The sequence below is a fragment of the Phyllostomus discolor genome, chromosome 10, assembly GCF_004126475.2.
Source record: "Phyllostomus discolor isolate MPI-MPIP mPhyDis1 chromosome 10, mPhyDis1.pri.v3, whole genome shotgun sequence".
Taxonomy (NCBI): domain Eukaryota; kingdom Metazoa; phylum Chordata; class Mammalia; order Chiroptera; family Phyllostomidae; genus Phyllostomus; species Phyllostomus discolor.
This window is the reverse complement of record NC_040912.2, coordinates 40,228,021-40,516,378: the sequence shown is the minus strand read 5'-3', so window position 1 is coordinate 40,516,378 and position 288,358 is coordinate 40,228,021. Positions and strand designations below refer to the sequence as shown.

The window sequence follows — 288,358 nt, the reverse complement described above, 5'->3', positions numbered from 1 at the left end:
GCAGACAACTGTACTTGAACAACAATAAAATTTTAAAAATGGAAAAATAGAACTAATTCATGCTAAAAAATCACTAAAATATTATAAAATTCATTCCGGCAATTAAAGAAAGAAAAAAAAATACACCACCACCAAATGAGGTTTATCTCAGGAGTGCAAGGTTGGTTTGACATTCAAAACAGTAAATTATAACTCAATACAGTAGGTGATATGAGAAATTATATACTTAATTAAAGAAAAGATGTTAAAAACTGACATTCTTTTATATTAAAAACAACTTCTCACATGCTGGAATAGGTGGAAACTTTCTTAACATGATAAAGAGCATCTAAAGACTACCTACAGCTAATATTGTATATGAAAGTGAAAGACTAAAAGCATTCCTCCAAATGTTGAAACAAGAAAAGGTGGTGTTTTTACTACTTTAACTCAGCATTTTACTGGAGGTTATAGCTAATGAAAAAAATTCAAGAAATACAGCAGTACAAAATCCTAAAAAATGTGTTAAAAAAACTACCAAAACTAACAATTAAATTTTTAATAATTACAGGACAAAAAGCCAATATATAAAATTGTATTTGATTGTATATACTAATAATAAACAATTGGGAAATAAAATAAAATATATACTATTCTTGATTGCATCAAAAAAGATAAAATACTTAATCATTTGCAAGACTTCAACACTAAAACTACAAAAGACAGAGAAGGGAAATTTAAGACCTAAATAGCTTTATTTAAGCATAGGGTCACATTTGACGGTAAAGTATGAGGTTGAATTATAACCGCATACTTTAAGTAACTAGAGGTTAAAATGGAAGTCAAAGGCAGTTGCTACATGAGAGGATATTTTTTCCTCAAAATGGAGATCCATGATATAAACTTTCTCTATTTCATATTTACATTTAGCCATAAGCAGGTTATCGTACATTTATACATTTTCCTGTACCATGTACACTTTTCAGCTTTGTCAGATATAAATGAAGTCTTCTTGTCCTTCAGGCCCTAGACTTGCTGATGAGCTCAGCTAAGCTATTTTTTACCTCACCACACTTATTTAATATTCAATTTCTGATCTAATTTTGTGATGACACACTCTGCAGATATACATGTACTAACGTGGCTATATTTCTAGGCACATAATAAGAAACTTTTCTTATCAATATATTTATGAGGTTTTGGGAATATGATTGACATGTTTATGAAGTACAATTTCTAAATTAAATGAAAAAAAAAAAACTACCTAAATATATTCACTAACCTTTCCCTGTATAAACTACCAGGCTTTATTATAACGTGGCCTTGGGTCTTAGACTGCCCACAAAAAAGCACCATGATGAGGTTCAGCCTATCTTTTTTTAAAAGATTTTATTTATTTATTTTAGAGATATGGGGAAGGGAGGGACAAAGAGAGGGAGTGAAACATCAATGCGTGGTTGCCTCTAGTATACCCCATACTGAGGATATGGCCTGCAACCCAGGCACATGCCCTGGCTGGAAATCAAACCAGCAATGTTTTGGTTCGCAGGCCTGCTCTTGATCCACTGAGCTACACCAGCCAGGGCCATAGCCCAGATCTTTTTTTCTTCACATTTTGCCTTTTCACAACACACTCATTTTTGGAGTTGGTTTCCTCTTCATTTCTCTTTTCACTTTCTTGTTTGGTCTTTGAGGTTTGAGATCTGTTTTTTGTTGTTGTTGTTGTTGTTTTTTTCAAGATATAGCCGGCCATCTATCCTGATAATCGGAAATGTTAGTGCAGTATACATTCCTGTTTGGACCAAGCTCATTTTATAGTAAAACACAATGATAGTTATTTTATTGTTTATTGAGAATATTTTAGTGGGAATCTAACATTATACAATATAATCTTATTTGCACATTATTTGGAAGTATTTTATGCTTTTTTCTACCATGTTATAAGCTCTGTGAATTTTAGTGTATAATTACAGCAATTGTAATCTAATTGGAACAATATAGCCCTCTGTTTTTGCTTGTTCACTAGCCAATTGTGGAAACTGATCTATGTTACCACTAACAGAGTTTATTTTTAAATTCTAGAGATTGAAACTTATTCCATTATCTTTGTTTTACATTAGAATTTTTAAATAGTGTATTCAAAAGTAATAATATTTTAGCCCTGGCCAGGTGGCCAATTGATTGGAGCATTATCCTCTACTTCAAAAGGTTGCAGGTTCAATACCAGGCCAGGGCTCTTACCAAGGCTGTAGGTTCATTTCCCAGTGAGAACACATCCAGGGAGACAACCAATTGATGTTTCTCTCTCACATCAATGTTCCACTTTCTCTTTTTCTCTCTTTTCCTTCCTCTCTAAAATCAACAAACATATCCTCAGGTGAAGATTTTTAAAAAGTAATATTTGAGGTATAAATTATATATTTTTGAATAGATTTGAGTATCTTGCCAGAAGCTTTGATTGATATTTTTGGCCACAGAAGCATATTTTCCAGGTATTTGGTCAGATGTTGAAATGGGAAGAGGAAACAGGCAAATCTTGAATTTGAACACAAATATGAATTGTTTGTAATGTGGTTTCTTTGTCATTTCTCTATTTCTAATCTTGGAGAATAAAAGTGGGGAAGAATATTTTTCTGCTATATAAATTAGCAGCTATGTTTTTCTCTGTTTAATAGGGAATTTGCAATGATCACATATTCTTTTGGTCTTATTTTTAAAGGGGTGAGGCAAAGCTTTATTTCATGTATTATGATCTTCTTGATCTCTGCTGATGGACTATAACATACAATACATCATTTTTATCTTCTTTATAATAAAAAGTTGTTCTAGGCACAAAGCCTTGAATTCCTGCATGTTAATGACCCTGGCTGACTGGAGAAAGCTTTTGCATTTCCTGATCTGTAGATTAGGAATGAGCCATTGACCTCCAAAGTAATTAAAAATATAAGAGCGACAATTTCGCCATGACACCTCTCATTTCTTGCATTTTGGTATCATCCTCTGGCAATTCATGTTGCTTTGTTCCCTCCATCAAAACTGGTTTCTGCTCCATGATGACTTGTTACACATAGCCCTGGTCCTGTGCTTCCCACAGTGAGATGCTTGTCAAAGCTTCTGATACTCAAATGGTCTAGTCCTGTGTGTGCTCCTGTGGAAAACCAACTTTGCACTGGGAAGAAATGCTGCTGTCACTTAAGTCAGACACTAATCTAAGAGTTGATAGAATTTTTCAGAAGAATAATATATCAGTTTGGAAAGCAGAGAGATAAAGTAAAAGAGGAAAAGCTTTCACAACCCCTCTGGAAAAGGAGAAACTGACAATCACAGTTTGTACACAGCAAAATAATTTCATCTCAGTGTGAAATGGAAGAGATAGGTGTTTGTTTAGATTGGCAATGATTTTAGCTCTCACTGGAATCTCTAAGTCAAAATATTCCAGGGACAAAATCTTTAATAAACACATCCTCTCAATGTGTTCAGTCCCAATGAAAATGCTACCTGGTATCTCCCTCCTCTTTTAAGTTTTTCAATCTTTACTGTGTTTTTACTTTCATGATTGGTGGCTCCAGTTCATAACTTTTTCCAGTGAAATTCCTCTTCCTTTGGCACTCAGCAACAAAGCCAAATAGGCTGATCTTCTAAGCTTAAGAAACAGGTTCATCAAACTCACTGGCACTTTAGGTTTGAAGGCTAGAACTGATTGAATGTCTGGATGAAGTATCTTCATTTCCTTAACTGAGTAGAATAGGGATTCATTAAGCCTTTGTCCATAGAATGTTAATAAACAAAAGCCTTAAAGGGTTCAAACATGAAAAAAATAATGCATATGTTAATTTGCTAGTACTGTTGTAAATGTTTTAAGCAAGAAGGAGAGTTACTGAACAAATAATGTGGTACTTCAAATTAACAGGAACCACACCAGTCACCTGATATTCATTGACTTGATTTTCACCTGTATTTTCTTTGTTTCTCATTGTTGCTTTGTCGTCATGCTGTCTTCATTCTCTACTGGTTGACACAGGCTTTCATCTTCAAATCATTTCACCAGGCAATATATTAAGCTATTTTCATTCAAAGTTAATACTGAATGAAATAAATGGATATATGTGCTATTATAAGACATTATGACTATTCAAAGCATCAAAAACATCAATCCCTTCTGGAAATGATTTGGAAATATAAAAATTTATGTCTCAAAAATATAAAATTATTATATTTTGACAAATTATTTTTAGTTTCAAATTGTTAGTTTACTTTATAAAGCTTTTTAATAGTAAAAGCACAACAAAAAAATCTATCATCCCACCATTTGGAGATATAAAGGTTAATATTTATACACTATTATTTCAATATTATTTTTCATGTAAAATGGATTTATTTTTTGGGGTATTTTGTGAAATACATATATTTACTTTTATAAACTGCTTTTCCATTCATCACTATATTATAAACATATATTTACATAGTTAAATATTTCATACAAACTCATTTTATTGGCTGCATAACATACCATTAGGTAGCTATACTATCACGTTATTTAACCAACTCCTTTATGCTGCATATTAAAACATGTATTTATAGACAATATTTTGATAAATTTTATGGATAAGTATTTACACATATAATATCATTATTAGAGAAATAAAAATAATTAAACAATTTATGTCTTTTCCACATAGAGCTACATATTCTATTAATTTAAAATATATTGCTAGTCATCTCAGACAACTCACAAATCAATGTCAGGCTTGTATTAGATATTTCATCAATAATCAAGTAGAAACTGATTATCTTCTACAAAATTGGAGAGTGAAAAAAGAAAAATTAAGCAGGTGTATTAAAATGCAATACATTCTAATAAATACTACCTTCTCTTTATTTTGAGTGATCGGTCTTTCATCATTGTCTGAAAGTCTGATGTTCCCCTGAAATTTTTTTTATGCATTTCAGTGAGGGATATTACAGTGCTCATATATGAGGAAAGCACACTCTTGGGAGTCAAGATGACTGTCTTTATTTTAGCATTGTAGGGGCTGGTGAGTCAAACGCACTGGGCGGGCAGCAGGCTGGAACTCAAGCAGGGGTCAATGCTGCAGGCTTGAGGCAGAATGTCTTCAAGAAACTTCAGCTGTTGTTTTGAAGGCTTTCAACTGATTAGATGAGGTCCTATCCACATTATTAAAAGTAAATACTCCTTTATTTAAACCACATCTTTATTTTAACTACTGTAGTAGACTGTTTTGCATGGTATGAGCCCAGCTCCCAGTTGGAGATGCACAGGACCCACACCCACAGAAAGATTCTCCTGTGGGGAATCAGGCCTGCAATGCACATAGGCCGCTATGAGTCTTGCTTTTTGCTAAAACTCCCTCAACCCTGAATTGAGGACATTTACTGCAAAGCAACTTCCTAAAATCCATGCTAAACCTTCCAAGGATGAGCGTAACCTGTCCAACTACTTTTGCCTTTCCATTTGCAAATATCCCTCTTCTGTGATGTGATTAGTAGCATTGGCTCCTTTGTTTTCTGTAAAAGGTAACCACTTTAAGTGAATTTGTGCATAGTAAATGAGGGCCATCATGTAATGTGCCCAGTAAGAAAATAAAAGCCCATTGAAGGGAGGGCTGAGGCTTTTTGCTCCCCTTAAGAGAAAAGCCATGCTGTCCCTTTTTCTCCAACTGACCCGGTAGTCCGTGTGAATGTCTCATTTCATCCTTAATGACATGGACACTGTGGGCTGGTGTCTGCATCAAACTACATCTATAAAATACCATCTCTGGAACTCCTCCATTAGTGTTTGATAAACTATATACATGCTATATCTCAACTAAGTTGACACATATGTTTTAATAATTAGAATAAATAACAACCAGATACTGAATTCTAGAATCCTAGTAATCATGAAATTATTTATGCTGTTATTCATAAATATTTTCTAAAGGTGTAGTACTCTAACAATGCTATGTTTAAGTATATTTATTTTGTTCTTAACTTCAGTGCTCACACAAACACTATTGGAATTGGGTCTTTGTGTACATTTCTAATTCTCTGTATTACTTTCTCACCACTTCTGTAACAAAATACCACACACTTAGTGGCTTTAAAAACTAGCACATTTTTACATCACAAATTTATTACATGACAGTCTGGAGGTCAGAAGTCTGAAGTACATGTTATGGGCTTAAATACAGGTGTTGTCACAGCTCTATGCCTTCTGGAGACTTGGGGGGGAAATCTGTTATTTGCCTTTTTTTAGCTTCTAGATTCTGTCTACATTTCTTAAATTTTAGCCACTTGTTCCATTTACAAAGCCAATAGTCTATCACCTTCAAAGCTCTCTCCGCTCTGACCTGTTTCCATTTCCACATCCCCTTCTCTGAAGCTAACCCCTTGTCTCTCTCCCTTATAGGGCCCTTTTGGATTATATTGGGCAACCAGCACTACCGACCATAGTCATCCCACCTTAAAATTCTTAATAATAATTGTACCTCAAAGTGCCTTTTGTCATGTGAAGTAACATATTCACAGGTTCAGGAGATGAGGAAATAGCCATCTTTGAAGACCATTATTCAGCCTGCTATATATTCATGTAATTTATTGTCCTGACAAATAGATAATTGTTTAAATAGCATATGAATATTTATTGTCATTATATGGTTAGCCACAGGTTTAACATATTGCTTTCTAAAGAAAACATTAAGCATTATTAAAAGGTAAATTTCAAAGGGAAGTAATGACTACTACAAATATGAAGTGAACACATTTCAAAGATGTTATTTAACACATCAATTAATGAGCCAAGCCAACCAGTAAAATGTTACATTTTTTCTAAGAAGAATTCACAGCACTACATAGATATATATATCTAAATTATAGCTATATATACCTAAATTAATTTACAAATACATGTAAATTTGACTCTTTCCATCAGACATGAAAGAAAATCAATTCCTCTCTATTGAATAGAATTAGTTTTGTATCTGGAGACAATAATCTTTTTACATTGCTATCAGTTATTTATAGCTCACACAGAGATGTGAAATAGCTCAATAAAAATAATGGTATAAATTCCTTAGACACAGATAAAGCAGAGAGATGTGCTTTAAAATATTTACAGGTTTCCTCAGAAAACTAGAACTGGAATTGCCTTTGACCCAGCAATTCCACTGCTGGAGTTATACCCTAAGGATCCTGAATCACCAGTTCAAGAGAACCTGTGCACCCCAATGTTCACAGCAGCACAATTTATATATAGCCAAGTGCTGGAAGCAACCTAAGTGCTCATCAGTAAATGAGTGGGTCAAGAAACTATGGTACATTTACACAATGGAATACTAATCAGCAGAAAGAAAGAAGGAGCTACTATGTGTTGCAACAGCATGGATGGAGCTGGAAAGCTTATTCTAAGTGAAATAAGCCAGGCAGTGAAAGACAAGTACCATATGATCTCACCTGAAAGTGGAACCTAATCAACAAAACAAAAAAATGAGCAAAATATAATCAGAGACCTTGAAATAAAGAACAAACTGACAGTAAGCAAGGGGGAGGGGAGAAGAGAGAAGGATAATGGGGGAAAATAGGAGAAGGATCCTCAACAAAAATGTATTAGGACATGTCAGAAAAACCAAAAGGGGTAGGATCAAGGGTGGGAGGTGAGGAGGGGTAGGGCAGAGGGTATTGGTAGAAGGAAAATGGAGACAAATGTACTTGAACAACTATAAATAAATAAGTAAATAAATAATAAAATACATACAGGTTTCCAATGAAGATACCCAATACTTTTCTGGTCTATTAGAAAGTCTTACACATTTTTTTCAGATAATATTGTTACTAAATTTATAGTTAGTAAATATATCAGTAAAGAATAAAGGAAAGAATAATTTATTTCATATTATTTCATATTTATTTACAATAAATGTCAAACTTAAGAAAAAGTCAGGAATGATACTAACTTTATTTAAACCTTATTTCTATGTTTAAATACTATAATCATAAGTGCAAAACAACTGACTAATTGTTATGAGTAATGGGTACAAAATTCTACATTCTCCTTGCGGTGATATAATTATCTTCATTTAGTGGTTCTAGGAAAGAGAAAATTTCATTTACTAATATTTGTAAAAGTTTATTATTTTATTTTAGCTTTATTTATACTTACAAAGATTTTTACATTCATTTTCAAAAAACACTTATTGTAAAGAAACAAAATGTATGTCACAAGTGTACAAATTACTAAAATTAAAAAATATTTACCATGGCCATATTAAATTTTAAATTGTTATTATCTAATAAAATAAATTTTATTTAGAGAAAAATGGGTTATTTATAACATTCTTTGTTTAACTGAGGTCTTGAGATCTAACAAGATTGCATTTGAGTGAGGTAACAAGAGCATAAATTGTGTGATATGTGTACCTCATATTGTTGTAAAGAAAGTTAAAACAAAATTGCCGGCTTTTGTCAATTGCTCTCTATTATTAGTAATCACAAATTTATCCACTCACAAATATTCTGGAAGTATCCCTTCATCAATTTCTTTATCTTTCAGTTACCTCTGCCAAACTTTTATAAAGTCATTTTTCATCCACAGTTCATGCTTTATCACCAGATACTCAGGCCACAGGTTTAAAAGTTCTAATGAATATCAGACATGAATTTCTAATGAATAAATCTTCTTCACCTTGGATGGATCTTGAGAATATCATACTAAATGAGATAAGTCAGACATAAAAAGCCAAGGACCATATGATTTCACTCATATGTGGGACATAAAACTTAAAACAAATGAACAAATAAGACAAACAAATGAAAACTCATAGACACAACAGTATGTATAGTGGTTACCGGAGGAGAGGAGAATGTGGGGGAGGTAGTAAAGGGCAAAGAGGTTCAAATATATGGAGACAAAAGGAGATTTGACTCTGGATGGTAAGAACATAGTGCAATATACAGATGATGTATCATAGAAATATATGCTTGAAACCTATACAATTTTATTATCCAATGTCAGCCCAATAAAAATTAATTTTTAAAAAATAAATTATTTATCTTTTTTCTTTCTTTACTTCTCTGCAGAATATTTATTCAAGAATGCCTTTTTACCCCTTTGTTAGTTTTCTAGAGCTGCCATAACAAACTACCACAGACAGGATTGTTTTAATAATACACATTTATTTCCCACAATTCTGGAGGCAAGAAATCCAAGATCAAGATGTCAGTCAGTTTGGTTTCTTCTAAGGCCTCTCTCCTTTATTTGTGTGGAAAGCAGTACCAATAAAATGGCATTGGTCCAGTCAAGGTAGCATGAAGTATATAAAACAAAGTAGAGTCACTCACATCAACCAAGATGGCTGCCAGACAGCTATGACACTTTGGTGTCATAGTTCAAGAAGAAAACTATTTAAGTCACACTAGACATATCTGACAAGGAGACACACCTAAGATATCTGCACACATGACCAGAACAGCCATGTCTGCAAGGATGGACCACCCACAGATAGGCCTGTGGGAAAATTCCCCACTTACCATAAAGGGTGCCGAGACATTTATTAAGAGACCCAAGAAGGGTGGAGTACACCTCTCTCAAGGTATAACTGAGGCAGGCTCCAGACCACTGCTGAGACAGCTGAGCTCCACACACCGGAGTGTTGCTCCACACCATGCTGATCTCTGCTGGAGGCTCTGCCCTGCTGGACTGAGGACTTCATCTGCCCTGCTGCCCACCTGACTCCAGAGATCCTTCCTTGCAAGACCCTGATGGCTCTCTTGCCCACCGTGTTGTCTCCTGGACCTGTAGACTGAGACTCTGGGACTCAGGTTCATTATCCCCTATTGATTGCTCTGTGTGTGTGTGTTATATTTTTCTTAGATTGTTAGAGTGTAAGTAGGATATTAATGTGTGTTGATGTTCTTTGTTGAGTGAATCTGCATCCAATAAAAGTTAAGTGAACAGCATAGTTACCTTGTCTGACTCTTGTCTATTCTTTGGTGCCAGGCTGTCCAACAGGCAGCTGGAGGAGCAGTTGCACAGCTGACCTATAGGAAAGACTATATCATGAACATACTCTGGTGACTGCTTACAAATGGCCACCTTCTTGCCGTGCCTTCATATAGCCTTTTCTCTACGTACTCATACCATGACAATTATTTCCTCCTCATTTCAAAATACTAGTTCTATGATTAGGGCCCTCCTTTATGATCTAATTTAACCTTAATTACCTCTGTAAAGGCTCTATCTCCAAATATAGTTATATGTGTATGGCTTCAACATATATGTTTGAGAGGGACACAATGTAACATGTAACACCCTCCCTAGTTCTTATAGTGTGTGCTGTTTTGATAGACCTAATATATCCCTGACCTTAACCTCATACATTTTTATTTTCATTTCTTTTCCTAAAAGTAAAGATTTCCAAGTATTTCTCTTATCTTTTCTTTCTCCTCTCTGTTCTCTTTTACTTCTCTTTCATTCCTATGTTCTCACTTTTGTCAATCTTATCCTTGTCACACTTTCTGTGATAATCCCATTCATATTTAGGATTTATATTTCTAGTTACAATTCTCACAAGGTTCAGAGTCAGAGCTATGAGTATGGAATATCTTTATCCATGTATTTTTCTTACATGACAAGCTTAAATGGTCCAGAGCAAACTCATCATTTACTATTTCAAACTTTCTCCTCATGAACTCTAATATTTCTGAGCACAGTCATACTCTGCCTAAATCAAATCTTGTCATCATTTCAAAATCAATATGCATTTTAGTTAATTCTATGTAAATAATTTTTAAAGTTTTGCAATGGTTTGTACTAGAGACAGAAGATAATTCATTTTGTACACCACTGAGCCAAATTAACAAAATGTACTTAAAAGGGAGCTTACATTACAATTGATCCAAGTTGAATATAAAAACTGAAAAACATGTTTACCATGGCCAGTCCAATAGATAATTTTTTCAGCAAACACAGGCTGATAATTAATATGCTCATTAACACATTATCAGAATCCATGTAGAGTTCTGATTAATTGCATCCAGATAAAGTTCATGATTCTGAAATCTGTGATGATATAAAACAATTTTAGTAAAATGTATGTCATTATTAGTATGTCACAACCTTCAAATATTTTCTGTAATATTATCTTGGGACTAAAAATACAAATGATGAATTTTATCAGGACTTTAATAAATCACCTAAGATTCATATTTTATTTTCTTGAAGATCAAGCTTCCTAATTATATTTTAAATGGCAAATATGATTTTGTACATTTTAAATTTAAATAAAGAATCAAAAAATATTTATATGATTGATAGTCCATATTATGGTAATAGGGTAAAGATAATTAAGTTTAGAGATATTAAATAAAAGGCAACCCACACATGATTCTTATTATTATTCATGTTTTCTTTGTGAAAATAACTATTAATCTCCATGTCATAACAGTAAAACTTGAAAATATATAATAACAAACATTTATATTCTCTATTTTTTATGTAAAATTAGTGGAATTTTAAAAAGATTAAGAAAAATATTTATAGCATGTTGTTACTATTAGTTAACAAGTATGTAAAAACACATTGGCCATAGTATAATATATTATATATTAAATATATTAATTATACACTAATTAATATATTAATAAATACATTGATTATATATTTACATATTATATATATATAAAGCAAGATAAACTAAATCATTTAATGATTTTTAGTACTTTGTATATTTAGGTCATACAATTTACAAACTAATAAAACAAAAATATGATACTTTTATATTGTGTTTGATATGGAAAAAAGTTGACTCAAAAGGTTAATTATTGGATTTCTATTTTTTGCTTTTATTTGCTCTACATAATTTTATCTATATTACCTAAAAGAAAGGGTTTTAAAGTTGGTTAACATATGAAACATTTAATATTGTTTTCTCTCCCCTCTTTTTTTCTATTTTTGTCTCCTTTTTTCTTTTATTCTTCCTTTCTTTCTTCCATCTTTCATATATCTACATGTAATATGCTTACTATAAATAAATCATTGTTTTCTGACTTCAATATGATCTATCTAAAGAGAGAAATTACATGTAAGCATAAGACAGCATTACTATGAATTAAGTTCTATAATCTAAGTGTGGACAAAGTATACTTATGGCACATTCTGGGAAAGAGCTTTGAGAGTGGTGAACAGAGTGATCACAGAGGACTAAATGCTTTTATGTGGTTTAAAAGAAGGAATGACAATTCCTCAAGCAAAAAAAAAAAAAAAAAGAAAAGGTCATTTCCAGTAAGTACCACATGTTGAAGTACTAAATAGAATAAATACATAAAAATGAACTTTGCTAAGATAACATTTAAAAAGAAGTTTCACTTTCTTGTTTGTGACTCAGGGTACTAAAATAATTCAAGAAAAATATCTGGAGTAGACTAGGAGTCAATAAATTCCTTAGGTACAAATTTTTTGAAGACCAACCACAATGAAGAAAAACTGACAAAAATAATATCCCTGTTCTAAAGAACAAGAATTAAATACAGTTATAAGAAAGTTTAATGACATAGTTTATTCAACAACTATAAAAAGTGAATGGGTGGAAAAGGAGGAAGGGTTTTCAGGAATATCTATAAAGAACACATGTACAAAACCAAGGGAAGCTGGGATCAGAGGTGGGAGGTGGTGGTGGCTGGGGTGGTGGGGGGATTATAGGGGGAAATGGAGACAACCATACTTGGACAACAATAATAAAATGTAAAAAAATAAGTGAACAATGGTCTTCACTTTTTTTTTCCTGTACTGGGAATAAAGAAAACAAATTGCCAAGTCCAAATATAATAATTTCCTTTTTCTCATCCACTAATTTCTCATACTTCCTTATTTCCCTATTGCTGCTGCATTTCACTAATTCTCACTCATTTCTCTGTCTACTCAGTTGTATGCTGGAATAGTCATTTCGTTTCATCAGACCCCTTTTTCCTCATTTTAGAAAACTTATGTTAGTTTTGTGGGACATTATTAAATATCTGAATTTTGTATTCAGAAACATCGTCTAATGCATTTAAAACATGCTGTTTTTCTACAATACATTCTGCTAAATGCTGTCACCTATTATTCATTGTTTTTGTCTTGTTACATGGACCTGTAGTTCTATGTCTCCTTGAACATCATCTGTTAGTTGATCTCCCTATTTTTTTTAAGATTTTATTTATTTATTTCTACAGTGAGAGCAAGGAAGGGAGAAAGAGAGGGAGAGAAACATCAATGTGTGTTTGCCTTTCAAACGCCCCCTACTGGGGACCTGGCCTGCAACCCAGGCATGTGCCCTGACTGGGAATCAAACCGGCAACCCTTGTTCACAGCCTGTGCTCAGTCCACTGAGCTACACCAACAAGAGCTGATTGCCTTTTTTTTTTCCTTTTCTTTTTAAGGTCTGCTTTATGCTTTGCTAAAGCTAGGGGAGGGCTGTTATTCCTGGCTTTGTAAGATGAAACAATAATTTCCAGATATTGAGCTGAAAACAGACATCCAACTGCAAGCAAATGTGGATGCCAATGTGTTACCTTTTAATAGTCCCTCTTTCTGCAGAAGCTTGAAATTTTATGGTTCAACCTTCTGCATCCACTATAAGTAAAGTGACTGGCTATATCACAGATTTAAATGCATAAAGCAGTGTGGTCCATTTAGAAATAGAGGGGATATTTTTTATGACTAGACCATCTTACTCAGGAAACAGTAAGAGACAAAACTAGATGAGAAAATATAGGCTTCATGATGGTACAGCCGGACATACTGCTAAACGTTTCAGCTGTTCTGTAGGTAACTACAGAACTACTGAACAGTTTACAACATATTCAGATTTTTCTTTTAGCTTTATTACTCCAGTGGGAGAGTAATTAAAGACAGGTCACATTTTGCAGAAAAAGAGATAAGTTAGCACTTGCTTCAAGAGTGCCTGCTTAAGAATAGATATATGACATTTTGATGAGGCATTCTGAACATAGTGCATTTGTTGCTAGGGTCATTTGGACTAGGCTAGCATTGAGACATGGTAGATAGATGATAGATAGATGATAGATAGATAGATAGATAGATAGATAGATAGATAATGAATCTTAATTTATACCCCTTTTCCCATCTCTTGTTATGTCAACATAAGAAACATTCAAACCTGTAGATAATTTTTGTGAGTTTATTTGAGCCAAACTGATGACAATTGCCTGGAAGCAAAATCTCAATGGATTAAGAAATACTCTGGAGAAAGGCAGTTTAGTACCTTATTTTACACATTACAATCAAATCCATTGGTGATATATTAGGGAGGCAGGAGAAAGCAAAGAAGGAAACTTCTGGGATTGGGTAAAGAGTAAAATGATAGACACTTTTACTCATGTGGGTACAGGATAGTTAACAATCAACAATTAACATGATAACAATAACAATAAGGGGATTTGTGGTGTCTGCCTGGTGAGGTGCCTATGCTTTGAGGTGCTGGAAAAATGAAATTTGACATTCCAAGGTTGCATTATCATAGATGCAAAAAAAAAAAACCCAGACGGGTTCAGTTAAGGTAAAGATTGATCTTTGTTAGGGAAAAATACCATCCTAGGATGTGACTACCCGCCATGAACTATTTTTAGTTAGAAGTTTTAATTTCGAACCATTCCATATGGTTACTTTAGGCTCTGAGTTTGTAAGGCTGCCATGCAGGCCTCCCCTGAGCTTGCTGGGTTTCACATGTGGCCCCTTTTCTTCCACAGTTTCATCTTATTGATCAGCAATGATTTTTATGACCATCAAACTCACCACATTCATTTACTATTTATGTTTTACATCAACATACAAGAAAACAAAATTTGTTTTTTACTACTAAATAACTTGAATGTTTGGTCTTAAATAAAATAATTCCAAAACAGTTGGAACACATTTAAATATACTGGCTGAAGCAGATAATTGAGAGCACAAGATCATAGCCAAATCCTTGATTGCTAAATAGCTTCAACAAATTAGCAGCCAAACTGTGCTGGTACATATGAGGACATAGAATCAAAGTAGTGAATGTAGGAATAGAAAGGAAGGCGAAGATAAGGGATGAAATTTAGTTGAAAAAATTAAGTGATAAATTTGATGTGGAAATGAGGAAAGAAAAGTTGAAAAGTCCAAATAACTCCCAAGTTTCTGATTTTGGAATTACATAGATTAGTACCTTTTATCATAAAATTATTTATAAAGCAGCTACTACACGCCAAGACTGTGCCCACTGTTGGTGAGAGTGCAGTTAATTAGACAGGTCAAGCCCTTATCTACCTAAAATTTTTATTCTAGTGATGCAAACAAAGAAAAATCAAGTGAGCAAATAAATAAATTTTATAAATTAAAGTTTGACAAAAGGAGAGAAGTGAAGGAAAAGAATGTCAAACAAAATTGTTTTCAGAAGAGAAAGAGGATGGCTCACTGAAGCCATGACATCTGAGCCAAGCTTGAGAGAAGTGAGGATATGAATGAATGGGATCTCTATTACCTTTGGCCTAATTGTATTCATATCCTGGGTTTTGGGGCTGATTCCAATTTGCATGTCTGTCTTAATGTTACTGTTCTTCTTCTTTTTTTTCACAATGCAACTGGGGAGCTACTTTTCATCACTCACTAAGCCAAGTTTTTAGACCAGGGCAGCTGACAGGCAGTTCATGTTTTCTATTATAATATTTCTGGTAACTTTCTGTCCAAACTTTGCATGCTGTTCCAGACACATTTTATCTGAATCATGATCCCCAGAGATAGAAAATTATTTATTCACATTCCAAGAATGTGAATCCCTGAAATAATGAGTCAGAGTATCATTCATTTCTCATCTCTTGTGATCACCATCATACAGGTATGAGTTTAATTTTAGTTTTACATTAAGTCCACAGGCACACTGCCAGTTATTGCCTGTAGAAGTTTTCAGGTTTTCAAAATTATTTAAGAAAAGCTCTGAACCTTTTAAATGGTTTTGGCTATGATTAAGGGCAAACATATGTTGCAAAATTTTGCCCCTATTACACATCAGTTAAGTAGGAAAAAAGCAATGACAGCCAAATCCAAATTTGTGTATATGTTGTTATTGATGTGTTTGGTAAATAAGTATAGTAAACATGAGTATATATATGAACATATGCATATAATAATTGGATTTTTTAATCACACATGTAACAAATGTTCACTGTAACAAGTCAGTGAATAGAGCTATGTAAATGTTTATATTAGAACCTCAGACATCCCTTTTTGTAATTCCCACCCTGATCAATTAATGAAGGTTATATTAATAACTGAATATAATTTTCTCCATATCATTTCTATTTTAATTAAGTCCATCTAGATAATATCTAGCCATATAATATGAAAAATAAACATGTTTAGTGAAGAAGGTACAAGATACAAGAAACATTGTATGTAGGACAATGACACCTCAGTCCCTTCAAATTAAGCACTTTGGGACCTTACACAGTTCTTCCAAAAGCCATCAGCTGCACTGTCATATTTTCCTGAATCTCATCAACAGTCTGATACTTCTTCCTTTTCAAAAGTGACTCTGGTTTGGGGAAAAGGCAGAAGTCCTAGGGTGCTAAAACTAGGCTGTAGGGGGCTGAGTTACCTGGGTAATTTGATGTTTCTTAAAAAATTTCTGTAGGAGCCATGGTACATAAGCAGCTCCCTTGCAATGAATCTGTCAATCACCAGCTGCCCATAGTTGCTCTCTTCTGAATCATCCAAATAATTTCTGCAGAGGAATATTCAAGCTTAACTCAAAATTTGATGCAGATTCATTGCTCTTCCCCCTTAGTCATTATGAATACACTGGCCACATAGTACAAGTGCTCACTCAATGGTGTCTACCACCCCCACTGACTAGTACAGTGAAGTCATCATTGTTTACGCATGTGCATTCCAGTCCACTCTCCTTGGCTGTCAGGTTACATCAATGTTGTGCAAACTATTCTTGTTATGTTAACAATGGCTGGACTTCTTCCGGAGAGACCTCTATGTTACTTTACATATATACAGTACATATGTATAGACACATATGGAGACATGTAATATTTAGGCGTGTGTGCAGATAATGATTTAGAGATGGAGAGAGAAACTCTCTTCACTGAATTTAATATATTGTCATAGTTTTTGAAAAAAAATGATGACAAGAAAGGCTTTGCCTTTTGCAAGGTTCAATAAATTTCTTATGAAACCACATAATGACAACCAACTCTCTAACCACCCCCCCCCCCAAAAAAAGTTAAGGCTCCCATGAAAACCTGAAAGAATCCAAGATGGATAAAGGTGATTGTGGACGATTTTACTCCACATGCATATCTCATTGATTAGGAAAATACAAGAAGATTTTCATGATTTTCCAAAGGTTATCAGCTTAGTGTCAGAAAGGGAGCTAGAAGCAGATTTACTAATTCTCATTCCAAAGGTTTTTTACTCCAACACTGAAAATGATTAAGATTTATTTGAATTATATAATAGGTTACTCTCTCATTGCAGGGTTGCTATTGCTGGAGCCTTATTTTATTTTATTTCTGAATTATAATTCTCAGTTATTTGTGAGATTATGCCAAAATAGATAGACTGGCATCAAATGAAAGCAACTGACCTGTATACCAAGAATGACCACATTAGTTCTGAAAATTTTCAAATGTACACAAATACTTTTACATTAAATTATTAAATTCAGTAACTCCTTTATATTTCTAGTGGAATCATTTATTTCAGTGTCAAATCACTTTCAGTTCTTGATTTGAATGTTCCCTTTTATAGATGATAAATCTGCCAAGAAATATTGGTTAAAACATTATTTAAAATACTTGTATATAGTTAGATATTTTAACGTATATACTCTTTAATTCTTTAAGAATAAAGTTATATTTTCAAAGCACCTCAGTCAGATATGTAAGCACTGATTAACTGAGAGAAAGAGAGAAAGAAAGAGAAAATAGGCAAATTGTGAATTTACTTAACAACACTTCTTTGTTCCTAGAGATGTCATGAAACCACTATAGTAGACACAAATTCTGATCCATCCAAACAGCTTCTTATTTTCTAATTCCTCTAACCTAATTTGTTTTTTTTTTATTTTCAGTAAAGTCAAAGTTCAAGGTGATTGTTCCTGCCTTGTTTAATTTTATGTTTTCAAATGAAAATCTAATCATACTATATTGGTATCAGGAAAAAAAACATTTTGATGTCACTTTTAAATTGTGTTATATTTCCCCCCTTCTCCTGACTTCTGTCCAAGATGGAGGCAAAGGTAGATATGCTTTGCTTTCTCATATAATCAAAAGAAGAAAAACAACAAATTTAAAAACAAAACCAACCATGCCCTGGCTGGCATAGCTCAGTGGATTGAGCGCGAGCTGCAAACCAAAATATCGCAGGTTTGATTCCCAGTCAGGGCACATGCCTGGGTTGCAGGCCACAGCCCCCAGCAGCCACACATTGATATTTCTCTCTTTCTCTCTTTCTCTCTTTCTCTCTCCCTCTCTCTCTCTCTCTCTCCCTCCCTTCCCTCTCTAAAAATAAATAAATAAAATATTTTTAAAAGATTAAAAAAAAACAAAAACAAAAACAACCAAAATTGCCAGAATATCAAACTGTATGGAAGTCCAACAACCCAGGAGTTAAAGAAGAAATATTCATCCAGACTGGTAGGAAAGGCAGAGATAGGCAGCCGGGGCAGAGAACATGTTGCAAGGCTTGGACCAAGCAGTCAAGGCAGCAGCTGGAGGAGTGGGTGGTCCCACATTTGCCAGCAGATAAGCAAGGAGGAACAACTGGAGAGTGAGACAGACTGCATAGCCCAGGGTTCCAGTGCAGGAAACAAAAGCCTCAAAACCTCTGGCTGGAAAAACTTTAAAGGTTGCAGCTGCGGGGAGGAACTCCCAGCTTCATAGGAGTGCTCATTGGAGAGACCCACTGGGGTTCTAGAACACACACAAACCCACACACCCAAGAATCAGTGCCATATGGGCCCAATTTGCTTGTAGGTGGTGGGGGAAGTGACTGAAAGCTGCCTGAGAGCCCAGGAAGTGGCACTGTTCCCTCTCAAACTCCTCCCCAACATACAATACCATAATGCAGCTATGTGGGTTGTCCCACCTTGGTGAATACCTAAGATTCTGCCCCTTATAACTTACCAGGTTCCTTGAGACAAAGAACTATGGCCCAAATGGAAGAACAGATCAAAACTCCAGAAAAAGAACTAAGCAACAGGGAGATAGCCAACCTATCAGATGCAGAGTGCAAAACATTGATAATCAGCATGCTCATAGAAATGATTGAGTATGGACACAAAATAGAAGAAGTGAAGGCTATGCAAAGTGAAATAAAGGCAAATTTACAGTGAACCATCAGTGAAGGGAAGGAAACTGGGACTCAGATCAATGATTTGGACCAGAAGGAAGAAATAAACATCCAATGAGAACAGAATGAAAAAACAAGAATTCAGAAAAATGAGAAGAGGCTTAGGAACCTCCAGGACAACTTTAAATGTTCCAACATCCAAATCATAGGGGTGCCAGAAGGAGAAGAGGAAGAGCAATAAATTGAAAACTTATTTGAAAAAAATAATGAAGGAAAACTTCCCCATTCTGGCAAAAGTAATAGACTTGCAAGTCCAGTAAGCTCAGAGTCCCAAAGAAATTGGAGTAAAAAAGGAACACACCCCAACACATCATAAGTACATTACCCAAGATTAAAAATAAGGAGAGAATCTTAAAAACAGCAAGAGAAAGGGAGTTACCTACAAAGGAGTGCCCATAAGACTATCAGCTGATTTCTCAAAAGAAAATTTATAGGCAAAAAGGGGTTGGAAAGAAGAATTTGAAGTCATGAAAGGCAAGGACCTACATCCACAATTACTCTATCCAGCAAAGCTATCATTTAGAATGGAAGGACAGATCAAGTGCTTCCCAGATAAGGTCAAGTTAAAGAAGTTCATCAACACCAAGCCCTTATTATATGAAATGTTAAAGGGACTTACCTAAGAAAAAAAGAAGATAAAAATATGAAGAGTAAAATGAGAACAAACTCACAACTATCAACAACTGAAACTAAAACAAAAACAAACTAAGCAAACAATTAGAACAAGAACAGAATCACAGAAATGGGTGTGATCACAGAGATGACATTGAAGGTTGTCAGTGGGAAGGAAGAGGGGAGAATAGGGGAAAAGGTGAAGGGAGTAAGAAGTATAATTGGTAGGTACAAAATAGACAGGGGGGAGTTAACAATAGTATAGGAAATGTAGAAGCCAAAGAACTTATATGTATGACAGGTAGACATGAACTAAGGGTATGGGAGGAGTAATGCTGGTGGGAGTGAGGGTGCAGGGCAGAGGGGGATAAAGGGAAGAAAAAGGAATGGGACAACTGTAATAGCATAATCAATAAAATATGTTTTAAAAAATTGTGTTGTATTTTCCTTTGTAGCATTTTTAATACACTTTATAAAATGTGTGAGAGTGTTTTCTTCTTTAATACTTTGTGTAATACCTGTCAGATATAGGTACTTCATAAATATTTGTTGCATTAATAACTTAATGATTAGTAGCCCCTACCTGAATCTATTTCCAGAGGAACTTCTTACAAGTTAGCTTGGTAAAGAAATTATTTTCTGAGAAGAAAATTTTAGTGATCCCTTAATTGTGCAATTTTCAAGTAGAAAATATTCTGTTATCCTTGAAAAATCATTTAATTTTTTTTATTTTTTTGTGCAAGGTCTACATTTGGGCTTTAGGCTATCAGATAGACAAACATAGTCTGATATTTTTCTTCTCCACTAGTCTAGCAAAATTTTAAGAATGCTGGAAAAGCAGTGAGAAATTTTACGTAGAGGACACGAGGACTTCAGTAGAAAGGGGCTGTGTGTGTATCTCCACCCTTTCCCTTTGAGTTCTCACTTTATTATTTTATTTCTACTGTGACAAATTGGTTCTGGCTAATCACTCTGAAAGAAAAATAAGACCCCAAGGAGAATCTCACTTTGAAAGAAGGATACTGAATGAATTGTTAAGGCCTGTAAGATCATAAGTTAGGTGCGTGTAAGGGAGAGCTAGCTCTGATCACTTTGAGGAGTTTATGCTGGCATATCTTCCAGTAATGCTGTCATAAGTGGAAGTGGAGTTCTTGTAGTGTCATGAGGAAAATTCTGAGGTGAACTTTATTGATGGTGTATCATTAAGGGGATTCCCCTCCTGACTTCCCAATGTCCCATCTCTGTTACTCTTGAAAAAGATCCAATCTTGTCTTCAGTAAGGCCACAATAAAGGCAGCTGCCCAGAGTTTCTGCTCCATGTTAAAGTACAGCCAAGGCTAGCATCTGGCTAGTTTAGTGTTGTTTTCAGCTGCACTGAATACCATTGCTATGCTGTGGTATTCAGGCTCCCTCCTGGAGTCTGTGTCCATGTGCGGCCATTGGCCACACAGTTGCTGAGGCCACATGACTATGGAAAGAGGATGCACAAATGCACGGGGCAAGTGCAGATTCCCAAGCAAGAGAAAGAAAGCTTAGTCCTTTTGGAGCCCACAGGAGGCCACTAAGAGGTCTCAGTTTCAATACAGGTAACTTATCTTATTCCCAGCTGCCCCAGTGGCGGAGTCCATGTGGCTTCTGGCTGTGTGGCTGCTAATGCCACATGGCTATGGAGAGAGGACACCAGTGCAGGTCATGAGCAACAGAGAGAAAGAGAAGGAGAAAGAAAGGGTGCTTCTTTGTTCCCCTGAGATTATATTAGCTTGGGTTTTGGATTGACCAGGTGCTTTTTCAAAAGAACCAGTCAACTTCCCAAGGTTTCACAGGCTTTGGATAAGTTTACAGCCACTTGTTAGGCCGACAGACCTCAACAGGCCAGCATTTCCCCCTATGCCTCTCAACAGTCCAGTACCAGTGGAGAAGGGAGGAATGTTGATCTCCTTGGCAGAGAAATCCTGTAATCCCCTGGGCTGTGAAGCTATACCTTCCTGGCTCATGTTTCTCAGTTTGTTAAGCTCAATGTCTAGTTCCTTTCACCCCCCTTTCCTCATGAATAATTTGTTAAATACCAACATTAACAATACTACCTGGCCCCAATCCTGTGATTGTGCTGTGAAGAAAAGGATATTTGTGTAATCAGAAGTTAGGAGCCCAGGTGCACTTGCGTCTAAGAACAACCCCAGCTGATTGTAACTGGTAAAAACTGTGTCTGTCCCGCTTCTGCCTTTCCAAGTACAAATGAACTACTCTGGACCAGTCTAGTTTGGGAAAGGGAATAATCAATACTGTCATCCTTATAAGATCACAAAAGCCTTCAGTAGTCATCTGGAAGCAAACCTGGCCCCACTACCTCAGGTTTTCTGAAAGGAGAGCTCAGCTGCTGAAATGTGTCCCAGGAGAGGGGAGTCAACCCTGAACTGTTGCATTCCCTGTTTGGTTGGTCTCCTTTACCCCACTGCTTCCTTGGCAGAGAAAGTCAGGCACCAGACAGAGAGAGATTCTGTCTCAGGAATGGTATGCCCTTGTTGTGCCACATAATTAGATTTAGCTTAGAAAATACATACTCAGGTATTGCAAAGAACTGACTTTCCTCTGAGTATAACATGTTTATTTTTCTTTGTTGCATCTTAGGTTTTGTGGAGACTAATGGTAAATACCCTCATGTGCAGCCTAAACATTTCCAAAACACCCTGGCTTTCCAAGTCCTTTAGATTCCACGAACACATAGAGATTTCCCAGTTTGGGGAGGTATAAATATGTGAAAATAGGCTTACTGAATAAAGTTGAGAAGGGTTAAATTGAAGAAAGATCAGAAGACATCTAAGTCATTACACATCCATGTCACTACTCATCCTTTGAAAAATAATGTATTTCAGAACAATAAGGGAGAAATACTCTACCTTTTTTCTGTAAATCACCCAGTAAACAGATGCATGAATAATACAAATATTTTTCTTCAAATGAAAAATAGCTTTTTAATTTTAAGTAATACATACTCGTTTTAAATCAAAACACAAATGCACAATGTCACTAAAACTATTTGAAATATTTATTTTAAACAATGAATAATACAAAAGTATAAAAAATAAAAGTGAATAATACAAAAGTATATAATACAAAAAGTGAAGCTCTGCCATCCTCCTTTCTAATGAAGAAATAATCACTTCTTGCTCTTTTGTGTGAGGCAGTCTTAGTTCTGTGCTTCATATTTCCTTCTTAAACAGATATGATTAAAAGATTGTTCTAAAACTTGCATTTCTCATATTGAAAACATAATACTTTTCATGTGCACACACATACTTTTACTTATGTTTTAGTCATTTAAATTCTTTAAAATTAGCCCTGGCTGGCGTAGCTCAGTGGATTGAGCTCGGGCTGCGAACCGAAGTGTCACAGGTTCGATTCCCAGTCAGGGTACATGCCTGGGTTGCAGGCCATGACCCCCAGCAACCACACATTGATATTTCTCTCTCTCTTTCTCCCTCCCTTCCCTCTCTAAAAATAAATAAATAAATAAAATCTTTAAAAAAACAAACAAAAAAACTATTTTAAATTCTTTAAAGTTAACCCATTTTACATATGACTATATTCCCCATATCAGTGTGAAGTGACTTTAATGTTTCTTTGATCTCCTGTGCATTATGTTCTCAATAATAATTATTTTAGAATTATTTTCATATTTATTCCCCTTGTAACTTTCTTTATGATGTCTCATAATTTGTTGGACATATGGAAAATACTCCATAAATATTTACTGTTTTATACGATTTATAACATGCCATTTAAGTTAAACTAGAGGCAATTTATTATACAGTTAAGAGCACTGGCTTGGTGTTAGGAGCATTTAGGTTCAGACCCTCTGTCTACGGTTTTCTAGCTGATCTTGAACTTGTCTTAACAGGTGCCATTGTTTCCTCATCTGCATAAAATGGTATCTACACTGCCTAGACTAGCCTTTCCATTCTCCATGTTTATTTTGTCCCTTACTCTCTAAGCATTACCTCATCTCTTAACACTTCTGACTGTCTTTTCTTCCCCTGGGGTGGGCATGGGAGCTATAGAAAAGCATTTATTATTCTAGTTATGTTTGAAACCCAAGTTTATTCAACACTAAAGTTGTTCATGAAAGAGCTGTAGAGTTTTGGGCTCCTCCCATCACTTTCAGACTCAAATGAGGAGCTGCCTTAGGTTTGAGCTTGAACTTGAAATTCTGGGACCGTCATGCCCTATGGAGAGAAATATGACAAATGACAGATAAAAGGCAGAAGAAGACGGTAAATACATTTCTTCTTCTTCCTCCACTCCAGAGTATTTAGAAACTTTTCATTAAGCTTGGCATGACCTACCGGGGTTTTCCTCCATGGCTGTGCAATCTGCTGGGTGTTTTGTGAAGCCATAATCAGCTCAGTAATAACAACCACCAAAGTATATTTACATCCTCTCCTTTCTTGTCTCACTTTCGTTTTTTACTTTTCTCTTGCTGCTCTGGAATTTCACCCTCCAGTATGGCCTTAGTACATAAGATTTGCTTCAGACAGTTTCCTAAGGGACCCAGCCTAAGATATGTCCAAACTGTAGTGGAAAGCTAGTACTTAAAAGATGTCTGTAATGTAGTAAATCCTGTGCTTTAAAAAATATATTGAAGTATGGAAGAACGCAAATTATATTTTAATAGTATATATAAATCAGTGGTGAACATATGGTATGGATAGTAAATATATTTTTGAATATAAAATTTCAAAATTTCCAATGAATATCAAATTTCATTGAAAATTCATAATTTTTACAAATTATCCTTAGTCTATTTATAAAGAGAATATATTCATTTTGAACCTATTAACTGGTAAGTCCAATAATTCAAACACCTTTTTTTTAAATCCTCACCTGAGAACATGTTTTTATTGATTTTAGAGAGTGAGGAAAGGAGCAAGAGAGAGAAACATTGACTGGTTGCCTCCCATATGTGCCCCAGTCGAAGATCAATCCCACAACCTACATATGTGCCCTGACGGAGAGTCAAACCCACAACATTTTAGTGGATGGCATGATGCTCCACCCAACTGGGCTCAGCCACCCAGCCAGGGCTCAGACACCCTTTAATTGCTGTCATTATTGACTTTTCACTGTTATAATGAATCTTTACTTTCTTCTCTAAGTATTTTTTATTTATCCAGATGTAAACATAATATTAAAATACCCGGCTATTAAATTCTCTAGTACTTGCTATTATCACCCCTATGAAACCAACATTGTCTAGCTCAGGGGTGTCAAACTCATTTTCACCAGAGGCCACATCAGCCTCATGGTTGCCTTCAAAGGACTGAATGTAATTTCAATTCCTTAACAGTTAAGGAGTAGTTACATTTATACAATCCTAAAATTATTTCAGCCCTTTGAAGGCAACTGCAATGCTGATGTGGCCCCCAGTGAAAATGAGTTTAACACCCCTGGTCTAACTTAAAAAAAAAAAAAAAGAACTGAATTAAAGGCCAAAACTTCTGAACTCAACTCACCATTTTAGTGCTTGTTAGTTGTGTGACTTAGGACTAGGCACAGTCCTCTCTGGGTATTAGTTCCATGAATAACATAAGCTACAAAAGATGGCTTCAGAAGGACTCTCCAGCATTAATACATTATGAATTTATTTACAAAGTGATTTCCTGCACACATACACATTCCTACACAAACACTCTGTATATACACAACTCCAGTATCTTTCTCTTAACCCCTGCTTCAGTTCACTAAACTTAATATTTACTCTATCACAGATTTTTACTGTTCTTTCATGAGGAACTTATTTATTCTGTTATTTATCAAATATGTATCAACTAAATACAGTGTACCCTGCGCTGAAAGGTGCTGGGAAAATGATGGCAAGCAAAACAGGGTCTCCTGCTTTTGCTCCTCGAAGGACACATTTTCCTTGAATCAGTTGTCCTCGTGTTTGCTTAAGGTTTTTGAGGGCAATATTCAGATGTGCTCCTCACAGTGAATCCCTGGAACTGCTGACCTCTGAACAACCCCTCTTCTTAGACTGGGATGCATCTAGTGTCTCCTTGTTACTGGTGCTAAAACAGAGGCCTGACATCCTTGGCTGGGTTCCAGACCATCCAGGCAGCTCAGAGAAATATAACTTGTAACCACCGTGGCTGTTCCCTGCTGCCCTGAGTGCCCTACTCATCACCTTCAGGCATTGCTGATTTTCTAAATTTTGGTGGTTTGCTACAACATGACTGAGGTAATTTTTCAAGTATAACTTTCATTAAGAGTTATCACACAGCAAAAATTGCCTCTGTCTCAAGAATTAGAGTTTCAGTAATTTAGCTTTTAATGCATCCACAGCGATTTTCTCAAGGTGTGTGTCAGGGGCAGGCAGATGACTGGATCAGGAGATATTTTCTCTAATTAGCACATGCTGACTCCTGACACAGTTTGTTCTTCCAACAAGCAGAGTGTGATAACTTCCATAATCAGGGATGCTCAGAGGGTTGGTATCTAAATTAGATCAAGGGTCAAGAAAAAATTTAGCACTTTAAGGAAACTGAAAATAATTCAATAAGGCTGAACATCTGGAATCAACTTGAACCTAACTGTACTATTTTATACTTCAAGCAAATGGCATTTAGGGCATTGTTTGGAAATTCCTAAATAAAATTAAATTGTTACTTTTTCCCATGGGAGTCAATTACTTTATGTTTCAGATTTCTTTTTTCTTTTTTTAACAACACAGAAGCAATAATATTCTGAGATGATAAAATAATATAATATTATTTTACAAGATTCAATAAATATTTTTATGTATATGTGTATATATCTGCACATTGTAGTACTTAGCACTCTGCTATAACCCTCTATGGCAGTGCTCATTGGTGTACTTTGAAACTGTTGTTCACTTTTCTGTTTCCCCTGCACTCCACAAGGATATGCAGGGGCTGTATTTGCTCAACTTATATTTCCAGAACAATCAATTTGGTAAAATTGTTCAGCAGAATCTACAAAAGCTGAATATACATTTCTTCTCACTCAGCAGAATTACATACTTGTGTACATCAATCAATTTCCACAAGAATGGTCAACTGTGTGATGCTCAACAAATACTTTTAGTGTGATCCAATGAACTGTTGTGTGTTATTCAAAATAATGAACTAACAAAAATGTTAGCTGTATAGGTTTTGAGTATTATCCTAATATCTTACATCAACCCAAAATAGTTTTCTTATGATAAAACATAGCCATGTTTATTTTATATTCAATTCGTTTAATGTAGAAAATTAGATGAACTTGAAAAGTATCTATTTTAAAAATTCAGTTTGAATCTGATAATTTTATATGTGATTATTTCAGCAAAGATATACAGTCTGAATTTACTTCAAAACAAAAATATGAAAATTACTTGTCATTTATTACAAAATTATTAGTTTTTTTAGAAAACAACTAGAAAATTAACATGAATGCTTATGAAAGAGTTGTGTGTGTTCTGGGTATCAATGTGATTAAAAAATACAGTAATTTAATAAAAAATTCTTATTTCAGTAAAAGCAAACCAATTTTTAAAAATTCTTACTATTTCTAGTTTATTTTCTTAATTTTTTTATCCCTCCTTGCACACCATAATAGAATTAACCATTGAGTTTCTTGATCATATGATATAGTGGATTTCAAATGAGTTTTTCTAATGCAAGATACCTTGTGACCACAGATACTTAGTAAAGGCATTTTTCTGACTTAGTAACACCAGGTCTAAAAACACTTCTTGTGTATAGGAGATTTCTGGCTCTACCACTTCTCACCTTTCTAATTTTTCTTAGTTTTTAATTGACTCTAGTATCTGGTACATAAGAAACATTCAGAAGAATTACTGCTGTCGTTGATCTTGTTGTTTTTGTTAAGATAAAGTAAGTTATTCTTTTATTTATTATTTTAAATGAAAAATTTTATTAAATATAGCACAAAACATAACATTTAACAAATCATAAATAAAATGTTTAATAAACAAGGTAAAATAAATTGAAACCCTTGCAACTCCCACCGAAATCAAGAAATAGAACATAACAGTAGCCCAGGATACCTCAGTCATGCTCCCATTTAATAAACAGCCCCAAAGTTAAAGATTCTCCTGATGTCTGATCACCATAGACTAGATTTCTTATGTCTGGGCTTGAGATAAGTGAAATTAGCAATATATTTGCTTTTGTGTCTGGTGTATTTTGTTCAATATTCTGAGATTCATTCATGTTACTGTGTTTTACTAATTAATTTGTTTTAATTCCTTTATAACATTGATACTTTATCAAAGAAGACATATATGTGGCAAATAAGCACATTAAAAGATTTTCAGATCATTAATGAATAGGCATATGCAAATTAAAAGCACAAGTACACCCTTCTGCCAAGAAGATACACAAATGCCCAATAGGTATGTAAAGAGATGCTCAACTTCATTAGCTATTAAGAAAAAGCAAATCAAAACTACAATGTGATATCACTTCACACTTGTTAGAATGGTTATTATCAACAAATCAGTAATAACAAGTGTTGGAGAGGTTGTGGAGTAAAAGGAACCTCATTCACTGCTGATAGGAATGTAAATTGGTACAACCACTATGGAAAAAAAAAGTATGGAGGCTCCTCGAATAATTGAAAGTAGAATTACCATGTCACCCAGCAATCCCTATTCTGAGAATCCACCTCTCCAACTTTGAAAGCATTCATTCACAAAGATATATGCACCCCTGTGTCATTGAAGCATTATTCACAGAGGCCAAGATGTGGAAACAACCAAGGTGTCCTTGGGTAGGGGATTGGATAAAGAAGATGTGATATATATGTACAATGGAATACTACTCAGCCATAGAAAATATGAAATACTGCCATTTGTGACAATATGGATGGGCCTGAGAATATCAAGCTAAATGAATTAAGTCAGAAAAAGCTAAAAAACATATTATTTTGCTCATATGTGAAATACAAAACTGAAACTCGTAGACACAGACAACAGTATGGTGGTTACCAGAGGGAAGAAGGTGGGGGCAGTAAAGAGTAAAATGAGCCAAATATTGTACATGGTGAAGGAATTTGGCTGTGGGTGGTGGGTACACAATATAATATACAGATTATGTAACATAGAAATGTATTCTTGAAACTTATATAATTTTATTAACCAATGTCACCCCAATAAATTTAATAAAAATAAAATTTAAAAAGGAAAACATAAGTTACAAAACACATATCTTAGATTATTAAAATGATAAAGACTTACTATACAAAGTGTTGGTATGTATGTTGAGCAATGGAACCTCTCCTACATGGCTAGATTTTAGAATGGGACAACCACTTTGGAAAACATTTGACAGTTTCTTTAAAAAAATTAAGCCTATATTTGCCATGTGATTCAGACAGCCAATCTTAGAAATTTATTCAAGACCAGTGTGAGCATATGTCCTTAAAAAGGCTTGTCCAACAGTAGTCATAGCAGATTTATTCATAAGAGTCCCAAACTGGACAAAACAAAGCAAATGCTCCATCACCATGTGAATGAGTAAACCAATTGTGGTACACCTTACCATAGAATAGTATTGTATTTCATTCAAAATTCCAAAGAGAGCTACAGCTATATGAAATAACAAATTTTCAATATGATTATACCAAATGAAAGAAGTCAGATTAATAGGAGACTACATACTATATCACTTCATTTATATTAAATTTTAGAAAATGTGAATTAATATATGGTGAGGGAAAGTATATCAGTGGTTGCCTGGAAGAGGGGATGTGGAAAACTGCTGGGGGAGAGATTACAAAAAAGCTTGAGAAGACTTGAGGGTAATGGATTTGTTCAATATCTTGATGCAGTCACGGTTCAAAAGATGTATAATATGTCAAGCTAATCAAATGAACATTTTTACTGTGTTACATCCCAATTAAACTTCAATAAAATAATTATAATACTACTCTCAATAACAATAACTTGCTCCTAATAGCAATTATAAGAATAAATTGAAAGAATAAATTAACTAAAACATTCATATTTAGTGTTCTAAAATTTTTTAGCTTCCCATATACTTGGAAATAAATGTTATATTTCACTAACTGAGCATGGAGTCAGTGTGTACATTTATCTATTTTTTCCCCAAACATTTCTTTTTCATTTATTATCTGCTACGAGTTAGGAGTTTGAAATGAAAACCTGAACAAATAACTCTGTTTTGTGTAAAGTTATGATGAAAATATCATGTTACAAATGTGGATTTTGAAATCGAGATCCTGCACAGAGATAAACAAGTTGATTTTTTAGGTAATCCAGAAAAGGAGAGAATTTTTCTTTACCAAGAGAATGTAGTGGTGGAAGTTAATTTGGAGGAGGTAATAAGAAGAGTTAAAAATAATTATGGTGCATGAGGAAGATATTGGAGTTCATGAGAGCTCTAGTTTATGCTAGAAGTCTGAATGGGAACTTGAGAACCTAAAGTAGTACAGAAAAAAGTCAACTGTGTCAACAGTGTGGTCTAGGAAAGGTGTGTGGAGGGAAAAACTGGGCTAAGGAAGGTGAAGGCCAACTTTTATTACAAGTAGAGAGAGAGAGACAGAGACAGAGACAGAGACAGAGACAGAGAGAAACAAGCAAAGGAACTAAACAAAGATCAATAAAAAGTTTGAGGAATAAATGGGCAGAAAGGTAATGGAGAGAAGAAATAGAAATCACAGTAATAACTTAGCAATATTTACTAAAGACCCATTATTTGAAATTGTGCTACAGAAACTTCATTCTAATAGTACTGATAAAAGAAAAATGGCATGCAATGATGTTTTTCTGATCAAAGTTGTACCAATCTATATATGTATTCCCATTTTGAAAATAGACAGTTATTTCCAGGGAGCCACAAAATTAGCACTTAAAGCTAAATTGAATAGGCCTGCTATACCGAAGTGTGATTATTCCATGCATTCATCGAATTTCATCTTCATCATCTGATTCAATTATTCACAACTATTTGTTCAAGTGTTTAAAGCCTGTGACATTAAAAAATCTTTTCCTACTAACTTTATTTTGGTTTCTAAGCATTTTCAAGTGCTAATGAAGACTGAGATGAACTTGGCTAAAAACGCTTCCTGAATTTTACTGGTTCCTTACTAGGCAGAAAAGCCATCTGACACTTAAAAAATAAAAGCGTTAGAGGAAAATGGCAAAGTCAACTGCCAAGAAAGTTTGAATGGGCCTCAAAAGCTTTTTCTAAGAAAGTCTTGAAGGGGAATGTGAAATATTAAAACAAGAGCTAACTGTGTTAGTAGTTTCAAAATCCTCAGTTGAGAAAAAGATTCAGAACTTAGACTTTAAATCAATATAATTAATGATGAGGTAGTTTGTATCTTTACTGCTGACGTTTAAAATATTTATTACCTCCCCCTCAAAAAAACAGATGAAAATAAACAAAACTTTAAAGATGCTTTAACTTCACTTAAATATTCTGAATGGAATTTCTGACCTTTTTTTCCAAAACAATGTAATATTTCTTTATAAACATAGTGGAAAAATGGATAAAAATATTCTTGAAAAATCTCTATTCTCATTCTTCTCAAATTTAATTACAAAGTTGGTTTGCTTTTCCTGGAAAAAAAAAAGTAACGAGTATATTCTGATGTTGCTGAATAATGAAAATTTTAAAACATTAATAGTTGCTAGATGATATTTATGTGTTCTGGTTTACAAATACCATAACTTTAATTAGTTATATTGAATAGTATGGTTAAGATAAGCATTTTAACTTTCCATTTGCAAATATTTCTTTGGTTTCAAAAAACCAAATGTCAGGAATTCTTGCAAAGAAAAATAAAGTAAAATAGAGAAATTATTTTGCCATTCACAAAAACAAAAGAGCATATGAAAGTAAAATGTTTGACATTTTGGACATAAAAAAGTATAAAATGACATTTGGATGAGATTAGAATAAACAATTCTATATGGTATAGATTAAACTCTCTTTGCCACAAATATGGCTTTAAAATTAAGGTGTAGTTCTTCAGAAAACAATAAAAAGAGAATTTGAGGTTCGGCCAAGCAGGTTTGCTGCTCAGCTTTTCCAGACCTTAGAGCTCTATGAATACCTGCCTGTGTCTCCAAATGGAGACAAGCCAGACAAGAGGTGAAACACTGTTTATGACTGTGGTTCCAATTGTTTCAGGAAACACAAAACACTCGTCCGCTAATAAGGGAGTTTCATATTACTTGTAATGATTGTAAAACATTTGTATATGAAAATAGCCATTCAAACTATCGCATTCAGGAACTCTCTCTCTTTTCCTTCTGAGACTGAGAAAGATGCTACCTTTTCCCTTTACCTGAGTCATTTCAATGTTGTGTTTGATGTTCAATGTGTATGATTCCTTAAGAGTATAAATTTTATTCATCTAGTCAACATCAAATAAAGGGCAACCTCTAATTTAAAATAATTTTATCTGATTTTTAATATTGCACTTATTAATTTAAAGGCAACAAAATAAAAACTAAGCAACCAAAGCAGAAATGTGTCCACTTCCAGGGAACAATAACCCATATAATTATTTCAAAATGAATATTGGGGAGGCTTACTTAATTCATTGTGATACACAATGTGGACTTACAGGTACTTAAAAATGCTGTTGTAACCTTTTATTTGCCTTTGAAATAAATTATTCCATGGCAGTTTCAATGTAGCACCAACAAGGATGGGTTTTATAATACAAAGGGTTGTTTTGTAATACAATTCTGGCATCATAATTTTCAGTTTCCTTCAAGGAAAATAAGGAGGCTGGTGCAGGACAGAGAATGGGGGCTGAGGGATGGGGCAGGAGCAATAGTTTCACTAAAGGAAGTCAGCTATTTTTCTAGATTGTTTGAAAGTCTTGATTTGTTAGACTATGAGGAAGTTATTTATATGTGTGTGTATGTTACATAGTATATATGCATGTACATTATATATTAAATACTTATGCATACATACAATACTTCATGCATACTATGTGTACTTCATAAATATCATATATATGGTATATATAAAAACATGATGTCAGAATACCTGAGAGTCCTGACTAAAAAATAAATTCTATAAGTAAAGCCCTTAACACAATACTTATAACAGCATAAGTGATCAAAAACCTATTATTATTACTGTAAAATTTTGCTATAATTATTTTGATATTAAAAGTTAGTTTGCTGTCATTAGAATAAAATAATTTAAGTAGTTTTCAGAAAATATCCTGGTTTAGCAATTATTCATATTCATGTCATTTTTATAATTTTAAGTAGAAACATTAATAAAGAATCATTTAATTCATGTGAAATCTATAATAATATACAATCAAATCAGGACATGTTAATCTCAAACTCTAGAGAACAACATCAAATGGTAGGTTTCAGTCTAGTTGACATCACTCTCAATAATTTTAAAAATACTAAGATGGCGTCGGAGTAGGAAGGAGCAGATTTGGCTTTCCTCTGCTCAGGGTAGAAAATCCTGACCGATCTATGGTGTAGAAAGGCAAGCAACCAACATATTTCAGCATTTTTGAAAACAGAGGACCAAGGATTGTGGCAGAACTGAAAGAACAAAGAACGGATCCTAAGGGGAGTGCTGCAACAAGGTAGGGTCCCAGGACAAGCGTGTGGTCCCGGGGCTGCAGCCCCAGGCCCGGGCCATGGCTGGGTTTACCATAGGGTTAGTGGGAGACAGCCAGGGCAACTGCTCCCTCCCCAGCCGAGCAAGGTCTGAGCAGCTCTGGGAGGAATCCAGGTGCTGGCAAACACACCGGGGTGGTGAGCAGCCTTGGAGGCGGTGGACACCAAAGCCGAGTCTCGCAGCAGACCCGGACTCCCACGGTCACCGTTCTGGCTGGAGCTTTGGTGGTGAGAGAAGCCAGGCCACTGTGGGGAGCGGCGGGCTTGAACGGGAGGAATTTCTCAAGAGGAAGGAGTGAATAGACACAGACACTGTTTGGGGAATTCTCCTAAAGTGATCAGTGGCGCCAGCCTCCCCGCTACCCAGCCGTGGGCACGCCAGCGCTCAGGCACACCGGCACACGGGCGCACCGGCACACAGGCGCGCCTGCAGGGAGAGCATCCCCACACTCCACTCCACAGCAGTAACCCTGGGGAAAGACCTGATTCCCACACCCAGGGCGCAAGGCTGAGGAGCCAGTGCGAACTCCATTGGCCAAGGAAGAAAAGCCAAACAAATCATCCTTCAGCCTGCCTCAAACAGCAAGAGCAGAAAAACCGCTTTGGCCACTTTGAAATCAAGAGACTTTTTAATTTGATTCTATTTTTTTAACAATTTTTAATTTTTTTAAGTTTCACTGTTTTTATTCTCTCTTGATTTCTTTTTCCTCTCTTACCTGATTTCTTGTTTTATTCCCTCCTCCTTCCTGTCCTCCGATTTTATCTCTTCTTCCTTCCTTCGTCTGCCTTTTCTATTTTTTACTTTTTTTAATTTTTTTTTCTAAATACCTATAAGTGAGACAAAAGCCTGGATCTGTGAAAAGACCAAAGTTGAACCCAAAGAAGGGGCATGACAACAGCTGGGACAGCTAGATAAACGTCACTCTGCTATTACAGAGAATCTGCAAGTTATTGCATATTTGTATTATTATTATTTTTCCAGTATTCCTACATCTTTTTTTAATAGTATTTTTATATCCCTCTTCTTTTGTATAGTCTGCTTTGCTAGGCTGGATATATTGTATGACCTGACAGCTTTCCCCTGATATCTCTTTCTATACGGTATTACTAATCTACTGTCCTTTAACTCACCTGTGTCCCATCAGCACACTACTCGATGTTCTGTACTCCCTATTCTTGTTACCTAGATCTCATAGACTCTGTCATATGAATGTTGCCATAATATTATTGTAAATAACTGCTATTCCATGCAATTGTAATTACTACACAACACCCCTCCCAGATCTTAGCCCATTTCAAACTTTCCTGAACTCTATTACTGTAGTGGTTAACTCTATTCTCTCACACACTACACCTATTTACTATCCTTTACTCTTACCTTACCCCAGAATCTGACCGCCCACAACCTCTCTGCTTTATAGATCTAACTCACAATCCTTCCTCCCCCAAAAAGAGTCTTATCTTCTTTCCATCCTTTCTAAAAATCAGCTAGCTGGGTGGAAGACCACGGTTAACACTATACATAGTGAAAGGATCTCCTATATCTTCCCTACTTGCTACTATTGTAAATAGCATAGAATTCTCTGTTGCTGTCTTAAACCATTTTGCCTTCCCCCTCCAACTGATGACAAAAAAGAATAGGTGGAGGAGGTGAACACCAGGATACCCACTGGAAGAGGAAACCCAACAACAAAGGAACCACTAACAGATAACAGCAGAAGAAGGTGAAGGAGGGAGTAGTAACCACACAAACCTCAATCCAGGACTTATCTGGAAATACAACTAAACAGTAGAGACAGTACCCAATACAAACAACTGAACAAGATTTCTTTAAACCTTGTACACACAGAAGAACCAGCTTCAACACAACCTGCCCTCACCAGCACAACAAAATACAGAAGGTGGTGGACAGAGTGACCCACATTTAACCAGCTGGCAGGAAGGAACCACCAAAGAAAGACTCAACAACAATCAAAACCCAAAGGCAAACACAGAGCCAACTTAAATGACAGCCCAAGACCAGTGAGCTTGGGGGGGGTCAAGGAAACAGCACCACTGAAACTCACTGCTACTCTACTAAAGAAGTTCACATCATAAACCCAGGGAGCCAGAACAGATCAATATAAGAAGCTGAGGCGAACAAGAAGAGTCTCACAAACAATGGGAAGACAAAGAAATAATCCCCAAATGAAAGGAAAGGAGGAAGCCTCAAAAAGAATGCTAAATGAAACAGAGGCAATTCAACTATCAGATATTGAATTCAAAGCAGTGATTGTCAAGAAGCTCAATGAGCTCACAATGAGCTACGAGAATCTACAGGGAAGCTACAATGAACTCAGTGAAAACTACATCAGCATAAAAAAGGAAATAGAAACTCTCAACAAGGGCCAAGAGGAAATGAAGAATACAATCTCTGAAATGAAGAACACAGTAGAAGGAATGAAAAGCAGGATCGATGAAGCAGAACATCAGATCAGCGAGCTAGAGGACAAAATAGAAGAAAACACCCAGAAAGAGCAAGAAAAGGAAAAGAGGCTCAGAAAAAATGAAGAGGGATTAAGAGAAATGCAAGACAATATGAAAAGTAATAATATCCGCATAATAGGGATACCAGAAGGAGAAGAAGAAGAACAAGGGATAGAAAACCTAGTTGAACAAGTGATGATGGAAAACTTCCCTAATTTGATGAGACAAAAAGTCACACAAATCCAGGAAACACAGAGAGTCCCAATCAAGAGGAACCCAAAGAGGCCCACCTCAAGGCACATCATAATTAAAATGGCAAAATTTCAAGACAAAGAGAGAATCTTAAAGGCAGCAAGGGAGAAAAAGGAAGTAACATACAAGGGGGCCCCAATAAGGCTAACAGCTGACTTCTCAATGGAAACACTCCAAGCCAGAAGAGAATGGCATGAAATAATCCAAGTAATGAGAACCAGAGGCCTGCAACCACGACTACTTTACCCAGCAAGGCTCTCAATTAAGATAGAAGGCCAAATAAGAAGCTTCTCAGACAAAAGAAGTCTAAAAGAATACACCTCCACTAAACCAGCTCTGCAAGAGATGCTGAAGGGACTGCTTTAAGGAAAGAAAGGAAAAGAGAGAGTCAGAGAGGATCACACGTACATAAAAGGCAATGAATAAGTACCTATCAATAATAACCTTAAACGTAAATGGATTAAACGCTCCAATCAAAAGACATAGAATAGCTGATTGGATAAGAAAACATGACCCACACATATGCTGTCTACAAGAGACCCACCTCAGGATAAAAGATCTGCACAGGTTGAAAGTGAAGGGCTGGAAACAAATTTTCCAAGCAAATGGACAGGAAAAAAAAGCCGGGGTAGCAATACTCATATCTGACAAAATAGACTTCCAAAGAAGGTCCATAAAGAGAGACCCAGAAGGTCATTTCATAATACTCAAGGGAAGAATTCACCAAGAAGACATAAATATTGTAAATATATATGCACCCAACATAGGAGCACCCAAATTCATAAAGAAAATCTTAGAGGACTTCAAGAAAGATATGGACAGCAACACAATTATTGTGGGGGATTTTAACACCCCTCTATCAAAAATGGACAGATCTTCCAAACAAAATATCAACAAAGATATTGAGGCATTGAACAATACACTAGACGAACTGGGCTTTACTGATATTTACAGAACCCTCCATCCCAAAGAAGCTAAATACACATTTTTTTCAAATGTACATGGAACATTTTCAAAGATTGACCACATGATAGGACACAAAACAAGCCTCAACAATTTCAAAAAAAATGAAATCATACCAAGCAATTTCTCAGATCACAAGGGACTGAAACTAGAAACCAACCCCAAGGAAAAAAAACAAAACACTCAAATTCATGGAGATTAACCAGCATGCTATTAAACAATGAATGGGTCGAGAATGATATTAGGGAAGAAATCAAACGGTTTTTGGAAACAAATGAAAACGAACTCACAACAACCCAAAACGTATGGGACACAGCCAAGGCAGTCCTGAGAGGGAAGATCATAGCGATACAGGCCCACCTAAAAAAGTTAGAAACATTTCAAACAAACAACCTAACCCTACGTCTATAAGAACTCGAGGAACAACAACAAAGACAGCCCAGAGCAAGCACAAGGAAGGAAATAACCAAGATCAGAGCAGAATTAAATGACATAGAGACTAAAAGCACAATTCTAAAGATCAATGAATCCAAGAGTTGGTTCTTTGAAAAGATAAACAAAATCGACAAGCCTTTAAGCAGACTCATCAAGAAAAAAAGAGAGAAAACCCAAATAAACACAATCAGAAATGAAAGAGGAGAGATTACAACAGATACCACAGAAATACAAAGGATTGTAACAAATTACTACAAAGAGCTGTATGCCAAGAAATTTGAAAACCTAGATGAAATGGACAAATTTCTAGAAAAATATAACCTTCCAAAACTCAATAAAATGGAAGCAGAAAGCCTGAACAAACCAATAACAGCAAAAGAAATTGAAGCAGTAATCAAAAAACTCCCAACACACAAAAGCCCTGGACCAGATGGTTTCACAGGAGAAATCTACAAAGCATTTAAGGAAGAACTAACACCTATCCTTCACAGACTATTTCAAAAAATCCAAAAAGATGGAAGACTCCCAAACTCTTTTTATGAGGCCAACATCATCTTAATTCCAAAACCAGATAAAGACACAACAAAGAAAGAAAACTACAGGCCAATATCGCTGATGAACATTGACGCTAAAATCCTCAACAAGATACTGGCAAACCGCATCCAACAGTGCATTAAGAAGATCATACACCATGACTAAGTGGGATTCATTCCAGGGATGCAAGGATGGTACAATATTCGAAAATCAGTAAATGTAATACATCACATAAACAAAAGCAAAGACAAAAACCACATGATCATATCGATAGATGCAGAAAAAGCATTTGATAAGGTACAGCACCCATTTATGATAAAAACACTCAGTAAAGTGGGAATAGAGGGAGCATTCCTCAACATAATAAAGGCCATATATGAGAAACCTACAGCCAACATTATACTCAATGGGCAAAAATGAAAATCTTTTCCACTAAGAACAGGAACAAGACAAGGATGTCCACTTTCACCACTTCTATTCAATATAGTACTGCAAGTTCTAGCCACAGCAATCAGACAAGAAAAAGAAATAAAAGGAATCCAAATCGGAAAGGAGGAAACAAAACTGTCACTGTTTGCAGATGACATGATAGTGTACATAGAAAATCCTATAGACTCCACCAAAAAACTGCTTGACCTAATAAATGAATTTGGTAAAACAGCGGGATACAAAGTCAATATCCAGAAATCAAAGGCATTTCTGTACACCAACAATGAAACAGCAGAAGCAGAAATCAAGAAAAAAATCCCATTTGAAATAGCAAAAAGGAAAATAAAATACCTAGGAATCAACCTAACCAAAGAGGTAAAAGACCTGTATTCAGAAAACTACATAACACTGAGGAGAGAAATCAAGGAAGACACAAACAAATGGAAACATATACCGTGTTCATGGATTGGAAGAATTAATATCATTAAAATGTCCATACTACCAAAAGCAATTTACACATTCAATGCAATACCTATTAAAGTACCAATGGCATATTTCACAGACATAGAACAAACACTTCAACAATTTATATGGAACCATAAACGACCCCGAATAGCTGCTGCAATTTTGAGAAAGAAGAGTAAAGTAGGAGGAATCACAATACCTGACACTAAACTATACTACAAGGCCACTGTAATCAAAACAGCCTGGTACTGGCATAAAAACAGGCACATAGACCAATGGAACAGAACAGAGAGCCCAGAAATAAACCCAAGCCTCTATGGTCAATTAATATTTGACAAAGGAAGCAGCAACATAAAATGGAATAAAAATAGCCTCTTCAACAAATGGTGTTGGGAGAACTGGACAGCTACGTGCAAAACAATGAAACTCGAGCACCAACTTACACCTTATACAAAAACAGATTCAAGGTGGATGAAAGACTTAAATATAAAGCATGACACCATTAAAATCCTAGAAGAGAACGTAGGTAGGAAAATCTCAGATATTTCACGCAGAAACTTTTTTACTGACTTGTCTCCTAGAGCAAGGGACATAAAGGAAAGAATAAACAAATGGGATCTCATCAAAATTAAAAGCTTTTGCACAGCTAAGGAAAACAGTATCAAAATAAAAAGAGAACCGACTGTATGGGAAAACATATTTGCCAATGATACCTCAGACAAGGGTTTAATCTCCAAAATATATAAAGAACTTACACGACTCCACTCTAAGAAGACAAGTAACCCAATTAAAAAATGGGCAAAGGACTTGAACAGACACTTCGAGGAGGACATACAGAAAATCCAGACACATGAAGCGATGCTCAATATCGCTAGCCATCAGAGAGATGCAGATTAAAACCACAATGAGATACCACTTCACACCAGTCAGAATGGCCATCATAAACAAAGCAACAAACAACAAGTGCTGGAGAGGATGTGGAGAAAGGGGGTCCCTAGTGCACTGTTGGTGGGACTGCAGACTGGTACAACCACTATGGAAAGCAGTTTGGAACTTCCTCAGAAAACTAAAAATGGATCTGCCTTTTGACCCACCAATTCCATTGCTGGGAATCTATCCTAAGAACACTAAAACACCAATACAAAAGAACCTTTGCACCCCGATGTTCATAGCAGCACAATTTACAATAGCTAGGCGCTGGAAGCAACCTAGGTGCCCATCAGTAAATGAATGGATCAAAAAACTATGGTACATTTACACAATGGAATTCTATGCAGCAGAAAGAAAGAAGGAGCTCATACCCTTTACAACAGCATGGATGGAGCTGGAAAGCATTATGCTAAGTGAAACAAGCCAGGCAGTGAAAGACAAATACCACATGATATCACCTTTAACAGGAATCTAAACAACAAAACAAAACAAAACAAAAAAACTAGCAAAATATAACCAAAGACGCTGAAATAGGGGATAGTCTGACAGTGGCCAGAGGGGAGAGAAGAGGGAATTTCAGGGGGGAATTGGTAGGGATTACAGGAACAAATTTGGAGGACACATGGACAGAAACCAGGGGTGGGGAGTAATGAGGGGAAGGGGGGAGGGTTGGGTGGGTGGGTTGGAATGGGAGTAGGGGGGAGAAAACTGTACTTGAACAATGATTAAAATAAAATAATAATAATAATAATAATAATAATTTTTAAAATATATAAAATTTTTATGTGCTGTAATTCTAAAGCCAAATGAAATTCCAATTCTTGATTTTTTGTTAACTGAGATGTAATTCATATGTTATGTCTAAAAAGACATAACATATGAATTGATTCACTGCCAAATTATACTTGTTTTCAGTTGCATAGCCTATATGATGTGTTAATAAAATAACGTATGCAATATTAATGTGTAAGTGTTACTATTTAGGAAATATTTTTTATTCAGCTAGGAAGATATATTATCATTAGATTCATAGAAAGAAGGTAAAAATCCTACATCTTCCCTTTTATGATTTTGATTAGAGGATTTCTGATGATTAAAATGATGCAAGCCTTTATACTTTACCCTATATTTTCTCTTTTAGAAGTTTTACAGTTTCAGCTCTTCAGTTTTAAGTCTTTAATCCATGCTGACTTTTTTATAAGGGGTTGATGAATTTCACTTTTTTTTTTACTTGTTTTCCCAGCACCATTGATTGAAGAAGACATCCTTTCCCAAATGTGTGTTCTTGGCACCTTTGTCAAAGATGAGTAGGTTTATATCTGGGGTCTCCATTTTATTCCATTGGTGTACATGGTCTTTATGCCAGGACCATGCTATTTTAATTATTGTAGCTTTTTAGTACATTTTTAAATCAGGAAGTGTGATGCTTCCACCTTTTTTCTCAAGATTGCTATGACTATTCTAGCTCATTTGTGGTTTTATATGTGTTTAACTTGTTAAAATATATTTCCACAAAAAAATGCATTAAGATTTTGATGGGGACATCATTTATTCTGTAAATTTCTTTGGGTAATATAAACATTTTAACAAAATTAATTCTTCCATTTTGTGAACACAGGGTGTTTTCCCATTCATGTGTGTATCCTTTGATATCTTTCATCATTTTTTTATAGTTCTCAGTGGATAAGCATTCACCTCTTGGTTAACCTTATTTCCAAATATTTTATCCTTTTTGATGAAACCATAAATTGGATTGTTTTTTCAAATGGTTAATTTTTTTAGTGTATAAAAATGCAATTGACTAGTTTGGGCAATGATTTCTTGCATATGTCACCAAAAGTACATGCAACAAAGGTAAAAATAGACAACTGGGACTTCATCAAACTATAAAACTTCTACACAACAAAGAAAGCAATTAACAGAATTAAAAGGAAAACTATAGAATGGGAGAAAATATTTGCAAATCATATATCTTATAAAGAGTTAATCTCACCCTGGCTGGTGTGGCTCAGTGGATTGAGTGTTGGCCTATAAACCAAAGAGTTGCCTGTTCAGTTACCAGTCAGGGCACATGCCTGGGTTGTGGGCCATGTCCTGGATGGGGGTGCATGAGAAGCAACCACACATTCATACTTCTCTCCCTTTCTCCCTCCCTTCCCTTCAGTGTAAAAACAAATAAGATCTTTAAAACAAAAGAGTTAATCTCCAAAATATGTCAGAAATCTCAACAACTCAGTACCAAAAGAGCAAATAATCTGAATTTAAAAATTGGGCAAAAGACTTGAACAGACATTTCTCCAAAGAAGAACAAAAAATGGCCAACAGATATGTAAAAAGATCATCAATAACATTAATCATCAGAGAAATGCAAATGAAAACTACAATAATATATTACCTTATACCTGTTAGGATGACTATATTAAAAAGTCAAAAGATAATGTATTGGCTAGATTTTTGAAAAATTTGGAACCAGTTTACACTATTGGTAGGAATGGAGAATTGTGTACCAGTAACGGGAAACAGTATGAAGTTTCCTCAAAAATATAAAAATGCAACTTCCATATGACCCAGCATTCACACTTAATGGGTATATAGCCCAAAGAATTGAAATCAAGATCTTGAGAACATACCTGCACCTCCATGTTCATTGTAGTGCTATTCACAATAGCCAAGATATGAATATAGCATGTCTACCAAAAGGTGAATGGGGAATAAAAATGCCATATATTTCCACATGGATTACTATTCAGCCTGAAAAAAAGAAGGAAATTCTTATATTTGTAACAATATGTATGAATCTGGAGGACATTATATAAAATAAAATAAGGCATTCATTGAAGAAAAAGACTGCATGATTCAAATAACAGGTTTAAAATAGTTGAAGTCATAGAAGCAGAAAATACAATAGTAATTGTTAGAAGTTGGAAAGGGGGAAGTAAGGAGTTGCTCTCCTATGGGTATAAAGTTTCAGTTATGCTAGACAAGTAAGTTTTCAGGTGCAATGTACAACACAGGGTTTTAGTTAACAACATAGCATTGTGAACTGTAAAACTTGTTAAGAGAGTCAATCTCATGTTAAGTGTTCTTACCAACCATACTGCACCCTCTCCCCACCAAAAAAAGAGGCATAGAAGGAAACTCTAGGAGTTTTGGGGTATTTGATTGTGTTGATGATACCATGGGTGTTTGCCTATGCCCAAACTCATCAAATTGTACACATTAAATTGTGCAGTTATTTGTATATTAATTTTACCTCAATAAATTTTTAAATATAAAAATAAAATGCATCAAGTTAAAAAGGAGAGAAGAAAAAGAAAATAAACTCTATTATGTGGTATGACATTGAAAATGACTGAAACCTTATGACAATATTGGAAAAACTTGGTAACTGATAAATTTATGAGTATCATTTTGTTACATGACCAATACACAATTTTATGAAAGTACTTCCCTAATTCACTACTCAAAAATAACTTTTGCACTTTATATATCATTTGCAAGAGAAAATAAATGTTACAGTTTTCCTACAATGTGCTTTCATTACAACTGTTAAATAATCTGCTCCCTGCCCATTTTAAATGTTCATAGAATTTGTTCTATGTGTCAAAAAATGACAACAATAAAGGTTACACTTTTAATCTGTACCAGACACAAAAATAATATTATTTACATCTGTTATAAAGAGGATATTTTTAACAATGGAAATTATGTTTTATAATATTACATTGGTTATAGATGTCTTAATGTTCTTTTTTCTTAAAATAAGGCAGAAAAATTTTACTGACATTTTTATGATTTGATTTCTTATAGCTATAAGATTGCACTAACAGAAGAAAGCAAAAACAATTATTGGATATTACTATTTAAAGAACATTCACATTGCAAATGTTACCTATAACATTAGCAAGAATTTCTAAGTGCGTTGGGGATTAGTGTTTCTTTTCTGTAGAAGAAACTCTCACAGTTTCTAGAAGGCTCTCCTCTTCTTCACTTTTTTTTTGACAGTTGAGACATATCTATCAAAGCATATACATGTAAAATGTGTAAGGTATTCCGTGAAACAATTTGTAAAAAAGACAACCTAGTAGAAAAATGTGCAAAGTACTTGAATGACTACTTCAGAAAAGAGAAACACAAAAGACCAATAAACATTAAAAATAATCAGTTTTATTAACAAAAGAAAGCCAATTAAAATCCAAATCAGTTTTTACAGTCTCTAGGTTAAAAAAAAATACCAAGTCTTGGCAAACATGTGGCTACTGGGAGCAGAAATTTGAAAAATCAATGAAAAAAATAAAATCAACGCAGCCTTACTTAGTTAAGTTAAGCAGTTTTATACATTAATGCTATATTTTCACTCCTAGTTAGAAATTATAAAGAAGTTTTTTCAGAAATATCCAAGAGACTAAAATAATGCTAGTGGCAATCGTGTTTACCTTTGCAAGAAAAGCATTTTAAAAACAGAAAATATAATAAATTTTGTGTTACAGTCTTACAGTAGAATCAAGGTTATCACCTTGCTCAGCTTGGGGGCACCATTCACATGGTCAGCACATTTATATAAAAAGTCTTCAACTTCAAGCTCACGGTCAGCACGTATAAGTTTTTTTTACAAGCAAAATTGTATGTAAGTTATGTTTCCTCATTCTTAAATTATAAGAAAGAGATATCCTACATAGCATGGGCTTATAAATTTTTATATAGTGTGTGTTCATGCATGTGTATATAAAATCTTTGTAAAATTTCTATGAATGAAATTCTACCAAATAGCATTATTTCTTTCAAATATGAAAAGCATTGGGTTGGTCAAAAAGTCCATATATTGTTGTTGTTGGGGTTTGTTTTGTTTTGTTTTGTTTTGCGTAAAAGCACATTTTTTTTTCATTTTCACCAATAACTTTATTGATTTGGATATTTTGAGTAAGTCAGCTATCGCCTGCTGTTGGCTTCTAGTGGGTACAAGCCAGGGGTGCTGCTAAACATCTTCCAATGCATAAGACAGCCCCTCAGCAACGAATTATTTGGTCAAAATGTCAATAGTACCAAGAAACTTCGCAAACCACTTTCAACACATTCAATCAGCCACAGCACCTTCTCCATGCACTGCTCAAATCTTTTTTGTGTTTCAGTTGCATTTTTACCTTTCTTGAAATAATAAAGCATAATATACCAAAAATATTGCTGATTTTTTTCCATCTTCAATGTTAAAATGGCTATACAAAAATTCCCAGATTTCATAAGTTTTTTTAATGCATACTGATATAATCTAACAAAATTGTTTCAAATGAAGTTAAAGACAACTAAGCAGTAGTAGAGCCATAGTATAGAAAAATTTAATTAATTTTTGTCCAACGTAATAGAAAAGAAAAATCAAGAATATGATCATGTTTTTTATTCTGCAAGTACATATAGCATCATAAGACAGTTATAAATTTTTGCCAGTGAAAACTAATTGTTTCCTTAATTTGAGATACTCATTTATCTCACAAATATTGTAAAATATAAAGAATTTCACTTTTTAAATTTTAACTATGACAATTCTGCTTCCATTGTCCACAAATATAAAAAAATTAAAGGCCCTGAATAAAATTAATCAGACAATAAAACTTTTAAAATGATTTATTTTGTCTAAAATTTTAATCTGAATTTATAATTCAAATAAGATATGATAGTTTATATTTTTAAAATTTTTAAAGTGTATTATTAGACAGAAGGAAGGGAGGGAGAAAGAGAGGGAGAGAAACATCAGTGTGTGGTTGCCTCTTGCATGCCCCCTACCGGGGACCTGGCCCACAACCCAGGCATGTGCCCTGGCTGGGAATTGAGCAACCAACCCCTTGGTTAGCAGGCCACCACCCAGATTACTGAGTCACACCTGCCAGGGCTCATAGTTTTATTTTTAATGAAGACATTACAACCAGAGAAGCTTGAGTTTCTGGTGGAAAACATCAACCCTATTCATTGCAAACAAATTAAGTTGTGATATTTACAGTACAGTGTCTAAACATAAAGTGAACAGAGAATGCATTTTCCACACAATCTGCAGACAGATTGATAAATTCATGCTTACCAACATCAGCTGCTAAACCTGTCCCTGGCTGTGCCCTTGCTCCTTTCAGTCTTTTCTCAAGACAGTAAAGAGAGTTGTTCTTTCAAAACTCAAGTCAAAAGTGTCTCTTCTGCAGTGGAGTCCCCTTCCCTCTCTGACCTGAACTCTTCCTATTTCACCTCCCACTCCTGCTTTGTTTCCACAGGCCCATTTGCTGCCTTCCAATCATTCCAAGGTCACTCTTGCTTCAGGGCTTTTCACTTGGCATTCCATGTTCCTGGAAAACGGTCCTTCTAAATATTTTTATTGACTCTCTCCTTTACCACCTTCAAGATTTGACTCCAGTGCTACCCATTTTGATGTGATTTTCATACACAGCACTTCAAAATTGTACAAAACCTTACTTCTGTATTGCCTATTTGGCTTTCTACCTTGCTGATTTATTCCTTGGTAGTACTTGTGGCCTATTAACAGTATACAATCTACCTTTTTTTTTTAGTTTTTATTGTCTCCTAAGAATGTAACCTTTAGGAACGAAAGGGTTTGTGCATCTGCTGTGCATCTGCTTTGACTGCTGTATTCCCTGTAAGAAAACAACATTTGAAAAATAATATTAACTCAGTAAACATTACTAATTTAATAAATAACAGTTGTATTGAAATTGTACATTCAATATCTGTTATTTAGCATATAAGGTATGCATTTCAGGACCAAGAAAGCTATCAATTCTTGCTGATTAAGAGATTGATGCAGGAAGACAATTAATGAGGGCCCAAATATAGATATATATAATATATATGTAATATATATAATATATAATATATATAATCATTATCTAAAAGAATACTTTTCCTTATACCATATTTTGCCATGTATAATACGCACCCATGTTTTAGTCCTACCCATGTATATTGCACATCCTTAGCACTGCCTATGTGTAATGCACATCCTTATTTTTTCCTCAAAAATTTGGGCAAAACAGTGTGCATTATACATGGCAAAATATGGTACAGGAAGGGGAGGACATGGATAAGATTTGAAGTTCAGAAGCAGGAACTTACTTTCTCTGTGTTTCCTTTCTCTGTGAATTCAGAGGAGAGGCCAAGTAATTGGTTGGTTTAAGATTTAAGGAAAATGAGCAATAGTTGCAACAGTAATTGTGACCAATGTGTGATCAGTGTTAATGGCCAAGTTGTGAATGATGCTGGGAAAATAGTAATGAAAATGTTAATAGTAAGCCTCCAAACTAGATATGGAGAAATATGAAAGCAGGAGAAGTCATTTATAAAATAAGGAGTTTTACAGTTAATAGGTATCCTGATAAAGTCAGGCAGCAAGACTTTCTAAATGACTGATAACATCAGAATGAAAAGTAAAGTCTGAGTATCACTGGCAGGAATGGGGTCCTTCAAGTGCTGGGAGAAAAGCATTTTGGGGACCATTCATGAAAGGATGAGATACGGTGGTGAGAGTTATTGAAGCTGGGGCAAACACAAAAGACTGTCCCAGTGTCAGGTCCATCCTCTGTAGAAGAATTCCAGCCTTGTCTTCATCAAGCCCAGAAGAAAGGCCAAGGTCCAGAAATTCTGTGTCATCGATTCAGTCATGGCAAAGCTTAGTCCAGTTCAACCTTTGTCCCAGTCCGGCTACCTTAGTCCCAGTTTCTGACTGCATTTCAGTGGTAGCCAGGCTCATGCTTGGAGTCCACATGGCTACTGGACCCACATGGTGGTCAGGAGAGAGAATGTGTCAATAAATGGGCAAACACCTGTTACTGACCTTAAGAGGGAACCCTTGCCTTTGTGACATTATCATTATCTTATCTTGGGCTTGGGGAGGACCAGGCACTGTCTCAAACTACCGATCAATTTCCCAATACTTCTGGGCTTATGCTAGGCCCTTCCCCTAACCAATCCATTTCCTAGATAATCTGGGGGCTCTGTATCCCTCATTCAATCTGATTCTTTTCCAAGGCTACACAGATGGGCCTTTCTACTGTACCTGCCCCAAAGTAGGACATCCCCTGAGCCACCTTGGCTTCTACTGGGCAGGCACCCAGTAGTGGGATTTCCTCTGTAGTTTTATCCCCCCACCTGCACCGGGTAATTTAGGCTAATGGTCAATAGCAATCCTTCCTTCCTTCTTCAGGGATTAGGTCCTCATGGGGGAGGATGCAGCAGTCCTCTGAGGAGCCTGTGAGTGCTGCAACTTCCTAATGTAGTGGGCTTGTTTGGTGCAGCTCCCTAGTTTGCTGTGTTTGTCTGATCTCCTTTGCTTCTTTCCTTTATTAATAAATAGCTACCTGTACTAATATGAAAAGTGTGTAAGTTTGTGATCTCACAAAGAATTCTTTTTGACGATATATGGCTATTATAGAAGGCTATAAAAGGAAAACAATGAGCTTTTAAGAGTCAAGCAGGATTTAATAATGGCCATTCAACAATACTTACTTATGCTTACCATATTAGGTGCTATGAAATAAATAAATAGGAAGAAAAAAGGAAGGAAGGAAGGAAGGAAGGAAGGAAGGAAGGAAGGAAGGAAGGAAGGAAGGAAGGAAGGGAGGAAGGGGAGAGAGAAAGAGAGAAAGAAAGAAGAAAAGAAAAAAGAGAAGAGAAGAGAAAAGAAGAAAAGAAAAGAAAAAAGAAAAGAAAAGAAAAGAGAAAAGAGAGAAAGAGAAAAGAGGAGAGGAGAGGAAAGAGACATGCTGTTTTCTATAAAACAACATTTATCCCTGGCTGGTATGGCTCAGTGGATTGAGTGTAGGCCTGTGAACCAAAGGGTCACTGGCTCGATTCCCAGTCAGGGCACATGCCTGGGTTGCAAGTCAGATTCCCAGTAGGGGTTATGAGAGAGAGGCAACCACACATAGACGTTTCCCTCTCTTTCACTCTCCCTTCTCCTCTTTCTAAAATTAAACAAAAAACAAATAAATAAAACATTTAATAGGCAACAAAAGTAAATACACAGATAATAAAAATGTAGTAAAACACAACTTGTAATAGAAAGAAGATATTGCTCTGGATATACCCAGTTCAGCAAAAGCTGGGCAAAGAATGAACAGCTTCCAAAACCTAGTATAACAAGCCTTGCCAGATGAGATCAACCAAAGCACAATAACCAAGGGGAAATAATTTTAATAAAATTAATAAAAAGTATAAAATTTTAAATTAGAGACTATTCAGCATTTGATAAAGTTACTTAAATGCACAACAATATGAGAGATTTTATTTCTTTGCTTTTCATAATGCAACACATACATTCTGTGAACTAAATAAGGAGACCATATTGGTATTTGTTAAAATCCTGTTTTAAAAACATTACTCTGAAGTACCCTAATTTTCAATTCAATCAATATATTTTTGGATATATCTCTGAATAACTGAATTAATCATGTTAATTTAAATATACATTTGTTTGAAGATTAAAATATGTCAGCATTATATTGGACTTTGGAGAGTTGATATTAAATAAATTCTGTGATTTGAATTGATTTTTTTCCAGAAGTTTCAACACGATGCCTAACAGAACTTTCTATAAGGTACACATGGTTAGATGGAAGATAGTGTTAAACAGAAAGACCATTTATTCAAATGTATTGGTATATAAATATTTACAGAAATTTTGCTTTTTTGTTTAAAAAATGTAGACATTTATAATATTTCAATAAAGTTACTAACAAGATAGGTCTAGTAACAATTTATTTTCAAGACAAACAAGGCTACAGAGACACTACCACAGTCCTGTTTTATTCTGAGATGTGCGTTGCCAGCTTCATTCTGCACCAGCTGCTGCACAACATGCCAACCACATGCTCTCAGAGTTGCAGTGTGTCTTTAGGCCACAGAGTAGCAGAGCTGGTATGATGTCTATAAAACTTCAAATTGGGTAATTAGATCTGATTTTGTGGCCTGAAGGGAAAAACTAAACATCAGATTTAGTAATGAAAACAAAATTACTGATTAAATATTTTATTATATAATAAGTTTTAAATTATTAAAATGTCTCATTGAAGTTTTTTAAGATTTTATTTATTTTTAGAGAGGGAAGGAAGGGAGAAAGAGAGAGAGAGAGAAACATCAATGTGCAGTTTCTGGGGGCCGTGGCCTGCAACCCAGGCATGTGCCCTGACTGGAAATCGAACCTGCAATGCTTCGGTTCACAGCCCATGCTCAATCCACTGAGCTACGCCAGCCAGGGCTATTAAAATGTCTTATTGAAGTTAACAAGATGTGGTAAGACATTGAAGGGAGATATGAGGTGAGCCTTCTTTCATCTGTTTTGTCATGATTTATTACACGTGCAAAAAGCATCGGGCAGTCTGTCAACCCCTGCTTGCCCATCACGGCAAAAAGGGCCATACAGACAGTGCCCAGATAATTTGGTTGGTTCGTCCATGCATAAGTGCTAAAAAAGAGCTGCTATGAAGAAGCAGTACCAAAGGTATGTGAAACATTGCTTTTCATGAATCTAGGCCTTTAAAAAATACTTTTCTTAGTATTCTCAAATTTCCATTCTGTGTTGGTCAAGCAGCTATGAAAACATTTCATATGACAAGAATATTGTAAGTGATAAATTTTAAAGATATTTAGAAAGACAAAATGTTGACTTCTCTTCAAGTTAAATCTTTATACTAAAGAATTTGGTATCTGATGTTTATGTTGTTTTGGTGTCAACTGAAATTTAAATGCAAAAACCAGATATAGCTCTAAGTGAGTTTTCTTTGATTCTATACACTAAAATATATATTCTAATAGGGAATCCAGGTGGCATTTATGGATGTTATTTGCACATAAATAATGATAATCTTGGGCTAAATTCCAAGCCTGGAGTAAGGTGTGTGTGCTTTCGCAGTGAAACATGTCATGTAGACAAAGGAAAGGAGGAACATCAGTGGGGCTGTTTTTCACATTAATGTTCTATGCCTTTAATCTCCTTCTCTATACACGGAAAAGAAATATTTTGTTATGTGCTATATCAACAAGGCTCAAACCAACTGAATGGTACAAGAAAGTAAACTCACTCAGGTCTGATCCAATAAAAATAGGACTGAGTTAAGTATTTCATGTTAAGTTTGGAAAATATTACCCCCAAACTGGATGGGTTCCTGAAACCCCAGGCCATTTTTCCTTCTGGCACTGTGGTCAGAAAACTGTTCCAAGTGTAGCACTCCATCCCACCGGCCCACCAAGTGTTTCAGAAACCACACTCGCATGAATGAGAGAAGAATCAGGCATTTTGTCAATGCGTTTGCCATAGGAACAGCTCCATGTTCTTACTTGTATCTGTTTACAATCAAGTTTTGTGTTAAACTTGCTCTGCTTACCTGCATACTCTTCCCTCTTGTTTTTTCCCTTGGCAAAATCATTTAAATACTTCATAAACAGTAAACTCAATTTTAATCTGAATTCTTTTTAATAATGCCTTTTATAATATGTTGCCAGACATTCTGGTTTCACTTACTTAATATATATAAGTTTCTTTTTAGGAAACTCTTGGGTATTGCATTGGCATTTATTTATAATGATAGTGTTGCCACATATCCAACTATCCCTTTTATTTATTTATTTGTAATAAAAGAGCACTGAGAATAAATTAATTGAATAAAATGTTAAAGACAAAAAAAGTCAGTATTAAATTTTCACCAATAGTACATGATCAGTTAACTATGAAATGGGCCCGATGGTGAGTTTCTTAAAGGCAAGGTAAATAGATTTCATCTTTGAATGAATTCTCCATCACAATATTTCACCTGTAGCACATACCCACTAATTTTTATGAAAATAAATCATATACATAATAAAATATTAATATAAAATATTTCTCTTGAAGGAAGATTTTCTTTGTAAAATTATATTGTTAAGTTTTCTGTTTCCTCATAATACCTGTTTCAAGATTAAGGAAAATTTATTTGAATGAAAACTATGTTGCATATCATAAACATAAGATAATTTATTGTTTCTAAAATTATTTCCCCCTACCTACCTATTAAATCAATGACACATAGCTGTGTATCTGTCTGTGTCAAAAAATAAAAGAGAAAGCTAAGACAGTAATTTTTAAAGTTATTAAATTCATCAAGCCCATTGATCAAGCAATTTTTAAAATCTCAATTATTTTAAATCAAAATTAAAAGTTTATTTGGTCATTGTATTAGTTACTATAACAAAGTACCACAAACAGGGTGACTTCAATAATCAATATTTATTGTCTCACTGTTCTGGAGGCTAGAAGTCTAAGATCAAGGTGTCAGTGAGAGCTGATGCTTTCTGAGGGCAGTGAGAAAGATTGGGTCCATGCCTCTCTTCTAGCTCTTAGTGGTTTGCTAGCCATCTTTGTGTTCCTCGGTTTACAAAAGCATCACCAGCATCTCTGCCTTTACCTTCATATGATATTCTTCCTGTGTGTGTCTGTCTCCAAATTTCCACTTTTTATAAGAACAAATTATATTGTATTAGGCCCCTTTCTAGTGAGCTCATTTTAGCTGAATCACCTCTGTAAAGACCCTATCTCCAAATAAGGTCACATTCTGAGATAATAGGGTTAGGACTTCAACATGAGTTTTGTGTTGACACAATTTAATTCATAGTAATCACCATACAGTAAAAATAAAAGTTATGTGAGATAGAAGTCCAGGTAGTGCCAAAAATTTGCACGTATGAGGGCAATTTATAGCCTTGACCTGTGTGGCATAGTTAATTGGGTGTCATTCTGCAGAGTGAAAGGCCACTGGTTTGATTCCTGGCCAGGGCACATGCAGTTTAGGTTGTGGCTTAGGTCCCTGGTTGGGGAGTGTAAAGGAGGCAACTAACAGATGTTTCTCTCTCTCTGTTCCTCTCTCCTTTCCATTCTCTCTAAAAATAAATAAATAAAGTCTTTTTTAAAAAAAAGAAGACAAGTTATGATAGTCAGAGAAAGGGCATGCCTGTTTGACAGAGGCAGGGCATGTGGTGCACAGATGACTTGAGGACGAGTGTCCAAATGGTACAAAATTGCAAATATTAATTTTCTCCTGGATGTTGTAAGAAAATTAGAATGTTTGTAAACTAATTAGACAAAGTCTTTCTGATTCAGTAATAGTTATAGCTGCATCTAAGTAAAACATGACAAAAAGTAAAGGGCAAAAGAAAATTTTAAAAAGATAGATGATAGATAGACAGACAAACTGACTGACTGCAATGGTCCGCATCGGTGGTTTTAGGGGTTTCATTGTTTTCTTACACTGGTTTGCACTTGATAAAAATGAAAGCATATTTTACCTATATTTATACTAACCATATTTCTATTTTTGTTAAAAGTAAATTATCATGTGTTTGATTATGTGAATCACTCTATAATTTTATTTTTCTCTTATTGTTATCTTATATTCACATTAAAATAACTCTTTCCAAAAATAATTGCCTTGGTTACATTGATAAATTGGAAATATAGAATTGTTTTTACTGTTATTTCCAAAGAAGTACAGTACTTCCATATAATTTATAGCAAATTAAATTATTTTGAAAAAAGCTGAAAGGTATATATTTTAATACATTCAAAACATATGTTAAATTAGTTTTGGGGGTTTTTTTGTTCAGTATTTCTTTTGGTATGTCATTTGATTACAAAAAGAGAGCTTGAGGATTAATGGGGAAGGCCTATCATACATATAATCAGCATTTATTTAATCCAACCAATTTATCAATAAGGCTTAGACAACGATCACTGTCCATATAATACTATGACGCAACATGTGAAATAAGAGAAGTATGAGATGATCCTGCCTTAAAGATCTTAGCATATACTTGGAAAGACACAACTGAATGTTTAGAATATAATTCCTATAGGCTATAATCGATATCTGCAGCATGTGTTTAGTGCAAAATAATTAGAATTTTCACTGAAGCTGGTATACTTTAAGTTCTGTATTTTTTCTAAGGTCTGAAGTACATGTTAAAAGATACTTAGTACTGGTAGCTCCATACCAAGCCATAACAGAGACTGAAGCAACAGAAAAAAATCGATAATACTAATCCTGTTTTTAATTTAACTTCTTAGATCTTATCATGAAACTTTGGCATTAATTTTTATGTTTAAAATATTAGTATTGAGTATTATTTATCTTTGTTATTGAGTGTTTCTTTCCCCCCTCTTAAATTTTGCACCTAATGGGAGTGCCTCACTAGGCTCACCCTAACTTACAGTAAATATTCTTCCTTTTCCCTTGTTTATCTTGCATATCATCAAAGATTTCCTCATTTTCTAAAAAAAGTAAGTGTCTAGGTTTCCACTTTACATATATAAACATGAAGTTTATATTTTTTAAAAAATGTTCCTTGTCTTTTATGAACTGCTATATTCCACCAAGCCACAGAGCAAAGTAGACATTTACAGACAAAGCGGACAGTTTAGTTTAATGCTAACATCTCAGCTTTCACTTGATTTTTGTGTAGTCTGTTTATTCATGTGAAAGCCTTCAGCAAAGCCACTAAGGCATCTTAATATCTTTGTCAGTTTTCATCGTAAAAGGTTTATAAAGTGCGTTTTGGAAAGGATGCCTGGATATCTTAGAGGGGAAAAAGATGGCTTATGAGCAGACAGTTATGGATTTGCTTGTTAGATTTATAAACTATATGCCTATCACATACAGCCTTTCAGTTAGAAAACTGTTTTTTTTTTCCTTTGATGCACAATTTGAGATACATAGCATAGAAAAATATTTTATTAACTTGGATTTTTATGTATTTCTGGTATGAGCCTGAATTGTTGACTTACCAGCACCTAGTAATATTTAGAGAAACTTTTATGCTTCGGCTGGAAGTCATCTGGGGCGAAGGAAAGCTCAAGTGATCATATGCTCATCTGAGAGGGTATTCATCCTTATCAAATTGCCGGGTGTTGCTTTCTCTACTTGGAGGTCTTGCCAAAGACTGCACTGGCATTAAAAGGCAATTATTTCTCCGTCTTAGAGTCCTATGTGACTTCCAGAGCCACATCACAAACAGGCATAAAACCCCCTACAAGCACTGTGCTTGTGAGATTATTTCACAGCACAGATTGGACTAACATTGCAGCCTGCAGGACTCCTGGCTCCTTGGCACGAGGAGAGTTTCCAATATCGTGAAGAGCAATTACTACAAGTGAAAAGTCCTCCTCTCTCTCCCTACTTTTTAAGGCCCTTTTAAGAAACTCCTCTAAAAAATTATCTAGGTAATGTTGCTTTTTAACTACTTACTGCTAAAACTGTTTCCTTTTTTGGAGTTTTAAAGTAAAGTATTGCATTAATAAAACAAAATATTTTACTGACCATTGCATGGTATCTGATACATTTTCAAATCATATAATTAGAATTTTATAAACAAGGGATTTCTTAGAAACATTTGTACAAGAAGAGTTATGTTAAAGCATTAAATATGACTTAATGGCTCATATCTACTTAGTGTGTCTCCCTAAAATTCATGTTAAAGCCTTAATTGTCAATGTGATGGTTCTTGAAGGAAATGATTAAGGTTAGATTAAGGTCAGGAGGGTAGAGCCTCTTTAATGGGGTTAGTGCCCTTATTAGAAGATGAGAGGACCAAAGCTTTTTCTTCCATTAAGTGAGGATAAAAAGAGAAGGTAGTTTTCTGTGAATCAGAAGTAGGACCCTCGCCAAGAACGTGACCATACTGGACCCTTATTTGGACTCCAGACTTAGCCTTCCAAACTGTGAGAAATAAATATTTGTTGTTTGTGCCACTCAATCCACAGCATTCTGTTATGGAAGTCTGAACTGACCAAGACAGTAGGGGGTATTATTTATTGGTAAAGTCATAAGAGCATGGGGCCTTTTAAGCAACGAACTTTTGCTTTACTCTATGTGTAATAAAGAAACATGAGGAATTTCTATCCGGAAGGAAACAATGACTCTGTCGTTCAAGATTATTTTATCTACGTGGAATGAAGATATTTCTCCATTTCTTTCCTGCTGTCACTATATCTCCGCTTCCTATTCCCTCTAGGTAACTCTTACCTATGACACGCATGCCCATATATACCCACAGGTGCACACACAGAGATACCCATGCACATAAACACACATACACACTCAACCACCCCTCAATTCTTCCACAAATACTACATCTTTCTACTTCATTGATAAATAATTGACATGAATCACTGTATAAGTTTAAGGTGCACAGCATGGTGGTTTTATTTACATATATTGTGAAATGTTTTCCATAGTAGGCTCCACTAACATTCATCTTCTCATGTAGATACAATAAAAAAATGAAGTAAAAAATTACTTCTTATGAGAAGATTTACTTTTAAGGTTTACTCTCTTAACAACTTTTCTGTATATTATACAGTGGTGTTAGCTATAGTCATCATGTGGTACACTATATCCTTAGTACATATTTATCTTATAACTGGAAGTTTGTATCTTTGGACAACCTTTGCCCAATTCCCACTCTCCCCCAATTGCCTCTAAACACAAGTCTGATCTCTTTTTATATGAGTATATTTTTTTATTGAATTACACATACATGTGAGATCATACAGTATTTGTCTTTCTCTGTTTGACTTATTTTACCTAACATAATGCCTTCAAAGTATGTCCATATTGTAGCAAATGTGTGTATAGATATAGATAAACATTTATCTTTTACTCCAGATTTTTACTTACCTTTTCCACTTCTAAATATGTTAGATATACAAATACCATTATGTTGCAATTGCTACAGTATTCATGTGCATGTAACTAGGTTTGTAGCTTATGAGCAATAGGCTATATCAGAGAGTCTGAGTATGTAGTAGGCTATACCATTTAGGTTTCCATAAGTGTTCTCTATGATGTTTGAAAAATGAAGAATTTGCCTAGCAAAGTGTTTCTCATCAGTAATGGATACATGACTATAGTGACCCTTTTGGTTTGATATCAGGATAATGCTGTCCTCATAAAATAAGTTTGGGAGTATTTCTTCCTCCTCTATGTTTTGGGAGAGCTTGTGAAGGATTGGAGCTAATTTTTTAAATATTTGATGAAATTCAAAAGTGAAGCCATTTGGTCCTGGGTGTTTCTTCATTGAGGGATTTTTGATTTCCAATTCAATTTTTCTCAATGTGTCTATGCAGATATTCTATTTTTTTCCTGACTCAGTCTTAATAAGCTTTACATTTCTAAGATTTTTTTCATATGTTTTAGGTTGTCTAGTTTGTTATTTATAGTAGTCTCTTATGACCCTTTAAATCTCTATGATATTAGTTGTAATGCCTCCTTTTTTATTTATAATTTTGTTAATTTGAGTTCTTTCTGTCTTTTCCTAGGTTAGTTTAGCTAAGTATGTCCATTTTGTTTGTCTTTTAAAGAATGAACTCTTAGTTTTTAATGTTTTCTATTGTATTTCTGTTCTCTATTTCATTTATTTGTGCTTTAATATTTATAATTTTCTTTCTCTTTCTCCTACTAACTTTGAAATTGGTTTGTTTTCATTTTCTAGTACTTTAAGGTATAGAATTCGGTTATTTATTTGGGATCTTTTTACTTCTTACTATAGGAGTTTATTGCTATGAACTTCCCTCTTAGAACTAATTTTGCTTCATCCCATAAGTCTGGTATGTTGTGTATAAATAATACTTTTCAGAGACAGTACCATCAAATGTGTATATTTAGAATCAAGAAAAAATCCACATAAATAAAAACAATAAATATTTATCTCACTTTTCAAGTTAGCAGTTCTGCTAAATAAGCAGTCAGTGTTTGAAAATAATAACTATTCACTAAGTTTTAAATCACAGACATTACTTTCTATGAGATTAGTAGAAACTTCATAATTTTTCCAAGAACAATGGGTAAAAAAATGTTTTACATTTGTGTGATATAAAGAATAATTCAATCCTGGCTAGTGTGGCTCAGTGGACTGAGCACTGTTCTGCAAACTGAAAGGTCACTGGTTTGATTCCAGACACAGCACATGCCTGGGTTGCAGGCCAGGTCCCCACTTGAGGGTGAGCAGGAGGCAGCCACACATTGATGTTCCTCTCCTTGCTTTTCTACCTCCCTTCTCCTCTCTCTAAAAATAAATACATAAAATCTTTTTGAAAAGAACAATTCTAAGAAACAAATTGGTTTCTTCTGTGGCTTATTGCTGTATCTATCCCAAAGACAAAAAAAGCCCAGCAACTTTTTAATTATACTTTTAAGCTTCAAAAACAATTTTTAATTTAGTTTCCAAGTCACCTGGATATGCAGCAAACTGGATAAAATATTGTGCCTGTAAGACAATCAGGACTTGTTTCCATGAAATCACTGTGTATATATGGTTCTGGAGCTTAGCTGAAGGGAGTAGTATTGAGAAAATAACATTGAATTCATCAGCATGGAGATGTCAATTGAATCCAAAGGAGTGGGCAAGATAATGAGAAAAGAATAGGAAAAGTTAGAAGTGAAAGGTGTAAAGGAGTTTCTTCAATTGTAAAAAAACTTCTTGTGAAAAATCAATGGATATAAATGTATATAAGTGCTTTTTATCTAGAACATTATGAATGGTCAATGTGTTAGGGTTGCTTATGATTGTTATCATTATTAATATTATGTTGTTTAACTTTTCACTTTTTTATACACATACATTCAACAGTTAATCTACAAATTCTTGGCATTTCCTCTTATGAACAAACTGCCTCAGGAAGTACCTTGCTAGTATTAATTAGGTTACAATTAAATATATTAATATTGACTTCCGGTCAAGATGGAGACGTAGATAGTCACACCTCACCTCCATGAAAAACAACAAAAAGAATTACAACCAAATGTCAAAACAAATAACACCCAGAACTGTCAGAAAATTGGACTGTATGGAAGTCCAACAACCAAAGATTTAAAGAAGCCACATTCATCCAGACCAGTAGGAGGGGTGGAGTTGTGGAGATGGGGTGGAAAGGAGAGGAGACCTAGTGTGGTGGGGAAAGGTGGCGGCAACAGTGCAGTGGGCATGGTTGGTCCCACATTCATATGTGGTGGATAAAAATCAGAAGGGATACCTTTGGAATGAGCAATCCCAACCTCAAGCCAGATGACACAGCCCAGGGTTCCAGTGCCAGGAAGATAAATTCCCATAACTTCTGGCTGTAAAAACCAGTAGAGAGTGAGGTGATGGAAGAAACTTCTGGAATTTTAGGAAACTCTGATTAAAGGGCTTGCATAGTCTTAAAGCATACACAACCCCACCCACTCTGGGTTCCAACACCAGAGCAACAGCTGGAAGGGTGCCAGTCACATACAGGGAGTGGGTGAAGTGACTGGAAGCAGGGTGAGTACCAGGCAAACCCTCAGAAACCAGAGAGAGGCACGGTCCCTTGTCCAAACACTCCCCCCACACAGGACCTCAATGCAGTGAAGCAGGTTGCCCTACCCTGGAGATTACCTAAGGCTCTATCCTACATGACTAATAAGTGCCTTTTACAGAGAGTCAAAGCAACTCTACCTATACACAGAAATAAACACAGGGAGGCTGCCTAATTGAGGAGACAAAGAAATATTGCCCATATGAAAGAACAGAACAAAACCCCAGAAAAAGAACTAAACAGAACAGAGATAGCCAACCTATCAGATGCAGAGTTCAAAACACTGGTGATCAGGATGCTCAAAGAACTCACTGAGTATGGCAACAACATAAAGGAAGAAATGAAGGTTACACTAAGTGAAGTTAAAAAAAAACGACAGAGAACCAACAGTGAAGGGAAGGAATGTGGTATTCAAATTAATGATTTGAAATGTAAGGAAGACATAAACATTCAACCAAAACAGCAAGAAGAAAAATTATTCAAGAAAAATGAGAATAGTATAAAAAGATTCTGGGACATCTCCAAACATGCCAACATCTAAATTATAGAGTGTCACAAGGAGAAGAAGAGCAAGAAATTGAAAACTTATTTGAAAAAATAATGAAAGAAAACTTCCTTAATTTGGTGATATACACATCCAAGAAGTGTAGGGAATCCCGAACAAGTTAGACCCAAAGAGGAGCACACCAAGACACATCATAATTAAAATGACAGAGCTTGAAGATAAAGAGAGAATCCTAAAAGCAGCAAAAGAAAAGCAGAGAGTTACCTACAAATGAGTTCCATAAGACTATAAGCTGATTCCTCAAAAGATACTTTGCAGGCAAGAAGTCACTGGCAAGAAGTATTAAAAGTGATGAAAAACAAGGACTTACAACTTAGAGTATTCTCTTCAGCAAAGCTATCATTTAGAGTGAATGGACAGAACAAAGTGCTTCCCAAATAAGGTAATGTTAAAAGAGTTTATCATCACCAAGCCATTATTACATGAAATGTTAAAGGGACCTACTTAAGAAAAAGAAGATCAAAACTATGAACATTAAAAATGCAACAAATTCAAAATTATCAATGACTGAATCTTAAAAAAAAAACAAGCCCTGGCTGGCATAGCTCAGTGGATTGAGCGCGGGCTGTGAACCAAAGTGTCACAGGTTAAATTCCCAGTCAGGGCATATGCCTGGGTTGCAGGCCATGGCCCCCAGCAACCACACATTGATGTTTCTCTCTCTCTCTTTCTCCCTCCCTTCCCTCTCTAAAAATAAATAAATAAATAAAATCTTTAAAAAACAAACAAAGTAAACAACAGAAGAGGAACAAAATCATAGGTATGAAGATCATTTGGAGGGTTATCCGCTGGGATGTAGAGAGAAAAATGGTGAAAAGGGCACAGGTATTAAAATGCATAATTGGTAGTTACAAAATAAAAAGGGGATGTTAAGAATAGTGTAGGAAATGGAGAAGCCAAAGAACTTATATGCACAACCCATGGACATGAACTAAGGGGGCAATTGCTTGAGGGAAGGGGGCTACCAGGCAGAGAGGGGCAAAGGGGGAAAATTGGGACAACTGTAATTACATAATCAATAAAACATACTTAAAAATATGTTAATACATAAATGATTTAATGATTAATATATAAATGATTACTATGTGATGGCAGTTAGTAATTGTTCAGTAAAAGTTTATTGTTTGCATTGTTAGGCTTTTTTTTTATTGTTCAAGCCTCAAATAAAGCTTAAATTTACTTTCTTCTTTATTTCTACTATCAAGGCCTTAGTTTAGATTCTTGTCACCTTTTAGAGGGACTGGTTCACTAGGCTCCCTACTAATTTCCTTGAGTTTAACTTCGACCTTAAAATGTATTTTTCACAACAGATCCCAAAGCTAAGAACTTGGTGTAATTTTTTACTTATGTTTTTCTTTCCTACTCCACATCCTACATGACGAAAGGATTTTCTAATTCTTCCTCCAAAATATATCTGAAATTAGGCCATCTCTCTCCAACTGAACCAAAACCACTGGGATATGAGCCATAACCATCTCCCTCCAGCATTACTGCAATGTGCTGCTACTGGCCTCCTTGCTTCAATTCTTAAATTCAACAGTTTATCTCAAAACAACAGCCAGACTGATTGTTTTAAATCATAAATGACATACCACCATTACTTTGCACAACATAAAGACTTCCCATTTCACTCATGGGGAAGCTAAAGTTCTTACAAAAGCCAACAACATGCTATAACACCTGCATTTTTCTCTTTCTCTCTCTCTCTCTCTCTCTCTCACACACACACACAAACACACACACACACACACACACACACACACCCCTTGTCTCAGTAATAAAATTCTTCCCAGATGAGATGGAAGGCTGTTGGAAACCCAAGTGTCCTCTTAAGAAGACAAAGAACTAAGTCTTCTTGCTGCTTCTCCAAAGATCCAGTTCTCTCCATTTTAAGGCCTTTATGTGGGTAATTCTCTCTGCCTAAAATGACCCCCACATTTCTCTACACATCTTCCCCACATTCACAAGGCCTTTTCTAAATATCTTCTCTAAAATTTTAACCTGCCCAGAATCTGTAAGCTCTGATCACCCTCATCCTATTATACATATCATCTTTTTTTATATATTCTGACATTTCTAAGTTTATTATATTTGAATTAGTTATTTATCTCTCCTGTCTAGAATATAAGATCCATAAGAACAAGACTATTTTATTGATATTTTATTGGGCTTTTTCTGTTCAGTGATATATCCCAAACTCTAGAGCCTTCTCAGTTTCATAATTGGTCTTAGATAAATAAAAGATAAAGGTTTTATAATTAATAATTAATTTATGTTTACTCTATGAAATGAGTTTACAATAATATTGAAAATACATTTGTTAGAAGGCATTGGATTTCCATAATAGCAAATTCAACCTCCACAGGTTATTCAATTTAGATACTTACTTATTGGTGATGATAACATTGAAAAGATAGCTGGGCTCTATAAATGTAAAGTCTTTCCATGTGTAAAGTGTTATGATTTTCTATGACCAATCTAAGAAAGTTATTTCTGTTAACATGCTAAGTGTATTAACAGAGTTTCCATCAAGATGTTGGAGTAGATAGAGACTGCACTCACCTCCTCCCATCACCACATCAAAATTACAACTAAATTATAGAACAATAAGCCTGCATAACTATCTGAAGACTAGCTGAATAAAAGTCCTATAACTAAAGATATATGGAAGAGGCCACAGTGAACCCAGTAAGAGGGACCTCAGCTTCCCAACCCAGATCACAGTTCCAAGAAAAGGAGTCTACATTACATCTGGTAGTGAAAATTAGCACAGTTCTCACCTGCCCAGGTGAGATGGAAGGCTGTTGGAAACCCAAGTGTCCTCTGAAAAAGATAAAGCACAAATCTCATTTGTAGGCACTCATTGTGGGCTCTGGCAGAGGGACAGAGGCTGAGGGCAGTGGATACCAGTGTCATACAAGGGGAGATTGAGTTGTGTGGCTTTGGGGCAAGGGCTGCAGGGACAGTCACCAGTTTCTCTGTGTTGAGTCCTGCTCATGCACAGCCTGCTGGCACCAGCTTTTCTGGACTGGGTCTTTCCCCAACAGGTATTAGCCTGATGAGCTACATTAGCTCCACTCTGGTGACTCCCTGAGGCCCTAACTACCCAAAGTACACATGACCCAAAGCTTTACTGGGGGCGACCAGCCTGGGCCCACTTTACAACCTTTTTTAAAAAATCATGAGGAATTCCAAACAAGTTCATAGGATGCCAAAGATACACAAGAATAAAGCCAGGTGTATGGCTTTAGGATGAGCATCCTCTTCCCACATGCTTACAGGTACCACCTTTCCTATGTGGAGGCCTTTCCCCATGACATTAGCCCGTGAGCTGCATTAGCTCTACCTTTAGGAATTCTTAAGGCCTCACCCTACTGAGGAAAAAAGAAAAAACCTCTTGAAAAATTCCAGTTAAGTTTGGGGGATATCAGAGACACACAGGGAGAAACTGAGTTGTGTGGCTTCAGGACACGAGGTCAAGGCCCATCTTCCCCACCACAGCTGGCAGGCACCATTTTTTCTATGTTAGACCTTCCCTCTACATGGCCAAATAGGCATTGGCCTGGTGAATTCTACCAGCTACACCCTGTCAACTCCCTGATACCCCATCCCACTACAGAAGTTTCCAGGTCTCAGGCAGGTACAGCTGGCCTTGGTATACTCTGTGATTTTTACTGAGTGGCCTCAAACTCAGCAGTGGTACCAAATTTGACTCTGTATTAATCTGATCAACACCACTTGTCCCACCCTAGTGACACCCTGAGAACCTCTCTCATGCAATTTTAGTACTACTGGAGGCTTTTTTAGTGACTGAGCTTTGTGGGAACTGGCAGGCAGTGGCAGGTCTCAGAGAACCTTAAGCCTTGTGCTGACTTCCTTCCGGCCTGCTACTGGTGGAAGCTGACCTCAGTTTGTGGTTTGGAACTGCCCATGTGCACCCACATACAGCACAAGCAGTTACTAACTGTGGATTGCTTGGAAGCTCCTAACAGGGAGCTCAGGGGTACTCATAGGAAGCCTCTGAACCTGCAGTACAGTACTACCCAAGAGACCTCGGAACCAACATACCTGGTAGCTGGCTTCAGACCACAACAAAGCACTACATGATTAGTTCCACAAATGGCACACCCAAAAGAAGGTGTTAGCAGGTACCAGATAACACTGTGGAGAATTCAGCTTCTTGGGGTCAGCCCCCACATAGAAGTTCCTATATTGTGGTCAGAACCAATTCTGACAGCCAGCCAGCGTAAGACTCAACCCACCTAAAGAAATGCTAACAGCAATGACCAACTACAATAAGAGGATACACATCACCCATACACAAGACAATCCTGGAATACCCAGCTCAGGTTGACCAGAGATACTACCACTGGAGCCCACAGGACACCTATTACATAAGGCTACCCTGCCAAAACTGGGAAACATAAGAGATCGGCTTAATATATAGAAACAAACACAGACAAGTAGCCAAAATAGTACCAAAAGAAATAAATAATGTCCCAAATAAAACAACAAGAGTAATCATCAGGAAAATGACTAAACAAAATCGAGGCAAGTAATCTACCAGATACCAAGTTCAAAAAAAAAATGGGTATAACAACATTCAAGAAACATGGTAAGAACTTTAACAGTATGAAAAATGGCATAGTAACCATAAAAAATAAGTTAAAAATTAAGAATATAATAACAGAAATAAAAGAATCAACAACAAATTAGATTAAGCAAAGGATTGAAACAGCTTTTTAGAAGACAAGGCAACTGAAAACATCCAATAAGACTACAAAAAAAAGAATAATTAAGAAAGGAATGGCCCTGGCTGGTGTAGCTCAGTGGATTGAGAGTAGGCTGTGAACCAAAGGGCCACCAGTTGGATTCCCAGTCAAGGCACATGCCTGGGTTGAGGGCCAGGTGTCCAGTGAGGGCCACATGAGAGGCAACCGCACATTGATGTTTCTCTCCCTCTCTTTCTCCCTCCCTTCCCATCTCTCTAAAAATAAATAAATAAAATCTTTATAAAAGAAGACTTTTTAAAAAAATAAATAGAAGGAATGAAGATAGTTTGAGGAACCTCTGGGATAATATCAAGCGCAACAGCACACACATCGTAGGAAAACCAGAAGGAGAAGAAAGTAAGCAAGAGATTGAGAACCCACTTTTAGAAATAATAGCTGAAAGCTTCCCTAACCTGGTGAAGGAAAAAGACACACAATTCTAGGAAGTACAGAGAATCACAAACAAGATAACCCAAAGAGGCCCACACCAAGACACATCCCATTTTAAAATGCCAAGTTTCAAGGCAAACAAAAAATCTTAAAAGCAGCAAGAGAAAAAGAGTTAGTTACCTACAAGGGAGCTCCCATAAGACTATCAGTTGACTTCTTAATAGGAAATTTTCAGGCCAGAAGGGACTGGTATAACATATTCAGGGTGATGAAAAACAAGTATTTATAACCAATACTACTCTACCAAGAAACACAATCATTTAAAATTGAAAGATAAAGAGCTTAGACAGGAAGAAGCTAAAGAACTTAATTGCCCCCAAGGCAGAATTACAGGAAATATTAAAGAAACTTTTTTAAGAAAAAGGAAAAGCCCTGATTGGTATGGCTTAGTAGATTGGGCATTGTCCCTCAAAGTAAAAGGTCACCAGTTCAATTCTGGTCAGGGCACATGCCTGGGTTATGGGTTCAGTCCTCCATTTGGGGCACTTATAAGAAACAACCAAGCCCTGGCTGGCATAGCTCAGTGGATTGAGCGCGGGCTGCAAATCAAAGTGTCACAGGTTCAATTCCCAGTCAGGGCACATGCCTGGGTTGCAGGCCACAGCCTCCAGCAACCGCACATTGATGTTTCTCTCTCTCTTTCTCCCTCCCTTCTCTCTCTAAAAATAAATAAATAAAATCTAAAAAAATGCCAGGGAAAACAAATAAATTGATATGATGAATTTATTTTTAAAAAAAGAAACAACCAATTGATCTTTCTCTCTCACATCAATGTTTCTCACCATCTCTGTCTCCATCCTTTTCCCTTTCTCTATCAATAAAAAATATATTTTTTAAAAAAGAAGAAAAAAGAACATAAATATTAATAAAATGGCAAAGACTATATACCTATCAATAATCATATTAAATGTAACTGGATTAAATACTTCAATCAAAAGACCAGGGTGGCTGAATGGATAAGAAAATAAGACCACATGAGGAAGGTGTCACATGATTAAACCTACTCCTGTGACCTAGTGCTGATGTAGCATCCTGGGAAAGCAGTGAGAAGCAGGAAGAGAGGTGGGAAACATCTGGTGTTATTCAAATGATCTTCAACCCACTTCCCACAAAGGTTTTTACAAAAGGTTAATTTTTTCTATAGAAGGAAAGAAAAATATACACATATTGAGGTAACATCAGAGGGATGCAGGTTGAGAGGTCCCCTTGGTCTCTCCCCTTGAAGTCACAACAATTTGAAAAGCTATAATTCAACAAAGGATTCCCAGTTCAACATAAAAACATTTCTGGGAGATCCGCACATTGAAACATCTGAAAGTAGGTGAGTGGGAGTAAGCCAGGGAGCAGGGAAGGAAGACGGGCTAGCCAGTGCCACAGATGCAGCCTGGAACACAGAGGTTTGGTTATGGTGGTCTCGAAGCCACCATTGGCAGGCAGAGAAACAAAGCCACAAAGCCCAGGCACCTCTTCTTACCCTCCCAGAACTCACCTCTGCTCATCTGCCAGAGTTAACAGTGAGCCCCAGAAGAAGCTGTAGCAATGATTGTCAGGTTGCAGAGTACATTACCTGCAACATTGAGAACTGAAACCACAGAAGCATTTTTCCCCTGAGCTGCAGGCACAAGCTGCAGCTAATCCCTGGGTTGGGGGGAGATACCCAGGTGAAGCCATGGAGGTCTAACAGTTGCCATTACTGGGAGACCAAAGGCTCAAAGGCACCATCTGCCCTCACCCAGCTCACCCCACCAACTGTGCATCATGGCTGCACTTCTGGCAGCCTTGGGTGCCAGGCACAGCACTGGGATTTCACAGACTTTCAACTACATTATCCCATCACATTTCCCTGGGGGGTTGGTGCCCTGAGGCCAAGACAACTTGATCACAGAGGAGATGCCCAAGTCCTCAGGGAATACAGGACGTTTTTCACTTCCCTCAGTGAACTGAGAAGCCAGAGCAGTTTTTAGTTAAACAACTTGTACTTCTTCGCCACCTACTGGACAACAAAAGAAAGACTTCTTGTCAACTGACTACTGAAGTACTACTCACAAATACCTGAGAAGACATATGAAAGATCATGAGAAACGTGGGAATATGTGATTTAAATGACAAAAAATTCAAGATTGAAGCTCTGAAAAAAATTCAACGAGATACAAGAAAACAAAGCTAGGCAGTTTAATCAACTAAGAAATAAAACCAATGAACAAATGGGTACCAAAGAGACTGAAACTTTAAAAAAAAGAAACCATTAGAAATTCTGAAGATGAATAACTCAATAAAAGAAATAAATAATGAACTAGTGCACATAGGAAATAGAGCTAACATGATAGAGGAAAGAATTAGTGATAGAGAAGACAGAAATCTAGAAATGATGCAGAGAAAAGAGAGAAGGGAGACTTGAGAGTAAAAGAAAACAATGAAAAAAACTCAATGGGAACTATCTGACTCCGTCAGAAAGAGAAATATAAGCATAGTAGGTACACCAGGAAGAGAAGAGAGAGAGAAGGGAACACAGCCTTTTCAAACAAACAGTGGTTGAGAACTTCCCAAACCTATGCAAAGAGCTAAATATTTGAATCCAAAAAGCAAACAGAACACCTGATTATACTAATCCTAAAAGGTCTGCTCCAAGGCACATTTTATTAACACTGTCAAAAATTAATGACAAAGAAAGAGTTATCTAGGCAGCCAGGGAGAAGAAGACAAAAGCCTATAGACCTATATAGGAAATACCATTAGAAACCCTACAAGCTAAGAGAGAACAGAATCAAATATTTAAACTACTCAAAGAGAAAAATTACCAGCCAAGAATAATATATCCAACAAAGATATTATTTAGGTATGAAGGATAAATACCTTTTTAGTCATACAGAAGCTGGGGGAATTTACCACCAGAAGACCTCCATTACAAGAAATACTCAAAGGTGTTTTTCTACCTGAAACAAAGAACAAAAAGATTTAAAAAAAAAACTATGAGTAAGATTGCTAACAGAAAGCCCTGCCTGGTGTGGCTCAGTGGACTGAGTGCAGGCCTGAGAACCAAAGAGCCACTATTTCAATTCCCAGTCAGGGCACATGCCTGGGTTCCTGGCCAGGTGCCCAGTAGGGGGTGTGCGGGAGGCAACCACACATTGATGTTTCTCTCCCTCTCTTTCTCCTTCCCTTCCCCTCTCTCTAAAACTAAATAAATACATAATATTTTATTAAAAAGTATTGCTAACAGACAAACAGAATTAGGATATTGCAATCATTTTTCATAATAAAATATTATGCATTTAAATATAACATAAAAGTTAAAGGAGGTAAAAACATCAAAAAAGAGAGAAGACAATAGCTAATGCAATTTGAAAATGAACTTACACCATAAATAGGGATAATTTGTGACAACAAAAACATGAAAGGGGAAGGGACAAAGGTCTGAATTTGCAAAGGACAATGAAGATAAGATGCATTCAAAAGAAAAAGGGTGATCATACATACAAAATTTTTGTTTGCACAAAACTAATGTTAACCATACACATACATACACACACAAAGTTCAAAACTGAGACACATAACTTAAAAAGGAGGAAATAGGACAAAATCATAGAATACCACCAAACCAAAACAAGAGTCAGATACACAAAAGTAAAGAAACATTGGCAGCACAGAGCTACCAGAAACCAAAAGATGAAATGGCTGTAGGAAATCTTCATACATCAATAGTTACTCTAAATGTGAATGCACTGAACTTACTAATAAAAACACAGGGTACCAGATTGGGTCAAAAAACAAGCCCAACCATATGCTGCCTTCTGAAGTCTTATTTCAGCTACAAAAACAAATGTAGACTCAAAGAGAAAGAGTAGAAAGTATTTCAACAAATAGCATCCACAGAAAAGTGAATATAGCCATAATTATATCTGACAAAATAGATTTCAAGATAACAAAGGTAAAAAGAGATAAACATGGACATTTTTTAATAATAAAGAGGACATTTCATCAAGAAAGAAGAATACTTCTCAATATGTTTGTATATGCACCCAATCTGGGAGCAAATATATAAAGCAACTACTAACAAAACTAAAAGAAGAAATTGAAACAAACATAGTAAGGGACCTAAATATACCATTGACAGTTATGAATGGATCCTTCAAACAGAAAATTAATAAAGAAATGTTTGCTTTAAGTGACACATTATACCACATGGACATAACTGACATTTATAGAGCCTTTCATCCCAGAACACCAGATTATACATTTGTCTTCAGTGCACAAGGAGCATGCTCAAGGATAGACCTTTTGTTGAGCCACAAAACTAGCCTCAACAAATTTAAGAAGATTGAAATCATAACAAGCACATTCTCTGACCACGGTTCTTCGACATTAGAAATCAACTGCAAAAAGAAAGCAGGAAAAAACACAAGCTTGTGGAGATTAGACAACATACTACTAAAAAATGACTAGGTCAAAGAAGAAATAAAAGGAGAGATCAAAAGCTGCACAGAGACAAGTGAGGATGATAGTACAACATGTCGAAATTGGGAGAGGCAGCAAAAGCTGCAATAAAATGGAAGTTTATATCATTATAGGCCTATATCAAGAAACAAGAAAAATCCCAAGTATACAACCTAGCACTACATCTTAAAGAAATATAGAAAGACCAAAAGTGACCCAAAGTTAGCTGAGGGAAGGGAATAGTAAAAATTAGAGCAGAATTGAATGAAACAGGGAACAAAAAATCCATACTGAAAATTAATGCAACAAAGAGCTTGTTCTTTGAAAATATTTTTAAAATCAACAAATCTCTGGTTTAGTCTCTCTAAGGAAAATTAGAAAAGACTCAAGTAAAAAATAAGAAATGAAAAAGGAGAAATTATCACAGACATCACAGAAATACAAAGGATCATACAAGAGTACTACAAAAGACTATATGCAACCAAATACCTAAAAGAAATGAATGTTTCTTTCAATATATAACTTTCCTAGACTGATTCACAAAGTCCTGAAGGTATTAAGGTATATACCTGACATCAAGCTATACTATGAAGCTGTAGTGATCAAAAAGAATAGTAATGGAATAAAAGCTGATATGTAGATAGATATAGATAGATAAATAGATACATACATACATATGTAGATATATATAGATATATAAATATTGATATGTATATTGACATATATATATATATATATGTATAATCTATCAATGGAACAGAATAGAAAGCCCAGAAATAAACCCATACCTATATGGTCAATTAACATATGACAAAGGAGGCAAGAATATACACTGGGGTAAACACAATTTATTCAATAAACAATGTTAGTATAATTGGACAGATTTATGAAAAAAAAACCTAGACCACTTCATTATGCCATATACAATAATAAACTCCAAATGAATTAAAGACTTATATGTAAGACTTATAACCATAAAACTCCTAGAAGAAAACATAGGTAGTAATCTCTCTAACATTTCTCTTAGCAATATTTTTTTCTGATATATCTCCTTAGGAAAGATAAATAAAAGAAAAGCTAAACTAATGAGACTACATAAAAAAACTCTTTTCCACAGCAGAAGGGACCATCAACAAAAGGAAAAGAAAAACCACTGAAGGGAAGAAGTTATTCACCTGTGATACATCTGATAAAGGGTTAATATCCAAAATTTATAAAGAACTCAGACAACTCAACACCAAAAACAAAGAATTAAATTTAAAAAATGGATAGAGGACCTGAATAGACTTCACCAAGGAGCACATACAGATAGCCCACAGACACATGAAAAGATACTCACAGTCACTAATCATCAGATAAATGCTAATTGAAACCACAATGAGGTATCATCTCACAGCTGTGATAATGGCTATCATCAATAAATCAGCAAAGAATGGGAAATCCTCTTGCATTGTGGGTGGGAATGCAAACTGGGGCAGCCACTATAGAAAACAGTATTAAAGTTCCTTAAAATTTTAAAAATAGAACTACCTTATGACCCAGAAATTCCATATTTGGATATATATCCAAAGAAAACCAAACCACTAATTCAAAAAGATATATGTACCTCGATGTTCACTGCAGCATATTTAGAATAGCCAAAATACGGAAGTAGCATAAGTTCCCATCAATAGATGAGTAGATAAAAAAGTGGTACCTATACACAATGGAATATTACTCAGCCATAAAAAGCATAAAATTTTACCATTTTTGACAACATGGATGGACCTAGAGGGTATTATGCTAAGTGAAATAAATCAGACAGAGAAAGATAAGTACCATATGATTCCATTTATATGCGGAATTTTAAGATGAAAATAAATAAGCAAGCAAAACAGAAACTGAATCATAGCTGCAGAGAACAAACTTATGGTTACCAGACAGGAGAAGGATGTGGGACTGGGGGAAAAGGTGAAGGGATTAGGAAGTACAAGTTGATATCTGCAAAACAGTTAATGGAGAGTAGAGTGGAGCACAAGAAATATGATAAATAATATTGTAATAACTAGGTAGGGAGGATCACTTCAAAGATCATATAATTGCATGGCCACCATGCTGTATACCTGAAACTACTATCAAATAATATTTAATGTCTAAAAAGTATTACTAAAACTAAATAATTATAAAAATAGTTATTCAATAACTATTATGAAACATCCAGTCTTCTGAAATTGGGCTATAGAAAGGGAACAAGATAAAAAGATCTCATTCATATAAAAATTAAATCTGCATAGAAGACAAGTCCCAGAAAATTAAAAGGTTGACAATTTCAGAGAAATATAATTGCTATTAAGGCAATAAAAGAGGGCAAGATGATAAGGAAGAAACCAATGGTAATGAAGCTAATTAGAGAATCTGGTCAAGAAATAAAATTTGAGCTAAATGCTGCATGATGAGAACACATTGCCAGGGCAAATACTTGAAAATAAGTCACAGGAGGAATGACGGCAGTGCCCAGAAGTCCCAAGGGTAGCTGGCCTACCTGAGGTACAAACAGAATGCCTGTGAGCGCGAGTGAGGAGATGAGTGAGGTCGACAGGTAGGCATGGCTGGGGTTATGGAAATCGCTATAGATATCTTACTACTTTTGGGTAATCATTTTTTTCACTTACGAAAAAATAGCTTCAGACACTTTATTCAAACAACTATATATGTTTAATAACACACTTGCAGTCATTATGAAACAGCTATAATTAATGTTTTTGTTAGGCTTATTTTTTGACATGTTTTTCTTAATTTCTGAAATTAAATAGACTTTTAAATATTTTAAGCTAAATTTATTTTTCTGTGGCTAAAATATTCTTTTTTATTTGATATTTTCTGACTAAAAACACTAAGAAAGCCAATTCTTAACTTTGTATAACTATTTTTCAGAGGTTTCAGAAGAAGACATTATGCTTTAATACTCTGAAGATTTATTTGTAAAACTTTTAGATGAAAAGAAGAGAAACCGCAGAAAATTTTGAAGCAGGAGAAAAATAAACACAGTAGTTTGTTGAAATATGGTTAGAAAATGATGAGGTGAACTGTAGAAAAAGAACGTAGAATTCTCTCTCCTGTTTGAGTTAAGCACTGATAAATCATGAATGCAAAGTTTCAGTTAAAATAAAATAAATGGATTCCAAGAGAAAAGGAAAATTGTGAACTCTTCAATCATTGAATATCAAAAATGTACAGGCCCTTTTGCCTCTTGTTCTTTTAAATTATAACTCAAAATTAAATATTTTAAAATCTAACTTTAAAAATCTGCATTATTCACCAAAGTGTCCCAGGTTCAATTCCCAGCCAGGGTACATTCCTGGGTTGCAGGCCATGACTCCCAGCAACCGCACATTGATGTTAATCTCTCTCTCTCTCTCTCTCTCTCTCTCTCTCTATCTATCTATCTATCTATCTATCTATCTCCCTCCCTTCCCTCTCTAAAAATAAATAAATAAAATATTTTTTAAAAATATGCATTATCCACCAATTTAGTAACTTATAGAAGATGATCAAATATTTTTAAAATATTTTGTCAATGGCCCTTTATTTCCTAGAAACATTATCTCAGGTTATATAAAACATTTTTACATTTGATCTTAGACAAAAGGGTGAAAAGCAATATATAAAACATGTTTTGTTGTTAAAAAGGACTGGAAGAATGAGACAATTCTTTTTACATAGTATGTTAATGTCCAGTTATTTTAAATCTGTCCTTTAGTCCTTTAAAATATAAATCTGACATTATTTAGTTTTTGTGAAGGAAAATCTAGGGAAATTTTCTAGCCTTATTTTCTCATTAACTGTAGCATTTCTCTAGAACATATCTAGAATAGACAAATTACATTCTTACAGATGATATATTTTTACAATTAATACATTTGTCTAAGATACATCTGTGTAAACTAGATTACAAATAGACAAGCTAAATGTATCTATACAATATACTTGGATTGTATGTATTATAAATATATATAATACATTATTATGTGTGATAATATATTATATATTATAATCATATATCAATTATATATAGTTATATATTATAATTATGTTATATGATATAACACATTATATGTTATATATTATTGTATATAATAATACACAATATAATTATAATTCAGGTATATTGTATAGATATATTTAGTTTAGTATACCTGGATTTTATGAGTGTGTGTATAAAATCTTTACTACAAATACTTTGAGTGCACTTTTTATATTAAAATAAAATTTTAAGATCTTACTATCTTTTATTTGTTTTTGAATTACCCTGCCACACTAAAAATAACTTTAGTTATGTTTTGCCCATATATAATGCAGATGTGAAGAGTAGTTAAACTCAGTTCTGAGAAACTAAGGATGGAAGAGAGCTGGAGTGTGGAGGGACTCTCATTTTTCATCATTTATACATTAGGATTGATTGAACTTATTATTAACATGTATTAATTTGTTATATTCTTAAAGAGAATAACAAGAAGCATAAGCTGCACACAGATGCTTATAGCAGCATTGTTCATTAATTGTCCAAACTTGGAAGCAACCAAGATGCCCTAAATGTGGTTAATGGATAAGTAAATTATAGAACATCCAAACAATGGAATATTACTAATTGCTAAATATAAATGAGTAATCAAGCCATGAAAAGGCATGGAAGAAATTTAAGTGCATATTGCTAAGTAAAAGAAGCCAGTCTGGAAAGGCTACATGTTATATGATTTCAACTGTATGACAGTTTGGAAAAGACAAAACCACTGGGCCAATAACAAGATTAGCAGTTTTCCAAGTTTGGGAGTGGAGGCTGGGAGATGAATGGGAGGAGCACAGAGGATTTTCAGTCAGTGAACTGTTCTTTAGGATACTATAATGGTGGATACACATTGTTATACATGTGTTCGAACTCTAGAATATACAACACCAAGAGTAAATCCTAAAGTAGAGTATGGGCTTTGAGTGATTGTGATGGGTTCATGAGGGGTCATTAACTGAAACAAATTACCATGCTGGTGAGGGATGTTACAATGGGGAGCATGAGTAGGGGCCAGAAGTGTAAGGAAAACCTCTGTCACTTCCTTTCAATTTTGCTGTGAGCATAAAATTGTTGTTTCAAAAAAAAAAGAAACAGAGATAGCCTCAAAAAAAGAAATTTCTATGATATAAAAATTTAATCTATGCATAAATATGAAATATTTTAAAGATGCTAATTTAAAAACTTAAAAAACAATCTAACTTGGGGAAAATCAAAACTTAAAGTCTCTTAGACTGACATCTTTAATGACATGCATTTTTCTCAACCAACAATGATTATATCCCCAAATGGAAAAGAAACAAAAACTTTACTTGAGCTAATTCTTGCTGGAATGGGTTTTCACCCATTCATAATGAGGAGGACTTCATGGTGATTTTGTGACAATAACAATGGAAGAATCAAATGACACTCAAGACTGTTCCAATAAAACAGCAGATATGAGTCCCACACAGAAAATAAATGTCTCTGACATCTACAACTAGAAAGCTTTTTTTTTTTTTAACATAGAATTGGATACTGGCATACAACCATGACTAATAAGATAAACTATAGACACAGTTGTTTTTTTGTAGATATGAAAAATATTTTTGTATCTCTGAAATTCACATCTGATATAGAATGCCTCATATCTGTTTACATGTTGAATGAAAAGAGGGTTGGTATTTTTTAATATTCTTGTTTATACACTGAGCAATCATTCTGAAGGGCTTTAAAATTCTCTTAGTAACTGAACACTTTATATTTAGTTTTTCCCCACTACAAAATAAAATACTGAAAATTATTTAAATTAGAATTAGTGTTATGGCTGCATGTAATATTTTAAATTATTTAAGTAAATTTGGCTTACTATTCATGTTTGAAGCTTTGCCCAGTTCCATGCCTTTAGTCTTGAGCTCTGCTATGTGCTATAATGCACCCCAACTCTGTCTATTCATGCCTCACCACCCCATAAAGCTTCAAAGGTAATTTTTGTCTGAGTATGAATATTGACCCTTCCTCAAAGACCCAAAATGTGTGATTTACAAGCCTTCTGTGCATTCCCTCTTCAGAGAACAGTTTCTGCTCTTCCCACCACTGCTTCTCTCCTTAGCAAGTACAGATCTCCTCAACCCTCTCTGGATCTCTGGAAATACCCCAAGCCAGTCTATACTGCTGGGAAAGCATTAGGTTAATGTGTATGCAAATGTCCAAAGCCCTTGTTAAAATGGTGTGTTGTGTGTGTATAGGAGTTTTAAGACATCATCCTAATGAAGAGATTAAAGAGAAGCTAATTATTGAATTATGTTGAAAAGTTATATTCTTTGTAAGTACTACATATAAAGCAATTGTTTAAGTTATAAATATTTTTTCAGTTTTTTTTAAGATTTTATTTATTTATTTTTAGAGAGGGAAGGGAGGGAGAAAGAGAGAGAGAGAAACATCAGTGTGCGGTTGCTGGGGGCCGTGGCCTGCAACCCAGGCATGTGCCCTGGCTGGGAATTGAACCTGCAATGCTTTGGTTCGCAGCCTGAGCTCAATCCACTGAGCTATGCCAGCCAGGCCTAAGTTATAAATACTATTCTTAAAAGAGTATTTTTTCAGGACCAAGTAAAAAGAGGGAATTTTATACAACTCTTATGATATGAAGCTATGAAATTATGGAAGCATGTAAGTTTGATAGAAATAATTTAATAAGGACATATGGTTACTTGTTTTTAATTAATTAAAATTAAGAGACAAATGTGGTTACTCAGTGGGGACAGGGTCTATGCTGTTTATATTAGTGAACTTCATTCATTTAACAAACATTTGTGGAGAATGTCTTGCAGTAAATAAACAATTAAATAAGGTAGTTGTGGCTCTTTATTCATAAAGTGTTCAAAGTCCAGGACTACCATAGGGACACTATAAGGCTAAGTTAATAATATCATTTTGAACCAGTAACAACTTACATTTAGGTGATTCATTTCCAAGACCCATGGTAACCTCTGTTTGTAAGTAAAAGAACATGTCTGGGGGGGGGGGGGGGGCCTCATTTTTAAAACAGGACAATTAGTGGGAAATCCTGAGTCTTTCATTTTCACTTGGGTTCATCTCCAAGGAGGTTCCCTGATACTTAAAGGGCAGGAAACCTGACTTACTAACTCATTTCATAAGACACTTTCTTCCATTACAAATAGAAGGAACTACAAGGAATCTGAGACATTTTTATTTAAATTAAATATATCTCATTAGATAAGTTAAGGTAGAACATTTATTCATTCTTTAAAATTCCAAATAATTTAATTTCTATTCCAAAGTTCATTGCCGAGTCACTCCCTGGTGAGTTTTAGTATATGCTCTAAATTCTTGGCTTGATAGAGGAGATTCAAAAATGAGCAACTTGTTACTTATTTCATGGAAATGTCTTTGGTGTTATTATTTAATGATACTTCTTTCAAATTGATAACAGACAGACTTGAGACCTATAAAGGGTCTGTCAGTCTGACTTTCCATAGGACTTTCTGGTTCGGCATGCCTACATTCCACTTTCGACTTTCTCCCTTGGACTTTATCTGTGTAATATCAACTAAATAAGATTGGAAACAAGTTATCAAATTCAACAGAACTCTAAATTGAGTAGATAAGAGTCTACTTTCTCTAACCAATGGTGTCTGTGTGCAACTCTCAGTTAAAACAGATAAGCAGGGTAAGTGTTCAGCAATTTATTTTTCAATAGTTATTTGTATTTCAGACCTCTTTAATCTGATCCTTTCATAAGCAGCTTTCACATTAGCATAGCTGACATTCTTATCTAAAATCCAGAAAGCCCCTGGGAGAGTGAAGGTTAAGAAACACCATTTTAAGGAAACCATATCTTTCTCTTAAAAGCAATTAAAATTTTCAGGAGTTTTATATAAATAATTCAGTCAAAAACTCACCTATTTTTCCACGGTTTTTATCCTGACCCAAAGGGAAAATTAACTTCATTTGGTTTATTTGTTTTTGTTTACCAGTTTACCTTTTGTTTTTGAAATGCTCAAAATACACTTAACTATCAAGGTTTCCTGCTTTCTGAACATATGGGTGTATAGAGAATAGAATAATAAATATATTTGCACCTGAAAGAAATTGGTTCTTGGTTAGCTCTCTGCAAATATATAGTTAGTAGCCCCCCCAAAAGAGAAAAATAAATGTAAATTGTGTTGTGCTTTATATTTCAATGTCTTCTAATTAGATGCAATTAGTCAAAAGTTCAAAAAAAATTGTACATGCTTCCCAATTAAATGAATAAAACATTTTAGTACATTTATTAACTGGATGCATGATGTCAAAAGTAGGTAGTTGGCTCCAATTATTTATATTTTAAGTGAGCTTCAAAATAATAACATATACATTATACAGCATATTATTTAGTAGACGCTTTAACTTGTTACATTTAGATTTTAGAAAAGGTTACAGACAGTATAAGCCAAAGGAAATAGGATAAAAGTTAATACCATATGTTTACACTGATTAACATACCTGGCCCAGAAAAACAAAGATATATTTGAAGTTCTTCAATCAGATCAGCAGGTCACATATTTTAAGAGGGTTATGTTTGGATTTGCAGTTCTTTACTTTTCTTGATACACAATTTCCTGAGATTTACAAGGACTATTGTTTCCCTTCTCAAGAAAATAGGATGTGTGTGTGTGTGTGTGTGTGTGTGTGTGTGTGTATACTCAAAAAATTCTTGCTAGACCTGGTGAAATTCAGATTGTCTGATTTCGTAAAAAAGATGAAATCAAAATCAGATATACATAATGCTTTGTGATGTACATTTTCTCTTTTTACATCTAAAGACAGATATGAGTTCCAATGTCTCTCAAAACCATGTTATTCTCTGAATGAGTTATTTACTATTTTTGTATTGATGAAAGTCTCAGCATTTTGAAATATCTTTAGATTGTAAAATAGCTTAACTATTTTTGGAAAACAATTTGGAAGTAAGGATCACTGACTTTTGAATGAGCAAATCTACTTCCAGAAATTGTTTTAGAGCAATAATCTGAAATGCAGATTCACATACAAAAATTTTAACAATAACACGTTATAATGCACTAGTACATATTTAGTACTTTCTGTATGCTGAGCTCCTTCTTTTCTATGTGTTTTAAGTCACTTAGTCCTAACAATCGCCTTGTATACACTATTTCTAATACTAGCCTTCATTTTAAGTAAGGGGAAAAAACTGGAGTTAAAGGTGTTAATAATTAACCCCACATTTCAAATAGTAATTGATATAGTTGAGACATGAGTCCAAGTTGGTCTGCAGTTATGCTCTTACAGATATACTTTTCAGGGCATGGTTTATATTAGTGGAAAATCAGAGGGTGCCTAAATATCCAATAATAAAGGGACATTCAAGCACCACATTATTGTAGATATAGAATGGAATATAAGACAGACAAAAATTGCATAGTATTCCATTGTGTAAATGTACCACAGTTTTTTTAATCCACTTGTTTACTGATGGGCACTTAGGCTACTTCCAATACTTGGCTATTGTAAATAACACTGCTATGAGTACTGGGGTGCCTAGGTTCTTTTGAATTGGTGTTTTGGGATTCTTACGGTATAATCCCAGCAGTGGAATTGTCGGGTCAAAAGGCAATTCCATTTGCAGTTTTCTGAGGAAATTCCATACTATTTTTCACAGTGGCTGTACCAGTCTGCATTCCCACCAACAGTGCACTAGGGTTTCCTTTTCTCAGCACTTGTTCTTTGTTGATTTGTTTATGATGGCCAATCTGACCACTGTGAAGTGATATCTCATTGTTGTTTTAATTTGCATATCTCTGATGACTAGTGATGCTGAGCATCTTTTAATGTGTCTCTGGGCCCTCTGTATGTCCTCCTTGGAGAAGTGTCTGTTTAAGTCTTTTGCCCATTTTATTGATGCTGACCCTGGCTCATGGGGTCCACGTCATTATGGATGAAATGAGACATTCACACGGACTACCGAGTCAGGTGGAGGAAAAGGGACAGCATGGTTTTCCTCTCAAGGGGAGCAAAAAGCCTCAGCCTCTGCTATCCCAGGCCTTTATTGGGTTTTTCCACCCATTACATGATGGTCCTCATTTACTATGCACAAATTCACTTAGAGTGGTTACCTTTTACAGAAAACAAAGGAGCCAATGCTGCTAATCACATCACAGAAGAGGGATATTTGCAAATGAAAAGGCAAAAGTAGTTGGACTGGTTATACTCATCCTTGGAAAGTTTAGCATGGATTTTAGGAAGTTGCTGTGCAGTAAATGTCCTCAATTCAGGGTTGAGGGAGTTTTAGCAAAAAGCAAGACTCGTAGCGGCCTAGGTGCATTGCAGGCTTGATTCCCCACAGGAGAACCTGTCCATGGGTGCAGGTCCTGTGCATCTCCGAGTGGGAGCTTGGTCCACACCACACAGAACAGTCTACTGCATTTTATAACTGGGTTTTTTGTCTTCCTGGAGTAGAGTCATTTGCTGCTTCCCAGAAAGCATAGATGGAATTAGAGGGCATTATGCTAAGTGAAATAAGCCAGATGTTGAGAGACAAATACCATATGATCTTACCTATAAGTGGATCTTACCTATAACAAAATTTGCCAACTATTAATAAAAATTGCTCTTGGATTTGGTCTCTTTATTTTTTCCATTCCATTAAATTGCATGCATTGCTCTTCTAGAAAGAAAATTAAGCCTTTTAACTATTTTTGCAATCGTTATTGATTTTACAATTCTTCACCTGTTTACCAGGGCTTCTTAAATTGAAAAAGAGAAAACTCAAGTGCAATCTCTCTGATAAAAAAGCAGAGCATGCCCCCTAGTGGTCCTCAAGGTGTTTAGGTTTATTTGTTGTCTGCTGAGAGAATTTTGCTTTCATCTGCTATTTGACGGTAAATGGGAAGGAAATGGGCATCAGAATCATAGAATGAATCTCAATAGTTTCTAATTAAGATTTGAGTTGTTTAGAAGAATTTACCCCACTTTGAGTACATTTTAGAGTTAGATCAATATATTTAAATATGGATATTTAGCAATATTTAAAAATTATATTCTTTTCTTTGTTTATTTTGCCTGCTTACATTTTAAACCTATTTTATCTTTAGGATTTTCTAGAGTGAAATTTAGCTTTAATTTTACACAAGCTAAATTCACTGCAATATAGTTAAAGTGCTTTTTTTCTTTTTTTTAAAAAACATTTTATTTTTATTTATTTTTGAGAGGGGAGGGAGGGAGAGAGAGAAAGAGAGAGAAACATCAATGTGCGGTTGCTGGGGGTTATGGCCTGCAACCCAGGAATGTTCCCTGGCTAGGAATCGAACCTGGGACACTTTGGTTCCCAGCCCGCGCTCAATCTACTGAGCCACGCCAGCCAGGGCAGAGTGCTTTTTTTCTTAAACCAGTCTGTACTTGATGCAAAAAACTGGTAAATGTACTAACTAATAGGGTCATGAGATAACATGTTAACATGATAACATGAGTCATCATAGGAAATATGATAAATAAATACATATTTAAATGGTGAATAAATGTGTGTGCATATTTATAAGATTGCAGTACCTCAATGACAGATATTATGTGATGATGATGATGACAATCATGATGAATGTTATTTGAGTACAAGAAGAGACAATAGATAATGCATTCCTGACTGGGAAGGTTCGGTATTGTAAAGAAATAAATTCTCCCCAAACTGAAATTATATGTGTATATGTTATGATATTACATGTATGTGCACACACACACAAATACACATATATATATTAAAAATGGAATAGGAGACACTGTTTAGGTAGGGGGTTTCCAAGTCTGATTTTGATCTTATTCCTAATGCCCACTGACTAAATAATTCAGTCACTATTAGTTAACTGAATAGTGTCTCCATGTTTTTGTTTGTATAATATATATAATAACAATGTAATGTCTACTATAGAGAGTTATGACCAAAAACTCTTGACATAAAAGAGGAACTCAATAAATAATAATAAATATGTATTATTAATTTATTTCCATTCAGAATTCTAACAAAACTAATTTGTGTTCTTTCAATTCATTGTAAAATTTATCTTGAAGAAGTAACTATTGTAGAATAGGTAAAATAGTTATGAAAAATAATAAAAATGAAGGACACTAGTCCTCTCCATGTAAATGTGAGTCTGTAGAGAATCAACAAATGTATCACTGTGTACAAATTGAACTAATCTTCTACTGAAAAAAATTATCAGGTCAAAGTATCCTTTGAAAGATGGTTGGATAAAGAAGATGTAGTACTCAGGAATATTACTCAGGCCACAGAAAAGATGAAATACTGCCATTTATGACAAAATAGATGGACCTTGAAAATATTATGCTAAACAAAATGTCAGAAAAATTTAAGAACCATGTGATTTCACTAATATTTGGGATATAAAACTGAAAGGAACAAATGAACAAACAAGAAAAGCAAACAAAACACATACAGACAGCAGTATGGTAACTGGGGGCAGAGACTGAGCGGGTAGTAAAGGGTAAGGGGGCAAATGTTCAGTGACAAAAGATGATTTGACTTTGGGTGGTGGGTACTTGATGCAATATACAGATGATGTATCATAGAAACATACACTTGAAATTTATATAATCTCATTATCCAATGTCACCCCAGTACATTTCATTTTTTAAAAAATGGATAGAAAAATACAATAGAGTTTGCCTTGGCAGGGAGTTTGGTTCTAAAGACAATATGGAAAGCTAAATTTAGTTGTAATAAAAATTAGCCTTAAAAATCTCTCTGTAAGGCATCATATTGGAGAGAATAACCCTGAGTAAATTAGGTAACTTCTATATAAAGTGGATGTTTTACAAAACATATGTGCTTCATCTACTATGTCAAACTTACTGCTGCAAGAGCTCACCTGAGAAAATGCACCAAAGGTCTTAGAAACTGAGATCGACAGAGGGAGCAAAGAAAATGTAAGGAAAGTTTTTGTCTATAGTGACTTGAAGATGTTCTGCTCATTTAACAGAAATGTCTGTGCATTTTTAGATTTCTTCCTACTTCCTTTTTATTTGGTTAAACATATTTCCCTTTGGATAAGTTAAATTCACGTATAGTGGCAAGATATCCACAATAAAATATAAATTGCAGAACCAGGTTTTAATATGCTGTTATAAAATATACACACAATGTGTTCACTTTTATAAGAATGGATCAAACTATGCATAAGACATTGTAATGTATATATTTTTGTATTTTAAGAGCTGTATATTTATAAAAATATAAATCAAGTTGTTAATTGTGACTGTGGGTGTGGAATAAAATCAGGTGGAGGGATTTTCCTTCCATATTTTTGGATGTTCAAGGAGCATATGTTAACTTTGTACTAAAACAGCACTATATGGAATAAATGAAATACAGATAGAAACTGACAATTTTAAAAAGACAACTTTTGGAAAATTACCTTTTAACTTATGGCTTAAAATAAATTAAAGAGTGGATAAAGAGAGAACAACAGGACAGGAAGAATTGCCATAGCTCAGGTAAATAACTGCATTCAAATACTGTATATCTGTATTTATAACTGTGTATTTCTCTGTGTGTGTGTGTGTGTGTGTGTGTGTGTGGTACTGCAGTTACTCCTGTTCAGTGTGATTCCCAGCTGTTCCTCGAGTCTGCCACTGCCTCTCCATCATTGCTGGTATTGCCTATTGAGTCAAGAAAAGGCAGACAGATTGATTGTATTTGGGAGAGATCAACTGCACAGACATAAGTTTTTTAAACCAGACATTGATTTTAAAATTTAAATTTAATTAACAATTCATAAAATCATGAGATTTGATTTTGGCTTCTTATATAGGATTTAAGACTCTAGAATATTTAGTCCACACTTCTGCATATCAGTTAGTGTCAGGACCTGAGTAAGTGGTGCATCCTTTAGATGCAGCATGTGCTCTCAGTTTTCCATAATTCTGGCCAACCCTGTTTCAATCACATGAGTGAATTGCCTGACCTTTGGTATTGCTTGTCAGAAAAGTGTCTCTTCAAAGCATTATTATGAACTCAAAGCTGTTCTGAAGTTACTCCACAATGCCAGTCCTGTTATATTTACCAAAGATAATTATGGATTTAAATGAGGCACTTGCAAATCTGCCACTACTCCTTCCCCATCACTTATTTTCCTTGTATGTGCCATGCTCTATGGAGAGTTTCTATTTCTCTCATTGTTCTTTCCTATCCTCCAAATGCACATCTCCCACCATTCAGTGAAGTGAGTGTTTACAGAATACAAACCACAGGCCTAGGCTCTGCGCTAGGTACTGTGGATATAGAGTTTATAACCCAGCTGCAGAATAGGAAATTAAATTATTAATGGCAATTAAATTGCTATAGTTGATGATGATAGAGCACTTAGGAAAAACAACTAACTTTGCCTGCACTAGGGTAAGTCACAGAAAGCTTAATTAGGGTGAGATGAAATTTCTCAAGAAGTAATTGTTGGAGATGAGATGTGAACTGAGGATATGATAGTCATAATGTGTGGATTGACTTTTTCTTTAGTGATCCCTAATCAGGTAATGATTAGGAGTAGTTTTACAAAGGAAACATTTTAAGTAAAACAACCATTGAGTATACTTAAAATGCACATAATTTTTAATGTTATTAAAATACTTAATGTTAATATACTTAAAATACTTAATGTTAATATACTTAAAATGCACATCATAAAACATTAATGTTATTAAAGCATAAATACTATTAAAATATAGTTAGTAATCTCTAGCACTGTGTCTTTATTTTCTTAAATATTGGATAAACATAACCTATCCAATAATTTTGAAAATGCCAAAATTCGGTAATAAGTTCACAATATACTTATAAAAAAAGAAGTGTCAGGTAGTAAAAACAAGTGTAAGTATATCTGGAATTCTCAATTATTTCAGATTTAACAATTAAAAGTGACTGGAGGAGCAAGTCTTAATATATTCTTGAGCTCCACCTGCTGCTTTGTTTTATTATTGCATGTTGCTTTTTATAAAAGCTAAAAATTTAGTGAGATTCCAATCTTCAGAGGAAAAAAAACTGTCTCACTAAATGTGTCATAGTAAGTTTATTAGAAATTTAGTATATAAGTTTAATTATGCTGTTTAAGAAATATTTTAACCTAAAGAAATGGGGTAAGTCAAGGAAGTATTGGCAAAGAATCAAAGCATCCTAAAATATAAACTATATTTTTAAAATAAATCAATAGTATATATTGTGATAGAAGGTTTTAAAAATACATGAACATTTTTCTTTCATAAACAGTATATACATTCCTCATTTTTTCTTACATCTTAATTTATGCTCTCCAATTAAGAGAATAGCTCAAAGTATTGAATGCTTTAGTGTTATACGCTTTACAACTTTTTAGAGAATAAACAGTAGCCTCAGAGGCAAAATATAGGAGAAAACATGCCAAGTGAAGAGGGTCAGTTAAGCAAGATAGGAAGAGACGTGCACATATAAGACAATTTTAGCAAGTAATTCAGAGAAGTGGAAGGGTGGTGTTGGTGCCAGAATGAGTGTAGTGGGGAGCAGTGGGGGATATACTGGAAAGAAGTGACAGGGTCTATATGAAGAGTCCTAAATATCAAATCAAAGAGTTAGTTCATTTTTATGTGAAAATCGGTGTTCATTGAAATTTTCCATGTGGAACAGTGGATTACATGTATTTTTATTATTATTGGTAGTAGTGTTTCTGGATGCAATGCACCTAGTTTGTGGGTATTGAAGGAAAAATACTAAGTTCTAAAATATCAATTGGGAGAGACAGTGTCAAAAACCAGAAAAATGGAAAAAAAAGTGCTGCATATGAAAGGTCATGGAAAAAAACTTATACCAGAGAATATCAGAAGTGATGGTATTCTTGAGTTGAAATCAGTTTTAGGAGGGCAAAACATTCTGAATTACTTAAGGAAAGGAGTGACTCCCTAAAAAAATTGTGTTGTTGAGAATGAAGTCTATTTATAAAATTAAAACTAAAGGAAAGAGTAGGAAACACACAAGAAATTACGAAGATATTTTTTAATTTTTCCAGAAAGTCTAGAACTGACACACACCATGGACAAATACTTTTACTGTCAGTAATAAATATTGTGACTATAGCATGGAAAGACCAGAAGCAAAATTAGGAGAAGGACTGATGTTTTCTACTTTTTCACCTATAACCCAGGTCAGAGAGGAGGCAGTGAGGGAAAAAGGAAGGAAGGGAGGGAGGGAATGTTTAATTGTATTACCTATGCCAAAGTGTTAAGCAAATATGAGGCATAGTAAGTGCTGTTCTCATGTTTTGAAACTGTCAAATATAAACAGAGTTTGGTACATAAAAGAACATGACAGCATGATGCTTTGGAAAGATAGTTGGAAGAGTCAAAAGTTGTAAATTTAAGGTCCATTTCTGCATTCTTTTTGTTTCCATGAAACTTTTTAAAAATTGTATTTTTATTTTGTTATGCTGTTACAGTTGTTCCTGCTTTTCTCTCCCTTTCCCCACCTCTACCCAGCCCCACCCCCTCCCTCCCCAAGCCAATCCGCATATCGTTGTCTGGGTCTGTGGGTTGTGCATAAATGCCCTTTGGTTAAACCCTTCACCATTTTCATCCCGTTCCCCAAGAGCTATCTGTCTGATTTATGTATCTAAGCTTCTGTTACTATATTGTTGCTTGGTTTATTGTGTTCATTATATTCCACATATAAGTGAGACCACCTATAAGTGAGATCATGTGGCAGTTTTCTTTCATTGATGGCTTAATTCACTTAACATAATTTTCTCCAGATCCATCCATGCTCTTGCACAATAAGTTTTTCCCCTTTTTACTGTTGCATAATATTCCCCTGTGTAAATGTACCACAGCTTTTTAAAAAAATATTTTAATGTTATTCTAGTACAGTTGTCTCAACTTTTCCCCCTTTGCCCTACTCTGCCCAGCTCACCCCCTGCACCACAGTCAGTCCTCACACTGTGGTCCACATCCATGTGCCATTCTCACATGGTCTTTGACTAGTTCCTTTCCCTTCTTTCCCCCTTTATCCCCCTCCTCATTCTCCTCTGGTTACTGTCAGTTTGTTCTCCATTTCCATGTCTCTGGTTCTATTTGCTTGCTTGTTTGTTTTGTTGATTAGGTTCCACTTATAGGTGAAATCATATGGTATTTTTCTTTCAGCTCTTGAATTATATCACTTAGCATAATGCTTTCCAGTTCCATCCATGCTGTTGCAAATGGTAGGAGCTCCTTCTTTATTTCTGCTGAGTAGTATTCCATTGTATAAGTGTACCACAGTTTGAAAAGAAACTTAACTCCACCAAGCTCAATTTGTTACTCATTCTTCCTTCTCCCCCCCCAAAATTTATCAGACTTTGACTCTCAGTGTGGTTGTGGGGAAAATCTCTCTTGCCCAGGGAAGATTTAACTCTCCACAGTTTCTCTCCAGCTTCCTTCTCCAGTTTAGGTTTTCTAGACTTTCCCACTGGTCACCAGCCCACTGCAGGCTTGGCCACTAAGGTGGGCTGTCTTCCCAATGAAGGCTAACTCACACCTCAGAATATGTCCTGCTATACGTTCTCTCCCTTCACCTCTGCCAACAACTTCTTCTCTTGCTTGAACTACTCTATAATAGTCTATTTTATGTAGTTTGTTCTTACCTAGATGTTTCCATGTTTATGGTTACGATAAGGCCAGCACACCATATTTCCAAAAATGTGAATATCCAATTTTTATCATTGCTGACCCAATTATTATCTAATAAGAATTTCAATGACCATACAAAATTTTGAACTATCACTATTTCTTTTCTCTTTCACAGTGAGCCAGTTGATCTGAAAGCTAGACTCCCTTTCAAATGCTTTACTGTGAAAGTAAACATGCTCTTATTTTACAAATTTGACTCTGAGTTTTCTGCTAAATTCCACATATTGATAAGACCTTTTCTGAAAGTGATAATGTTTAAATTTTCAAATCTTAGTTTTATTTTGTGTATGTGTGTGTTTTTATTTTTATTTTTATTTTGGGGGAGTGTACAAAACTTTTTTTTATTATTATTCAAGTATAGTTGTCTCCATTTTCTCCCCACCCCTGACCCCAGCCATTACCATCTCCCACCCCTGACCCCACCCCACCCCACCCCACCCCCTTGGTTTTGTCCATGTGTCTTTTACAGATGTCCCTGAAAACCCTTACTCCTTCGCCCCCTCATTATCCCCTCCCACCTCCCCTCTGGTTACTATCAGTTTGTTCTTTATTTCAATGTCTGTGGTTATATATTGCTTGCTTATTTGTTTTGTTCATTAGGTTCCACTTATAGGTGAAATCATATGGTATTTCTCTTTTACTACCTGGCTTAGGTCACTTAGCATAATGCTCTTCTAATAAATAATTTAAAAAATAAACAGAATACCTCTCCTTTAATTTACTCATGACACTAATGCCAGTCGTATCTTTACTCCATTTTGAACCAAGCTTTTTAAACCAGGTATATACTCTCAATTTTTTCAGTTTCCACTTTCTCTTCTGTCTACAGACTGTGCAAGAACTTTGGCATCATCACCCATGACCTCCATATCCTGACCCAGTGGATACTATCCCTTCCTTCTTTTCTAGGTCTCTTGCTGTTTTGAGGGGGGCTTTTTGGTTTGTTTGTTCACTTTTATTTGGCAAGGGGAGAGAGAGAGACAGAGAGACACATCAATTTTTTTTCCACTTATTTATGCACCCATTGGTTGTTTCTTGTGTTTGCCCCGACCAGAGGCAGAAGGGCAACAGTGGTGTATCAGGATGAAGCTCCAACCAGCTAAGCTACCCGCCAGGGCTTCTTTTGAAGTGACTGATCCATCACTCTCAAATCTCTCAAATCTTTGACTTATTGGGCTTTTCTCTTTCCTGTTTCTCATCCCATGCTTTCAATTCAGGTTCATAGGTTGCTTCTGGCTTGATCTATTCAGATTTCATATTTTATAAATAAAAAAGATATGATGCCTATTTCTCATAGTTATTGAGAAAATTCAAAAGCAATGTACATGAAGTATCTAGTGGCATGCTCAGTTAAAGAGGACTCTTGATTACTTCATTTTCTTCTGCTAACATCAGATTTAGGGTATAATTAAGCAAAGTATTCCAAACCAAATGTAAGTTAGAAAAATGAACTAAACATAATTTGAATTCCTTGAAAATTTCAACCTGTGCTAAAAAATGCAAAATATCGTTTTATCTTAGAAGGAGTATTTGGTTATTATTATTACCTAAATAGCTTTGAACTGTTTTGAGAACATCTCTGTTTAATCAATCATAACATTTTAAGAACCTTGGAACTGTAATAATGCACAAAAGAAACAATAAGAACTCAAACATTCAATTTTTTTAAAAAAATATCTTGCACATGCTAAGTTAAAAGAAGTCTATGCAGTTTGCTTTTACCCAAACTTTCCTTTCTGCTGAAGTCCTTTCTTCTGTGAAAATGAGGATGCCCATCTGCATACAGCTAATGAAGTTATGATATATAAGCAGTTTTTCATTAACTTCATAGTTTTCATAAAACTTCCTTGCATGGTCTAACAGTCTCCTGCTCTAAAACAGGAGGCTGTTAATATTGATGAAATGACATAACACAATGCAGCCACATCTGGCCATCGCGTGCTCAAACTCTATTTCCTTTTTCTAGCCTCACCTGTCAAAACCACATTGCTGGCTTGTTTGTATTTTTGAATTTAGAAAAGGCGATCTCTTTCTTTAGTTTCAGTTCTCCTATTAGAGCTGTTTAATAAAACATTACATAAAGGAGAGGAAGGAAATTAAATTTTAAATCTGATTAAAATGCTCTGGCATTTTTAATCATTATATTACATTCTAATAAAGTTATGCAACAGATTAATGAGCTTGAAGGAGTCTTCAGCTGAGCATGATGTTCTGTATTAAATTAATCTCAGAAAGGGGTTTTCAGCTCTGCCTTTTCCTTGCTGCTTTCTCTTCTCTGGTTCTCAGTCCCATGAGTTCTAGCTGCATTGACTTCCCCAACTTTCAAGCCTACCTTATTCCTTTAAATCAGGCAGATCACCAGGTTTGCCTGGGTTCTGCCTCCCGATGGTGTGGACTGAAGTTCCACACAGTGAGCTGTGGCCATTGCAGAGCTGACTTTGTTTCGTTTTCTTCCCTCAGGCATCACTGCACTGGAAGCCTGTTGTTCAGTGTGTCATGCAGTGATTGTACCATGTGTTTTGTTTCAGTTTTGTGCTTTGCTTTGTTTTTTAGTGTGTTTGTTTGTTTGTTTGTTTGTTTGTTTTTTAAGGCAGATGTGTAAAACCAATCCTGGCTACTCCATCATGAACAGAAGTGAGCCAAGAATTGACATCCTTTTTACTCTAGTAGTTAGACCAATATCATTGAAGATTCCAATAAAGACTAATCTATAAATACTATAAGCCCTAATTATGTAGAAATGATGTGAATAATCAAAAGAAGAAAGAAAGATAGAAGCGGTATAAAAGAAAGCTGTTTCCGTATGTTTTATTGAAAGGATTAAACATTAGTTAATTCACCCTGGCTGGTGTGGCTCAGTGGATTGAGTGCCACCCTGTGAACCAAAGGGTCACCAGTTCCATTCTGTTAGGGCATATGCCTGGGTTGCAGGCCCCCAGTAGGGGGCGCATAAGAGGCAACCAACCACACAGTGATGTTTCCCTCTCTCTCTCTCTCCCTTCTCTTCTCTCTAAAATAAATAAATAAAAATAATTTAAAATTACTATTAATTAATTAGTAATGTATCAAATAAAAGAAGTTATAAAGGTAACCACCAAGAAGTCAATAGAATAAATTAAAATTAAAAGGTACAGAGGAGGAGAAAAAGAAAAATGTATTAATAATATCATTGTTCATAGTAGAGATTCAACCAATAGTATATAAATAAATAGAAATGTGTTTTTTATCTTACAGCTAAAATGTAACTACTATCATAATATATAAACCATCCAATTGTCAAAATATGTACATACACAGAGATTGCTCAAGAAAAGATTGAGGGGAAAAAGCAATAAAAAAAGAAGGCATTACATAAAATATGATGCCGGAACAAAACCAAAATGTGGTAACCATATTAGTAAATATTGATTAACTAAAATAATAAATTGAAAAAAATAATTTCTTAGTAGATCATAAAGGAAAATGCTGTGCAATGAGTCCCTTGCCTCCCAGAGTGTGTCTCTCTAAGGGTCCCTGCTGCTGCAGTCTTTGGCTGGGAGCAGCCCATGGGAAGTGTAGCCTGGGCACACACACACTCAGTGACACATTTCAGAGTGCAGACACAAGGCCCTGGGTCAGTTATGTTCCACAGCTGGAGGTCACCAAGGCCCATTCTCATGGCCACCATAAAGGGTATTGTGTTGGAGACTGAAAGAAAAACAAAAGCAAAAACAAAACACTGAATACTGTTCACAACTATGATACTGACTCAACCTCCTGAAACCACAAAGAATTACACGAGGATGTGATGATCCTTTATCAAAAACTCAAAAGTGATTTCTGTCATGTTTCACCCTTATTTTATGCTTAAAATCTATACAAATAAATAAAGTTACATTTATTTGTCATTGTTCTATTAAATTATTGCACATAGATTAGGCAGACATGCAGAAAAGCAGGGTTTGATTTATGGGGGATCAGAGGGAGCAAAATTAATATTCATCCCAACTTCTTGTCATAATTCTTGATCCGTCACCAATGTTACATGAGGAAAGACAAGTTTTAAGAAAATGGAAAATAAAATCATTAGCAATTGAATTAAAAAATGTAAAAAAATTTCTAAAAAATCATTTGCATAATTTTTGAACCAGAAAAATATACTACCTTCTACAATGATACATTCAACTAATTTTTTTCTTGCAGACTAATAACGCAAGTTATATTCCAAATATTATAGGTCAATAAATGTTTATGTAACAGTAATTCTAAGTTAATGCAGGAACATACTACTGATTCTGGGAATGATGTGTACTATAATTCTTTGATTTCTATAGAGGTGCTTTAGTCAAAATAGTTATTTAAAAATACAGAAGTTCAAGACAAAAACAAAGTCAAATGAGACTTTTCATATACCATAGCCATATTAGATAGAAATCAAATTTTAATGAAATCCACACTGCTTCTGAATAAGCTTAGGTTTAGCTCCCACATCTCCACTGCTTGGGGTCAGCCTCCCATGAATGAATTCTTGGGGGACATTTTAAACAACAAACTTCATTTTAGTGGACTGCATTAGTCGAATCTTTGTGGGCTAGTACTGATCACTGTCAGTGGAGGAAGTCCTGACCTGTTCTTACCCATGCTTCCTATGCGTGTACTGACACCTCTGTTTTCACAGTTAGTCTTCCACTGTGCGTGGCTGCCTTGCCTCCTGTGGAGCTGACAGTGACAACTTCCACATGCAGAAACTCTGCAGTAATCAAATGATGCTTCAAACAATGGCTATGGGATCTCATCTAAGATCAGATCTCTTTGTCTCTGCAGTTAACTCCATATAATTAGCTATCCCCTTCACTTGCTTTTTTCATCTTTTTATTTTGGCCAATACTAAAATGACTAAAGTACTAAAAAAGTGGATGTGGTTATTCAAAACCTTTAAGTCCTAGGGACAATCAAACTTAGAAATCTGCTAAAGGATCACTTGCCAAATTATGCTTTCAGCATACTTAAAACACCAATGTTTCATCCTGACTGGTGTGGTTCAGTGGGTTGGGCACCATCCCACTAGCTGAAAGGTCTCTGGTTCAATTCCCAGGGCACATGCCTGGGTTGTAGGCCAGTCTCCTTGGTGTGGGGTATGTGAAAGCCAAGCAATAGATGTTTCTCTCACAAATTGATGTTTCTCTCTGTCTCTCTCTCCCTTCCAATTCTCTCTAAAAAAATAAACTAATAAAGTTTTTTTCTGAATTGCCATTTTATTGTATTTCTTCCATTAAAATTTATCCCCTAATAAATACATATTTTTAAATTATTGTTTCATTATAGTGTACAGGATTAGCAAAGTCCTGATTAATTAATTTCTGTTTTCTCCTCATCTAGGAAATGGCCTTAGTAAATTAGAGTGGTCTATCGTGTCACATTTGTGATTTAAATGCATCTGATCACACCCAGGCTTTGATTTTTTTAGTTTACTAAAATTAGTTGGCATACAATAGTATATTAGTTTCAGGTGTACAACATAGTCCTTCAACATTTGCACACCTTACAATGTAATCACCACACTAAGTCTATTAACCCTTTGTGACCATGCCAAGCTGTTACCATGTTACTGGCTATATTCCCTGTGGTATACACTAGGTCTCCATGGCTAATTTATTTTACAGCTGGAAGTTTGTACCTCTTATTCTCCTCACTTTTTTCATCCATCCCTGGTTCTTGATTTTTAATTAAGCTGTGTTTCATTGTTGAGAAAGCTTCAGGTGGGTAGAAACAAAGATTTTTGTATTACTATTTAGAAATAGTTAATGATTCCCCAGAGCCTTTGTGTAAGTCAGCTAGTAATACATAAATCAAGAGAAAATTGGTCTCACAGTTACATAAGTAACAGTGATTTATTTAAAACATCTTATTTGTACCATTGTAATTATATACCACATGCATGTATTACTTTATATTCAATTTTTTCTGTTTTTAACATCTTATATTAGTATGGTATATTTGTTACCATTAATAAAATTATATTGATATATTATTAATAGAAGTCCGTACTTCACTAATACTTTCTTAGTTTCTACTAATATCCTATTTCTGTTCCAAGATCCCATCATGATATTTACTTTAAATTTAATTGTAGGTTCAATTCCCAGCCAGGGTACATGCCTGGGTTGCAGGCCATAACCCCCAGCAACCACACATTGATGCTTCTCTCTCTCTATCTCCCCCCCTTTCCTCTCTAAAAATAAATAAATAAAATCTTTAAAAAAAGATTTTAAATAATTTAATTGTAATGTCCTTGGAAGCATGTTTCAACCATTTTTTTTTATTTTTAATGTGTATTAAAATAGAATTATTTATATAATCTTTCAGAATTGGATAACACTGCAATGTATTTAAAATTTCATTTTAACATTTGAATGGTGCATTTTAAATAATTTTTATAGAAGTTTATTTTAAAATAAATTTCTATAAAAATGTATATGATATCAATGACATTATTTTGGATATCTAGAATGCATTCTGAATGTATTTGATTACAGAAGTATTTTGCAAACATTTAACTAAATGTTTATAAGATAAAACCCTAGATTCTGATGTTTTTGACAAGGATGAAATACTAACACAGACAGCACTTTTTGGAAAGGGGAGAAGGAGGGGTCTGGTGAGCTGGGTTTGGAACTATTAGAATTCCTAGGATCAGTTATATTATATGCTTTGCCAAAATGATAGGTGAGATGGAAGAATAAGGTCCTTAAAGTCTTATGTGAATAAGTCTAAGCAGCAATAGGTAGGATTGAAATAATTTGCCTAAAGGGCTCACTCTTCTCCACAGAGGGTTAGGGGATAAAGAAGGGGAAAAGGGAGGAAGAGGAGGAAGATAAGGAATGCTACCATGGCAAGGGGGCAAATAAGGAGCCCTAGAGCTGAAATAAATGGAGCCAGCCATGTGGTTATAGAACTTTAAATGTACAGAAAACATTAAAAGATTCTTGAGGCTGAAAGATCAAGAGACTAAAACAACTTGACATGGAACATAAATGCAGTCTCCTTACTGGAGCAGAGATGCTCTCCCCTTTCCCATGTCCTTATCCCTTCCATCCCCCATTTATCTTGACCTCCTCTGCTTTGGGGAATAGGCGAGTATGCTGGAGAACTTCAGGGAAGACAAGGACTCAATCTTGCATAGCTCTGTTGAATACATGCACCCAAGTCACGTTCTATGTGGGTCCTTCCAGGAGGCCCTTCTGAAAGACAAGGGTGGCCGATGCATCAAGAACTACAGGGAGAAGCCACAGTAATGGGGGTGGGGAGGGTAAGAGCAGAAAAGGGTCCCTGGACTTGCTTGCATGATAAAGCCTGGAGGTGCACATGGGAGGAGGAAGTGCCCACTCTGGAGCTAGGGATCAAAGGAGAGAATTCTTCCCCACTGATCTCCTCTAGCTTCCCCACCCCCGCACTTCCCATTTTCCAGTAGAATAGTGTCATCTCCAAATGGCTGTGGCTTTAACCTCTTACAAGTGTGCTTAATCCCCTTGGTCTGTGCTCTTGAGGAAGAAAAACATACTTAGATTCAGCTGGTAAGATTTGAGCATATTGTAGCAAAGAAGGAAAATTAAAATGACCTCTTAGATTGGGTTTTGGGGTCATTCAGTGTAACTTTCACTGCTGCATGTGTAATTGGAACTGATCTGTCCCTTGCATGCACTGTAAATGCTCAAAAATCCAGGGTGAATTCTGCCATTCAGGTACTGCTCCATGTGGAGAGGTGATCCCTATCTCCTCCTGTGTGTGGTCTAGCAAAAACAGTATAGAACACCAGAGGTATTCTATAGTGATCATTTAGTGATCATTTAGTGATCTTTAGTGATCATTTAGATGACAATGACTGGACAAGGAGAGGCAATTCCCCAGTATAAAGGTAATGCCTAACTGAAGCAAGTGACTTCTTTCTACAAGGAGCTGAGGGCTGGTGGGGAGTTTTGTACTGCTAAAGCTAACTGAGCACCTCACACATGGAGGTTCCAAGTTCCCAGGTAGGTCAAAGCAGCCCCCAGGACAGATAAGGAAAGGGCTCAGTAAACCTTGCCAATCAGATGGAAATCGTGTAGACGGTTCCACCCTAGTGTTATTTTGGTTTCAGTTGAAATGATAGCAGCTATCTTTTAGGTCCAAGGAGTCTTAGATAACACCATGTATGACAATTGACACAGAAACAATCCAATGATTCTGCCCGTGTGACTTAATCAAACCAATATGATCCAGGTAAAGTTGAACAAATCCCGAACTGAAATAGCCTGAGCTCATGTAAGTAGTGTCTGTATGTAGAAAAGATCGGCAGTAGAATGTCTCTATGGAGCTGGCTTTTTGGTCCATCCATTGCCTGTTGTAATTACTGACAATGACATTAAAAATCAGCAGTTCCGTTTCATGGTCTCCATGTGGAAAGATTTCTTTTATATCACATTCTGTATCTCTTCTTCTAACACTTCACAGTATAAACCTTATTGTTTCTAGGTTTACCTCTTTGTATATAAACCCAGGTCTTAGATAAAATGCATTTACTTTAAAGAAAACATCTTTTATTCAATCTACTGTTTTCAGAAATCTAATTCAAAATCATAATTGAACAATTACTTCTTTCTTCCAGCATGGTTTTCACCCTCCTGAGAAATTAGGTACACATTTGAGAGGGTAGAGTAAATCACATTGATGGAAAACTGCAGAGTAATGCAATCCATGGGGATTTTTCAAAAGACATGAGATAACTCTTCTGATGTTGTGGTTGATTAGAAACAGTGATTCAAAGGGCATGACCTTTGAAGGAAATAGATGTTCTGAAGAAGAAAGTCCCCTTGGAGTTTCTAATCAGCTCTTTGTTGATTACAGGAGAAAAGAGTAGGGAGGTAGGGCCTACAGGGACGGGACAAAACCAAGGACCTGTGTCCCCAGAAGCACAACTGTTAGGATGCTGAACCTTGAGTCCACAGTAGAATGTGAACTTACTATGCAGTCTCTGCAATCTGAAAAATGACAATTCACTAAGAAAAATGATTTGGGGAAAACTGGACTACTATAAGATGAAAAATAAAGTTTTTCCCTTACTTCTTACTTTTGAAAAAGTACTTCCCAGATTGTTTAAAATCTAAATGAGAAAGATACCCAAAAATAAAATAAAATAGAAATTTTCTTAAACATATGAAAACCCAAATAACATAAAATGAGAATTTAGCAGTTTGACTGCATCAAAATAAAATCTACTTTAAAGATAAATTTTGCAAATGTGTAGAAGAATGTTAAATATTACAATACTCTGGAACTACATTAAACACATATATACAGAACATAAGGTGAAATGCTGAAAATCAACAAGAAGAAAACAAAATCCCATAGAAGCAATAGATAAATTATGTAAATATATATCTCATGGAAGAGAAAATAAAAATTGCCAATAAATAAGAGAAATAAAAGTAAAACAAAATGAGAAATTACATTATGTAAACAAACAATGCAATTTTGGATAATTCAATATTTATGAAGCTGTGAAATTGAAGAATAAACTTGGGAAACCAATTTTGAACAATTAAGAGAAATTAAAATTGTTTATATCCCAATATCCAGTAATATTTTTCCTGAAAAAATTTCATGGAGGGAAACTCTTGCACAGATACATTAAAGTCTGTATGCACACATTTTTGCACTGTATGTGTTAATTGCAGGCAAAATTCCAGTTTATAAATGAATAGATACAGAAAATTTGGTAAATACATAAAAAAGTATATTATATAGGCACAATATCAGAAGAATCAATATATATCCATATTTGAAGCAATATGCATAGTTCTTAAGGGAATAATTTTGAGTTTAAAAATAGCAACAGAATGAGATAACATAACATAACATAACTTAATTAATGGAAGTTAAAATATACATACAAACATTATTGTATATTTTTCAATTTAAGTACCTATTAAAACTTGTTCATGTTGCCCACTATTGCAGGAAGAAGAATGAGAGAAACCATGGTGATGGGGAGAAACAAAATGATGTAAAACAAAAAAAAAATGCTTCGTACAGACCCTGTCTATCATTTTTCATGAACCAAAGGGTATGGTGAACTCCACTCTCCACTCCAGCACTTCATCAATCACAGCTGAAATTTTCCTACCCAGCACTGGCTGTGAAAGCAGTTTCCTCTGATGACTATCTCCTCAGGTAAACTAGGACATATAGTATTTGTCTTTCTTTCTCTTCACTCTTAGCATAGCAATTTGTCTTGTGTCCTCAACTCCCTTATGGATTCAAGAAGAGCTCAGTCTGTTCAGATTTTACTTGTTAGGACAGGACAAGGGTGTTCCTTCTCACTTCTCTTACTCAATATAGCTCTGGAAGTCTTAGCCAGAGCAGTCAGGCAAGAGAGAGAAATAGAAGGCATCCAAATTAGGAAGGAAGAAGTAGAAGTGTCACTTTTTGCAGATGACACAATTCCTTATATAGAAAACCCTAAAGACTCCAATAAAAAAACTATTAGAAACAATAAACAAATACAGTAAAGTTGCAAGATAAAAAATCAATGCACAAAAATCCACTGTATTCTTATATACTAACAATGAAATTTCAGAAAAAGAAGTGAAAAAAGGCAATTCCTTTTGCAATTGCAACAAAAATAAAATATTTAGAAATAAACTTAACAAAGAATGTGAAGGATCTACATACTGAAAACTATAAAGCATTATTAAAAGAGACTAAAAAAAGACACAATAAAATGGAAAATATTCATGGATTGGAATCAACATAGTTAATATGTCCATATTATCCAAAACAATGTACTGATTTAATGCAATCACCTTAAAAATCCAAATGACATTTTTAAAAGAAATACAACAAAAAATCATTAGATTTGTATGGTACCACAAAGGACCCTGACTAGCCAGATCAGTCTGAGAACAAAGAACAAAGCTTAAGGACAAAGTTTAAACACTCCTTGACTTTAAATTAAACTGCAAAGCAACAATAATCAAAACAACATGGCATTGGCAGAAAAACAGGTACACAGAACAAAGGAACATAATTGAGAACTGAGCAATAAATTTACTTATATGAGCAAATGGTTTTTCACAAAGGAACCAAAAGTATACAAAGGAGAAAAAAATCCTCTTCAATAAATGGTGCTAGGGAAATTGGAAAGCAACTTGCAAACAAATGACAATAGAGTGCTATTGTTCCCTATACACAAAAATCACATCAAAATGGACCAAAGACCTAAAATAAGTCCTGAAACAATAAATTACATATAACATAGGCATTCAACTTATAGGCCTTGGCCTTAGAGGAGATTTATGAATGTTACCCCAAAGACAAGGAAAGTAAAGGTAAAAATAAATGAATGGGATTCTATCAAACTAAAAAGATTGTTTGTGGCAAAAGTAACCACCAACAAAACAAAAAAAGGCCACCAACTAAATGGGAGAAGATATTTGTAATCAACAGTTCTGACAAGGGTATAATCCTTAAAATATATAAGGAACACATGCCACTCAACACCAAACATACAAAACAATTCAATTAAAACACGGACAGAGGACCTCAACAGACAGTTCTCCCCAAAAGCCCTACAAATGTTCAACAGATATATGAAAAGATGCTCAACTTCACTATTGGGGAAATGCAAATCAAAGTTATAATGAGATATGGCCTCACACCTGTTGGAATGGTTATTAGCAATAAGAAAAGTAATAATTAAAGTTGAATAGGTTGTGGAGAAAAAGGAATCCTCAGTCACTGCTGGTGGGAATGTAAACTGGTAGCCACTATAGAAAATAGCATAGAAGCTCCTCAAAAAATGAAGAATAGAGTTATCATATAACCTAGAAACTCCTCTTCTGGGTACTTACCCCCCAAAATGAGGAAACATTAATCACAAAGATGTATGTACCCCTATGTTCACTGCAGCAATTCATGGTGGTCAAGACATGGAAACACCTGAAGTGTCCTTCTTCTAAAGAAGACATGTTACATATATACTACGGAACACTTCTCAGTCATAAGAAAAGATGAAATTTTGCCATTTGCAACAACACGAATGGGCTTTAAGAATATCATGTTAAGTAAAATAAGTCAGACAGAAAAAGTTAAGAATCATATTTCATTCATATGTGGGATATAAAACTGAAAACAACAAATTAAAAAACAAAAAAACAAATAAATAAAAACTCATGGACACAGATGGTTACCAGAGGGAAGAGGGGTATGGGAGATAGTAAAGAGTAAAGGGGGGTAAAATACATGGTGATAAATGATGATTTAACTTTGGGTAGTGGGCACACAATGTTATACACACACACACACATACACACACACACATATCATAGAAATGTAGATTTGTAGCCTATATAATCTTAAACCAATGTCACCCCAATAAATTTTTAAAAATTCATCTAGTCATATTATTTTCAAATTACAGACAAAAATAAAAATTAAAAAAATCCTGAAAGAAGCCTGAGGGGAGAAACACCTTACTTATACAAGGACAAAGATAAAAGTTACATCTGACTTCTCCTGAGAAACCATGCAAGCAGGAAGAGAAGAAAGTAAAATATTTATAGTGTTGAGAAAAAACAAACACCAAACTAAAATTTTGTAGCCTACAAAAATTATCCTTTCTCAGACTAAAACTGAGGGAATTTGTTGCTAATAAACCTCAGTGTATAAAAAGAATTAGACATCATAATGAAGCAGAATTTATCCCAGCTATGCACAGCTGGTTCAACACTAAAATTTAAAAAAAATAACATAATTCATCACATAAACATGCTAAAAAAGATAAATCATATGATCATATCAATGATACAGAAAAATTATTTCACAAAATTCAATACCCATTCATTATAAAACTTTTGACTAGAATTAAAGGGAAACTTCCTCACCTTGGTAAAGAATATCTACAAAAACCTTAGCTAATATCATACTTAATGGGAAAAAAACTAGAAGCTTTCCCACCATTTGAGAATAAGTCAAGAATGCCTTCTCTCACCCCTCCTTTTTAACATTATACTAAAAGTCCTTGCTAATTCAGTAATATTTTTTAAAGGTAATAAAAGTTATAAAGATTGGGAAAGAAGAAATAAAACTTTGTTCACATGGATGATAATCTATGTAGAAAATCTGAAAGTATTTACAAACAAACTTCTGGACCTGATAAGTGATTATAGTGAAGTTGCCAAATACAAGACAAAAGTCAAAATTGCTTTCCTATATGCCAGCAATGAACATGTGGAATTTGAGATTAAAAACATAGTGCCACTTCCATTAGTACCTTCAATTTTTTAAAAAAAACATTAGGTATAATCTGATAAAATATATACAAAAATTATAAGGATAACCACAAAACTCTGATGAATGAAATCCCAGAACTGAATAAATGGAGAGGTATTTAATATTTATATGTATAAGAAGGCTCAATATTTTCAAGATGTCTGTTCTACCTAATTTATAGATTTAATGCAATCCTAATAAATGTTTCAAAAATTATTTTATGGATATGACTAACTAATTCTAAAGTTTATATGATCAGAAGCAAAAGACAATGGGCAACACATACATAAAACAAAGTTGGAGGACTAACAATACCCACCTTCAAGATATACTATAAAACTACAGTAATGAGGATAGTGTGGTACTGGTAAAAGACTAGACATATAGAGCATAGAAAGAGACACAAAAATATAGCAAACTGATCTTTATCCAAAGACTAAAGCCAATAAAATGGAGCAAAGAAAGTCTGCTCAAAAAATGGTAGTGAAAAAACTGGACGTCTTTGCATAAAAGCAAAATGACTGTAGACACAGAAATTACACCCCTCATGAAAGTAATCCAAAATAAATCACAAATCTAAATGTGAAATTCTAAACTATAAAACTCTTAGAAGATGGCATAGGAGAAAACCTAGATGACTTGGATAAGATGATGAGGTTTTAGATGCAACACAGAAGGTACGATCAATGAAAGAATGTATTGATAACATGGATTTTATTAAAATTAAAAACTTCTCTTTTGCAAAATGCAATGTCAAATTAATGAGAGGACAGGCCATAGACTGGGAGGAAATAATTCAAAATATATATCTGATATAGGACTTTTATCAAATATATACAAGGAATTTTTAAAATAAAACAATAAGAAAATAAACAACTTGATTAAATAATGGGCCAAAGATCTGAACACACATTTCATCAAAGAAGATATGCAAAAGGCCAGAAAATATTCAACATTAAAATATTGAAATTATTATGAATATTGTTGAACATTATGTTGACAATGTTGAATGTCAGTAGGAAATTGCAAATGAAAACAATGAGATATTACTATACACCTATTAGAATGGCCAAAATAAAACATTCCATTAACACCAAATGCTGAAAAAACATGTGGAAAAATGGGGACAATCATTCATTACCGGTAGAAATGCAAAATGGCGCAGCCGCTTTGCAAGACTGTTTGGTGGAATCTTCCAAAACTGAACATGGTCTCACCATATGAATCAGCAGTCATACTCCCTGGTACTAACCCAAAGGACTGGAAAAGTTATATCCAAGCAAACACTTGCACGTGGATGTGTCCAGCTGCTTCAGCTATAATTGCCAAAACTTGGAAGCAGCCAATATGTTCAAGAAGTCATAATGTTAATGAAGACAGACTTTTAAAAATATGTTTACATTTAGTGAAATCTTAGAAAATTATATATTTAATTACAACCTTTAAATATCCAATGTAAAATAGGATATTTCTTCCACTTTTTTATTTTGTTTTCAAATTATATTTGTTATAATAAAATATAACTGGTATCATCCAAATCAAGATGTTTCTTTTGTTGTGATTTTTATTGATGTTAACTCTTTCTATTCAAGGTCATGTGAGTATGGGGAAAAGTTCTGTTCTAACTTTTCCCCAACTTTGTCTTCTCTGACACTGTCATTTGCATCTGATGAAAGCAGTCATTCTTTGAGTGTCTGCCACCCAAAAAGTGCATCTGCTAATGTAGGCCCATGTGACACATGGAATTCCAATTCCATGGCAAGGAATTCCAATTCCAATTTCAGTTTCAATGTAATGTGATCATTACACAAAAATCATACTTCTCTTTACCCATTAAAATGTAATTCACAATTTTTTAATTCCAGACTTTAAAATTAAAGTGTAAATAACTTTCCCTTCCGTTTTATTTTGTGGTTATAACTTCTTTTTCTACCTTCATTATTTCTTCGTAGAGGTGATATTCTTGTAATAAAGTGAGTCAATGCCTTAGGCCACCTGGTCAGAAGCAAGAAATAGAATTCTTATGTCCCCTGATATCCTTTGTGTTTCTGAAGGATTCTACTCTGGCACAATGTCTCCCTGTCACAAATCTGAGACTGGAAGAATGAGGATAATCGATGCTTTGACTCGAAGGTGTGATATATGTCAGACAACTAAGATAGTTGCACAGGTTTTAAAAAAGGCATGGCAAGAAATCCTATTAAAATTAAACTTGAAAACTGTTTAATGTTCTACTTAAAAATAGAAGCATAAAGAGTATGGAAACTGATCTAGCATATAGATTTGTCTTTAATAAAAAATGTTCAAGTTATTATTTAGTCTGTCACCCTAAATGTATATCTATTTCTGTGTCATAGGATGATGTGGCATCTGGTTTAATAAATCTTATAGTTGAGTTATATGGGGGAACTATTAAATTCAGGTTTAAATATATTACGATTTAATAAGCATGTCATTTTAGCTTTCTTATAATGTTTTATGCATAAGATAGTGCCTTATAAGAGGTTTCAGGGAAAGAAAACTGTGGAACTTCAAGTCAATAGAATTTTTCTTATGGGGTCACTCTTATTAAAGATTCACAAAACTGAGAATGTAGAGCACAAAGAAGGAATATCAAAACTGTGCAAGTGAAATTTCTTTTGAACTTTCTTTTACCACTAGATGGCACAAGTTAGCTGTGAATCTCCCTGAACAAAGTTTGAGAAGTTTAACTTGATTCATTTCCCCAAAGTACCCAGCACATTTCTCAACTATCTCCTCCTTTACCCTTCATAGTTTTGTGTTGCTTTTTAAACCTAACAAACTTTTACATATTTGTCACAGATGTTGGAATCAGATAAAACATTTTAATAACTGAATAACATCATATATCAAATAAACAGTGATGGTAAGAGATTTCACTTGGGGTGGTGAACACAATGCACTGAACATATGATGTATTGGGGTAGCCCAAAAGTCTGTGTTTTCCTGAAAATAAAAGATACATGTTTTTATTTTCACCAATAACTGTATTGATTTGGATATTTTGAGTATGTCAGCTATCTCCCATGTGTTATAACATTGTTTACAATTAATGATAGCTATCAACTTCAACTGGTCTACCTGACTGCAAAGCATTGTTCAGCATGAAATCTCTAGCAAAAAAACTTTGCAAACCACTTTTGACACGTTCAATCGATCATAGCATTTTCAAACCTTTTTGTGTGTATTTCTGTTGCATTTTCACCTTTCTTGAAATACTAAATTATAAAATGCCTAAAATGTTGCATGTTTTCTTCCATCTTTAATATTAAAATGGCTACAGAAAATTTCACTAATTTTTATAAGTGTTTTTTTAATGCACACTAATGTGCCCTGGCTGGCATGGCTCAGTGAATTGAGTGCCGGTTGCAAACCAAAGGGTCACATTCGATGACCAGTCAGGGCACAAGCCTGGGTTGTGGGCCAGGTCCCCAGTTGAGGGAATGTGAGAGGCAACCACATATTGATATTTCTTTCCCTCTCTCTCTCCCTCCCTTCCCCTCTGTCTAAAAATAAATAAATAAAATCTTTAAAAATAAAAAAACAAATGCACACTGATGTGACAGCTGTCACAATACAATCTAACTAAATTGTTTCAAGTGAAGTTAAAGACAACTAAGCGCCACTAGAGCTATCTTATGGAAAAAAAAACAAATGAACCTTTTGGCCAACCCAATATCATAGAATTGCACACCTGAAACCTATATAATGTTATTAACAATGTCACCCCAATAGATTTAGTAAAAAAGAAAAAATTACAGAGGGATTACATGTAGATATTTTATATATATAAATTATGTGTGAGAAAAGAACATTTCCTTGGTCCTTTCTTAGAAAAAAGTCCCCCAGAATTCTCAATATAAAGGCTTAGCTATGTAAGGTAACTTGGATGAAGTCATAAAAAATAAAACACAAATCTGATCAGACATACTAGAAATAAAGGGAATGCTTTACTTTTTTTGAGGTAATTATTTCAAAATATTGCCATTTGGGTACTAATTAGCAAAGAGTCTTCTTGATTATTATCTACTTTAAATGAAGTAATTGTCTTTAAGAGATCCCGGCTATAAAAAAGACATACTCTGAGAGGCACTTCTCTTAATAGTCAATACAGTACCTATGCAAACATCAGCTGAGGGAAGAAAATATCACAACCAGAGCTAGGGACTATGAGGAAAGATAGATTGGCACCGTTAGACGGCTTATGAATTCAGTGGCCCAAATGTCATCATTACCATCCAGAGGTCAGAAAAAGCCAGGATCACACCCAGAATATATTTATATTCATATGGAACTCCAGTGACAAGTGAATTCACAACCATGGCAATTCTGCTCTACCAAGATCAGAGCTTGGCTAGAAAACAAAGTAAAACTTGGAAGTGAAGACATCTGAGATGATACACTTGATAAACTTGAAACCAGGTTTCCTCTAAACTCTGGGCATATAGGATAGTCCCACTCCTCCCTGTTGAAGATGACTGTTCCCTTGGCCTGAAGACAGCACCTAGCAATTTAACTTGTAGGTCATTTGGAATCAATCTCAACCTTGTCTGCTTGCTATTAGACCAACAATAAGGGTAAAGTTAAAATATAACTCAACGGGAGAAATGCTAATTCTGCCAGAGAAGGAAAATGCACCAGAGAAGCTGCAGAACCCAGTGTGTTAGTATGCTTGAGATGCTATGACAAAATACCATAAATTGGGTGGTTTACAAACAACTGAAATTTATTTCTTATGGTTCTGAAGGCCAGGATGTCCAAGTTCAAGGCACAGGCAGATTCAGTGTCTGGTTAGAGCTCACTTTCTGGTTCAGAGATGCCTTCTAGCTATAACCACACCGGGGGAAGAAAGAGGCTAGGAAGCTCTGTGGGGTTTCTTTTATAAGAATACTAATCCCATTCATGAGGTATCCACCCTCATAGCCTAATCCCTTCCTAAAGACCCCACCTCCTAGCAATATCACATTGGACATTGTGTTTCAACATATGAATTTTAAGGGATCACAAACATTTAGGCCATAGCATCCAGCTAGCATGGCCAGCACAAGTTTCAAGGGTATACATGCCACTAAACCATTAGGGTCTTGGGGTTGGTGGATCTAGAGTTCTGGAACCTAAAACTGATAAAGGAGACTTTATCAACATGACAATGAATAATAGTCTGGCATGGACCATGGAAAATAGTGTTAAAATGCTCCTGGAAGGTTAGAAAAATGAAGAGCCACACTAAATGAAGTAAAAATTACAGAATCTTCATAGCAGATGTTTCAGGAAAAGATCAAATTGCAGATAAAAATGGCAGCAAGATAGGAGGGAGAAGATTGCACTTTCCCCTACACATGGGAGAAAAACCTACCCAATCTATGGAGGAACAAAGCAAGCAGCCAACAATAGCCCAGCATATATGAAGATAGGAGACAAAAATTGTAGAAGACATTGAAAAACCAGACAGTAAGGAGAGTGCTTCAGGACAATAAGGTCCCAGGGGATCACGGGGACCAGGGTAGCTGAAGCCCCAGGCCAGGTGCCCGCTGAGTCTGCCACAGGGTCCTTGGGAGAGAGGCGGGTCAACTGCTCCCTACCTGGCCAAACAAGTTTTGAGCAGCACTAGGCAAGACCTGGTTGCTTGAAGTCGCAGAGAGGAAAATAAGGACTAAGTGGCAAATACACAGGGGCTGTGAGCATACACAGAGTCTGTGGACACCGGATGGGGAGAGTTGACAGTCACGCCCTAATGGGCCCTGACCCTGATAGTCCCTGGTATGACTGGAGAATTGGGCTGTGAGAGAGGCCAGGCTGTTGTACGGAGTGGCAGGCTTGATTAGGAGGAATTTCCCAAGAAGAAAAAGTGAAAAAAGAGACACTGTTTGGGGAATTCTCCTGCAGCAGCCGCTCTGGCCTCCTCCCCACCCAGGCTGGGAGCACTCCTGAGGTAGCACAGAAGGCCCTGCACAACCCCATAGCCCTGGGAAAAGAGCGCACCTGAACCCGTGGGGCTGGAGGCAGCCTGGCCAAGCATGCGTGCAGGGAGAGAATGCTCTGCAGAAGGTCCTGAGCCCACACCTGTAACCCCAGGGAGAGGCACCCGGCTAGCCCTAGGGAGAGTATGTGCAGGAACCTGCGGAACCTGAAAGACAAAAGGGTGTTGGGGAGCTGGGCTGGTGGCTGACTGAGTGCAGATCAGGAAGGGAGAAAAGCAAAACCAATCATCCCTCAGCCTTCTGCAGCCAGCAAGACCAGCAAAACTGGTTTGGCCAGTTTGAAATCAGCAAAAGGCTTTTTTTTTCTTTTTTTAAGTAATTCTGTATTTTTAAATTTTTATTATTTTTTATCATTCAACTTCTTTTTCCTCTTTTTCCTTCTTTCCTGTTTTATTCCTTTTTCCTTTCTTTCTGATTTTATCTCTTCTTCCTTGTTTCTTCTTCTTTTTTTTTTAATTCCTAGAAGTGAGACAAAAAAAACCTGGAACTGTGAAAAGACCAACGAGGGGTGATCCCAACAACTGAGACAGTGAGACAAATTTCATTTTGCTATTACAGAGAACCTACAAGTTACCGCATATTTGTATTATTATTTTTTCATTATTCTTACATCTTTTATTTTAATAGTATTTTTGTGTTTCTCTTCTTTCTATTTAGTCTTCTTTGCTTGGCTGGTTAAACTGTATTGTTTGACAGGTTTCCCCTGTTCTCTCTTTCATAATATATTGCTAATTTACTGTCCTTCACTTCACTTGTGTTCCATTAGCACACTACTCAAGGTCCTATACTCCCTATTCTTGTTATCCAGATCACATAGATTCTGTCATATGATTGTTGCTCCATTATTGTAAATAATAGCTGTTCCATAAAATTGTAAATATTTCACGACACCCCTCCCAGATCTTAGCCCACTTCACAATTTCCTGAACTCTATTACTGTAGTGGTTAATTCTATTCTCTCACACGCTACTCCTATTTACTATCCTTCACTCTCACCTTACCTCAGAATCTGACCTCCCACAGCCTCACTGCTTTCTAAATCTAACTCACAATCCTTCCCTCCTGAACAAGAGTCTTATCTTCTTTCCATCCTTTCTAAAAAGTGGCTAGTTGGGTGGAATATCACCGTTAACACTATACATAGTCAAAGGATCTCCTATTTCTTCTCTACCAGCTACTACTGTAAATATCATAGAATGCACTCTTGCTGTCTTAAACCACTTTGCCTTTCCCGTCCAAATGATCACAAAAAAGAGTAGGTGGAAGCTGTGAACACCAGGATACCCACTGGAAGAGGAAACCCAACAACAAAGGAACCACTATCAGATAACAACAGAAGAAGGTGAAGGAGGGAGTGGAAACCACACAAACCTCAATCCAGGACCTATCTGGAAATACAACTAAATAGTGGAGAAATTGCCCAGAACAAACAACTGAACAAGAGAAAAAGAGAATCCTCAAAACCTTGTACACATGGAAGAACCAGCTTCAACACAACCTATCAACACCAGCACAACAAAATACAAGAGGTGGTGGACAGAGTGACCCTCAGTTAGCCAGCTGGTGGGAAGACCCAACAACAATCAAAACCCAAAGACAAACACAGAGCCAACTTGAAGGACAGCCCAAGACCAGTGAGCAAGGAGATGGCACCACTGAATCTCACAGGTATTCTACCGTAGAAGTTCACACCATAAACCCAGGGAGTCAGAACAGATAAATTTAAAAAGCTGAGGCTAACAAGAAGAGTCTCACAAACAATGGGAAGACAAAGAAACAACCCCCAAATATAAGGAAAGGAGGGAACCTCAGAAAGAATGCTAAATGAAATAGAGGCAACTCAACTACAAGTTCAATGAGCTCACAATGAATTACCAGAAACTACAGGGAAGCTACAACAAATTCACTTCAAACTATATCAACATGAAAAAGGAAATAGAAACTATCAACAAGGGCCAAGAGGAAATAAAGAATACAATTTCTGAACTGAAGAACACACTAGAAGGAATGAAAAGCAGGATTGATGAAGAAGAATATCAGATCAGTGAGCTGGAGGACAAAGTAGAGAAAAACACCCAGAAAGAGAAGAAAAGGAAAAGAGGCTCAGAAAGAATGAAGATAGATTAAGAGAAATGCAACACAATATGAAATATAATAATATCCATATAATAGGAATACCGGAAGGAGAAGAAGAAGAGCAGGGGATAGAAAACCTATTTGAAAAAGTAATGGTGGAAAACTTTCCTAATCTGATGAGACAAAAAATCACACAAATACAGGAAACACAGAGAGCCCTAATCAAGAGGAACCCAATGAGGCCCACTTCAAGACATATCAAAATTAAAATGGCAAAATTCCAAGACAAAAAAAAGAATCTTAAAAGCAGCAAGAGAGAAACTGGAAGTAACATACAAGGGAGCCCCAATAAGGCTAACAGCTGACTTCTCAATGGAAACATTCCAAGCCAGAAGAAAACGGCGAGAAACATTCCAAGTAATGAGAACTAGAGGCCTGCAACCAAGGCTACTTTACCCAGCAAGGCTCTCAATCAAGATAGAAGGCCAAATAAGGAGCTTCCCAGACAAAAGAAGTCTAAAACAGTACACCTCCACCAAACCCGCTCTGCAAGAGATGCTACAGAGACTGCTTTAAGGAAAGGAAGGGAAAGAGAGAGAGAGAGAGAGAGGAACACAGGTACGAAAATGGTAATGAATAAGTACCAATCAATAATAACCTTAAACATAAATGGATTAAATGCTCCAATCGAAAGACATAGAATAGCTGAATGGATAAGAAAGCATGACCCACACATATGCTGCCTACAAGAGACCCACCTCAGGACAAGGACCTACACAGACTGAAAGTGAAGGGCTGGAAACTAATTTTCCAAGCAAATGGACAGGAAAAAAAGGGCAGAGTAGCAATACTCATATTAGACAAAATAGACTTCAAAAAAAGGGCCATAAAGAGAGACCCAGAAGGTCACTTCATAATACTCAAGGGAAGAATCCACCAAGAAGACAAAACATTGTAAACACATATGTACCCAACAGGGGCACCTAAATACATAAAGAAAATCTTAGAGGACTTCAAGAAAGATATTGACAGCAACACAATTATAGTAGAGGATTTTCACACCCTACTGTCAAAAGTGAACAGATCTTCCAAACAAAATATCAACAAAGATATTGTGGCATTGAACAATGCCCTAGAGGAAATGGACTTAACTGATATGTATAGAGCCCTTCATCCCAAAGAAGCTAAATACACATTCTTTTCAAATGCACATGGAACATTTTCAAAGATAGACCACATGACAGGACACAAAACAAGCTCAACAAATTCAAGAAAATTGAAATCATATCAAGCAATTTCTCTGACCACAAGGAACTGAAACTAGAAAACAACCCAAAGAAAAAAACCCAAAACACTCAAAATCATGGGGATTGAATAGCATGCTATTAAACAATGAGTGGGTCAAGAATGAAATTAGGGAAGAAATCAAAAGTTTCTGGAAACAAAAGAAAATTAATTCACAACAACCCAAAACTTATGGGACATAGCTAAGGCAGCCCTGAGAGGGAAGTTCATAGCAATACAGGCCTACCTAAAAAAGACAGAAACATTTCAAACAAACAACCTAACCCTACACCTACAAAAACTTGAGGAACAATAACAAAGACAGCCCAGACCAAGTAGAAGGAAGGAAATAACCAAGATCAGAGCAGAATTAAATGACATAGAGACTAAAAACACAGTTCTAAGGATCAATGAATCCAGGAGCTGATTCTCTGAAAAGACAAACAAAATTGACAAGACTTTAAGCAGGCTCATCAAGAAAAAAAGAGAGAGGACCAAAATAAACACAATGAGAAATGCAAGAGGAGAGATTACAACTGATACCACAGAAATACAAAGGATTGTAAGAAATTACTATGAAGAACTGTATGCCAAGAAATTTGAAAACCTAGGTGAAATGGACAAATTTCTAGGAAAATATAATCTTCCAAAGTTCATTGAAGAAGGAGAAAGTATGAACAGACCAATAACAGCAGATGAAATTGAAGCAGTAATAAAAAAAAAAAAACACACAAAAGCCCTGTAGAATTCACAGGAGAATTCTACAAAGCATTTAAAGAAGAGCTAACCCCTATCCTTCACAGACTATTCCAAAAAATCCAAAATGACGGGAGACTCTCAAACTCTTTTTATGAAGCCAGCATCATCCTAATCCCAAACCAGATAAAGACACAACAAAGAAAGAAAACTTCAGGCCAATGTCACTGATGAACATAGACGCTAAAATTCTCAACAAAATATTGGCAACCTGCATCCCACAATACATTAAAAAGATCATACACCATGACCAAGTGGGATTTATTCCAGGGATGCAAGGATGGTACAATATTCGCAAATCCATAAATGTAATACATCACATAAACAAAAGCAAAGACAAAAATCACATAATCATACCAATAGATGCAGAACAAGCACTTGATAAGGTACAGCACCCATTTATGATAAAAAACACTCAGCAAAGTGGGAATAGAGGGAGCATTCCTCAACATAATAAAGGCTGTATATGAGAGACCTACAGCCAAAATCAAACTCAGTGGGCAAAAACTAAAATCTTTTCCACTAAGATCAGGAACAAGACAAGGCTGTCCATTCTCACCACTTCTATTCAACATAGTATTGGAAGTTTTAGCCTCAGGGATCACACAAGAAAAGGAAATAAAAGGCATCCAAATTGGAAAGGAGGAAACAAAACTGTCATTGTTTGCAGATGACATGATAGTGTACATAAAAAATCCTATAGACTCCACCAAAAAACTGCTTGACCTAATAAATGAATTCAGCAAAACAGCGGATACAAAGTCAACATCCAGAAATCAAAGGCATGTTTGTATACCAACAATGAAACAGCAGAAGCAGAAATCAAGAAAAAAATCCCATTTGATATAGCAAAAAGAAAAATAAAACACCTAGAAATAAACCTAACAAAGGAGGTGAAAGGCCTCTATGCAGAAAACTACACAACAGTGAAGAAAGAAATCAAGGAAGACACAAACAAATGGAAACATACCGTGTTCATGAATCAGAAGAATTAACATCATCAGTATGTCCATACTACCCAAAGCAATTTACAGATTCAATGCAATACCTATTAAAGTACCAATGGCATATTTCACAGACATAGAAAAAACACTTCAAAACTTTATATGGAACCATAAACAACCCCAAATAGCTGTAACAATTTTGAGAAAGAAGAGCAAAGTAGGAAGGATCACAATACCTGATACCACACTGTATTACTCAGCCACTATAATCAAAACAGCCTAGTACTGGCATAAAAACAGGCACATCGACCAATGGAACAGAATCAAGAGCCTTGAAATAAACCCAAGTCTCTATAGTCAATATTTGACAAAGGGGGCAGCAACATAAAATGGAGTAAAAATAGCCTCTTCAACAAATGGTGTTGGGAGAGATAGACAGTTCATGCAAAGCAATGAAACTCCAGCACCAACTTACTCCATACACAAAAATAAATTCAAGGTCGATAAAAGATTTAAATATAAGTCATGATGCCACTAAAGTACTAGAGGATAACACAGGCAGGAAAATCTCAGCTATTTCACACAGCAACATTTTCACTGATATGTCCCCTAGAGCAAGGGACATAAAGGAAAAAATAAACAAATGGCTCTCATCAAAATAAAAAGCTTCTGCATGGCTAAAGAAAACAGTATTAAAATAAAAAGAGAACCAGACTATCGGCCAAGATGGGAGGCATAGGTAGACACACTGTGCCTCCTCCCACAACCAAGATAGAGACAACAATTTAGAAACAGAATAGCAACCAGAACTGAAAGAAAACTAATCTGAATGGAAGTTGGACAAACAAGAAGTTAAGGTAGACACATACATCCAGACCAGTAGGAGGGGCAGAGTTGGGCAGCCAGGCTGGAGTTGTGGAGAGCAGAGAGTGTTGGGACTGAGTGTGTAAGGCATCCGTGGTGCACAAGACCACAGCAGGTGGACCCTGAGTACACAAGTGGCAGCTGGCAGACCCTGGCCGAGGGGTGGCAACTGGCAGACTCAGCGAGGTGGCAATGGGGAAGCAAGGCACTGCATGCAACCCAGTGCTGTGAAATAGATCCTTGGGGCACTGATTGAAAACACCTGTGGGGGTTGAGGCACAGGGCAAGACTCCTAGCCTCACAGGAGAGGTCATTGGAAAGTCCCACGGGGTACACAAGACCATCCACCCGGGAGTTGGCACCAGAGGGGCCCAATTTGCTTAGGGGAAACAGCGGAAGGGAGTGAAGTCCCACAGAGAGTGGAGCAAGAGCCATTGTTCCCTCTCGGACCCCGCCTCCACATACAATGTCACAACCCAGCTACCGGGGTGCCATGCCCTGGTGAACACCTAAGGCTCCACCCCTCATACACAACAGACTGGACAAGACAAAAAAAAAAGATGGTTCAAACAGAAGAACAAATGAAAGCTCCAGAACCAATACCTTTAAGCAACCAAGAGATAGCCAACCTATTAGATGCACAGTTCAAAGAACTGGTGATCAGGATGCTCACAGAACTGGTTGATTTTGGTCACAAATTAGATGAAAAAATGAAGGCTACAATAAAGTGAAATGAAGAAAAATGCACATGGAACCAATAGGGATGGAATAAAAGCTGGGTCTCACATCAATGGAATGGACCAGAAGGAAGAAAAAAACATACAACCAGAAAAGAATGAAGAAATAAAAATTCAAAAAAATGAGGAGAGGCTTAGGAACCTCTAGGACATCTTTAAATGATCCAATCTGAATTATAGTGGTATCAGAAGGAGAAGAGGAAGAGCAACAAGTGGAAAAGTTATTTGAACAAATAATAAAGAAGAACTTCCCCATTCTGGCAAATGAAATAGACTTCCAGGAAGTCCAGGAAGCTCAGAGTCCCAAGGAAGTTGGACCCAAGAAGGAACACACTAAGGCACATCATAATTACATAGCCAAGGTAAAAATGAAGGACAGAATCCTAGAAGCAGCAAGAGATAAGGAGAAAGTCATCTACAAAGGAGTTCCCATCAGACTGTCAGCTGATTTCTCAAAAGAGACTTTATAGGCAAGAAGGGGCTAGAAAGATGTATTCCAAGTCATGAAAGGCAAGGACCTACATCCCAGATTGCTCTATCCAGCAAAGCTTTCATTTAGAATGGAAGTGCTTCTCAGATAAGGTCAAGTTAAAGGAGTTCATCATCACCAAGACCTTACTTTATGAAATGTTAAAGGGACTTATCTAAGAAAAAGAAGATAAAAACATGGATAGTAAAATGACAGCAAACTCACAACTATGAACAACCACACCTAAAACAAAAACAAAAACAAAAACAAACTAAGCAAACAACTAGAACAGGAACAGTACCACAGAAATGGAGATCACATGGAGGCTTAGCAACAGGGGAGTGGGAGGAGGAGAGAGGAGGAAAAGGTATGGAGAATAAGTAGCATAGATAGTAAGTAGAAAATAGACGGGGGGGGACAAGAATAGTATAGGAAATGTAGATGCTAAAGAACTTATGACACATGGACATGAACTAAAGGGGGGGGAATGTGGGTGGGAGAGGGGGTACAGGGTGGAGGAGAGAAAAGGGGGGAAATGGGACAACTGTAATAGCATAATCAATAAAATATATTTAAAAAAAGGATGTAAAAGGTGGTGACAATTCCCATCTGTGCCTCATTTAGTACACAAGTATTTACAAAAATCAGATGGCTTGTTGTGGATGAGAGGAAACTATCAAACTCAATCAGGAAGCAGACCCAATTTTAGCTTCTGAGTTAGATATGACAACTCTACTAGAGCAGATCAACACAGATTCAGGTAAATGCTATAATGACATTGATTTGATGAATATATAACTTTTATCCATATGAGAAATGTAATAGTAATAATATGTATTGATGGTCCTGTTCAGATTTAGGTTGATTCTCTCACTATCTGCCATAATATCGGCCAAAGGATCCAGGATTGACTGGACATATCACAGTTTCATTATATCTATATCATTATATTAATTGTATAGATGAACAAAAAATGATAAGAAAGTTGGAGGTGTTGGTAAAGCACAAGCTCATCAGAGGATGGGAGATGAACCTACAAAAACTCAGGGGCCTGCGTCTTAGTAAGCATTTTAGACTTCCTGTGGATTGAGGTGACTGAGACATTCCCTGTAAAATAAAGGAAAATTGGTTCACTTTGTGTTTTCCATTTACTAAGATGGAAGTAAACAGCTGGTGGTAACAGTACACTGGTCTGTTTATTAGGTGGCATTCAAAGCTAACAAATTTGATTGGGGCTCAGAGAAGGAAAGGGCTCTGCAGCAAATCTAGGCTGTAGGAGACACAGCCTTGCCTCCTGGGCCACATGACCCAGCCAGCATCTATAATACTAAAGGACTCTGTGGTGAGAAAGACACTGTATAGGTGTTAAGAGGAAAAAAGTACAAGAATGACAGTGTGAACCCACAGGTTTTAGTAGCAAGGCCAGGCCATCTACAGAAGGGAGCCTATGCTATTCCTCGAAAAAACAAACAAACAAACAAAACCAGCTTCTGATGGAGTAGAAATAAACTGTCTGACCATGGAACACTATATCACCATGCAGTTATAGCTGCCTCTCATGACTGGATTCTATCAGACAGATCAAGTGCAAACAGTATACCCCAGGTGTTGGAACAAGACAAAGGCTGAGTTTGTTTCAGTGATGAGCTGGCTTAGCACATGAATGCAAGCAGAAAAGGGACTTCCACTGTTGCAGTGGGTCTGAAGGCAGCAACTGTTATTTCAAATTTCCCTTCCTCACTGTGTATTTTGGGTTCCTCTCACTCCAAGCTAGAAGCTCAGATGGCTCCTCTGTTGCAACTACTGTATCACAGATCTACTTCTGCCCAATTCTTCTCTCACAGCCTTAGATGTTGGTTCCCAAGGCACTCCTGCAAGCAAATCGCTGCCTGATAATTGTTTTTTCAGGGAACCTGACCCAAGACACTATCTGACTTAGAATGTACACCTAGGAAAAATCTCAGCAACTGCAAATTTGCTTTTCTTATCTCAATATTGCTACTCTCTACTTTTCAAGTAGAACTCTAAAGCTTTTGAGGTATGTTAGGATATTGGAATTAGGTAAGGATATGGTATATTCTCAAAACTTATTAAACAAGGTCATCATTAAAAAGGTATGAAATAGTTTACCACTTAGAGAGTTCATCTTGTCTTTTGAAAAGAGAATTAAATCCAGTTTCTGAGTATTCTGATAAAGAATTCAGTCTTATTTAATTATATTGCAGTCTTTTAATTTATACATTATTTTACATAAATGTGTTATTTTTAAATGTCTTAATTTAATGTTAATTATTGAAATGCAAATACAGTTTGAACTGCACAATTAGAATCCTCAATTTATTTTTCTATTGGTGATTAGTTTATCATTGTAAATTTTTTAACTAAAAACAAATATCTCTATAGCAAGTAATCCTTAGCAGAATAGCAGCAGTAAAAGTCAGACCTATGCAGACTGGTGCCACCACCATGGACAGCACTGTGGAGATACCTCAAAAAATTAAAAATGGATCTGCCTTTTGACCCAGCAGTCCCACTTTTGGGAATATATCCAAAAGAACCCAAAACACTAATTCAAAAGAACATAAGCACCCTTATGTTCATTGCAGCCTTATGTTCATTACAATCACCAAGATATAGAAGCAGCCCAAGTGTCTATCAGTAGATGAGTGGATAAAACGACTATGGGGTATTTACACAATGGAATTCCATTCAGCTATAAAAAAGAAGAAAGTGTTATCTTTTGCAACAGAATGGATGGACCTGGAGAACATTATGCTAAGTGAAATAAGCCAGTCAGAGAAAAACAAATAGCATATGATTTCACTCATATGTGGAATCTAATGAACAAACTGAACTAAAAAGCAAAGCAGAGACAGACTCATTGATAAAGAACAAGATGACAGCTATGGAGGTGGAGGGATAGAGCAAAAAGGAAAAAGGACTCATGGTCATGGACAACAGTGTGGTGGCTGCAGGGGGAGAAAGTATAAGGGGACTAAATGATAAGGGAAAAAATACAATAAAGATCAAATTTTTAAAAAAAGAAAATATGTGACAGGTTACACGAAAGTATCCTTTTATTCTGAAAAAAAAAGAAGATGGTACTGTTTTATTGTTAAAAGCTGTATTTGTAAAAGACCTTTTCAGATATAGTAAGTGACATGAAGATATGGTGACCTTTATTCTGGTTAAAGTCAAATGTCTTCCTCCAGAATCACTTTCTTTTCTTAACTACTCAACATCTTGACTTCACCAGTCTGACTGTTGAATAGATATTCCATTCCTGTCACTGAAGAAAAAGAAGAAAAAAATACTTTATTAAAATATTTATAATAATTTGAATGACCGTTAACTACTGGAGGTATAATTTGACAAATAAAATATAATACAATGGGAAATATTTTACTATAATAGTATTTCAGGGAGAAACTTTAATTTTAATAATTGGCTCAGCCACTGTATATACATTTCAAAAAATCTTGATTCTGGTTTTGTTATTGATTCTGGTAAAAAAAGACAGATTACTGGTAGAAGTCAGAATCAACAATAATTAACAGTATCTCAATTTCTTTATAACATGAACAAGAAGAGGAGGTAGAGGACTTCAGATTAATAAACTCATCTCCCTTAAAACATCATAAGAGATATACACTGAATATATATCTCCACTCTACTCATGAATTTTCTTGACTGCCTCCTAATGAGCCTAACAGTCACCCTGTGACCTTGAGTGCTTAGCTCATCTTGTTGAATTCTCTCAACTTCCACTAACAACTGTTTGAAAGATTAGAAAAGTGAAATCTTCAACGCAATACAAAATATACATATAATAGATACACACAGAAACACCCAAATAACATTGAATCATTTAAAGTAGCCTAATCCTCCTTCACTTATTCATTCAAGTATTTATTGAAAGCATCTCCAAGAGACTGGGATTGAAGGCTCTGTAGCCAAACCACTGGGATTTGTATCCCGTTTCCATCATTTACCAGCCACCTAACATTACACCAGTTACTTGACCTCCTCTGCCTCATTTTCTTATATGCAAAATGAGACTGGTAAATATAGTACCTACCTCCTACAATGGATGTGACAATTAAATGATTTTAGACATATGCCTAGCACATTCAAAAAATGCTCAGTAGTCTAGGAATTTTTGTCAACTGCTGATTGAAGGGAAATTCTTTCATCTTATGTGCATATCATCATGTGCAGTTACTGATCTGCAAGACTTGAATAGTTCAACTCACGTACACCCTTAATGAAGAAATTAATTAAACATCAGAATGGTTAGAGGCAGAAAGGGAGTCAAGAATAATAGATCCACATTGAGAAGGCAGTTAACATTGAAAATGTGAGGTGCGTTCCTGGAGTTGGTGGAACTCATTGAATGAACATTATATGGAGGTGTGGTGGCTCAATTTTTATGTAGATTTATCTCTGGCATTTAACATTGGGAATCTCTTTTCTTCCAATCTCTTGAAATAGGAGTAAAATGATACATTTTAATAGCAAGTTTTGTATACTAACGTGTACTTTTACTATTTTTATTTAACATGAAGGTCACTGTGGGGGAGCTTTGCCTGCAGATCCCACCATCCACCACGGATGAGAATATGTCTATCCAGACATGATCTGCTTGGGGATGAAAGGTGGCCAGTCTCTAAAAGGAGAAGGACCAGAAACGTGTTCCTCAATGGGCTTTTATTGGGTTTAATTTGCATAGGAATACAAGGTGTATACTTAAGGCTCATCCCTTATTGTCAGGCAGAAATGATTAAACAATGCATAGCATTCAAAGAACTCTGAGGGCTTATTTAGAGTGAGTGTCAAATAGTTAAAGGGCGATAAAACTTTGGGGAACAAACTCACTTCATGCTTGGACCCTTATTTAAATTGAGGGTATTAGCAAAGTGGTTTTCATAGGATTTTATGCATTCTTTCTTAGGCCTAATCACCCACCCAGGGGTCCCACCCTTTTCAGAACAGGGCTGCACCCACTTCTGGCATTGTTTCAGGCTTAAGGCATTGTTTCAGGCTCAAGTCAGGCAGGGGAAGTAAGGCAGTCCAGAGATTAGGAGACTTCTGGCAGACAGGATGAGGACTCAGGCTACATTAAAACTGAGGGGTGAGGATCCATCACCCCCTTTTTCTATAGGCCCTCAAGTCCTTCCCTGAGGGCCACTTCATAACCATGCTTGTTTTAGGTCATCCCTCTGTTACAGGGTGCAGCCAAAAGGGGGGACCTCAAATGGACATTTGAAGTGGGGTCCAGAACTTAAGGTGTCCAGGAGATTTTAAGATGTTTCTACCCGCCCCCCACCACCCCCAGGGTGTGGGTTGGGGGAAGGGACAAATGGAGCAGGACCATTGAGAGCTGTTTTGCATAGCAACAGCCTTGCAGTTTGGCTGGTTGCTTAGATACGTTAAATAGCTGTGGCCATGCTTTGAGCCAGGGGAATGGAAGTAACTTCCCCACCAAGACGTAACTGGGGGGCAGGTCCCCCGAGTTACAGCGCCTGCGTGGGAGCTTGGAGATGATTGGCTCCATGACATGGGGCCACACCTGCCCAGACTCATGACGGCAGCCCAGTAAAGCTGGAAGGATATGAGTTCTGGCATGTGAAGCCGAGTGTAGGGGGAGAGCCATGCACAGCCCTGAGAAGGAGAACCATGTGCAGCCTTGAGGGGAGAACCATACAGCTGTGGAAGTGCAGAGAGGATCACAGCCCTGAGAGAGGAGAACCACACGCGGCCTTGACAAAGTGGGGACTCTCCCTTCCCGTGGCCCTGGGAGAGAGGACCATGTGCCCTTGCCAGACTGGGGACCCCCCCCCCCCGCAGCTTTAGAAGGGGGAACCACCACCTGGTTTTAGCAGAGATCCTGGTGACTCAGCTGAGGGTGCTGGGAATGCAGGGAGGTCTCCCAGTTGAGACGGAGTACTAACTGGGAAGAACCAGAGGACTGCCTGAGCCATGGACTTCTATTTCCTTTCCTGAGATACGGTACTCTGGACTGGGCAAAGGGGGAAGGAAGGAAGGACTGTGTCGGTTTGTGGGTGTTTTTAGGGACTTTAGGATTTTTGATAAAGGCATTAGGTCACTACTTGAAGTTTGTATAGCATTAAATAAACATTTCCTTTCCTTTTCACGAATCTCTGACATTGAGAGACGTCTTTCGTCTGGCGGCGGACATAACGGACCTGGGGCCTTCTTTCAATAATAGTATATCATCCCAGGGCCCCCCCTTGTTTGTTCTGTAACACCTCCTTTGAGGAATCTTACCCATCATTTGTTAACCAGTCATCTGCCTCGGGCCAAGCAAGGTGAAGAGAAAGGGAGCATAGGCAGTCCCCCTACAAGGAAGATAACCTTTGTCTCCTAAGCGGCTTATTGTACCAAGGTCTTTCTACTCAGCCTTAGCCACAGAGGGGTTACAGTCTCTGAAGCCAGGCAGGGCAGTTCCCAACAGGTCACAACTATTCACAAAGATGAGAAACAATGGGAGAGACCTTGGTTAATGAATACAGAGAGAAGTGGGTCTTTTTTAACTGAAGAAAATACAGTATGGATGTTGGCACACATTGAGAGCAATCACTGCACAGTATCAGCTGTGAAGAAGCATGCAAGAATGCTCTTGTTTGATACACACACACATGTACACGTGAAACATAACCATTACCATCAGTCCTTAGGGGGATGGTATGATTGTAGGTCAAATGTAGAGTGGAGGAAATTTGTAAGAATGGAAACAGTCTTATTATAACATTTATTCCATATTTTATAGAAGAGATAGATGGAAATTTCTATGAGGGAAGTGTTTGGGGGAAAAGGAGAGCCATATTAAAGTTGGGTTCTCTATAACAGGCATATGTAGAAATAACATTAATTTGAGAAACTAGTAAAGCATGTTATTTTTGATAAATAAGAAAACAGAAGTCAACTAGAATCCCTAGAAAACCCAAAATAATTAAATAAAGTCTCATCTCAAATATGAAGCACAGTAAAATATGCCATAATTATAGAAATGGATAGAAAGTATTGAAAAGAGTGACTTAACCTTAATTATAACAATCCCCGTTCATGCAGCACATGGAGCCATAGCCTTGGGTCTGGAGAGCGATGGCTGTGAAGGCCGGGGGCACACAGGATAGGACATGCACCAGGCAACCCAATGGCCATAGGCAGTGTGTCAGATTTCTTTATTTTTATTTTTCTCACTTTTCCAATCATAGTTGTCAGGTTTTTATACATGCAGTATAGTAGTACAGTGCTTCACACACAAACACCTCCATGTGATGTATATGAAACACAAGCATCGCAGTTGTGGCTCACGATTTGTTTTCCCATACAGAAGTACAATAAGAAAGGTTGGGAGAGCCCAAATGTGGCAAATAAGATAATGGCCTTGCATTATTTGCTTCCTTAGTGAGGAGCGTTGCTACACTCACAATATAACATTGCTTGTTATTTATTGACTTTTAGAATCAAATTATTAGAATCAAATAAGAGTTTGGAAACTGAGACGAAGCTAAAGGGTGGGTGCCATGGGATGAGGCAGAAGACAGCTGCTCTTCATTATAAGCTCTTATGTACTACTTTGTTCTTATCATGGTCACATATTACTTAAGCACATCAAAGGAAACCATATTGTTTACTTTTTAAATTGAGCTTAAGGTGAGTTTGTATGTTCTAATGGTAACATCATGTGTTATACTAATTAGGTGGTTCATTAATCAAGAACCTAGACAGTAATTCAGGTTGGTATTTATCAACTACAATAATTTAAAAGACTTGTTAGAAGTACATATTTCCAAGCCTATCTTTCTGAAGATATTTACTTTGGTGAGGTGGGTCCAAGAACTCTATTAGTTAACAAGTATCTTAGGTAATTATCATGGTTAGGCAACCTAAGAAAACATTGCTTCTGAATATACTTAATGAATTTTTAGTGGAGATATGAGGTTGTCATTTTGATAAATTTTCTGTAGCATATGATACCTATTTATATTTCTTCTTGGCAACATGTGAAATTTAAAATTAAAATGACATTTTGGTCTTGGCTGTTATGGTTCAGTTTGGTTGGAGCATTGTCCCATAGACCAAAAGGTCACAGGTTCGATTCCTGATCAGGGCACATACCCAGATTGTGGGTTTCATCTCCTGTTGGGTCACATGTGAGAAGGCAGCCAATCAGTGTTTTTCATACATTGATGTCTCTCTCTCCCTCCACCCTCCCCCTTTTCTCTCTAAAAGCAATGAAAAAATGTCCTTGGGTGAGGATAAAAAAATAACATTTTGTATTATACATGTTATATTTAAATTATATCATGCATAATAAGTTAAGTAATATATATACTTAGTAGTATATATACTTAATGTGTTTTGGTTTTTTGTTTTATTTCTATTTTATTCCAAACTCAGCCAATGTAATGTTTCTCTATACCTACATACCAACTTTTGGATGCCTCATTTCAATTGCAAGGAACAAAAAACTCACACAGGCCACTGGGTCTTTTAGTCTCATCCTTACCTATTAGGTCCTGCTTCACATCTTTTACCTTCACATTCTAGAGTTCTCCTCATTTGTACCTTAAGAAGGGGTCCACCTACTCCAACCATAAGCCAACCATCAGCATTTGAACAAGAAAGGTGATAATAGTGTCAACTCCTCTGTGTAGAACAGTGCTTCTCAGTCCTGGCTGCATGGTAGAATATTACCCAAGGGGCAACTAGGCTTTTAACATTCCTAGTTAACAAGAACTTTTGTGAGAAGCACAGAAGCTTCAGCATTTTTCTATAAGAATGGTAGCTCTTTATTTACAGACATGGAAACTAAGGCTCAGAGGGACTAAGTGGTTTCTCCAAGATTAGATGGAAATTAAACGAAGCTATGACCCCAATTTAGCTCATGGTTTAGCTCTATGACCCACATTCTTTCTTCTATGTCTTTAATACCTGAACCATACATTATTATTCACTCATCTTTAATTCAGCAAGATTTTCCCTTACCATTAGCTTACCATTTTGTACACATGATATATATGTATATACACACACACAAACAAGAGAGATAAACATATACACAATCCTATCATATTCCAGAACAAGAAATATTTTATGATTATTACTTGAAATTATTCATATTGTTTTACTACCTTGTGACTTTCTTTTCTGCTGCCAGAAAAATCTCTGGGAAGAGCAGTTTATATCCACTTACCAGTTTCCATTAAGTCATTAATTCTTTATAACATGATATTTACCTTACAGCTTACCACACCCGAATTGCCTGTTACACAAACATGACTTGAGTGCCTAGTATTTGGTTGACACTAGAGATAAACACTCAGTTAATGTTTCTAACAATCTTCCGAGAAGTTTACAGTAAAAAGAATAAACCAAAAATATTATATATGGTGGTGTGTTAAGAGTACAGTGGCTCTGTGCCCGAAGGAAGGTAATCCAGGGACTGTGATGTCTGAGCTGTACTGCTTTACAAATAGGAGTTGGTCACTGAAGAACAGTGAAGAAGATCAGAAGGGAATGAAACAGAAAGGCAGCATAAACAGAATTCATGCAATGGAGTTCTATGCACAAGAAAAAGGCATGACACACTGTGACACACTAGTGAGATGTACAAGTTGTGTTATAGCCCCAGAATTAACAGAGTATATTTGGGATTGTATACGTCTAAGGAGAGTGAAGATCATGATTATTTTCATTAGCTAAGGATCTGGAATTTTGGCAATGTGCTGTTGGCCCCACATCTCTGTTTCCTTATAGGTTAAAATTGGAATAATAATATTACCTTCTTTCTCATGGTTTCACGACATTTGCACATAAATATTTTTTGTCACACCAGGCCTATCTAGCACTTAGTATATACTCACATAGCATGGTCCATATTTTATGTTGTTATATAACAGCCATGGAGGCAGACTTTGAAATTGTTGAAGCAAATGCAGGTTAAAAACAGTGAGACCAATTAGGAGCATTAAGTATTGCTTTGGTGGGCAAAAAGTGATTAATTGTGGCTATTTAGGTAGTAATGGAGATTAATGGGGGCATTTAAATCTACTTGGGATAAGGTTTGTGAATTTTCAAAATATAGTTTTCAAGAAAAAGTATCTCAAAAATTCATGAATCATTGTGATAAAGAAAAGTTGAATAATAATTTTTAATAGTAGAACAATTTATTATTATAATGTACTTGGACCTTTAAACAAAAATAAGCATTTAAAATTTTCTTAATTTAAGCATAGTTACATAATTAAAATCTGACAGCACATAATTAATCACTCCATAATGCTTCTTATTGGTATTGTGGAGTCTTTTCCATGCTTTTAGAACAATTTTAGGCATAGAAACATTAATATTGTATTCCTTTCTTACCAGGGTCAATTGCACGTCCATCATAAACTCTTGATGGCTAGAAGATAATTTACAATTATTATTCTGTTTTAAATTTGTATTTCTAAACATAGATGTTGGCATTATCAATAACCTTATCAGTTCTAATGGGATTATTATTTTGTAGTTCATACTCACTTTAGTAGAGTCATTTTATAAAACAAGAAATTTGACATTGATTAAAATGATTATCTCATTTAATCCTATTGCTCATGTATTAGATAAATATTTATAACATATTGAAAGCTTCCTTATAGTTTCATAGAAATTTACTTGTTGATATTAAAGCTTTACTTAGGCATATCCAAGACACTGGTCACTATTACACTATGTCTCCAGGGCAACTAGCAATAATATGCACAAGGACTGTTGTATTAACTTCCAAACAATGCATTTAGAGCAATCAGAATTAGGGCATATCTCCCCTCAGTAGTGGGTCATTAGAGGGTTATTCAATGGAATGCTACAGAACAACTTCTGTTTGGAATGAGTGAGTAGATATTTGGAGGCAAGGAACTGTATATAGCCAGGCTAGGTAACTCTTTTAAAGGTGTTATTATGAAAAAGGAAGAATAGAAATGGAGTAGCTACTAAAGAGGAAAATGGGGTCAAGGGAGGCACTTTGAAATTAGAATAGTATAAGCGTGTCAGGCAATGTGGATGATAAAGGAGAGAAAGCATTTTTCCTAAGAGAATACCAGAGAGAGAAAGGAACCCAAAGTATAACTGAAAGGATAGCTTTAATTGGAGCAGGTGCCCTGCTCTGGACTCGGGAAGGTCAGGCCATATGGTACAGGTGCAGGCAGGTTTGTGGATTTGATTCTGGGAGTCTGAGGGAATTTTAAAGTATACTTCTCTTGTTTTATGAACTGTGGTTAGATATCACAGTTCTGAATTAGAGGAGGTGGAAATATTGGAGATTTGAGAAATAGGAAACCTTGAAATTGTCATCACTGAAAGTGATCATGTGAATTTATTAGGGACATAATCGAGCTACTGTTTGAAGGATGGTCATAAATCTGAGCCATCTCAGATTTTCAACAGAGACATGCTGATGCTTAAGTTCAGTCACACAGCAGATGGCAGTAGGACTGGGAGTGAGGACAAGAGTAGGGCCAGCAGAGTTAGAAGCACTGATAAGATGTGCTTTTGGTGGATCACTTTGGTGAAGATTCAATATATTGTGAAATATACCAAGAAAAGTGATGGAATACAACCCTGTGAGCCAGAAATCAAAGTCTTTAATGAATAACAGTGTTTCCTATTAAAAGTAGTGATACCTCAAAGGGCAGCAACTTGTGAAGAAGGAAGGGAACATGGTAGAAGAGGAAGAAATGGAGAACAGGTCACAAGGCATTGCTAGGCTCCCAGGTACTGGGAGGTATTTTCAAAAATAACCTCCACAGAACCATTGTTTGAGGTAAAAAAAAAAAGTATGTATATATATATTATTGCACAAAGGTAAAAGGAATAACATGGAGAGGGAGACTGGCACAAATATTATAGTATGGTGTCATAAAAGCAGTGATGGAGTACGTGTAGGTTTCTGTAGTGCAGCCAACTGTGACTACAGAGTGGAACAGGACAGGGTGGCTCTGAGTTCAGTTCCTAAGTATCAGAAAGGCAAAGAAGAAGGGAGAGCTGCTCCAGGTGGGCAGGAACTTGTGGAAAGAGCTGGAGTTGTACACCATGCTTAATCTCAAGACTGAAACCTCTTTGCCACTGTTCTCCACCTATAAAAAGACACATGTTCTTCATATGAACCCCAGTAGTAATTCTTTTACAGTTTCCTCTGATGGGTCTAGTTCATAAGGGCCTTCCTATTCTTGGAATTCCTATGGAGCTAGGCATATTGGTAAAAATTAATAAACTATCTTACATTGTCCTCTAATATTTTACTTTTTCCAGCTGGAATATGGGTTCTCAATGAGTGGAGACCATGTTTTATGCTCCTTTAAATTTTTTTTCTTGGTATTGATAAGAGACTATCTTACCTATCCAAAAACATTGAGCCCGATATAGTTTTACATAAAATTAGTTCTATAATTCAGTATAATATTGTGCTTTGTTTCTTTTTTTAAAGATTTTATTTATTTGTTTATTTTTAGAGAGAGGGGAAGGGTGAAAGAAAGGGAGAGAAACATCAATATGAGGTTGCCTCTCACACGTCCCCTGCTGGGGACCTGGCCCAGCAAGTGCAGGCATGTGCCCTGACTGGGAATCAAACTTTTGGTTCGCAGGTCAGCACTCAATCTACTGAGCCAGCCAGGCTGTGCTTTGGTTTTAATATTTAACTCCAATTTTAAATAAAATATAACTCAATGAATATTGTAATAGAAAAAACTATAACAGAATTTGTCGTGTAGTATAAATTGTTGAATACCTAAGTGGTATAAGGATAAAGGACATCAGTGGTATCCTTAGACTCTATTACCTATGTAACCTAATTTCACTTTTTTCCCCAGACATTAAGAGGAAAAAATAAAGAGCAACAGATATCTGAATGCCATTTCACCAGTACACACAATCGATTTATGCTTTTACAGGTATATCAGACTTAGAATCCTGTTTTCCTCATCACTGGTATCATCAATGCCAATCACTTAAAGTCGAACATTAGCTATTTTCCCTTCAATTTTCATTTTCACATTCAACTGATATGCATAAATCCTTTTAATTGTCTTTATGAGTTATCATTCACTATAATTTATCTGAAATACTTTTTATTGTCTGTATGTTACAAAAATAAAAGAGTCAGTATTGTAACACCTATGAAATGATGTTTCCCTTTGTCCTCACCTGATGATTTCCATGCAGCAAGTTTGGCTTTGTGTTTGGTTTTTGGTCACTATTCAGAAAGTTTCCATGCCTACAAAAACATTGTAGAAATAATGGCAATTTTTGTTTTAATCTCTAATACAAAAATATATTTTAGTGCATATAAGCATAAATAATAAATGTTAAGGACCCTAATCTTAAAGACTAGAGATTTGTTCTGTAAAGCATCACGATGGTTTCTACCTTGGTCCCTGCCCAGGCTCTTTGGCAGTAAGAGTTGGTGGGTTCCGCTGGTGCTCGTGGCAGTGGGGAAAGAACCTAGAACAGGAAGGAGCACTATAGATAAAGGAACAAAAAGAAAATAGAAACAGAGTTTGAAAAAAGAAACTAAGTGCTTATTTTTTTCATCACAATTGTCAAAATTATCAAAATCAATTCCCTGCTTTGGCATTAATCAATTAGCATTAAGTTTCCCATTTAAGAAACACTACAGACACACACAAATAATAAAACCTAACCTAAACATAATGCCAATTATAAATATTTATTTTGTATATGAAACTGAAAATAAGATCTTTAAACCACTGCAGTAAAATTTTCATAATAAAATATCAGATTCTTATATGCTTAAGATATTTCATATTACTCTGTCGTTTCTGAATTCAGGAAAAAAAAAACTTGTGAATATGGTACATGATTTTGGGATACCCAGGAAGAAGTCTCTAGTTGAACAGACATTGTGTTGTGGCATTTATAGAATTCTTACCTTCTCCTCTTGGCAGTAGCACACCCCACATCACATGCCCTCCCATGGCCTATGACAGCCGATCAGAATCCCTCCTAGACTTTAGTGGGAAATAGATTCAGCACAGATTTCTAAACCCACTTTCTTACTTTATTGTATTTTTCAGATAAACAGTTTTTAGCCTGAACCATTTGATTGACCACTAGGCAAAGAGCATCAGCTTTAGAACCAGAAGATTGTGGTTAACATGCTGTGCCCAAATCTAAAACAATGATGCTGTTATCTCTCAGTTTTGTTGTGATTATCGGCAAAGACAACATCTATAAAGCAGAGAAGTAATAAATGCTCAATACATTTTACTAATCTCTCTCTCCCTTTCCACCATGGGCTTTTTAAAGGCATTCTTGAGAGACTTCATAAACAATGAATGAATTCAAATAAAAGCAGTAATTCAAATCTTACTCTTTGAAGAGGCACCATGCAACAGCATAGAGACACATCACAAAAAGGACTCCAGTGAGAGTTAACACTGCAGGAATCCAATTATCAGGGCTCCAATAATAAGAAATCTTTATTAAGACAGAAGTCGTGATCTGAGAAATATAATAAATATTTATTAAGTATTAATAGCAGTCTATTAACAAAATTATGAACAGTTGGGGCTGAGTAGTGTTTTATACATTTCACTTTGTTTCTTTTTATATTATTAAAATAAGTTTATCATCTGATTCTTACCTAAACCATAACAAAGCACAGTTATAGCAAATTACAAGGCATAATAAACTAACAACTCCTTCTGCCATCAAAAACAAATTTCTTTCTCTAGAAGCACATGTCTTTGTTCATATATTTCCTCTGGCCAGAGTCACCCTTCCTGCCATGGGGAACTTCTGGTGAACACTTGTTCACTCATCAGTGATGAGTGAAACTCATCCTCGGTGATTTTCCAAGACACCTGACTTAATTGCTGAGATACAGCAATTAAGATACTTTGCATTACAATGGCAAGTGGATAGCCATGTCTTTCTTGAAGGACAGCTGTGCTACCGCCCTGGTGCAAATTGTGTGTATGTAACTTTCAGAATATGGTGACTCTTGTGATATAGCAGCGTGGGGGGAGGGGGGAGGTTTGTATAACATCTGCGTCAGAGACAAGAAGGCAGAGGTCCTTGTGTCCCTGAGTCCCACTTGTCCTGATAGAGATGGCAGCCGAGAGAAGGTAGAAGATACTGAAAAGTGGCAAATGCAGCTCATTGTGGGAGGAACCTCATAGGAGGCCCTGTAAGAAGTTCTGCGTCAGGATTTAAACAAAGAGAGAGAGAGAGAGAGAGAGAGAGGGAGAGAGAGGGAGAGAGAGAGAGAGGGAGAGAGAGGGAGGGAGAGAGGTGATTCACCATGAGGGCTGAGAGAGTAGGCAGCAGCTATGCTGGTCAGAAGTGAAGGAGATTCACACATGCTGCTGGCAGTGAGAGAGGAGCCATGCTGGCAGAGAGAGTGTAGAGGAGAAGGAGCAATGACGTAGCAAGCTGGGCAGTTTATAGTCAGGGTGCAGCCATGTGGCCTGGTGTAGTGAGGGAGAGAACAGCCCGCAGCTGCTCTGCTCATGCCTGCTAGCTGACTCTGAAGCCACCAAGGACCCTATCTTGCCAGATGCTGACCTGCTGCCTCACAGACCAGGGCTCTATCTGGACTCTTGGGACTTGTGCCTTTCTTGGACTTCACCATGATCCAGTGCAACGTGGCACAAGCTTTCATTGACTATAACCCGGAGGCCGATGACAACACATCCCAGATCCTGAAGGAGAGAGCTGCTGCAAGACGATGGCAACTTTGAAGCCCACAAGTATACTTTCCAGAGAAGATGGAGATCTGCTTGTGCGGCCAGAGTAAGCACAGATAAGGACATGCAGAACTATTGGGCGTGGTTTTGGCTTTTAGCCGTTTGGGGAGCAAGGGAAGTGCTGGGTCTCATAGGAGAACAGAGCTGTGAGCAGAAGCGCTCTCAGCACCCCCCCCCCCCCCGCCAACATTTCACCCCAGTACATAAAAACAGTTTCTCTCAACACTAATTGTTGGGTCACACACCAACGTGCCATGTGAACTAGCCCCTGTTTGCTTGGTTATGTGACTTCTTAATGGAAATTACCACATCTCTTTGTTCATATTTCTACTGTAATATCTAGAGTAATCTATTACAATTACTTCTTTAAATTGTGATTTTTCTACTGGAAATAAACCTCTATTAAACAAAGATCATTAGTTGCTCAACTATAGAGATATGGAGTCTATGTTGTTCTTGCACAGAGAATGTGTCAATGAATGTTGGCTAAGTGACAGATTGAATGAATTGGTAACTTGTTTACAAGGCAAAGTATTAGTTTAAAAATGGGTTGTTACCCTTTCGAGTTTCCTATTATAAAAGTCCCAGAGGGGTTTTTTTTCCTCAGGTAAATTCCCATCTAACATGTTACCATTTAAAAAGCAAGTAATAGAAGGTTCAATGTAGTTTAATTTCCATGATTTAGCAACATTGCCCTCCAGGAGATGGCAGCACAGGATAGGATAACTTTGTGAACATGCAGCCCTAGGTGCGCTGGTTAAGGCAACAGAAATTGTGGAGCTAGTTTCACAGAAATGAAAAAGGGAGGTCTTTGAAAATAAAGATCAATCAACAGAGGTGGCAACATAAATAGTACTCCTTATATAATTCAGTGAAAGGAATCCTGATTACTTTGTTGAATATTGGTTGCTGTTGAGATTATGTATCATATGATGAAACATTCTATTTTACTCTGTGGAACTTGAGGTCACATAGCAAAGAAGCTCCTGGGCCCTCATTCCTCCTTTGTGAACAACCTGGGCATGTCTGGGCAAAGAAAGAGCAAGAAATCTGTGTTCCAGCAGGGCCAGTTGAAATACCAGGGCCCTGCTTTCTTAAGTAAATAATATACTGCATTTCCAAATGATAAATAGATCAAAGGAATAATAATTTGATTGTGACATTTAATCACCTAGATCAATTTTCAGCTCATTAAGATAATGTATCACTACCAAACATGTTTGAGAAGAATGCCACTAATATTAAAAACAAACAAAACAAACAAACAAACAAACAAAAAACAGAAGAAGATCCCAGGTCTAACCCTGTTAAGCTAGTTAGCAAACTTTTCCTTCCTTCCTTCCTTCCTTCCTTCCTTCCTTCCTTCCTTCCTTCCTTCCTTCCTTCCTTCCTTCCTTCCTTCCTTCCTTCCTTCCTCTCTTCCTCTCTTCCTTCTCTCTTTTTTTCTTCTTCTCTTCCTTCCTTCCATTTTCTTTCTTTCTCTCTCTCAAGAAATATTTATTGAACATCTACTACATCCCAAGAGGTATATATCAGAATCCCTATATAAAGGAAATATAAGCCCTTAAGACTGAAAAGGGTAGGAGTAGCATTTACTTAACAGCCACTCTGGGCTTTTAGCTGTTTTATTCCAGCTTTCCCTAATGCCAATCCTAAAAAAAGGTGTTCACTGCTTCCAATTCACAAAGGAGGACCGAGGCCCCGGAGGTTCCTTTCTATGTTACCTAAAGTTCCACAGAAACTAAGTGGAAGAACTGGTGTACACATGCTGATTTGAGGGATTCTAAAGACCATGCTCTTTCTAGTAGACAATGCTACCTGCTGAGAAAATGAGGATATTGTGAGAATCTTGAGGAAAAAAAACAATTCTTATAGTATATCACATAAAAGTCATTCTAATTTTTTTTCTAAGAATTCAATTGTATAGATTCAATTCAAGGTGTTTGAAAATTATTTAAAGGTAGGAGAAAAGAATCATCCTTACTTCTTGTACTTGGTTTGCTTGACAAACAAGGGTAAATTTCCTGGTTTCTTTATTCTCCATTTTTCCTCCCTTTCTTATGCACACATGCCAAAAAAATCTAAAACTTTTACTAAAAAGAAACTGCACCTAATTTGTTTTAATATTGCAAAGCCTAAGACAAATTGAGATATTAGGGATTTTTTTAGGAATTATATAAAAACAAGTTTTTCTGCAGGATTAAATATAATACTAATGACTTGTATGTACATAGCACATTTATTACAAGAGCTTTCCTGTCTCATTTCCTTTGATCCTTGCAACATCCTTTGTACAATCCATACAACTGTTTTAATCTCCTTAGTAATCCATCTACAATGCATAGAATAAACATTTGAACATGCATTATTTGCAAGCTTGGCTCTCTCAATTACATACTCTTTAAATTGGTAATCCAAAGCAATTTTTAAAAATTAAAAAAAAAGTCAGGGGATTAGCATTTGATACTGTCAGTGTTTCCATAGCTCACTTCAATATCATCTTATGTTTAATTGTTTATGAAATTTCTTGCAGCCCTGAATAGATACTAATCATGAAGGCAAGGACATTCACTCTCGCCTTACTGCTTGCAATAGCGTTCTAACTGGTCTCTTCTCCTCCTTCCCATTCTATCCTCCATTCTGCTGGAATACTTTTATCCTGAAACTATTCACTTCTACTTCCCAGTAGTCTAAATTGGCTTTGTATTGTCTAAAACAAAGTGAAGAATTCATATTATTGACTCTAGACCTGTATCACTCTACATAATACCTACTTTTCTGGGCTTGCCTCTGACTGACCTCCTCAAAGGCTCTAGACATACTTGTTTTTAATTCCTTCAAAAACAGATCATGTCTCCTCACACCTATATTACCTAATGTCCAATAGTTCTAAATGTCTTTGCTTCTTGTTCTGTACATCAAAGGTCTACATAAAATTGAAATATCTCTTCTTGGAACTTCTCATGTTCTCGAAGCCAGAATTTGTGACATTTCTGTACCACTATACATTTGTTTACTCTTCCTGTATACCATTTGTCATAATGACATGTAATTAAATGATTTGAAATAAGTCTATATGCTTATTGTGGCTTATAAGTAATTGCATGATATGGCCCCTGCCAATCTCTTCATCTTATTTCATTCTTTTCTCCAATTGACCACATTGGTCACAAGATTAGCCAAACCTCAACCATTTCTGTACTATTTTGCCAGTATTCTTGGTTCTACCACTTACTTAATCTGTGACTTTGGGAAAGTTATTTCAACTCCTGCAGTATCACTTTTCACCTTCATAACATAGACAAAGGTAGCTGAAACTTTGAATTTGAATGAATCATTTTTGTTTAACAATGTCAAAATTTAATTTTAGATAAGTTTATAAACATAAATTTCAGGGCTAGCTAGGAATTTTGTTAATGTATAAATGAAATTATTTTCTCATAAGGAAAATTATAATTCGATTATAATTTAATCATTGTATCCTAATTGGATTTGATTTAATCATTGTATCCTACAATTCCTGGAAATCATTTTAGATGATGTATATGTTATTGGGCAAAATATTCCCCTTTTAAATTTAAATATAGGTTGAGACTTTTGTTTACTGCTTATTGGCTTGCTTAAGCAGAACCCATGCAGATGCCCTTATGGTCAAAGAGTTGAGCATTCGCCCCTCTCTGGACTGAACATGAAGAGTGATATAATAAATGTCTAGAGATTGACAGGATTCTGGACTTTGTATGTCATCAGACGTTTATCTCACCCTTAGGTAAATCACCAGTGAAAACAAAGGAATTCCCCATCTGTTATTTGCTCATGTAGGAAGCTTCTTACAGCTGTTTGCAGTTAATTTGGCCTGATTTCTAACCTCAATTACTTAACTTGTTATATTTTACAGAAAAGACAATAATAACATTCTTCCCTGACACAAAATCTTTCATCATTGGGTATTCGGGTCACAGCAGTTGTGCAAGGCTGCAACCGAGGAGAGTGCAATTTATATACTTCTGCTGACTTTTGGATTATTTCAACTAATTCTCATTAAGGAAGAATTTTTAAAAGTTCACCAATAAGAAATTCTGTTTCAACTTTATGTAATAGTCACTTCACATTTTATCTCAAATACTTCATCAGGTATAGACCAGGTTTCTATAAAAATAAGTATTTTTTAATAGTAAAACACTGAAAGTTTAAGTTGAAGTGCTGATGTTCCTCCTTCACCAAAAATTTACTATGAAATTAATAAGTATTATTAACTGTGTTTTTCAAAATATTAACATTATAAAGGAAAGATAAAACTGTTTTTTTTTCCTTAGTGGGAACTGCAAATAACTAAAGTACAGAGGAAGAAAAATAATTTCTCTCTATCCTTCTACGTTCTTGGCTGAGAACCCCCCCCCCCCCAACTCATCCCCACAGTAAAAGAAAAATTAACAGAAACACAAACATAAGTTTAATAACACCAATAACACCTGGATACATGGGAGAGACTCAGGAAATCTGAGTAACTCTTTGAAGTGGCCCAAGCTATCGTCTTAAATACCTTCTCCAGCTAAAAGCAAAAGAAGATGTTGGGAGTGGGAAACCCAGTTATGAGAGGCTATCAGGAAAAAAACAGTAAACAAGAGTTAGGTTGTTATGCAGATGTAGGTCTTTGCCTTCTCCATAAATTTGATAAATTTCTAGAGATTGGGCCATCCTCCTCTTCCTGGTACAGAAAGGAAGACAGCCTTACAAGTGAAGATTTTTATAAACGGAAATGTCTCTTACCAATGAGTCATTTTACTCTGATTTCAGAACTTTACTTGTGTCTGCCTAAAAATAGTCAGCCTCAAATAACCCTTATCCAACATACATATTTTGCAGAGGTAAATTCCGCCCCCCTTCAAGAAGCTTATAAACCATATCAGCCCTGACTTATGCCTAATATCTTTAAACAATCTCTGTGTTTTCAGTCAGTTGATAAACATTTATAAAATAACAAACATAGTACTACTACTTATTAATCACCTCCTATGTTCTGGGCATTGCACTAGAAGAGGCTTATAAAATAGCTTTTAATAATCCCTGTTGACATTTTAGAAACTGAGGTTCAGAAGCGGTAAATACCTGAGCCCTGGCTCACAGTCACCAAGTGCAAGGCCTGGGCCTCAGACCACGGCTGCTTTAGTTCCCAGGCCACACTCTTTCTGTCGGGTGTGAATGTTGCTTATTGTCGATGTAAAAACAGTTTGGACAGAATCTATGTGAAATTATAGCCATAGCATTTCAAACTTTCACTTAAAAACTCTACTTCTTTTTCACTGGAAGCCCAGGCCATACTATGAATGAATGAGTATGGTGAGAATTTTAAAAGTAATGTTGTCAACGTGTTTTCTGGGCATTAAGTTATTATTAAAAAAAGAAAACAACAACTGTCTTTTATCTTTTGCTATGATTCTACTCTTAGAGCTTCTTATTTATTCTCATTTCCAAGAGGCTAATTAAAGCAGCACATATTCTACAAATAAAAATAAATACAAAAGAAGATAAAAATGGGTTAATTATTTAAAAGTATAAAGACAGCCCTGGCTGGCATAGCTCAGTGGATTGAGCGCGGGCTGCAAGCCAAAGTGTTGCAGGTTTGATTCCCAGTCAGGGTATATGCCTGGGTGGCAGGCCATGTCCCCCAGCAACCGCACATTGATGTTTCTCTCTCTCGATCTTCCTCCCTTCTCTCTCTAAAAATAAATAAATAAAATCTTTAAAAAATACAAATAAATAAAAGTATAAAGACATAAGTTTAAAGTACTTAATTGTCCAGCCATGAATGAATGACAGGGCCAATTAGCAAAAGACATTATTAGGAAATTTAATAAGTAAATTTTCTAAGTTTTTAAAATCAACTTGTCTCACTCTTATTACCCGTTTATTACTTTTGAAGGCCATGTGACTTACTTTACGTTTTGTAGAATACTAAATGTTATTAGTTTCTAGTTTATAAACAACTTCTTAAACTAAACTAGCTACACTAACAAGTTCCAAAGAAAATTATATTCTATCTTAAAATGAAGTAGCATTAAATCTAACATCAATGTACTTAAAAGTGCAAATACGTGAAAATCATAATATAGTGATAATTAACATCATGAAGTTGAGTATTGCTTTATACTTGTACTTTTGACTAGCTTTTAAAAACAGTAATATTCTTCTTGCATAAAGAAACTCACATGTAGCAGAATGTTACCCATTTTTAAACTGCAGTAGGAGCTTAAAACTCAGGACTTCCATGTAAGAATTTTAGTACACATGACTAAACACATCTTATCTTTTCACTAAAGGGAGAGTGTTCATTTATGAGTTTTATTTCCTAAAGCATATAGCCACCACTCAAGAGACTAATATAATTTTCTTTTTAATTACATAAGACACTATTTACTTTACTAATAAACCCTAGTTCTTCTGTTGAGTAGCTCAGGAAGACTTAAGTAATAGAATAGTCAAGTACAATCAGGAAAGAAAATAATATATTATTTGCCTAGGATTTAATTTGCTTAAGAAGTGGTAGGCAGAGAGTTACACCATGCTGGATTTTCTTACTCTACCTACACTTTTAAAAATACAGTTGACTCTTGCACAGCATGGGAGTTAGGGATACTGATGCTACACTGTGCAGTTGAAAATCTATGTATAACTTTTTCCTTCCCAAAACTTAACTACAAATACACTACTGTTGAGCAGAAGCCTTACTAATAACATAAATAGCATATATTTTACATGTTATGTATATTACATACTGTATTCTTACAACAAAGTAAGCTAAAGAAACAAAAATGTTATTTAAAAAATCATAAGGAAGAAGAAATAGTTTGATTGCATTTATTTAAAAATCCGCTTATAAGTGGACCTGCGCAGTTCAAACTAGTGTTGTTCAAGGGTCAACTGCGGTTCCTTCTGTAAATCCTCTGTTACCCCATGTCTATTTTCTCCTGAGAGTTGTATGGACAAAAAGACCAAGAAATTAATGAACATAAAATGCAATTCTCACTATTTATTCAAGGGACTAGTTTTCTTATAAGTTATAGAAACATAACACATAAAACACATAGAAATAAGTGACCAAACAGTTGCATAACTTATGTTACATCTCAACATAGAAAAAAGTGAAATGTTTTGAAAGTCACCAAGAGACTTTATTTTCAAGCCACATCTAAAGAAAGAAGAGTGACTTGGCCACTTAGTTTCCATGTTTGCAATTAAAGAAGAAAAATTACATAGCTTATAGGCAGAGGTTGAATATCAGAGTTGTTCAAAATATAAAGCAAAGATTTCCATGTACCCCCATAGGTCCAAGGGAACTTTTATTGCTGCTTCATACCTAGGTAAATACACACATCATATCTCAAAATACATGTGCTGCATTTTCTGTGACAGCAGATAAAAATAAGTGTGTCTCCCTTTAATCTCTGCAAATCCTCTCCACTTCTGGCATACCATAAGAGTGTTATAGCCATCGTTGTCAACCTATTACATCAATGCCCCTTTACTGATTTGTTCTCAGAAATAATTAAGATAAAAGAGATTAATTTGTTATGATCCTATTATTACATTTAAAAAGATATAATTTATTATATATTTCTTCTATCCTTCTTACAAAAGTAAGGTAAAAGCTAGAAGGAAAAAATCATTCATTTGAAGTATGGTGTTGAAGGAGAGCTCTGTAGATCTCCTGGACCATTGAGCAAGTGGGGCCTAGAGGGAATTAAGCCTAAAACAACACTGGAGGCAAAAATGACAAAACTGAGCCGTCCTACTTCAGGTACCTTATGAAAAAGCAGGGTTCTTTGGGAAAAACAATAATGTTAGGAAAAGTAGAAGGCTGCAGGATGAGAGGAAGACCAAATATGAAATGAATGGGCTCCATAGGAGAAGCCACAGGCATGAGTTTACCAGAGCTGAGCAGGGCCGCTGAGGACAGGGCCTTGTGGACACCACTCATTCATGGGATCTCCCAGAGTTGGAGTCAGCTTATTAGACCATAATACACACAATGCTGGGTGTCAGGGAATTTGCTTTTTTTTTTTTTTTCTGTAATAGGGTACACGGGTTAATCAAATTGAAAAAAAAATACAGCGGTAATGAAATAGTGGAACAAAAATGGCCTCTGAAAATAGACATATCTGGACTGAAATTATGACTGTCACTTAAAAATGGGCAAATTAACTTCTATTTGGAGCAATGCTATCTACTTAGTAAGGTTTCTATGAGGAGTAAAAATGCCTTAAGAAAGCTTATAGTATTCATTAATAATCAATTAGTGGCCGTATTACCACATTAGTGTCATTATTTATGTTAGAAAAAGACAAAGAACAACAAGAGAAATTTAGTCCAGGAGTGATATGTTGGGAAAAATACCACAATGAGCTTCATTTTCTAGCCACACAAGGCACAGAGGGTGTTAAACCGCAGCTCACAGTAAGTAGTATATTTCCCTAATTTTTTCATTAATTTTGGATATACATGGTTAGATTCAGGTCAAGAGAAAATGCCGGTGGTTTCCATGGATACTCTAACCTATTCAAGTGTTTAGCTACAATGTTATGTTATTGTTTGAAGTATGGGGTGAAAAGTAAATGCTCTTTCATTTTCTTTTGGTGCCTTAAGTTTTGCTTATCAAACACAAGCATTACCTAATCTCTCTTAAACCTCTTTTTTACCAGCTTCAAATTTCTTCTATTTTTCCAGGTCTACTAAAGAATAAGATCAACAGGTTCAGTAGTGTGCTAGCAAACTTACTCTTAAAAGAAAAAAAAATCTGGAATGTAGCATTTACCAATTTTCATAGTACTAATATCCCCACCATAACTAAATTCAAAGTACTAAAGGCTTAACCAGCTTACAAAATTTCAGAATATTTAAAAATAGGCTCTTCTTAGCTGAATGAGCCAGTTCCAGGATATCACTGCTCTAAATTATCAGCTGAAAACAGTTTTATACATATGTGATTGCAAATTATTGTGAGGTATGTGCTAGTAAAGGACTGATCTTTGATGAGCCAAAATCAGCCTTGGGAAGGTAATCTGCCTCTGCAAGGAGCATAAGAGTGTAGAAAACATGGTATAAAGACAAAAACCCCTTGTCTCTCAGCAAATGTCTCAAAGGAGCCATAAAGTCCTTAGGATTAGTCTTCAAAGTTCAGATTAAGTGAAAGACACTAAAAAATTCCAATTTTGTCACTCTATTAATCTAATGCCTCTCTTTAGTTCTTCATTGATGGGTTAAAAACCTTTTAATTATGCTAATACACATCATTAAACATGGATGGGTTACCAGGAGGAATCAATGGAAAGATCGCACAGTTATTTATAGAAGCCTTCTCTTTAGTACTCTTTTATCTATGCACTGTTTATGTTGAAATCAGGGTAAAACATAGTTATAAATTAGTCTGATTTATGGTTTCCACTATCTTCTGTTTTTTTAAAAAAATGGATATTAATTCTGGGCTTTTTCTTATGAACTCAATTTGCTGAGTGCAGATAGTTTCAGGAATTTTGATTCATAATTCTTCAGGGATTTTATTTGCAGGAAATGGTGTCTAGCCAGTTACCTCATTGTCTCTTTAGCCAATCTGTACTTAAACTGGGGGAGTTTAGTTCAGTCCGTGAAACATGACCGTTTCTTCCTTCTCTACCTGCCCTGAGAGGAACCTCTGACTAGGCAGGTAAGGGTTCAAAGACAAAGGTTAATTAGGAGACAATTTACAACCATTCTGTTTATTTTAGTCTAGAGTTGGCCTTATTTATTATTAGCTTCTTTGACAAAGTCATTCTACATTAAAGATAAAGGATTTTTTTCCTATTTTCTCTTCTAAGCCTCAAGGTATTATTTTACTTATTGTAATGTCTATAAAAGCATGCCAAGTGTTAACATATTTAAGGAATATATTACGGAAATTTTTCTGTATAGTTTTTTTTAGTAGCTTATGTTACTTTATTTTATAATTCAGTACCAGTAACAAATCCTTATTTAAAGTCAGGATTTCTTAATCTGGGTTCCAGGGATGGGTTTTACAAGGCACTAATGTTGCATGTAAAAGTGCATGCACACATACATGTGTACATTGTTCTGAAGAGAGAGGCTGTAACTTTCATTGGATTCTGTAACAGTTCATAAATTCCCCTTCCCCCAATTAAGAACTATCACATACCTTTTATATAACATATGACATTGGTCCTTTTACTTATCAAGTACCATGCTTGGCGTTGTAAAATATGCAGAGGTCTTTATTGAATGCCTTCACTAGATTACAATTTATGGGACGCCTTATATATTTTTTTCAAAAGCTAGGAGAATATTGTGTTAAAAAATAAAGAACTGCATTTTTAGTAAATTTCATGCTGATGATGTTTCCTATAATATTTATTATATGATGAATTTATTTGTAATAACTTTAGTATTTTATCCACAGGGCATAATTTTTTATAACTCATAGACACACATTGTTAGTAATCTGGCTTTAAGAATGTTTTGTTTTATAATGGGAGTTTATAGTTGTATTTAGAAGAAAAATTCTGGCTGTAGATTCTAACCACTTAATAATGTTTTTAAGTTTTTATATCTTATTCAATATTCTCAATGGAAAGATCTGCCTAATAACAATGATAATACCTAGAGTCTAATAATAATGGCTAATACTAAGAGAAATTGTCTTTCTCACAATATATTATAGTACACAATTTTTAAACCAGTAAATGCTGAATTCTATTGTTTATGTGTTTCGAATCTAGTACTTCATTTCCACAACTACCACTTTCTTACTTTAGGGCACTTAACTTTCTTTTCTGGACTGAAGTTTGTGAGAAATAATAGGAAGCCCACAGGGCCAATATTAATTTCCTTCTGCTAGAAACTTGAGAACATTATAGTCCAAATAGTTGTTTTCTTTGGACTCCAAATATTCAAATTTTAATATGATGATTTTGTATAGCTAATGTAAAACTTCTTGACTGTGAAGTCAAGCAATGGGAAGAAATTTCTATAACTTATTTAACAAAAGGCTATTTATTTATTTATCTATAGAAGAGCGCAGGATGACAGCTTTTGAGCATGTGAAGGAGATTAGTGGGTGGAAGAATCAAGCAAAAAGGGAAAAAGACTCATGGATATAGACAACAGTGTGGTGACTGCAGAGGAGAGGGAAATAAAATGGCTCTTTTAATTGAAACAGCCTTCATTGCATAAGCTTGATTACATGGAGAACATCATAATAATGTTAGTGGGGACATGGATATAAATACCTATTTGGATGTTTAATCTCTACCTTTTTTATATCAAACAGCATATTCCACATAATGCTATTGTATCATTTATTTTCTCTTTATTTCCATAAGAGCAAAATTTGTGAGGCATTGTGATTCAATCTTTTTACGCTGTGAAACTATTACAATTTCCTGCCCTCAGTAATCACCAAGAAATCTCATCTTTATTTTCAGGATGTTACATGCACAAATGTTTTACATATCTACCATGAGCTTTATTTTTTCTCACACAAATCTAGCCTCCAACTTCACTGTCTTCTCAACATTTCACTGAATATATTATATTCTTCCCAGGGGGAATTCTATGCTTTCTTCCTGCAAAGCATTTCTTTTCTTTATATGTTTTAAGGAACTACATTATTATTTTCCTTCTCTCTTTATAGAGAACTTACTGCCAGTCTCAACACAAATGTATCTTATTTTAAACCTCAAAGTTAAATAACAATTGCACTAACATTTGATACCGTCTTACATTTATTTAAATTGTTCTAAGTGTATATCTTGTCTTCTAGTTAGACTGTATGTCTTTCAACCTTAGATGGTGCTATATACATGACAAAAATTCCATGAGTATTCATTTAAATAATATGATGAGAATCAACAGAATTACTAAGAATTGAAACTAAATACCAGCAAAATAGTCTACAAAAATTATTAACGTTGATATATTTACCTTGATTCAAAATTAATGACTAACAGCTATAATATGTTCCCCTTATTTTGATGGTAGAAATTTTAATGCATTAAAGTAACTACTTAATTGAAGTCTTTCATTGCCAAAACATAAGGATAACTCCTGTGAGAGTTCCCAACCTTCTATGTTTATGACTAATTCAGACTACTTTAGAATTATATTTCATCACGAAGTACTTACTGTAGTTGTAGTTGTTTCTGTGGAAGAAGTTGGCTGTGTTGTGGTCCAAGGAAACACATGAACTATGGCTGTTATGGTGGCTGACAGCTGACTAGCTTTGTTCCCACCTAATTCATCAGTAACTTCAATAAGTAGCTGGAAAGTCAGAGGGTCCTGAATCCCTTGAAATGCATCATACTGCAAATTCTGAGTGGTGGTCAGAGCAGGAGGATCAACACCTAGTCTCCAAAGTGTGAACTGATTATTTGTATTTCCTAAAAATGATGAGGTAATAAAATAGAAATAAAACTACATTATATATTATGTTATTTCTATTGTCTTAAGTTCTTATTTAAAAGCATTTCATGCTAATACATGTTCAATCATTGTAAAATATCTCACATGAATATCTTTTAAATAGCATAGAAATGACTCACTAGAAATCATATATGCCTTACCTCCTACAATTGAATAGCTCAGCTGCTCCTGTGGAGAATCTTTGTCTGAACAATTGAGCTGAATAAAAGGAAACTTAATACTGGAATAAATCTGAGTTTCCAAATGTGGTGGATTGCATACAGGAGGCTCATCATTCATATTCTATAATACAAGAATATTGTCTATTTTGAATTATGTCTTAAAATATTACCATATCTATTTAGTTACTTGTTTAATTTTAATTACTCATAGCTTTCACTTTCACACTATTCAAACATACTTTTACAATGCATCTTGATAATTTTATATTTAAAGATCATATTTTAGTATTTCATCACATAAACTTCATTGTTTGGGGTATCCAGGAATATAGTCCATGTTCCATTTTTAATTTTATGAATGTGGAATTAACTTTTAACAAATGTCTATTTCATACATAATATTGTTAAGACAGATATTCAAACAATTGTGAGGTTATTCAATTTTAAAATTAGATTATTCTATGCTCCCCCCTTAATCTACAATATATGTAATGTCATCCAGTCTCTTCTTGAAAAATTCCTCAGAAGAAGTACTACTTAAAATGAAGCATTTTCACTATTGGTTAGCTTTGCTTGTTAGATATATTCATTATTAGCTACTTCATTTTTTGCCTGCAAATCCAACCTATTCTTTCTAGTATTTGTTCTAAAGAAACTCAAAATCTAATAGTGTATGTAACTTATATTTCAAACATGTGGAAGATTCCAACAATAAAAGAAAGGGGAACTATATTATGTCTGGGAATATTCAAATTCTAAGGTTCTTTAACTCTATAATCTAGTATAAAAAGTGTCTCACAAGCTATTTGGAACTATCCCCTTTCTCCTTTTTACCTGTAACAGACAATAGAAATCTATGCACTCTCCTAAAAAATGTGAAATAGTCTCAGAGGTATTTTCAAAGTAATACTCAATAAGGATACTACCAATTGATCAGAATGGTATGTGAAATAAAACCAGTTGATGTCCTTGATTTAGGAAAATTGTAGTGTCTAATTTTATTTATGCTTTCCTTCCTCTCCTTATTAGTGCTTTTTGAACATTCATGGGATCTTTCAATTTGAACAGTCAGTTCCTTGGAAGCCGCCTGAGAGCACAGTACAAATTCCCCTATCTTGTTTTCACTCCAGCACAATGCAGCTTGGCTTATTAGCTTGCTCACTGAAGGACATAAGGTGGTACTTGCTAATATTTAAGCCCTACTTTACTAAGTACCAGTTTCTTTAAAATTAAAATCTTGATAACCATATTTCCCTGAAAATGAATCATCAGTTTCCCTCTCTCCCTCTTACTATAATACAAAAAAGGAAAGATATTGTCTATTCTTTCACAATTTGTCATAGCTGCTTAAGAAATAATAAATAACAACAACCAATATTTATTGAATGCATAATATGTGCTAAACTTTAATTTACTTACATTAATATATATTCAACAACCCAATTAAAAAATGCAGTATTGAGGAGTTCTGGCCAAGATGGTGGCATAGGTAAATGAAGTGCTAACATTCTCTCATAACCGCATCAAAATTGCAACTAAACTATAAAAGAACCTTCATTCAGAATTCCTGAAATCTAGCTTAACAGAAGTCCTACAACTAAAGATATAAAGAAGAAGCCACACAGAGACTGAGAGGAGGGGCAGAGATGCTGAACAGTCTGGTTCCATACCCACAAGTGGTAGATAAAAATCAGAAGGGATATCTCAGCTATGGAGATCTTCCTGAGAATCAAGTAGTCCTAGTCTCACATCAGACCCCTCAGTCCAGGGTTCCAGTGCTGGGAAAAAGTTCCCATAACTTCTGGATATAAAAACCAGTAGGGATTGTGATTAAGTGAGATGGAGGGCTGCTGGAGTCTCCTGTGTTCCTCTTAAAGGGCCAGCGCATGGACATACTCAGATTCACTTGTTCTGAGTGGCAGCCTTAGGGTACCAGTGACACATAGGGGAGAACTAACTGAATTGTCTGGCATTGGGGCAAGAGCCAGAAGGGCAGCTTTCTCCCAGACAGAAGTGCTGGTAGAGCCATTATCCCTCTTCTGGGCCTAATCCCCACAAAGTCAGCAGGCAAGCACCATATCTGAGTCTCCATCAACCTGGTTAACACTGTTAGCCCCACCCAGGTAATTTCCTAAGACCCCCACCCCACTCAACTTTCAGGTCCAACCAAAGCTGTTCCCAGTGGATTTTCCATACAAACAGCCTGTCTTGACTCATGTTTCAGATTTTCCTTAAAAATCTCAAACATGCAGCATCTGCCCTTTCTCTGAGTGACTAGGACCAGCAGCAGCTGGCCATGGTTCACAGGTTGGCCTTTCTTGGGCACCTCCAAGCCCAATACAAGTAGCAGCCATCTGTAGATCACTTTGTAGCTCATGCTTGGTGGCTCCTGGCAGGACACAGTTGGCACTGAACTGGGCCTACACCTACACACAGGCCCCAGATCTGGCTTACCCAGTAGACAGCTTCATACCATGTCAAATTAACCACCCAACCTATTCTACAGAGTACACACTCAAGGGGAAAACTCAGCAAACACCAGACACCCACAGAAATAAGTTCTGCTTTGTGGGGTGGGCCTCTGCACAGCTCATCTTCCACAGTGGTATAACCAGTCCTCATAGTCAATTAGACTAAAGATAAATACCTTCCTTTAAGGTACCAACAGCAATCAAAGCTCAATGAGAAGGGGGGTGTGTACAGCTACACATGAGAGGCTGTGCCACAGAAACCTACAGGTTCCTGCTACATAAGGTCATTCTCTCAAGCCCAGAAGGCATAGCACCTCTACCTTATACATAGAAACAAACACAAGAAGGCAGTCAAAATGAGGAGACAAAGAAACATGTCTCAAATGAAAGAACAGAATAAAACTCCAGTAAAAGAATTAAATAAAATGTAGACAAGCAATCTACTGGAAGAAGAGTCCAAAACACTGGTTATAAGGATGGTCAATGAACTTAGGGGAGAAGTAGATAAATGTAGTGATAATATCAACAAAGAGATAGGAAACATAAAAATGGAGATAGAAAACAAAAAAAAAGAAACAGTCAGAAATAAAGAATACATTAACTAAAATAAAGAATACATTCTAGAGAATCAATAGTGGAGTAGGTGAAACAGAGGATCAAATCAAAGAATTAGAAAGTAAGGAAGCAAAAGGCACCCAATCAGAGCAACAAAAATTTTTAAAAATTAAATGAGGATAATGTAAGGAGCATCTGGGGAGCAACATTCACATCATGAAGATGCTAGGAGGAAAAAAAAGAGAGCAAGTAACTGAAAACCCTATGTGAAAAAATAATGATGGAAATGCTCCTTAACCTGGTGAAGAAAATATACATACAAGTCCAGGAAGGACAGAGAGTCCTGAACAAGATAAACCCAAAGAAGCTTACATAAGACACACCATAATTAAAATGATAAAGGTTAAAGACAAAGAGAGAATCTTATAAACAGCAAGAAAAAAGCAGTTAGTTACCCTACAAGGGAGCTCCCATAAGACTTTCAGCTTATTTTTCAACAGAAACTTTGTAGGCCAGAAAGAATTGATAAGAAGTATTCAAAGTCATGAAAGGCAAGGACCTACAACCAACATTACACAATAAAGCTATCATTTAGAATTGAAGGAGAGATAAAGAGCTTTCAGACAAGAAAAAGCTAAAGGAGTTCATCAACCACCAAATGAGTATTATAAGAAATGTTAAAGGGTCTGCAGAAGAAGAAGAATCAAACTTATGAATAATAAAATGGCAATAAATATATCTCTATCAATAATTACTTTAAATTAAAATGGATTAAATGTTCCAATCAAAGACATATGCAGGCTAAATGAATAACAAAAGAAGACTCATATATGCTGTCTACAGATTGAAAGGCACAGTCCAAAAATATAGGGATTAAAAAAAAGATGATTCATAAAATGGAAACAAACAAAAAATAAACAAATGCGGGGGCAGCAATACTTACACCAAACAAAATAGAGTTTAAAACAAAGGCTATCAAACAACAGACAAAGAAGGACCCAGCAATTTTGCTTCTGGGCATTTATCTGAAAAAGCCTAAAACATTAAATTTAAAATATATATACATTAATATGTTTATTGCAGCATTATTTACAACAGCCAAGATATGGAAGCAACCTAAGTGTTCATCAATGAATGAATGGATAAAGTATTGCTGTTGGTGGGAATGCAGACTAGTGCAGCCACTGTGGAAAACAGCAGGGAATTTCCTCAAAAAACTCAAAACGGAACTGCCTTTTGACCTGGCAATTCCACTGCTGGGATTGTACCCTAAGAATCCTGAAACAGAAAGTCAAAAGAAGCTATACACCCCAATGTTCATAGCAGGATTATTTACAATATTAAGTGTTTGACACAGCCCAAGTGCCCATCAGTAAATGAATGGATCAAAAAACTGTGGTACATTTACACAATGAAACACTATACTACAGAAAGAAAGAAGGAGGTCCTACCCTTCATAAAAGCATGGGGAGCTGAGGAGCATTATGGTAAGTGAAATAAGCCAGGTGGTGAAAGACAAATGCCATATGATCTCACCTATAAGTGGAACATAATGAACAAAACAAACAAACAAGCAAAATAGAATCAGAGACATGGAAATAAAGAACAAACTGACAATGACCAGAGGGGAGGAGAGGGAGTAACAATGGAAAGAAGATGAAGGGTGAAGTCAATTTCCTTCTCATGTATAAAGGACGCATGGACAAGGACAACGGGGAGAAACAGATTGAATGTGGGAAAGGGGATTGGGCTGGGTAGGGGAAAGCAATGCGGGGGAAATGGGGGCAACTGTAATTGAACAACAATAGAAAAATTTTTAAAACATAGTGTATATATTCAATGGAATATGACTCAGCCATAAAAAGGAATTAAATCTTGCCATCTGCAACAACATAGATGGATCTAGAGGGTATTGTGCTAAGTGAAGTAAGTCAGACAGAGGAAGACAAATGCCATATGATTTCACTTATATGCAGAACCTAAAAAACAACATAAATGGACAATCGGAACATAAACAGGATCATAGATATAGAAAATATATTTTTTAAGATTTTATTTATTTATTTTTAGAGAGGGAAGGGAGGGAGATAGAGAGAGAGAGAGAGAAACATCAATGTGCAGTTGCTGGGGGTTATGGCCTGCAACCCAGGCATGTACCCTGGCTGGGAATCAAACCTGGGACACTTTGGTTCCCAGCCCGTGCTCAATCCACTGAGCTACGCCAGCCAGGGCGATATAGAAAATATTTTGACGGTTGCCAGATGGAAAGGTGGTTGAAGGGATGAATAAAAAACATGAAGGGATTAAGAAATACAGGTTGGTAGTTACAGAATAGTGAATGGGATGTAAAGTACAGTATAGGGAATAGAGTCAATAATATTGAAATAACTATGCACAATGTTAGAATTATTGGGGTGATCACTCAGTAAGTTATATAATGTCTAATCACTGGATTGTATACCTGAAACTAATAGAATATTTTATGTCAACTATAATTGAAAACAAAAAAAATGTTTGAAGTTAAAATAAAATGTATTGTTATCCTAAAATGGAAAATTGAAAAGAGGTAGAAACTCCAAAGCCAAAACTTTTACCCTGTGTTATACGGTCTCTTTATTTAATACTGCTTTTTACTTAATTATAATCAGAGTTTGCACTATGATGACACTAGCTTGCTCTGTTACACATTCTCATAAAAAGCCTCTTTTGCTTTTTAAAACTGTTCTAAATAGTGCTAGTTCATTGAAGGAGGACATTTCTTTATCTTTTAGATGATGGTTCAGTTTATATACATTCTAATTATTTCCAAATCTAAGAAACTATGGTTTGTGGTTTTATAGCCTCCCCATATTTAAGCTTAATTTTTAAAGAAAATCCTAAATAGGTTTCTCTTATAATCCAAAATTATTTTTAACTAGTTAAATGAATTTTAAATATTTTAAACTGAAACATTGGTTTAAAACACAATATATTTTAAATAAAATGTGTCTATATTTATCTAGGAAAAGAAAAATTATTACTCAGTATTCAATTTAATTTTTTATTTTTTATCTTAGTTTTCCCAATTTAGTGGAAAGAAAAATACATACAGATATAATTTTAAAAAATACATGTATAAAAACAGAGCAAGCTATTGAAGGCTAAAACAGAAATAATATTGCAGATAGATGACTAATATATAGTAAGATCTAGGTGAAAGTTATTGCTATATGAAATATACATATATAGTTTTTGCCCTGGTTGGGTACTCAGCTGAGTACCATCATCAGTTGAGTACTGTATCATCCTTCTGATATCCCACGTTTGTGGGTTTGATCTCCAGTCAGGGCACATACCTGAAGCAACCAATAAGTGCATTATTGGAACAACAAATTGATGTTTCTCTTTCTCTCTTTCTCTCTCTCTTTCTCGCTCTCTCTCAAAATTCAATAAATAAAAATATTTTCAGCCCTGGCTGGCGTAGCTCAGTGGAATGAGTGCGGGCTGGGAACCAAAGTGTCCCAGGTTTGATTCCCAGCCAGGGTACATGCCTGGGTTGCAGGCCATAACCCCCAGCACCTGCACATTGATGTTTCTCTCTCTCTCTCTCTATCTCCCTCCCTTCCCTCTCTAAAAATAAATAAATAAAATCTTAAAAATTTTTCTTATAATAATCTTTATTATTGATACTTATAAATTATTATTTATAATAATCTTTATTATTGATATTTTAAAATTATACTTTTTAAAAAACTGATTTCTTTTTGGTATAGAGACTATCATATTAATACTTCATTAACTCATGCCTTTAATATTTGATTTTTGTCCTTATATCCAGAGAGTAATTTTTCTTTTTTTAACTATTAAACAACTCTAATTTTGTCTTCATAAATTCAGGTTACACCCACAGTGATGGTTCTGTGTTATACATATCTCTGTTGTTCTCATCAGAGTCCACAGAACTCCACTCAGTAATACTTAGCATTGTCATGTGCAAAAACAGTTATTAAAATTCCACATTATCCTTAAGATCCACACTAGTAAGATTATATTCCTTCCAAGAAATGAGTGCTTACACACCTAACAGAATAAACAGAGAGTCCTCCAGGGAATCATGGTGTCTGGACCGAGCGGTTTATGCAGCGAGACTGCTCAGTTATGCTGTAGGTAGTTGGATGCAAACAACAGAGCTCTATACATATAACAGTATCATCGCTGTAGGTATAGTTTGAATTTATGAAGATACAATTTAAAGCATTTAATAATTAAAAGAAAAAGCACTCTGTGGCTAAAAGGACAAAAATCAAATGTAAAGAGCCCGAGTTAACTCAGTTAAAACTATGACTAATTTTTCTTGTATTTTCCTTTATAAATTAATTTATTTCTTAATTTCAGTAAAGAATTAACAAGCCTGATAAGAGTAAAGCATTACTGAAAATCAGAATATAAAGACATGCACTTTTCAGATTGTAACTGTCTAAAAGTTTTCAAAAAACCTTTCTGTGAGCATTGGAGCTTTTATTTACTGGTGGCTTCCAAATTCAGATATTAACTTTATTTTCCAGAGCTGTAATTTGCAAAAATCTTTTTGACATCTTCATTATGTTTTTGAACTCAAGGAACATGTGGGAAGGAGGAATCCCTCCTTGTCCAACATTGCTATGACCAGATTTTAAGCTAGTTCTTAACATTAAGCACAAAGAGACCCTGCCAAGCCTGAGTCTTCAGCTCCTGTTTCTGGGGTGTTGTTTCTACAGCTTGGCATTTAATATATTATGCCAATGTTGCATTTCAAATTAATTTTGCCAAAAGACCATCATTATTCTGACTAACTGAACCTCCAATCAGAGGATAATATAGCACATTTACTTCTCTAAATGTTCCCAATTAAAATATTAGAAGTGTAACTCTGGGATTACGGAAATTTGCTCAAAATTTACAATGTCTATAACAGAGAAAAAAGTAAGTTTTAGGTGTTTATATGTTTCAAAAACTTAGATTTATTAAATTTCTAAAATGCAAGTAAACTAAAAACTTTCCACTAAGGAAAAAGGGGTAGGCAATGCTTCACCTTTCTCAACTTGCAACATAAAAATGTAACTAATAAGACAAACTAATGTAATTCAAACACTTGCTCACACTCTAGAATTTATTTCATATATTGACTAACTAAATTTCAATAAATAAAAACAAATAGCCAATTTATATGGGATTTCTTTCAAACCTGTTTCCAATGAAAGACAAATAAATTAAGATTATATTTAATAAGAAAAATTCATTTTCAATTTCTCTCTCATTAGTGAGTGAACTAAAACTATATTTTCTTATTTCTTTTTTAAAGATTTTATTTATTTATTTTTAGAGAGAGACGAAAGGAGAGAGAAAGTGAGAGAGAGAAACATTAATGTGTGGTTGCCTCTCACACGAACCCTACTGGGGACCTGAGCCACAACCAGGCATGTGCCCTGACTGGGAATCTAACCAGGGACTCTTTGGTTTGCAGACTGGCCCTCAATTCACTGAGCCACACCACAGAGGGCTATATTTTCTTATTTCTTAATTTGTAAATTATTAATTTCACAATAGAACCAATAATTTTAATAATATTATATTATTTTTACATTCCGGAGATAGGATAGCTTTTATTCAAGTGTAGAAGGTGTAAAAAAGATATACTCTTGGACCATTTGGGCAGCTATGAGCCATTTTATTAATATGTATTACAGTTATATAAAAATATTAAATGGAAACAAGTAAATTTTCTAATTTAACATACTATGGTAACAATGATGCTATACACTGATTCTGATTATCCACAACAGAGTAGTACATATAAAATAATAAAGCTAAGAACTTCCTCTTCAAGAAGGATTAAGAGCTCGGGTAACTGTAGTCAGGGCATTCTCCCACAGAAATGTTTAGAGATGTGAATCTTGAGTGATAGCCAGTTATTTGCATGAATACTCATGGAATTCATAGAGAGACAAATGGCGTTATATATTTTCCAAAATCTTGAAAATCTTGCTTCTCATAGATTGATAAAATAAATAATGATGATAATTAGGAAATGGCAAAGGCCTTTTGGATATATAACATTCTATAAATTACATCACATGCAAACTTGCAACAAGTTGTTCAACTTTTCATTTTGGTCCCTACACATTGGCATACCAAAAATAAAATAAAATAACCATGGAATTCTGAATTTACCAAATGAGACAAAATTATTTATAAATTTCCCAGTTCACAAAATGATAAATTCTATTGATGACTCACACTAGCTCATTGTTATTTAATTATAATTTACACAAAACCTATTAAGAACAAATCCATCTTTAAAAGTGAAGAATAACATAAAGGTTGCAAACACATTTTTACATCTATACATCAGATATTTGAGATAAATCCTTCTTTAAATTTTTTATTAATATAGACTAGTCTGTTTTTATTCTTGATGAAATTATTTCTTAAACTAGACAACTTCTATTATCTACAGTGATATACTTTTTTAGTTTTCACTAGAACCTTAATAATCAAAGTTAGTGTATGACATGGGCCTAAACTCATGAAATTTTTTTCTATTTGGTAAGACAAAATTTAGAAATATGAAACAATTAGAAAAAAACTATGTGCTAAACCCTGTGTTAAAGTTCAGAAAATATATAAAGTATAAAAACACTTTATAGAAGATGGAATATAGTTTAGAAATTTATGCCACAATCTCATAGAAATATTTGTGGCCTGTTAGCATATTGAATAATCAGATTAAAAAATCCTCTACAAAATTAGAATTTGATTATACATTATATCAAAAATATACCTGTAGTTATCAGTTAATGCAAACCCAAGTTATTTCACTGAGTTTCAAAGTTAGAAGACATTTAGGGATTATTTATACCAGAAATCATTAAGTGGTCTATGCAGAAAAGTCTGTGGTGAGCTTTTAGATCATAGCTCCCCAAGTCCCACTGATGACTCACATCTCCTCCACTAAATATGTACATGTGCTACTAAAGTCTCATTTCAAAAAAACACAATTCAACATGTTAAACATCCTGAGATATTTTATAGTAGCATAATGTACACTACTATATATGCTAGTAACTGCTAATATTAAAAATAGCTCTAAAATTCTAATCTTTATTTTAAAGACATAGGACAGTTAAGTAGAGGCAATACTTTTGTGTCAAAGCAGGATAAAGGCCTTCTCATTTCTCAAAACAAGCAGAGGACAATATTACATTTATTATACCAATAGGTGAGGATAGCTGTATCTCTGGAAAAGAACAGAAACTAGGATTTGGAGAGAGAGCAGAGATGCCAGAAGCCATCTGGAGTACAGTGGTGTACTATGCAGATCAAGCCAACAAATTTGCAAGATCCTAAGCTGAACAATTATCATTTTTTTGTTGTTTAATGAGTGTGCTTTTCTCTAAATAAAAATAAACAAAATTAAATGTAATTGCTGTTTTGTTTGTACTTATTTATATATAATGAATTATAAATTGTCTATGAAAAATCACTTTTATATACTTTATAAATATTGATCTACAAATTGTGCAAAAACAATAATATATGGCATTAGCACCTAACCCAAATAAACTAACATTTTAGCTATAATATGCAATGTTGTGTTAAACCTCCAGAAATTAAGTATGCTAAATCATGAGGGACTGTTATAGGCTTTCAGAAGCCAGGGAGATTGTATTTAGAATGTACTACATATTCATCATAGGCCAGAAAAAATGAGTGTTTTTTCTTCTTTTTTTTCTTTTTGCCATTGTGATGGTCAAATTAATAATCCTTTCCATAGTTGTGATTTGATCTTGATTTTATTAAAAATAAATTTAAGTTTAATTGTTGGTTAATGCAAGATCCAAATTATATCATCAAATTTGAATGTGAGAATTACAAATCATCTAGTTTGTAGTTTTCAAATTATGTATTTTTTAATTCCCTGATAATCTTAAAAATTAAAGGTACTACATTTCCATCTCCAGGAATCCTGATTTCCTGTCTGCTCTGAGTTCCAAGAATGTTTACTCAGAACAAGCCACTCATGGTGATGGAATCAAGACTTGGAAAATTTTAGCTTAAGGTAAAAAGTTATAAGTCTAGCAAATAATGTGTATGTTAAAGCTTTTGTTTCAGAAACTACAGATAAGGCCCATCCTGGCTCCTGGGAAAAACAGCTGACCTCCTGGGGCACTGATAGAAGATTACTGCCTGGGGACATCTGAACCTTTGTTCCAGGGAGAGCAGACGACCACCCCTCCCCCTTGGAATCAGCTAACTGCCTAGGACAGAAATGCTGCAGCTTCTGAATCTCAAAGCCCTACCGTACCTTGTTTGTCCTCCCCCACCCCCTTATAAAAGATCTGTCCAGGAAAGAGAGGGGAAGATGGTTCGTTAGAGTATGAACCTGCCATCTTCTCGGATCGCCGGACATCTGAATAAAGCACCCATAAAAGATTCAATGGCTGTCACTGCTTATTGGATTTGGTAGTGACAGGCAGCCCAAATACCAGTGTTTTTTTGGGTTACAATGGAATTGTGATGTGCATGACATAGGAGACCATAATTTATAAAATTGCTGCATTTTAGAGCATATAGTTGAAGATTTAGTGCAACATTCTAAGTTATCACAATAGAGTTCTAGGTTCAAACCATAGCTACAAATTCCTCAATTAAATTTTAGATTTAGGATGTTTTTCCATTTATTGTTTATGTGCACTTTGTATTTGTCTATTATCAAATGATACAATTTCCAATATAAATTATATTTGGTAAGTGTTTTGTGGCTTTATTTTTTCTAATGCTATTATAATGGATGACATATATTTACTACTTTCTGTAACAATTCTTTTCTAAGTATTAAAAATAATTATCTGGAACATGCAAAAAATATCTCATATGAATAAAAGCCAAGATTGAATGTTGGACATTAATAATCTAGATCAAAAAGAGCTATATTAGCAGCACTACTATTTATCTGACATCTTTTATTTAGGATAAATAAAATTTTAATAGAGTTCTAAAGTGAATGATTTGTTACCTCCATAAATGTATGCACTTAATTTTGGCATCTAATTCTTACTAAATTTAAGACAACCTAAATTTTTTAACTACATGGCAAAATATTTATGTTGCTATTAAATAAATTATCTGGAACACACATTGAAATATCTCATCAAGTTGTATATTAACATATTTTAAAATGACCTTTAAAAATCTCAAATAAAATTTCAGGAAAAAAATGATGATGCACACAATTAAGGTTAATGACAAGTGTGGATAATTCTTGAAAAGTGCTTAATCAAAATGCATAATTTTTACCATAAATATTCTTCAATTCCCTCACTATATATACCAGTAATTCTCAGCCAATAAGCTCTTGCAGAATTACCAATACATATTAATTAACTAATCAAAAAGTCTACTGCAGGAGACCATTCTGCTTGGCATGGGCCCAGCTCTCACTCGGAGATGCACAGGACTCATGCCCATGGATAGGTTCTCCCGTGGGGAATCAGGCCTGCAATGTACCTAGGCCTCTTTGAGTCTTGCTTTTGTTAAAAAACTCCCTCATCCTGAATTGCGGACATTTACTGCAAAGTAACTTCCTAAAATCCATGCTAAACCTTCCAAGGATGAGTGTAACGTTCAACCACTTTTGTCTTCATTTGCAAATATCCTTCTTCTGTGATGTGATTATTGGCATTGACTACTTTGTTTGCTGTTAGAGGTAACCACCAAAAGGCAACCAGGGATAATAAATGAGGACCATCAAGTAGTGTGCCCAGATACAGAAATAAAGGCCTGTCATGGTGGAGAGCGCAGCTTTTTGTTCCCCTTGAGGGCAAAGCTTCTCGCCCTTTTCCTCCGCAGGACTTGGTAGTCTGTGTGAATGTCTCTCCCCCATGCACAAGGTTGCAAACCCCACAAGCCGGGGTCCACATCAGTCTACTAAGGATTTTGGTTTGTGTGATAATCAGACCAGTTGCTCTGAAGGTGTGTTGCTACAAATAGATTCTAGAAAAAATATGATGATTAAAGCATTTATAATCTCTAAAGAATTAATATTTTATGATAAAGAGAAAGAAAAATAATTTGGAACTTGGGTTTTTAAATAAATGCTAAAACTGACCAGTGACCACATCAGCACCGAGATACTGAGACTAATATTTAAAGCTAAAAAAGATGAACCTAAAATACTACTATTAAGCCAAGCCACTTGAAGATTTTAGTGGCTTTTAATGAGTAGTGAATCCTGTCTCCAAGCAAAGGCGAAAAATAAATTCTCCAGAAGAAAGCATCCTTAATTTTCACAACAGGGTTCCCTCAGAGTGAAATCATTCATCTATTTGTCAAAACCAGAGATCGAATAGAGGAAATGGCCAAATGAATGAGCATTTGATGATACAACTAACAAGATAGCATTTCCAATGGCTGTTTATTGTTTGTGCAGATCCTGGTCAACCTTCTGTGGTGTTGGTCTTGCCAGGTGGTGTCAGAGAGATTCTCATTACACCCAGAGGCAGAATGAGCCTATCTGAGCTGCATTTTGTTGTTAGGTTGGGTGTTAAGAAATGTGAAGTTTGAGTCACACTCTTTGTTGTGTGGAAAAACATAAGATGCCTGTCATTACGTTGTTCCTCAAATCCTGGGGTTCTAAACAATTTTGTGTTTTTCTTTAAAAAAACAACCTTTGGGAGCTCTCTTTTGGTCAGCTTTAGTGATATTTCCAGGGTTTAGAGTTGTACTTAGCAGAAAGGAGCAGGGAGAAAGGTGACCACACTATCTTGACTGGGAATTAACATGCTATTTTTGAAAAAGCACCTAATAACTCATCTATCCTTCAAAATTCTCAGACCAGGGAGATGGCAGGGAGAACATTCTGAAAGTTAGTGAGTATATCTTAATTTGCCATCAGTTCCAGGGTACTCACTGCTCACTTAATGATCCTAAATTTCCCAGATATTCACCAATTATTTTTTCCTCTCTCTGGAAAAAAAGGTGAAAGTAACAAATATTTTCCTGTTAGTTATTTGTTCTCTATGAAATCATATTAAGATTTTTCTTTACCTTTCTCAAAATAGTTTCACATTATTGCTACAAATGGTATATACCTTGCTTACCAAGTTTCTGTGAGATATCTTTGTCCAACAATTGTGCCAGTTTACCTTTCTATAGTGCCATGAAATATCTGCCCAAGCCAGTGAATCTGCTTCAAAAGAAATAATGAAGCTCTGAATGGATCTCATCATTCCCAGGTATTTCTGCCATAAAGACTTGAAGACATACATTACTACTTTGAAGTAGATACTTTTCTCTAGAATCCCCAAAATAGTAGACATTTCAAAATTGCTTGGGAGTAGAAATTAAAAAAAATCCACAATCAGAGGGTGGAAGAGATGTGGTAATATCAGAACTTTACATAATATCATTTTGAGTTGAAATAAAATATCTTGACAATAATATACAACCAGCCATGCAGTGTTCCCTACTTCCACCATTCTATTTTGATACCTGCCTTCAAGATATCATCACCAGAAATAATCTTCATCCTGCAGCTAGCACTCAGTAATATCTTATTTTGTTTTTTTTTAACTTTTGAAAGTGGGCATATGCTATTTTTAATCTTTTGGAAATTATGAACTTAATTTCCAAAAAGGTCCTGAAAGAACAATGATAATAATTACAAATGAAGGATTACAAAAGTGTCCAAGTTTGTTAACCTGACGTCAGTTCTATAAAATAAATGAAAAGTTCATTTCAAATTTTCAGAAAAATGACTGTAACATCTACTACAAATTGCCTACAATGCTGAATTTGAGCTTACTGAATTGAATTTATAAGAAACAAAGGAAAATCTATAGATGCCACCAATGGAGAGGAAACTGAAAGGGAAAGCAATAAGGGGACGAACTTGTTTTGCCCAGATCCTGGAGGACCATGGGATTTACACAAGGACCAAACAGCAGGAAGCTCGGCAAAAAAGTCTGTGGGGCAAGGACGGGAGAACAGGCCTACGGACCATCTGAGGCAAGATGTTAAAACTGACAAGTCTGTACAGAGTCAGAACTGATGAAAGCTGGTAATTTCACTGGAAGTAAAATACATACATTCTGTCCACAGCAAGAATATTCTTTCCCTGGGGCTCTTGAAAGGAAAATAATAAAGTTCTTTGGAATAAATAAAAACTACAACCTGGTGTTTATTCTGTTATGGTATTCAAATTCACCCTATTTTCATACTGATGAAATCCTGAAGAAAAGATTTATATAAAGTGTGATCCAGAACACATGCTATTCATAGAGTGCAGAACAGAAACAAAGTCAAATCTATTCTAGAGGGATATTTTACAAGCCAGTCAATGGACTTTCCATTAAAAACAAAAATCCCTGCAAAATGATAAGAGCACAATGAAAAAAACTGCAAAGCACAAATAATCTTCCAGGAAGTGATAAAGTTCTCTGTAAGACACAATAAAAGTTAGTATGCTTAAATTGACTAACATAAAAATTTTAAGTATTATCAACCACAAGGAAAACATAAGGTTTATTTTGTATCTTGTTTCTTTTGGAAATAATTGTAAAACAATTATAAAAAGCACTGTTTAAAATAAGGATGAAATTTATGTTAACTGTAGTTTATAATCTTACCATTGAACTCTTGTCTGCCTTACTAATTATAAGCAAACACAATAAAAACAATTTTCCAAATACAGAGAATTCCCTATTTCCCCTTTATAACAGGAAACTCCTTACAACTTAAAGTAAATTTGCTAACATCTTACAGATTTTCTTGAATGGAAACACAAACCCAAACCAAAACTACCATAAAATACAGAAAACCTATGAAAGTCATGATCGCTCTTTCTCAAAACCGGTTTCTTTTTTTCAGTAACAAAACAAGGTAGCATGCTGTATTAGGTTTGCTAAGAGAACAAGAAATGATACTCGACTTACTAGTCAAAACTTCCCTTTTAATATAATCTTTTTTTTGTTTTTATTGAAGATAAAAGACGACGGGACTCGATGCCTTAACTGGCATTGTAGAATTAAAAAGTTATTCTTTTACCATGTTTTTCTTCTCAGTTTATGGGATCAATTTTCCATATGGTATTTGTAGTTCTTACAAGAAAGTTGTATTTTGGCTTTCTCCCTCATTTAAAAAAAAAAGACCATGTTCTTGAATTCTTGGAATCTGGTTGTACCTCCTCTGTCTCAGAGGATGCCTGGAAGGCCATTTTTATGTTATCTCTGGGGTTTCCACACACAGCCTCCAGCCGGAGACAGGGCTTTAATTACTTTAACTTAAGAGTGCTTTCCAGTTGTGTGGGCATTGACACAATTTTCCCTTTGTATTTTTTTCCACACAGTTTCTTTGAGCCAAAATAACAACAAAAAAGTAACAGTAATGGTTCCCACCCATGTTTTCATCATTGTGTTAAGATTTGCTGCATTGTAAAAAGAAAAAAAATAATAATTTGGATTAAACAATGATAGCATTGAAAATAGAAGCAAACTCATATTCAGGTTCAAACAAATAACAAAAATAAAAACCCAAACCCCTCAAGCTTTATTTCTGCATTTACTTGTTTTAGCCAAAAAAGAAAAAAGGGAAAACTCAGGAAAAAAGGGGAGAAAAGCTTTTGTGAGGGTATGTGTATCCAACATTGTTGTCATCCTTCATTCAGAATCTCATGGGAAATCTTGGTTCCCATAGCGAGTGCAGTTTGTATGTCTGACACATTGCTCTAATACGAGATGGTATGAATGTTGACAGACTATGAAGAAAGTGAAATGGCATTGAAGCCAACACAAGAGAATCTGCTAATCTGGAATTTCCTTTGTTATGATCTGGCAAATTTCCCATTATCAAATAGAGTAAAAATAGTACTACTGGGGATCATCCAGTATCAACTTGTCCAAATATTTTTCATGCCCCTTAAACTTCCAATACTGTCTCTTCCCTTTTAGATGTGACTGTCTACATTAATGAAGTAATCAAGGGTATTGAATATTAAGGCCTTTCATTTTTATCCTGTAAACATTTCTACACTTTGTCTATTTTTTTTCATAAAATATGCTAAATATCTACCATTATTTACCTTTCATAAAGTATAAGTTTTCATGTAAGCTTCACTATCACCCTGGAAGTTAGATGAGAAAGAAAACTTTGTGACTACTTGAAGAATGAAGAGACAAAGGTGCAGAGTCAGAAATGATTTGGCTGAATTGCCACTTTGATAAGTGATCAAAAGGCCTCCAGTCACAGGCTTCTTTCTGCCTACAAGCACTGAGTCTAAATTTTGGGTTAAGATCCTGTCTCCATGCTTTGGCCAGTGTGACTCAGTCAGTTGGAGCATTGTTCCATAAACCAAAATGTCACAGGTATCATCCCTGGTCAGGGAACATGCCCAGGTTTAGAGGTGTGGTTCCCAGTTGGGGTGCGTGCAAGAGGCAACAGATTGACATTTCTCTCTCATATCAGTGTTTCTCTCCCTTTCTTTCTCCTTCCCTTCCCCTCTCTCTAAATGATCAATAAGCATGTCCTCAGGTGAGCAAAAAAAAAAAAAGATGCTTAAAAAAACAAACAAAAAAATCTTACCTCCATGTCAGGTTCCTGGGCAAGAAATCTCTCAGTTTCTTACTTATTAAATAAGAATTTAAAAATTCCTACATTTTATATTTTTGTGAGAATTAAAATATTTTATAAAAAGCATTTAAAATAGGACGTGTTTTATCCTTAATAAATGTTAGTTATTGTCTCCTGAGAAGCAATGTTTATTTTTTGTAGCCCTAAGGACCATACTTGTTCGCTTTACCATTCTTGTCTATAAATATCTTCTCCCATTTAAATAGTCACTCTACATTCTCTACCTCAGATCTTTTTCTTTCTGTTTACCAACACAGTCAGTATTTTTTCCTTATACTTGAGAACACAATCACTGTTACTCTCCCCAAGAATCATCTTTTTCTCTCTCTCCCTTACCCTCATTTTCTTCAGAGCCACGAATCATAATTTTTAAGCTGGGAACCATCTTCTAGTTCCTTACTCTTGTTTAACACATTAGTTACACTGAGCTTAGAGAAGCCAGCACTGTGAACAAGGAAACAAGGGTCCTTACCTGAAGGAGCGGACCGAAGTCCTGAATCCCATCACATCCCCAAAGGGAAAGTGCTTCTGTCCACTGCCATCCTCATCCTACCCCCGTTTCTATCCAACTTACTCATTAATTTCCTGCCTTTTGGATTTTTGCTCCAACAACTCTTCTAAAAATGAAGACTTTGGCTCATTTTCTTCACCATGTAAAACTCTTAACTTCCTGTTATACTAATATGATACACAGTATTAGATTTTCTATTTAAATTCTCCTTTCATGCATTCTTTTTTTTCCCTCTTCTTATCTAACAGAGATGCTCTACTAAACTCATTTTAGCCTCATTTTCTCACTACACTGCTACCTTTGTTCACAGGATTCTCTCACTAGGCTTTGATCATAACACCACTGCAAATCATTTTAAAAATGACTTCCTCAATTTAATCTAGATATTTTTTGAACCCACATCATGAAACAGGCCTTGTGCCACACACTTGGTATGTGTGGAATGAGAAGAAAGAAGATCTGGTTATCCCGAAGCCTCAGAGAACCAACAGACTGGTGTGCTGCTATATGACAACTGATTCTACTCTCCTCCCCAAAGCAAAAAAAAAAAAAATTCTCTGATTTATAAAGGCTGACAAATTCCATGGTGTAAGTACTTTGAAAATACTCCTGACATAGCAGATTTCAAGCTTCCCAGGTTCCATGGAAAGTTAGGAAAAACACTAAGAGTAGACTCTCGCAAGCCAGAGCTGTCTTCAGCATACCAATAAACCTCTAAAACCTTAAACATAAAAATCCAAATGAGTAAGTACTAACAAACTACATAAATGCTGTATCCAAATTTGACTTCTTTCACAACTATTTGCAAAGAACCTAGGCTAATTTTTCCATTATATACCGTACATAAATCCTCACCACTTATGATATATTTATATTTTTCTCATCTTTTCAGGAAATAATAGCTAAGTTTAAGAAAATAAGACAATTGTTACTGCAACTATTACTTGGAAGTAAGTCACCTCTTGATCTGTGAGGAATTTAATAAAAACAAATAATAAACTTTGTGTTTTAGAGCACTTAAGGTTTATAATGAAATTGAATGTGGAACACAGAGAGGTCCCATACACAACTCTTGCATCAGCACATACAAAACCTCCCTGACGATCGGTACCTCTCTCTCTCTCTCTGAAGCATGCTGAAGCCTTTCTCTTTCTCCTTTCCCCCAATGCATATATGCTTGTTTATTTTCTCCTAAGTTCCAAGTGTTTCCTTTTTGCCTCTGTGACTTGTTTCCTGAGCCCTTGCAGCTGGCTGGCTCAGTCCTTCCATGGCTAACTTTTGCTTGTATTTGAGTCTTGGCTCTGAATTCTTTTTTAGCCAGAACACAAGTACTGATGTTGCTGAACCAAGGTCGAACACCAGTAACATTCTGGTGCATTTTGCCATTAACAAAACTACAACAAACAATAAGAAAGTTTAGAAAGATGGATGGGTACATAATTGGAATATAGAAATCAATAGCTGTAACATTGCAATATACTAAGAAATATATATTTGGTCTCCATCCTGGTTCCGGACATAAGAGCTTCTAAAACCCTGAGAGTTTTCTGAATGATAGGGATGAGGGAAGCCTCTTCTATTATTCCTAAAAAGCCCCATTTAACCACACCTGAGTTTATGTTAATGAGGTGACTCTTGGTGAGCTTTTAGATAGTTTTAAGATGAGGGCAGTTGCCAGAAGATCCAACCCTGTGTTGGAGCCTTGGAACTTTCAACCCTACCTCTAGCCTAAAGAAAGAGAAGAGAAAGGCCAGAGATTAATCACAAATGGCAATGAATGAATCGACTATGCCCATGTAATAGAACCATCATAAACTCCCTAAATGATGGGATTCAGAGAGCTTCCAAGTTGGTGAATACATCATGAAGTTTGGAAGATGGCACTCTCAGAGAAGGTGTGGAGAGTTTCTGCTTCCCACCCCATACCTTGCCCTATGTGTTCATTTGCATCCCATACAATATCCTTTACAATAAACCTATAAGAGTTAGTAAACTATTTCCTCTGACTTTTGTAAGTTACTCCAGCAAATTATTTAAAATGAAGGGGGAATTATGGAAAACCCCCAATAACCCAGTCAGTGAGAGTACAGGCGGCCTGGGACTTGCACCTGGCATCTGAAGTGGAGTCAGATTTGTGGAACTGAGCTCTTATTCTGTGAGGTCTGCACTAACTCTGAGTTCATATCAGAACTGAATTGAATTATTGGGTACCTGCTGGTGTATGGAGAGTTAGGGAATTGGTTGTTTGTGTGGAAAAAAACTATACATTTGGTGTCAGAAGTGTTGTGAGTAGAAATAGGTCAGAATAGCACTAAAAAATACAAGCATTAGAAGATACATGGTAAGAATAACAATAGAAAGATAAAACACTTAGGAGTATAGATCTAATACCAGAAAAGCAAAAACTATGTGTAATTTATGATAAAAACTTAAAAATACACCTGAATAACATTACTTAGCCTATGTATTTACTTGTGAGCATGCAAAATGATGAAAATACAAGGTCAACAGTAATGTTATAAACAGCAACATTTTGTACACAAGTAGAGAAGTAGACAACTGATTATATTACCATATGTGCAGGATCTATCAGAAAAAAATGATGAAGACCTTTACATAATGATGTGGAATATGTTTCAAGATAAAGTGTTAATTAAACACATACTGGCAGTGCAAAACATATTTATAGTCTTCTACCATTTCTTTAAAAAAAGGTAGGAAGAAGGACTATATATAACCATACACATTTGGGCATTTTGCAAAAATGTGGAATGATGTATGATACTCATAACACCATTTGCTTCGAGAAAGGCAAAGCGAATTTCTAAACAACAGAGATGGAGGGAGAGTTTCCACTGAATATTTCCTTTGTATGTTTTGATTCTTGAATTACATACATTTATTAACCATTCAAAAATTAAATAACATTTTAATATTGTTTATACACTAAATAAAATCAAATACTTTAAAATATTTTAAAACTTCTTTGTTGTTATTATTTACTTTTCTTCAGAAGCTATCAAATAATTCAGGCTTTGGAGTCACACAGACCCGAGCATGCACATAGTAGTGGTAAAGCACACCACCTGCACAGCTTCAGGCTGTCTGGACTGAATCCCAGTCATGCCAGTTATGATCTGTGTGATCTTGAGCCAGTTAATGAACATTTCTGTGCTTCTGTTTACATATCTGTAAAATAGTAGTATTGGTAACGCCTTTGTAAAGTAACTCGGACAATCTCCAGTCAAGGTTTCATCCAGTGCCCTGGTGGAGTAACTATGTAATAAAATTACCCTGAAGTGTCGATGATGGCAAATAAAAGATGGAGGAGAAATTGTTTCTGGGATAGTTATCATATATGTTAGAGAACCATAGAGAGTCTTATACCTGAAAGTGGCCTTAAATTTGAGAAACACTACTACTAAATCCTCCTTAAAAAGAGAAAAAAAACCTCTCTCAGTACGAACATCATGTACTATAGTGGTATGTTGTAAAAGTGTATGCATCTATGCACCTATATTGACACCTCATTATCACCCTAAGCTCGTAGTGTTGCTCTTAATGTTGCATATGCTATGGGTTTGGACAAACGTGTGAGTGTAAGCATCTACCACTGTAGCAAACAGAATACTTTCCCTGCCCTAAAAATTCTTCTTTGCGCTGCCTATTTATTCCTCCCTCTTTCTCAATCTTTGAAAACCACTGATAATTTTCCTGCACCTATAGTTTTGCCCTTTCCAGGATGTCATATAGTTCACATTACTAGTAATAGTAGCCTTTTCAGGTGTGCTTCTATCACTTAGTAACTTGCATTCAAGGTTTTGTCATGACTTTTCATGAAGAAAAGTCACTTTTTTTAGTATTTTCCATTTAGATGTGATCCATTTTGAGTTAAGTTTCATGAAAGCTGTAGTGTTTGTGTGTAAGTTCACTTTTTTTGCACATACTTGTCCAGTTATTCCAGCACTTGTTGTTAAAAGGGATATCTTTGCTCCATTGTCAAAGATTAATTCATTATATTTATGTGATTCTATTTCTGAGATTGCTATTCTGTTTCATTGATCACTTATCTGTTCTTTCATAACACTGTCTGGTTTATTATGGCTTCATAGCCATTCTTGAAGTCAGGTAGTATCAGTAAACTCCAGCTTTGTTATTTTCCTTCAATATTATATTGGCTATATTCTAAGTCTTTTACCTCTCCACATAAACTTTAAAATTACATTACTTATATCGATAAAATAACTTTCTGGGATTTTGTTTAAGATTGCATTGAATCTATACATCAAGTTGGGAAGAATTAAATATAAACAATATTAAGTTTTCTGACCAAAATATTCTATGTGTAGGTTTTAGTTCAAATAATTACAAGAGCAAAAATCCTAAAACTAATTTTTATAAAACTGTAATAGATAAATTTAAAAAATGTATTAGTAGTAAAAGTACATGTCTAGGAGATTAGATTGTTAAGTAATATCAGTATAAATTAAGCCACAATGTTATACTTAAGTTTCTTGTTTTTATTTTAATCTCATCATATATTATTTGTTGTACCTTACTTCTCAATTCATGTTCTAAGGAACATAACTTTTCATGATGTGCTATGTGGACACTGAGTTTGGGGACAACTATAAACTATTACTCTGACCACTCTCAGAGAGTCACATGCACATAATCTACTAAATACCCTGAGAATTTGGGCAGAGGATAAAAAGTTGATATTATTGATTCTATATTCTATATGTCTGTCTATCTATCTATCTATCTATCTATCATCTGTTTATCTATGCTACATTTTTCCTTAGTTCTAAATGGATTTATGTTACTGACTTCTGGTCAAATTTTTAAACTAACTTTTACCAAGAATCTTTACCATGTTAACTATGTAAATGTGCATGGTATTGTATGAGTTAGAGAGAATTTCAGTCCTTGTGAATGAAAGCATTCATTGAAAGTTAGTTAAAACTCAAGTAGTTGTAGTAATAGCTAAAACATTGATAAATACCAAAATTTGCTTTGTATTTATATCCCTGGCACTGTTTTGGATTTAATCATCTCCCAAACTCTTGAAGTGAGTACTATTATTAGCATGTGTTATACTTGTGAAAAAAGTAAGGCCACGGAGTTAAGTAATTTTCTTAAGGTGTACAGTTCATACAGTCAAACATGATTTATCTCAGGTTTATCGACTGCTAGAATCTATGTTTATAATTATTGTAATCAATGAGACAGAAATATAGCTGCCTGTCATACAAAAGCCAACTCATGAGGAAAGGGCTGGCACAAAAGGAAAGAAGTTTTATTCAGGTGCCCCACGACCTGGGAAAATAGTGGACTCCCATCTCAAAGACCATCTCAAAATTCTCCTGCTCAAGCCCAAGGTCCTTATAAGGATTGAGAGGGGAGGGATTTTTTTCTATCCAATAATCTTTCTAGCTTTTGGCACACTTGTGGCCCTATCCATTTATATTCTAGTTTTCCATGTGTTCAAGCCCTGTCCATTCATATTCCTAGCTTTTGGCATCTCAGTGTAAGAACCTCTCCCTGCCACCATCTTGGCCAATGGGGGAGACACCTGGCAGCCCCACTGACTGTCTACTGTAACACTATTTTAAACTTCCTTTCCAAAATAGAAATTGACCATTATACCATATGTGATTGTTATGGGTTGAATTGTCCACCACCCCCAAAAATATTTTCAAGTTCTGTGCCCTGATATATGAGTCACCTCTGGGTGTGTGTGTGTGTGTGTGTGCACGTGCATGTGTGTGTTTTAACAGAGTCAGATGTAGTCAAGTTAAATTGAAGTCATATTGAAGTATAATGGCTCCTTAATCCAATATGGTATCCTTATAAAAAGAGGAAAGCAGACACAGATAAGAGATACGCAGAAATAATACCATATGGTGATGAAGACAGAGATTGTAACAGTACATCTACAAGTGAAGGAATGCCAAGATTTGCCAGAGCCAGCAGAAGCTAAGAGAAAGGCATAGAACAGATTACTCCCCGGGACATTCAGAGTTTACTTGGTTCTGGTGACACCTGGACTTAGAACTCCTAGCCTCTGGACTCAAAAAATATATTATTTGTTACTTTAAACCACCCAGTCTGTGGTACTTAGTTATGATAATCCCAGACAACTAACAGAGAACGTTAAATTCACTACTTAAAGCTAAGAGGATATGTATATTTCTCATATTTGCAAAAATGCTTACAGAATCCTGGGTTGATATAGAATATAAGCCCTGTTCCCAACATTGTAATATAATTTAACATAATTAAAACTACTTTCAAGTAAATGTATATAAGATAATAATGATATATAAATTTTCATTTAGGAAATAAGTATGTAGGTGTTTACTTAAAACATGTTATATATACTTACCAATTTTGCTCAAATTTAAATTAGATCAAAGATTCTGCATTCTGGTTCACAACATATTGGAAGGAATAAGTTCTGTGATTTACTTCTTCATTTGCCAATGGAATTACTTAGAGAATAATTTTTATTTTCTACAACAGAAAATGTCACTTTATATAGGTCACTTTTATGCCTTATGGTGTTTTAAAATAATCACATAATCTCTGTCTCTAGAAATTGTGATTTCCCAGACATACATTGGTTTCTTGTAATCATGTATAATAATCCTCTATAACATTGAGTCATCACCTTCAGGATAACTGTAGTCCAGTAAAAATAAGATGAGAACAAATTAGAGAAATGTTCATCTCTACAAGTAGATCACATAAGTAATATTGGAATAAAATGTCAATATAGTGATTTTAAAAATTACACAGCTTTTTATCTCAATTTTTGTGATTTTCAAAAACACATTATAATTTATTCTTGTTGAAATGGAAAATGTTTTTAAGATTTTATTTATTAATTTTTAGAGAGGGAAAGGAGGGAGAGAGAGAGGGAGAAACATCAATGTGCGGTTGCTGGGGGTCAATGGCCTGCAACCCAGGAATGTACCCTGAGTGGGAATTGAACCTGCAACACTTTGGTTCACAGCCCACGCTCAATCCACTGAGCTACGCCAGCCAGGGTGTGAAACGGAAATTTTTTGCAAAAATAAGCAATTATAAAATTTTACCAAGAAAATTCTAAACTTTTAAAAAGTTTATCATTTACTAATACTGGAAAAATTATCAAGCAATTAGAAAAGCAGATAGTTTAAAGAAAATTACCTATAAAATCATTTTATATCAATGATTATTCTGATAAAAAGTCTCTCATATAAATATTTACATACTCCTATAACTTAAAACCATGAAAGCGTACAACTAGTGCAACTCCATGTTATAAAAAGATGTCACTTATTCTCAAAGCCAATAGAATATTAAGATTGAAAGAAATTTGTAAGAATTCCAACTCTCTGGGAGAGTCCAACCATCATCCAGAAAAAATTCTGCATCAGGCACAATTGTTTAGACAAGGCTGTAGTAACAGTTAAAATGTGAAATCTGTTTGATTTAATATGGAACGAGGTTAATTTTTGCTTATGTTATAGTCAGACATGTTTAGTGGGTCTTCTTGGGGGCTCTTTTGCAGGTAGTGACTTTCATCTTGTACTGTTTGTGCCTCGGAAAGATGGCCTTTGAAAATCACCTTTTGAGGAGAAAGAAGACAGTTGCACTGGGGTTTTCATGGCCAGACTTGGGAAAGAGCTAATTTAGCCCACTTCCCAGTTAAAAGCAGCCAGACAGTGTAGTCTTCCTGTGTACGCAGAAGATAAATCAGGATCATCTGCCATTACAACTTCAAAGCTGCACAGTTGGGGAAACATTGCTAATTACAATGTTTTTCAACTTCAATAAGGTCAAGTCTTTCTGGTACAAAATGAGAAAAGGAGAGATACAGGGTTCCCTTTAGCTTTCTAGCCCCCAAATTGTCATATCAATGACAATTAGTAAGTAGGCCCTGATGTATTTTTTCCAACTCAGTACTTATCGAATTTATAGTCACATATATATTCAGTAACATGAGTAAGAAACATCTATGCATAATAAATAGAAAAAAGCTACATAAGAATCCTGCTTTCAAGAGTGTAATGACTTCATGAGATTAAAAAATAGTTTTTATAATATAAGCCAGAAATAATTGACACAAACATTAGAACTGAGAAAGAAAAATTAATTTCCAATTCAGTGGTTTACTAAAACTGTGGCAAGTGGGATGGCTAATTTTAGGTGTCAACTTGACTAAGTCGGGATGCCCAGATATTTCGTTAAATATTATTTCTTTATCCAAGAGGGCTTTTTCTGGATGAGATTAGCATTTGAATAGGTAGACTGAGTAAAGTAAATTGGCCTTCCCAAAATGAGCAGGTACTATCAGATGTGCTGAAGTCCTGAGAAGAATAAAAAGGCAGAAGAAGAAATAATATGCTCTTTTTGTCTGACTGAGGAGTTGGACCACTGGTCTTGGTTCTCATGGTTCTCAGGCCTTCAGATTCCAACAGTAACTATATCTCTCATTTACCAGCAACAGGACTCCAAAACCTTGTAATCATGTGAACCAAATGCTTATAATAATTATTTCTATTTAGAAATATAGGAAGATAGATAGATAGATTTTGCTGGAGAACTCTAGCAAATACAGTATTTTTCTTTTTTTGCTTCTTTCAGCTTGCATTATTTAAATTTTTTTCTCAAGTGTGATCATACAGATTTTATAAATAAAAATTACTGTAGGCTATTTCTTCATGCTATATTTTAAAGAGTTTATGCTATGCCCTATTTAGTATATTAAAATTGATTTACAGTTTGTTTTATAATAATATAAGCAATTCAAGAAGTATTTATGCTTTTTCAAAATACACAAGCTTAGTGACTTTTATGCTGTAGCTTTATTCCATAATCTGCTAAAAATAACATTTTTGAAGTTCTTATCAGCTACATTTAATTGGTTTCTGGCCTTTGCTTTAATTATTAAATGATAAAAATCTAATTTTAATCAAATATGTAGACTCAATAGAACAAAATTTTCATCATTTGTTTTCCAGGTGTGAAGATATGTTCTAGTTTATTCACTTACCAAACACTTGTATGGTGCTTATCATGAGCCAGTCAGTGAATTAGAAATATTCACTTTTAAAAATCATGTATCTACCCCTTGGGAGAGGCACTATTACTTATTATCATTTTATAATGAAGAAACAAGGAAAAAGAGTTTCAATAACTTACCCAAGGTCATAAACATGGTAAGAGTGAAGCTGAGATTCAAATCCAGGCCATCTGGCAAAAGAATCTGTACTCTTAAACACCATACAATGTTATAAAAGATATCTGGCAATGCCATCATCCCTAAATACATGTGGATATAATTACTGGCTCTTATGGTTAATAGGCATCCAGGTTAAATATATGCACAGATCCAATATCTATTTATTAGTCACAGATAGGGCTTCAAGGGAAAAATAGTCACAGAGAGACACTCAGCTCTTGGTAATGCTTTGTCATGTCAGATGGTTGTTTCTATATTTTTTAATACCTCTCTGTTGGAAAGCAATGTTAGTATAATTTGCATACCTAACTATTTATTTATAAAGCCACATAAATTTAGGGTAGCCATTACTGTACACGTTCCTTTAGAACAGGAATGCATTCTAAGAGTTTGAGTAGTCTTATAATGCCACTTAAGGAAATACAAACATTACTGTAAAAGTAATTGGCTCTATTAATAATTTAGAGGTAAAAATGGCTTATATTTTTACATATTCTAGAAATAAAGTAAGCATTTGGTCATGGGAGAGCCACTGTACTCTCGTTTGCAAATAAGGGGAATGCATTTGGTAATAATTTCTTCAAAAGAACCACTGAAGAGACAGTATTGATTTAGAAACCACCCTCTGAGGAAATTTTTTATGTTCTTTGCAGGAGACAAAACAGCTTTCAAATTTGTATGCAAATTCCTGTCAGCAAGTACATGATGGTGTAACTGACAATGTATGGTCATGCTAAGAAAATGGTTTTGTTATATTTTTTATATCAGTAAAGAGATTCAGGGTTTTTTTTTCCAGATATAGGTAGTGAAATTAGTGGTGAAAATTGATTCATTTACATTGGATATTATGGGTGCAAATATTTTGTCTCTTACTAAATAAAAATACATTTCCTTCAGTTATTTGCTTTGTTAAAAGACAGGCTTCTTTCTACAATCACTTTTAATTGACATAAGGCACAACACTAAAAATTGACTGAAACAGCTCAGATCATATCCACTTTAAAGGATAAGTTTTTATATTCTTTTAAAAACTGATTTCAGCCTTGGTCTAGTGGCTCAGTTGGTTGGAGCATGGTCCCATACACCAAGAGGTGATGGGTTCGATTCCAAGTCAGGGCATATACCTAGGTTGCAGGTTTAAACCTTGATCATGTATGTGTGTGCAGGCATGTGTGGGAGGCAGCTGATTGATGTTTCTCCCTCACATCCATATTTCTCTCCCTTTCCCTTCTCTCCTTCTCTCTCTCTCTCCTCTCCCCTTCATCTCTCTAAAATCAATGAATATATCTTTGGATGAAGATTAAAAAACTTATTTTGGATATCATGATCCAGCTTATTATCACTTGATAATAAAATCTATTGATAGAGTAACTGAATGGATAAGAAAACAAGACCCCACAGTCTCTACAAGAGACTCAGAACAAAAGATACACAAAGACTAAAAATAAAGTGATGGAAAAAGATGTTTCACACAAATGGAAAGTGAAGAAAAGCTGAGGTAGCAATACTTATATCTGACAAAATAGACAAATAACACTACATAATGAAAAAAGGAGCAATTCATAATGAAAACTATATAATGAAAAAAGGGTAAGAGGATATTATCCTTATAAATTTGTATGCACCCAACACAGGACCACCTAAATATATAAAGCAAATCTTGATGAACATATAGGGGGAGATCAATAGTATACAGTTATAGAAGAAGAGTTTAACATCTCTTTCACATCAATGGATAGATCTTCCAGGCAGAAAATCAATGTGGAAATGGTGGCTTTAAATTATAGACTAGATCAGATTAATGTAATTGACATCTTCAGAGCAGCAGAAGCAGCAGAATAGACATTCTTTTCCAGTGCACATGGAATATGTTCTAGGATAGACCACATGTGAGGATGCAAAACAAGTTTCAATATATTTAAGAAGATTGAAATCATATAAAGCACCTTCTCTGACCATAATGGTGTGAAACTAGAAATCAATAAAAAAAAGTAGAGATCAATCCAAAAAAAAAAAACCCTGAAAAACACACAAACACACAGACATTACCATGTTACTAAACAATAAATGGGTTAACAATGAGATCAAGAAAGAAATCAAAAAATACTTTGATACAAATGAAAATAGATATACAACAACCCAAAATCTATGTGAAACAGCAAGAGCAGTCCTAAGAGGGCAATTCACAGAATTATAGACCTTATTCAAGAAACAAGAAAAATTATAGGATACTGAAGAAAGAAATTGAAGAAATACAAATAAGTGGAAGCATATAATGTCTTCAAGGATAGGAAGAATAAACATCATTAAAATGTTCACATCACCCAAAGCGATCTATAGATTTGATGCAATTCTTATTGAGATACAAATTGCATATGTCACAGAAATAGGACAAATATTTCAAAACTTTATATGAAGCCACAAAAGACCCTGAATAGCAACAGCAATCTTAAGAAAGAAGAACAAGGTTGAATGAGTTACCTTACTTGATATCAAACTATACTACAAGGCCATAATAATCAAAACAGCACACATGATACTATCATAAAAACAGATACATAGGTCAAGGGAACACATTACAGTTTAGAAATAAACCAATGCCAATATGGATAATTAACATATGACAATGGAAGTTAGAATATACAGTGGGGTAAAGAAAGTGTACCAACAAATGGTGTTGGAAAAATTAGACATGTGCCAATAATTAAAATTATACCACTTCCTTATTCCATACACAGGAATAAACTTGAAATGGAATAAAGGTTTAAATGTTAGACTTAAAATCATAAATATTCTAAAAGAAAATTTAAGCAGTAAAATCTCTGGTAATATTTTTTCCTGATATATCAAGAGAAATAAGAGAAAATTAATCAAATTGGACTACAACAAATTAAAATGTTTTTGCACAATAAAAAACCATCAACAAAATGAAAAGACAATCTACTGAATGGGGGAACATATTTGCCAATGACACATCTGATAAAGGATTAATATCCAAATTTTATAAAAATTGTATAAGACCCAATCCTAAAAAAAACAATTCAATTAAATATGGGCAAAGGAACTGAATAAACTTCTCCAAAGTGACTGTACAGATGAACATTAAACATAGAAAAAGATTATCAATGTCATTAATCATGAGAGAAATTCAAATTAAAACCACAATGATATATCACTTCACATCTGTCACAATGTCTATCATTAATAAATCACTAGAGTTGGTGAAGATGTGGAGAAAAGGGAACTCTTGTGCACTGTTGGTGAGAATGCATACTGGTGCAGCTACTATGGGAAACAATATGGAGTTTCCTAAAAAAATTAAAAACAAAACTGTCTTATAAAGAAACCAGAAATACTGATTTGAAAGAATATGTGTACTCCTTATGTTCATTGTAGTGTTATTTACCATAGCCAATATTTGGAAGCAGTGCAAGTGTTCACCAGTAGATGAGTGAATAAAAAGGCTGTGGTACATTTATACAATGGAATAGTACTTGGCCATAAAAAGAAGGAAATCTTATCCTTTGCAATTGCACAGAACGACCTTAAGAGTATTGTGCTAAAAGAAATACACAGTCCAAGAAAGACAAGTACCATATGATTTCACTCATATGTGGAATCTGATGAACAAACTGAACTGCTCTGATGAGCAATATAGAGACAGACTCATAGATGAAGAGCAAGCTGACAGCTGTTGGGAAAGTGGGGCACTGACTGGAGCTGTGCAGGGATAGAGCAGAAAAGAAAAAAAGAGAAAAATTCTCATGAACATGGAGCACAATGTGGTGATTGCCAGGAGAGGGGTGGTGGGGGCAGGTAGAAGAGAGTGCAGGGGCATAAATGGTGATGAAAGGAAACTTGACTTAGGGTGGTGAACACATAGCACAGTGTACAGATGATGTGTTGTGCAATTGTGCACCTGAAAAATGTATAATTTTGTTAACCAGTGTCACCCAAATCAATTCAATAAAGAGAAAAAGTCTGTTGGAACTTATTTGATGCACCTAGTCTCAATACTATTTTTCAATTTTCAGTGAATATATTTCTCTAGCTTTTTAAGTACTATGTGAGTCTCCTTGTCACATAACAATGCAACTTGATTAGATTCTTATAATTTAAACTTCTCAACCAACACATTATTAAATGACCTCTAGCTTCTTTCACTACAATAAAACGTCAGGACTACATCTAACTTTGACTACTGTGTGCTTTGTTAAAATACTCAGAATGGCTAGATGATTTAAGACAAAATGTCATGTAAACCCCGTGGTCACTAAATTCTAATCATTTCCATTGGACAAATAATCTATTAACAATGTAGTTATTTTTTAACATATGTTCCTTCTCAAAAGCACCCTCAAATTTGCCAATACTAGAGTTACTATACAGCTTTAGTAATATAAAGTTAACATTTTATAATGTTAATAATTATCAGCTAACTGACATCTAGTAGGTTACTGATATAAAACAAAACCGTAGCATTTTCATATCATTATTGGTACATGAGTCAGAAATAGACTCCACAACACAAGTGAGCAAAGCATTCCTGGTCAGAGAATCACTTCACAAAAGTGTGTTAGGCTATGCTTTACACTCAGGCCCCAAACCATCTCTCTCCAGTCATTTCAGCCTGCAGCCAGTGAACTGGGCATGAAGCAACTGCATGCGGGTGAATTCAGTACTCTGCATTTGGTGGCCTCCTTCAAAGAGTTAGACTTTGTGCCTATATTCAGGTAGGTTTATCTATAAGAATTTTTGACATTTAGGTAGAAGGTAAGCCTCTTCAAAGAAGTTTTGATTTTGTTTCTACTAGCATTTTCTCAAAACAAAAGAAAACATCCCAGTCCACTTTTTTCTATGGTCTTGTCTTAGGTTTTCTAATATTTTGTAGTATATGTAATTCAAACTCAATATATTTACTTTAAATTTCAGGGAACACTTTTTTCCCCCTGAATTCAGAGCCCAGGCCTAGATTGGTAAGTGTTCCTTTATTTTTTCTCATTGTGAAGGTCCTCTTGTTAGAAGGAATTCCAACTCCCTGCCTTTCTTGCTTTCAGAATTTTATTTCCTGTTTCTAAGTAGCTATAAAAATACAAGCCTCTTATTTACAGAAAAAAAAAAAAAAGAAAATGATGATCCTAGGATAATTGGCAGCTTTGAGCATCCTCTTTTTATTTTGGCCCCTGGAAATTTCCCTTAATTTCTTTAATAGTCAATTTGCAGTGTTCAAGACTAACTTGTTATAGTTTATTACACATTCCACAGTGATTTTTTTTTGCCAAAATATTCTTTGAGATATGCACTTTACCTTATAGGTGAAAATGGAAATAAATTGTAAATTGTATACATTGTAACCCTTCTGATGTGGGAACTCCTGGGCTGAGCAGCCATAGGAGACACCATCAATCTGTTCTTTCATGGCTTAATTTGTGTTTTCTATGATTTATATTCTGAACAAATGTGTTGGTCTCACAACTCCAGAAGGAGAAATTTTCCTACTAGTGTTTTAGTGGGTGATATGTACCTTGGGTAAGAGAAACTGTCCCATAGTCCAAGTTTTTAGACAGCTGAGAAATTGGTCCATCATGTGACCACAGGCCCTGTAATATAGTTCCAATCAATATTTGCATTTTACTTAAAAAGTAAGGCTTCATACAGAAGGAATATATTGGCCCTTAAAGAATACATAGAATATTTTGTTCATTAGATTCTTCTTATAAGTAATATTATATGGTATTTGTCTTTCACCAACTGACTTATTTCACTAGCATAATAATCTCCAATTCCATCCATGCTGTCACAAAGGGTAAGAATTCCTTCTTTCTTTCTGCTGCATAGTATTCCACTGTATAGATGAACCACAGTTTTTTAATCCTTTCAACTTCTGATGGGCACTTAAGCTATTTTCAACACCTGGCTAGTGAACAAAATAAACTAATGAGCAAAATAGACTCAGAGACATGGGAACAGGGAACAGACTGACAGCTGCCAGAGAAAAGGGGGAGGGATGAAATGGTGGAAAGAAGGGGAAGGGTCTAGTCAAAGAACATTTATGAATGACCATGGACATGAACAATGGGGTGGGGATAGACTGTGGGAGTGGGAGTGAGTCAGGATGGAAGAAGACGAAGGGGAGAAAATTGGGACAACTGTAATAGAATAAATAAGAACAAAATAAAAACTGTTAAAAAGAATGCATAGAATATCAATAGATACAGAAGAGAGTAAAGAACACATTAAATTGAGAGCACGATCCAGAAGCTTGAAAGCACGTGTTATGGGGCATGCACAACAGCAGGTGAATAGATGTCATTAAGTAATGACAATGACCAAGAGAGATTTTCTGATTTCCTTGAGAATCATGGTAGTTAGGGATTATCTTTTTATATTTTAAAAAAGATAATAATACTCTATAGGATAAAAATGGGGTGTGTTCTTAACTTCACTTATTTTAAAAATGTTTCCTAAAATTTTGGTGCCTAATTTTGTCAAAGTGAAAGTGTATTTCTTCAACTCCTGCTTGAAATATGTACATTTCAACAAGCTACTTTATTATCATGATGCACTTAATTATCATAAACTGAGTTATCTTGGAAACATGACCCAAGACACAGTATTTCAGAAAGAAGAGCTATAGTTCAACTAATCCATTGAAAATAACAAGTTTGAATTTGGCGATAGTTAATGATGCTTATAAAATTCATCTCGCTAAAATATTTTGACATATATGTTGAAACTAGCTCATCTTGGATATAGTGGTAGATTGTATACATGCTTTTGAGTTTATTATTCTATGTATACTAGTTATTCTAACTCCATTTATGAGAGAATTTATCATTAACCTACAACTTATATTTGAATCCTAGACTTCCTAGTAAATATCTTTGATCTGGCTATGGATCCATTATTTACTAGGTATATATCCTTTAATATTACAGTTCACAACATTTTTAAGTTTGTTAAAACAAATTGGTATTTGTCTTAGTCTGCTTGGCTGCCACAACAAAGTACTATAGGCTGGGTTGCTTAAACTATAGAAATTAATTTTTTATAGTTCTAAAAGCTAGAAAGGCTAAGATGAGCAAGTCCAGCAGGTTTTGATTACTGGCTTACAGATGGCTGCCTTCGGTGTTCTTACCTAATGGAGAGAAAGCAAAGTCTCTGATATCTCCTCTATAAGGAACCTAATCCCATCAGCCCGAGCCGAGCCTCATTCTCTTGACTTTATCTAATCCTATTTACCTTTGAAAAAGCCCATCTTCAAACTCCAGCTCACTGGGAATTAGGTCTTTATCACAGGAATCTTGGTAGCACACAAACATTCATCCTTTATAGTACACAGAAAATTGTCTTATTCATTCTTTCAGATAAAATTTAGATTCATTAACCTACTTACAATTTAAGTATGATAGTATTGCTCCACTGTGTTTATTTTTTTTTATATAAGCTTCAATCTTTCTTGGAACAAAATGTAGTATAAAAATAATTGTATTGCCCTGGCTGGCATAGCTCAGTGGGTTGAGCGTGGGCTGCGAACCGAAGCATCACAGGTTTGATTCCCAGTCAGGGCACATGCCTGGGTTGCAGGCCATGGCCCCCAGCAACCACACATCGATGTTTCTCTCCCTTTCTCTTTCTCCCTCCCTTCCCTCTCTAGAGATAAAAAATTAAATAAATTCTTTAAAAAAATAATTGTATTTTACTTGAAAATTTTGGTCTTATTTTTCTGAATAAAATATTTTTGACACTTTCACCCAAATTTTGGTTGGAAATATCTTTAGAGAAAAGGTATTTGAATTCAGCAACAATGTTTAGGTAACAGGTAAATCTACCTATGTTATGGTGGGAAACGTATAACCTTTTACCCAGTCCCAAGAAATCGAGTATTCATTCCTGGATAAATCCTTCTTGCCCCAAAGGAGATAGTAGTGTTAATGCTTTTAAGGCTGAAGAACAAAGATCTTTTGTTCTATATCTATCTGAATATAGGAGTTCACAGACAAAATAAAAGTGGAAATGATCAGTTATAGAAGTGCAAATGGAAAGGATATCTACTGAAACTTATAATGCAACTTAGGGTACATTTGGGGTGTATTATTGAAAGCTTGCTAAAGACAGCAGGTTCTTTAACTTATGACATCCTCTGAGTCATGGTTGAAACCACTGAAGTCACTTTATTAAATTTCTCTCCACAAAGAATTTTGGCCTGGTTTATTGTGTTTTCCAGACATAATGAGCCTATATTGGGGATTGTAACACTGAGTCATGGGCACCATTAAGGTTTTAGCTCACCAAAAACACATATGAAAGTGTTCACCATGCACAGACACTAAACACTGCTTTTGATTTTAAATTGTTTTTATTAGAAGTCATTGCCTGTTTTATTAGATCCACTGCTGGAATTCTTACTGCTCTCAAGTAGCAAGAAGGAGCACAAGGTTATAAGATAAAGACAAGTTGGCATTAACTATAAAGGGGAATTCTTTTTATATCTCTCCCAATAAAACTAATATACAGAATTGTATTGATGTAACCCTTAAACACACCAAGCCAAATATATTTTTGCTTTGAATATTGAAAAAGTATTTATGTTGGAAATTCTTGCCTCTATACTTCATGTCTGTGAGTGTTTATAACTGATCTCTCAGAATCTTGATTAATGAAAATATTAAAATATTTCTTAAGTGAAAACCAGGGAGGGAAAGAACAAAAATAAGCAGAAAAGCAGCTTTCTATGAGTATCAAACAGGTTAACTCCCTAAACTCTAACAGGGGTGTTCAACCTGCAGCCTGTGTACTGCATGCAGCTCAGGATGGTTGTGAATGCAACCCAACACAAAATCATAAATTAACTTAAAACATTATGAGTTTTTTTGTGATTATGTGTCACAGTGTGTTTAATGTGTGGCCCAAGACAACTCTTCTTCCAGTGTAGCCCAGAGATGCCAAAAGGTTAGACACTCCTGCCACATAAATTTGTTTGTTTCTGGGAGTCTGTATAACAACAAAATGAGTTTTCCAACAACTTATTAAATACAATTTTAAATTTCAGGCACTCTTAACCTAAGACCACATTTGTGAGACAAACAAATTCAGAAATCACACATATTGCATACAACAATTTTATCACTTTTATGTTACAGTTACAATGTTTTTGAACCCAATATGTTATTCTCTGAATTAGGTCTATGATGAGGGCACCAAACATTAACTATTCCAATTATCCTTTGTTTTTATTTCCCAAGAATATGCTACCTGAGGGACAAGAGCATTGAAAATGGTGACTCATTCTTACCAGAACATTGACAGTCACCTGAGCAGTCCCACTTCTCTGTCTGAGGGGGTCGGGAACAGCATCATTGTCCAAATCTGTTATTCTCACAAGTATCTTGTACTGTGATTCAATTTCCCTGTCTGGTGAATCCAATAGCTTTATCACTCCTGATGCCAAAATGAAAAGAGAATTGTTATCACAGGATTGCTAAATATCCTCATTTTATGCTGAATTACAAACTATATAAATGAAATAATCACTAAAATAACAAATGGAAGTGAACTAATACAAATTAACTTTGGTAATATATTATACTCCCAGCATGTAAATTGACAACAAAATAACATCAGGTGTTAATTTGCATACCAATGTACTGACCTGTTATACAATCTTAGACATTCAAAAGAAATACATGTGCCTAGGCATTCCGAAGCTCTATCTGGTAAAAGTCAAAGCGTCATTGCTTTTTCTGCAGTAACTAAGAATTTATGGATACAGCTCACAAACCAATATGGACATTACACAGTTTAAAAGAAAGTTGTTTTTTAAGATATTCCAACAATCATAATTTCTCAAAATAAATTCCAAATAAGTATGATATATATGAGTTCATTATTTTTATTGTCAACTGTTATCAGTATTTTACAATACCTGTGTCTGGTTCAATGTAAAATTTGGGAGGTGATCCTAAAATGCCCCCAACAATGGTGTATTTTATATTATTAAATGGCCAGTCTGCATCTGTAAATGTAATTTTTCCAACTAGGGTATCAGCTGGACTATTTTCTTGTATATTGAAGGTAAATGCCGATGTTAGTCCAATTGGATCAAATTCATTTATGCGACTCACCCTTATGATGATTGTAATAATTGCTATGGAGAGAAAAAGTACATACACATGTAGCTGAGGTGATCATTTGTCTTCTATAATTCTTCTTTTTCTTTTCTTTCCAGTTACCATGAACATTATATACTAAGTTCTAAGTGTGCAAATTATACACATATCTATATTGCTAAGTTCTATTATTAAATTATTACCTTTTCAATTACAGAGCATTTGAAAATAAGTTTAGGATTAAAATGCTCTATGACCTGATTTTGAGTACCCATCAAAACAACTGCCTTTTTTAGTGTAGGTTTATATAAATGCTACTGTTCTGAAGTGAAGGTCATAGTTTCTAAGAGTACACATTGTTCACTAACTGAAATATTATTAAAATACTTCACATGACAATATAATAAACAAATATAAAGGAACTGCATTTTAATATAATAATATATTAGTAATTTTAATGCAAAATAAATTCACTCCAGAAATCTTTTAAACAATAAAGAATTCAGAAAAGTTAGGGTTTGACAATACTTTAAAATAGCTGCAGTGTGCTATAATAACATTTGGACATCATTCTTTCACTCATGTTTTAGTTTTTATTTGGATTTTCTTTTTTTGAACACTGCACTTAATATATCAGCACTAAAAAAGTTAATATAAAGGCAATAATGTATATACTTTATTATAGCAAATCTTCAAAATATCCACAAGTATAATAAACTCCTAAGAAATAAATTTTAAAATTACTTATTTTATATAATTCAAAGTATTTTAATATTTTAAATTAATAATGTCTTACTTGATAATACAGGGCTTCCTTCATCAGAAACTCTCACAAACAATATGTACTTGAAGTGCATTCCTGCAAAAATAGCATTATCATAATCTAGATGTGTAGGACCAATCTACAAATAAAAAGATCACATTGATGGTTATAATTTTTAATTAAACATTTATTTTATCATCTATGTGAATATAAAACCAAGATATTTTATACTTGTAGTAAAAAAAATAGGAAAAATGACATTCTATACAGTGCTGTTCAATAGGGACGAATTCAATAGTAATGTGAGTCACAAATCCAAGCCACATACATAATGTTAATTTTTCTGGCAGTAACATTGCACAGCAAAAGGCTAAAAGAGAAAAATCTCATGATTCTATGAATATATGCAGAAGAATATTTTAAAATCCAGCACCCACTTATGATAAAAATTCTCAGTGAACTAGGATTAGAGGAGAACTACCTCATATTCATAAAGGACATCTTCAAAAACTATAGCTAACATTACACTTTATAATAGCAAGTTAAAGCTTTCCCACTAGGATCAGGTTTAGGGCAAGGATGTTCCCAACCGTCATTCCTTTTCAATGTAGTCTTGGAAGTTCTATGAACCACATTTTTAAACAGTAAAATAATAATAATTAAGGTAAAATTAATTTTAACAAAATATTTTAATTACTTGTGATCGAAATACGATCATTTCAACATATTAGTAGCATCAAAAAACACTGATGACATTTGCATTTGCTTTGTCTGTGCTAATTCTCTAAAATCCACTGCTTATTGCATGCTCGCAGCACATCTCAGTTCAGACAAGTCACAGTTCAAGTGCTCAAAATCACACATATCTAGTGGTTTCCATACAGGAGAGCAAAGTTTTACAATATATAAATTATAAATTTATTGCAAAAACTATGATGATATTACTATATATTCTTGGACTTTGTAAGTACTACCTCATATTATAGAAGTATACTATTAGCAAAACTAAGGTTACATTTTCAGTTTACACTTGTTCACACTAATTCATTTACCATAGATTGTCTTTTTCCTATTCCATACATTTTATTAATAAATAGATACTCTGGTGTTTAAGAGTTTGAAAAGCACTTGTCATGAATTTATTTGCATTCCGAAAATGATTTAGGTATTAGTATTAGCAGGAATAATCTCTCAGAAGCAAGCTTTAACCTGAAGGCTTAGATATCATTCAAAAATGGAATTTAAGATTCACACTGTGAGAGAGGTCAAAGTATCTCATATTTTTGCTCTTTCTCTTTACTCTCCTGGGAGGGATTGCAGAGCAGGCACGATGCATTCAGGATCTTTCATAATGTTAAATAAAAAGGGCGATGTTAGGAATCTCCCCTTCACAGCTCATGAATAATCACACAATCCTCAGGGTGGCCATGGCTAGAGTAGGTCTAAGGCCATAAGAGGAGTGGAAGGAATGTGATTGCGTGCTGTGCCTCCAGTTCTGCCAAGGTCTTCTTTGTGCTTCAGCCACTCACGTTAATTATTTTCCTTAACAAACAGCTAACACTTATTAGGGAGGGAAGTTGTGTGTAGCAGCTAGGTGATAAATCAGTGCAGAAAGACATAGGTGAATAGCATTATTTTCTTAAGATTCTACAATGTCCCAAGAATTATAAAAATTGAGTACTGTAAATGAGTTGTCAGATGGAAATAAGTTTCTGCATGGGTGAAATAGAATATTAGGTGATCTCTAAAGTATTTTTCAAACTTGTATTTCTATAATCTATATTCTAAATGTAAAGAGTGGTGACATGAAAATCACTGATGGCCTTGAATCCAGTATCAGTCAGGAAGTTAGTAATTCACACTGATAGTGTTACTGTTAATGTACTGTATGCCAGGGCTGTCAAACTCATTTTCACTGGGGGCCACATCAGCCTCATGGTTGCCTTCAAAGGGCTGAAATAATTTCAGGACTGTATAAATGTACCCTTAACTGTTAAGGAGTTGAAATTACATTCAGCCCTTTGAAGGCAACCACGAGGCTGATGTAGCCCCTGGTGAAAATGAGTTTGGCACCCCTGCTGTATGCCTTTTCTCATCCTATTCACATTAAAATAACATGCAAAAATAGAAATAACTTGAGCATTGAAAAGAACTACAATAACAAGAAAATGATGAGAGGCACACACAAACATACACAAATTTCCACACATCCTCAGAGAAGGCACTGCAGGGCACTGTGGAAACAAAATTATGCAAGTTGTTATTACAAATGATGAAAAAAAATATTTAATTCCTACTTCATTCCAAATCACAAAAATAGCTCCCTTGTGTACACAAACCTTAAGTATGAAAGATTACTTGCTTAACCTTGAAAATATTTCCAGAATATGTGACTATATCATACAAATCAGTAAGGAAAACGGACAAAACAAGAATGAGTTAATACATGCTCATGCTTTTTACACAATGGAAACACAAGTAGTTCATGTCTTTTTTTCTCACACAATGGTGAATGTATAAAAAGATGTGCTACCTCACTACTAATCAGCAAAAATCATGTTAAACTGTGTAAGCGCATCAGATATCATGATAAGGATATTGATCAAAAGCAATGCTTACACATTGCTGGTAAGAGTATAAAGTGATGCAACAATTTTGGAAAACACTCCAGCACCACCAGTCACTACACTACAGGTAGGGCCACATGGAGCAAAATAACAGGTTAAATCAGCACAGGAGAAATGATGTGATCAAGAGCAGCCCTAAACAGGAAAAGTACAAGACCACTGTCAGCGTCACTGACATATTGTTATACAGCAAACTTCTGTTTTATAGGTAGAAAAGTATACTCTAAAATAATAATAAAAGTATAGTATATTAATGCATAAGCTAGTATTTTTCATTTATTATCATTATCAAGAATCATGTACTATACTGTGTGCTCTATTTTTATGTGACTGACAATGCAGTAGGTTGTTTACAGCATCACTAGAAACACATGAGTAACTGCATTGTGTTAGGATTTTAAAATGGCTGTGATGTCAGCAGGGGGTAGGAATTTTTCAGTTCTGTTAAAGTATTATGGGACCTCTGTCATATATGTGGTCTTCATTGACTGAAATGGTGTTTGAGGTGAATGATTGGACCTTATACATATACTATGACAAGGCAGTTCTGTTCTGAAGTGTAAACCCTAGAGAAAGTGTTACATGTAGGCACCAAGAGGAACACAGAAGAATGTTCATTATAACCTTAATTAAAATTCAGGAGGAAATCCAAATCTCTATTAATGGGAGAATAATTATAGTCACACAATGGAATATTAAGGCATATAATGGAACAGTACCTACTAATGTAGGTAGATGATAGATACTCACTATACATAACTCATAAAGACATAACATAAATGAAAAATATTAACTCATAGAAGATTGAATAAAATATGACAGCACTTTTTTAAAGCTCAAGAACTTAGCAAATCAACAATATTGTCCAGGAATGTATATGTGGATAGTAAAAGTATAAAACCCACCAAATAATGACAAATACAAAATTCAGGATATTGGTTGCTTTTGAAGAACTAGCAGTGGGGTGAGAAAGGCCAGCAGCACAGCTGTTAGCAATGTTCGAGCTCTGAAGAGAGGCAATGGGTTCAGGGGTTCATTTTATTACTGTTTGTCATAATCTACACAATGTTATATTATCTTATAAATATTAAATATTATATCATAAAATAGTAATTAAATGGATTACCTAATAAAAAATATTGCACTGATTTTTCAAGTCAAGGCTCATTAAAGACTAATGACCTAATAAAATACATTATTAGCAATGCTAACATAAAGAAACATTCCGCCCTGGCTGGCGTGGCTCAGTGGATTGAGCGTGGGCTGGGAACCAAAGTGTCCCAGGTTCGATTCCCAGCCAGGGTACATTCCTGGGTTGCAGGCCATAAGCCCCAGCAACCACACATTGATGTTCCTCTCTCTATCTCCCTCCCTTCCCTCTCTAAAAAAATAAATAAATAAAATATTTAAAAAAAGAAAAAAAGAAACATTCCTTTTTATTATTTTATTAATAAGTTAAACATATATGAAATAGTTTGGATTCACAATATAGCAATTCATTGTTCAACACTAAAATGACATGATTATCACTGGTACTCTGGTGAAAGTTGCTCCTCAATGAATTAAGATAAATTCAGAGTTCATATGCCCTAGTATTTGAGCTTCATTCATTATTTTAACATAAAACTCTTGGTGCTTATTACAAATCCTAGTTTTGAGTGACTGCTAAAACTTTTTTTTCTTCCCTTAGCAAAACATATATGCAAATATATGGCTAAGAACAAATCAATTTTATTTTTTATAAATTAGTATTGTAATTATGCCCTTTTATGAGTTTAAAACTCAAACATTATTGGAAAGCCAAATGTATGTTCTATGTTCTTATAATAAAGGCTTTAATCACTAAGCACAAAACTGTATCAGTTTATTTTCTTTTACAAACTGGTTTCTCTTGTTTGGCTGCTGTAGCAAGGTAAGAAAGTTGCCATTTTAATAACCCTTTCTGAACATAATCGCCTATTAAGAAAGCTACCATTATTCTCATTCCATAATATATTTTTTTAAAAAGGGATTATAGCATATATCAGTAATTTTGAAGGAGGTCAAAGTTTCATAACTTTGTTTCAAAATTGACATAAAAAGATAAGAAAAGTCATCATGATCCACTTTAATTTTGCTTTTAAGAAATCTGTATGGCTCTAAATTTGACAAAAACAGGTTTTATGTTTTTGTTAAATTTAGAGCAGGGCCAGTACAACAATTTTTTCTTGTTGCTATTTGTTCATATAGTTTGTGTGCTTGTTTTATTTATTTTGTTCTTACTGAAACTTGTTTGAATAGGGACAAACAAAATGTTACGTAGTGCCATAATATTCCTTACTTAAAATATTTTTGATATTTTATTATTTTCTATAATTATTGAGATACAAATTTATATATATAATTAAGAATATGTTTCAACATTCTGGTCATATTAACAATAAATTTTCTTTGCAAAGAATTGTGAGAATGTGACATTAGTGCATTTGGAAGTTATTACTAATTCCTGTCAATGTCTTACAAAACTATTTCAGTTTAATTTTGTTAATTTATTACTCATTAATTTAGTCATTGATTAACATGTCTCACAAACACTGAATATGTGCCAGGCATGAGTTTAATAACATTTTTTCTTTCCCTGTCTCATTGGGAAGACCAAAATGTGGTAAGTGCTCTGGTGAAAGAGATACAAAATGCTATAAGAACTTAAAGAAGCACCTGACCCAGATCAGAGGGAGAAGAAATATCAGGGATGGCTTGCTAATGAAGTGATGTCTAAACAAGGTTATGAAGGTTGTGTGAAAGTGTATAGGAAATCGGGCACAGAAGAGTTGGGGCACATTTTTTAGCAGCATGAGCAGGGTGGGACTAAAAGCCAGAGGTGAAAGACGGCACACTGTTTTAAGGTTGTGAAAGTAATTCTGTGTACCTTTATCACAGCATGAGGCTGCAAATAGGAAAGGTGCTAGGAGTTTGTATGAAATCCATGTTGAAGCTTGGGAAGTAGTCCAATTGCAAGGGATGTGTCAAAGCAAGGCCCAAATCTGTTTATTACATGTATTTGTCTTACTTATCCAGATGATGTCTGTTGTCTAGCTAGTTGGTTAGATGAGCAATTTTTTATCATGATAACACCCAGATATTAGCCACAAATCCTGGTTGAACACAATGTCTAATCCAACCCTTCTTACTCTATTTAAAAACATGTGACTATAGCAAAATATAGCATGACATTGGTCCCAAACATTGCTAAAAATTTAATTTATATTGAATGAATTGGTTAAGATATTTAAGCTATTTTATATTCCAAGATGCAGCAATAAAATATGCATATTTATTCTGTTGTATGTTATTTAACATAAAGTAGCAATTACAGTAATTTCAACACATTGAAATAACCAGTACTTTATCACAGAAACATTTGTTCTAGGAAATTTATAACCTTCCTAGTTCAGTTCCCAAGGTCAAAATTGCACTCCTGCATTTATCCCAAAGTAAGAAATTTGTTGGCAAGTTAAGGTCCAGTTAAAAAGAGAGGAACGAATTCTGCCATCAGCTATTTGAACTACTGTAGTTCATTAAGAATTTTATTACAATGAAAAATTTTTATCTAAGGTTAATCATGGGGACAGAGTCAGAGGTCAACTTTAAAATACTTACTTTCAGTTTATTGTTCACTAGGGTAAAAGTTTCTTTTGCAAAAGCATCTATAATTAAATGATAAGTGATATTGTTATTCGAAACAGTTCCATCTTTATCTGTACAAGTTAGAGAGACTAAAAGAGTGTCTGCTGGGGTGTTTTCAGGAAGCTCAATTCTGTAATGAGAAAAATAAGAGAAAATATGTACTGCAGCATGTTAATCTAGATTTATACAGATGATAACATTTAATTGAACACTTTAGTGTGTTCATATGTTAAATAACCACTTCCATCAATAATAAAATTATAGTGTTGGTTAAAAATTGTAAAAGATAACAAATTATTTGGCATTCTTGTTAAGGCCAAGGGAAAATGACCTGCTATTAGGTTGGATTAATAAGCAGCCAAAACATACACATGTTATCATTGGTAATATAATGGCAGTTTGTAGTTCAAATTCATAATTTTCTATCAATCTCAGACCTGAAAGTAATCTAAAATCACTCCATACTTTGGTTTTTAGGCAGATAGCTACTGGATCGAAATTTCAAGTTCTAACAAAATGATAACTATTACTGAGTTTTGTGAAGATACTGCTTGAGATTTCAGTGAAGCCACAGTGGGGGCTAAAAAGGGGAAACAATACAGTTGGAAACCTTCAGATAACAGAAGTGTCCAGGCCTAATGGTTCGTTGTCCCAATTCAAAATATTCTTAAATACAATTTTCCTTCCTTGTTTCAGCTGTGTTTTTCACCTATCTATTCAGTCATTCTCACTGCAAAGCAGAGCTAATCCCCTGAACCTGTCCCCAAAACCTCTTTTTCTCTGACTTCCCGGTGAGCAAAGGCAGTCCCACCTAGGCTCTCCTGTTGCTATTTCTATGCTAAGCCCTTGCTTGCTTTACTGTCCCCCACCTGGACTGGCGTTGTGAAATCTTTCCTACACGAAATCAATAACCCACACATTACCAGCCTGCCCTAAGGCAGACCCACTTGGGGCCAGGCTCCCGTCTGGTAACAAGAGCATGGAGCAGTGCCAATCATCGGAGCCAACTCAGCAGGGCAACCTTTATTGCTCTTTGCAAAAGTGACAGAAAAATGCCCATTGCATTTAGCTGCTGCTATTTTTTTAAATTTTATTTTTTGTTATAGCAACTTGTGTTAAATTCCTGGCCAATAATGATAGTTATAATTGCAATCATTTTTAAATAATATTTCTAATTCTAATTAGTTAAAATACCTTGGGTTTAAAAAATAGTGGAATAAAATGTAAATTGTCTAATTTGTTAACAGACTTCTAATATGCCTCCAAAAAAATCTGTAGACTACAAGCTGAAATAGAAGGTGAAAGCCACTACAATTGGGGTGGCTATAGAATTACTGTTTATTATTTTTACTCTCTGTATTTTTTAGTAAAACATAACTCTGACAAAACATTTACGAACTAAAAGTCGATTTTTGAAGTACAACAGAGCAATGGCAGTGTTTCTATATGTGGATTTTGGACTATGTTTTATAAGTACAAAGCGATCAGACATGTGCCTGCAATAATATTCATAAAACATTGTTTTAAGCCAGTGTTAAATTATTCAAGAGTAGACCACCAAAACATTTTTATGGTATTGCTTAAAACATTGTTTCTTCTACGTAAGTGAAAACTGTGATTAAGCTGGAGCTGTCACTGCTTAACTTGCAGGCCTCGCAAAGTTCTACTCCCTATAGTTCATTTTAACTCCGTCCACATTGTCTTTTGTTGCTTCATAATATAAAGCACACATTTCTATGGCTTCCTTCAGGTGTGGATTATTACATACACTGTTGAAATGAGCTATATAACCAGAATACCAAACAAGAGTTGTTATCAGAATACTCCCAAGTTAGGTTAAGAATTTTCTGAGCAACTGGGTATTCTGTAGGAAAACTGTACTAAAGATCAGGAAATTTGTGTTTCAGGATTTAATTCACTACTAATTAGCTATAAAATTTATGAATAAATAAAATCTTAGAGATTTGGTACTCCATTTATATAATGGTAATAACATATCATAACTGCATTTTCAAATCTCTCTGTAATTAAAAAAGCCACACCAAGGATTCTGTATGCATGTGGCTTTGAAGCAATCTTTAAATTAATATCAGTAAACATTTTTTAAAATGAATATCTTTGCCATATATATGTGTGTGTGTGTATAAACAAGGGGTAAGACAAAAAAATCATCTTTTGGAGTCTTTTCTAACTTCCATTTTTATAATTTTTTGAAACAAAATAAAAGAGATTCAATTGTATCAGGCAGGCAAAAAAGAGAAGCTGCCAATTGTTTAAAATGCAGTAATGAAGGAGTAAAGAGTGCACACTTCATTCCAGAAATGTTTATGTTGGTCACCCATTTATTTTTCTCTTTTTCTGTATATGCCAAGATCTGAGGCCAAGTTTTCTGTAACTTACATGTAAATATCCTGAATGCATTTAGGTGGATTGTCATTAACATCTTGCAGAATCACTGTGAGCGTTCCAGTTGTAGAATGCACTCTTCCATTGTCATAAGCTCTAAAATATAATACCCAAGAATGTGGGGTGGCTGCATTTTCATAATCCAATGGATAGGCAATTGTGACCTCTCCTGAATCTAAAAGGTAGACAAACACAAATTTGTTCAGCACTCACTAAATAAATACATTGTAAATGTAAATAATTACACAGCCATAAAATAGTTCTAGAGATAAATTACAGAGAACAAATCATAGTTTCTGGCCTGATGAAGATCATAAGTGAGAATCTGTGGGGAATGGTTTGTCACAGGGAAGAGAGAAGCTGCTTACTACTCATACACAAGAAAATATTTTATGGGAGGGTCATGGTGGGTGAGGATGAAGCCTAGGCCGAGTGTTGAACAATGAGTACTGGAAAACAAGGCAGAGAATGCTAGGATAGGGTAGAGATTTCAAAGAGGCAGTTATGACAAAAGGAAGCCAAAGAAGAGGAAGAAATAGGACAGACACTCTAGGCAGGGGCAACATTGCAAGGAAAGGGAAAAAATGTGTACAAGAACAGAGCATTTTGAGAATAGGAAATTATATTACTGAAGACAGGGTGACAGATACAGACTGTAATAGCAATGAAAAGAAAATATTTTAATTTGTATTTAACGGGTAGCTTTGATAAACATGTATTTTAGCTGATTAGACTTTTGTTGGAGTGAAGGCAATGACACTCAATATATTTACAATGTTACTGCATTTAGAATAATTCCATAATTATCCTAAAACTGTTATTTTAAAAATATAGTTTATTGCAATTGAAAAATCAACTATATTATCCTATTATGACGAAGCATATACTTTCCTGAATAAAAATATTTATTTTAAAATTTACATATACAAATACAAGAGATTAACGCAATGAATTCCCATGTGCACATCACTAGTTTCAATGATTACAATTTATGGCCAATTTTGTTTCATTTATAGCATCACATAGTTTATCCCCTATCTCAATTATTTTGAAGAATATGCCAAATAACATATCATTTTATTTGTATGTATTTTCTTATCTATTCTTAAAGGACTCTTAAAATATAACAAAGATAAAGTTAAATAGCTAAAACATCCATTCATTCCTTAATGTAATCATATACCCAGTAATAATAAAATTTCTTAGATTGTTGTCTTAAGTATTGTTGCTTTTCAAATCATTATCTAAGTAAAAGCAATACTCTGTAGCTGGTCAATACCTCTTAACTTACTTTAATCCATAAGACTCTCCATAATTTTTAAAATTTTGTTACATTCGTGTTTTTTTCTCTTGATCAAGTAAATGGTAACACAGTATGCACATTGTCCCCCACTCCCTTCCTTGGAAATCGTTCCATAATAATAGAGACAAGTATCTTGTTTTTTTCTAGGTGCAAATATTTCATTTCCTATGGATATTTTCAATCTTGCTGTTAAATAATGTTGACATAAATAAATATCACGTGTGTGTGTGTGTATATATATATATGTCTTTTTATATTTTTGCTAGTCTATTTGAGATATTTTCTAAGGTGGGATTAGAGTCAAAATGTAAATTCATATGTAATTTTCCTATATTCAGCTAAATATTTCTCCATGAGGGTTTAGTATTTTTCATTTTACCAGCAGTATTTGAGGTCTATTTTCCTACAGCCTTTCCAACAGAAGATATTGTCAAATGTGAATTTTTGCTAATAAAACAGGTTAAAATGATCTTTCCACTTACATTTCATCTGTCAACACACACATACTTGCCACATCTAACTCATTTGGAGGTTATGGACATTAGGTCAGAGACTTATTCTCAAATGTTTCAAGAAAAATTTTTCCCATGTTTGTGATTATTTAAAACAATAATATATCATTTCCATCTTCAATTTTATTATGAGCAAGGCAGAATTTTTTTCACATTATTCAGAGTCATTTGTAACTCCTCTAAACTGTTGATTCCTACTCTCAGGCCATTTTCCTATATAATTGTTATTTGTATTTCTTCTAAAATACAGGTATTTTCCCAATTTCTTATTTGTACTTTTACTTTGTTCCTGGTGATTCTGTTTGTTTGCTATAAAGTTGTTGTAATGATGATGGCGATAATAATAATGGTGATGATGATATAAAGATTATATCACATTTATTAATTTATAACCACGTGGTTTCTGGACTATGAGTTAAAGTTATAAAAGTTTTCCCACCCTGGCTGTCATAGCTCAGTGGATTGAGCGCAGGCTGTGAACCAAAGCATTGCAGGTTCGATCCCCAGTCAGGGCACATGCCTGGGTTGCAGGCCATGACCCCCAGCAACCGCACATTGATGTTTCTTTCTCTCTCTCTTTCTCCCTCCCTTCCCTCTCTAAAAATAAATAAATACAATCTTAAAAGAAAAGTTTTCCAGATTCCCAGGTTTATAAAGAAATTTATTTATACAGAGTGGGGCAAAAGTAGGTTAACAGTTTGTTCATACAGATAATAATATAATAATTAAAAAATAATAACACAAAGATAAACTGTTTTGCCTACTCAGAACTGTAAGCATACTTTTGCCCCACCCTGTATTTTTCTACTATGTGTGTGGTTTCATTTTGTAAAAAGTGTCTAATCTATTTAATTCTATTTAATTTTTCTGATACACAGTATAAAAATGTCATTTTTCCCAATGCTATCCAGCTATTACATCATGTATTAAAATGTCACTTTTTCTGCAATTTTACTGAATACTCCATTTTCATCTGGGACTTCTATCAAGATTTTATACTCTGCTCAATATGTCTGACTGTGTAATCATTTGTCAGTATCACACAGTTTGCAATTCAGAGGCATTGTGATATGTTTTAATAAATGTTAGGGTCAGCTTCTCCTCATTACTGTTCTGTTCCAATTTTCTTTCTTACTATAAAGGCGTTTTTTTCCTTTTGCTCCAGGAAGGGTGGGGTTCAAGTAGGGGACTATATGCAAAGAAGTGACACAAGCCAGTCAGAGAAACACAAATACTATATGACCTCATTTATATGTGTAATCTAATGAACAAAATACACTGATGAACAAAATTTTAAAAAAGGCATTCATACATGGAATAGACCGATAGCTGTCAGAGGGGAGGAAAGAGAGGAGACAGGATGAAAGAAGGTGAGGGGACTAACCAAAAAAACCATATATACATAACACACAGACACAGATAACAGTGTGGTGATGGCCAGAGGGAAAGACATGCTCAGGGCTGGGTGGAAGAGGGCAAAGGCTGGGGGAAAGGGGGACCCGGAAGAGACTTCGTCTGGAGCAAAGAGCACACAATACAGTGTGCAGATGATGTTTTGTGGAGCTGTACACTTGAAACCTGTATGGTTTTGTAAAAGAACATCTCCCCAATAAAGTCAATTAAAAAAATGGATACATCTTTTTAAAAAGAAAAATACCAATAAAAATAAAATCTGAGACTTTAATAAAGTTGCTTTTAAATAATTTTATTGTATCTATATTTGCAGAACATTTAGCCTTTATGTGTAATACACTCTCTCCTTTATAAACATTATTCACTTTTAGTTTTATAAGTAAATATATATTTAATTCTTTGCATTATTTCTTATGCTGCTATCTCCCCAGTTATTTTAGTTGTCTGAGTGCATTCTCTAGTGGATTCCACAGGAAGAGGAATGATATATCCTGAGTGCTTTCATGTTCCTAAAATTTAATCTGATTTCTTTACTTGCGAAATCATTTTCTGTGTATAAATTTCTGAAGACACATTTTATGTCCTTGAATTTCCTGAATATGTTACTCTATTAACTTGTGAAAAAAGTATTATAGAAAAATCTGTTTACAATTTGACTATCACTTTTTTATAAATGAGTTAATCTTCTTGCCGAGGGCCTCAAATATATTTTTTGTTAATATCTAACATTTTACTAGAATATGTCTCAGAATCAGCCATCCTGTATTGGTTTTCCAGAATCCTCATTTGTCTTTTTTAACACATAGTCTCAAATCTTATTTCGTGTTAGGAACATTTTCTTCAGTGATATTTTTTTCAGTATTTGTTATATTCCACTGCTTTTGTTTGATTATTCAAGGATATTTAGAATCTGGTTTAAGGTATTGTCTCCTCCCTGCCTATCTTCTACATCTATCATCTTTTCTGTCTTTATTAATTTCTATATTTCAGTCTTTATAATTATTAAATGTTTTAAATAATGACAAACATGTGGGGAATTTTTTTCTGAACCGTTTGATGGACCTAATGATGTCCATCATCTCCAAATACTTGCAATATTCCTAAGAGCATTCTCCAACATTACCGCAATAACAACTACAAGATCCAGAAGTTAACATCAATACAACTTACACTGAAACTCCCTTTCAAGTTTCAGCCATTATCTCACTAATATTTTTATAGCAAAATATCCATTTCAGAACCATACATTGTCCTACTTGGTCTCCCTCAGCCTAGAAAGTCCCTCAATCTGCCCCTAAGTTTCATGACCATTTTAGAGATGAAAGATTGGTAATTTTGGAGAATTCTTCAAATTCTTCAGACTCATTCTTCAATCAGATATGCCCGATGTTTGCTCACAATATATTTGAGTTTAGTAGTTTTGGATTAAATGCCGCAGACGGTATACTGTGTTCCTATTGCTTGCTATCAGTTCGTCTCGCTCCTGAGGTTGTCCACTTCAACTCCTTGACTAGGATAGTGTCTGACAGTTTCCTCCACTTCAAAGTTGCTATTTTATTCTTTGTAATTAAGTAGCATTTTGTGGTAAGATATTTTGAAAATGTGTAAAGATGATGCCCCCATTAAGTATTTATATCTCTATAAACTCATGGTGTCCCATTTTATATAATGGATTATAATCGGCAACTATCACTACACATTTTGATGTACAAATTGCCCTGTACCGGCTGGAGGGAGCCGATTCGATCTCATTTCTATGTCTTTTTACCATGCCCTTGCCAGTCTTTTAGCGTGTTCTTTCTTTCTGTCACAACGAAATATTTCAATATTATCTTCTAGTTTAACTCCTGTTACCTCAAAAAGAGCCATTTCTCTAAGCGATTCTTATAGGTTAAAATGGTATTTTTAACTCACATACCTAACAGAAGAAACAAACATTCAATTATATTTAAAATGGTTACTTTATGAATCTCTCTGATGTGTAACTAATCTTCTATGCTGACAGTCCCCTCTCCTCACTCCTGGCTTGGGCACCTTTCTCTTTTGCTTAGCTCTGGTTTGCCATAGTCCTGCTCTCCACATATCACCTTTCTCATCTCCTTCAGATTCTACTCTTTCAATCAGGCTCTTCTTACTGATATGAGAGACAGCATATGTTTAATTAACCCTGCTCTTTTATATATAAAAAAGGAGAAAACTTTATTTCTCCCTCTTGCTTTATTCCTAGGTCATTGGAGCCAGGGACTCCTAACATTTGGTTGTATAAAATGTAATTAGAGTTACAAATATCATAATCAAGTACAAGGTCTGCCATGCAAATTGACTGCATGAGCTTTGGGTAAATCAAGATTCCTCTGCAAGCATCACATGTTAGCTGAGGATTAGTATAATAAAAAACCAAAAGAGTTATCATGTATGCAGAGTGCTTATGAGAATATGTGATATAGAATAAATACCCAATTTATTTGACTAATACCATGGTTTCTGTGGGAAAATCCACTTCTCAAAGGAAACCATACAATAACATCCCAGGGACCCCTGCTGCAGGTCTGCATTGTTTGGGAGTCCCTTAGAGGAGACAGATTGTGCAGACCATTACCATACTTCTGAGAAAGAAGGAATGATCACTTTTTACCTCATATAAAATATGCTATACATGTTACTAATATTTTAAAGATTCTTTTATCCTGGTTGAATGATAATCAGCCTTATTTTTAAACTAGTAAAAAACATATTTTATATTATACTTTATAAAATAATTAGCAATAAAAATTATTATACCTTCATTTATTGAAAACTCTTTTTGTGTACCTATAAATTCATAATGTACCGAGTCTCCTATGTCTCTATCAGTTGCTGTCAACTTGACTAGCTTTGTTCCAACAGGCAGATTTTCATAAATATTTATAGGTGCATCTGGTATGTATCTGTGGGACAAAACGGATTTTTTTATCACTTAGTGTAAACAAATGTCTCTTTTCATCAATGTCACACAACATATATTTTAAATTTTGTGATACATATTTTGTAACAGTTTCAAGACCCTGTCCTTAAAGTCTTTTTTATAAATTTATATATATATATGAATTATATATATGTCCTTATATATATATAAGTTTATGAATTATAGAGAAGTTAAAAGTTTACTCCTGTCTATACTCTTTCTTTAGTCCTCTTCATGGCCAGTAAATTAGACTTTAATTCAGATAACAAAATAGTACAAACGTTTTTGCAATAACTTTTTAAATTTCATATATGTTTGAAAATATTTCAATATCAGCAAGTACTTATTGCAAGCTTTTATTTAAAATTCTTTTAAATGGCTATATTGACTTTTCAATATGACTATATCAACTTGCATTTTCTACAATATTTAATTTATTAAAGATAAGCAGCAGGAAAATAGAAGCTTTGAATTCTTATTCCATCAAAAACAAATGAACACTTCTCTGTGGTTTCAAACACCAAATATAAATGGAGGTGACTTTCACTGTATGTAAAAAGAGCAATAATATAATAAGGCTTACAGAGGTTTGCTCCTAGGTGGCTTTGAATATTTTAAGAATATTGCCAATGAAAATAATATCCAAATACTGATATTTACCCCATCATAAAAAATTTTAGTTGTTAAATTTAGCACTTAAATATTAGATTACCCATTGCTTACCTAAAAACAGGACTCTCATCATTAACGTTTCTGATATTTATAGTGATGGTGCCAGTGCAGGACTCCAGAGACAGATTCCCTCTGTTTCTCACAGCCACCACAATCTGAAAATGCTAAAACATGCAAGAGAGGACAGGATATTTTTGAATGCTTAACATATGCAATTCCATTACATTAAATTGTAATTTAATGTAATTTTTAAATTGTAATTCCGTTACAAGTATTTTTAAATTGTAATTTCATTACAATTCCTTTACATTAAAAAATGCTTTAAAAATAAAATTAAAAATTACTTTAAAAAGTTACAAGCATAAAAATATAGATCCATTCCCCAAACATCTTAAGAGCATTTGTCAAGAGGCATAGGTTTTATACTCTCATTCATTTGCAGTTATTAATGCTATCTATCAACTGTTATGAAGCTTTGACCACATTTTTAAACATTGGTTTTGGTTTGTTATATTTAAGCCAACACAGACAATTTCAACTTATTAAAATACCTAACAAAAGAGTATCAAGAGTCACTGGTTAGGGAAAAAATTATGTAAAGCTAAATGACTACCTTACTTTTGAAAAAATTAAAACATTATAGATAATTTAGAAACCCCAACAAGTAGTAAAACTTCACTTGAAAAGCTGATATTCTAACATGTAAGAAATGCTGTCTAATAGAGTATAGCTAATAAGTTGGAGAAAGTTAAACAATAATTTAAATTTTTCTTTTACTAATTTTAATTCTATAAGTAATAACTATGTGTATATACAAATAAACACTTCAAAGTGCTTTTAATTCTATGAGATTTTACTTTATTGAGAATTCTATTTCAGGAATATTTTAAATAAATGTGAAGAAACTAAAATTACAAGGAATATTTAACTAAAATGCGGCTTAACCAAATACATATTACCAGTAAATTAATTATTATTCAGAAAAAATGTAGAAATTGCTTAAAAGGCAGAAAAAAGTGATTTAAAATGAAAAGTTTATCCTCAAATACATCAATTTTCCTCAGCCTTGAAACAGTCTTAAAAAATGGGGTAGCCTATGACAGTGCAGCTATTCTGAATCAGACAATTATTCACTTGTTCATGTATTCTCATTATATCCATTAAGTACCAAACACTGAAATTTAAAATGAGCAGCACACATCCTGGCCAGTGTGGCTTAGTTGGTCAGAGCATTGTCTCATAAACTAAAAGGTCATGGGTTCTATTCCTGCTCAGGGCACAGGCCTTGGTTCAAGGTTTGGTCCCTGGTGTGAGGCACATACAAGAGGCAACTGATTGGTGTTTCTCTGTCACATCAGTGTTTCTCTCCCTCTCTCTTCCTCCCTTCCCCTCTCTCTAAAATAATTAGGCTTCCAACCAGCATGGGGGAATAGGTAGACAAGCTTCACCTTGTTGCACAACCACAAGAAGAATTACAACTAAACCTCAAATCAAATAACACCCAAAACTAGCAGAAAATCAAACTCTGGGGAAGTCTGACAACCAAGGATTTAAAGAAGCCACATTCATCCAAATGGGTAGGAGGACAGAGAGGTGAGGAGAAGTGGCAGCAGCAGTGACACAAGCTGTCTCACATTCATTTTTAGTGGATAAAAATCTGGAGGGATACTTGGGAGCGAGGCCGACCACACAGCCCAGGGTTCCAGCACTGGGAAGCCAAGCCCCATAACTTCTGCCTGTAAAAAACAATGGGGTTTGGGGCAGCAGAAAAAACTGCTGGTTTTTAGGACAGTCCATCCAAAGGGCCCACACAGACTTAGAACGTTCACAAACCCACTCACACTAGGATTCACCACTAGGGCAACAGCTAGAGGGGCACCAGTCACATACAGGAAGTAAGTGAACTTCCTGGAAATGGGGAGAGTTCCAGGCAAACCTACAGAAGCCAGACAGTGGCACTATTGACTCTCAGAGCCCTATGTCCACAGAGTCACAAAGCCAAGTTGACTCACTGGTGAATACCTAAGGCTGTACCCCATACAACTTAACAGGTATGCCAAGACAGGGAGTCAAAACAGCTATACCTAACACACAGAAACAAATACAGGGAGGCTGCCAAATTGAGGAGACAAAGAAATATGGCCCAAATGAAAGAACAGCACAAAACCCCAGAAAAAGAACTAAATGAAATGGAGATAGCCAACCTATCAGATGCAGAGTTCAAAACACCAGTGATCAGGATGCTCAGAGAACTCACTGAGTACGGCAACAACATGAAAGAATACATGAAGCTTACACCAAGTGAAATAAAGAAAAATCCACAAGGAATCAACGGTGAAGGGAAGGAAGCCAGGATTCAAATCAATGATTTGATTTGAACATGAGGAAGAAATAAGCATTCAACTAGAACAGCAAGAAGAAAAAGGAATTCAAAACAATTAGGATAGTATAAAAAGACTCTGGGACATCTCCAAACATGCCAAAATCTGAATCATAGGGATGCCAAAAGGAGAAGAGAAAGAGCAAGAAATTGAAAACTTAATTGAAAAAATAATGAAAAAAACTTCCTTAATTTGGTGAAGGAAATAGACAAATTAGTCCAGGAAGCACAGAAATTCCCAAACAAGTTGGACCCAAAGAGGACCACATCAAAACACAACATAATTCAAATGAAAAAAGGTTAAAGATAAAGGGAGAATCTTAAAAACAGCAAGAGAAAAGGAGACAGTTGCCTACAAAAGAGTTCCCATAAGACTATCAGCTGATTTCTCAAAAGAAACTCTGCAGGCAAGAAGGGGCAGGCAAGAAGTATTCAAAGTGACAAAAAGCAAGGACCTACATCCAAGATTACTCTATCCAGCAAAGCTATCATTTAGAATGGAAGGGCAGATAAAATACTTTCCAGACAAGGTCAAGTTAAAGGAGTTCATCATCACCAAGCCCTTATTATATGAAATGTTCAAGGGACTTAGCTAAGAAAAAAAGAAGATCAAAACTATACATAGTAAAATGACAACAGCTATCAACCACTGAAACTAAAAAAACAAAAACAGAAACAAAAACGAACTAAGCCAACAACTAGAATAGGAACAGATGCACAGAAATAGAGATCACATGGAGGGTTATCAGTGGGGAGGGGGAGGGGAGAGAATGGGAGAAAAGGTACAGGGAATAAGCATAAATGGTAGATACAAAATAGACAGGAGAGGGTTAAGAATAATATGGGAAATGGAGAAGCCAAGAAACCTATATGCATGACCCATGGACATGAACTAAGGGGAGTGGGGAATGATAGTGGTAGTGTGGTACAGGGCAGAGGGGAATAAAGGGGAGAAAAAAATGGGACAACTGTAATAGCATAATCAATAAAATACATTAAAATTTTTAAAAGTAGGCATAAAATTAAAAAATGAAAAAAAAAAGAAAATGACCTTATGTGGGGTAAGTTATATGCCAGAAAAATAAAGATGGTATAATAATAGAAAATACATTAAAGTAACTCAGAATTTTAGCAGATTAAAAAAGAAACTCATAGATAGAGAGCAGGCTGACAGCTTTGAGGGGTGGGTCAAGGGATGGAGGGATACAGCAGAAATGAAAAAGGGCTCATCATCATGGACAATAGTATGGCAATTGTGGGGGGAGGGGTTATAAGGGAAATAAATGGTAACAAAAAATACAATAAAAGTGAATTTAAAAAAGAAAGAAAAATGTGAAAAATGAAAAGAAAAGAAAGAAACTAATTTTCTAAGCAGATGGAAAAATGTTATAAAATTTAATATTAAATTTCTGATAACAACTCATAACAAAATAGGCATAAAGCAAAATTGTGTTACTTAATAAGGATTTTCTGTCATAACCCTACAACAAATATCATTCTTCTTTGAAACAATTAAAAAATAACTTTAAATTCATGAAAAGAAAAGGATGTGTCCTACTACCACTTATAATTAAACATTGTTCTGGAAGTTCTCATAAAAATAAAGCATATAATATGAATAAAAAGTTATAAGAATTGGAGAGAAAGAAAAAACTGTCATTTTTTTACAGGTATTTGATGAGTGTTAACCTACAGAAAATGAAAGATCATTGAGAAATTACAATCCATATGAGTTAACCAAGCTTCCATTTTTTAAATCAAGATATAAAAATCAATAATTTTCTCTATTACTCTGACAGAGAAATTAGAAAATAGATATTTAATTGCAAAATTCAAGTTGTCTAGGAATGTCATACATATAAATATCCAAAATACAAAATTTTATGGAGATAAATAGAAGGACTTAATGAAGTTCTGAATAAATGAATCCTCCAGGTTTTTTGATAATAAAGATGTCAATTCTCTTCAGTCAAATCCATAAATTCAATATAATTAAACCCAAAATGTCAGTAGAGCATTTTATGTGAATAGAACAAGGTCACTCTTTAGGAGTGAGTGAAAAACAGTCAAGTTGATAGTATGAGATGATCCTACAGTGTGAGAGTGAAAAATAATATTATAAGATATTAACCAGTTATTCTGGAATAATGTTGCTTTTTATTTTATTTTTTTCTAACTCTCACACAATGATAAAGTCATGGTCAAAATAATTGCAGTATTTAAAAGTTTGTTCTAAGTAAGATTATGTTTTAAAAAATAATAATCCCTGATAATCTCCTACTAGAAACATTAAGAATGTTTGATGAAACTGGAAAACATTTGAAATTCAAGTGGTCCCATTTCCCAGAATGATTTGGTAAGGAAGGTGATTTCATACTTTTTCTAACCCCTTCATACCTCTTTCTTCTCCCCAAATATTTGCAAATTTAAAATCTGACCAGACCATTGAGGAGGGGAAGTGGTGAGGGGGTGTAGACAGTCTTGGTCTCTACATTCAAGTAAGATAGAGGCAATTCTCCAGATAATTCATGACTTTAAAAGTGTAATTTTATTTGATTACCCAGACATTGCCTCAGTTCTGTGTTTTTGAATATGGGGACAATCCTTTCTCCAATGTTATACAAACCTGAAGAAGCAAACACAGAAACTGAAATAATATTTAAATGAAGTCTAATGAAAAGTAAAATGAATCAAACAAACTTCTAAATTTACTTTCTTAAAGTGAATTTCCACTGGGTCTATGGGAGTATAAAAATAAAATCACATAAACTTTGCATTTTTATTTTAATTTAAATAAGATTAAAAATTATTATTGAAAACATTTAAAATTATTTTTAATGCAGGACATTTAAAGATATTTATTCTTTTAATGTTAAGGTTTATATTTATTCTCACCTTAGGATTTATTTCATAGTCCAAAGGAGGTTCTGTGGTTTTAGAAATAACACCACTGTATGAATCCAAAGTAAAGTAGGCAGTGGCCTTAACTGAAGACTTTAATACTAAAAACTTTAAAACATATATGCAAACAAGAAATAATAAATGGTTAATCCATAATTGAAAAAGTATGAATTTTGAACTGACAGCTTTGATGCAATTGTATGGCCAAACCTAACCACACCAATATTAATTTTGTCAAGATAATGCCAAGAAAATAAAGGGTAAATTTTCTTTCAATTCCAGATTTCAAAAGCTATCTGAAAAATCTTTCACAATTTTAAATTTTTTCCAAAGATTTTTATTTTTTAGCCTCACCAGAGGACATTTTTTTCGTGGCTTTTTAGAGGGGGATAGAGGGAGAGAGAGAGAGAGAGAAACATTAGAAAGAAACATCAGTCCATTGCCTCATATATGCACTGGGGCCAGGATCTGAACCAGCAATCTAACTATGTGCCCTGACCAGGAATCAAACCTGGGACCCTTCAGTCTACAGGACTATGCTCCAACCAACTGAGCCACACCGGCCAGCTCTGACTATTATATGTAGTATTAGAACATTTTTGATAAGTTCTGGTAGCTATCATTGGGTTAATGTTTACTTTCCATGTTGGCCTTTACAGATTTTTCTAATATATGAAAAGGTCATTTCTCCTTGTATACTCAGAAATATACCTAAAGGACTCACAAACACTGGATTACTTGGAAGAATCCATTTAATCTCATCTCTGTATTGATTTTCTGCACAACACAATTAAATGTTGCTTTAGACAAAGTTTATTTTTTATGAGCATCAGCATGTCTCTCTTTATTGTTATTACCCATGATTATAACTGGGCTCAGTTTCAAGATGAATATTAAATATTGTGAAAAGGATTTAGTAAAGACATTATTTTTGTAAAATTTACATCCAAAATATTTTTAAAACCTAGGAGACATGATATCCAATGACATTTCCAAAAAGACATCACAATGATTTTGATGGGCATATCAACTGATTTTCCTTTGTCTATAAGTGAACAACCAAAGTTGGCTTGCTTATGTTAAACTGAAATTCATTAACTGTTCTTATGGAAAATCTCCTTTTCCTTGTTTCTCTTGTTATTGTTATAGCTTTGGATTTGTTTATAAAATTATTATTTTCCAAGTCTTTATTTGGTTCTTATTTCCTCAAGATTTCTTCAATAAAACCCATATATTATAATATTTAGTTTGGAGAATATAAATGTATGCACATTATAGCTGATAATTACATAGACACCCATCCTTCACACGCATGTATATATCCTGGCCTAACCCCCCCCTAAGCCTAAACATACGTACTCTCAAATTCTGACTCCCATCCTTCCCCACACATTCACACACCCACGTATATGGACATTCTGAACCTGGTAAACCAGAAAGTATACACTCCTGTGTTGTCTTATATCCTCATTATAAGTTTCAGAAAGAGAAAGAGAAAGGGAAGGGAAGGGAAGGGAAGGAAGGAAGGAAGGAAGGAAGGAAGGAAGGAAGGAAGGAAGGAAGGAAGGAAGGGAGGGAGGGAGGGAGGGAGGGAGGGAGGGAGGAAGGAAGGAAGGGAGGAAGGAAGGGAGGAAGGAAGCAGGAACTAGGAGTGCTGAGCAATGCCTAAGTATAATGAGATCACCAGAAAAATTATACACAGATACATTCTTCAGCAGGCTGTCCTCTAAATGTTCATTTCAACCATATTTTTCCAAATGGTGTTTATGAGCCAGTTGTTAAAGTATAGACAAATGGAAAAAAAAAACAACTTAGGTTGTTTTAGTGAGAATTAGACTAAGAATCACAAAATTTAGGGTGAATATTTCAGTACATTAATATGATTTCTAATATATTGCATAATCAAGAATTTGATTTTTTCTTAAAATATAATACAGATCATATGTACATCATAAAAAATTCTAAGAAAATCTAATGTGATGAATTATCTTGTATTTCTTCTTCTTCCCCTTAATCTGTCATGTATTAAATATTAATTTGCTATTGTTTGTTAATTATTGCTAAAACCAGAAATAATATGAAAATATAAGATACTTTATTCAAACTATAGGTATAATAAAAAAAATACTTCCCATTTGGGATAAGTAAAAGACAATAAATAATGAAAGGATATTCTCTCACCTGTGTAACTGTCATCAGAAATGCAGATAAATGTAAGCTCTAGTTTTTCAAAGTGCTTTTACATTATTTTAAGCCTATTTCCTTCATTTTAAAGTCATATCATTCTTAGTCTATGTTACTATAGTCAAAGGTTTAAATCTGGTCTTTCACATGAATAACTACCATAAGATATAAAGAATAATTCAAAGCCTGATGAAATAATATTTGCTCATTGAAAATTTGAGCACTTTTTAAAATTAAAGTTGGAAAAAAGAAATAGATGGCAATAAAATACCTACTTCAACTTCTTGTCCTGGATCTGGATCTCTTGCAAGAATCATATATATAAAAGCAGATGCAGGAACATTTTCAGGAACAGACACTGAAACACCTACACAATTTTATAAACCATGGACCATAATTTAAATTCAAACATTCTACCACCACCTCATGTTGTCATGTTGTATTTCAGGAAAAAAAAAATGACCAAAAATATTTATTCCCATTAACTTCCATTTTAAGAGAGCCAAAATAGCAATATCAGCTTTATATTTCTCCATTTAAACTTGGAGCTAATGAGTAGAATGGGATATAACTGCTCAATGTCTGGCACAGAGCCAATGGTTATTAAGACACAATTTTAACTTTGATGTCCTAGACCATTAAAGTTTTTTATCTCTTTTTACAATAATATAGAGCACAAGCTGTGAAGTCAAGAAGAAATACATTTGAGCTTCTGATCCATCAATTCTTATTTGCACAATAGGGATAAAGTACATTTCAATCTTAGAGTAGTTCAGAGGATTAAATGAAATGTTATACATAACACATCTCATAATTGATAAATAAATGTTAACTACTTTCTTTTCTTCAACCACTGTTCCTTATCGTCCTTTCAATGTTACCGATTGTGATTCTGTTTTACTTCAAAATCAAATAACACAAATGCACAGACATTTAAACAATAGGCAGTTCCTTCACCTGTTATGAGATTTAAAAATGATTTAAAAAAGAAAAAGAAAAGAAAAGAGAAAAGAGTGTTTCTTCTTTCTGTGCTCTTAAATCTTGGATCTCATGTCCAGGAAACACTGTGTTTTTATCCAGATTAGGAGGTTCTGCAAAAGCCTCATATGGTTTGTTTATTTCTACGAATGTAATGGGACAATTTTTGTGGGAATGGGTTTGCTTATTGGGAGCTTTTGTTCAAACTGAACATGTGTAAAAGATTCCCTAATTTAGTGGTTTGCTCTAGTTAGTTAAGACAGTTGGATAATTTAACACAGTAAGTGAACTGAATACGCATGCGTCATATCAGCCACCTGAAAACTGTGTCAATACCCTGTTCTGGGTAACCTCACAGACATCCTCAAAGTTACCCTAATTTTCAGAAAAAGTGATATATATTCTGCTACTGCTCTGTCCCAAGGATCATAAACCCACAAGATGGAAGAAAAAGGCATCTTGGCCTTGATGCAGCCTAAGAAGCTCACTCTGGTTCAGCCTACTGAGTGGTGGAAATCAGGTCAGAATGACCTCCTTGGGATCCACATGTATCCTTTTAAAGATTTCTATAATTTGGAGGAGACCAAAGGGAAATTACAAAGAACAGCTCTTAAATAGTCTTAAAGTGGTCCACAGTATGTTTTCATAAACACCAAACCTGCAAGCTTTTTTTATTGTCAAGGCCTACCTAGGAGATTTTTCTTTCTCAAGTTTAGCCTCTGTGAACAGTTTCCTTTAACAAGGAAATTTTTGTTTCAGATAGATTTTTTTTTACTACACATACCAAAGCTATGTTTTGGTTCAAAGTAAGAAGTGTGTGTGTTCTGGAACTTAAGAGTTTCTAAAAGAACAATATTTCTTTAAAATGCAGAAGAGATCATGTCCGTGGTGAGAAATGGATAGAGAGCAGTAATTAGCAGGGATCCACAGCAGAGAAAACCATTTTAATGAATTTTGTCTTGTCTTTTTGCCCTCAATTTCATTTCCCTCCCATTGTCTCCTAGTTAGCTGGGTAGTTTCTCCCAACAGAAACAGCAAGAGGAATTAAAGGAGCCAAAACAGAGAAGTTAGGAAGAGTAGAGAGGGTTTTAATATGAAGGATAAGTAAGGCAGGTTAGAAATAAATGGGGTAAAAAGAATAGAAAACTATTTAGTGAAACAGATATAATTGATGAGCTGGAGTTAACCCAACCAAATTCAAATCAGCTTGTGTTTTCTGAGATTCCACTATGTGCAAAGTCTCAAGTACATGCAAATGTCTGGAAATTTTTACTTTTAGAAAGTCTTCTTGAAATCACAGACACACATAAGGGTGGAGTCAAGGAATAATATATGAGGTTGTGATTTGTATGGCTTTAATGAGAAAAATACTTGAAAAATACATACTTGATTATTTTACACACTTTGGTATACGGATTCCAGTTAGTCCGTATATTAGGAATTTTTTATACAGAACTTTTAAAAAAAATGAAATAAAATTGACAAAATTTTCATTTATACCAAACGTCTCAGGAACATCTATTTTACTCATACTGAAGGGTGCCTCCATATATTACTTTAATTATCTATTCTAATTTATATAATTCAAATCCTATTATGAGAAAACATTCCTTTGAGAGCAAGACTATCAGGTGAAATAACTCCATATCTTTAGGACTAATGATCATTCTTATTCAAGAAGTTGAAATTTAGTAGCTAAAGCTAGGGTTTTAATTTGAGAAACAAAAAAATGTAACAGTAGAAAATGTTTATTACAATGTTGGAAAATAAAGAGTAATTTCCTGTAGTCATATAAAAAGGAGAAAATGATAGTTTAATATATATTTACATGTAATGGTATGTGTTTATAATTATCTGTTAATATCACATCATATACAATAAAATTAAAGAAACTTTTTATAGTTTATATATATTTTATGCTTATTATTTTTAAAAGATAATTTTTAATGGAAAGATAGCATTTTATCGAATGGATATACCTTTTAACCAATTAGTTCTTGTTAGACATTTTGAATATTTCAAACATGCTACCACAAATTTTAAACATAAATTCTGACTGTATGTTCAAAAATTCAAAAATAAGAACTCTAAGAAATGGGGATACTGTAATAAAAGTATAATCTTTTTAATACTCTAGAAATGTTCACTAAAATGTAATTATTCAAAATTCTACTTCATGAACATGTCAATTTCTTTATACCTTAACCCAAAACTGCTATTTTCCTTTATTACTTTAAACTTTAGTTGATTCTATAGATAAGAACTATATTTTATTGTTTAGATTTTCATGTATTTTACAACTTGTGAACTATCTGTTAATTCATAAATTACATATAAACAAAATAATTTTGTAAGTACTCCTATACCCAATCTGCTGTACAAATAATTATTTGAGTGTTCATTTAAATGACACTAAATCTAATTATTATTTTTCTTTTTTTAGAAGTATGTCTATCACTTTATATACTTCTGTTTTATAAAACTAAAGAAAGAGAAATGCTTAAACTGTAAGAAACAAACTATAATTCTAAGTTTTATTTAAATATTTTCTCACCCCTATTGTTTTATGAATGTAATCAATAAAATTGATTTGTAATGTACCTGCTGCTATTGAAAAACTTGAGTCACAGATAATTGGATCATCTATATTCTCAACAAAAATTGTAAACATGTAGGTACTGGTATTATTTCCATTATCTCTGGCTTCAATTTCCAGAGAGTAGGTTTTAGAGTTATTTGGGTTGTCAAGATTCAAAGGCTGAAGAAGAGTGATTATGCCTGTGACTAAGGAAAAGAAATAAAATGAAAACAATTACCAAATTCAAATAATTACATGTTAATTTATTCATATCAATGGTGTTTTAATTCACTTAATAATATATACTTTTAGTGAATAAGAAAAATGATGTTTAGCAATTCTACATCACTAAAAACATCTATTTAAAAATGCTCACTTGCTTTATACTTACCATTAAAATATAATTAACTATTATAAATGGTTTCATCATATTTTCCTCTAAGTCTCTAAATTGTTATTTATGGATCTACCAAGCACAGTGCATCATTTCTACTTTAAAACTAGTCAAACTACATTAAAATTTTAATCATGTATTGCTTCTGCCATCTGACTTAATCTTACTGTACACAGAAATGAAAAATTAGTTCAGAGGTCAAACTTAGGAACTTTTGTGAAGACAGAGATGACTATTTATGCCTGATACAACCAAGTGAGATTATTGATTGACTGGAAAGGTAAAAAGTTAGCAGCAGCCATTTCCATTCTTACATATGTTTTTGAGGACCCACTGTTTCACCACTGGTGTGAAGTAGCATCTGGGTCTGGGACTGTTTGTGTACCTCTGGATCCTCTTGCAGCTTATCTGACTCCTAGGACAGGTGAATGTGCTCATACTTGTGATGAAAGGCCACAGCTTCTGCAGGATACCCACACCAAGGTCAGAGGCAACAAGGACTGACAGAAGGTTTAGTCCATCCTCCTGTAGTCCAGTATACACTTGCATGTTTTTGTCTATTCTCAATCTCCTTCACTTTATAATCTCCTTCCTTCCTGACTTTCTGCATTGTGGACTTCAAGCTCCAGCATCACACACAGAGACAACAGCCTTACAGAGACTGCTTAACTAGCTTTCACAGTTCTATTCCTGGTGTCTTTTGTTTCCCTGTGGTAGAACACTGACCAATTAAATCAAGTGTTATAACAGATCATAGGAAAGTAATATCTCATAATAGTAATCCTGTTCATGTAGACAGAAACATACCTGTAGTCAAATATCTAAAATATAATTATTAAGGGAAAGTCCCAAATTGCACAGATGAAATGAAGGCAACAGATATGACTTAGTTGTCTTATAGTCTACCAACCTTCACACCCTTGTATTGGTTGCCTCTGATAGGTAATGGCTAGTTATACAACTCAGGTTCTGTGACACTCTGTTTCTCAAGAATGTCATTTGAACAAATAAGAAAATAGCAACTGCCAAATGCCACACATTTTTGGTTTCTTTGTCCATATTTAATTTAGTTTTGTGCTAGTTTTACCAGGTGAACTTCTAAAGGAAATGGAGATTGGATAATGAATGTTGAACAAAAATGGGGTCAAAGTGGGTATTTAAAACTTACAAGGGTCCAAGCCAAACATTCCCTGCTGAGTTTTAAAGGAATAAGTAATGCTGCTATCTTCATCTTGATCTGTTGCTTTCACTCTTGCTATAATTTCCCCAACAGTTTTTTTTTCAGTCACATTAATAGTATCTAAAGGAAATGGCCTAAAGAAAAACAAACATGGTGATGAAAAAATGTTGAAAATGCCAATTGCATGTATACATTAGCTGTTACGATAACTTACAAAGAATCTTTTGGATTTGTGATGATACTACCTTCTCTTATCAAGAGTTTAAGAATTATAAAAGTATTAAAATGTTAAGAAAATCCATTTTTGGTACAAAGTTACTTAATTTTTTTGCATACACATTAATTTTCAATCATCTAGTATCTGACATCATGCCAGATATCGAGGATATCATTGCATCAGAGATCAAAACTAAAAACACAGATTGAAACAGTGCACCTCTATTGCTTCAAGAATCAAATGTATGAAATAGTTGGCAATTGAACACAAGGGACTTAATTCAGTCATTCTCATCTGGTTATCTTGTGGGACGAAATCCTGTCCAAAGTGATAATGTGCAAAAGCAAATGATCAAAATATTTCTTGTAAATTTATTGCTTATCTCTTTAAAGTATAATTAAAGTTCCTGATTAATTTCCAGAACATTTATGAACATTAACTTTCTTTTAATTCAACCTACCATTCAAGCATCAGACATTTATTGATAACCTACCATGTGTTGTTCCTCTTTATACACAGAGAACCAAGCCTGCTTCTGCTCTTGAGTATCTCACTGCTTATGGGCAGCACATGTATAAATAGCTGTTATACTGTGTGATAGATGCCATAACTTGGTACAAATTTAAAAAGAAGAAAGACTAAATCTGGGTTTGAAAAAGAGATTGAAGGATGTTCTCAAAAAAAAAAGTAAAGTCAAAGAAAAGGAGGTGAGTGGATGACATCGTCCCTCTGCACAACCTTGTGGACCAGCACAGTCCACTGCAGCTTCCCCTCTACAGTGCGCTTTCTTCATTATACCAAAATATAATGTAACTCCCAATATTTACATTTTGGATCACTCTATACTATTTCCTTCTCTGTTTCACTGTAATTGAACATACTGTGCCTCATAAGAGATGAAAATAATATTTGGGGACAATATTTTAGTGATTTTGTTATTGCTTTTAATACCTAGCATTAAATTATTCCAAGTAAAAGCAAAACGTTTATTCTTGTTGAAGGTATGAAGACAACCTTCAAAAACTTGGTGGCACCTTAACTGTAAATGTAGGTTAATAGTTAGGATAACTATCCTCAGAAATAAAGGAGAAACTAAGCTCCATGTGTGCTTCTATTGTTGAGATAATATAAGTTAAAGGGAATCTGAGAATTCAATGAATTACTCTCCTTCATCTGTAAAGATATAACTTAGTGATAGAAGAAAAATATTTGAATACTGCTACTTTTCTTTTTCTCTGTATTAATTAAAAACATTTGTTAGGAGGGTGGGTGGAGGTGGAAGAGGGTATGGGGGGACAAATGGTGATAAAAAAATAAAATAAAATAATAAAAAACAACTGATTATTCTTAGATTATAGTAGTAGACTTGCTACATTTTGAAGTATGAAATAACATTTAACAGACATTTATAATTTGCAAATGTTTTTGAATGCCACAATTAAACTTCAGAGTATGGGAATAAAATAGTTTAAATTAAATATTTTATTATTTCAAATTCATGTATGTATTAAAAAGCTATGTAAGAGTGTTACAAAACCAAGTTCTGGCCAAGGTGGAGGCATAGGTAGAAACCCTTTTCTTCCTTGGACAATCAAAAGGAGGATAACAACCAATCCAAAGGCAATAAACAATCAGAAGTTCCAGAAAAGCAAACTGCATGGAACTCCGACAACCACAGTATTAAAGAAACAGTCAACCAGAACAACCAGACCAGTAAGGCAGGCAATGGAGAAAACTCATGGCAAGGTGGAGGACAGGGCAGGGGGTGCTGGCTTAAAGAGCAACTGAGACTCAGAACTGACTGTGGACTACAGCATCGCTGCCGTGGAAGAGACTCCCAGTCTCACAAGAGAGTCCGTTGGAAAGTGTGCTAGAGTCAAGCAGGAGAGCTGCACTATTCCCTCTCTGGCCCTTTCCCCAACAGGCAGCACCAAGGCGCAGCAAGGAGTGTTGCCCAGCCCTATTGACACCTAAGGCCCTGCCCTCTTACAACCTATCAGCTGTACCAAGACAAAGAAATATGGCCCAAATGAAAGAACTGAGCAAAACCTCAGAAAGAGAGCTAAGTGATGAGGAGATAGCCAACCTCTCTGATGGAGAATTTAAAACCCTGGTAATTAAAATGCTCACAGAACTGATTGAGCTTGGTCAAAAAATGAAAGAACAAATGAAAGATAACCAAAATTAAATGAAGCAAAATATTTGGGGAGCCAACAGTGACAGGAAGGAAATCAGAACTCAAATCAACAATTTGGAACAAAAGGAAGAAATAAACATCCAACGGGAACAGAATGAAGAAACAAGAACTCAAATAAGTGAAGACAGACTTAGGAACCTCTGGGAAAACCTGAAATATTACAATATCGGATTTATAGGGGTGCCAGAAGGAGAAGAACTACAGCAAGAAACTGAAAACTTATTTGAACAAATAATGAAAGAAAACTTCCCCAATCTGGTGAAAGAAATAGACTTCCAGGAAGTCCAGGAAGCCCAGAGAGTCTAAAAGAAGTTGGACCCAAAGAGGAACACACCAAGGCACATCATCATTAAGTTACCCAAGATTAAAGACAAAGAGAAAATCTTAAAAGCAGCAAGAGGAAAGGAGACAGTTATCTACAAGAGAGTGCCCATAAGGCTATCAGCTGATTTCTCAAAAGAAACTTTGCAGGCAAGAAGGGGCTGGACAGAAGCATTAGAAGTCATGAAAGCCAAGGACCTACATTCAAGATTGCTCTATCCAGTAAAGCTATCATTTAGAATGGAAGGGCAGATAAAGTGCTCCCCAGATAAGGTCAAGTTAAAGAAGTTCATCATCACTAATCCCTTAATATATGAAATGTTAAAGTGACTTATCTAAGAAAAAGAAGATAAAAAATATAAACAGTAAAATGACAACAAACTCACAACTATCAACAAATGAACCTAAAAACAAAAAAGAAAAACAACAAAAACAAAAAATAAGCAAACAACTAGAACAGGAACAGAATCAGAGAAATGAGCGTCACGTGGAGGAATTTCAGTTGGCAGGCAGAAGGGAGGAATGGTGGGGAAAGATACAGGAAAAAAGAAGCATAATTGGTAGGCATAAAATAGATGGGGAAAGGTCAAAAATGGTATAGGAAACAGAGAACTCAAAGAACTTATATGTATAACCCATAACCATGAACTAGGGGAGGGGGAATGCTGGAGGGTTACGGGGTGCAGGGTGGAGAAGGGATAAAGAAGGAAAAATTGGGAAAACTATAATAGCATAATCAATAAAATATACTTTAAAAAAGAATGTTACAAAACCTTTGGGGAAAAACAAAAGAAAAAAAACACACAAAAATCCTTTCACCATATTACAATGTTGGTCATTTTTGCATTTTTTATGGTATTTTCTAGTATATATATTATTATCTATATGTATCAATCATGGATATATAACCATAGATTTTTAATATTACAACATGAACTATTTTCTATATACCTATATGATCTTTATTATTATTATTTATAACATGTGAAAAGTTTAGTCATTTTTTATGGTTACACTCTAAAACAAATATGCTTACTCAAATTGTGGCTTCTCATCATTTATGTTTCTGATTTTGATAATTAGTGTCCCTTGACAAAACAGACCTGTGGTGTCTGTTGCTCTCAGTGTAAGCTGGAAAACCTGGAAAAAAGTTTTAAAAAAATTTAACAATACACTATTTGGTAGTACATATCTTTATGTCTCCTGCTAGTTGTTTTTCTTCTATTAGAGATATCTTTATTTTTTTAGGGCAGTTAAAAAAATATAAGTGCTTTCTTTGGTAACTAGATTAGTTGTATATTTCAAAGTAGCTTCATTTTGTGTACTATTATTTTACTCTAAGGTCTGTATAACTTGGCTGTGTACCTAAATATAGCTTAAACTGAATAAAAAATAGTGAATGAATTCCAGATTCAATCATAAATCCAAACTACAACACATTGAAGCTCTTTACAAAGCAAGCTACTTGATACTAAACCCTAGAAACAGAACAATGAGTTACTCTTTGAGAGCAGTAATAGGAAGGAGGTAACTTCAAGAGTTAGAATGTCATCAAATCTCAAAAATTTCCCTCACCACCCTGTCACATATCTGACCCTTTAGGTATTATTATTCATACATATCGACAAGTGTCCTTTAGAAAAAGAAACAAAAAAACAAAAAACACTGCTGGGCCCTAGTCGGTGTGGCTCACTGGATTGAGTGCCAGCCTGTGAACTGAAAGGTCCCTGGTTCAATTCCTAGTGAGGACACGTGCCTGGGTTACAGGCCAGGTCCCCAGTTGGGGGCATGCGACAGGCAACCTTTCAATCTCAATGTGTTTCTCACACATCGATGTTTCTCTCCCTTTCTTTCTCCCTCCCTTCTCCCCTCTCTAAAGATAAATAAATAAAAAGTAAATAAAATGGAAGAAAAAAAACCCACTGCTGAGTGAGTAAAGATAACCACTAAAACAATTCTTAAGCAAACTTTGAACAAACCTTCACAATGTATAAAAAGACCCTGGCCTGAATAAGATGCTGATAATGATTGCGCTGAGTCTCTCGGATAGGTACTAACATATCAAATGCCCTAAAATGAACTGGTGAGCTATGGAGTGAAAAAATGAAGTAGGTATTAAAGGACTTAGCAGAAGTTTGGTTGAATGTGTGAGTCAAGGCAAGCAGGGGGAGTGAGGCAGAAAATGGCCTTAAGTTTGGAGCTGAACTGCTTAATATGTGGCTCATATGTATAGTTTCGATTTTTTATCCCCCTAATGTTAACCTCATATTCTAGTCTACCACACAAAATGCCTATAGATATGTGTCATTAGCATCTCCACCATCCTGTAATATTCAGTATATCCAAATTGAGATTGATACTGAAATCATGGACTTTCTTCCACTATTTATGTTTTTTAGTCTAGAAAGTTGAGATCATCAATTATCAATGCTTCTTTCTCCAACTAAGTTTAGCAGTGTATTCTCTATTTTTTTTTGTAGGTTCTTATATTTTCTGCCTTATGGATATTTTCTCAATTACCTTATTGAAATAATACTTGCTGAGGATTTCTGAAATGACAATGTTTTACTACTACTGATACTAATTTATTTATTTATTTCTCAAATGTAACACCTCATTTCTATGTGGGTAGGTTATCTCTCTAGTTCTGTAGCTACATTCTTTCCAGTCAGTTGGTCCTACTTGCACATCCTTCATTTCTCACTCAGAAAAATCTTCTGAACAATGCTTTCTTTAAATTACCTTTCTCATGGAAATATCAGAAATTGTTCCTCTTTTCTGCCATATTAGTTTCAAATTTATTTATAAGGTTTATATACAATCTTACCTCGGCTACTTTTGTGTTTTGCCAATATTAAGTGGGGCAGGATATGAATGTCCAAATAGTTTCAGTATGAAAGGTTTAATGTTTTAAATTTCTTTCATTTCTTTGATATTCAGAAAGATTTAAATTTTATTAGTTTGCTGATTTAATTTTCCTGATTAGAAAGTCACTTAAAATACTTTTTCCTTAAACTTCTTTCTTTCTTTATTTTTTTATTTAATCTTTACTGTATTATTTCTCATTACCATTTAGTCCTCTTATACCCCCCTCCCCTCAGCAATCAACACACTGATGTCCATGTTTATGAGTCCTTTTTCCCTTTTGCTCAATTTCTCTACCCCCTCTCCTCCTCCCACCATTAGCTGTCATCCTGCTCTCCATCTATGAGTTTGTCTATGTTTTCCTTGTTAGTTCAGTTTGTTCCTTAGATTCTACATTTGAGTGAAATCATATGGCATTTTTCTTTCTCTGACTGGCTTATTTCATTTAGCATAAACTTCTTGAAATATATCTAAGAAGTTAGAAAGTTAAGATGTGATGTATGTTTTGAGTAAGCGCAAGGACTGGATTTGGACTTTTGGTTAACTGAACTAATTCTCATAAATGCTTCACACTAAATATTACTTTCCCTTAAAATAATAATGTGTTTAATTTTTCAGGCAGAGTTCAACATTATAAAATGTTCCTGTCACGCTGTGTAAAATAAGAAGTAAATGAATTTATTACATGATATCCAGCATCAAAATCCAAGGTATCGTTGCCTCTCAAGCTGACAATGCCACTCACAGAATCCACTCCAAAAGAATTTGCTCCTTTCTTTGGTCCAGATAACTGTGTCTCAATGGAGTACTAGAAAATCACAATATGCCATATCATGACAGAATAAATGAAAAGGTATTGGGAAGATAATTAAGATATAATAATAAAGCAAATATGAAAAATGTTCTCTATTTTCACACTGGTTAATTTGTCTTTCCTTATGATCTAACTTGTATTAAAACCACTGGCATATACCAATGCAGAATACAGGAAAAATAAGAGCTGTTTAGCATTAACATAACCAAAAGATTTGTTATATTTTTACAGAGCTGCACAACACTGTATATATTTTTTAAGGGATTTTTCAAAATAAAAACTTAATTCTGATTCTCTACTCTAATACAAGTCTGAAAGACTGTACAAAATAAACTCACCATCACTAAAGTTGAATTTTAGGAATCAAAACATAAATTACAAGGATATAAACCAGTTTCAAAATATTAATGCACTTCAATATGAAGTTTTTATCTTTCTTTTTTATTTATTTACTATAAATAAATAAAAAAGTGACAGTAGATCTATAGTCACAAAATCATCTGAAAATAAATTTTATTTGATTATTTAATTAAAGAAAAGTTCAGCTATATATGTTTATATATGTGTATTTTTTAATCTGATGAAGATCTAGCCTTTAACAATGTAACTAATTCTCAAAACTCTAAATTTTAAAATAATCACCTGCTGGGACCCTATCCTATTCCTGCAAATGACATATTTGGTAATAACTATTTTCAATTGGACAATAAGTTATTTTTTTCATTTATTGTAAAGACTTAATCTAATAGAAAAGCTCTCATATTTCTTAACAATTTCATATGAACGTGATGTTGGCTTGTCTACAACAAAATATTTTTGAGCTGGGATTTTAGGTACACTGACAAGAGCCCATATATTACTGAAGGTTAGCCATGGAAATCAAGGGCAAGAGGGATTAAGTGACTTCCCCAGGATCACATCACTGGTTAGTGGTAAAGCTTGACCCAAGTGGTATTACTTGTCCCCAGTCACATGACAGCTCCATTACTTCACCCTCATTCAATGCTCCATGACTTCATACTGTGAGTTACAAAATTAAAAGTAGTAAATGCTTTCCATACATGTTTAAAAGGAATAGCTGCAGAGCAAGCATGCTGGCTTTTGGAGTCCAACGTACCACTGAATTCTCCAGATAGAGCTTTATAGATTCTTTTTGTTTTGCCAAATCTCTAAAAGACTTTACAACCATGAATCAATTATAAGAAAAGCAAGTCTCTTACAGTTAGTAATTAGGATATTGAAACACTACAAAAATATAATCACATTCACATGTGTCATTGAAACAGCTAGAGGAGTGAAATAGTTCTCAATAGCATCCAAAAGGCAAAGCCCGGGTTTCAGCTTAGCATTGACATCATCCTATCTGCTGTCCATGTCCATTAGAAGTCATATTACTATTTTGTACACATCAAAAAAATCTTAAAATGCTATTTCTAACATTAGCACAAATATTGTGTTATATTGTTATCAACTTCATTATATTCCCTCTGATTATCAAATTAAATATATTAACTATTCTTGAGAAATATTTCCAAAGCATAGCACAATATGCCAAAATGAAATATACATCTCACACAATGATCACCATTTACCATCAGTCTATCACCATTTGAAGAGTCCTCATCTGTGGCTGTCACTCTATAAATGGGCTGAAATAATGGATAGTCTTCGTCAATTTCTAAGGTAGCTGTAAAGCAAAAATCAACATGTTACATTAAAAATTAAAGTATATGATGCATTTATTAGGTCTTTATGTAATAAAAACAGAATAATACTAATTTTAGATTGTATAGTGGGTTTCAGATAATATTTTAAGATAGTTATATATTTTTTCTTATTTTTATAGCTTTCTCTTTGACTTCCTATAATGTTTCCCGCCCCTACTAGTGCCTTTCCTTACTTCTTCTCTCTGTTTATAGCAACAACAGCTTAAAGAAGAGCATGACATATATGCTAATAGACCATCACATGGAGATCCAGCAGGATAGCCTCACAAAACATTTCTTGTACTCCAATTTCTAGACCTGACTGAACTATGCATGGAGGAGCTCTTTCTTAGAAATCTATTTGCAGACAACTGACTGACTTCCAGCTCTCACATCCCTTCTAACATCTTCCCATAGCCTTGACCATGGGTAAAAAAACCCAAACTACAAACAACACAGAAAGGGCAACTCCAACAAAGACTCAGGTTGATTGTTTTATTTATTTTTCTGGTCTCTCTCTCTCTCTCTCTCTCTCTCCTTTATTACGGTCCATACAATATGAGTTTGAGAGTTTAACTCAAGTTGGATAGTAAGACATTTTAAAATTTTCTATTCTTTACATACATTTAGCACCAAACTTATATGATATAATAAATTTAAATTTTAACATGTTGCCCAACTATATTTAATTGATCTTTGTTTTTCTAATATAATTATAATTAAAGTGAGTGACCAGGAGATTAGAAGGTCGGTGAAGATAATAACATAATAAAGTCAGTGGTCACAGCTTAGAAGCATGTCTTCCAATATTTTCTCAAAAAAATTACAAAAAAAAGAAGAAGTATAATTACACAAAAGCCTGCCCTGGGTGTAACTTGAAGATAGAATGTGACCTAATTTCATAATAAAGTTAAATTTATTTTTTTAAGAAAAGAAACAAATTCAGCAAATCCTAGTAAATAGCCTCTCAGGTTTCCATCCAATCTTGTGTTATGCGAAGGGTAACACAGAAAAGCTGTGGGAAAAGTGAAAGAGAAAGAAAACTACAGGCCTAAGATTAATGTGAAATTGCTGCCAAAGTGTCAACAATTTGACACTTTGACTTATTCTTTTACTATGTCAAAACTATCACATTTGGGAGATACATAAGCAAAACATATGTATATCAAGTTTCATTGTGTTGAAAACTTTTATTATATTGAAAGTACCATGTATGGGAGATACATAGGTTAAAAAAATCAAGTGCCTCAATTTTCATGTGCCCCAATTTTTTAATAGCAAAAAAATAATAAAAGTAAAGTAATTTTAAGATAAGTATTTTTAAATGAAATGATAAATGAAGTAAATTGTGTGCTAGAAATACACTGGCATCTATAACTTGTTTTTGACTCGAATAATCTGAAAATTGAGTTTAAATTGTTTTACATTGTTTACCATTTAAATAGATGTCAGATTTAGTGATACTTCATAGCATAAGCCCAAACAATTCAATGCAAAAAAAATTAATAGAAGAATAATTGTATTGGACCCTCAATGCTCTTAAGCATGTCTCTGTTCTGTTTATTCAACTTTCTACATAAGTTATTTCAAACCTTGTCTTTTTGTCCCAAAACTCTTACTCACTCCCTTCTTTCTTACTTCCCTTAGATCTCTCTTCTTACTGCACAGAATAAACAGGAACAATTAGACTAGTGATAACTCATAACTCTTTTCTCATAAGATCTACAACCCCACTAATTTGCACCTTTTCTTCTCCTTTCATAGTGAAGAGAGAAATTTGCTAATGATAATCCCTGTCCACTTTCTCAGAAACTTGACTAACTTTATCTCTCATTTTCAAATACCCCCCCCCCCATGACTGTCAACTTGTTGTTAGCACTTCCACTAAAGGAGTAGCAGCAGAAGAGGAAGGAGGAGAGGAGGAGAAGGAGAAGCAGCAACAACACCCTAACCTGGAGCACATTTTAACTATGGCCCTGTGCTCTCTCCTGCCCTTCAAGGCTGGAGGTTTTTTTAAATATTTCTTTACCTCCCATTCAATCTTTAGTCCACTCCACTAGAAGTTCTGCCCCAACTACAAATACTGAAACTTCTCCCAAAAAGTCATCAAAGGCTTCCTCCATGATGTCAGACCCAATCGATACTTAAGTTCACCTTATTTGACTTTGGCATTTATGCAGTTGACTCTTGCTTTTTCTTCTTGGCACCAAAAAAAAAAATCATTCCAAATCTATAGGATTTTCTCTAAAACTTCTGAGTACCTCTAAAAAATTGCTTGGGAAAATGAAACTTGGCAAGGTTCCTGTACATCCATTAAGTCCTCAGATTAGACAAAATCCTTATGTTTGTTTTTCAAATCTTAAACAACAACTTAGTAACCTGTTGTCTCCGTTAGCCACCAACCTATTATCTCATCCTTGAGTGCACACACTTTTATAGAGGCATATCCTAGACAGGGCCAACACTAGGAATGGAAAACAAAGACTCAAGGGTTCTCATTGTGACACAGAAGGGACTGTATATCAAGGAGAGCTTGGTGAAGTTGCTTAGACTGTTAGTCCTTGATCAAGAGAAACATACAAACCAAAAATAAACCAACAAAAGATCTATACGGGTATTCTAGTTACTTATTCACATGCACAGCCAATATCATTATTGAAAAAGTGTATATGTGTATGTGTGCACGTGTTTCTTTGAAAAAAAAAAAGCCACACATGGTTATCAGGGAGCACTGCTTTTAATAATCTAAATTAGAAAAAATTACTAATTTTGCATCAATATAATAAACATGACATTTCTGAATATTAATCAGTATCCCTTTTATAGTTTTTAAGAAAATGAATATGATATTTCAGCACAATATAATAGAGATGCAATAGAAAAATCCTACTTTATTTTTATAAGTGAATTAAAAAGTACTTAATTTAACAGTTTAATTAAATGAAAAATTGGTTATAGTTTATAGAGTCCAATTTCAAAATAATTTCAAATTTTCTTTTATATATTTCTTTAAATTATAGATTATAGTGATTACTTTTCAAATCAAAAGATAATGCATGCTTTCAAAAATACTATATTTTAATTGGAATGACAGAGAATATTTCTTTCAGGTACACACTCAAATAAACTGGGACCCTAAAAATTCACTACCACTTTTTCAGAGATTACAAAGTACCATCTGAAAGGAGAAAGCTTAAAGTTTCAAGGAATTTTGAACTTGCTAAATATAAAAATGAATTGAATGTGTAAAGATTGGTATATGCATTTTTATATGATAGATGAGATTAACAAATGCTTGGTTAATTAATTTCACCTAAAGTTTGATCCCATCTCTCTCCTACTTTCTCTTTCATGTCTTTAATCACCCAGTCAAATGTATTCTCCCCATTAGTTTGTGAAATTACCCAAAAGTCTTCTTTTAAACCAAATGCATCAGACAAAACTCTTAATTCAATATAGTTTTGCCACTGCCTTCTGACCAGTTTGACATGTAAATTTCTTTTAAACAATGGCTTATATGTTCACAATTTCACTTCTCAATCTGCTGCATTCTGGCTTCTACCCCTGTAACACCAATGAATTAATTCTCAGTAAGCTCATTAGTTATCATTATTCCCACATCACAAACAAAATGCAATGGACATTTCAATACCTTGTCTTACTCAGTTATGGAATTCAAGTCTACTAACTGCTGGCACTCTCTTTCAACACCTCCTTTGCCATTCAGGGCATAACTCTCTTTTTCCATCACCATTTTTGCTGCTCCTTATCCTCCTTGGCAAGCTGAGTTTCCTCCTCACATCAGTGAGTGTAAGAGTTCCTCAAGGTTTGGCTACATGCCCTTCGTTCTTCTAATTCTCTACTTTTTAGTTGAATAAACTCATCCAAATCCATGGTTTTAATTACAAAACATTTATAGCCCTAGGCAAGCCCTCTGAGCTCAACTACTTACTTCAACTGCTTTGATAGATCAAAGACACATTAAAAACAAGATGTTCAAAAGTGATCTCATCATTTTTCTCTCCAAATTTGGTCTATTTCTAGATTTTTCTATGTTAACTGAGGATCTCTAAACCAGTTATGTAAATCAGAAACCTCAAATCCCTCCACTCTTCTTTTATATTAATTTAATACCAGACTCATTTACTATTTGAATATCTCCATACTACGTTTTAATCTTTACCTCCATAACTATCCTAGGCAAAACTATACCATTCTTTTCCTGAATTACTGACATAACCTGATAATTAGTCTTCTTTCTATTCCATATGTCTTCAAACTACCATCCACAAGCCAAATCTAGACTGCTGCCTATTCTATAGGGTCTGTAAACTAAGAATAGTTTTTACATTTACAAATGGTAAAACAAAAAAAGGCAAAAGAAATAATATTTTGTGACGTGATATTTACATGGAATTCAAATTTCAGTGTTTATAAAGTGTAACAGAAAACCTATATACCCAATTGTTTACATATTGTCTACTGCTGTATTCTTACCAGGCTGGCACTTTGGTAATGGAGATAGAGACCATATATGGTGCTCTCCTTAATTCACATACTATGAATTGCAGTAATTCAGTCATAACAGCATTATGAATACCATGTATTACTTATTAACATGCTTACCTATCTTGGCTAAATAAAAAAGAAACATGAACTTTGAGTCCTGCACTTTTAAGGTATATGGAGTGTAGATTATTTGGTTATTGAATTATGTGGCAAAACATTGTGTTTACTATATGAAGTCATTATAGCTGTGATAAAGGAATATGATGAACATCAGAATTATAAAACTAAGCACTCCTCTTAGTGCTTAGATTTATATGTATCACAATATTTCTATGTAGCAGGAGAACAGTGTTCAGCAAAAATAAAAAAAAACATAAAATATTTAATGATAACTGATTCTATATACAAAAATAAATCAATATAAGGCTACAACCAAAATAAGATTCTGAGTGACTCACTTATTATCCAAGCAAGAAAAATCATTCATTGACACTGAGTCATTTAATCCTCCCACACAATAAAAGAAATTTATCTTCTCAAAAGAACAAATTTATTTATTTTTCATTAGGAGACCTCTATTATAAAATTTTTAACCAAATGTTGCTACTATTATATTTTTAAAATTTTATAAATAAAAATTTGTATAAATTTGCCTCCTACATTGTTATATAAGTACTACGTAAATAATATCCCTGATTTTGCCTTTTAGCCTTCAAACCCCAAAATATTATATGGCCATTTATAAAATCTATTGATACCTCTTATGTTTGTTCCCTTCAAATCTTCCTCTACAGTTAACCAGAGGGTTCTATTTAAAACACTTATCTGCTTAAAACATTTAAAAGGATTACCACACCTTTAGGGCAAAGAACAACATTCTTAAACCACCCATTTACCCTTCAACAATCATTTTGGATAATATTAGTTAGTGATATCTCCTTTACAGTCACAGTAGACTTTCAGTTCTCCTTACACTGCTCTGCCTTGCCTCAAAGCACTCATACATAAAGTTCCTTCATCAAAGGTGTCCAATATTTTGGCGACTCTGGGCCATACTAGATGAATTGTCTTGGACAGACATTAAATACATTGTGACACATAATCACAAAAAGATCTCCTAATGTTTTAAGTGTATTTATGAATTTCTGTTGGGCCACATTCATAGCCATCCTGGGATGCATGCGGCCTGCGGGCCACAGGTCAGACACCCCGAAACACTATTCTTTCATTTCTCGCTTATTTACTCAGAAAAGGGTTTGGACCTAAAGTATTATCAGTTCTTTAGAGAAATCTTCCCTTATCTCTCTGACTTGGTCAACCCCCACATACAAATACACACACATTATTTATTTTTATAGTATGAAAATACCCTTGGAACCCTAAAGATATTAAAATCAGTTGCTCTTTGTGACATTTTCATAAGTAAAGATTTAAATTTCTGTACTGTTATCAAAGCCTTTTATTTATTTTTTTTCTCTCTGGTTTCACTTCTTTTTACAAATCTTTAGAAGAATCTATATTACTGTTTTTAGTTTATTTGTTCTCTAATCTCTTAAATGTGGAGGAAGAATTTCTACCTGGCAAACATTTTTTCCAAACAGTTCAATAGAGAAATTATATGTTTTCCTGCATACATGAATATTTACACATATTTATATAAATAAACAGTATATGCATACTAAAAAGCCACTAGCATCTCTGGAAAAATGTGCCTGCTCTCTTCATTATAAAGAGCTTTTCAAAGTAAACCATAAGAAAATGATGTATCATACCTGTGCCTAAAGAAAACTGGGGATCAGCAGCACAGTCTGGAGGTTCCGGAACATCAATGATATTAATGGTCAAAACATGTCTCACGAACCCCCCAGTATCCACTATCAATAGAAACCTTCTGGGGTCAGTTTCATAATTAAAACTTTTGGTAGAAGTGATTATCCCAGAACCTAGTTAAGAGATAATCCATGAATTATAGTTCACATAAATATATAGAAACACAGTTTTTGAGTCTTCAAGATTCTAAAATCTCAAAGATTTACCCATTTTTATTTTTTCTATCTCACAAAGAAAAGACTTAAAATATGAAAATAATACAAAACACTGATACTTGACTTATTTTTTAAATGTTACTATTTAGACTTATATTTTTATTAAATTGTAGTTTGCTTTCAAATATTTTCAGTGAAAACCATTTCCAAAGATTACAGAGACCGTGAGAAACAGAGATCATATTGTGATCACAATACATGCCTACATTTTATTAACAGACAAAAACAATTGTTTGTTTAAATCGAACTTTGTTAGTTATTATGAGTTTATGTAAAATCACAAAGTGGGTAGGGTATAACTGTGAGCTGGCACTCAGGGAAACTTTATCACAAAGATGTCTGTTATTGAAGGAGGCATGCTGCCTCCACAAAGGTTACTTTATATCCTCCTTTACTCTAAAAGAAATCAATTCCTTGCTCAGCTAGTTTAAGATCTGGATGTAAAATAATTAAGTATTTAAAATCAAGACAAGAATCAAATGTATAGGAAAAGGGAAGAAAAACAAAGACACTAATAAAAACAATATATTGTTGTATTATTATCTTTGTGGGCAAGATTAATTCCATTAGACTTGGGCATTTTTGAATACAGTCATCAATTTCTAACAAAGAATATATTTTAAAATAGTTGGTATATTCTTAGAAAGCTCTGATTCACAAAAGCAGAGAGAGCAAAGATTATCTTTAATTATGGGAAAGTCACTATTACCCATAGATAACTGGGTTTTTTTGTTTTCTTTGTTTGTTTTTTGTTTTTTGTTTTTTGTTTTATTTTAATCATTGTTCAAGTACAGTTTTCTCCTCCCTACTCCCATTCCAGCCCACCCACCCAACCCTCCCCCCTTCCCCCCATTACCCCCCACCCCTAGTTTTTGTCCATGTGTCCTCCAAATTTGTTCCTGTAAACCCTACCCATTCCCCCCTGAAATCCCCTCTTCTCTCCCCTCTGGTCACTGTCAGAACTGTTTTTAAAATATATATACTAACTAATCTTAGGTAATGGATGTAATACAGACTGAACATTTTTTTCTGTAAAAAATTATTTAGTATTTTGGCACATTTTAAAAATTGTATGGAGCGATTAGTAAAGTAAAATCATGAAAAGAAACAAGAACAACCCAATGTTGAACTTCTTTTAAATTTAAGTGGAGTTTATATAACCCATTCTAAACAGAACAATAAATAATCTCAAAGTGTGGTGTTGGGTCAAACCTACAGAGAATATGAATAGGTTCAGCCACTGGATGGCTGTTTATTATGTTTGCTAATAGATCTCCTCCAGCCAGATTAATGAGACTAAAACTTGATTGAGTAATCCTATGAATCTCCCCTGGCTTCTCTATCCTAAGCAAGATATTTTTAGCCCAAATTTTGCTGTCAAGGACATAAGGTAGGAACAGTACCAGTATAAGTATTAATGGTGCATTAAATGACATGTATTTCAATGGAATCAGTCAGATTCACTGAAGCACTAGAAATTAACAAACTAAGTTTCAGAACTTAATGTGGACTTTCTTTTGCAATAGACATGAACAAACTTTTAGATTCAGCCTTATGAGTGAACCCAAGCAAAACCAAAGTGAAAAAAAAATCAAGCGGGAAAAATAGTAATCCAAACCAGCAGACCTATGAAAAATAAAACTCAGTGTTGTTTTAAGCAGCTATATTTCAGAGTGGCTTGTTATGGAGCTCTAGAAAACTGATATATGGGGCATGCAGATTTGAATAGTTTGGATAATTAGAAATACAACCAAGGATCTTTTAGTGTAAGAACATGCTTACAAATAGATAATCAAGACAAGAAAAATGAATCAGGCATAGTCCTTTTACCCGAGATATAACCAGAGAAATAAAATTGTTAAAGGATGACTTAAAATAAATAAGAAGAGCACTTTAACTAAAGGTGGATGCAGGATGGACCCTGAAATTACTTCCCAGGAGGAAGCATTTCTGAGCTAATGCCTTATAAATGTGAAGGAGTTGGTTAGGTGAAGAAGAGCAGAGGAGAAAAAGAGACCAGACTGTGCAAAGGCCCACAGACAGAAGAGGGTTTATGCATTAGAAGATGCATATTTTGACTAAAATATATGGTATTTTATGGAGAGTGATATCCTTTGAGTCTGGAAACATAAAAAGGAGCTACATTTTCCAGATACTGTTGTCAGTGTAAAGAGTTTGGATTTTACTTTGAGGAAATTAAGAATCTATTAAAGAGTTATAAGTGGTATGAAAGTGGTAGATGATAGATAGTAGATTATTGATAGATAGATGATAGATAGAAGATAGAAAAATGATAGATATAGATATCAAAGAATTATAGTGATATGATCCTGTTTGTACTTTAATAAAAGTCAGTGAAGAAAAAAATGTGCAAGAAGTCAGGAAGCAAGGAGATCACTGAGGAGGAGGTAGGTGTAAAAACCTAGAGGAAAAATGTTGGGAAAGTAACTTGAGATAGTGTTCATGAAGATGAGGTAAACATCTGAAGCTTTAATATTCATGGGATTTGGTGATTGATCAGAGGTGGATGGTGTGACAAAAGGAGTCAGTAAGCATGCCTGTCACACAGTTTTTTGAAGGAGATGTAACAGAAAATTTACCACATATGAGGGTGTTTGTGATGTCCTGCACAATAGTAGATGATGATTAGTGAAGTTAAGGATCATATGCCTTAGTGATTGGCTGCATACAAGAAGATTGCTTTATGTTAATCACATAATGGTTAAAGTGGAAGCAAATCTGGGGACAAAATAACCAGTTTAGATTTGAATAATTCAATTGAATATAATGGTGAATATTTTTATGAAGTTGGGAGTTTAGTCACCGTGTTTGTGCTCTGTATATATATTTGGGATCATCAGAATATGTACTGTAATTATAACTAAGGGATAGCTGAGATTGCTCAGGTAGAATGTGCAGAGTGTGAAGAGAAGACCTAAAGAGCCCTGAAAAATGCAAACACATACAGAATAGAGAAAAAACACATATCAAAAAAAGATTAAAGAGGAGGAAGAAGAACCGAAGGGGCAGGAGGACAGGAGGAGGCCAATCATAGGAGGATGGAGATGGGAAAACCTCCAGAATATAGTGTCATAGGAATCAGAGGATGAGAATGATTCAAAAGTATGGAATGTTGCTAAAAGTTCTAAATGTTAAAGAGAGATTATATGAGATAAAATCTGAAACTGGTATTGTATTTAACAATAAAGATTGCTATTTATAGTGCAATATCTTGGTGGTGTCATCTGTCACTATCCAAAACTAACCTTTGTTTAAGAATAAACAGAAGGTCCAGGAGTGGAAAAAGTGGTGTAGAGAATTCTTTAAAGATGTTTGGCTAGTAAGAAACAAGAGATAGTCTATAAAATGTCAAAAGGAAGACAATAAAAGAAGAGGGACATTGATCAAGAGTGGGTCTTACTCTTAAAAGGCTACTTAAAACTTAATGGAAGGGAACCAGCAAAAAAGAAGAAAAAGTATAATATCAGGAAAAGAGTAAAAGCTGCTCAGCAAGATCTCTGAAGAGGGGAAGAATATGGAACTCAGAACAAAGTTGGAGGAAATGGAAGTAGATAAAAGAAAGCAGACATCCTTCTTTGTGACAAAACAGCAAAAAGAACAGGTGGATTATAAAGAACCAACTGTCTCTATGTAACAGCAGAGGGAAATTTTCACCTGAATGCTTACATTATTTTTCTCAAATATGTGAGTTAAACTCAACTGACAAGAGAAGAGATTTTAGGTAAGAGATCTGAAGTGAAATTGGAGAAAATTTAAAGTAGCCAAGTTGGCAAAGGAAAAGGAGATCTAACTAGAGAAATTTTGAAGGAGTACCAGAAAGTACAATGGGCCATCTCACTAAATGTGAAATTTAGTGTTAATGTGCTGGTTTTTGTGGTTTCCTCTAACAAAACTCATCAGCCTGGGTATAACAAGAAACATCAGCTGTTGGATTTATTTCATGCTGGAGTTTTCCTAGGTAAAATTTATAGAAGAATAACAAGGCAAGTTATCTGAGAATATTGTCAAGGAAGGGTTGAAATATGGATCATAATATTAGATAGGAAAGTAAAGAGAAGAGACGAATTATAAAAAGGAAATGCATCAATGGATTTTCAGCCTTTGTGTTATCAACAAAACAACATGGTAAGGAAAACAGAATAAAAAGTTGAAAAAAATATTGGAGTGAGATGTCTGAGATTAATAGTAGGGAAGAAGAATTGTTCCAGGTGAGGATGAGGTTCTAGCTACAGCCATGGGAGTGTATAGATGGAAGGAGATTTTGAAGTCACAGGGATTTAGGAACAGGGTTAGAGACTAGGGAAGGTAGAGGGATTTAACATGCTAGAGGGGCCATAATGTGAATACTGAAGTAATCTAAGGGATGGTGGCAGAACTGAGATAGGGAGAAACACCGTGAATAATATATTCAAGTCTTCAGAGCTAGCTAGGGAGTAATTAGTATGTTTTATAAGGAGCCAGATATTCTCAAAATGAGCGAGGGACTTTCTAAAAAGGATCAGAGTAATGATATGCAATCAGCCTGAGGAGTCTGAAGACTGATGACTCCCACTTCCTGGATCCAGAGATACAAGATATGTGGGTGAGTGAGTAACACCAGCTCGAGGCATGCTGTGGTTGCCCCACATGACACCAAATTTTTGTTAAAGCAAGAAGTGGGGAAATGTCACAAAAGAGGTTAAGAATGTAAGAGATTTATTTATTTACTTATTTATGTATTTGTTACATAATGGGGATTTCACAGACCATAATTGAAAGATATGAGAATGCAAGAAGAACATGAGATTACATTATGGCAGAAGAAGCTTGGTGTAGGATGGGGATGAGAATAGAGAAGATGATAAATACATATTTGCGAGAGATTTCATCTTAGGCAATTACCAAGGATAACAAATATATGAGAAACAGGGATTTTAAGTGGGCTCATATTCTTCATATAATTAGATTCAGATATTTCCACATTATTAAGAAAAAGATGTGCAAAGAGGTTGGGGGTTTCTTCTGGGATTTAGGCCAAGGTTTGTGGTATCACCCCCAGCAAAGGTCAAATAGAAAAAAAAATGCTTTAGGTCCAAACAGCAGGCAATGAGAAAGCGTGAGGGGGTGGACTGCAAGAAATCAGAAACTCTCCCACTAAAGGAAGGCCTTCAGTGTCTTGACCCTTCTTGTGAGGCAACAGAGGGTCTAGGATTGTTTAGATATTAGAATTTGGGGTTTTAAGGTACAGTCCTAGTTATTGAGAGGAAGAGCAGAAGGTGAGTTAACAGAACATCAAGTGGACTTCTGAGGCAAAGGGCTGGCTTTGTTCTCAGACTGGGGGACTGTGCTGAACCATAAGCCACGTGTTCAAGTGAAGCAACACTGGGCAAGAAATGAGACAAAAAGCTGTCTATTCTTGTTCCTAAAACCATTTTTTTAATTTATAAAAATTATGTTGGACAATATTTTAACATTTCTTAACCATAGCACATAAATGAGTACATACACATTATGATAGCTATCTAAAATGTGGACAAATGTTATGCTACTGTAGGTCTTAGTTTAAAATTAACATCTAGTTAATTTTATAAATCATAACCTGAGTGAAAAGGATCCTGGTAATAAAATAGGCAGAGTCTGTTTTAGAAGAATTTAGAAACATATTTGTACTTGTAACTGGCCTTGGTTGAATTATCAATTGCAAAAACAAAGATTTTTTGGATTTTTTAAATTTTATTTTCATTGCTTACACCATTAAAGTTGTTCCCATTTTTTCTCCTTTGCCTCTGTCCTCCCAGCCCTCGCTGCCCACCCTGCTTCCCTCTGGCCATCACCACACTGTTGTCTGTATCTAGGGGTTTTGTATACAAGATCCTTATCTAATCCCTTCACCTTCTTTCATCCAGACACACCTCCTCACCAACCCTGACTGCTGTCAGTCTGTTCCGTGTCTCCATGACTCTGTTTTCTATTGTTTGCCAGTTTATTTTGGTCATTAGATTCCACATGTAAGCAAGATCATATGATATTTATCTTTCTCTGACTGGCTTACTTTGCTTAGCATAATGATATGCTGTTGTACATATTCTTTAAACCTACTGGACACCGGCTGTGCAAACCAACTGGTTAGGCACAGGGTTCTGCGGGGGGAGCAAAGCACATGTATTCCCTGTCTGAACTGACTTATTTATTCTGCCTTTCCACAAAAATTTCAATTCCCTGGGCCAGTTTTGTTAATTTCTTACTTTAGTTTATTGATCATTTTCAGTCAAATTGTTTTGCAATGTATTTTTATGGTGCCAATTTTAAATAGTTTTATTTAAGACATTACGTGTTCAACTTTACAATACAGTGCTTACAAAGTGCATTATTTCCTTTCCTTGTGCACATAGTCCATATTCAAGTATCAGGAATGCTCAGTTTTACTATACTGCAAATCAACTTTTAAAAAGTTTATTGTATTATCATTAATTCCTCTTTCTGAAATTAGTACAAAAGTATATATTCTGGAACATTTTTCCTATTATTAAAAAACCTTTTTTTTTTTCTGAAAAGAATGGGGTGACTCTCATACCAAATTAACACATAATTTTTTTTTCTTTTTTCAAGAAACATTTGTGGCGACATTGGGATACCAGGAAGGTGGACCAGGCAAGTACTGGGAAGCTCCTTTAGAAATTGTCTATGTAACTACCCACAATAGGCTTTAACCCAGAAATAAAATATAACAGGTTTAATTAAATAATTTTCTTTAAAGCCTGAATCTTAAAAGCAATAAGCAGAAAACAAAAATTAAAATGTTAAAATGTATTTACTTGCATCGATGATAAAATCCTTTGTTTTATTCAGAAAGTGATAGGCATCTGGTTTTCCAGCTACATCCTTATCATAAGCTCGACTTAGCTGAGTACCAGGAAGCATGTTTTCAGGCAAATTCACTGGGTTAATTAACATCTGAATTTCTGCTGCAGTGTATAAAAATACTGAAGAGACAACACAGAGAGACTTTTAAGTAAAACCACATTAAAATATAAAAATGAACAACTTCATCAATAACTATTCCATGTGTTTGTCCCCATAAATTATACTTATAAATAAAATTGTGATTTTAAAAGAATTTTCATCTAATATTAAGTCACAATTTTTCTTTAACTAATATTTCTATATGTTTTGTGTTGTACAGAACAAATTTGAAATAAAGGACAAATTGAGATCTCAGACATCCTGCATCTTTATTTCGTTCTTTCATGAACAACTATATAGAATGGCTATTTCAGTTAAAAGCCAGTTTTATTAATTTCTTACTTTAGTTTATTGATCATTTCAAATTGTTTTGCATGTTCACCATACATTATATTTTTCATGTAAAAGTTTGTTGTGTTATAACTTAAAATGCTAGCTGAAAGAAATGAGTGAAACATGCTTTCTGCATTTATTTACTTATTTTCATTGCTTTTCTTTTTGTTAGAAAAAAAGGAGGTTCTGTTTTTGGTTAAGTTGTGACTCATAAATTGTGTTATGCTGTGCCTCTAAAGCAAAAACCAGAAATAGCTGTATCCTGTAACTCACTCCTAGAGTATGTAGTTTGACTAACAAGAAATATAAATAATATAAAAATGTTTAAAAATAGTCCTGCATCAATAAATAATATTTCATAGGAATTTTGTTATACAATGATATTTATATTGTAAATTACTCCAGAAGACCCTAATGAAAAATAAATTACCATAAGTAAAACACTGTTTGAAATAATCCAAGATTTAGCAATGCGTTTTTTTTTTCTGTATTTAAATACATGTGCGCATGCATGAAGAGACTGAGCCAGAATGAGAAAATAATATTCAATGAGTTAAAAGAACCTCAGCAGGAATTCAAATTCTTTAATTACCAGGTAAACTTAAGTTGCTTAACAACAAAGAAAAATCATAAGTTGAACAAACCTGTGCATATTAATGAAATCCTGAAGATGTTCATGGCTAGACCAGCTTTCCTCATGTCCACAGCAATGCCTGCCACAAACGCTTGGCTGTGGCTATATATACCAATTCAATCTTCATTAAAATTAAGCCAACAGGTCAATAAAGTGTTACTCAACATTAAACCCAATCACTTCATTCTGTTTATTGAATGATTATGCACGTAGGTCATATTTCAGTATCTGTTGCTGGTAATTTGGTGAGAAGATTATCAGCAAAGCCAAGATCATTATATAAAATCAATTTAAATGGTAAGTATTTAGTTAATGTGGGGTATCCTGTGGAGAACTTTTGGCAAGCAGTCGTCTAAGTGATTTGTTCTTTAATTCTTGTTTACCTAACAAAAGGTGCTGTAATAGGATAAAGAGTTATTTTTAATATGAGACTTGCAACCCTAAGATGAATCAGTGAACACATACTTCTGAGTGTCACTAACTATGCAAAGTCTTTAACTTTGTTAAAGACTAAGGAGCCTCCAAGGTGAGTGGGAGCCATTCTTAGGTAGTTTATAACCTAGCAAAGATAATGGATAGATAAAAACAACTATGCCCAGCATAGCAGGTAATAGGTTTCAGCAAAAAAATCACATGAAATTTAAAGAGAGGGAAGAGACACTTCCAAAAACAGGAAAGAGAGAGACCTTCAAGGAGGAAGTGGCTTTTATAACTAAAGCTTGAAAGCACAAAGTCTTTTGATAACAGCATTTTATTAGTAAAACAGTTTTAGTGGGTGTCTCCCAATATACGTCTAATGATATCTTTATAAATTATTTATATGTGACACGAAATATGTTATATGCTCACAAAATATAAACACAAATTAAAATATATTTAAAAGAGCCTTGGATGATGGGGCTCAGTTGGTTGGAGTGATGCCTGTGAAACAACAGGTCATGGGCTCAATTCCTGGTTAGGGTGTGTACCTGAACTGCGTGTTCATCCTCGGTCGGGGAACAAATGGGAGGCAACTGATCAACTGATCAATGTTTCACATATTGATATTTCTCCCACTCTCTCTCTCCCTTCCTTCTGAGGAAGGAGATAGTCAGGAGGGAGGAAACTCTGGAGACACCCCAGGGCTAAGACAAAAGACATCAATATAGAACAGAAACAATGTGCTAAGACCAGTTGTCCCTGCTTTCTGGAAAAGTGCTGAATCATAGTGAATCATGACTGTACCTGCACAAAAGATGCTACATGACCCCTGCTTCATTATAAAAACATCATCAAATTAAAACTGTACGAACCCCTGCCCTGGTGGCCAATCAAAGACAATCATGGAAGACCACATGCACCATAGCTTAAAAATAATATAATTACTTGCACAGGCACAATAAAGGCCTGCCACAACTACCCAGGAAATATCTGCCCTATAGGAACAGAATCCCTCTAGCCACTGAGGGGCAATTTCTGCTTGGAGTGGGCCTACTCCCATGTTCTGTGGAGGGTACTATCACTTAATAAATCTGCCATCTCTCTTTCTGCTGTAAATTCTCTGTGTGTTCTGTTCAATTCATTGTTCACAATCACCAAGAACCTGGTTACGTGTATCTACCTGCAACACTTCCTCTCTCGCTAAAATACTTTATAATTATACTTTATAATGAGATTAAGAATAAACGAAAGATAAAACAAACAATATTTCTTTATAAATTCATTTTACTTTATCCATTAATCATACAAAATGTATTTTACATATTAAATTCAACATAAATATATTTCACATAATAAACTGTATAAAATATTTGTTATATTATTTAATAGTAGTTAGAATGAGAATAAATTAATATGCTTTATTATTACTGATAATGTGAATTTTATATGGTGTGATTCAATATTTTCAGAGCCATAGTCACAGCTCAGTTTATATCTACATTTGGTGGCTATTAAAGATAGAGAAGATCCTAAAGATTCCTTTCAAGTACAAGGCATGCCTTGTTTTATTGTACTTTGCGTTATTACAGATATTGTACTTTTTACAAATTAAAGGCTTCTGGCAATTGTGGATAGACTCTATCAGCACCATTTTTCCAGTGGCATTTGATCACTTCATGTCTTTGTGTCATATTTTAGTAATTTTTACAAAGTTTCAAAATTTGTCATTATTATCATAGTTATGGTGCTCTATGATCAATGATTTTTGATGTTATGGATGTAATGGTTTGGGGACACCACAATCCCCACTGGTATAAAACGGCAAAGTTAATCTACAAATGTTGTGTGTGTTCTGACTGTTCCATGGACGAGCCATTTCCCCATCTCTCCCCCTCTCTTTGGGTGTCCCTATCCCCTGAGACACAACAATATTAAAAGTAAACCAATAACTGACCCTACAATGGCCTTTAAGTATTCAAGTGAAAGAGAGTTGCACATCTCTCCCTTTAAATCAAAAGCTACAGAAGATTAAACTTAAAGCCAAGATAGGCCCAAAATTTTCCCTCTTGTGCCATTTAGCCAACTTATGAATGAAAAGGGAAAGTTCTTGAAAATATTTAAAAGCACTGTTCCAGCAAACACCAAAATCATAGGAAAGTGAAACAACCTTTATTGCTGATATGAAGTTTTAAAATCTGAATAGAAGGACAAATCAACCACACCATTCCCTTAAGACAAAGTCTAATCCAGATCAAGCCCCTGACTATCTTCAATGCTATGAAGGCTCAGATAAATGAAGAAGCTGCAGAAGAAAAGTTTAAATCTAGCAGAGCTTGGTTTATTAGATTTAAAGAAAGAAGACACCTATGCAACATAAAAATGCAAGGTGAATCAGCAAGTTATCCAGAAGATCTAGCTAAGAAAATTCATAAAAGTCACTACGCTAAGCAACAGATTTTCAATGTAGACAAAACATCCTTATTGGAAGAAGATGCCATTTTAGGAATTCCAAATTAGGAATTTTATATCTAGAAAGAAGTCAATGCCTGGCTTTATTTAAAGTTTCAAAGGATAGGCTGGCTCGCATGTTAAGGCTAATGCAGCTGGTGACTTTAAGTTGAAGCCAGTGCTTATTTGCTGTTCTGAAAATCCTAGAGCCCTTAAGAATTATGATAAATCTATTCTTTCTTGTGGTCTGTAAGTGAAACAACAAAGCCTGGATGACAATAGATCTATTTGCAACATGGTTTACTGAATAATTTAAGCCCACTGTTGAGATCTGCTCAGAGAAAAAAAATATATATTGAAAATAATACTGCCCATCGATAATGTATCTGGTCACCCAAGAGTTCTGATGGAAATGTACAATGAGGTTAATGTTGTTTTCTTTCCTGGATCCATTACACCATGTATTTTGTAGCCCATGAACAAGGAGTAACTTTGATTTCAAGTCTTATTTAAGAAATACATTTGTAAGGCAGTAGCTGCTACAGATAGAGATTCCTCTAATGGTTTTGGGCAAAGTACTTAGAAAACCTTCTGAAAGGATTCACCATTCTAGAGGCCATTAAGAATATTCATGATTCATTGGAAGGAAAAAAATATCAAAATTAACAAGAATTTGAAAAAATTGATTCCAACTCTTATGAGTGACTATGAGGGGGCAAGACTTCAGTGGAGAAAGTAATTGCAGAAGTGGTAGAAATGGCAAGAAAACTAGAATTAGAAGTGGAGCCTAAAAGATACAACTGCGTTAATTGCTGCAATCTCATGATAGAATTAAACAGAGGAGGTATCACTACTTATGGATGAATAAAGAAAGTGGTTTCTTTAGCTGGATCTACTCCTAGTGAAGATGCTGTGAAAATTGTTGACATGACAACCAAGGATTTCAAATATTACATAAACTTAGTTGACAAATTAGGGACAGAGTTTGAGAGGAATGAATCCAATTTTGAAAGTTCAACTGGGTAACGTGCTATCAGATAGCATTACATGCGACAGAGAAATTGTTTGTGAAAGGAAGATTAATTGATGTAACCAACCTTATCGTTGTCTTATTTGAAGAGATTGCCACAGCCACTCCAACCTTCAGAGCATCCACCACCCTGATCAGTCAGCAGCCATCAACATCCAGGTGAGACCCACCATCAGCAGAGAAATTGCAACTTGCAGAAGGCTCAGATTATGGTTAGCATATTTTAGCAATAAAATATTTTTAAGTAAAGTATGTATATTTTTGGAAATAATGCACACTTAATCAACTACAGGGCAGTATACACACAACATTTATATGTACTGGAAGACAACATACATTGTATGACTCTCTTTATTTCAATACTTAATTTCAGTTGCCTAGAACTGAACCTACAATATCTCCAAGGTATGTCTGCATTCACAGAACTAAAGGGAATGAGTACATCATCTTGTACTTAATAAATCATGAACTCATCTTTCAGTTCTGTCTAATAATAGTTAAAATTATTGAATATAGACAGCTATAAATGTCCTTAATCTTGATGTCAATTAGAATTTATTTCAAACCGATTAAAAGATATTATATTACACATTTTTATCAGTTTACAATTAGCTGAGACTCATCATTTGTGCCATTTTAAAAGTGATTAGAAAATTCTGTTTCCAACACATGTGAGATGACATAGATTCTTTATAGGTGACACACTTGTGGTTTGAATCACAGGAGAATGGAAACATCTCCAAGTGGGCTTATCAATAGCATGAGATTTTAGTTTTAGTTTTTTGTTTTCAGAAAGCAGTTGCTTTCTTATTCATAGTTAAATAAGACATTCTTTCTTTAAGAGATTTATAAGTACTTTTTATTATTATTTTCACTCATGAATCATTTGTATATTATAAAAATGTTATACAAATTTGGAAGACTTGTCATTTGTAAAGAAAAATACGTAACTAATCATTAAATTTTACAATTCTTTAAACATTGTGCTGTTGAATAACAGGTAAATATCTATGTAAAAATTTCATCATTGTTCACTATCTCTTTAAAAATCGTGTTTCTTAAACATCTATTTCTTCATTCTAACCCCCTAAGCAGCCATTCTGATAACTGCTTTACGCTTCTGACTTAAGCTTCTTCATTGTCACTCCAATAACTTGCCAATAAATAAATGTAAATGCATTTCATATATGATGCTATTTCTGTAAATTAATTTTTGAACTGTTTATTTTTATTTCTGTTCAAAACAGCCATTTTATCAGAGATTATGCTTAGATATTTTCCCCATATAATTTATATTACTTGGAGTAGTTATGTTTCATGAGAGTATTCTGTATTTTCTTTTTTAACATTTTTTTTTTAATTACAGTTGATTTTCAATATTATATTAGCTTCAGGGGTACAGCATAGCAGTTAGGCACTTATATGACTTAGAAAGTGAGCTTCCAGATAGGTCTAGCACCTACCTAGCACAAAACATCGTTATTACAATATTATTGACTATATTAATTAGTAAACTTTCCCTTTAGTGGTTCCAAATAAATGACTTTTAAATTTTTTTTGTTGTTAAAACAGAATCTAACAAGTAGCATAAGCTAAGGCATGTTGGAAATGCACTCTCATCCAAATATTGTGCATACCTGTCACACTGAGTGATTAATTCTAATAATTCTTTCTTTAAATCTTTAATACTTTTCTACACCTTCCAAAATTTGTTAACAAACAATGTGTTTCACTTTGTATATTATTTCACTTGAGCTCTTTTAGCTATTTTCTACTGTATGAATAATTATTAACTCAATTAAATGTGAACCTTTGAATTTGTTGCTCTGTATGTATTGCTAATGGGTAAAACTTCATCAGGCACCAAATGTGCCCCTAATTTGCAAGATTTCTAAAAACATTGTGTAATTTTTACTTCATGTTCTGGGTACAAAAATCTTAACATTTTGCTAACTCTGATGTCTTTAAGCTACCATGAGCTAATATTTCCAAAAAAGATATGGACTTAAGTCAAAATTCATCATTTAAATAGTACATGTAAATAAGTGCTGCATGTATTTTTTTCTGGAAAATATTAAACCTTTTTGGCTGACTTCTTGGTATAGGAGATCATACTAGCAGCAGGAGTGCTCATCTAATGTCATTTCTTGCCCTGCCCCCTATTTTTCCTCCATTGTTTTCTTATGTAATTTAAATTTATTTTTTATCTAGTAAGAGCGATTTAGTTTACACAAGGTGATACAATACATAAATTCACTTCACCTACATTTACTTGAAGTGCAAATAAGAACAATGTGACGGACATAAACCAACAAGGGAGAAGGACTTCTTCAGTGTAGTGGAATCCCCCCTCGGCTCTTCCAATGGCACATGACCGTTTGACAAGAGGCCCAGTGAAAAGGCCACCAAGGGAATGAGTCTGAGGTTCTGTCTTACATATTAGATGAAAAAAGTAAGTGTAAGTGAGAGTTCTTATATATCCCTCCACCACTGCAGTAGATTATTTTCCAAATTATTTCATGCTTGAAAATTACACTTTGGTGAATTTTACTCTAATTTACTTGATTTATATAAAATATTCCACCAATGAAGATTTGTTCATTTATTCATTAACTTATACATTTGTGCAATAAAGGGAAAAGGAAAAGGAGAGAATGACACTTTGGTGAATAAGGTAGTATGAACAAAATTAGGATAATAGAAAAGTGTTTTTGTTTAATGAAATACATAGAAGTCTCATTATTTGCTTTTGAATAAGGCTATAACATTAATATATACAGGGCCTGGCACAAATAATACTCCTTTTTATTGTAAAATCATCAGCATGTAGTTGTGTAAAATAACAATGTCACACTCAAGTACACCATATGATATTTTAAGTGAAATATTCAAATTAAAACAATAATTATTATACCCATATTATTACCCTACCAACCACATTCAAATAAGCATTACTTCTGTTGGACCGTGTATTTATATTATAAACAATCATATATCTATGTACATATGTTTGTATATGTGTATATATTTATATATGTATATATGTTTATATATGTATATGACAAGGACAAGATAGTCTTTGCTGTACATGGTATTGCAGTACTGGAAAAATGTTATGCAAGATGAAACCATGTAAATCAATTTTGATAATCAGTAAGAATAATATGATTGTTCCAGTACTTTTTAAAAATTTTGCCAAAATATTATAAACTCTCTTACTACAGGTTAGAAATAGATTGGGAATTTAAAAAAAAATAGTAAACTAATGTTCATTTGAAACATTGTAGTTTAATGAGAACTAAAATATTTTATTTCTTTGTGAAAAGACTTATCGAGAGTAGTTTGAACAGTGCTTGCTTTCTTCTCATCAAGTAAAGATAAAGAGCAAGGATCTTGGCAAATTGTCTGATTTCTTTCTAGGTTTGGATCAGCTTCCCATATTTTATCTTTTGAACATTTGGTGTTGTTAAATGTCCTTGAGATTTCCTTTAATGTGAAGTTTTTTTGACAATGTCACTTCCTCTGGGACATTTTTATCCTTTTGGTCACAGCCACTTTCTTCATTTATGTTGATAAGTCACCTTTGTTAAGATTCTCCGACTGCATATCTAGAGTTCTTTACATTGTGGCAGTCAACTTTCCCATAATCAGATATTTTTTTCTGTTAACTTCATTTATTTCAATTGGAATCCTGCAATGATATCTGCATAGTAGAGTAAATGTTTCTGCCATATGGCATCATATCACAAGCATTTCCTTTTTTTCCTGGAGCCTCTCCTGATTTCAAATGCATGCTTTATGTCACATTTCATCCAAAGTTCAGCTAAGAAAATTGCAGGATGCTCAGTTGTGTGAATAAGCTGCCTGAAAATCCAACTTGTATACCCATCTTGGGCTATACAAGTTAAAATATTTTCTTGGTTTATTGACTGGAATAATGAAGTTTTGGTTGGTAGTAAAAAGAAATTTCACATTTTTATTCACAACTCTAAGAAACTTAGAACCATCAGCAGTAAAGTGCTTTAAAAGTTAAATTATTTTGCCAACAGTATTTCTCTACCACTGACAACAAAGGAATGTATAATTTAAACAGTAACAGTGCTAGAAAAATGCTTTGGCTGTGGCCTTTCACTGTGGTTATCAAAATCTACCTAGGAATAAGAGTTTTCTATAATTTGATTAAAATCAATTACACAGAGACTTATTAATCATGTAAAAAATCTACAGTTCTATATGGCTTTGGCAGTGGAATAGAGCTTGGCTTAAATTATCCAGGTAAAGTTCTAGGAAATGTTTACATTTCAAGTCTGCCATGGGATTCCAGGTATGCAAGATGGAAAGGGTGCTTTGTTAGGCTTCCTCACATATCTTCTAGCAGAGGTTTCTTATGAGCAAGATGCTGGGTGACAATTCTCCATGGATTTCTTGCATTTCTGCTGACCTTGCAAACTAAGGACCTGACCACCTATGCTCTAGACTCTGTTTTCAAGGATTCTTGTATAGGAAACCATCTGAAACATAGAAGTAGTATTGCTCTCTAGAACAAGGAGCTGGTTTGTTTACTGCCCAACATGATAAAGATAAAGTCACCCTCCAAGGAAAAGATCAGGTAGACTTAATGCCCTTATAAAAGATTCAGGTTTTCTCAACTCAAAGATCCTCTCCTCCAAAGTAATCTATTGTACATGCAGGCATCACATGGTCCTCTGCATTATTCTTTGGGATTTGGGACTTAAGGAACCAGTGTGAATACTGACACTCCAGCTACTCCCCAGAGCAACAATATCTTTTGTTTCTGACCCCAGGGTATCATGTTCTTTTACCAGCAACCATGAAATGTGGGAAGCAAACCCCTGAGACTGAAAGCAAAAGAAAAATCTCAGACCTCTCCCAAGTTCTTGCCAAGAGAAACCTCAATATATCCTTCCAATTGCTGAAACAGATCTCAGGCAAAAATGAAAGTGACTTCAAACTCTAAAAGAAAATCTATCAGATGTATGTTGTACCTTAATGGCAAAATACTGCAGACACAAATTGCCCAATTTTCAAAGAAGTAATATAACAAAGTACTCACAATCAAAAGTACCTTACTCCAATAAAAAATGCTTTAACTATGATGCTATTTAACCTTCATGCTTATAATTTCCCTCATTTATAATTTGTATGAACTTATAATAACTACCTCAGAGTTGTTTTGAAGAATATATGAGGTAATGAAGAAAAAGGAATGAGCATACTACAGTACATATGAGAAACACTCAACAAATATTTTATATTGCTTTAGAGTTGCTTAGAATACCTCATTAAATAACTCAAAGTCTAGAATGAAATCTCATATACCCTCATATTGTACACCCCATGGGATTGTCATTTAAATATTTTTGGAAGTAACTTATGCTGTCCTGAGTTCTGTTCTACATCAACACTAGATGTAAGATTCTTATGTGATGTTATAAAGCTTCCCCTGAAGAATTAAAGCATCTTTATACATGTATGTACAGGGATCTCTTATGAGTAGTTGGTAACTGTAGAAGGTTGCCAGAATGAAGCAACCCACCCTCTCTATCCACCATCAAATAATTCTAATTTACAGATCTGATTATGTCAGTTTTCTACTGAAACATTCTCCTCTGCAAAGAGAGTCTGAACAACTTAGTATTCCACGCTTCACTCATTTCTTTTTTTACTTAATCTTTATTGTATATTTTTCCATTACCATTTAGTCCCTTTCTACCCCCGTCACCACACACAGCACTCACTACACAGTTGTCCATGTCCATGAGTCCACTTCACTCATTTCTACTTTTCCCTTCTCATATACCACATATCCTGTATATTCAAGGCCTTTTCATAGTCTTTTCTTTTCCTCTATTTTTACAGATATGACTCTGTGCCCAGAAATGCATGTCTCTTATTTCTTCCTTGTGAAATCTTATTCACTCTTCAGCCAGATCAAGTATCAGTTTCTCAGTGAAGCCACTCTTGACTTTCCCAGGATAGTCTGTCACCATTCTGCCATTATCCAAAAGAGTTCTGTACACACACCATTATAGAACTTACAATGCAAAATGCAAAGACTTTCTTACTTAAGTGTTTTCCTTTTGTCTACTCATGTTTGTGTTTCCAGTGTTCAGGACAACAAAAGGCTTACTACTTGTCTTTTGGTCTTTGAATGATTAAAGGAAGGAACACAAGACTCTGTGTTTACCATGATAATATGAATTAATTTTTATCATAAGACTTTACTTCCTTTGATTCTTGTGGATGGACATGCTTATAGAATCTTATATTAAAATCCAAAACTGTCTGGTAGGTACATCTTGTAAACACACTTGACCTGACCATTCTTCTTGCCTGGACCATTCTCTGACTGGAAGTTCACATGTCCTGATCCATCAATTCCTTCAAGTTTCTGCTCAGTTATCATTTTCTTTTTTAAAAGGGTACCATTTGATTTAAATAGCAACTATTCTTTCTCTTCCCTGTTTTATTTTTTCTATAGTACTTATCATCTTTAATATACTATGCAATTGTTTATACTATAATATCTATTGATAATTTTCACTCACTGCAATATAAACTATATTTGAGCAGATACAGGTTTTTTTGTTTTTTCAGGGATGTATCTCTATTAACTGAAAGAATACCATGCTCAATAATTATTGAAAATAATTACTATGAGGGGCAAACTATGACAAAGATTTTTTATTGTATTTTCTCTAAATTCAGCTTTCTGCAAAAGCTGATTCTAAGAAAAGTGCAAGAATTTGATCTACGATATTGAAATGAATTTTGGAATACTTCCAATGTAGATTGCATAATTCCCCCCAAAACCTGGATGGATAGATAGATCAATCGATAGATGATAAACTTATATGCTTACGTAACTTTTTCTCTCAGTGATTATACATTAGCTCCTTCTAGAATACAGTTTGATGTATGAAATGTATGAAGTATTTTTAAGCATCACTGAAAGTTAAGAACTAAGATAAGCAACAGAAGGACATGCTAAAAACAATCAATTAATTTTTGTTTTTCAGCTAAGCAGGGAAGAACAGAGAGGAATGAGGAGGAAAGAAGATGGCTAGCTCTGTGTGTTACTCATCCTGTGAGTCAGTGGTTGCATGTCTGAAAAATACAAATCTTTCATGAGTAATTCAAGCTCTTTTGAACCAAACGTTTAAACAACCCTTGGAGGAAATGGGAATTTATAATTGTTATTATAACTGGAACAAATCCACGAATACATGAAGCCCCTCATATCAGATATGAAACTAACAGATATAGATGTAAGTTTACATTGTAGCAGTCTCTTTTTCCCAGTTGATATGCTTATTTAGAACTAACAATTTATTTAAGTAGAACTAAAAGATCATGCAGGCATTTGCTTATTATTTAGTTGGATGGTGAGTTTTTAATTATTCTTTTCCTCTGAAGTCTCCCAAAACACTTGAAAGAGCCTAATTTTTTTATTCAATTTACCTTCAACAGAAAAGGTATACAGCTATAAAGCACTCTGCTTTGGGGTTTCCTTTTCCTTAATGAAGTATGTTGATAAATAGAGAATAAAGGGAAGAAAATCAAAGGCAAGTACTTTTTTCTATTTTTACTTTTTTAAAAATGTTCTTTTGAAAGTTTCATTGTTTATGAAGTTTGGAGAAGTAGACAGGTCTTAAATTCTTAAAATTGTTGACCAGTATATGGGTCACACCCAATCAATCTGTCACAAAATGAACACTGGAAAAGATTTTGCTGAGTTTTAGATACAGTGTTAAAAAGTCAATGTTAATTACACTAGTTCCTCAGCTTCCTGAGGTTGTGATAACAAAATAATTCATTAATACACTCAATTATATCAACTAAATATATAAATGCCATCTTGGTGAATTTGATGTCATATAAATAGGTGATGAATTTAATAGAAGAACATGAGGCAAAAGGATATTCTTTGGAGCTAGGAAAAAAGTAAGAGTCATTTATAGGGTTTTCTTTGCACATAAGAAAACCAATATCACAAGTGTGTATGTTGGACATTTTACTCCTTTCGGAAGAAATCCATTTATATTCATGGTTTGGTATAGAAGAGAACTGGGAGGCTGCTTTCTACTCAATAGTTCTGTTACTTATATCTTCTGGAAACCTCTCACTATTATCCTTTTTAAAATAAAGATTACATTTTCCTCAGATGTTTTAAATATAACCGGTTCTAATTATTTTTATTAAGTATACTGACATACAACATTATACTGGTTAAATTAGTTTTCAGGTTTATAATACAGTTATTTGACATTTTTGTACTTTACAATGTGATCACCCCACTAATACTGGTAATCATCTGTCACCATTCAAACTTATCACAATATTATTGACTGTATTTCTCATTTCCTTTCCACCCATCCTCCACCTCCTCCTTTCTGATAACCATCCTTTTGGTCTATGTTTTTATGAGTCTGTTTTTTTGTTTTGTTTGTTCATTTGGTTTATTTTGTTTTTTAGATTCCACATATAAATGAAATCATGTGGTATTTTGTGGTATTTGTCTTTCTCTGCTTGAATTATTTTACTTAGCATAATACCCTCTAAATCCATCCATGTTGTTGCAAATACTAAGGGTTAACTTTTTGTTCTTGCACTGTATTTCATTTTATATTTCACTATATCTTATTTATCCATGCATCCATTGATGGACATCTAGGTTGTTTCCACACCTGGGCTATTGTAAGTAAAGCTGCAATGAACATAGGGGTGCATATATCTTTTTGAATTACTGTTATCAATTTTTTGGATAAACACCAGAAGATGGATTACTGGTCGATATGGTATATTTGTTTTTAATTTTTTGAGGAATCTCACTACCATTTTCCTCAGGGGATGCACCAGTTTGCAGTCTCACCAAGAGGGCACAAGAAAAATTAAACAGTACATAAATAAATGGAAGAATATACCATGCTCATGGATTGAAAGAATTAATATTGTTAAACTCACCATACTACCCAAAGCAATCTATAGGTTCAGTGCAATTGAATGCCCATCAAAGTGCAATGTAATTTTTCTCATAACTAGAATAAATAATTTTAAAATTTATATGCAACCACAAAGACCCTGAATAGCCAAAGCAATCTTGAGAAAAAATAATAAAGTTGGAGGTATCATACTCCCTGATATCAAACTATTCTACAAAGCTATAATAATCAAAACAGCATGGTAATAGCACAAAAACAGACACCTCGAAAAATGGAACAGACTAGAGAGCCCAGAAATAAATCCTCACTTATATGGTCAACTAATCTATGACAAAGGATGTAACAATATACAATGGAGTAATGGCAGTCTCTTCAACAAGTGCTTTTGAGAGAACTGAACAGATATATACAAAAAAAAATATGAAACTGGACTACTATCTATACCATATACAGAAATAAGCTCAAAATGGATTACTTAAATGTAAAGCCTGAAATTATAAAATTCCTGGAGGAAAACATAAGAAGTAAACTATCTGACATCAGTCTGAGAAATATCTTTTGGGATACATCCTTTTAACATGAAAAACAAAAGCAAAAATAAACAAATGGGACTATATAAAACTAAAATTCTTCTACACAGTGAAGGAAACCTTCAACAAAACAAAAGTCAACTTATTGAATGGAAGAATATATTTCCAAGTGTTATATCAAATAAGGGGTCGATGTCCAAAATACATAAGAAGCTCATACAACTCAATAATAAAAATGTTTTAAAAACCTATAATTACACAGAGAATTGGGCAGAATACATGAGAAGACATTTCTCCAAAGAAAACATACAGATGGCCAACAGACATATGAAAAGATGCTCAACATCACTAATCATCAAGGAAATGCAAATCAACACCACAATGATATACTACCTCATACCAGTCAAAACAGCTATTCTCCAAAATCAACACATAATATGTGTTGGTGAGGATGTGAAGAAAATGGGACCCTTTAATAGAATTGTTGTATATGATATACATATGACATATATGACATTTGTTGGCTCATAGAGCTCTTATGTATATTCAATTTCTTTTTTTGTTTTGCTTTTTAAAGTTGTTGTTCAAGTACAGTTGTTTCCACTCATTATCCCCAATTTTTTCTCTGGACCTACATTAAGCCTTATTGCAATTTGTTTTATTGTTTTATAAATTTGAAATGAAAATTTTTTTTAATTATTCAATTATTCTATTCTCTAGGTTAAACATTACTAAACTTGTAATTTTTTAGGTGACATAATCTCTGTTGTTCTCCAATATACAATTATTTTTTTCAAAGGCACATCTATAAACTTCTGAAATACAGAGTCCTGAATTCTACTCAATACCTGCAAGAGAAGGTGGATGGTAGCCAAGGGGAGTATGATTGTCTTGAGATGTTTTTACATTTACGTAATAATGGTAAGACTGCAATGGTACTTTATTTTCTAATTTTTGTTTATATTCTTCAGTATTTGAGAACAAAATAGCTGTTAATTATATTCAGAGACACAGGTTTGAATGTTAACTGTATAAGCACAAAGCCTACAACACATACCATCGTATCTGTGATATCATTCTGGGAGTGCTGACTTTGTTAGACCTCATTGGTTTTTTTCTGTAAATTAAGTATAATAGTACCCATCATGAAGGTTGCATTAAGTATGATGTTTAGCACATGGATCATGCTTTAATTAACAGTGATATTAGCAGAAAATTATCATGTCATAATTTTATTTTCATAGTCATTATAGAGTGTCCTAAGAAGTTATATGTCTTTTAGCTAATTACCCTGCTCCTTTTTTAAAGGAACTAGTCTTGAAATTGTGGTTTTGAAATACACCCTCTCTTCTTTAGCCATAAGAATTTTAAGCTGTGAAGTTTTTTCTTTGATGCTGAGGAAGTTCATACTTCTAAGGTACAAGAGACAACTTTGCTCACACTCGAGTGTTTGATGCTTTGTCCATCACACACATTAAAATGACATGGTCACTTTCTCTCCAAATATCATTAACATTACTTAATCCTTGTTCTTTCAGACTTAAATCTAAAATAGCTGCTCTCCTAGTTACTTTATTTTACCTATTTGAGAAAATACATTGTCCCTAAGAATAAAAATAAAATAAATACTCATGTTTTAATAAAATAAAATTTGTGTCTGTTATCTGGATTATCAAATTCCTATATCACAAATAGCTCTTGACTGTGACTCAGTTTTGTGATCAAATCCTTGTCATATCATATAGTTCACCCTTCAACTCTCCTTACTTTGGGTTTGAAACGACTGACACATTTATTTTAATACCAGGTAGCTTATGTATAGTCCTTTTTTCCTTCTCTTTGATTTTTGTCAAAAGTTCCCCCCATCCTGTACTTTTTTATATACCCAGGTATTTTTTTTGATATGAAATATAATTATGTCTGCTTCTTTGGAGAAAAATAATACCCTTTTTTCAAATATAAGCTTGACCTAAGTATAAGCAGTGTTAGTGATTTTTCTGATTTTCTTTTTCAAATATCTATATATGAAAACACACAGATATCTAAAACATACATTCCATTAAATACCTCTGTGATTAGTGACAAAATGACCATCCTTTCGAGTTGGCTGGGAGCAGTGCAGGTTTGCACCTGCTATCCTTGCATAATCACCAAATGGCCTTTCACTCTCAAAGCACCACTGTTGTAGACGATAGTTACAGTTTGTCTTATTGAGAATATCAGTCCACTTCAACATTTATAGCTTATTGATATACTAACAAAATTCAACACAAACAAGATAATTTTGTTAAGTGTACTCTAGAGAAGCATATATATGACTTCATGGATAATTGTTTTTGAAGCATTCATTTATCCCATGTATCCTATTTTTAAAAATAGTGAAATATCATCAATTTCAGTGCAATCATTCTAAGGCAAGCAACAATCAGACTCATTCAGTAATATGTTCACTCGACAAGCAGTTATTGAGTAATATGTGCATATACTGGTGGCACTGTGGCGCTGTGGTAGTTATTTAGTATAGAAGGATGGCTATCTAGTATACAAGGATGGAGTCCATGACTTCTAAAGTGTATTTGAGGAGAATAATCAAGCACACACATGTAAGCAACATGTTAATAAATATAGATTTGATAATATGACCCATGTTCATATTTAAGAGTAAGTGGTCCATCGTATATTGTTTATTCTCACAAATTTGTATCTCTTGGTTTCCACCACTCCCAATAGCATCTTCTGCTCAAGCCATATGAACCTTTTCCAGGTTTCTCAGCTGTACTCTGCTGTTTTCAACTACCTAGGATTTCTGTATACTGTCCTTTTCATGTCTTTTCTCCCTGGCAAGTTTCCAGTTATCATTAAAAACCACCCTCATAGAGAATTAATTATGCCTTCCATTATTAATGCACTTATCAAAAATATTTTAGTTCCTTATTAGTATGTCCTTTTTCTATATCTAACAATGAGAACTTTGAAAGCAAGGATAGTTTATTTTCATCCTTGTACTATGTGCATTGTACATAGTAGATAATTCATTGAGTAATGTAAAAATGAATGAATGTATGGATTACATGAATGAATCAATGAAGGAATCAATGAAGGAATAACTGAAAGAGTGAATGAAGCACTAAATATGCAATGGTTATTAAATATGTAATACAAACAACCATGAAGAATGCAGTTTATTTCCATCCATAAAAATAAATGAGCAGCAAAATTGACCTCATTCATGCATGGCCCATTAGAAACCCCTACTGTTAAGAAAAAAAAAAGTGAGTTAAACACCAATAATTGAAAATCTGAAAATTGCACATAAAAATCCACATTCCTCACTTGTCTTGAAAAATCATAAGATCGGCAACACATAGCATGTGTTTCCACATGATGTTCATTGGTTCACCATACATGGTAGCTCCCCCTTTAGTCTGGCATGTACAGTTCCTGTCCCTTTAGTATTTTATACAGAATTCTCTCATTCCATACTAGTACATGAATTTGACTCTGGGATTCAGTGAATTTTTATCAGAGCACTAACCTAGGATTGAGTTTAACACCACTGTTCTCAGTAAAAGGAAGCAATATACATTTTAGAGAGGGGAGAAATAAGTAAAGATGAAGCACATATGATCAAAATGAAAAAATGTAGAGAGCCTTGTTTGAATGTTAATTAAAATAGTGTAGTGCTTAGGAGCCTGAACCCTTGGATTCAGAGATCTGGTCTGGCATTTTGCTACACAGAACAGACTGCTTAACTTTTCAGAGGTTAAATTCCCTCATCTGAGAAACAGAAGTGATAATAGTTATATTATTTCAGATATGCCTCTTAGACTTTTTTTGTAAGGATTAAATATGACAATTTATGTGCAGGCTCACTTGAGCATAGAGAGTTTAGTCATCGTTGAGTTGTTCAGAAGTTTCTAATAGACTGAGATAAGTACGTTGAACCCTACAGAAAGAGGGGCTGGAAACAGAAACTGTGCCTTATGAGGGTCTCTGAGAGACAAGAGGAAACACGAGCAGAAATGCTACCCTCAAATATGTCACTTTTGCATAAGTCTTATTTTGAGAGCTACAGACACTTGAAAAATAGCAGATGCAAGAAGGGCACTCTGATCTCCCCTTTTATTTCTGAAAACAAGAGATAAATCTCTCATGTAAAAGATTCCCTCCCTCTACCAAGAGGGGAGAAACAACTTTATCACCAGAGATGCAGAGCAGAGGCCAAGAAAGAGCTATACAAACAGACAGTGTTAAAATTACTTTTATCTTCCATTAGTCTTCCCATATATTCTGGTTATTTTTCCACAATTGCTACTTTTTTTTCAACCTGGTATACTATATATAAGCATTTAGGTCTATTGTTTTAGGGGTCTTTATTTTCCTGAAGGATCTCCCAAGTACGTGAAAAAATGTGTGTGCTTTTCTCTTGTTGCTCTGTCTCATGTCTATTTAATTCTCAAGCACAGGCAAAGACCCTACAAGGATACAGGTAAAGTAGTGCCTTCCCTCCACCTGGATACACCTCTAACAGCCTTTACCCATTTTGCAACAGATCAATGTGTGAATGCTATCTTATCTTCAAATGTGGATAGTATGTTTAGACACAGCAGGATACAGTAGACGATCCATCAAAAGATGCAGGCAGATGTAGCAGGTGGCAGTACATGATGAACAGAGCCAACCCAGCAGATAAAAGGTTGTGTGGCAGTTGTAAGTGTTTTCTTAAGTGCCTGTGAGACATTTTTAGAGGCATACTTATGGGTTAATTTATAGGTAGCCAGTGTCCTATATGAAAAAGAGAAACAAAGTCCAGTGACATTTATTATGAAGTAGGTAATATACCCTGCTTTAACATTACATTATGTGATAATAAAAAAATCAAGTATTGTGTTTTAATATTTGAAGAGCTTTCTATTTAATTCCACTCCTGAGTATAGCAGAGATGACTTTGCATTCACCAAAACCCATATGCTCTTTCTCCTGGTACACAGCTAGAGTACCAGTCTTCCTTTCACTAGGTGTGGCCGAGATGTGGAAGGAAGTGCAGTATACCATTTTAGGCCTGGCAATAAAAATCTCCAGTATGATCCTGTAAACTCTGTCTGATGAGCAGACACAGATTAACCTTCAGTAGTCTTGCAGTCCTGCTGACTGAGAGAGTCACATGGTTGAAAGAACCTGTGTCCCTGAAAGACAATGTGGAAAGTTGCCCACCAACCAAAAACATCTGCATTAGGCTTCAGTGGGAGAGAAACTTCTTTGTGTTAGGCCACTGATATTTGGGGGCCATTTATCCTAAGAAATAATCTAGTTAACTAAATACTGTAGTTTAAAATTCTATCTCTTTACATATTTTCAGTTGATTATCATTTTGAGTCAATATAAATAAAAATAAATAAAATAACTGAAACTAGCAGAAACCAGAAACCACCAGCAGTCTTTGTTCACAAGTTAGTAGCTATTTGATCTGTTCCATAACCATCATTATTTCAATCTTTGCATTGTCTACCTGAAAACTATCAAAATCTCTGCTTGTCATATTCTGTTCCTTGTCTGAAAGTAGACATGTTCAAACTTCAATAGCCACTCCAGCAGTATTGTTAAAAATCACTGCACACTCACGAATCTGTACTTTCTTTTCTAAAACAGGGTGTTGACCTCAAATGAAAACAGTTTTAGCCTAGCTACATCTACATGGGTGACCATGTGTGGCATAAAATAGATTTTCCAGCATGCGTTTATTTGGCAATGGCTTAAAAGTACAACCAGATGTTTTCATGGAGAACAGCTCTTTTGGCCACAAATGTTTCCAATTTAAATACGTTTGTTTTGACTCTACTTTTCTGCAGATGGAAAACATCCATTTTTTTCTTTCCAGTGGGGATAGACAGTGAACGTTGGCAAATCTCATAGAGAATGGTTACGAATGTAGACAAAACTTCAGTGAAAGCTGTGTTTCCATAAGGAGAATTTTTAAAAGACAATTTTGCATTTTAAACAGGTTTGGCTCTTTAAGACCATTTTCCTCTCTCTAATTTGTACCATAAATTTCAAACATCTGTATGTGTTTTATCCAAGAAAACTACCTTGCTTTTAAGTGATAAGCCAGACAGATATATTCAGAATGACAGAATAGCCTCTGGGTGTGCCATCAATAGCTACTACATATAGATATTTAAGAATTTCTTATTAAAATGTGTGTTATGTAGAAGTTCTTTATTAAATTTACTTACAACTGGTAGGTTAAAAATAACAAGAATTTTAAATATCATATAAGAATAACAGAAAGGAATTATTTTTCTTTTGTCAAGAGAATCTAATGTGTATGTGACAGTATAAAAGATCTTGGCAAGAGCATAGATTTCTGTTTTTAAAACCTAGGAGTTCTAATTTATAAAACATATTATTGTTTTTAACCAAAGTATTCTTAATATTTGCTATCACAGTTTAACTCTATGATTTGTAAGGAGCTCCTTGAAAGATAAAAGTTTAAATTTTTTAATCTTAGGTATTTAAATTATTTTAAAAATCCAAATATTATTTCAAGCAACAAAATTATAATGGTGTTGTCCAAAATTTTCATAGTTTTTTTTTCTGTAAAAGACACATTTTTAATTTTCACCAATGACATTATTGATTTGGATATTTTCAGTATGTCAGCTATGTGCCACATGATAGAATGTTGATTGTTTTTCAGTTAATGTCTCGATTTTATTGCTGTCAACTTCAGCTGGTCTACCAGACTGTGGAGCATCATCCAGAGAGAAATCCCCAACACAAAACTTTGCAACCCAATTTTGACATATTCAATCAGTCACAGCAACTTCTCCATACACTGCATAAATCTCTTTTTGCATTTCAGTTGTGTTTTTACCTTTCTTGAAATAATAAAGCATAACATGCTTAAAATGTTGTATATTTTCTTTCATGTCCAATATTAAAATGGCTACACAAAAATTCACCAATTTTGGTGTTTTTTAAAAATGCATGCTGATGCGAGAGTTGTCACAATACAATCTAACAAAATTGTTTGAGTAAAGTTATAAAAACACTTTTTGATCAGCAGAGTTTCAGATGTTCCAGAAATTATCTGGTGTTATTTAGAAGAGAAAAAGCAACATTTGTTCATGGATATTTTCCCTCACTAACACTATTTGGTTTTATTTGTAAATTACAGTGATAAATAGGAAATACAACCCCTTTCCTATTACTTCAATCTGACACACTATGATGGGAGTTCTGATGGGAGCATAACAGGAAGAATTTTCTTTGTCTTACTAAAACTAAATAGATAATTTCCATTTTGATCATTTTTTGACCCATTGATTGGTTCCTGAGTGTGTTATTTTATTTCTACATATTTGTGAATTTTTAAGCTTTCCTTCTGTTATTCATTTTTGGTTACAGACCATTGTGGTTGGATATGATACTTGGTGTGATTTCAGTCTTCTTAAATTTTCTAAGAAAAATTTTGTGATCTATCACAGTATATGTCCTGGAAAACCTTCCTTGTCCCCCGGAAAAGGTATATTCTGTTGTTGTTGGATAGAATGTTTTATGTCTGGAAGATTTATTTTGTCTAACACATGGTTCAAGTTCGAGGTTTCCTTGTTGACTTTCTGTCTGATCTCTCTACCCATTGTTGAAAGTGGTTATTGGTGTCCCTTACTATTGTTGTATTATTGTCTGTATCTATCTTTAGATCTATTAGTATTTGCTTAATATTTAGGTGCTCCAATATTGGGTGCATATACACTTACAATTATTATATTTTTCTGACAAATTGACTCTTTTATTATTGTCTATTGTTAATGATTTTTGGCTTAAAGTCTATTTTTCTGACATAAGTATAACTTTCCCTGAACTCGCTGGGTTCCCTTTTCATGGAATACATTTCTTCATCCCTTTACTTGAATTCTATCTGTGTCTCTAAAACTGGGGTAATTTTCTTGTGGTAGCATATAGTTGGCTCTTTATACTTACTTTTTTCCATTCCATCTCTCTGTGCCTTTTGATTGAAGAATTTAATCCATTTACATTTAGAGTAAATATCTATTTTTACTAATACTATTTACTGTTTTCTGGGGGGGGTGTTTTTTTGTCATTTCCTTTTCCTTTCTTCCCTTCTCATGCCTTTCTTTGTAAATTGATATGTTCTATAATGGAATGATTCTATTTTCTTCACTTTGTCTTTTTTACTCTACTATACATTTTAGCTTTGTAGTTGTTATGAGGCTTACATAAAACATTTTATAGATATAACAGTGTATTTACACTAAAAACAACTTCAATTACATTAAAAAATCTTACATTTTACCCCTTTCCCCTTTTGTGCTTTGATGTCCCAATATACCTCTTTTTATATTGTGCTTTATTAACAAGGTGTTGTAGTTATTTTTATTTTTAATATCTTAATACTTGTACACATAAAGTTGCTCTCCTGTGAATCTGTATTTTGTTTAGAATGTTGTTTTTTCTATTTCATAAACAACTAAGTTGGAATAAATTTTAGGATTTCCGAATCTATTAATATAACTATTATTTTTTTCATTTCTATCCTTTTAACTTTCAATATTTTTATGTCTGTCCATTTTAAAGCAGAAATTCGAGGAGATCTAATTGATACTTCATAGTTACAAATGTAGTCAGAGTGTAGGTACATGGTACTTTAATGATTATTTGAATTACAATAATCTCCAAAGTATACAGATGTTGAAAATTAATGTGTTATGCTCTATGGAAAAATAACTTAATTTTAGGAATTTCAAATAAGAGTAAATTTATGACATCATTTTCCTTTATACTAAATTTAGAAAGTTGTTGCTTAAATATACAGTATAAAAAGACCATGATGAATTTGTAAACAATAGTTTCCTTTCATAAATGACCTCATGAACCTACGGGGAATTACTAGGCTCTACATCTGTTATACGATGACTAATACTGAGCAATCAAATCAGAAGATCTTGAGTCAGTACAACTAACTTTAAAAAAGTTAAAACTTCCTACTGCAATGCGATGTTAGTTAATCAAAACTATGTCTTATAAAATCAAAACACTGGTCTTTGAAATGTATTTAATAAACCTTTAAAAATTAATTTAAAAATGTAAAAATTAAAGTCCAGAATATTTTCACTACAAAGAGTTACTTAAAAGTCAATGTATCAAGAGCCATGAACCAAAAAATATAATGGTTCCTAAAATAAACGGGGTCCAAACAAAAACTCAAAGTATAATGGGGTAGAGCTTGATAAATATAGACTCTTCTTTCTTTATGATTAATCTCCTTAGTCATTGATCTATACCTATACTTTGATGAATTAAACTTTGAAGAAAACAATGATAAATTAGTAAAACTATCAATCACTTAGTGATTTTGAAATATTCATCATGTTATATTCTTTGTTCTCTTCACTTTTAAATACAAATCTTGGAGCTTATATTCTTGAAATCTAGATTTGGTCTAGGCTCTTTTTACCCTCATTTATACTTCTTTCTCCTCTACAATACTTCATTAACTATTTCCAGAAATAGCAAAAATAATATATTTTCAAGTTAATGTATGTTACACTTTATTTTTATTTTGTTGATACATTTGTAAGAACTAGTCAACCATAAATATATATCAATTGATAATGGATATGAATATTACCAGAATTTGAAGAAAAATAGAAAGATAGATAATAATGTGTAATTAGACATTGTTTTATAGTGAAAACCTTAAAACCTTGACATCAGGCAAAAGTTAATGTTGGTAGTATTCATCCTATATTCAAATAATCCAAATGACTCAGGACTCCAAGAGCAAGTTATCTAGGAAACAAAGTACTTGATCTTTATAACAGCCTCAAAAGCCATGTAACACTTCTTCTGCCACACTCTATTGGTCACAATAGTCATAGTCCACTCAAATTCAAAAGGAGGGGACATAGACTTCTTTATGGAAGAAATGTCAGAGAATTTGCTGTTATCTTTTAAAATTATGTGAATATGCCCTCTGACCACAAGTTCTTTACATATCTCCACATAGCAAATGTACTCATTCCCTTTCAAGACCTTCCAAAGTTCTCATCCAGTAATTACATAAGATCAACCTCATGATCAAAAATACCATCATTTACACCAGGACCAATACAGTATTGTGAGGCCAATACTGTAAACTCCTAGTTTGAGGTAAAAAGCCCAAGAACCAGGAGCATCAATGTTCAAAGGCAGGAGAAGATGGATGTCTCAGCTTAAGCAGAGAGTGAATTCATAATAGTCATTAACTGGACAGAACCCAGATGTCCATCAGCAGAAAATGGGTAAATTGTGATATAATACACAGTGCAAGAAGATTAAATAATAAAAATGAACTACTCACATATGCAATAAAAGAAATGCATTTTAATAACATTACATTAAGAGAAAGAAGGCAATACAAAACAATACATTTTGTACGATTCCACTTATATGAAGTCTAAAAACAGGTGAAACTAATGATAGTGACAGAAACAAGACATTTGTTGTATCCTGAGGTAGAAGGGAGAGAGGTTTGAGGGGTGACTAGAAAAGGGATATAAAGTTGGATATAAATGTCATTACAAATCAAGGAATTCAATATTAAAAATGTAGGCATCTTATTATGCATATACTTTAAGGAGTAAACAAACAAACAAACAAAAAGATATTAGCCATCAATCCCTGAGAAGAGTGAGCAGTTTTGTATTGGTAGGCTTGGAGTAGACTAGTTTCCTACTCAAGACCAATGCTTCTTCAGAGATCCAAGATGGTGGATTAGGTGGAAGCTACACTAACCTCCTCCCAGGACCAAACTGGAAGGTTTAATAAGGAGTTAATATTCAAAATTTTTAAAGAACTTTTGACACTCAACACCCCCAAAAGAAAAAAAATCCAATTAAAAATGGGCAAAGGACCTGAATATACAATTTTCCAAATATAAAATGCAGATGACCAACACACATGTGAAAAGATGCTCAATGCCACTAGTCATCAGAGACATGCAAATTAAAACCACAATAAAATATCACATCACACCTGTCAGGATGGCCATCATCAATAAAACAAACAAAAAAAAACTAGTGTTGATGAGGATATAGAGAAAGGGAAATCCTGTTGGTGGAATGAAGATTGGTACAGCCACAGTAGAAGGCAGTATGGAGTTACCTCAAAAAATTAAAAATGGAGCCCTGGCTGGTATGGCTCAGTGGTTGAGTGCTGGCCTGTAAATCAAAGTGTTGCTGGTTCAATTCCCAGTCTGGGGCACATGCCTGGGTTGCAGATCATGTCCCCAGTAGGGGGCGCACAAGAGGCAACCACACATTGATGTTTCTCTCCCTCATTTTCTCCCCCCTTCCCCTCTCTAAAAAATAAACAAATAAAATCCTTTAAAAAATTAAAAATGGAACTGCCTTTTGACCCAGTGATTCTACTGGGAATTAGCCAAAGAAACCCAAAACACTCATTTGAAAGAATACGTGCATTCTTGTGTTTATTTCAGCATTATTTATAATAGCCAAGATTTGGAAACAGCCCAAGTGTCCATTAGCAGATGAATGGATGCAATAGCTATGGTACATTTATATAATGGAATATTACTTGGCCATAATAAAGAATATTTTACCCCTTTCAAAAGCATGGATGGACCTGGAGAACATTATGCCAAGTGAAATAAGCCAGTCAGAGAAAGACAATTACCATATGGTTTCATTCATTTGTGGAATCTAATGAACAAACTGAACTAACAAGAAAAATATAGACAGACTCATAGCATACTGACAGCTCTTCAGGATGGAGCATATTGTTGGGGGTAAGGGGCTTTAGCAGAAAAGAAAATTAAAAGGGAAGGACTCATGGAATCAGACAACAATGAGGTGGGGAGGTGGTGGGGTGTGGGTGAAGGTGGTGAGGTTAAATGGGTATAAATGATAATTGAAAAATGCAATAAATAATATTTTATTTTTCAAAAAGCAAGATATAGACAGTTTTTAATCTTTAATCATTAAAGATATTGAATAAGCATTTCTTCCACCCCTCTTTCACCAATAAAGAAAATATCAATGTATACACTCACATAAAAATATTAACACCTCCTAATTGGTTCAAGAGTACATTACCTTAATACCAAAATTGCCTTAATACCCAAACTTGACAAGAGCAATATACAAATACAAGTTCAAGAAAGTCTCTTCCATGAATACAAAATTTAAAATTCTAAATGAAACATTGTTAATTCAAATACATTGGATTTGTTTGTACCTATGTAAAATCTCATCCAGTTTGGATTTATTCTAGGAATTCAACTTTCCTTTTAAAAGTTCATCAATATAATTCATTATATTAAGAAGATGTAGACCCTGGCTGGTGTAGCTCAGTGGATTGAGCACAGGCCTGTGAACCAAAGCATTGCCGGTTTGATTCCCAGTCAGGGCACATGCCCGTGTTGCAGGCCACATCCCCAGTATGAGGTGTGCTAGAGCAACCACACATTCATGTTTCACTCCCTCTCTTCCTCCCTCCCTTCCCCATCTCTCTAAAATAAATAAATAAAATCTTTAAAAAAAGACGTAAAAAGAAAACTAATATTTTAGGTTTAGAAAATGAACTTCATAACATCTATATTCATGACATAAAAGTATTTGTAAACTAGGAATATAAAGAAACTAGTACAAAAAATCTAGAGCAAACAAATGATGAAATTGTTTATTAATTAATGACTAAAAATTAGTAATGAAACATTTTCCTTTGAGTTTGGGAATAAAGAATCACTATCTGATATCATTGCTTCTATTTAACATTTTACTTGAGCTATTTCTTAGCCAGTGTAATAAACAAGTAAAAGAAATGTGGGATGCCCTGGCTGGTGTAGCTCAGTGGATTGAGTACGGGCTGCTAACCAAAGTGTCGCAGGTTCGATTCCCAGTCAGGGCACATACCTGGGTTGCAGGCCACGGCCCCCAGCAACCACACATTGATGTTTCTCTCTCTCTTTCTCCCTCCCTTCCCTCTCTGAAAATAAATAAACAAAATCTTAAAAAAAAAAAAAGAAATGTGGAAAAGAAGAAATATAATTGTCATTCTTTCAGATCACATTAATTTGCATGAGAAAAACAAACTAAATATATATAAATTATTAAAATAAATAAGTTTAAACCATAGAAAAATTAATTATATTCCCATAAACCAGAATAATTAGAAGCTGAAAATAATTATTTTTATTATTTTTATTATTTTTAATTTATTTTTTATTTTAATTGTTGTTCAAGTATAGTTTTCTGCACTTTACCCCCAACCCAGCCCACCCCCAGCCCTCCCCACTTCCCTCCCACCTTCACCCCACCTTGTTATTGTCCATGTGTCCTTTATACTAATTCCTTCAAACCCTTCCCCCACTTCCCCTGAAATTCCCTCTCCTCTCCCCTCTGATCACTCTCAGCCTGTTCTCAGTTTCAGTTTCTTTGGTTATATTTTGCTTGTTTGTTTGTTTGTTTTGTTGATTAGATTCCTGTTAAAGGTGAGATCATATGGTATTTGTCTTTCACCACCTGGCTTATTTTGCTTAGCATAATGCTTTCCAGTTCCATCCATGCTGTCGAAAAGGGTATTGTTATTCAAGGAAAGTCGTCTCTATTTCCCCCCCACCATTGACCCCACCTTAGCCATCCCCACCTCCCACTGTCAATCCTACCCTCTTTTGGCTTTGTCCATGTGTCCTTTATACATGTTTCTTGACAACCCTCCCCCCAGTCCCTCCAATATCTCCTCCCACCTCCCCCTGGTTACTGTCAGTTTGTTCTTAATCAGTGTCCCTGGTTATATTTTGCTTGCTTGTTTGTTTTGTTAATTAGGTTCCACTTATAAGTGAGATCATATGGTATTTGTCTTTCACCTCCTGGCTTATGTCACTTAGCACAATACTCTCCAGATCCATCCATGCTATTTCAAAGGGTAGGAGCTCCTTCTTTCTTTCTGCTGCCTAGTATTTCATTGTGTAAATGTACCATAGTTTTTTGACCCACTCATTCAATGATGGACACTTAATTTGCTTCCAGCACTTGGCTATTGTAAATTGTGCTGCTGTGAACATTGGAGTGTATAGGTTCTTTTAGATTGGTGTTTCAGGATTCTTAGGGTATAGTCCCAGCAATGCAATTGCTGGTTCAAAAGGCAGTTCCATTTTTAGTTTTCTGAGGAAATTACATAGAAGCTGAAAAAAATTTAATGTCCTTACAACCATTGCATCAAAAAAAAAAAAAAAGATTCCTGGAACTGTAACCAATGCTTTGTGTGAGTCCACAGAGGGGGAAAAAAAAAACAGGGATATTTTAGACTCTAAAATTAATATTTAAGTGCAAAACTAAAATTAAAGAAGACACTATTAAATAAATAAATTAGAGGACTTATTTATGGCATATCAAATATTATAAAGCCACAATAAGTAAAATTTTGTTTTATTGTTATAGCATTAGACAACTAAAACAAAACAGTATTGTAGAATCTAGAAACAAAAGCACATAAAACAAAAGAAGACTGAAGAACAGTTGGGGCAAGAATAATCTTTTTAATAAACAACCTAAATATTTATTTACAGAATAGATTAAAAATCAGGTATATTCACATGATGAAATACTATACCATCATGGTGGTTCCCAAAGGATGGCATAGGGAAATCTTAGTGGTCATTGAGGGTCTTGCAGGTGGCCTACAAAGACCAACACTGTTTTCATAATAATATTAAGACATTATTGGCTGCCTTCATTCTTATTCTCTTGTAAGTGTTCAGTGTTTGATTTCACTCATATTAAGCTCAAGAACAGGTTAAATGAATCTAATATGACAGAAATAAGACAATTGCTTTATCCAGGGGTAGAAGTGTGAGACGTACAAGGGGTGAATCAGTTCCAGATTCTAACCTACCTGTAAGAAATTACCACTTAAAGAGCGTTTCTGTGCTGTCAAAAATATCCACAATTACCTGAAAAATATAGCAAAACAAACTTCCCTTTCCAACCATGTATTTGCATGAGACTATATATTCTTCAAAGTAATTAAACAGAGAACATATAGCAAGAGAATAAATGCAGAAGCTGATATAAAATATCCAGCTTCCATTATTACTGATACTAAAGAGTTTGAAAAATGGGTAATACCCTTTTCCTTACATTTCTGTTTAGAAAATGTAATTGGTTTTCATAAAAATACATTATGTTAACAATAGGTTTACGATTGCTATATTAAATTAATGCATATTTTTAAATCTTTCAATTATAATTTTTAACACAATGATGGGTATGTGTGTTTATTTTGTGACAAATTTGTTCTTTATACTGATGACATGTACACTTTTATGTGCGTATATTATATTTCAATAAAAAGTTTATTAAAATGGAAACATTATTTAACTAAGGTAATGATTTTATGGATTGAGTGCAGGCTGTGAACCAAAGTGTCTCAGGTTCAATTCCCAGTCAGGGCACATACCTGGGTTGCAGGCCACAGCCTCCAGCAACCGCACATTGATGTTTCTCTCTCTGTCTCTTTCTCCCTCCCTTCCCTCTCTAAAAATAAATAAATAAATAAATAAAAATGATTACCATTCTCAGGAAATGAGTAAGCCTTTACCTCTAAGATTAGAAACATCAACTTCCTCTTTTCCATATTTAATCAGAAGTGAAGTTTTAAAAGTATTACTAAAGTCCTCATGACTTTTCATGAGGTAATTATTTGGCTGTCATTTAACCATTCAGTTATGTAAATTAATAAAATAAAACAATCAAATAGACTTCTTTTTCAAATTCAATTTCAGGCTTGTTGAACAAACTGATCTCATTCATGACTACTAGCAGTAGAAACATTATTTCAATACAATCAAAGATTACCAATGGAACACAAAAGATATCTTTTGAGTTTTTTAGGTCTTAGTCCAAAGATGTCAAGGAGAAAGAGCTAAGGTCTTGGAGAAAAAGGAAAAACAATCTGGAAAGAGAGAACAGATACTTGTTACCTTCTACTACATACAGGCATTGTGCACATTCACATTAATGCTATCAATAAGTCTGTGAAAATAGTAATTTCTTTGTTTATTGGCATTTAACATCATATAATTATCAGTGATATAGTCAGAGAAAAAATACAAGTTTGTTGCTAAGGCTAGTATTCTTCCAATTAATCAAAAATGCATCACAGTAAACAGAAATGGCTGAAAGATGGTAAATCTCTAATTATGGCATAGTTATGATTTGTAGCCACTAGAATTATAGGCTTAGGGAAGTAGAACTAGGTCAATTCTGCTTGAAGAAAAACTATTTAATATTATACAACATTGGGGATCTTTGGAGCCCCCCAAATGATTCGTAGACTAAAATACACAAAAATATATTCTAGAAGGTATTTTCTTTGCCAAAATTCTGTCTACTTTTATATAATCACATTTCAGCTAATTTATCTTTTGTGTGAACGAATTCTCTCTGGTTGTAAGTAACTCTGCACTTGAGTCTCCTGATTTGGACATACTTATTAAGTATCATAAAATATTTCATTACTAATTTGTAGGAACTTGAACAGTAGATTTATATACTAGAGGTAGAAAATAAAAAAAAATAGGAGAGCTTTTTCTCCTTTATACATTCAACATTTTCTCTCAAGATTAACTTTCACTTAACAGCAATCTCAAATGTATGACTCTTAGTCAGGCCCCTGGAGGAAATGGTAAACCAATAAAAACAGAGACAGCACAATCATTTTTGGCACAAGAACATAACTTATTTGAACACATCAGGAAGCATTAATAAAATATAGCGGCATACAAGTTAAATGGAAATATGATATACTAGAGAGTTATAAATTAAAGAATGTCTCTTCTTCTAATATATATGTCAGTCTAGTTAAGAGATGGTCTAAAGCTCTCTGATGTCTCTCAGGTCATGGGTCATCCAGGAAAGATGTAGTGCACATTATGTAGGAATCCTCAAATAGAAGACTACAAATAAACAGAGAGATTTATGTCTACAAATTTCAAAAGAGAATGTTTCAGTTAGAGAACTATAGTGTTTAGCCCTGTAGAATGTCACGGAGTCCAGATACTAAAAAAAAATACCTTAGTTGAAGCAGCAACTTGAGAAATACTTAACTTTTTCATTTAAACTATAAAAGAGAAAAAGAGAAAAATGCCAGATTCTGTACTCTATTTCATTGAACTTCAAGTAGTAGGAAACTTAACTTGAAGGTGATTTGAGAAAATATCTATGTGATAGGTAAATTCTCAAAATGATTACTAACAGTTCACATTATATTAAATTTGTGCTTTATTTCAAGTAGTGTATTTAAATATATATTGATAAATATGTCCAGCAGACACAAATTTTACTTTTTTTAGAAAATGACAATATCACCACCAAAACAAATGATACACTATTTTTAAAATATCTGTAATTAAAGAAAGAACAATCACTTGGTATAAAGATTATTTCAATTTATCATGCCATTTAAAAAAATCTAAGCCTGAAAACACTTCAAGTGTGTCTTTTTACTGAGCAATATATAGTACATATTCTTGTTCAATTAAAAATGTAAACCTTTATTGAAGACCTATTACCTACTGCACTGGCTGTTTAAGGAAAGAAAGATGAGTAAGCTACTAATCCTACATGAGGAAAATTAGTTCCATGGAGAAATAAAAAACTAAATTAATTTAAATCTACTATGGTAATTTAGGCAAGGAAGACTTGTATTGAGGAAATTATTTAATTTTTTAAGTTAAATTTATTGGAGTGACATTGGTTAATAAAATCACGTAAGTTTCCAGTACACAATTCTATGATACATCATCTGTATATTGTATTGTGTGTTCACAGCTCCAAGTCAAGTCACCTTTCATCACCTTTCATTTATTCCCCCTTTACCCTCTTCTACCTCCCTTCATTTCCTTTCCTTCTTGTAACCACCAGACTATTGTCTGTGCCTATGAGACTTTTTCTTTCTTGTTTGCTTAATGCCTTCAATCTTTCTCACCCAGCCCCCAACTCCTTTCCCCTCTGACATCGGTCTGTTCTCTGTATCTATGAGTCTGTTTTTATTTTGTTAGTTTATTTTGTTCATTAGAGTCCAGAAATAAGTGAAATAAAAAATATTTAATTAAATCTAAAAAACTCCTCCCTTAGGAACTAATACAAGAACTAAGTTTAAATGAATTATATGTTCTAACCAAACTATTGCATAAATGAAGGGAATCCCTTCAGGAAAAAAAATGGTATGAACTGCACTACTGTGTGCCTGCTTGTGTATGCACATGCGTGCAAAAGAGGGTTCCAAGAAAGAGTGAAGTGTGAGGAAGGGCATGACAGAGGATGTATCTTGAACAGCAGATCAAGTGAATGATATTTTTTTTACAGTGATGTTGAAAGGTGTGCGTTAAGGTCTTTGACTTCAATGTGTTGCAAATTGTTCAGGATACGATCCAATGTACAAATTACACAGAACTCTGTAAAATTATTAAGGTGATAGGTAAAGAGGATCCAGGCCTGAATCATTATAAAGACAACTAGAACAAAAAGAGGTAGCTTTTTAATCATAGTCAAGTGATAAAATTGTGAAATTTACTACTTCATTAGATGTGGCTAGGAAGAATGAGGTATAGCCTGAGTAGTTCCCCAAGTACCTGTCTTGGTGATTATATAGGTGGAGGTGCCATCCCAGTGAGATAGAAGTTGTAGAAAGAATCCTGGATATGTGATAGAGGGGAAGGAGACAGCAGAGAGTGATGATACAAGTTTGGTTACATGTGAGACATCCAAGTAGTTATTCTCTATGTTATATACATATATTTCTCTAAAAGAATAGAGCTCATGCCAAGAAGTAAATATCTGGCAAAAAAATCAGCATAAGGTCATTAATTAAAAATTTGAGTATAAGTAAGATGAACCAAAGAAGAAGAAAATTAATAAAAACGTCACTGTTCAAGAATTTCTACTAAGATCACACCACAATACAGAATAGTTATAGTTTTTAAAAAATATAAGAAGAAATCCAGAGAAAAATTGTCAAAAAACTGAGGAAATAGAGTTCATCCATTAAATGTAATTTCTTTATTATACATTTTCAATAGGACTTTAATTCCCATGTCACATTCAGCATACAAATGCAGCACACGCTATCAACCCAAAGGATATTTTTATATGACTAATTATCTGTACTTGTGTGTACATACTATACTCATATTCCCTAAGCAATTTGGAAATTTTGACAAAATGCTGGAAGACATAAAACAAATGGAATTGAATTATAGGAGAAATGGAAGAAAAAATACTGCAGCTCAAAACCTTTTAGAAGCTTCAAGCTGGGAGTTAATGAACTCAAAATGTTTTAAATAGGCCTTAGGCTAATCATCAGAGTTTAGAATGGGTACTACATTCTGAAGAGCTGAACCAAAACAGGGCAGAACAAACTGCTCTGGAAGAAACATGAACCATCTGCCAAGGGAGTTACATGTGGGGTTGCAGTCTAAGGAATCTACAAAGTGGAACTTGAATTAGCTCTAGAGTTTCGACCACTAAAATTTGTATAAAAGCAAAGACAGCCTTAAATATACTGAAATACACTGGAGCCCTCAAATGTCAAATACAAATCTGCTCCTGTTTTGGTAAGGATGGAATTCCTAGTCTTTCTTCTTGCTGTCAACTCACATACCACACTGGATCCTGACTGACAGTATAGACTGATGAACAGCCCTCAGCTATGCTCCATTAAAGAACAGGTCTATGAGAGAAATTTACCTAAATCAAAACAAAGATCTACACTGGCCACCTATATTAGCGATTTTCAACTCTTTTTATCTTATGACACACTTACACTAATTACTAAAATTCTGTGGCACACCAAAATATATATTTTTTTTGCCTATATGACACAATATCAGTATAATTTTGATCAATTTACCAAAAAAGTACCATATATTAAGGACTATAAGACACAACTGAACATAAGAGACACATAGGTTTTAGAGGAGGAAAATAGGGAAAAAATTTTGAAGCAAAAAATGTGGTAAAATATTTAATAACATAAATAACATAATATTTCACCAGTGTAAATGTAAACTACATTTACTAGCCAGGTAAGCTACATTCAGACTATAAGACCTTTCCCTCCCAAAATTGGCAGGGAGTGCATCTTATAGTCCGAAAAATTCGGTAATTACCTACCCTTTTTGTTCCAAAGTGACTTTTTAAAAAATTAGTTGCCTATACTTGTATGTAAGGATTTCTGGAACAAAGAATCAGGCACAGTCTTATTATATGACATGACCTATAAGATACAAATATTTTATATGACCTATATAGTTATGGTTCAAGACAAGGCATTCACAAGTGGTCAGTTACTGTTGTGTTGGCTGTTGTCATTCTTTATTTAACAATATAAGGGAAAAGAGGTCAGTGTCCCTGATTAAATATTTAGGTATTGCATGTTTTAAAAATTTTAGCAGCACACTGGTTGAAAATCACCTATCTCATTCATTAACGTACCCCTTCATTTTCAAAGATGAATAAGCTGCTATGTACCATCAAAGAAAAAAAAATCCTGAGTAAAAGGGACCAAGACAAAGAAATCAACTTGGAAAACAAAAATAATTCAAGGAAGGGAAGGAAATGTGTTTCAAATTTTTTATTAGTATAACACAGATAATTAAAATGATAATTAACATTGAGAGTTTACTATGTACTGACTAGTGATAAGTGATTTATAAATATTAATATATATGTAACCCTTATTAAAACCTTACTAAGATAGCCAGGTACTACTATTATTCTTATTTTACCCAAGGCCCAACACTTAAATTTTAAAGTTTAGAACACAGATTATTTGACAAATGGGCTCTTAATCTCTATTCAGAGTTATATAATAATGAGTTATAAAAGAAAATAAATCAAGTTGGTAATATGGGAGCTACAAATTTAGTAATCCTCCCAAAAGTACTGGTTTATCAAAGAGAGAAAGACATGAAATATATCTGGGAAAATTTGCAAGAGGTAGAGGATCAATTAAGAAATTTCAGAAGTCCAAGGGCAATGTAGAAAAGAAAATATTAAAAAAAAACACTCCTGAATGATATAGAGAGTCCACTAAGTTATTAGAAAAATGAATAAAAAGGACCAGTAAAAAAGAATCTTTTCCAGGCTATGTCTCTAACTCCTTACTCCAATTTCCCAGAACATTTTTTGTGCTTCTTTCCAAATATATATGTAGAATTATCACTTTAAATGTAAATAATAAAATAGTTTTCAAAGATATTTAGTTCTGCCACTAAATTAACAAAAGGTAAATTAAGTTAAATTACACAGAAAAAGTCAAGGAAGTATAGCAAAAATTTCCTTACCAATAAACAGCTTACACCCAAAATAAGTTTATTTTCAAAATCAGGAACAACCAGCAATGAAAAAGTGGTATGAATGAGCATTTTATTACGCATATTTTATTGGAAAGGCTAAATCTCAAAGGATAAAAACTGAATAATTCATAAGATATTCTTAATTTTAAAAGCCTATCTTATATAAGAAACCTTTAATAGATAAAAATTACATATACCAGTAAATTTTTCTTTAAGTTTAAAGCGAACTTTTTGATGCATATAGTGATTAAGTACAATTGGGTCTAAAATCTTCCCTGGTTTGAGAGGAATTTGATGTAAGTAGAAAAAGATAGTTTGTGCCAAAAGAAAATATAGACTTATCAATTAAAAAATAATTTAGATAGATCAGTTTAAATATATTAGAAAAACTTATTATATAAAAATTTTAAATGTGAGCAACATATAATGGCATTAGAGAGATTTAGTTTCATTGAAATATAGATTTGGTGTCCACTTAAATTTTGAATGAAATCAATGGGTAGAAAAAGAAAATATTCTTAATTTATAATGAACATGACTTTTTTTAAGGGAGGATGGAACTTTTTTTTAAGATTTTTATTTTATTTTATTTTTTAGAGAGAGAAGGGAGGGAGAAAGAGAGAGCAAGAGAAACATCAATGTGCGGTTGCTGGGGGCTGTGGCCTGCAACCCAGGTATGTGCCCTGACTGGGAATCGAACCTGCGACACTTTGGTTCACAGCCTGCGCTCAAATGAACATGGCTTTTAAACAGCATTTTTGATATATGATAGTGGAAACTTACTTATAATAGTGGAATAAGAAATGACCACTGATATAAAAAGAGCACACCTTTTGGAATGTTTTGATTTTTGTAATGCACAAGTAGCAATGCTATGTCTTTGGGCATGCTATTTCCTGTCACATCTCATTAGGAGGCTCATAATATTAGGTTATGTTACTTCTAGTGATGTTAAGACTGATGAGAGGAGTTGTGGACATTTGTACAAACAAACAATGTTAATCTAACATTTATCTTTCTAGAACCTGTTGCAGCCATACCAATTTAGTCTGAAAATACAGGAGTCAGGCATCAATAGTTTTAAAATTCCCCACATGATACCAATAAGGGGCAAAGTTTGGGAACCACTGGATTAAAGTGATACTAACCTAATACTTTTATTTACATAATTCCCCATTAAGTTTTTTAGTTGATAATTTAATATAACGATCATTCCTTAGATCCATCATTTAATTAGGTTATGCAAATCATGACTTTTTAAAGTCTACCACATTTCTGAACTCAGTAGCTGGACTTCTACAAATAAATATTCTTCACCAACTGTTTTGCTACTGTAAAATACAGTTTTTACAAAAATGTCAGAATATATTTGTCATGCTTACCTTGACATTATTTTAGAAGTGGTGTTGACTAACTATAGCTCACAGCACAAGGCCTCATTGTGTATGGCTCATAAACTAAAACTGTTTTTTGCATTTTTTTAAAGGGTGTTAGTAAGAACAACAAAGAACATGCAACAGACATACTATGTAGACCTGTTGAAGGAGGAAGAAAAGAAACAGAGATTGGATATGGACCCCAAATCCTAAAATACTTATACTACCAGGTCTTTTACAGAAAGCTTGTCAACCCCTGGTTCAGAATAAAGAGTTTGTGTCCTAGCAAATGTCCAAGTTTATACATACCAAGTTTATATATACCAGTATTCACCCATGGGCTCTAACATAACTTGTGGTTTCAATCACTACAGTTGCTATTTTCTTTAATGTTATAGCTCTCCTACATTTTAGAAAAGGGGGGACACTGTCAAGTGGTTTTCTAGTTTTAGTCATTTAGTTGTGTAATTTTAATTGGACTCCAGTGATATTCGATGGCTCCTTTTGTTTCTGGCACAAGATGTTCCATGATCATCTTGTACTTTTCTTGCCCCAGACCTAGAAATAAACATTTCTTCATGGAATACTGAATTCTTTTAGTGGGAAATCATGTTTAGAGACCTAAATATGGGTGTTAGAGGTGCTAATTGCTGCTGAATTGTCTTTGCTTATAGAATAGGTTGTTACTTTTCTATGCCTTTTCAATGAATAGATCTTGAGAACACATATAGGTTTTAGAAATATAAAAATAAACTAATACATTTTCTGATATTTCTAAATTACTTCAAGAGTGTAGAGATTTAACTCAAATGATTTTATATTGTGTCTTTTTATGTTAAAATCTTAATTCATAACAAAAATATAATTTGTTATTTGTTTTATCTATGTTACAAAATAACAATATTCTTAATGAATATAGTTTAAAATTATGTTACCTTGTTTTATGTGTGTTTATATTTTTAAAAAATCTTACTACTATATATCATTGATTTATTAACATTGAATTCATGGCCAACAAACAGCACTATCACTAACTCCTGAAGGAAGCTTTTCTGACTAACAGACACATTTTCTCAATAAGGCTCATCACAGGCTGCTCATACTTACTTAGGCTAGACAGCACTTTACCACTGTGCTAGAAGTCCATTTTAAACAGCAAAGTCACCAACCAAAAGCCCAAAAATGTGAAAAATGTAACACTAAAGAGACCATGAAGAAGATACATGTATAATAACAGAGGTCAAACCAGGCAGAGCATCCACTTCTTTGGTCTGTGCTAGGAACTTGTACATCAGGCAACTCATATATTTTGCCACTCTGTGCATATCTGTGAGTGACTGTGTAAGATGCGTGAGTAATAATTTTGGGGATACAGATAAATTTTAGTGACTAGACAGAGTCTCAAATGTGGAATATGTGAATAGTGAAGACTGACTGTATGTGAAAGAGTCGTAGGTAACATGTAGAGAGGGAAGAGATATAACGTTGGAAGAGTGGAAGGGTTTGTATCAGGTTGTCTCCTGGCTTAGAGGTTTTAACTTTGAGGAATTTGGGCATGAAACAGAAGCATTGTTTACATTTGTGTGTCATGGGGAAAAAAGGGTGGTGAGAAAGAAATTGGAGACTGATCAGAAGCCATAGTCTAATCCTGGTAAGAAATTGGAAGGCTTACTGCAAGAAAGTGGCAACAGCATAATATGAAGGGGACAAACATGGTAACTGATTTAGGGAGACAGAGAAATAAGGAGGAGGAATTAAAATCAATTTTCTGGATGGCAGAGGTGAATGTATGGAGACAAAAATTAAAGGAAAAGGAGCCAGTTTCAATAGGGAAAAATGGAAAATCAAATGCAGCTAGTGTAGGGGAGAAAATGCTTCTAGCCTCTTAAGGCTCAAGAATTAAACTGACATAAACAGGTTGACAGAGAAAACTGCATAACTTTACTTTAATTTTTAACATATACATAGGAATCTTTCTTAGAAATATGAAGATCCCAAAGAGGCAGTTAGAGTTGAATGCTTATAGTGAGTGGGACAACAGGTAGTAAATTGCAAAAACAAAACAAGGCAAAGGGACTTGAGCTGGAGTAGTTCATTGGGTGGAAAAGTGACTAGAAAGATAAAGGTTAGATTAACATGGTTTGTGTGTACAAATTTCTCTTGGTCTTGACTTCTCATCCTTGTTGATAAGAATGTTTCTTTCCGTGTAGCTTAGGGGAGACATCTTTAACATGGGAATGTTATCTATGTTTTTTAGAAGAGAGTGCAAAATGTCCTTCTTGCATCTGCTATTTTTTAAATATGTTTAACACAAGCAGAGAAGTATATTTTTGGGTGATGTGTCTTAAACTCTTTACCAAGCTGAGTTTTAGTTGTCTAGAGAATATTCAAATGTAGATTTCTAGAAAAAAATTAGGCATATGAATCAGTTTTCAGATGATATTTAAATAATGACAAGGGGGCCAAGGGTTGAATTTAAAAACAAAGCAAAACTAAGACAAAGGCTGTAAATGAATATGTGAAAGAAATAATTTTTAAAATAAAAAAAATACCCAGCCAGAATGATAAAAAGAAAATGGAGAGTGTTTTCATGGAAGCTAAACAAAAGAGTTTCAACAAAATGGACGATAATGTTAATTTTGGCAAAGATGCGAAACAAGCTAAACTTAGAAAGATATCCAAGAGATTTAGCAATTAGAAAGGACTTAGTGACCCTAGCTAAGACAGTTTCACTGTAATGAAAGCTGGATTGGTTCATATGGAGAGAGAAACAGATGGTAAGAAATTTTAGGGATACTATTTATGATCAAGCATAAAGATTCAAGCTTAAAGGTTCAAGGTTTTAATCTCAATTCTGCCACTTGAAAACTGTGTAAAGTTTAAAAATTTATTCAGTATTTCTGTGCTTTTGTTTTGCTATCTGTATAATCGGTTCAATAATAGTACATAAATCATACAGCATTGTTCTGAAAAAGAGATGAGTTAATGCATTTGAGGTCATAGATCATTACCTGGCACAGAGTAAACACTTAATAAACTTAAAATTAGATACACTCTGATCACATATTTTTATAATAAAATCACTAATAAAATAAACACAACAATCAAAAAGAGCATGTGTATAATTTAAATATATTGGAGAAGAAGGCAGACATAAAAACTCTACAAATACCTTTAAAAATTGGGGAAGTTTTTGTTTACCATTAAGTAAAAACAGACTGCAAAAAAATTGGTTACATTATATACTTTGATTTCACAAAAAAACAATGTTTATTTTTAACTTTGAAATCATTGCCTTTCAAAGAGCCTTTATAATACTTTTTGTATATACATAACTTTAGCAGTTATTATTTTAAAATGCATTCTGTACCAAACATTGTAATGTTTTACATCTTAGTTTTACTTAGGCTTAAAATATTAAAATTTTCTAAATTAAAAAAATAACTAAGATGAAAAACTTCACCTTTAGTTTATTTGATTTCCAGTTTAATCAAAATGTTATGTTTCATTTATTTATCCTTTAACATCACGAAGTGTTGAAAAATTTTTTAATGCTGTGGTTTTCTTGGACATTGCATTACCATGAAACTGCAATGTTTTAAGTGTGAAAGCATTAGAGTTTCAAGTTTGATTTGGCATGAATACTTTTCTTTGGCAAACCTTCAGCCTCAAAGACATACATGCCTATTTGTGGTTTCGTGTGGTTTTGAGACTCGTTAGGGGGGAAAGTATTGGCTTAATATGGTTAAAAATATCTTTGTGGGGATGCTGGCAGGTAGAAAGAGAAAGACAAAAAATGACTGAGCTCATGAAGGATTCTCAGAAGATGTCCCAGGAGGAAACAAAAATCATTCTGTGAACCATGTTAAACATAATGCCCATATTAGGTACAGTTCGTACTTGACAAAATTGCGTTTGATATTTATTTTAGCTAAATTTTCCTTGGTATTAATCCCAGCTATTCAGTTTTCTATTTCTGGATCTTGGTGAGTTCTCTTTACCTTAAAAAATGTCTCATCTCTTCTGAGTAATCCAAAGTGATTTCACCAGATCCTTGAGCTCAGTTTCCCCAAATACATTATCAGCTCTCTCATATTATTCCACTTCTTCTTATACAAGTGCTTTTTATAATTTAGGGATGTTCAGGATCCCTTTTATTATTTTAGTATAATAATTTGAACAAAACAATTGGGTAGTTAGTATGTGTTTTATATGGTCCATGTGAGCTAGTGACAGAGGGCTGAAGACAATCTGTTCAAAGAGCCCAGTATGGGACATTCAACTTAGAGAGCAATCAAGTCAACCATAATTATTTAAAACCATTATAATCACAACTTTATAATGAGGCATGATGAAAACAACTCATAAGACCTACACTTGTCTAAAACTAGACAGTAAAGCTAAATTCCTGAAGTGAAAAGAACAGTAGGTGTGAAGATTTTTATGAAAAATAGGTATGAATGAGAACAAGAATAATTATCTCTAGGTGGCCAATAAGGCTGGAGTTAAAGCTTGATTGGTAGGGAGGGTGTTAGGATGTTATTTGAGATAAATATGAAAATAAAGCAGGAGTTACATCATGCAAACGTTAATACCTACTAAGATATTTATTGAGTGCTTCCTAGAAACTGTTCTAAATGTACTATTTTTTAAACAAACCAAATTTTCACAGAAATTCCATGTGTAGATACATTTTAACCCCATGGTATAGGAAAAAGAAACCTGGCACAAAGAATTAAATAATATGTCCAAAGTCACATAGTAAGCAGAAGAGCTATTGATTTGGGTGATTCCTGAGGCTGTTAGATTAGCCAGAGTTTTATAGTCTCACTAGATAGAGATCTGGGTGATGCTAAGGAATTAACATTATTTTAAGTTTACATTATTCTAAACGAATTTTTAAAATGGCATAAAAAGTAACTGAAACTTTAAGGATGAGAGGAGAGCAGCATGATCATTTTGTATTAACACACCATTCTGATGGTTCATTGGGGAGTGAACTCAAAGAACTTACTGTATTTATTAAAGTTTTCTATTGGTGTAATAGTCATGGCTTAGATTTGAATGATGGCAACAAAGATGTTGGATAGTGGATAGAACTGAGAGCCACTCAGGATTTAGAATTCAAAATGGTTGGCTATTGGTTAGATTTGGGTAAGGGAGATATACAAAAAGACTCCTAGGTTACTGTCATAACAATTTTGATTACTAGATAATGGAAAACACAAGCCCTATACCCTAAAAAGTAAATATACTAACATGTACATATAAACATGGATATTGTTTACATACTTCATGGAGCTAATCAACCACATGAAGCAAATGCATTGAACACTCAAGGGTTCAGGGATTGCAAAGTTAAGAATTTCTGTCCTGTCTATCCTCTGTATCATATTACATAGAGGTTAGCTCTCTTGCTAGGGAGCCAAGATTCAATGCTTCAAGAATACAATTAGTTTACCAGAAATTAGTCCAGATAGTTGAAGTCCAGATCTATAATAGTAGAAAAACATATTATCAGCAGAGTGAACCCAGAAACTAAAATCCATAAAGCAAATTCCCATATTTGAGCTAGTAAACAAAACTTAGAAGTCAAAACTTAGAAGTTACACTAGTTGTTGTAACCTGCTGTGGCAGATACTCATGAAAGCCCATAGCCAGATGCTCAAAGGTTTCTCTTAATTGCTCTTATATTTAGCTTTGTAGCACAAATTTACAATCACGTTGCAAATTCCTCTAAAAGGTTACTCAAAAGTCTATCTCTTTTCTATTTCTACGATGACTGTCCTATTTCACTAGACTACAAGTTTCAACTGGCAGAGATAGTTGCCTGTTTTGTTCAGTTAAAAATATTCGTGAATTTTCTGCTTGCTTTGTCTTGAATGTAAGCTAACTAGTTTTAGTATCCTGCTCAGGCACATTTTAACTACATATCTGGTTAGGGCCCAGAAAACAAGACATGAATGAATGTGTTTTTGTCTTATCCTTCCAGTAGTGTTAGAGTAGCTTGTAAGAGACAAATCATGCTGCTGAGAACACTAACAACAAAAAATATATAACATTTAAAAATAGCTGTTAGGAAGACTTAAAAGAGCAGCTGAGGCAGGAAGAACTTGCAGGGTTGAGTTGTTGAGACAGGAAAACACATTAAGGTAAGCCCCAAAATCTTCACTGATTTTCAATCCAAAATATTTCCATCTATGTAACTTATGCAGGCTGATAAAAAACATAGTACTTTGAGAAGACTTAAGACAGTGAGTAGGCAAAAGTGAAATTGATGACTACAAATTAGTCCTATAAATTATAACTTAAGTTGCAGCTGAAGAGCTTGGGTCACAGACCAAAACAAAACTCTAGGGAAAGGAGCGTGGAATTCTGAACTGCTTTTTGGAGTTTTCTAATCCCTAAGTTGTATACAGTAAAAGGCCAGGAAGCCAAGCCTAAAACAACAATGCTACGGAAGCTTAAGCAAAACTTTAGCAGTAACACAGTGCTAGAGAGACTGAAAAACTGGAGCTCAGGGCCTAACAAGAAGGAAAATACCTGAAATACAACCCAGGCCTTCCACTGACTTCTGAACATCCTCACCATAGAGCAGGGGTGTCAAACTCGTTTTTACTGGGGGCCATATCAGCCTCCCAGTTGCCTTCAAAGGGCCAAATGTAATTTTAGGACAGTATAAATGTAACTACTCCTTAACAAGGGGCAAGTAGCTCAACACTGCCGCTGGGTAGAAACAAGGTGCCGGGCCGGATTTGGCCTTGGGTTTGCCACCTGTGCCATAGAGGGGAAAAAAAATCACCCTTCACAAGTGCAGAAATCTAGCCTCAAGTCATTCGAAGTTAATGTGCACCTATTCTAATAAAATGTTAGACAAGCAAACTCCTCCCTGAAATAATGTAGAAGGACTCAGAGAATATATGACTTGTATATACAATAGTTATTAAGTCAACTATTACAGATATATGGAGAAGGGTTAAACAATCAAAAAGATCTAAAAAAGTCATTGGAAAGGTGATTCATATATTCTATGGATATATATTTTCATATATATATTCATATATATATTCATATATTCTAGTTTTCAAACATGAATTTTAGAAAAAGTAGAATGTTCAAGAAAATAAATTTTGAAAAAACTAAAAAAATTATCCAAGGAACTTTAAAGTAGTCAAAGAATCAAATGCAAATTCAAATGCAGTAACTTTAAATACTAATTCAAGAAGTGGGGCTTACCGACAAATAGACACTGCATAAAGAAATTAATAGACTGGAAAACTGATGAGTAGAAACTGTTCAAACTGCAGAAAAGTGAGGAAAAAGAAAGCAAGAGTTTAAACAAGTATAAAAATCATCAATTTTTGTGGTGAATTTTAATAATTATTTCAGATAATTGATAGAACATAGAAAAAAATCTGTGTAGATTTGAATAACAATGCTGACAAGCTAGCTCTACATGACATGTACAGAATACCATGCCCAATAGTTGTAGCAAGTGTACTATTTTTATTCGCAGATGAAAGATTTACCACAATGCTGGAAGTGAGTCTGAATACATTTAATGTAAGTATGTAAATAATATGGAGTATATTTGTAAACTAGTTGAATTAAACAAAAAAAAATAGGAACAAGATTATAACAAAAATCTTACATAAGTTTTTTCAAAGAAAGTAGAAAAAGAGGGAAACTCTTCATGTGTTTAATGGGTGAGCATAAACATGATACCAAATCTGACAAGGACATCACAAGGTAGAGAAATTGAGTCAACCTTTCTCATAAGCACAATCAGAAAAAATTCAAAGCAAATATCTGCTAATTAAGTCCAGATATATATTTGAGAATCTCTGAGTACTCCGAAATAAGCAATTAGAGAGTATACCCTTATTCTGAGACACAGAAATCCACAGAAAACATACATACTTACGTACTTATTTTCAAAAACAAACACACACATATATATATATTTATAAAGTATTAGAAGTATCTCCCAAACCACAAGTTTAGAACTGAGGAAAAGGTACCCATTATCACCATTTCTATTGATCATTGTTCTGGATATCTTGCCCAGTAACATAAGAAAGGGAAACAATAAAGAAAGGGACACAATAAAACTGTTATTGTTTATAGTCAGCATGATTGTATTGATAAAAAATGTAAAACCATTTATACAGTGCACTATTATACTACTTTTCCATGACTAAAATTTTACTGTTAGAATTAATAAATTAGAAAGGCCAATGAAACAAGGTCAATACAAAAGCAAATATATTGTTTATATTGTTTCCATACCAACCATATATTTGTGAACAACTAGATCATAAACTTAAAAAGTGATACCATATGTACCATATCAATAAGATATTTATATACCTCAATATCAAAACATTAATCACTGAGGAAAATTAATTAGCAAAATATACAGTGAGAGTAAATATATCTAATAATTAGCCAAATTTCCACATTTGTCTCCTAACCCATGGATTAAGACCATTATGATAGGAAACAAAAACCCCAGCATTCCCTAGGACCACTCCCAACCCACACCAGTCAGTACAGAGTCAAAAAAAAAACAAAAATAATACCACATCTTTGCATTCTGCAGTCCAGATTTTAAACTGTGCCCAGCTCCAATGTGAGATATCCGGCACTGTGAGTCAAGCCCTAGTTTCAATTTTTATTGCCTGGTTTAGAAGCTAATGCTAGGCTAGCTGCTCCAAATTTCACTGCTTGTTTTAAATATGAAAGAAGTGCAGGAGGTAAACCCTGAGTCATGTGACTTGTCCACAAGATTTGAAGGTTCACCTAGCAGGGTCTCAGATTGACTCTGGGTGTGTCCAATTATATAAATTCCAGTAACATCCTGGAAATCAGAGACCTTTAGGTCTCACCTTCATCTAGAGAAACATTATAGTTTTTAATCAGTAAACTAATAATAAAATTTATTCCCTATATTTTGAGGGGAATAAATATACCATCTCTTTGACTTAAAATTGAACAGAGAGAAATTATTCAAACCCACATATAAGGAGATAATTATACAGGACTTTGATGTAACATTGTGCCTAGGAATTAAGTTTCCTTAAAGAGAAAATGTGACATTTGAAAACATACTTCAATGAGAAAGGAATTCTTGACAAATGAGAGAGAGAGAGAGAAGAAATGCAAAATGGAAGATGGTGATTCAATTGGAAGAAAAGAGAGCTATCATTAGCTCTCTTTTGGTAAGAGACTGACATCCAAAATTTAGCTGGGGATATAAACAGGAAAAATAATAATTGCAGGAAAAAATATGATTTCAGATCTAATTACCCTTAAAGAGATAAATAAAGTGCATAAAAATGCACTTGCTGTGAGAAGATCATATTGAGTCACTATGGGAGTAAAGTCTGAAAGAACAGATTGGATTATCCTCCAAAGAAAGCTCAGATCCAGAAAATGATTGAAAAGTGCCTCTTAAGTCTTTATAGCAGGAGCAATTAGAAAATTATTTCCTTAAAGGCAGGCATCTAGGCCACATGATTACAGGAAATAATTCACTGACTTGGTGAAGGGAAGACCAGGGATATTGGGATAAAATACTCAAGGGATTAGTAGCTGATTTTCAAGATATATGTGGAGCTACAGACACTGACTATGCCTAAGTGATGTGTGAAAATAGGCCTCTAAGAGCAGGTCCGGAAAAGACACATGTAGAAGCTTAGGGATGGACATGGAAAGACAGATTGATTCCAGGCCTAGGTAATATTCTGATGGGAGGGCATCTGCTTGATGTAATTCTTCTAAATCCAGAACTTCAAGAAGGACAAGATCTATTTGAGCAGTGGGTGATTCAGGGAGTCCCTGAACTAATTTTACTATTTATCCTATAGAATACAACACAAGACAACAAATAGAAGACAATGAAGTGGATGGCAGGGCAGATATTGGGGCAAGAAAGGAAAAGACAAAGAATATGAAAGAAAAGCTTCTGACACAGTTTTAGTCCAAGTGCATTAAAGATAGAATGGAAACAACTGGAACTTATACCCACTCAGCTAAGCCTTCCTAAAAAGAATTAAGAGGACAGAGAAATCGAATAGAGAGACTTAACCCACTATGTTTTAACAAATGATACAGAAGATAGAGCACTGCACAAGGCCTTAAGGTACACAAGCCTTTTAAAAACCAAAGAATGACAATGCCTTGGGGATCACAAGGAGTGCTACTGGTTCTGACTTGAACTTTGGTGCCCACATTTCAAAAGCAGCAGCTGCAGACTCAGTTCAGAAATCTCCTGAGAACAATGTACAACAGAAACAAATGTGGAGTTGAGGGATAAACCTTCCCTAGAAGTCAGGTATTCAGCCAAAAGCCTTTGGAAGACATACCATCTGTAAAGACGATACCCAATTCGGCATCGGAAGAACACATCAAGTAGGACAGTTTAAATGTACTGGATGGACTCATTAATTCGGGCTGTCCAAAATTCCATTCTCTGAGAGGGACAGCGTGTAAAATCAATGACTTTTTCCCTAACAGAAAAATGCATAATACTAAAATGACCGTTGGAAAGGAAAATCTCCCAATTAAGTCTAAAATCTCAAATTGTACATTCTGGACAACTAACACAGAAAAAAAATAGCATTAGTTGAGGCAAAAACAGATTTATGTACTTACACTCTTTGTGTGAGACACCTTTTTATATTTGGAGTCATTCTGGAGACCTGTATTGCATGAATAAATAGCTTTAGGGGCTATAGTTCTACATTTCTATTGTTTGTTTAAGTTCCTGGTGAGAGGCCAGTGCAGTGATCATCTTATTTATTCTGCTAATTCTTTTAAAAGAGAGGCACCTGAGAGACAAAGTAAGGCACCTGAGAGACTAATTAAGCCACTGAGGTGCTGGGGAAACCACAATGAAGATCTCAGGCTACAGTTGCTCAGAGATGCGCACATCCAAACAGGCATTGAGAACATTTTTGTTGAGACTGAGCAGAATGAATAAATCAGGGAGAATGACTTTTAGACTTTAATTTCCTTGAACTTAACTTCACAAGGTCAAAACAATTTAATTTTGTTCCTTCTTTATCCCTACTCCTTGAAATAGCAATTGACAACTTGGCCAAATTCAGTCTACTAAGCCTCCAGGAAACTGGCCAAGGAAAATTTCTCCTCTTGCATCTTTGTCATAGGGAATGTTTGGTAAAACATGAATAAACAACAATAAGGTAATATTTGGAAGAATAACATCCAGTAATAAGAAAATTTATGTTATAAATTATATATGTAGGCTTATATAATTGTACATACAATATAATTTGTAAAGATGATAGATACATTGATAGATAAATATCATCAATGATTCCTTATTTTTCATTCCGATAATTCAAGGGGTTAGGCAGAAGCACACAATATTGGGGGAATTGGTTTTTTTTCTACTCAAAAAGTTTTAAAATTAATTTTCTGCTCTTTTTACCTGTCTATTTATTTGTTTGTATGAACAGGATGAAGCAATTTTATTCCCTTTTAAAAGATGATCAACTGGACATGCTTATATTTCTGGCATTTCCCTAGTACAAACTTGGAAAAGGTAAGACAGCTGGCTGAATGTGAATTTAATAAAACAAGGACAATTGCTAACATTTATTAAAGCACTTATTAAATGCCAGCTACTATTATAAGAGCTTTACAAATACTAATGTATCTAATCCTCATCAAACCAATAGTAGAGTTTTACTCTATTATTTCAAGAGCATAGTTACCTTGCACAAGGTCATGCCACTGTTTCTGAGAAAATAATTATTAGAATTGGCACAGTACCTTTGCTTTGAGCAGTTTGATAAAAAGCATTTCAATTTTCAGAGGCTGACTGGGCCTTTCTCACCATGTTTTTTTATGTGTTGTTTTTGTTTTGTTAATACATTATCACAGTAAAAAAAATCACCCAAATTTACATCTAGTCAAAGAAGTTATTAGTTGCGGGATCTTAGCAAGGTCATTAATTTGATATTCTTTTATTCTTCAATACCTTAAAGTTATTCGAGGCACTGAGGGTATGGTTGTGAAAACTCAGCACAAGGTCTCTCCTCCCCTGGGGACTATATTCCTGTGAGGGGGCTGTGTAGTCATCAGTCAAACATCACTGTAAGATATTTTTAGATTGTTAACACTTCTTAGCCTCAGTTTTCTGTTTTTCTGAATTAAGAAAAACATTATTGACTTCATTACTTCTATGGAGTTTAACAATGTGTGGAAAGGATTTAGTACAGTAAAAATGGCAGCTCTACTATGGCTACTATAGAAACACATTGTTCAACTTTCGTTTCAATTTCTGTGTGGGTTTTTTTTTCCTGTTTATAAAGCAACAGATGCATACTTTAACAAAAGTTAAACAATATAACTGACTCTCTTAAGTATTACGCAATAAGAATTTCAGTTTATCCTAAAAAATCTAGGTCCTCAGTTTCCCAGGGTTAGTGATAGTCTGTTATCTGTTCAAAATCTTTGCCTTCATTGGTAGCTTTAAGGAATTTAAGATAAATGCTTGCATAAGAAAGAGCTTTTATTGAAATGATCCCAAATCAACATATGCTTTGTCATTTGAAATATTCCCCCTAGGAAGTAGAATGAATAATAAATGTCCAGCCAGATGTAAAACTTAAGTACTTGAAAAGAGTTTATATCTGGGCATTCAGCAGTGTTTTTGTCTCGACACATATTTTTTCCTAACTCCACGCATACACAGGACTTCAGACATCTACCATCTATTTTAACTCTTATACTCTGTCTGCCTTTCTCTCTGCCCTAACAGATTTTGGTAATAAGAATCTATGTACTTAAAATGTGGTAAAGAAAACTCAGTAATCTTTGTTTTAATCTGATAAATGGTGTTCACCTACCCATATAGGTCAATGGGACTACCTATATAGGTCAAAGATTGGTTATTTGTGAATATCAAAACATAGTGAATTGTAAGATATTCCTAGAGGAACTTTAGCCTTGTCAGAATCAGACAAAGTACTATATGTTTATTCATTATTAGTAAACAGATAACTTTACTGCTCATTTTTAAAAAACGGATACACTAAAGTTTACATTTATTAATTTAGTAGCTGCTTTATGGAAGTTAGTGTGTCAAACAATATTTTAAGCAATTTATAAATATTAATTAATTTAATATGTCATAAGAACCTAATGAGGAAGGTTCTAATACAGCCCCTATTTTACAGATAAGGAAACTAAGGCAACAGAAATAAAGTAAATTTCCCAATATTGCATAGCTAGCAAATAGTGTTATTAAATCCTAATATGGCCTGCAAGCACCAGCCAAAAGAAATGCATGACCAGGAATGTGCAGTGAAGAAAGGAGTTATAAGATTGGCCCAATTATTATAAGATTGGCCCATCTGGAATGTAGGTGAGCTGGTGCTCTGAAAGACTTGGCACAACCCCTCTACCTCCTTGCCATGGAGGTTACAGATTTATAGGGCAAAACCATAAGACATTATTGGTTAGGAGTTCGGGACATGTTAGGAGCTGACTGGTCAGAGGTGAGGTAAGGGTAATAAATCACTTTTTCAGGCATTGAGAATAGCTCTGAGGTCTGCTTTCAGTATTCCTGTCTGGTTTCATGGAAAAGTAGCCAGGGGGTTATTCCACCTCAGGATTCAGGAGCTGAAACATAACATAGGTCAAGATGTTATTTGTCTGCCAGAGGCCCAGACCTTTTGACCACTAGTCAGGTGCAGGCTATTGTCTTATGTTGCTTCAGGGCTTAGGGGTTAATAATTATCAGGGGGAAAAACTAGGTCTATGACATGGAGGTAGAGAAAGACAGGAGAGAAAGAGAAAAAGAGAGGGAGAGAAAATTATTTCTAAAACTATAGTCACAAATCACATCAGATCATGAGGACTGTTTCAGAAGCCACACTGAAACTGATAAAGACACTGGAGCTCATGCTGCCTGTCACTACCAAACCCAATAAGCAGAGACAGAGATTGAATTCTTATGGGCACTATATTCAGATGGCCAGAGATCTGAGAAGACAGTGGTTCACACCCTACAAAAAAACTGTCTTACCTTTTCTTTCCAGACCAACATTTTTATAACGGAATGAACAAGGTGCAGTGAGGGGTTTTGAAATTCAGGGAAAATTAGATTTAAAAATCTGCAGTGTTCTAGCCCTGGGCAGTTAGCTGTTCCCAGGAGCAGGAGGTCACCTGTCTCTCCCTGGAACACAAAGGCCCGGATGCCTCCACTTGTCCCCAGGTGGTAATCTTCAGCAGTGCTCCAGGAGGTAGGCTGTTTCTCTCAGGAGCCTGGATGCACCTTATCTACAGGATTTGAAACAAAAGCTTTAACATATGCATTACTTACTACGCTTATAACTATTTATCTTAAACTAGTATTTCCCAACTCTTGAGTCCCCTATCAAAGCCAGATTCAGCTCTACCAGATGAATTTTTGAGGCAAGTTTTTTAACCATAGCCTAATACTGTCTCTTACTTGAAAAGCATGTAGACAAACTCACTTCCAGGTAGTAAAAGAAAAGTTAATGTTGGTTTTATTTAATATTGTAAATTCCTCAACTTTTACTATTTCCTTTTAAAATATATCATTATTTCTAATATTAAGTAATAGCATTGTAAGATACCTCTTGTATTTCTCAATAACTACCCTCTGATTTTAAATAGTTACTGAACTTGGCAAGCTTCTGAAAAGGGGAACTGATTGTTATTTTGCAGGGAACAAAAATATATCATCACTAATTAGAATGTTCAGATATGTTTTATTAGACTGTGTTACAATCTTGATAACAAGAAGGATCAATAGTTTTATATGTAACAACAAATTCACAATACATTTTGTGGGTGTTGGCAAATAATGTTCTTTAAGAGAGTCATATGGTGTCCAGACAACAGTAATTTTAAGCTAATTTACTTCACTGATACTATATCCAAAAGAAGATTATATACACTTAGATATTCACCTTTAAAGTTTAAATTCTTTCCTTACTGTGCCTCATCATAGTTCCCTAGACAACAGTTGCTCCAATATGTAACTATTAGCAATAATACATAAGACCAGTTGCTTATATTAGATGCCTGGGGGGTTTTACATGTGTTGTGCACATTAATTAGTTGAAAACTCTGGGAAAAAAAGATAAAATGTCATAGAAAAAAAGTGCATAGTTCATGTCTTAATAAAGAAAGTGCACTTTCTTCTACCTTCAAGGTTTTGAGGTTGATCTGATAATTAAATCTACATGAGACAGGTTAACACGAGGAAGAAAAAACACAATTTAATTACATACATACATATGGGAATTGCACATATATGACCCAGCCAGGAACATTACATGAGGGGTTCAGGGACTGAAAGTTTAAATGGAGTACACATGGCATTCTGAGCTAAGGATGAGCTAAGATGACTTGGAGCTTGAAAGGGTCAGTGTAAGACAATAAGTAGAGCAGATATTAATTAGAAGTTTGTCCTGCTCTATAGATAGGTCATAAAAAGTTATTTTTGTTTATAACTCTTATTATAAACAAATCCCTAATTTAATTTTTAAAAATATTTTTAAAATTTATTTTTAGAGAGAGGGGAAAGGAAGGAAAAAGAAAAGGAAAGAAACATCAATGTATAGTTATCTCTCACACCCCTTGTTCTAGGGACCTGGCCCACAACACAGGCATGTGCCATGACTGGGAATCAAACCAGTGACCCGTTGGTTCACAGGCTGACACTCAACCCACTGAGCCACACCAGCCAGGGCTCTAATTTAACTTTTTTGATAGAGAGGTAAAAGTTACTTGTGAACCTATAGGGTATTTATTGCCTTTACCTAAAAAAAAGAAAAAAAAAGCCTATTTCCTTGATGAAAAGCCTGAGGCTTTGCCTTTAAGACTGTTACATGCTGACAGGAACTCTTTTTCCAGAGGGCTTAATGATTAAGAGAGTGGATGTGCAAAGATGCAGGAAAAGAGGTGAGTCATGATGTTGGATGAGGCCAGTTTGAATTAAAAGGAAAGAAAGGAGAAAAGGTCATATTAGAGAAATGAAGTTTTGGCATGATTACAAGTCTGTTCCTTGACTGATTTAGAATCTAGATGATAAACCCTGGCTGGTGTGGCTCACCACCTAGTGCTGACCTGCAAACTGAAAGGTTGCAGGCTCGATTCCCAGTCAGGGCACATGCCTGGGTTGGAGGATAGGTCACCAGCTGGGGTTGTATGAGAGGCAACTGACAGATGTATTTCTCACACATCAATGTTTCTCTCTTTCTCCCTCCCTTCTCCACTCTCTAAAAATAAATAAATAAAATCTTTTAAAAAAAGAAGAATCTAGATGACCACAGTATAACCTGCTTGGATCTTATTGGGTGCATTTTCTCCTTATAAAAGCTTTCCCTAAAATGTTTCTTATTGCATAGTATTTGTTTATATTTAAAAATATTGTAAGGAAGGAATCTTATCACTACAAAGATTTTCAGGAAAGTGTTGTTAAAGAGAGAATTATAGGCCCAAAATGGCATCACTATTTTATGCTAAAATCCCATGATACCAAATCTGTAGAGACTGAATATCTAATCTATTGCAGTTTCAACCTCTCTCAGAAACTGGTGACATAATTGCTTAAAGTCCTGTATGGTACACCGCCTGCCAAGGGTCACACAGTGAAGTCACAAGGAGATAGAGAAAAAGAGATGCAGAGAAGGAGAGAGAGAGAGAAAAAGACAGCAAGAATGTACCTGAGATTCTGTTTTTATTGGGGTTGAGGTGTGAAGCCTAGGATTTTGTGGATTCACTCATTACTTGTGAATTTAAAACAGAGCAAGTATTAAAGCATGAGAAGGGGAAAGCAGGGTCAAGCAGTCAGAGATTTGGGTCACCTGGGGTTTTCTAAAAGGAAAACTTCATGGGTGGAGTGGCCTGACTCTGTGTCTAGTTTTATGACTGAAAATATGTTTATTTGAGATGTGTCTTTGAAGTGTATGCCTCAGCAGTCAAAACCTTAATGCCAGACATTTAACATTATAATCGAAAAGCTGATTTTCAGGCACTTACAATACATGATACTAACCTCAGCTTTGCTCAGTATTGTGTTGCTATCATTGTCTTCCTTTGGAATTATCTCTCATACACTCCTTTTATCCTTTTTCTGAGTATTGTGACTTGGCCCCTTCAAGGAGAGATATTACAGGTAGAGTGTCCATTATAGAAGTGGTGCTCATAGAAGTTACCAGCACCAGTTATGATGGTGGCAATGGCCGTGGAGAATGCTGCTGGGAGAGCAGGGTCCACAGAACCACATGGTGAGAAGAGGCAGCAGAGAGAGACCTTGATGATTCAGTCTCTCCTGAAGCCCAACCTGGGGAAATGAGGAGGTGTACCAGTAGAATCTGTGTGTGATGGGGACAGGAGGCTTGCAATGGCTCCCAGCTTCTGGTCCTGGTTTCAACCCCTGCCCTTCCCTGAACTCGAGCAGTAGACACCACCCTGTTTCTCATAAGTGAAGACAATGACTCCAGACAGCACAGCCAGGCCGGCTGCTGAAACCTAAGTGTGCCAGGCTGGGACTCTCTCACTGATGCACTGTGACCTTTGCCTGCTCAGTTCTGCACAGGGTGGCTGGCCTCTACAGGCAGGATGAACTTCTGAACTCCCCTCAGCCGGTGTCACACTATGTTCAACCTATGGAAGGTGTTTCAGAAGACTGGATGGGGTCCAAAGAATGGGAGAAGCCAGAGCACTTCTCCCCATCTCTCTGTTCTCTGTAGATGCAGTCAATAACTATTTCTTCCCTGTGGCCCCGATTCCTGCCAGACAGGCCTGCAGTGGGTCTGTCTTCCATGAGGAAACTTCAGTCCTTGTGTCCCAAAAACACAGCCTCATCACCATGCCCGTCCGCTGAGGATGGCAGCTGCTTCCTGCTGTTGTTAATTTCTGTGTTGCCTCATTGTCCCTTATTTGGTCTCCCCCCTAATATATCACCTGTGTAAACAATTTATTCTATTAAATATACTTAATTAAAACATGATTAGAGCATTGTCTGTTTTCCTGGTTAGAGCCTCACAGTTATCTTGCTGAATTTCATGTACTTATATAAAAGTATCTTCAATCCTTTTGGAATAACAAACAGCAAAATCTGGGTAAACAGAGAGAGGGAAGAGGGAGACAAAGAGACAGAGGGAGAAAGAGAGTTGTATAGACAGAGACGTTATAAATATTCTAAGTTTTTGATTGTATGGATTTCCCAGGCATAATTGTGTTCAAAGTTGCACCACTCACACTCTGAAGTTCATTCAGGATTTTAAATTCATTTTTGCTTTCTTCATATTTTTCAAAGACTGTTGTGAAGGAATGTTAAGGAATCTAACATAAAAGAAACAACTGTGTGTGTGTTTTTTGCATGACTCTGAAAGTAGTTGCAATTTTTTAATACTTTCCATTTTTCATTTGGATTTATTTAAAGCATTCTTTAGGCTTGCCTAAAATAATATTTCTTACTTACATACTCTTACACTTTGAGTCAATTCAAAAATTATGTGCAAAATCTGATTTTTCAAAGAAAGACACACTTGTTTTCTTTTTAATGTCATTAATATTAATCACTCCTAAAAGTCCCTGATATTAACATGTGGGGAGTGTAATGGAGATATTATAAATCTGTTTAAACTTACAGCAACTTAACAGCTGTCTAATTCCATATGTGTTCCAGATATTTTTCCAGAGTCTTTTAATGAGACATAGTTGTATTATTATGTGCACACGATTTTAATGTATTTGTTAGGAGTTTACATTTTTTACTTTTTTTTTAACATTCTTTTCTGACATGCCATATGTCAGGAAAAGATACATGATGTGTGTGAGTTGTAGCTCTTCAGTAGCAGATGTACGTCCATGGGAGACCTCGGGTTTCCTTTTGTTAAATATTTATGTGACATTCACACCACAAACTAAACTCTCAACAGGCAGCACTGATTTCTTCCTCCACACAAATCTTTATACAATAAATGTATTGACAAAGGCAGCTAGTTGCTCTCTTTTCTGCCAAATGTTAATTATCAACATAACAACTCAGCAATTATTACTAATTATAATTTTAAACTTTTGAGACAGGTTCTCTCCACCCTTAAAATCAAGACTAAAGTTTCATAGACTGATAATGACAATATTGTTAATGATATTGGTACATATTACATTGCATCATTTATTTCCTTTTTCATAATGCTTTAATTTCTTTTATCTTAACTTATTTATGTTGTATATACTCCACTGTCTTCCAGTAATATTTTTGGAAGAATAAAGTTACATATATAGGAACAGGAGAAAAACATTATGAAGTTTAAAAGTACGTTTAAGACCACAGATATAGGAATTATCAAACCCTGGATAAACTAACTACCAAACTTAAATGATAAGTAATGGTTATACAGTTCCTGAAAATTAAGGCTGAAGAAGCCAAACAAATACATGATCCACAAAGTATACTAATTCCATGTAACTGATTTGAAGGACTAAGGGAAAACAGAACAATCCATTAGATTGGAGGAAACTTTTTCTGAAACTATACTTATAATTTACTGGTAATTTACCTGTTATTTTCCTCTACCAAGATCTCTGTTTTGTGATGAAATAATTTTTAATACCTACACAGAATATGATTATTGAAAGTATGGAGGTGAAATATTAAGAAAAACTACATCCATTTTTTTGCATGTCACAATTTAACAAGGAAAGCTACTTTAACAGCTTTAGTCTTGGGGACATTAAATCCTAAAAACTCCTTTTCAAGGAATAATTCTTGCTTTTTTTCCTCGCATAATTTAATTGCCTTATAGTCAGCCTTCCTTACCTCCATCTAAACCTACTGGGTCAGAGGGGCCCTATCCCCTCACAGTCCCCTGTCGTCACTGACACTCGGGGTGGGAAAAATGAACTGTGAATGGTTGTGCAAAGAGAAATAGCTCATAATTTTAAAGTAGTAGTAATCCTGGATTTTTTTATTGCGTATTGCTTTTCTATCAAAACTGGAACCATAACTAAAATACAATACCAGACACAAACTCTTCTTCAAATATTCTAGCCTGTCAAAGGACAAAGACAAGGGAAATTGATGTCTTTAATCATTATATCAGCTATAAACAAGAATGGTTAGTAAGACAGCTGAACATACCCAAGAAGCCACTAAAGTAGGAGTTAGTTGTTAACACACATAGGGCAGAATTCTTATATTTCAAATTTCTAACAAAATTTACCTCTAATTCTAGAGTAAACTCTGATGTTAAAGATGAAATGTGTACCTTCAAGTCAAAGGTGAAAGAGTTAGAAAGTACCACGAGAACTTAGAAGTCAAATTTGGTGACTCACATTCTCTGAAAGGACAGGAAAGTTTCCTTGGCACTTAGATTTACAGGATTACATATGATAATTTGAGGCAATTAGGTTTAATTTACTACTTTATCTTAATATGATTTAAAGTATATACATAAATATATAAATATATTTACAAAGGAAGATAAGTTTTGCTCAGTTGTGGTCACGTTCTCTTTGACAAAGGTAAAGCAGAAAGAAGAAAGAATAAGAGTGAAGGAAGGAGAGACTGAGGGAGGGAGAAGGGAAGGAAAGAAATTTGACAGTTCTGTCAATGAAACAACTAGAACACACATTATACTTTATTATATATCAACCTAGTATGTGCACAGGGAAAAAAATTGTACTAAAACCTCCCAAGGGATAAGCATCAGAGAAAAAACATACAGAGCCAGTTTGTGTTTACAATTAAATTCGAAAGGTCAGAGCAGTAAGTTCATTGGAACAAGGTGGATGACAAAGTGGAGTGACAATTTTAAAATTTATTTTTTTTTATTTTTACCTTTTTACTGAATTTATTGGGGTAACACTGGTTAACAAAATTTTACAGTTTTGAGGTACCCAATGCTACAACACAAAATCTGTGCACTATATTGTGTGTTCACCT

General features: G+C 34.5%; 1 protein-coding gene across 8 annotated transcripts; it reads right to left on the bottom strand.

Moving 5' to 3' along the window:
• Positions 1 to 116,858: 116,858 nt before the first annotated feature.
• On the bottom strand, positions 116,859 to 231,339 carry LOC118497085 (cadherin-related family member 3-like). Of its 8 annotated transcripts, none has more exons than XM_036010689.1 (24): positions 231,261 to 231,339; positions 230,136 to 230,303; positions 223,048 to 223,218; positions 216,653 to 216,747; positions 214,932 to 215,054; positions 212,418 to 212,521; positions 208,635 to 208,780; positions 207,096 to 207,278; positions 203,792 to 203,883; positions 201,327 to 201,440; positions 196,103 to 196,215; positions 195,217 to 195,362; positions 189,202 to 189,382; positions 186,775 to 186,931; positions 180,542 to 180,647; positions 179,562 to 179,783; positions 178,932 to 179,077; positions 142,204 to 142,345; positions 141,767 to 142,020; positions 128,218 to 128,348; positions 127,254 to 127,346; positions 127,032 to 127,101; positions 124,215 to 124,251; positions 116,859 to 117,108 (listed from the first exon to the last, which is right to left on the bottom strand). In XM_036010689.1, exons 1-24 carry the CDS (start codon positions 231,313 to 231,315, stop codon positions 117,047 to 117,049), a joined length of 3,111 nt encoding a protein of 1,036 aa, XP_035866582.1. In that variant the 5' UTR covers positions 231,316 to 231,339; the 3' UTR covers positions 116,859 to 117,046. The 8 variants fall into 8 exon arrangements, with proteins under 8 accessions (XP_035866582.1, XP_035866583.1, XP_035866585.1 ...); XM_036010690.1 differs by having other exon boundaries at positions 178,950 to 179,077; XM_036010691.1 differs by having other exon boundaries at positions 117,056 to 117,108; positions 127,002 to 127,101.
• Positions 231,340 to 288,358: the final 57,019 nt, after the last annotated feature.

What these genes read in the sequence shown, in the direction of transcription:
- LOC118497085 (XM_036010689.1), bottom strand. Translation starts at nt 231,315, where the DNA reads ATGAGGAAAGCTGGTCTAGCCATGAACATCTTCAGGATTTCATTAATA. An exon ending in GATTTCATTAATATGCACAG is followed by an intron (nt 230,304 to 231,260) that starts GTTTGTTCAACT and finishes TTGTCTCTTCAG; the next exon opens with TATTTTTATACACTGCAGCA. An exon ending in GATGAGAAGCCACAATTTGA is followed by an intron (nt 208,781 to 212,417) that starts GTAAGCATATTT and finishes GTTTTTCTTTAG; the next exon opens with GCCATTTCCTTTAGATACTA.